At 43.8% G+C, this 240,703-nt stretch overlaps 2 protein-coding genes and 4 long non-coding RNA genes across 12 annotated transcripts; 2 read left to right on the top strand and 4 right to left on the bottom strand.

Moving 5' to 3' along the window:
* Nucleotides 1-30,817: 30,817 nt before the first annotated feature.
* On the top strand, nt 30,818-50,788 carry LOC106729358. The gene is made up of 4 exons (XR_001365760.2): nt 30,818-31,043; nt 44,550-44,670; nt 48,672-48,815; nt 50,576-50,788. It is a non-coding gene; the product is annotated as an uncharacterized LOC106729358 (long non-coding RNA).
* LOC116660601 lies at nt 40,369-48,622 on the bottom strand. Its single transcript, XR_004316177.1, has 2 exons — nt 47,316-48,622; nt 40,369-44,838 (listed from the first exon to the last, which is right to left on the bottom strand). It is a non-coding gene; the product is annotated as an uncharacterized LOC116660601 (long non-coding RNA).
* An 18,428-nt stretch (nt 50,789-69,216) lies between the features above and the next one.
* MALT1 (MALT1 paracaspase) lies at nt 69,217-118,757 on the bottom strand. The gene is given in 17 exon segments (XM_032470442.1): nt 69,217-73,268; nt 74,338-74,463; nt 75,606-75,763; nt 77,419-77,568; nt 81,260-81,387; nt 81,716-81,790; nt 82,556-82,733; nt 89,137-89,340; nt 94,126-94,158; nt 95,990-96,002; nt 96,004-96,017; nt 99,498-99,594; nt 100,021-100,199; nt 101,666-101,828; nt 105,635-105,756; nt 110,881-111,047; nt 118,305-118,757. Coding segments are annotated over 17 exon segments (2,685 nt in total). The 5' UTR covers nt 118,742-118,757; the 3' UTR covers nt 69,217-72,827.
* ALPK2 (alpha kinase 2) lies at nt 118,593-240,482 on the top strand. 6 transcript variants are annotated; one of them, XM_032470434.1, is made up of 14 exons: nt 118,593-118,703; nt 159,386-159,513; nt 162,527-162,644; nt 183,225-184,959; nt 186,080-186,145; nt 211,276-214,636; nt 217,528-217,675; nt 220,356-220,483; nt 220,564-220,599; nt 221,842-222,116; nt 223,547-223,635; nt 227,403-227,620; nt 232,522-232,570; nt 239,732-239,945. In XM_032470434.1, exons 2-14 carry the CDS (start codon nt 159,405-159,407, stop codon nt 239,943-239,945), a joined length of 6,546 nt encoding a protein of 2,181 aa, XP_032326325.1. In that variant the 5' UTR covers nt 118,593-118,703; nt 159,386-159,404. The 6 variants fall into 6 exon arrangements, with proteins under 6 accessions (XP_032326325.1, XP_032326324.1, XP_032326327.1 ...); XM_032470433.1 differs by lacking the exon at nt 118,593-118,703 and adding an exon at nt 147,676-148,393; XM_032470435.1 differs by lacking the exon at nt 118,593-118,703 and adding an exon at nt 151,518-151,834.
* Nucleotides 156,154-159,843, bottom strand: LOC116660602. Its single transcript, XR_004316178.1, has 3 exons — nt 159,610-159,843; nt 158,675-158,904; nt 156,154-156,847 (listed from the first exon to the last, which is right to left on the bottom strand). It is a non-coding gene; the product is annotated as an uncharacterized LOC116660602 (long non-coding RNA).
* On the bottom strand, nt 173,267-187,552 carry LOC116660600. 2 transcript variants are annotated; one of them, XR_004316176.1, is made up of 6 exons: nt 187,357-187,552; nt 183,203-183,340; nt 181,028-181,135; nt 179,481-179,589; nt 175,887-175,957; nt 173,267-174,960 (listed from the first exon to the last, which is right to left on the bottom strand). It is a non-coding gene; the product is annotated as an uncharacterized LOC116660600 (long non-coding RNA). The 2 variants fall into 2 exon arrangements; XR_004316175.1 differs by having other exon boundaries at nt 173,267-175,957.
* Nucleotides 240,483-240,703: the final 221 nt, after the last annotated feature.

Below are 240,703 nucleotides of genomic sequence, written 5' to 3'. Positions count from 1 at the left end.
GAGTTTCATATGTTAAATTTGTTGGCTTATTTTTAAAGGAATTATTGCACTATTTGACACTAGCATTATAATTTAAAGATCTGTAGCCGAGTAGCCAGCAAAGAAGGGGGGAGAAAAATCCATCTTTTCATTTTTAACAAAACATTGATAGAATCAGAATTTTTTTTTCCCAAAAACATACCCTTGAAAGAAATTACAACCAGATTTAAATTATTATTAACCTGCCAGAAACTGACTGAGGGGAGGTCTAGGAGAGGATTCCCCTGATCCTTTGTTAATGATCTCATAAACAGGTTTTCCGTAGTGAAGCCGCCTCCCCTTTCCTGAACTCCTTTTGGAAATGCCTGCAAGCGCCTTCGCTCAGTGACCTGAAGGGGCTGGGGGCTGGGTTCTGTTAAAAGATAAACTGAGAGACACATTAACATTTTTAAGAGTTGATTTGAGCAGAAGTCTGTTCCAATAGGGCAGTGCCAAACTGGAAGTGGCAGGAGGCTCTACCTAGGGGAGCCGGAGAAGGTGAGGTCACAAAGCAAGGAAATCATTCGACGGGCTACAGCTTAAAGCCTACTTGGCTATTTGCGACTGGTCATCCTTATCGGGTTTTGATTTTATAACCTTGAAGTATTTTGGGGCTTAGATTTTGGCTTCTTTACCAAGCTACCAGGGCATTAGAGCCACCTCAGTCTACTGGACTCTTCTCATTTAATTAATTTAACGGTTCAAAGTTGAGCATTATTTAAAAGGCCTCTAGATGTCCGAATGACCTTCTAATTCCTGGCCCCTGGATCTGTTCACTAATCTTTATCTCCTATTGTCTCTTGAGGCTTAAATGCTGGAAAGCTGGCCTTGCCCAGGGAAAAAGAAGGACGGGGACCGAAGAAAGGGTGGATGTATGGACTCTAGAGAATCATAGAAGAGCCAGAAGTATGGGGTTCAGGATACCAGCAAAGAGTCATCTTCAGGACCCGTGGGCCAAAGATGACGCCTGCTGAGGACTTTGTAAGATTTCCTAACTCTTTGTAGCTTTTACATCATGTCTGAGCTTCTTTGAAAGGAACTGTTGTTTGAGCTTGTTTCCTACTAAGTCCAAGAGGAGAGGAAGAGAAAGAGAAAGGTATCTGAGAAAAGGAAAGGCAATTGGCTTAATCCTTTAAGGAGGAGAAGGTAACACATAGGAAATGGGGACTGACTGCCACCCGAGAAGGGCCCTCATCGGTCCCCTGCAGCTCAGAGGCTACCTGGGCACTGTGTATCTGAATCTCCATCTTTGCATCCGCCCTCAACACCCCCGCCACCTGCACCAGCGAGCACAATGCCCTCTACATCCCATGGGTGAAAACAGCGCGTTATTTGTGAACTAAGGAATCGATGATAAACCCACAGGTACCTAAAGGTAAGCATGTCCCAAACTACACATAAGACCTTTTGCCACTGTAATGGATCCTGCAGGGCTTCGTCTAGGACCATCTTTGGGATATACACCTGTACCCCCTAACTGCCGAGACTACTGGGGGCTTACCTCTCACAACTGAGGCCCTCCTGGCAAACTGCCTTAGCTACCATCTTGGGCTGCCTCCTGAGAACTGTCTCACCCAAGTTTACACACCTCCTCTGGGAGCAGCCAAAGTCTGGCTCAAACAAAGATACAAAGGCTTGCCTTAATTTGGGCCAATTCTAAAGGGCCATCCCAGCCCCAGAGTGCCTGTAAGTTAGCTTAGGCCTCATGCTCCATAGCCCTGTAGGTCGGTTCCTTCTGCCAAATCCTGCCCTCCTCACTCCCTCACAAGTGGATCTCCAGAGATTATCTAGAGCCTTTTTCTAAGAAACTCAGACCCAGACACCCAGCAAACCAGATCCATTTCCCCATCGATTCCACCATCTCTTGGCCCTTACTTCCTCTCATCTGTTTCATCACCATGTGCTGAGGGTTCTAGCTCCCACGTATCTGCTGATTCCAATTCCTTCTCTCTATATCCACTACCTGGACTCAACCTCCCCGCCCATCACCTCAACTTGGAACTGGTCCCTAGCTGATCCTCAGGCCTCCACCTGGCCAACTTCCAATACATTCTCCACTCTGAAAACTCTAGGAACGTTTCTAAAGACGCCACCTTGTCACCCCTCTACTCAAACCTTTCCATATCTCTGTTGTCCTTAGGAGGATCCAGACTCAGTGACTGAGACGGCTCTCCACGATTCAGCTCCTTTGCCTGTCCACATCCCTTGCCTCTCCTTCCTCACATTCTAAGATCCAATATTGTCGAAAAATTTATTTAACACCAAAAGACCCACAGCCACACATCACTGGGGAAACCTTGGTTATTTCTGGAAAGGTAGAAAAGACAAATATAAACAAACAAATGGTAGAATATGAAAATAATCAGAAAATGGGACTGCGAAACAAAATACATTCGTCGGCAAACACTTGGAAGATGCTTAAAAAATATTGCTGTAGATTTGAACAAATACATGTTAGAATAAATTACACACTGTGGAAAGACCATTTTACTATTGAAAGAGTACAGCTATCTCTAACATGCCCCTGCTTATGGTGTGCGTACAATCCTGTTCCAATTATGACATATCTGTAAAACTCTAAATAAAAAGTTTAGCAGAGAAGGTATATTCCCAATAATAAATGATTTCTTTAATCAAAACAACATATGATTTTTTAAAAACTGTAGCAGTAATAACTAAAGAAGCAGCCACTATCCAGGAATTTTTAATTCTGCAATTAAATGACAAAAATTCCAACACACAAAATTCATCACTGAATCATTCGCAGATAAGCTACTGCAGCCAAGAAACTGAAGCCGAAAGTTCAGAGATCACTGCAGGATCTCATCAATGAGGTTAATTTTATTGTTAAGTGGGGTGGGGTGTAAGGACTTCGCAACAGTTCTGGCAAGAGGGACTCAGTACTGCACTTTGAAAGATGAGGTGTGACTACTGTGCACCACACTGTGGTTTGCTGGATATGTTAGGGAAGAGAACTTAAAGAAAAGTTACTCATTGTCCTCTTAAAAAGAGTAGTTTCAGATCTGCTGACTTTTTCTTTGGTCAATGCTCTCTATAACATGCTATCTGGCAGATAGTTCGTTAGAACAAAAAGTGTTTAATCTGTTCCTTTAAAGATAATATTTTAACCATGAAAAAGTGATTGCCTTTAGAAAGAAACTCAGGCTATGGAGAGAGCATTTTCGAAAATGATGTTTGGCAATCACTTGTGATTTGGTGCTAAAAATTATATATGAATATTACCTTTGACAACTATCAGATATGTGCACTTAAAATATCATAAAGCGAACTTTCTAAACTGTTAAAAAACAAAAAACTCCCAGATGAAGAGCTTAGGTATACATTGTAACTGACTGTACTTCAATTTAAAAAAAAGAGAGAGAGAAAAAGAAGAAAAAAGTTTAGGTGTGTTTGGACCTATTTGTTTAAAATATTAAAATGCAAATACAACGTCTTCCAATTTACGTTGCAGGAACAACTGACTGACATTGGAATATAGCGACTTATCACCCAAGCTTTGACTAAGCCTTTTGCATAGATGCTAGGTGGGATTTAAGAAGTGAGCATTATCATTAAGTATCTGATGAAAATGATCCAATTATTCCAATTTTACAGAATTTTGTGCAGCATCTTTTCCCACTATGACTGCATTTAAATCAACCAACATAGAAATAAACTAAATTTAGAAGATCTTCAGATCACTTTATCACAATTTGTGTTATACAAAGATTTCCAAAAAAGAAGCATGTTCAATATTAAAAATGTTAATGAGAGCAAAATACTTTATACTGCTAATAAAATTAAATTTTAATGACATTGTTTAGTCTGCCATACTTTCAACCTCCTTTGACTTCTGTTTTTGTTATAATTTTTAATATACATGACATATCAGGAGAGCACTCTCTGCATTTAATTTATAAGTGAATAAATAGGTGTGTTTCATCAAGAGTAAAAGCCACTGAATTTGAAAACCTTCCTTGAGTGGACAAGCTCAGCTTCTGCTGGACAGAGTGAAAACCTGTATTCCTTAATTTCAGTGCACTGACAGTCCAGATTGGGGGAAATAAATAATTATCGCCAGATAAATCATCAGCTTCACACCCTTCTTAAGTTTCCACCTCAGCCCCTCACCAAACAGAAAAGGAGTCAACTGAATCACTTCCAGAGAGTTCCTGGATCCACCCCCACCGCCTTTCTATCAGTACCTCTTGTCTGACCTTTCTCTCATCTTGTCCATCCCAGTCCATCTCCCATAGTGTTAAATCAACTCAATGGTGGTACATGGAAAACTCAGAGCATCAACCACAACCAGTTTGGCGACCTTGGCACTAGGCACTGCGCACCACGCACACCTCTCAGCAGCTCTGCAAAAAGAGCATTAACTAAGCCCCTCCAGATGCTGCCCATCTTTCTAGATCCTTCTAACTAGTCCACCCAACTCTTACCCTTGAAGCACAAATTAAGCCAAAAGGAATAAAGACCCTTTCTCTTGGGGTATAAAATAGAGCCTTTCTGGCTGCCTCCCCTAATAAAACTAGCGTCTGAAAGGTTTTCCCTCCTTTGGGAACTCTGTTTGGAACTCCTCCTACCAGCCTCTTCCTGAAATTCCTTCTTTCCCTTAACTTCTGTGGCGACTTTTCCCTTTCTATAAAGACCATTCCTTCTCAGCCTTTCTTCTCAGCTGACTTTTCTGCATTCCTCTGCTAAATACCCACGGCCTCAAGGTTTTATCATTGACCCTCTTCTTTTCTAGCTCTGCGTTTCTTGGGGAAACACGTTCGCTCCCAGGGCTTCAAGTATCTCTTTATTCTGGATTCCCAAAATCTGTGTTTCTTGCCCTAGTATCTCCTCTAACTCCAGGACACAGTAAATTGCCAAATGAATCAGAGAAATGCCTGACAATCACGTCTGACTCCAGAGGTCCAACTCCTCATCCATCCTTGACTGCAGGCTTGTCACTCAACGGCCCCACACTCCTCGCTCCACCCCTCTGTCACATTGTACTCCTCCGTCCACATCCTAGAGGAGAGAGAGCTGCTCCTTCTTTCTGCAGCCTGCTCAGGGTGCCTGCCCTCTGTTCCCACCTGTGTGGACGCCCTGGTTTAAGCAGTTCTCTCTCACCTGGTCTCTTACAGAGACCTCTTCATTTATCACTAACCTCTCTTCAACCAATTTCTTCCCACCTGACAGCCCTTAGCAATCAGTTCATCCTATTAAATGTATGTACACCATGTTAGTCATCCAAAGCTGACTCCCCCAGCATGGGGTCATCACAACCTGCTGACGAGACCAAGCTGAGTTTAAGCCTCACTATAGGAAGTAAAGAGAACACCACCTTGAACAATGCCTGGTGTTTCAGTGTCTCAGAGGGAGAGAGAGAAGGTCAAGAAGGTCAGAACTGATTGAGAATTGGGAAGCCAGGAGGGGCAGGGGCAGGGGAAAAAAAAAAAAAAACAAAGAATTTATGGAGAATTGGGAGCTTGGTTTAAGGTGGGTCTATCAATGAGAGAACTTAGCTAGAAGGTATAAGTCCAGGATTGGTCAAAACAGCAGGGTGACGACTTAGGTGAGGGACTGAAAGAATCCTAGAGCACCACTTATTGTGTCCTTTCCATCGAGAGTTGATGGGTCTTTGGAGAAGTTCCTCTAAGAAACAACCAAACCATTATCTTGGGCAGGAGAATTATGGAAGAATAAATAAATCCTAATTACAACAAGGAATAGCAAAGTCGTGCAAATACAGGCACTAAGGCAGAGTGTAGGTTCTCAATGTCCAGGCAGGGGTGGGGAGGAGCCAGTTTTGGTCCTTGCTGATTTTGCCCCTTCTAGGCCTCCCTAAATTGACTCCAACCTCATTGCCTATCTTGTCCATCCTGAGATTGTGCCGGGTGATGGGAGAGGAGAGAAAATGTGCAGAAGTATCCTAAAATCTTCTCTGGAACCTACTAAATACTAAAGCACTGGGGTAAATAAGGACAATCTCAGTACAAAAGGTCTGATCCTTCTATCCTTAGCAAATCCAAAGAATCTTGCGACAAAAGAGGGGGAATGTCTTGCCATCTGTAAAATCAAGACCATCGCAGGACCCCTGCACGACCAGGTGAATAGATCTGAGGGACACGCAGGGTGGTGGATCTGGGAAAAGAATTGTGTTTCAATTTTCCTTCTCTTAACCTATTTATTTTGTGTTAAAATACTCATATTGTTTCTGCTAGGAAGCTTGTCACAAAGGAAACAACTTTCCTTTTTTATCGCTATCCTAGCTAAGACGTGAATAAGCGCTTTGAATTAAATAGCAAAAGCCCATGAACAAATACAAAGCAAAGCCCCGGAAGGTTTCCCTTCGCCTTAGAGCTCTGGCTCTTAAGGCAGCACTTGGAAAACCATTCTTTGTTATCCTGGGCACTTTCTGATAATGGATGCTACACGTCCTGAAGTGCACCTGCAAGTGTAGAAATAACAGGGGTACTCACACTCATATCAAACTATTCTGCCTACAGGATGGGATTTAAAGCAGCCCTTCCAGCTGACAGACTCACCTGCCTTTAGAGACCCCTGAAGTGCTCTCTCTAGTAGCATAAGGTTCCAAAGGAGCTCTCCCAGCCCCTTGGTGTGGAGCCTTAAGGCTGAATTCCATCCTCGTACTATCCTCAAAAATTCCCCCCACTGCCCTGCTTCCTTCCCATTCTTTGTCCTTTTCTACTTTAATAATAAGCATACTGTAGAATTAGCATATGAGGCTAGTGGCTAACAGAGCCATGGACTGACCCAGAGTTAGTTCATTTCAGTCATTAAGAGCCCAATTCGTGACCCTGGAGTTGGACCTCAGCCTCTCCGCAGTGCTGTTCCTGCTTTCCTGGGTACCTTTCCACAGATATTTACCAGCCTGGCTCCCTCCCTCACTTCATTCATGTCTCTGCTCTGTTGTCACCTTGTCAGAGGGAGCGTCCCTGACCAACTAACTAAAACTGCCCCTCCCATCTCTAGGTAGCCCTTTCCTCTGCTTTATTTGTCCCACGGCACTACCTGGCATTATATTTAAGGTTGCCAGATAAAATACATGCCATCTTTGGAACCTACTTACACTGAAAAATTATTCATGTTCATCTGAAATTCAGGTTTAACTGGGCATCTTGTATTTTTATTTGCTAAATCTGGAACCCATAATTAATATTGCATCTTTCATTCCTTCCCCCTCCCACATGAACGCAAATTCCATGAAGCAAAGACGTGGGCTGTTGGATTCACTGCTCTAAATCCCCAGCATCTCGTGTTCTGGAGTCCTGTCAGGCTGGGCACACAGTAGGTGCTCACAAGGGTTCAGGAATAAAAGAAGAAAACACACACAGCAGTACAGCACCAACTGAGGACTCAGCGCTAACAGGGCAATGTGTGCCGCATTCCAATCTGGCTTCCACTGTCTCCTTGGAAAATTTTCAATTGTAACGGGGATTCCAAAGATGAAAACGTTTGCATTCTGGTCCAGATACTGGATTAAGACCACCAGTACATACCAAACTGCCAAACCTCAGTCAAAGGACAGCTTACAAATCCTACTGATACGAATCAGAATTGAGCCATAAATTTGGCAGTAAAAACAAAACCCTTATTCTTTTTTTAAACAACCCCTATCCATTTTTTGTCTTGCCAAGTATTCCCTAACTACAATCACCGGATTTCCTTCCCCAACTGCATTCACCACACTCTTACTCTTCCATGGCACTCTTGTTCCCATAAGCTACAAAACAAAACTACAGCCATCAGATATTGTCCTCGACAGCTCGTCTTTAAAATACTTGGACGTGTCGAGGGTAATAGTTTGGGCAGCTTCATTGGATGTTCTGACAACTGAGTATTGTTAGTTTTGACTCGGTTACTTAGAGAAGACTTTGTAATTCTCTCCCAATCTCTCATGTGTATTTACTCAGCTAAGTAACTCTTGTGACCCATGGCATTCCTCTTAGGGGTCTTTTCCAGCGGCAGGAAGCCAGAAAGGCGGGTGAAGCTCAGAAAACACACCTTTTCCATCCAGCAACAAAAAATAACTTTCTTGCCATGTTTGAACTTTAAAGACTTTTCACCCAGAAGGAAGCCAACTTTTCTTTTTCTTCTGCCTGTCCCACATCCCACCCACCTGGAAAGAAAAACAAAAAACAAAAAACTGGAAAACACCTACCTTTGTACAAGTAAGTTGCCATGTGTGAGTTTTTTTTCCTTGCTAGTTCCTTCAAGCTTTGCTGTGCCTTTGCCCTAGCGCGTAATTGTGAACAATGTATATCTTGAAGAAAACAACTAAATACCAACAATACAGTGGAGGGATCCAGGAAGAAAGTGAGGTTAACTGGGACAGATTGCTGCTGAAAACCTGCCCAGAAAATTTCAAACATCTAAGAAACAACCCCATAAAAAAAAGTCAAAACAGGTGGAAGACCTAGATGGCCAGGCAGCTTGGAGCTGAGGTTTATAGAAAAAGAGACCGTGCACTGGGCTGTTTTGCATTGGGTCTCTTGTAAATCTGCTATGTTCTGTCCAATGCAACATTATTTCTAAAGTTCATAAAATGTTCTCCTGCCTTCATGGGCAAGCAGTATTCCCAATAGAGCCTTTTTTTTTTTTTGGAGGGAGGAGGTAATTAGATTTACTTCTTTTTTTAATGGAGGTACGGGGGAATTAACCCAGGACCTTGCACTCTACCACTAAGCTATACCCTCCCCGCCCCAAACAGAACCTTTATGCTCTCAATAACTGTATCAGAATACAGTGATGATTTTTGCGTGCTTTGAGTGCACAGGACTTTGACCCTCTGCCCTCAATGACCCCAGTCTGCTATAGTTCTTCTGGTTCTTGCATATGTTTCACCTGGTACTTCTTCGACTTTCCCTGAGCTGCCAGGAGTTGCTTCTGCAACTTCCAGCAGCCCCCTTCCTAATCAACTATTGAAAGCAAGTTTGTTAGAATCATGGCTAAGACAAGAGGAGGAGCTCCAAGTTCCTGCAGTTTCCATCTTCTGGCAGCGGGTCAGCTCCCTCTCCTCCCCTCACATTCCTCAGGTAGGGTTTTCAGAAAGCTGGCTTTGCAGGACCCTGGCTTCCTGGTGGGGAGCTGTAGTAGCAAAGATAATACCCAACACTTACGGAGAACTTATTTTCTGCCAGGTAGCATTCTGTACACACTATCTCATTTAACCCACATTCTCACGCACACCCGTGAGTCGAGCCCTGGGATTATCTCATTTTACAAATGAGGCTAGGTAACTTCCCCCCAAAAAGCACGCAGCCTTTAACGATGGAGTCAGCACTCACTCCCAGGCAGTCTGGCGCCATGCTCTACTGAGCACTACTCCGTACTCCAAGGGGAGTCCAAGCTTGAAAGCACCGAGTCATTTTCTCAAGCTTGTGGACCCCTGTCTCCTAAACACCCACAGTGCTCAGGATAAAATTCAACTCCCTTATGTGGTTTACACAGCCATCCAAAATCCAATCCTTGCTTACCTCTCCTGCCTCTTCTCAGGCCCAAATCCCCGGGCAAGGTAAACGTCCATAGTTACTCAGGGTCACATTGTGGGAAGGTCTTTTTTGCCCTGAGGGTCTTTGCACTGGATCACTGAGGTTCTCCACCGCGGGCTGGCTAACTCTTAACTCATCATTCACATCATAGCTCAGTGCCCACTTCCTCTGGGGAGCCTCGGAGAGCCCGTCACTGACACTGGCCCTCTCGCTAAGCGCTCCAGTAACACCCTGTATTTCCAATGGCTGCATTTTTCCCACAGCACTGGGGTTGCTTGTTTGTCTCTATTCCTCAAGGACTGGAGGCTCCAAGGGGACAGGACCCCATGCCTGGTTCACCATTATGTCCCCAAGGAGTAGCAAAGTGCCTGCACAAGGCAAGAATCCCAATAATCAAAGGTAATTATTTATTCATTCACTCATTCGACACATTTATTGAATGTCTACTCTCCACCATACACTGTGCACTATGGTACTCAAGTTTTTCTCATTCAATCCTTCTTCAAGGATGACTTCATAACAATTTACGGAACAATCCAGTTTATAGATTAGGAAAATAAGATGCAGGTTGTTTAAAAAAAAAAAAAGAAAAAAATTGCCTAAGGTCCCAGTAGATACCAGGATGGAGGAATGAATAGGGCCTGGTGCGGGTGGGAGGTAACTAGACTAGAATACCCCTGAAAGAACTCGAAAATAGGGTTAAAAGTCCTCCTTTGAGGTGAACTATTTTTTTAAAAAATCTAACATGAAAGGCCTGGGATAGGCAAAGTCTTAAGAGACAAAGTCGGCCAAGGGCAGACTAGACGTTAACCTAGTTGAATGTATTAGCATATCTAAAGAAAGAATGTGTCAATCACAGGAGGGGGTTGGTTAGTTTAGAACCTGGGGGGAATAAACTCAAGTCACAATCCTGCTTCGACAGCGCCCGACCCAGAACCTTCCCCGGCGGGAGGTGCCACCTCTCCTGGCAGGTGGAACCCAGCGCGGAGAGGATGCACCAGGCGACTGAATCACCCGCTTACCTCCCCCGCTCTGGTTCCCGCCCAGCCCGCACTCCGCCTGCAATTCCGCTTCCGCCTGCAGGGAGAGGCTAATAATAGCTCCCACGTGTGGGTCTGCAGCCTGTGCTAGGCGCCTTGCAACACTCCTTGTTGCATCTTGGCCTTACACAGCTCATCTTCCAGCTGGAACCCAACCTAGAGGGCTTGCCCGAGGTCAAACTGCAGGCAATCGAAAAAGAAAAGAGCTGGGATTTGGACCCAGGCTCGCCCAGCTCTGGGGTGCAAGATCACCTCGCCTCTCCTTGGCTGGTGGTACCGCCCACACGGGCATGCCCGGACCAGGGAGAGCTCTCTTTCTCTTTGTAGAACATAACTGAGTTGGCATTCTGGCCTACGTCCTTGCCTGGTGCGGGACTGATTCCGTGTGTGTGTGTGTGTGTGTGTCTTTCCTCAGAATCGAATCCATCGCAATTTGTTGAAGTGGAGCCTTCTACACTTTTTCGCAGCCCGCCTCCTTCGCCCTGGCTCCTCCCTGACCTTCGAACAGCCCAGGAACACACAAACGCACCCATCCGTCTGCCCCTTACCTGCCTCCTACCCTCCTGCAATCTACTCCTTCAAAACAACCACCATCATTTATGAGCACCTGGAATTCTGCTAGGGACTGAAGGTAAAAGAAATAAATGGGTGCTTTCCTCAAACCAGTGAAAAAAACAAGCCTTTTAACATCTCAACTGCTAGATTTTTGCGAATGAAAGGGGCAATCAATTAGCAATTATGGCAGGACAATAGCAATAACTAAGCACTACCCGGCCAAGGGGCGGTATATTCATCTCACAGGCACTCGGGAGACGCTCCTAGACCCTTGGCTCAGCCATTCTGTAGCTGCGAGACCTTGGAAAAGTCACTTAACCATCCTAAAACTCAGTTTCAAAATCTGCATAAAAGAGCCCCTACCCGGTTCGGGCGCAGAGAAGGTTTAGCAAAAACGGCAAACCCCTTTAGCCTATGAGTGGACAGGCACAGTGCGTGACTTTAGGCGTTTCCCCCTCGATCTATACAGACAGGACTGCGGGGATAAGAGAGCAGTACAGTGAGGAAAAATACGTGCGGAAACCTTGTGACCTGTATCGTTCATCCCCTTCTCTCTGCTCTCACTCTCCTCTCCCGGGCTCTGCAAACACGCGCCAATGCCTCATTAAAGACCGAAAGCCGTCCCATTAGGTCCAAATGCATGGAAACATATTCATGATTATTCAAATGATCCCCTCATAATATAATCAGTGCCGCCATCATAAATATTCATTTCGCTGTGCTAATCACTATGTAATCTCACAAGAGGGTGTGCCTCAGTAATCCTCTCCCTTTTGCCCTCTTCTCCCTCCTCCTTTTGTCTGATACTCTTTTCTCCACGCCTAAAGCCTCCTAAGGTCTTCCTAGGTCTTCACTCTCTCATTCCAGGTAAAGGTATTTCCAGCTCTGATCTAAAACTATCTTTATTTACCTCTATCTGAAAATTATTCTACTGGAAGGTTGTCCTTTTTCTGTACAGTATTTCTGACCAAGTCCCAGTAGCTCTAGATTCTTAGGCATACTTCCTTGATAAGCCCAGCAAAGGATAAGAGCCGCTCCCCGTCATGGTATAAATGCGCATCCTGGGCAGAGCAGTGTGCTGGAGCTGGAGGACCACCCAGGAGAGTAACACCTTTCAGTCTGGTGCAGGATTAAGACCAAGGAAACAACGCTCTGTAACAACAGAGGGGAAGGAAATAAGCACAAAAGAAATACAAGGCAACATCTAGCACCCCCGTGGGAGCAGCTGGGGGGTGGCCGGTGCCAGGGGGAGCCTGGGGATGAGAGAGGGCAACTCGGGGCTGAGTGCGGCATTCAGAGTCTCCATTCCAGCTATGTTCCTGGACAATTACACTCCTGAACTTTTATCCTTATCACGGTTATCTGTCTCTCCTAACATGACCATCTGTTATTGATTGCAGCAGGCAGAGTTAGAAATCAGCATGAATTTAAGCAAGGTGGAACATGAGGAAGATCCCTGTAAGACTGAGAATTCAGTGGATGTCAGTCCTTTAAGTCAAGTGCCCAAGGAGCTTGTCTCCAGTCACTAGGACTTGGCACAGTGGGAGGGAAGAGCCTTAATTCACGCAAAGAAAGGCAAATGGTAAAGTCCGTAGGGAGCAGAACACGGGGTGGGTCCCATCACAATCCGTTTAGGGTAGTATCCAGAATGGGGCCCGGATAGTCTATTTGTGCATTTGATGGTAGGGAAATGTCTAAGCTATGTCTATCCTTTGATGAAGAAAGACACAAGAGAAGAGGACTGTTTTTTATCGGTAAGGACTTCGGAAATGCTAGAATGGAAATAGAAATAATTAAAGGGGAAAAAACAGATAATAGCAGGTAACACAATTTCTAGGCCCAGAGGTTGTAAAACATGTGGGTATTCTATATCGTTTGCTACTCTGTAAGTCATAGGGAGATCACACTGTCTGTCGTCTTTAGTTTTATATGAGAGCCATTTTACATTTCAGGCTTTTTAGGGGTATAAGGAACACCCACTGTTGCTTACAACTTGAATAAGAAACATTCTTCTTTTCAAATGAGAAGCAAATTGCTCCTAAGTACCAAAAATGCATAGGATCAAAATGCATTGAAAATCGTTTCCAAAGCAATACTTTTCAGTAATTTTATTTGTCTTCTTAAAGACATGAAAATAAGATAGCTTGTCAAAGAAAGCCTTGTTTCTCGAAAGGCGAACACAGAGAGCACTGCCACCACAGAAAAGGGATGCAGGGTGACAAAAACCATTATCAATTTTTCATGGTTGATTTGTTAGTAGTTTCAAGGAGATAAATAATATTACTTTCCAATCCAAAGAGGTCTCACACCTGAGATTTGCAACATTATTTCTAAAATCAACATAGTTTCCTCTTCCTAGGATTTGTGGCAAAAACCGGGGAGTCCCTGGTTTGATTTAATGAGATTTACACAAAGGGACTTGTCAGTAACCACAGAAACAGGGCAGGGTTTTCCTAATGATTGTGCTTGAATTGTGTTCCAGTCTGAAAAGAGCCTTTTTAATTATAGGGTTTTGGGGGTGGGGTGAGCAGGGTTGGGAGAATGGGAGTGGGGGATTGGATGTAGTTTTTCATGGTGGCAGACTGAAAAGTCTTTTATCTGTTTAAAAGGATAGCAGGTGGGCTCCACTAACAAGTATTAACCCCAGGACTTGGCTTAACCCTGGAGAAAATGTTTTCCATTTTCAACCCTACGTGTTTGCTGCCTCTAGACTTCTCTAAGCTATTTATTTTTTTATTGAAGTATAGTTGATTTACAATATTGTGTTAGTTTCAGGTGTACAGCAAAGTGATTTGGTTATACATGTATATAATATATTCTTTTTTGATTCTTTGCCATTATTACAAGATATTGACTATAGTTTTTACAAGATATTGACCGTAGTTTTTACAAGACATTGAATATAGTTTCCTGCGCTATACAGTAGGTCCTTATTGTCTGTGTGTTTTATATATGGTAATATGTGCCTGTTAATCCCATACTCCTAATTTATCCATCCCCACCTCTTCACTTTAAATTGCAAGCTCTTGAAATAGAGCTTAGCAGGCCTTTGGAAGTGGCAGAAAAGTTCAGACAAGGACAATTTATCAGGTTTGAGATACTTCTGCACAACAGAGTTCTGTGGGCGGTCAGGCTCAAAATCACCAGGTCCCTGGCAAGGTGACCTGAGGGGCTCTGAAGCTTAGGACTGGGCCTCCTGGTTTAATAGATGGGAGCGGGATTTTTGACAATGTTAGGTCATTCCAGCCCATCTGCATTTCTCTAGTTCAGTTTCTCTTCTGAAGCCCAAATTCATTCTAGCAAGTGGAACTCACCCAGGCAAGAAGCAAACTGGCTTTCACCCTCAAACCTGTCCACCTTGTGACTGGAAGATCACAGCTGCCACTGCAGATACGGGATCACCATTAAGGGGAGAAGCCTTAGATTTGCTGTCTCTGTCCCTTTTCATCAGAAAAGGAAAAGCTTTCCCAGAAACCTCCCAGCAGATTTCTCCTTACCTGGCACTGTCCTGAACAGTGTTAATGTGGCTAGCCATGCCGGCAAGAGAGCAGGGAAAGTGCTGAATTCGCTGACTACTCTGTCAACCTCTCTCTCCCCATCATTTGGTTCATTAGCAAAGAAGGCGGGGTGGATACTGAGAGGTACGTTAGTTAAGGGTGTGTGTCACACCTATTATTGGCCACACTGCCTGGTGTTAGATGATGCTAGTATTATCAGGTATACACCCATTTCCCTGATTCTGGCATTAGTTGGTTCCTCTGAACTTCCACCTTAGCTGGGCAGTAAAAAGACACCCCAAACCATATGTGATTCCAAAAGTGCGTGGCTGAAGACCTTACACGGCTGTTCCACCCAGTGTGTCCTTGGGTGGATCCTAGTAGTGTCATGAGTCATATAGCTGAATATGGAATGAACGGACTCATGGAATTGAATCAGTCAAGAAATTCAGTAATATCACAGGAGAGAGATGCTTCAAATGTCTTCTATTTTGAGCAGACATTTAGGAATTACATTGACAACCAGATCTAAATATGCATTCTCTGTGTATGCAAATAATCTATCTGAAAACTCCAAAGGTACCACTCAGTATGTGCATCACCTGGTCCTAACTGATGTGCCAGGAGGCACAGGGGGCAGGGGACTGTGGGGAGACTTTACGGAGGTTTCTGTGGGAAAGAATGAGCAAGGCAGGGTCAGCAGGTTTAGGATTGGCTAGTTTGAATAATGTCAGCAGGTTCGAGGGCAAAGGAAGTTTCCTTGGCCATCTGGTAGCTTCCCTAGGGTGGTTAGGGCAGATAGCTAGTGAGCCAGAGCATGAGAGCCCAGTGAAGGAGGTAGTTGGGGTCGGGGCTCTGGAATGATTAGTTTGCATTTGAAAAGTATGCTCACAGGTGTGTTCCTTAAGCTCTAGAAATAGAAAGGACAGTCCTACAGGATCAGCGAAGCCCCACATATCAAAGCACCAGAAATACAGAAAATACAGCACAGGGAACGATATTCAGTATCTTGTAGGAACCCATGATGAAAAAGAATATGAAAAGGAATATATGTATGTTTATGTATGACCGAAACATTATGCTGTACACCAGAAATTGACACAACATTCTAAACTGACTGTACTTCAATTAAAAAATAATAATAATAAATAAATAATAAATTTTCAAAAAAGAAAAACACTGTTTCTGGAGCACTCTTCTAGTTATTAAATGGGGTGCCACTTGGTTAACAAGTCATTAAATAAAGCCAATTAGATCTTCAAGAGAAGAAAAAGAAATACAGAAAATATAGGGGAGGGTATAGCTCAAGTTGGTAAAGCGCGTGCTAATGCACGAGGTCCTGGGTTCAATCCCCAGGACCTCCTCCAAAGAGAAATAAACAAACAAACCTAATTACCTCCCCCTCATAAAAACAGCAAACAAGCAAAAAGAAATACAGAAAACACATCAGGTTTTAGAAGTTGAGATATTTCATTCAAGAGTTTCGGCTTGTGACTTCTCTGTATGAAAAGTAGAACGATCTTGCAAAGCAGGGCCCGTGTCTGGGCGTGGCCAGAACCGGCAACTGCTTGTTATAACCTATAATGAAAAGGAATATGAAAAAGAATGTACATATATATGTATAACTGAATCACTGTGCTGTGCACCAGGAACAACTAACACAGCATTGTTAAAGAAAAGCCCTTTGCCTTAGGGCTTTAGTGCCCTGCTGTTGGTCTCCATACACACCGTGTCCTCCATTTCTTTTGTTATGGAAACATCTTTGTCCTGGCCAAAGCTGTTACCCCATGAATGGTTCAAATTGAATTTGAGTGCCCACTGGGTATCATGCTAGGTGCTTGAAATAGATACAATTTAGTTATTATGATAAAAATATACGTAACATAAAATTAACATGTTTTAAGTGTACAATACAGTGGCATTAAGTACCTTCACAATGTTGTGCAACCTTCGCCAATATGCATTTCCAAAACTTTTTCATCAACCCGAACAAAAATTCTATACCCATTATATCCTAAACCCCCATCCCTGTTCCCTCCCCAGCCCCTGGTAACCTCTAGTCTACTTTCTGTCTCTATGAACTCGCCGAGGTACCTTATATAAATGGAATCATACAATGCTTGTCCTTTCGTGTCTGGCTTATCTCACCTAGCATAATGTTTCTAGGTCTCTCCATGTTGTAGCAGGGATCAGAATGTCATTCCTTTAAAAGGCTGAGTGATATTCCAAAGTAGGTATATACTACGTTTTGTTTATCCATTCATTTGTTGATAGACATTTGTGTTGTTTCTACCTTTTGGTGGTTGTGAATGATGCTGCTGTCAGTGTGGGTATATGATATCAGACTGAGTTCCTGATTTCAATTATGTTGGGTATACACCCAGCAGTGGAATTGCTGGGTCATATGGTACTTTTCTGTTTAACTCTTGTCACTCTGTTTCTCACAGTTTTCTTTTTATATTCCCACCAGCACTGAACAAGGATTCCCTTTCTCCACATCCTCATAAACACTTGTTATTTTCTGTCTTTTTTTTGTTTGTTTTTACAATAGTTACCATAATGGAGGGGAGGGTATAGCTCAAGTGGTAAAGTGCAAGCTTAGCATGCATGAGGCCCTGGGTCCAATCCCCAGTAACTCCTCTAAAATTAAATAAATAAATAAACCTAATTACCACCTCCTGAAAAAAAACCCAAAATAGTTACCCTAATGGGTGTGAAGGGGTATCTCACTGTGGTTTTGATTTGTATATCCCTAATGTAGAAATGATACATTACTCCTTAAAATAAATTCTATGAGATGCTATTCCCATTTTACAGATAAAGAAGTACAGATTTACAGGGGTCACACTGCCCTTAAGTGAGGGTGCCTGATTTAATTCAGGTTGTGTTGGTCTAATTCCAACTCTACTATGCTGAGTCCTATGTGCTTTGGAAAGTAATAGGTGCTTTGAATTTCAATAAACACAAACTAATTTAAGTTTTGAATCTAGCAATATGACCAGGGTTCAGAAAAGTAATGCCTTAATTCAATCTATTAGAATATTTCATAACCCAAAGCAGATTCACCGTGTCATTCTTACTTCTGCTAAATACGAAGCACTTGAGCCAAAGGCTGTGCTTATTTTGAGAGTGAATAAGTCTAGGAAAATTTACTGCCAATTTTGTTTTTAATGAAAGGAAATGGAATATTGGAATGCCCCAGAAGCCTTTCATAAGACAAAGGATTTTGAAACATTGGTGTTTCCTCCGTATTATTGGGTACACAGATAATAGCCTCATAATTGGATCCTGTGGAAGTTTTTGACAAGTGAAGACATTTCCTCGGGGTAAACACAACAGGCCTTTTTCCTAGACAGAAAAATAGTCTCCATTCAAGAAGAAAATCTCTTCTGTGGAAGCCTAAACTTCTACCTCACTAATGGTAAGCAAATTATTATAAAAATAAAATGGGCAGATATTACAGAAGGGTCCAACTCTCCTTCCCACCACCCTAATCCCACTCCCCAGAGATAACCACCATTTCTTGGGTCCCCTTTTATATAGTTTCTATGCAAATCAGGTGCATGCATATGAGTACGTACACACACACACACACACACACACTTGTGGAACCATATTACACACAGTGCTCTACAATTTGCTTTTCTATTTTAACTCTGTTAGTGACATCTTTCTGCGTTTTTCTATCCAGACAGTGGAGGATGCATAGCATGAATAGAACATGGTTTATTTAGCCATCCCCATGTTTACAGAATTCTAAGTTACTTTTAGCCTTTTCCATTACAAACAATATATATTCTTTTTTTAATTACATTTTGTATTGAGTTATAGTCATTTTACAATGCTGTGTCAATTTCCAGTACAGTACATATTCTTAAAGGGACCACTAGCACCTGGGGGAACCCCAAAGTAAGACACCTCCCTCTATGGCACCCAAATAAATATAATCCTAAGTAACCTGAATGCTTGCCGTGCAAAGACAGCTCAAAACTAGCTTCCCCTTCCATCCCATCCTACACAGAAATTCTGGAGTTGCCAATTTTTGAGGATCTGGTGAAAGTCTGCATAGTGGGAGGATGGGAGGTGGAGGGAGAGGGAGGAGGTGAAGATGATATCCAGGTTTTAGACTTGCAAGTTAGAAGGAGAGCAGTGCCATCCACTGAGCTGGGGGATGCTGAAGGGCTCCGTCTAGGGTAAAAATCATGAGTGTGCTATAGTCCTGGCAGTGCCTAACGCTAGGTCCCTCTTCCATCACAAATGTTTACTGCTTGGTTAAGCTACAGCCAGGATGGGCTACGTAATTTTTAGGGCCCAGAGCAAGATGAAAATGAGGGACCCTTGTTTAAAAATGGTTAAGAATTTCAAGATGGCGACTGCAGAGCATTCAACCAAGCATGGGACCCTTCTGGGTGTTGAGACCCTGTGCAATGAACTGCACAGGTCACACACCTGTGGAACCAGCCCCGGCTTGACTCTGGGAAGATAACAAGGAAGAAGATAAAGTCTGATTCTCATAAAGCTCATAAGCTCTGGGGGTCAGAGAGATGTAAAGTGGTTATAAAAATTATCCTTATCTTTAAGAGATACGTGCTCAAATATTTGTAGATGAAATGATATGATATCTGGGCTTTGCTTTAAAATAATCTTGAGGGAAGGGGGAAGTTGGTGGAGGGTATATTTAAAACACAGTTGCTCTGAGTTAATAATTGTTGAAGCCGATGAGACCACATGGGGTTCAACATATTATTCTTTATAGCTTGGTATATGTTTGATATTTTCTATAATTAAAGAAAATTCTTAAGAAAAAACAAGTAGTAACAATACCATATGAAAAATGCTGTTATAGAAGCTGGCATTTGGAGGTGATTTACGTAAATACCATATCTTGTTCAGCCTTGTTCAAGATTAAAAGTATTTTTGGAATTTATATATTCCAATTTGGAATTTGTGTATTTATATATACAGTCTCAAAAAAGAGCAGAATGATTTTTTTCCCTCATGTTTTATTGGGATATAATTAACATGTACTATGATTTGATACACATATATTTTGCAAAGTGATTACCACGAAAGGTTAGTTAACACCTCCATCACCTCACAGCTTGCTGCAATGGTGGTGAGAACATTTAAGATTTGCTCTCTGAGCAACTTTCAAGTATACAACACAGTACTGTTAACTTTAGTCATCATGCTGTGCATTAGGTCCTCCAAACTTACCATCTAATCATTGCAAGTTTGTACCCTTTGACTGACATCTCCCCATCTACTGCCCTCATACCATCCCCTCATAACCACCAGTCTACTCTGTTTCTATGGCTTCAGCTTTTTAGTTTCCACGGTAAGTCAGACACAAGATGACTTTTTTTTTAGTTTTTTTTTTTTTGGAGGGGGAGGTAATTTGGTTTATTTAATATATATATATATATTTTTTTACCCAGGGGGAGGTAATTATGTTTATTTAGTTAGTTCATTTTTTGATGGAGGTGCTGGGAATTGAACCCAGGACCTCATGCATGCTAATCATGAACTCTACCACTGAGCTATACCCTGCCCCCCAGGATTAACTTTTTTGGTGGGGGAGGAGGTAGTTAGGTTTATTTATTTATTTATGTTTAGAAGGGGTACTGGGGATTGAACCTAGGACCTCATGCATGCTAAGCATGCACTTTAGTACTTGCACTATATCCTCCTCCTTCAGGATGAATTTTTAAGAGACATTTTATTTCAGTTATCAATTGCTGTGAAACAATAACAAAACTAAGTGGCTTAGTTTTTTACGTCATCTGATTCTGAGGATTGACCGGGCAGTTCTGCTGGTTTCGCCTGGCTCCCTCCCATGGCTGTTGGATCAGCAGGGGCTGGGCGGTCCGAGATGGCCCCTGGACTGACCCAGCTGGAATGGCTGGGGGGGTGGGGGTGGCGGGCAGGGCCCCTCTCTCCAGGTGGTCTTCCAGCTCAGGCTTCTTCGCAGCAGGTTGGGCTCAGGGTTCTAAGAGAGCAAGAGCCGGAGCTGCCAGGCTCAGAAGTCACACAGCATCACTTCCAGTGCATTCCAGTGGCTAAAGCCAGTTACAAGGCTCCAACTCTTGATAGGGTGGCCCACAGAGGTCCTTAGCTCCACGTATTTAGTCTCCATGTTTGGGTAATGACGTCGACATTCTACGACACTAGATGCCTGCCTGGGCCTAAAACTGCTGAGGGGTCTCGCATACTGCACACCTGATCAGTGAAGCTCTGGGGAAGTCACTGTGGCTCAGATGAAGCTGTCCTGACATCACTGACCTGCCATTCCAGAAACACTTGTGATGGATACACGGTAGCCAATCTTCAAAATGTCATGTTTGACTTTTTTCTCAATGACAGTTGCTATAGACTAGATGTTTGTGTCCCTCTCAAATTCATATGTTGAAGCCTAACTCCCAATATGATGGTATCTGGAGGTGATGCCTTTGGGAGGTGATTAGGTCATGAGAGTAGAACCATCATGAATGGGATTAGTGCCCTTAGAAGAAGAGACTTAAGAAAGATGATAACTCTGCCAGGTGAGGACACAGCGAGAAGGCAGCTGTCTGCAAGCCAGGCAGAGGGCTCTTCCCAGGAACCTGCTGGCACCTTGATCTTGGGCTTCTAGCCTCTGGAACCATGAGAAGTATTCGTTGGTTGTTTAAGTCTCCTGGTCTATGGCATTTGTTACAGCAGCCTGGGCTGACTAAGGCAACGATCATTTTAAAAGACTTCGAAGAGCACATCTATTGTTTCTATTTAGACTCTTGGATAAAAGATGGTTTACCGTGGTTAGCGTGGCTGGAGTGTGGGGTCTCGCTGAGGATCAGGGGGCTGGGGAATGAGCCTGGGGAAGATTGTAATGCCTCACTTTGTTGCACATTCTCACCCCTTCCCCATGTGGTTCTAGTGGGGATTGCTTATCAAGGTACCCTGAATGCCTGGCCGACCAGGATCTGTTCACTAAGCCAAGAAATACAGTAGGAGATACTTTGATGGGCGTGGTTTCATATTAAAAAAACTGATATTAATACCTCGCTTAAGAGTCCACATGCTCTGAGGTGAGCTGAAACAGAAAAACTTGTGCATGTAACTATGAGAAGAGTATTATGGCACATAAAAAAAGAAGTTTTGGAAGGCATTGATTCAGGTCTGCAGGAAGCCATATCAATCAATTCCTCCCTGAATCAAGTCAGGGCACTGGTGTTTGAAAATTTGTGCCTGTAGGATTTTAATTTATGGAGGTGACTGTATGATGACAGGGAGAGGCTAATGCCATGGAAAGAAGATTTTTATTACTGACATTTCCCAAGAGAAGAGGGCATGCCACACAGGGCCACAGGGGAAGCACCAGATTTTGGTCAGATGGAAGAAAGGGGAAGCTGAGGCCAGTGCCATTGATTGTGTTCTTAGTGGAAAAGACACAGCAGGGCAGAGTAAACAACTTAGGGATGGCTAGTCTGAATAATTCCAGCGGGCTTTGGCTATAGGAGAGGCTTTTAGTTGCTTGGTACCTGGCCCTGGGATGATTTAAGGTAGAGGAAATATTGACTTGGGGTGTCAGAGTTAGATAAAGAGGTCACTGGGGCTATCGACTTGAGATTGTTTGGTTTGCACATGAAAGGTGCTCTTTGGGGTAAGTCATTATTATCTTCAGGACTTTGCTTGTGCTGGGGAGGGCGGTCTCTCCCTGAATCTGTAAGGCCCCCCACAAGATGTCAAAACATCATAAGATACAGAAAATGAAAACATGATTAATACAGTCAGAGCGAGAACAAATGGAGCTTCCATCACCAGGAATAGGGCTTTGTCATCAAGTAGCACAGATTAGGGGTTGCTCTGTCTGGGGCAGCAATTTCTAAGCTTTCTTCTAATCGGAAGACGACATCGGATGACTTCAAAGGAGCAGGTGCTGGCATCAGGCCTGAGTTTAGTTATGCTTGTAGCCATGTGACTTGGAGAATTTTTAAATACTGTCTCCAAAGCTCAGTTTCTTCTCGTGCAAAATGGGTACAATAATATCTACACAGAACTGTAGTGGGAGTTAAGCGAGATCACACGTGTGAAGTCTTGGCTCCGTATCTGGTCGGTAAGTGGTCAATGTTCCTTAGTCGTGTTGAAAGGGAAACTGAGGCATATTAAAATTTTGAAGAGTTTATTTGAGCAAAAATCTGTTTGAATGGGGCAGCACAAAACTGGAAGTGGCTGGGAGAACCCCACCGACAGGAGCTCGGGGAAACTTTATAGAGAAAAGGTGGAAACCAAGCAAGGAAATGATTGACTGGCTGCAGCTTGAAGCCAAGTTGGTTGCTTGTAATGGGTAGTCCTTCGGTTCTAGTTTTGTAAACTTGAGGCACTTCCAGGCTTAGGTGCTGGTTTGCTTACCCAGGCTGCTATGGCACTGGACACCTTGGTCTAATGGGCTCCCTGTTTAATTAATTTAACAGCTGTTATTACTGATATTATTATGAACAACAGTTTCTTTACACTGATCTAGAAGTTCATCAAAAACAGGTAGTTTATTAATTCAGTACCTACTCTGTGGTAGCCACTGCTTTAGGCTCTGGAAACATCTAAGTGACCAAGCACGTCTGGAGTTCTCATTCCAGTCGGGGATACAGGCTGTAAACATGTGGACGAGTAAAGTGCAAGCAGGATACAGCTGACTGTCATGGGAAAAGCTCTGATTTTCTCCTTGTGTGATGGGAAGTGTGCTGAGGGCTTTCCATGCATTATCCTGTTTAATCCTCAGGACAACCGTATGAAGTGTTATTATATCCCCATTTTACAGATGAGGAAACACGCAAAGAAATTCTGCTAGTAAAGGCAGAAACAAGACTCTAACATGGCTATGTTGTGCTGTCTGCTGGGGTTTTTTTTGCTGTCATTTTTTTCATGTCTTAAAATTTTTTTATTATTTATTTTTCTGGGGAGGAGGAGGTAATTTGGTTATGTATTTATTTAACTTTTTTTTTTTTTAAATATGGAGGTACTGGGAATTGAACCCAGGACCTCATGCATGCTAAGCATGCACTCTACCACTGAGCTATCCCCTCCCTGCTGCTGTCCTTTTTAAATATAGCCTCCAGCTGACAGGAGTAAAATCATATAAATCAAGGAATCTTTAAAACGCAGCTTTTTGTAGTAATTTAGCACGCTCACGTTCTTAAACAAAGAACATTCCTGAAAGTACACTTTATCTAAATTAAGCCTATTCCTGGGAAAACTACTTAATCAGCTTCTGAGTCCCTGAAGTGGGAAGCTCTGAGTCAGCCTACGCTAATGTCTGGTTTAATCAGAGGTCTGTTTAGTTTATATTTGTCCTGCACTGAGGTGTTTTGGCAGAGGACTTGAGAAATCTCATACCTCACCGCTTGGTAACTTCTAAACTAGGAGCTGGAAAATATAAAGAAGGATGATTAACCGTTGAGAGTTTAGAAGGATACATCCAGAGACTTCCATAATGCCATAAATGTACATGCTCCACTCCAGCAAAACATTTCCCCATAAAATGTAATTACACGTTGGATGGTGTGCCATTTAGCAACATGGCGGACAAAGCCATGTCACGTGTACTTAGACCCTCTACTGAAGTTTACTCTATAGCTTAGCCCAAGTTATTCCCCGTCCTTTTTCTTTTTCCACTAAGAATCACTACTTTCTGAAACATCCCCAATTTCTCTTCACTCCCAGGATAAGCACTTGGCTTTTTTTTCCCCCAAGACTATGAGTGTTTAATCTCTTTACACGAGTGATGGCACGTCTAATTACAAGTGGGGACTACCAAGACTGACAGAGACGTAGATGCTGGGAGGCTCCTTTACCAGCCATGACACGCACACACCCACCCTCCGTGAGCAAGGTTCAAATTTGTGGCTCAGCAAAGTTAGGAAGAACTACATGACATTTACATTTGAGCCACCACTTAACAGTTGAAATTATGAATGCCACAGTGCCAAGAATATAGTACATTACTTATTTTTGACTGTATAAGAAATGACTCCAAAACATAGTAGCTTAAAACAAAACCAAAGTCATTTAGTGTCTCTCTTGGCCTCTGTGGGTTAGGAATTTAGAATTTCCGCACAGCGGGGATAACTGCGCCCTGTTCCACAGCGTCTGGGCCTCAGCCGGAAGACTTGAAAGTCTGTGGGCCGAAATCATCTTTTGGCTTGTTTACTCCTGTGTCTACGAGTTCACGCCCATGCTGCTGGCTGCTGGCTGGGGGCTAAGGGATGTTGGTCAGAACATCCACATGTGCTGTCTCCAGGTAGCCTGGGCTTCCTCAAAAGATGGTGATTGGGTTCTACGGGGGAAGCATTTTGAGAGAGAGAGCCAAGTGGATGCTGTAACTTTCTACTACCTAGGCTCAGAAGCCACAGGGCATTGCTTTGCCATGCTCCACCGATCGGGTGGCTATCACCCAGATACAAGGGGTTTGAGAACCTGTTTCCCCTCGGTGGAAGGAGTGTCCATCCTATTGCATAAAGAGCATGTGACACGGGATAAACGTGTAGGTGTGGCTATCTTTAGGAAATACCATCTGCCACAGAAGGAACTCCACAAATGCTTACAGACTCAATCTGTGAATGCTAAACACCTGCTCTCCCAGAAGTTACAATCCAGCTGATAAGTGGCATCCAGGGGTAGTCCAGATAGATCATGGGACTTTTTTTTGGACACATAACAAGCGTTTGTATCTCTTGGAGCCCCATGTGCACACACAGGTGAGATGTGTCCTCTGCTAACTCTGCCTGCTTGGCTCGTCCCCTGATGGCCCTTCAGTCTGCATTTGGAGAAGTGCTGTGTTTGGGCCAAGTAGACTTACTGTCAAGCTGCAGCTCACTAATGATTGATTGATTGATTCCTCACTAGTTGTGTGATCTTGGACAAGTTAGCTAATCGCTCCAAACTCGTGTTTGCTCATAAAATGGGGGGATTGACCCAGTCAAGAAAAATTACCCAAAAACTTTGATATAAGGTAAAAGGATGACTTCCTGTCCTTTCAAAATCAGGTGGGAGTCCAAGTAGGACCTTGTCAGCCTCCCGGAAGAAGAATTCATTTTGCTGAACAATCCCCCAATGTCTGCCCCTGTGTCTGTGTTCCCAGGGCAAGCCACAGTCGCCCCAGGCCTCCCTGGGAGACCACCAAGACTCGCAGGTAAAAGAGGAGATCTGAAGAGCAGTGTGCTGTCTGATGCTGGAAGGAGGCGCGAGTGGTGGACAGAGTGAGCCTGGGCCTGCCAGTGTACACCAAGGAAAGATCATGTGAGGACGCAGAGAGAAGGCAACTGTCTGCTAGCCAGGAAAAGAGCCCTCGCCAATAACTGAGCTGGCTGAATCCCTGACATTGGACTTCTAATCCAAGAAATGTGAGAAAATAAATTTTTGCTATTTAAAAAAAAAAATTCATATGGGAGCATTGACTAGCCCAAGGCCCACCCAAAGTTTGTTTAAACCCCTAAGAGATATACTTCTGTTTCTGCTTCTATTTACTCATGACTAAGGCCCAGATTCCCTGAATATATATGTTACCTCGCAGATTTCCAGGACTAGTGAAGATAACGCCAAAGGTTATAGTTTTACTGCCTTATAAGACATTAATCAGTTTTGTCTGTAACTCAGGAAACTTATTTTAGGACACCTTTCCCGTCTGATTACCTAGACCTCTGTGCATTGAATTCTCTTTTGAAATCAGCTCTCTCATCCGCCTGGCACCCTCATTAGTTACATACATAACTGACATGTGTTCAGTCTATATTTGTCCGGGCGTCAGGTTTTTAACTTTTTGAAAATGATTCCTTTAGAGCCCAAAGTTCTCTTCATCATGAAGAAAAGTAGTAATTTGTGTCATAGCCATTCACTGGAGAAAGAGAGCTGAAGATGTTCAAGGAGACTTCCTAGAAAATGCTTTTTATAGAAAGACTTTCAGGAAAGGTCTTGACAGAGGTGGATAGTTACAGAACAGGCGGGGGAGGGCCTCTGTGCAGAAGAAGGACCAAGTAAGTGGAGAGGTCAACTGAACAAACCCGAAAGCCACGGTCTGGAGAGGGTCATAAATAACATTTTGAAGCTAGCCACATGAAAGGCTATTGATAACCTCAGTACTTCACCGTTGTAAATTATGAAGATGGCAACCAGCAGTTGTGATGCACTTAAATTGTATTCCTTTCTGTTTTGCACTTTTGTTGTTTTGCTTTTTCATCATGGAGGAATTAGAAATAGATTGCTTTAGTTTACAGTGAAGTCTTGCTCTGTCTGCTCGAGCCTGCCTGGGTGGCCTTTCACAAGGTTAGTTTAGAAAGGAAATGAGCTAGTGCTCTTGGCCATAAAGTTTTAATTTTTTTCCCCTGGGCTCTGCAGAGCAATCCCGTAAAGAAAGCCTGTGTCAATGGCAGGGGGCTTGGATTACCAGCTCGACTTGTCACATACATAAAAAAGAAGTCATTTTCTGGCTTTGAAATTTCTTTCAAACTCAGGAATTTTTTATTCTGTAAAGAACAATTAAGTACAACACTTGGAACCAATCAAGCCAACCCACTGCAGAAAGCCACGGAAAAAGGAATCTATTTAGAAATAAAGTCTTTGATTTCCCCTCCCCTTTTCCCTCCTTATTTGTCTGCTGGAATCTCTACTCTCAGATACTGCTTTTTTCTTTCTTCCAACTGTAGTAAGCTATACATAATATAAAATTTCCTATTTTGACCATTTGGAAACACACAGCTCAGTAGCGGTAAGTACATTCACATTGTGTAACCATCACCACCCTCTTTCTCTCTGCAGAGCTCTTTTCATCTTGCCAAACTGAAACTCTGTACCCATTAAATTACAACTCCCCATTCCCCTCCCACTCCCAGCACCTGGCAACCATCATTCTACTTTCTATCTCTATGAATCTGACTACTTTAGGTACTTCATGTAAGTGGAATCGTACAATCTTTGTCCTTTGGTGACAGGCTGATTTCACCTGGTATAATGTCCTCAAGGTTCCTCCACGTTGTGGCATGTGTCAGAATTTCCTTCCCTTTTAAGGCTGTTCCATTGTATGCATATACCACATTGTGTTTATCCATTCATCCACCCATGGATGCTTGAGTTGCATCCAGCTTTTTAGCTATTGTGAATACTGCTGCTGTGAGTATGGGTGTACAGATATTGGCACACAGCTTTTTAAATGACCAGTTTAAAAAAAAAAAAGATAGGCATCCAGGAGGCTGAAACAGGTTCAATACCCGCTCAGTCTCACAGGGACTTACGTGAAAACTTTTTTGTCTGGTCCGAATGCTAATCAGACTTCTGCTTGGTTTCACGAAGAGCGAAGTCATAAGCTGTGATACCATCTGAATGTAGCATTTCTGTTTACCCCAGATCAAATATTCATGGGGGTCAATTACTGGGTGTTTGGGGGGCAGCTATTGCTGTCCACTTAGCATATTTCCCAACTTCCCACACGCTTGTCGAGTATCAGACTGACTGGGCTGTGGCTGGCCACAGGAGGTGGGCAGGTGATAAAGGCAAACCAATCAGGTTCCTTTTCCTGGGGATTTGAATCATCTGCCAACAAGATCTCCAATAGAAGCTCCTTCTGAGCCTCTGCCACTGTGCTTCCCAGATCTGCCCTGGTTCCTGCTTTCATTTCTGTGAGCTGCCCAGGATCATTCAAGTAACCTCCTCCGTTTTGCCTTATAAGTTCATGAGTCAATTTCTATTGCTTTCTATCAAAAAACCTCCACTGATACACTGTTCAAAGACTGATGCTTGAATTTCTTCCAGAAATACAGCAATACCATAGAACTCATTTGACAGGAAAATGACCTCTTTTATTATGGTCCATTTCTCTCAGCAGGTCCTGAGAGCTATTTTTAAAACATGTCGTAATGGAAAGAAAATCTTTTTCCCTCTGTATCTTCAGGTCTCTGTTTTTGTGTTTATTTCTGACTCTGTCTGTGTTTGTCTGTCTGTCTGTCTCTCTCAGAGGAGGACGAGAAAGGAGGAGTAAAGAAGGAAGCAGAAGACGTGACTCCTATGGAGCAGAAACTTCAATTGTATAAAAATGTGGAAACTTCCAGAACCATGTCTGGGTTTGGCTCCTAGGAACGCCCGCCTTTGTAGGAGAAGAGTGTGTTTCTAATGCAGTGCTTGATTTGCTGTCTTCAGCTTCTGGCAAAGTAAAGATTCACTTGGGTTGGAAAGTTATTCCCTTCAGAGTGAGAATGATTATGTCTGCATTTTCAGTTATTTGCTTTTGTGTTTTCTTAAATGAGAGAGTTCCTCCAGAGTCAGAAATTCTCCAAGTGCTCGAAAGACTTCTCATCTCAGCTGCAGCTCTGTCTGTGAGCTCTTTCTTCTGAAGAATGGCTCTAGGATGCTCTTCTACAAAACATTTTAAAATGTGGTCTTGGTCTCTTTTTTTTCCTGAACCACATCAAAGAGCGCATATTGTTTCCTCTCTGAGAACAGAACTCTTTAATGACAAGAAAGAACAAGAAATGAAGCGGCCAGCCATCCCTATTAGAAGAGGTACCAGTTACCCTTACTGTGAAAAACGATCCCATTTCTAGTCACGTTTTGAAATGTAAGGTGCTTCTGCTCTTAAGGAGCTGAGGCAGGCTGGGGAGAAAGAAATTTTAACCAATAATAAACATAATCCATGCTGTACACCAGAAATTGTAAACTGACTACGCTTTGATAAATATATATATATATTTAAGTGGATAGACACTGAAACAAAACTAAAGAAAACAAACCACAAAGGCATTTCTTAGAATGTGAGCCAGGTACTTAATTGGTGTAACTTTTCCAAAGAATTCCAGAAGTAATTCTTAGCTTCTTGAGTTGATGAATCAAAAGTTGTAAATAGGAAATTATCTCTGGAAGCTTACTGCACACTATTTTGTTGAATGAATGAATGAATGAATGAATGAATAAATAAATAAATAAATAAATAAATAAATACATAGTTTCGAGGGAAAAAAGTAACCATAATCCAAAGTGATGAAGGCTCCAGTAGAGATATGCACTGAGTATTCTGTTTTCTTAAATATTTGCAATTCCCTGCACCTTATGAAGATGTGTAAGTAGGGAAATTCATGGGTAGGGAATTTCAAGTGTACTGACATCATGTGTTTTCCTACCTGAGACAGGTACAACGGGGTTTGGTAAGTATGGAAAGGGACATATAGACAAGGAGCAGGGGTGTTACCTCTGCCCCAGAGTATCTTCCCAATTCATCCATTAGACCATCAATGCTGACAGGATCTCTGTGCTTATAAATATGAATTAGATTAAGTTTATCAGGACTCCAGTGCAATTTCTTCTTCTCGCCTTTTTTCTGGTAATTCTAAATTCAGGCGCTTACTCTGTGGTGCATTCTTAACAATTCATTTCAGTTTAGCTAATAAAGTGTCTCTTTATTCGAGGCACTGTGCTGGGTGGGCACTGGGAACTGAAACTGAGCAAGACATTGTCTTGTAGCAGGAGAGACGGGCAATTAACCAGAATTCAACGTGCAGAATATGACGCTCTAAGTGTTCACTCTGCCCATGTCCTCCTTCTGAGCAAACAGCCAGTTTTTAATGCAGAGGTCATCCAAGGTACCAGCAAACACGTCTGATGTCCTGAGGAGGGAGTGATTAATTTAGAGCAGAGAGAGTTTGGGGTAGAGGTTAGTGTGGGATCAACCAAGGTGATATTTGAATTTGGACTGAGGAGTGTGCAATTTCATAAAGACATACTACAAAGAATGAAAAATATTTGTAAGAATTTGGAGGTATGTGTGCACATGGAGAACTGGAGTCATGAAAAACGACTATTGAATATTATCTAAGGGTTGCGGGGAGCAGAGAGTTGGAGATAAGGAAAGCTGGACAAGTAGGGGTCAGAATGTGAAATGAATTTGGACTTACCCCCTATTGCAATGAGGATCATCAATGCTTTGTAGGCATGGGACAACCTGAGAGATAAAGTCCTCGTTCAGTCTGGGTGGTGGGCGGTGGGCGGCGGATACCCAAATCCGCGCATGCTCAAGTTCTGTAGTTGGCCTCCCCATATCCGCGGCTTGCTATTCGCGGTTCCAATCTGCAGATTCAACCAGCCGCGGATCGGTTACTTACCGTCCCAGGTTGGTTGAATCTGTTGATGCCGATCCCAAGACTGTATGCTTTTGAAAGAAAAGTCCAGTCTCAATAACAAGGAAGGAATGTAGTTTGTAGCTATGAGGTACGAGGAGGCAAGGTTAAAGGCTGGACGACCAGTTGAGCTATTGCAATAGTTTTGAGGTCCTGACTCGGAGGTTCAGAAGTGGGACGCGATCAAGAGAATCAACTAGACGTGGCAGAACTGTGCGCGGTGATCAGTGTTCACTTCTCGAGTGTGGAGCTGTGATGACCACAGAGACGACCGAGCTGGAGAGCACTGGAGAAGGAGTAAGCTTGAGGGGGAAGGGCATTCTTCTGGTTTCGAGTCTGAAATGTTTGTGAAACCCCTAGAAGGCGAGGGTAGTCAGAAGTGGCATCGGTAGGTACGGAGCAGCGGGGAAGACCCCTTCTTTCTGAGGTGCTGCTCATTCTCACCTTGCACCTCCTCTGAACAGAGTTGCTTCTCTGCTCTGTCTGCTGACAGTAGGTTTCAAAAATAAAACAATAAATTTGAGAGGAAATGCTGACTTGATGGATGCAGGAAACTAGGAAGGAAACCGTGGAAAACAGACAAAAGCCGTAGACAGCCAAGCAGCGTGACTAGGTTTAGTAACTTATTGAACCAATTTTGGGCTGATGACCTTTGAGGTCTGGCTGCATTTCATTCTAGCTGATGACGCTGACTCTCAGGAGACGTTCAGGTTATGACTGGCATGCTCTGTTTAAGAAAACTGGGGCAGCAGGTGTCATATGTTGGAGAACTTTTTCGTTCAAAACAGCTATGTTCAAGGTTTGGCATTTAAAGGAATGGAGCAAAAAGTTTTTTTCTTAGGCTAATTATTGTGGTAAACAACCTAAAATTTACCATTTTTACCATTTTAAGTGTATATAGTTCATTGGCATTGTTACGGAAACGCCAGGCCAGCCAAGAAACAAGCACCACTCAGAGGGTTGGAGTACTCAGGTGTATTACGCCGGTGGTCTCAGAGGGGCTTCTGCTCCGAAGCTAAGAGCACCTCCAAGACGTGCGCATGAGGTTTTATAGGGTAAAGTACAAGCTAGGGGTATTCGGCCAATAGGCGTGGAACAGCTTTAGCAGCATCATTATCACAAAAGTGGAGGCAGGGAGGCAGCAAACCAACATTCCAAAGCCAGATATGTATCTTTGAAAACCCAGCTGGCTAGCAAAAAAACATGAACAGCAAACCAATACTAATTAACTTAGATTTACAAGTTAGTCCAGCAGAACTCAGATCAGTATTCCGATACTTAGATTTGTGAGTTATCTTGTTAGCCCAGCCCAGCCTCTCCTTCACATTCCTAGACTTGTGAGTTATCTTGTTAGATCAGCCCGGCTTTTCCTTCACCTGCATTAAGTACATTCACAGTGTTGAATAACCATCACCACTATTTCCAGAACTTTTTCATCATCCCAATCCAAAGCTTTGTACCTATTAAACAATAACTTTCCATTTCCTCTCTCCCTGTCCCTGTTTCCAGTTTCTGTCTCTTCAATTCTACTACTCTAGATAGCTCGTATAAATGGAATCATACAATATTGGTCTTTTGGGGACTGGCTTATTCACTTAGCATAATGTCTTCAGGCTTCATCCATGTTGTAGAATGTGTCAGAATTTCCTACATGAATAATAATTCTCTCTCTATCATAGGATATAAAATGTGTATAATAATTCTATATAAATATAGGTATCATTCATCCATTGATGGATGCCTGGGTTCCTTCCACCTTTTGACTGTGGTGAATAATGATGCTATGAACATGGGTGTGCAAATACCTCTTTTGAGTCTCTGCTTTCAGTTCTTTTGGATATATAACCAGAAGTGGGGTTGCTGGATTTTTAATTCTGTTTTTAATTTTCTGTGGAATTGTCATACTGTCTAAAATAAATCTTTTAATCTTCTTCTTTACTGAATTGCTCCCTGTCCTTTAAGGTCCTCATAGAGTTCTATCTATTCCAGGAGGTCTTCAGTGGTCTCCACTCTTTCTACTTGTTTTTTTGTGGGTTTTTTTGGTGGGGGGGGCGGTAATTAGATTTATTTATTTATTTACTTTGCTGGAGGTCCTGGGGATGGAACCCAGGACCTCCTGCATGCTAAGCACTCTCTACCACTGAGCTGTGCCCTGCCGCCCGCCACTCTTTATACTTGTATTCTTTGTGCACACAATTTGGCATCTGACTGAATACTCCCCTGTGGTATCTGATCTTGCTCCCCAGTGGGTTAGTTGTAGATCCCAGTTTAGCCCCCAGTTTACAATCAGGTCAAGTTCAGGAGTGTCCTCCTTCCCCACTGTGTGTAGTGCAGAGACAAGGATATGGCAGATACTCAGGAAAAAACACCGATTGAGTCTCTGAAGTACCTCTAGAAGGAAGCCTTATGTCTTCATCTCTCGTATTTTAGGGGCTTGGCTGAACAGCCAAGTTATTTTGCAAGAGAACCCAAGACAAGCTCCTGCACAAAGTGGGAGGTGGAAATGGCAGGGGCTGGGACAAAAGGATTGGGGTGGGGTTGACACTGGCATTGAGCAGTAAATGACACAAAACTGAATTTTAATCTTGGCCTTATTGCCTGCTCATGTGGCTTTGCAGCCTTGCACGAGTGATTAACTTCTCTGAGTCTTAGTTGTCCATCAGCAAAATGAGGCTGCCGCGATACCACTTTACAAGCGCTCTGTCTCTGTCTCTCTCTCCCTCTCTTGGCAGTGTTGGTGTTTTACAAAAATGTCGGTATTGTTTTGATTCAGGGATGATGATGCCAAAAGGTGCGGAGATGACTGCCATTGAGGAGAGAGTTTGTTACTCAGATTGCCTTGAAACAGGAGGCACATGACTCCTTGCAGGGCCACAGGGGAAGCGCCAGGGTTGGGCAGGAAGCAGAAAGGGTGAGGGGGGAGCGTGGATGAGAGCCTATGCTGTGGCTTTCCCGGGAAGGGATGGTGGCTGCAGGGTAGGCAGGGCAGACAGGTTTAGGACTAGCTAGTCTGGACAATTTCCATGGGCTCCGTAACCTACCCTAGGGGCTGTCTCTAGTCATTTGGTACCTGGCCTAGGAATGATTAGGGCAGAGAAATATTGCCTCCTGTGTGTGAGAGCCACTTGGGGGAGGTGCTTTGATATAGGCTTTGGGTTGGTTAGTTTGCATATGAAGGGAGCCCTCCCGGGTGGGTAGTTTGCAGTCTCTAAGAAGTGGCTGCCCTGGGAGGGGCGGTCTCTCCCCAGCCCGCTAGCCTCAGGTGCTAGAGCATGAAGAATACAGAAGATTAGAAAATACAGTGTAATGCAGTAGGTGTGTGAGGAATGCAGACTGGCTGTCAAATATAGAGCTCACGATTCCCATGCTCCCGGGGCTCTCGGCCCACACCTGCCCCGATGCTAAGGAACCACTTAATCTACCGGCTGGAGAATAATAGTCATTAGGAAAATAACCTTTCTTTCCCCAAGTTCCCCAAGGATTCTGACTTTGCTGGGTCCTGTCTTTTCTGAGCTCCCTTTACACAGAAAGGTTTTTAAAGTCCTGAAGATAAATTTCCCTGAGAGGTTAAGAAAATGACCTCGATGGGGAGAAAGTGAAACCCTGGCTTCAAGGCAGGATGGCTCCCTTCCAAAGAGGAAAAGAGAAAATTGACAAGAATACTCAAAAACATCATCCTATTTTCAAATGAGGGTTACAGCTCAGCTGTAAGACTTCACTGAAGTCTAATCTTGAAAAAAGACTTTGAAATAATAAACCTCGCTCCAAATTAGGAACGCCTGCAAATGTAGTAATTTCTACCTAAGAGGCTTTGTGTCCAAACATGTCATTTGAGAGCCCGGCAGACAAAGGAGAACGGCCTGGAAACAAGGCCACCATTCAGGCCGGCAGCCCCCGGGCATTGGATTCCCTCCCTGGGCTCCAAAGCATTTTCCAGCACATCAGGCACCAGCTTCAAACCTGGTGGGAAGCAAATCTAAGTGTCTCTTTTAGTAAAAAACAAAGAGAATGCTGTATTTCACAAAAGAAAGGAATCCTACCACTCTTAGATTGGCAGACCTGGAGCCCTAACTGACAGTAGGCTTGAATTTTATACTGAATTTTAAAGCCACCTTTGGGCTGGCAAAGCTTGCTCAAGGGGCAATGCCCCAGATCCTCTGCTGAGCACCTTCAACTGCCTAGAAGAAAATATCGATTCATATTTATCTTTGTGTTCCTGAGGATATGTAAATGAAGGAATGATCCTCTAACCAGAAGGCAGCTTTGTGGGACTGACCTAAAGAATAATAGATTAGAAAAGCTTAGGTGACTCAAATTCACCAGTTCATTCTTTCACTCACTCATGCATTCAGCTAAAAGATAAAGACCGATTGCTACCCTGTGCCAGGCACCTGAGACATAATTAGCCTCGTGGTTAATAGTGAAGGAATAGTTAACAGGAAGGGAAATAGTGGCATCTTTAGGGGGTGGAGAGTGGCAACTCTCATACCTGTAGGTGGAGGAGGAGAAAAAAGACTTTCAGGAGCTGCAGAAGAGAGGAGAAGGGAAGGATGGGACCATGGGCACAGGGCAAAGAACACAGCAATGGGTAACAGGGTATCAGATCAGGGAGCGAGACATCTCTGGTCACAGAAAGAAAACAAAAGAAAAGACTAAGAAACTGAATTTTGAAAAGTGAGTGGAAACATTTAGCTGTCAAGCAAGGACCCCGATCCAGCCCAGGTCTAAACTCTAGGGGGTGAGGTTGGGGAGGAGAAATGGGCGTCTTTTAAGGGTGAGAGACCACGAGCCATCTTGGTCCCAATTTAGGAGAGCAAAGTCTCTGAGTGTGACTGATGAGCTTGTTGGTTACCTAAGCCCTGGCTTGCTAGATGTGATCAGCTGTGGGCGTTGGGGACATCCCGCTCCCTCTGCCATGTATGCGAGGTGCCCAGATTGGGGTTGTGGCTCTTAGTAAGGTCGACATAGTTGTCAGCAGGTGGGGAGGCCAGGTCAGCATTTGTCATGCTTAGGATGGGGGACAGAAACTGTACGGGTGGCGATCCCACTACCTCCAACAGTCCTTGGTCGTGGGTATATTCTGAGCCCCTTGTGGTAGGAGAAATCCCCTAAGATTTCCTGTCCTAGTCCCAGGGTCTGGGACTATGATGCAATACCATGCCCTAACTGTGTTACATTACATGGCAAAAGGGATTTTGCAGGTGTCATTAAGGTGACTAGCCAGTGACTTAGAGTTAACAAGGAGTCATTTGAGTGAGGCTAGTTGAATCACATGAGCACATTAAAATCAGAGTTTTATCTGGCTGAGAGCAAGAGGGGGAATCAGAGAGACTGAAAACGTAAGAAGGACTTGATGCACCTTTGCTAGCTTGAAGATAAAGGGTGTCACGTGCAAGGACAAAAGAGCAGCCTCTGGGAGCAAACAGTGACGCCTAGGTGACAGCCCCCAAGGAAACAGGCACTTTAGTCTTACAGCTGCAAGAAGCTGAATTTTGCCAACAACCTGAATGAACTTGGAAGTGACTTCTTCCCCAGAGCCCAGCCCAGCTGACACCTTGTGTTCAGCCTTGCGATACCCAGAGCAGAGAACCCCACTGAGCCTAACCTGTAGACATGTGAGTTAACAGATAGATGCTGTTCTTAGTGGCTAAGTGTGTGGCATTTGTTCTGCAGCAATGGAAACTGCTACAACCTTGTGAGTGTCAGACATTGGGCTGGATGGCATAGAGACATAGTTGCCCCCTTCGGAATCACCTTGTGGGGACAACAAATGCAGGCTGGTGCAGAGAAATACAGGATTCAGGAGGGGCATGGAAAATTGTGGAAAAATCACTGCTGAGATGCTCTGAGAAGAGAGGGGGCTGTGGTAATGAGGCCCGGGGTCAGGGATGAGGTGGGTGGCTCCAATTCTAATATAAACCCCAACATTTAGGTGGTCCTGGAACCCCAAAGATGCTCTGTGGCGGGATGGGTATGCATATGGGGGCAATTTCCCCCTCTCTTTTTACCATCAAAATCAGTGGGAAAAGAATCAAGAAGTGAGGATTAAGGAAAGGATATAGGGGAAAATGCTGCCTGTTGCTAAGAATTAATGAGCTGTCCCCTATGGTGTTTATCACAGATACTATTAATAGACTGTCTCTGTTTTGCTGTAAAAGACTCTGCTACTGCCCAATTATCCAAAATTCTGTTTCTTTTCAACAGTGCCTTATAAAGAGGCAGCACGTTCAAATAAAAGGAATGTTCAGGAACCCAGGGGAGATTAAGCTGTCAGCCAGCTGAGGCAGGCCCTCTCTTGGGAACAGATTAATCCCTTCTCTTTTTTTAATCTCTGCAGACTCTTCCCCAGGGCCCCACTGGAGGAGGATGCCAGTGGGGAAAATGTACCTCTTGCAGACTCTTCCCTTCTCTGAAGGGTGAGAGGTGGTGGGTGGGAAGGGTTGGTTGAGCAGTGGCAGATGGAGGGGAGGCAGGGAGGCAGGGAAGCAGTGCTTATTAATGTCTGGCAGAGAGGTCCGCAGAATAACACTCTTCAAGGGGGTCATTTGCATCCTGCCAATTAGCATCTCCAAAGACCCTGATAAATGAATAGAAGAACATTCATTGGCTTTGCCATGCAGTGTTGCCATATTAAGAGTTTGCTTTGCCGTGACTCTCTGTCTCCTTCAGATTCATTGGATGTTTGTCCTCTTCCTTCCCAACCTGAAAGGTAGAGCGTTGGAGACTCAGACCATGAAGAAGTAATCCAGTGACAGAAAATATTTACAACTGCACACATCCACTTCTTAGCTTTCACTTACTGCAGTATCTATCTTGATTATTGCCCCAGGCTGAATGTTTGTGCCCCCCTTCCCCCGCCCTCCAATTCATATGTTGCAATCCTAACACTCAAGGTGATGGTATGAGGAGGTGGGACTTTGGGGTGTGATTAGATCATGAGGGTGGAGCCCTCACAAGTGGGATTGGTGCCCTTCTAGAGGAAGTAGCTACCTTGTCCCATCTGTCATGTGAGGACACAGTGAAAAGATGACTGTCTCTGCGGAAGCGGGCCCTCACTAGACACTGAGTCTCCCGGGGCCTTGATCCTGGACTTCCTGGCCTCAGAACTGTGAGGCGTTTATAAGCCACTCGGTCTGTGTGTTTCGCTATAGCAGGCTGGAAACTTTAAGACAAGTATCATGGAACCTACCCTGGGGCTTGGACACAGGTGAGAAATTGAGGATGGACCTGGTGCTGATTCAGTCCTTGGGGTATGATTATCTCCTTGAAAGTGCCCTTGCCTTCCCTTGAAGGTATCCTGTGGGTTCTTTTGTGCAGGGTGTGTGCTCACCTTGCTGCAACGCCTCACTCATTTGTTGCCTGCAGGGAAGTGTCCACATTGTGGACTTGTTCCTGGCTGCCTGTCTGATTTCATATTTGGAATTCTTTCCTCCGTTCTGATCGCTGCAGCCACTCAGGGCTGTTTTCTGCTTCCCAGATGCTCCCTGTGCTCTCTCTTCCCCTTTGTTACAGCATTCTCTCCATCTCGAAGCTTCTGGACGCTGCCTCCTCTCTCTTCTAGGCAAACTCCTTATTCTTCAAGTCTCAGTGCAAACTCTACTTCTAGTATGTGTTCCATGATACTCCCCAGCACACAGGAGCTGGTTTCCCCCTTGATTGGCAAGTTGTATTGTAATTGTTTGCTTGAAAGGCTCTCCTCTGGACTCGACTGCTTGAGGCAGAGATTCTGTTTTGTTTTGCTTGTTTTCATATTCATATTTTTCACATTCTTAGACTTCCGTAATAAATATTTGCTGACTGAATGACTCCAGAGAGTGTGGACTGTTGTGCAAGTGACGCTTGTAAAGTGCCCTGCAGAACAGGGAGCTCATCCACCAGAGTGTTCGTTAAATGCTGGGCTTCTTGTGGAAAAGGAGTGATCATACTGAGAAAAATGCAGAACCCTTTAGAGTGAAACCATCTGAAGCATTAACATTCCTGGGGGGAAGGTTCATTTATGGTGGAAGTGAAACAATTAGACTTTAGCGAGGACTTGTGAGACATTTAGCTTTGGAGAATTTGAGGTTGATGATCCATTAGGGAAGAAAAAAATTAGGTGTTTCCTGTTGGCGCTGGTCCTCATCTGCAGTCATATTGATTTCAAATGCTGTCTGCGTTTGGCAGGGCAAGCAGTCTTCCACCCGGTAACTCGTTGCCCAGCATCTGCACATGAGCCACCATGTGCCCAGGCACGTTAGGTCTGTTTGCTTACTAAATCGCGGTTCCTGCGCTCGTCAGTGGCGAGCAGATAAATAATGTGATCGAGTGTCATGTTTTAACCTAACAGTGGAAAGAATAAGAGATTTGGAGTCAGGAGACTCCCAAAGTCCCAGCCTTGATTCTGTCACTCTCTGCTACTGTGATTTTTAAGCTTTAGCTCCTAAATGATATAATCCTCAAAATGGGGTATAACAGTGACAGCAGTAATGGCCCCACAGGGCTATAGTGACTATCAAATGAGATGCTTTAGATGTTGCTAAAAGACCCCCCCCCCTTTTTTTTTAACCCCCTTCACGGAGCCACTGGGCAGTGAACCCAGGACCTTGTGTACACCAAGCATGCACTCTACCACTGAGCCATACCCCACCACTCCCAAAGATCATTTTTTAAATTTTTTTAATTTATTTTTAACATTTTTTTATTAATAGTCATTTTACAATGTTGTGTCAAATTCCAGTGTAGAGCACAATTTTTCAGTTATACATGAACATACATATATTCATTGTCACATTTTTTTTTCGCTGTGAGCTACCACAAGATCTTGTATATATTTCCCTGTGTTATACAGTATAATCTTGTTTATCTATTCTACATTTTAAAATCCCAGTCTGTCCCTTCCTACCTCCCGCCCCCTTGGCAACCACAAGTTTGTATTCTATGTCTATGAGTCTGTTTCTGTTTTGTATTTATGTTTTTGTTTTTTTGTTTTTTTTAGATTCCACATATGAGCTATCTCATATGGTATTTTTCTTTCTCTTTCTGGCTTACTTCACTTGGAATGACATTCTCCAGGAACATCCATGTTGCTGCAAATGGCGTTATGTTGTTGGTTTTTGTGGCTGAATAGTATTCCATTGTATAAATATACCACATCTTCTTTATCCAATTATCTGTTGTTGGACATTTAGGCTGTTTCCATGTCTTGGCTATTGTAAATAGTGCTGCTATGAACATTGGGGTGCAGGTGTCATTTTGAAGTAGGGTTCCTTCTGGATATATGCCCAGGAGTGGGATTCCTGTGTCCTATGGTAAGTCTATTCCTAGTCTTTTGAGGAATCTCCATACTGTTTTCCACAGTGGCTTTCCTTGCTTCCCTCTCCCACTCTTAATGATTTAGATGTCTTCTTTTACAATTTTGTGTTTATTCTATTTGTAATTCATGGTAGTTAATCACCTTTCCAGTTATGAGTTTCTCATTTTTGTAGCATCCTGCTTCTTTTCTATTCAGAGTAGACGAGATCATTCTTTTTTAAATGACAAAATTATGACTTTCATACAACCATGAAATAGATAAGAGTCAAAGTTTTTTTTTTTAACTCATTGGTTAACGTACAAACCAGTAAGATATTCAAATTGGCTCAAATGAGAATTTCACTTAACAGAGATTTTTATTCTCCTCGTTTGTATTTGCATTAACAGGAATCTGTGTGTTCTTATGGACAGAAAAAAAACTGTGTTGTCAGTTTCCTGCAACCTAACTTCTATCCCTACAGAGTTGTTAAATTGCTTAGTTGATCAAAAACAATCCAAGGTGTGCACTCAGTGGAGTCAGAGAATTCCTGGAAGGTCTGCTAGAAACCCCCAGCACTCTACTACCAGGACACCAGGATTCTTTTGTGCGCATTTCTGAGCCTGACGATTTTTCCTGATACCCCATAACTGGGTATTCCTGCCCGCGGATAATCCTGCCTTGCCCTCTCTTTCTCCTTGACAAGCACATCACACCTGATCTCACCCGTCCCATCCCACCCTCTTCTCCACTGGACACAATCCTTAGAGAAAAGGATCACTAGCCTTAGAGGAAAAGCTGTCCCTTCTCCTCCAAGGCCACTCTCCTTTAAGTAACTTCCCTTTCTTGTTTTTTTTTCAGTGGTGTCCCCTCTCCTCCATGGTTCCTGCTCTGTGGCTTTGAAACATCTTTAAATCCTTCTTAACTTAAAAACAAACACAAAACAAAAATATGAAATTGCTCTCATCTGTTTGTGCAGTTATGCTGTGTAACAACAACAACAAAAACCTTGACATTTTGATGGCTTACAGCCAAGATCAACAAACTTTTTCCTTAAAGGGCCAGGTAGTAAATATTTTAAGCTTCGTGGACCACAAAGGGTTTCTGTTCCTATTTATTTTGTTTTTCTTGACAACTCCTAAATAATGTAAAAGCCATTCTTAGCTTATGGACAGTAGAGAAAGAGACCGCAGACCAGTCAGGTTTAGAGAAATAAGTGTTTCTTTTTCACTCATGTCTCTGAGGCGGAATATTATATCTGTCCCTCCCCACACTGATGTTGGGTGTGGCCACGTGCTTGTTTGGCCGATGGGATGTTAGCAAATGTGGCCTGACATTTGGGTACCTGCTGGTCCAAGAAAGATGAAAGACATATGGAGCAGACCGGGACCCAGATCTCAGCTTGGAACCATGCCAGCCAGGAGCAGCTTAGATTAGCCAGACCTCAGCCAGCCTGTGATGGGCAGGGTGGATGACTGACTGCTTAAGTGTGAACTGCCTAAGTAGGGGAATTCAGTAATTGCAGTTGCTTCTGTTTTGCTGATGAAAGTCTTAGACTAGTGTTCCTGGAAGTGTGATCAGGGACAACCTGCCATGTGTGATCAGTCACCTGGGGTACCTGTAAGTATCAGTTTCCTGGGGCCTCATCTTGGAGGGACTAATTTGGAGTATCTGGGGGGAAGACTTAATACTGTGCATTATTACTGCACTCCTTGGGGAGTTTGAGAACGGCTGTCTCAGACTTCCTGAGTTCTTTGGTTCAGATTGATAATAGTGACTTTTATCGGGTACCTACCATCTGCTACATACTTTGCTTATATGCATGATCTTAGTTTTAAGTCTTGCAACAACAACTCTTAAGAGGTAGGTACGACTATCCCCATTGTACAGTTGGGGAAACTGAGGCTCCGAGCGCTTAAAGAACCTGGGATCTCATGTCTATCAAGGAGCAGGGTCGGACTTAACCTGTGATTCTTCTACTGTGCCTGCTGCCCGCTGGCATGACTTAATTTGGTTTAAAGCTTTAGTCTTACTTGACGTATATAATTATGCAAATCAACCTGTGCAGTCAGTCCGTCTAGCCAAAAAAGTGTGGTGAAGCAGAAGAGAATAGGGCCCTGGGAAGGGAAGGAACACTGCGCAGCAATGCCTGTGGGCTGTTTGTGGAGCGAAGTGGCGGGGCTGGGGCTATGCTGTCCGGGTTCATAGGTGGTTTCTGGCTCCTGGGGACCTAGAGAACCGAGGTCCTGAGGGGAGAAGTTCCGCAAGGATAGCAGGCCCAGCACCGAGGGACTGAGTGGTCCCTGCCAGAGATGTCTCACAGCGGAGCCAGACCTTTGAAGAGAGCAAACATCACACAGGGGCCCGACATTCCCTTGGAATTGCCTGGGGAGGGTGTTTAGAGTGCAGTTTTTCAGGCTGCCCTCCCCCGACTCCCCAAGCCCCAGATTCTGACTTAATCGTTCTGAGTCACACTCAGGGATCCTCTTGTTAGCAAGCTTTCCCAGCCTGATGTTGGTGTTTTTAAATTACATTTTGAAAAACACTGAACTACAGAAATGATTCACCAATGGTAGATTTTTCTCTTTGAAAAAAAATGACCTAAGGAATATGTCTAGCGTAAGTAAATTCTAAAATGCAGACAAATCAAAGGAAAAAAATCACTTGAAATCCTACCAGTCAGGAATATTACTTTCAACATTTTGATGTATATTCTCCCATATTTTCCCTGTGTGTGTGTGTGCGCATCATGTGTGTGTAGATGGGGATGTACACTATATGTTACTCTGTAGCTTGCTTTTTGCATTTAACGATATATTTTAACATACCCTGATGTCAATAAATATAAATGCAGGTCATATGTGCGGCAGATTTTCAGGTACCAGTCGAGACGGTTGGTTTGAGGGGTGGTCTGGGACCTTTCGCCTCCCCTTCAGCCCTCACTATCTGTCAAACAGTACCCTTGGGTGGGGCCAGAGCTTGGGGTTCATCTCTGTACCCCAGTGCCCTGCATTCAGCTGTGCTTTACAGAGTTCTGAGTGGGTTGGGTGGTAGGGAACTCTTGGTTGGTTCTGGGCAAGGAGCATCCTTTTCCAGCATTTTGGGCAAATTTGGGGCTTCCAGAAGCAATCCAGGGTATTTTCAGCCTTGGATGCTAATCCTGAGAGTTTTCTGGCTTTGAAGCCACTGTCAGTCCGCAAGGCTGGTGGCTTTGGATGAAATGAATGTCTGTCCCTAGCCGCAACCCCCATCTCCCACCCATGGAAGCCCTTGGGGACAGGGTTCAAGACTGACTCAAGGACTGAAACCGTAAGCCAAGCGAAACGGTTGCTTAAGCAGCTGCCTTTGAGCTGCAGAGAAGGCCTTCCCCAGGCTCTCCAGTCCCTGTGCAGGCCCCTCCACCCAGGGCCCCTGCAACAATACAAAGTTCAAATCTATGGCTACATAGAAGCATTTGGGAACAATCAGGGGCCCCTGACCCCTGACATGTGACCTCAGGGCCACCCTCCCTGCCTCAGAGACTGGGCTTGAGTCCTTGGAAACAAAGAAAAAAAATGTGTTGTAGAGGCCCATTTTTGAGAAGAAATGAACTTAAAATACAATCGCTAGTAAACTTAAAAAAAAAAATTGGGATAATTGGCTTCAGTCGGTGAGATAAACAAACACCACAGCAAATCTTTACCCTCCTGTTCAGGGGTGTCACGGGGGCCCGCATTTATATTTTCCCTGTGCTTTTATGACCTGGGGCCTGGCTTCTCTCTGCCTCTGGAGTGGGGCCCAGTGCAAAGCAGGGCTAATCACAGAGCAGTTTCGGAAATGAGGGTCTAGAATGGAATTTCCTCCGCACGTCCTCCCGTCTGCGGCCTCTCCACTGCCTTCCCCCTCTGGAGGGCTCTGGGCCCCGCTCTGGGCAGAGCTGGAGAACAAAGGGACTGTTTCTGAGTTTTCCCAGGAGCCCAGCAAGCCTCGCGTGGTACGGAAATTCAATGAAAGCAACTCTTGTGTTCCCTTCCCAGTGGTGGGGCTGTCAGAAGAAAATAAATCAAGTACTGCACATTTGTGGGGCTTACTCTGTGTAAATCTCTGTGGGGGGAATACAAAAATGTATCTTGCAGCTAGGAGCCTTGCCCTCAAAGAGCTTACTGTTTGGTGGGAATACCTAATCAGCGCAAGGGAAAAGTCAGCTCACAATTCAGGACAGCCATCCGAGCGATTGTATGACACATGAACGTTACAGGCCTTAAGAGTTCAGGAGATGTGAAATATCTGTGGAGCATCTCCTCTGTAGACAAGATGGGGGTCACAAAGGCCGTCTGGTGGTAACTTGTCTCAAAAGACGGTTCCCATTCATTCTTTCCTTCCTTCTGTGCACAGGCCATTCTCTTGGAGAGGCCGAGTCTATTTCTTCACCTCCTTGAGTCTGGGCTGGTCTGTCACTGCTTTGACAAGTTGAATATGGTGGAAGTTATGTTGTACCAGTGAGTCCCGGGCCTGGCCTTTAAGAAGACTGGTAGTTTCTGCTGCTTCTCCCTTAGAACCCAGCAGGCATGCTGTGAGGAGGTCCAAGAAGCCACGTGGAAAGTCCAAATGGAAGACAATTCAGGATCTAGGACCCTCGTTCCAGCTGCGTTTCTGCCAATGGCACCAACCTGCCAGGTAAGTGAGTGCGCCATCTTGGAAACAGACAGCCCCGTTCATTCACCTCAGCCGACACTACCTGGGGCAGGTACGTGCCCTTGTGCCGGGCCCCACCCAGGTGCAACACGGTGAGCAAATCAATGACAGTTGTTGCCTTCGTGCATCTGTTCTGTCCTCACAACAGTCCTAGAAAGCAGATATTACTAGTTTTATCCCCCTTTGTTGATGAGGGGCAGAGATTAAAGAGGTGGAGCAGATGATCCAAGATCACACACCTAGTAAGGAAGAGAGGTCACGAGACTACAGGACGTGCCCTGGGGTTGGTGCACATACCAGTTTGGCAGGAGTCAGGGATATTAATCAGGGAGCTCTGTGATATAAAACAGGGAGATGGATATATTGGGATTGAATTAAGGAGGGACCCACATGCCAAGATAAAAAGTTAGCACTTCATTTACTAATGACTATTAAAAAGTGGTCACTAAAGGCTTTTGAGTAGAAGTGATGGAATAAAAAAAACTTAAGTTAGTGGTTGACATTGGTTAGTTTGAAGGAACAGAGGCTGTGAGCAGATGGTCCAGCAGAGGGCTAGAGTTGTTCAGGAGGCAAGTGATGGGGATGCTGCCTGGGGGGCCAGAACTGGGGATGGAATGACCCGGGCCAAGACTTGGAAAAAAAAAAAACAATGTTAAGATCTACGGACTGACCAATGGTTCCAAAAATTTGAATCTGAGTGTCCCAAAGGAGAATCTGTTCAGGTGATGCCACTAAGGGAACTGGTAATGCAGGAAGGACAAGTAGAAGTTATGCACTCAAAAAGTTGCTTGTAGGGGGAAGGGTGTAGTTCAAGTGGTAGAGCACATGCTTAGCATGCATGAAGTCCTGGGTTCAATCCCCAGTACCTCCATTAAAAATAAATAAACCTAATTACCTCCCCTTGCAAAAAACAAAAAACCCCCACAATAATAAGTAAATTAAAATAAGTAAAAAAATGTTTTAAAAAGTTGCTAGTAGAACTAGAACAGATTTGAGGAAGATGAATTAGGTTTTCGATATGCTGAAACTGAAAAGCTGGCAAAGAATGAAGATGTGGAAATCGTGGCCCCTGCCCTTAAACAGTTTATAATCTCGAGTCTCCTCTTTCTCACATATATACACACAATCCCACAAGCAGATGTAATACACACTCATACACCGGATGGCAAGTAAAAGTGGTGCATAATAAATAACAATAAAAAGAGTGAACTGCCAGAACGCCAGGGACCGAAAATAGATGCTCCGAGTGACCTGGAAGGGAGTGATCAGTGGCCCTGCAGCATCCAGTGGTTTACAGTAGAATCAGAGGCAGGATCTTGTAAGATGTGCTGAAAACCAATGTCCCAGGGTGTGGAGGGACCGTGGGAAAGAAAGGTGATCAGATTATCATAGTCAGTGCATGTTCTTTGAAAATGTGATTTTTTTTTCTTTTGCTTTTTTTTTGGGGGGGGTAGGTAATTAGATTTATTTATTTCTACAGAAGGTACTGGGAATTGAACCCAGGACCTGATGCATGCTAAGCATGTGCTCTGCCACTTGAGCTATACCCTCTCCACTGAAAACATGATTTTTAATGACCACAGAGTATGCTAGCTCGTGAATAACCACCATTTATTCAACTATCCCTATAATTTGTATACATTTATGAGGTTGATGATTTTGGCTCTTACAAGCAACACTAAAAGGAAAGTCTCTGTAAATAAATTTTTGCATGCATCTGATCATTCTTTGAAGACGGATTCCTGGAAAGGCAGTAGTGAGCTGAAGGGCGGTCATTTAAAAACACCCTTGACACTCACTGCCAAACGGCCTGCTCGAGATGTCGACAGCTCACATTTTGTCCAGCCGTGTATCAGAAGCCTGTGCCGCCATTCAGGTGACAAAGGAGTGAAAAGAAGGCATGAAGCTGTATTGTCTGCATGATATTTTTGTAAACGAAATATGTGAAAATAGATGAAAAGAGAACCCAGAATGTTAACAGTGCTTAACTCTGGGTGATGTGGGTTTACAGGTGACCTAATTTTCTTCTTTATCCCTTTCTATAGTTTATAAGTTTTCTAAATAGTATATGCATTACTTTAAAAACATTTTTTTAAGCAGAAAAAGGAATATGACAGGAAGAACACTGTTGTCCCGGGTCCCCTGATGGCAGTGTTGGCTGGGACAAGCCATGCAGCCGGGCTGGGCGTCTGCGGCCTCATGGCTGACCCAATTGCTGGTGGTTCTCAGCTCCGGGAGGCATTAACGTCACTGGAGCCCTTGAAAAATTCCTTCCCCCGAGTCCCACCCCAGGCTCCCCCTGAATTGGTGGGGTGAGGTGGGGCGGGGCGGGGCCCGGGCCTGGGTATTTCACAGAAGTGACTGAGGCCCCCTCATGAGCAGTTTTGGGGCGAGCACCCCGGACGCCAAGGCCCCGGGGAAGGCCTCTCAGGCCATGGCGGCCCTTCCTCCCAGCAGAGCTGCAGTCCGCCCCTGGAGCCGGCGGAGAACGAACGGGGCGGGGCCCTGAGGGAGGCGCTTTCTCTGTGTGTTTGCAGCATCTCAGCCGCAGGTGGAAGGTGATCGGATTCCTAGCCACCGACGCTTACAGACAATGAGTCAGAACAAAACAAAACCGCGTCTCTCACCGGGGCAGGCAGTTCCTCCTTCATTCCGAGTTCTGATCCAAGAGATCAGAACGGGAAGGCCCGGCAGCCTTCGGCCCTCTCCTCCCGGGCTAGGGAGGCGGGCCGGCGGCCGCCCTTTGGGGGGCTGCGGCGGAGGAGAGGGCGGCGGCGGCGGCGCAGGAGGGGCCGTGTGTGGCCGCCTGCGTCCTCCGGGCCAATGGGGAGCGGCCACCTCACGCTGGCCCGGCGCCCGGCCTGGCCGCGGCCCGGCGAGGAGGGCAGCGCAGCCCTCTGCTCCGCTCCTCCGGCTGCTTCTGCGGGGAAGGGGGCTGGGCGGGCTGCCGGTTCCCTCAGCAACGGGGCCTGGCCCGGCGCCTTTGTGAGGAGGCCCCAGCGGGAAAAGCGGCGGGGAAGGAAGGGAGGAGCCGCCTTTCCAGGGCCTTCCCTCCTCGGGGGTGGTGGGAGCCGGAGACACCCAGGGGCCCTCGGCTGCGGAAGGCGGGGGAGTCTTTAGGGTCCTCGGACCCGCGAGGGGGCCTGTGGGCAGAACAGAGTCACTGCTCACGTGCTGAAAAAGAAGGTGCAGCCACACTGGGCAGCGGGCAGGGCGAGGAGGTGTCAGAAGGGGCTCCAGGGAGGGCGACCCTTCCCCTTGATGGGGAGGAGGCCATTCCCTGACGGCCCTGCTTGGCGGCTGGTCGTGGCCTTCGGCCTGGAGAACGCACGCTTGGCATTTTCTGACCAGCCTGTCCACATGACCAAGTATGCTTCTCAGCATTTCTTTTTTCAGAGCCCCTTAATAGCTTTCCCCTCTCAAGCCTCCTCTGCCTCAGGGATCCGCGATGTACCCCCGTCCCTCCTCTAACCGCTTTGTGCCGTGGTCCTCGCCCCCTCCCTGGGCCTCGTCCATTACTCCTACTTCAAGGCTGTCTCTCTGTGTTTGTCTTTTATTTCCTTCACTTGCACACATACGTAACCACACACACAGACCCTTTGCAAAAACAAAGGCCACCCTCCCCTCCGCTTTCTGGTCTCAGTTTTCTGTCTGGATGTTAACAGTTCTGACGGCCTTGAAGGTGGATCGATAGACCCATCCAGGCCTGAAGACATTAGCAAACTTTGTGAACCAGCTATGCCATATGCTTTAGAAAGGGTCTGTCACTAGGCATTTTCAGATGTCTTCAGTCCTTCAAGATGTGAGCTTCCAGATGGAGAAACATAGCCACTGTAAAAGTGACTGCTCTTCCTGACCACCCCCGAGGAGTAAGATGCTAGTGTATTTTGCAAATGCGATTTAAGTCCCTTAGAAATAAAAGAAATGTCTTCTGGAGGCATACCTTGCTGTGTTTGGTCATTCCCACAATGCCGTTTCTGTAGGGGCTGTTGTTTCAACCTGGAAGATGTCGTGATATTAAGTGTCACGTCGAGGAGACTCAGTCACCCGTTCTTGAGATGCCTTTTTAATGCTGACACGTCACTGGCACAGAGGAACAGTACCCAGGGTGCAGTAGCACAGAGCAGGTAAACCCGCATCTAATCCTCCTGAGACCTACCCCCCAAATAAAAAGACCCCGGTTCATTTCTCACAGGGAGGAATGGGACCCCTAGACCAGTATCTTTTTGGGAACTGCCAGCACAGCTGTCCCCAGATGGTTCAGTAGCTCACGAAGCACTTAACTTCCTTTGGCTTCACTTCTAGCTTCTGCAGACAGGGTTGCTGTGAGGATTAAGGTGATTCGTGTGTGTTGAGCATGTAGCACGGTGCCCGGTGCACAGGGAGCAATAGTAATACTGTCTTTGACCTTCCCAGCCTTGGGAACGTGCCTCTGTTAGCTCCACGGCTCACTATAAGCTGGCGCACAAGGAGTAGGAACCTGGGTTCACAGCCACAGAGATGGCAGCTCAGGCAGGTTCGGTCCCATGCCCAGGGTCACCCAGCCAGTGAGACGAGATGAGACGAGACAGGGCATCTAGATTTGGCACTCAAAGCACTCAGCAACACACAAGCTCTCTCGGGAGCATCCTGACCGGTGTTATAAATGGGTTGCCTAGCCTGGGTCCCTGGAGGCTTGTTCTGTGGAGACAAGTCCATTATGTCAGTGCATTTGAAACCTGCTGGAGGCCGCCCTTCAGTGCCCGGCTTTTAATGCCTATTAGGCAGGTGGAGAAGAAGATCATCGAACAGGGGTGTTTCTGCAGCTCCTGTAGGGCTCGCAGTCCTGACTGTACGGCCCAGGTTCTCTGGCAAGGCTGCAGTTTGAAGGCCTTGGAGGAGAACTACTTTAAACAAAGACGGAGGAGATGGGTGTTCCCCTGCTGGTGTGACTTTAGGGGAGAAAGAAAGTTCCCTAATGGCAGACCCTCGATCCAGAGGGTCTGATATGAAATGTGTCTCAGGAGCCACCATTGAAGAATTATTCCTCTGAGGTCCTTACTCTATCTAGAGTCCTTTTTTCCAAGGAATATGCTGACAAAGAAGGAAGCCACCAGAATGATGGGGCCATGTTCCTGCCAAGCAATAAAGCATCGCCTATCGAAGCCGGGGAGGCCTGGGGGGCGGCGGGGAGTGAGTGGGGTAACAGGAGAGAGGCCTGGTGGAACCTCAGTGTTCTTGCCGTGCCATCTTCGGGAATATCTTTGATTTGCTGTTGGTTTCATGATCGCGCTGGGTTTTCTTGCTCCTCTTGGCTCTTTTTTGACCAAGAATGGTAAAGAGGGATGCTGGGGAAGGAGCGGGTGAGTGGATGGTGGAGGAGTTGGCTGCTGGCTGAGTGGAGGTGGGTGGAGGGAAGTTGTCTCTCACCCCAGCATCTGTGTGTGCAACATGCCACTAGCCGCACACACACCAGCACCCCCAACTCCTAGCCTCCCGCACCCCTGCAGCATTTTTAGAGAATAACAGTGCCACCTGGTGGCCATTTACATGCAATGCTCCTCTAAACCTTAACAAGAGTAACATAAGTTGTGTTATTCTGTACTTAACGTCGGTTTCCCACAGTCGAAAGTTCCCCCTTGTCCCTCCTGTCCTTTTCTCAGAAAATGAGCCAAGCTATAAATGGACTTCTGAGACGTGCTTTGCAGCATTCCCGGTGGTCTGGGTCAGAGAGACGATATTGAGAGAACAGCTCCTAAACAGAACTCCATGTCCCTTAGTGTCTTAATGCCCTGGCCTTGTGCTTATTTGGGAAAGAAGCTTGGGGAGCAGAGACGGGTGAAGAAAAGATGATTTCAGGAACTGATTCCAGCCACTGTCTGACACTCTGTATTTTTCTATCTGTCAGTTACCAGAAGAGCAGAGAACCCTGTATTATCAACAGCATCAATTTCTGCTTCTGTGACCCACACTTGTTCTCTCCGGTAATGGCTCATCTCACTTTGCTATAATTAAAAGAAATGCCATCCACTTGCCTCCCCGAGTTCCCACCCTGTGTCGGGCACTGTGCACGGGAGCTGGTGACGTCAGGGTGGATGCAGACAGAGGCGTGGGGCTTTGTTTTCCTCCCAGGGACTCAGACCAGGTCATAGGTGACCTTCGTCTCCCTAAATCACTGAGATGGTGGATACAGGGAGCTTAACTCGCTGCTTGGTACCCCCTAAGTGTCCTGTAACAGCGGCTCTGAACGTGCGTGCCTTATACGTATGGGACTGCATGTGTGTGTAGAGCTAACAGCTGTTCCTGAAGAGCAACATGAATTTTTAAGTGCTTTGGGATTTTGTAAGGGCTCATTACAAGGCATCAGGGTTTCCCGCTGTAAGGTTTTTTATTTATATGGGGGTTCAGAGGGTTCTTTCCACATGCTAACTCGTGACTCTTTGCAAAATCCCCTGGAAGTGACTGGCCAGAAAAGGGAACAGGGCAAACCTTAATCTGAGTAATATGGCAATAGAGTCAGGACAGGGAAGAAGCAGTTTTTCAACCTCCACCCCGGCCCTCCCTGGTCTGGAGTAGTGAAAGTCCCCTGCAGACAACCTGCTTTTGCACTGCAAGTTCTAGGTAAGGGAGACTCCTTATTTGCCTCAAGGTGGGGCAGGAATGAAGCTCTGAAACCTAATTCTGGACGAGCCCGTGAGCAAGAGAACAGGGAGGAGAGTGGAGGGCTCACGTTGTCCCTTTTCCTCCTCCCCCAACATGAGCATCAGTGAGAATGAGTGTCGAGAGAGCCGGGGTGGGGGCGCCGCAGATAGGCGTGCTGGAAGGGGCATCAGATGGGCTCGCAGGAGGCTTTGGGGGAGACACCGTTTTCTCGCCTTTTCCAGCTTCTCTTGGCCGCCTGTGTTCCTTGGCTTGTCTGCCCTTCCTCCATCTTCAAAGAGCATCCTTCCAGTCTCTGCTTCCGTCTTCACGTGGCCTTTGCCCTTCATCCCTAGTTCTCCCTCCATTCCTGTTAAAGATCCTTGCGATGACGTTGGCCCACCCAGGTAATGCAGGATAATCTCTCCGTCTCGAGATTGTTAGTCACACATGCATGGTCCCTTCTGCCACGTGAGGTGGCACTCCCAGGTTCTGGGGATTAGGATGGGGACACCTTTGGGGGCCATTATTCTGCCTCCCACACTGGGAAATCAGGGTGGAGAGACTGAATGTTGAAGAGGAGCTTCTGCGATATGCAGATCTTTCCACAACGTCAGTTTCTCGAAACCCAGGGACTGTGGGTTCTTTCACCCACGAGTTGCCATTGGAGTTCCGAACTGTGCGGCGGGAGCTGTGTTCATTCCCCACCTTGGGGGTGGGGGAGGTCATGCCTGGGGCTCTCCTGAGCTGGAGGTGGCGAGGCCCTAGAGCTGTACACATATCTTCCTCCAGAAAGCAGAGAAAGCCCTTCAAAGTCCAGCCATCAATGAGCCAGGCCCCACCGGTTGATAGGGAGATGCCGTTGGTCACAGCAGGCATGGAGCATGGAAAATAGATTTTATGACCAAAGCGCATTGAGTTCTTTTTACTGCCTCTGGTGAGACTGTTTCTGGCTTTGTGTTGGTGAGAGGAGTCCTGATGGGGACCATGTATTGAATGTCAGTGTTTCCTCCTGCTTTGCACGGGAACAGGTTCGAGGTAGGAACTGTCAGTGGAGAAAGCTGGTTCAGAATGCCTTCAAGTTTATGAAATCCTCCAATTAGCATCATTCAAAAGGTGCAGCCTCACCTCCCCCAGAGAGTAAGACAGTGAGGTGGCAGCCATGTGTCCCAGATCCTCCACTGGTGGGCACAAACCTACTGTCCTGTTGTCAGATCCTGCACCAGTGTGAGCCCACAGCCCTGAGCACAGCGGGCTTCCTGCTGCCCTCCTCTCCAGTATTGTGGCTTTGGAGCCCCCAGTGGAAGCCTCTCCATGAACCGTGGTCCCTTGGGTCATACTGAGGTTACAGTATCACTCCCCTGAGCCCTGCTGGCCAACCCCCCCTGCCACGATTTCCTGCTGCCCTTTCCCTTCGAAGGGGTTAGCTCCATCTCCAAGGTTTTGGAAAGCCCCAAGTTTAGGACAAGCATCCTTTCCCTATTCAAATCTCTTAAGTTTCACAGAGCTCTTTCCATCCTTTGATTATATCAGGGAGAAAAATCTTAATGAGGGGTGTACCGGATAGGAATTTGTTTGGCTGCAAAACATGGAAGACTTGGAGGGGAGGGTATAGCTCAAGTGGCAGAGCACATACTTAGCATATGCAAGTCCTGGGTTCAATCCCCAGTACCTCCTCTAAAAATTAAATAGGTAAACCTAATTACTGGCCCCCTGCCAAAAAACCCAAAACCAAAACCAAACCAAAACAAAAAAACCCCAACAAAATGGAAGACTTGACTATTGCTGGATAAGATAATCAGGGTAGGGTTTTTCAACCTCAGCATCATTGACATTGGGGGCCAGATAATTCCTTGTGTGTGTAGGAGGCTTTGTGGCATCCTCAGCTTCTAACCTCTAGATTAGCGATTCTCAGTGTGCAGGGGGCTAGTTTTGCCCCCAGAGGACTAGGGCAGTGTCTGGAGGTGTGTTTGATTGTCACATCTGTGGGGGTAGTGGAGGGTGGGCTGAGGTGAGGGGATGCGGCTGAATATACTACAACTCACAGCTCCTCCAAACAAAGAATTATCTAGCCCCAAATTTCAATAGTACCAAGATTGAGAAACCCTGGTTTAAAGAAGTAGAAATGGACATGTAAGTTGGTCCAAAAGGACCGGAGGAGAAAATCCCCGAAGAACTCCTCCCACCATAGAAGTCATACCCTAGTCTCTCCGCAAAGTCTCCTTCTCAGATCCTTCCTCCCGCTGATAAAGCTTGGCAGTTACTGGGATGAAACCCCCCGTGGAGGTGCTTCCTGGGAAGAGATTTGGGGGGGGGGCTGGTGCAGGAGGGAAGGCACTCACTTCATTTTAAGGATGGCTGAGGAAAACCGGGAGAGAGTTAACAGACGCATGCATGCACTAACTGGGAAGAGGGCCTGCCAAAATGCTGAAGGCCACCGAGCGCAGCTGCATTTGACAGCATGAGCGCTGATGATACTGATGCTGAAAAACAGAACGAGACAAATGTTGAAAGGACCAGATGCAGACACGGCCCATCGGAGACAGCAGGCAGGGCTTTTATTGTTTTGGGCTTTTTCTTTTTTTGTACTAAGTATGGGTTGAAACACTTATATCTCAGAGTACATTCAAGTATCACCTCCTTGCACCTGAAAATAAAGCAGGCCTTGATTACGAAAAATAATGAACAGATAACAAAGGGCAAATGGGAAGAGTGTTCACACATGCCTTGGCTACAAATCAATCGACCCCTGGGCACCAGAGCCTGCAGTTTTTGCTCTGTAGTGTAGCTGCGTGATGAGAAATAAACAGACATGGGTTGTCACCAATTGGAGTAGCTGTTGGGTCCCTCCCCACAGCCCCTCCCTGGTAACAATGACTCGCATGCAGGATGAGGGGGAAGGTCAGATATGGAGCCAAAGAAAAGAGAGGTTAATTAAAATCACTGTATGCTCAGCTGCCTGGTGCTTTGAATGTTGTTTTCAAACCTTTTTTTCCCTACCTACCACTAGTTTTAAATGTCAGGCGCCAAAATGCATTTAAAGAAAAACAAAACACCAAGTACAGGCAAATAGAAAATCATCCCGTATTTCTTGTTCTGCTTTTTCTTTCTGTCCTTTCAGATCAAGGGATGACACCATGTCCTGGTCCGGTGCGCTCAGGTTCAAGCCCCTTAAAGAGCTGGGCAGCAAAGCCCCGTGTGCGGGGGAAGAAGGGCTGGGCTGGGGACGGTTCCCCACAGGCAGCACATCCCAACACATGTCGGACTGTTAAAACGTTCTGGGGTTTCTCAGGTCCTTTGGCGACCTTTTCTTTTTTTCTTTCCTTTTTCCACTAAGAAGGGATGTGGTGGACAGAGGTAGCATGGTGGGTAAGCCTGTGTGTGAGTGGCCCTGTTAAAGTTTTTATGTGAAGACGTACCAATCCAAATGGACAGATTTAGGGCAGTCCTTGCTGATCAGGACTGCTGACTCTGACGCTGTTCAGAGATGGGGGAGCTCACCCTTTCTCCTGCTTCTGGGCTCCCTGGGGCCGGGAACTCCCGCAGGCTCCCTGGTCACTGCACCCCAGCACCAGCACAGGGTCGGCATGGTCATTAGGCCGTGTCCCCGGAGCTCGTCTTCAGGGTCCAAATCTAGGCGTCACCATTTTCTTCCTCTCTGACCCTGAGCAGGTCAGTCAGCCCTGGGAGCTTTGGTTTCCTCATCTGTGAAATGGGCACAACCACAGCACCTCCACTGCAATAGCCTGACTGAGAAAAGTAGTTGTCACAGCGCCAGATGGACAGTTGGAGCTGTCTATATAGCAGCTGCTACTGTCATTAGGGGTTCAAGTTCTGTCTTGCTGCACTTTGTAGCTCATTCAGGGCCAAATATCTGAAGGCATTTTAGTGCTTACAATGCTTTGGGTCCCCATTACTCATCCCTTCCCATTTACATTCCATTTACAGACTTCAGATTATTTGCAAAGTGATATTTGAGACGATGTTGAATAACCTTTGGTCCCGTTTCTGAATGTGGGCAGGGATCTCTCTAGGGTGCCCACCACCACCTCCAGGTGGGCTGCACGTTCTGTCTGGCCGAGGTCTGGGGAAGGCGTAGGGGCCGATGTCACGGGGTTGTACGGGATACCCCCACCCAGCCCTTCGGGGCAGAGGTGGCCGGAAAGTGTGTTAGTGCACAGGAGCCTGAGAAAGCGCTCATGGCCACCTTGGATCCCTCCTGTGTGTTTCTCAGCGGCATCATTCTCCAGATCCCTGCGTTTTCTTTGAGGGTCCCTGTGTCTGTGCCTCCGGTTCTGTAGCTGAAAAACCACAATAAAAATCTAGAGGTGGAACAACGTGCGTGCACTTAGCAGTACCGAGCTACACACTTAAAATGGTTAAGATGGTACATTTTTTGTTAGGTATCGTGACCACAGTTACAAATAATAATTAAAAACAAATACAATTGTTTAAAAAAAAAAAAAGAACAAACTAGAGTGGGAGCGATCTAAGGGCCTTCTTTTACGATTTGACACCTGATTCTGAGAGGGTCAAGTGCAGGGTCCCGGCTTCTGGGGAGCCGTCGGCAATCCTGTCCACTTTCTCTTGCTGTGCGTGCAGGTTTCAGAGGTCAGCTGAGGCTGTAAATCCTTTGGCTCCTGTGCCCTGATCCATCCCCAGCTGGGTGTGTGTGTGTGTGTGTGTGTGTGTGTGTGTTTTAACTGAAGTATAGTTGATTTACAATGTTGTGTTAGTTTTTGGTGTATAGCAAAGTGATTCAGTTAAATATATATTCTTTTTCACATTCCTTTCATTATAGGTTATTATAAGATACCGAATATAGTTCCCTGTGCTATACAGTGGGACCTTGTTTATCATATTTTATATATAGTAGTTTGTATCTGCTAATCCCAAATTCCTGAGGTATATAAGCTTTTGCACAGCAAAGGAACCTACAAACTGGGAGAAAATATTTGCAAGCGATGCAACCAACGGGGGCTTCATTTCCAACATATACAAACAGCTCATACAGCTCCATAATCAAAACCCCCAAACAACCCAATCGAAAAATGGGCAGAAGACCTAAGCAGACATTTCTCCGAAGAATACATACGGGGGGGGGGGGGGCCTTGTTGGCTGTTCCTCAAAGCTGGAGCCTCCCTGAGAGCAGGTCCAGTTCCAGGAGCCTGGCCCAGGAGGGGTATTTCTCTGGGCCTCTGGGCTCTGGGGTCATAGGGGGAGAGGTCAGGAGAGGAGGAGACAATGGCCACTTGCAAGCGCTCGTTGGTGGCTCTCCTGGGCCTGGCTGCCAACCACCACTGCTGGGGCAGCCTGTCCCCAGGCTCCCAGCCTCCCCTGTACCCTGGGCCAGAGCAGGAGGCCTGGGGCCTGTGGAAGCTCCGGGGCTCAAAAAACCACCCAGATCAGGGACAAGGCCAAACTCGTGCCTGTGCTGCCCTCTGCTGGGCATCCCAGCTTATGGCTGGCCAGGACTCAAGAAGAAAACTCAGGCCCAGCAGGTCCGAGCTGAGCCATGCATCCAGGTGGGCCCCCCTGCTTGGGGCCTGGAGTTTCTCACAGGGGTCCTGGTGGGGGCTCTGTGAGAGTGCAGCTGGCATCATCCCCAGCAAGTCATCTCCAGGTGACCAGGACAGGGCTCTCTCCCCTGGGGACCAGATGAGCCCAGCTGTCCCCCCTCAGCGGGCTGTGGCTCTGAGCCTCCCCGGGGGGCGGGCCTCACCCTGCTTCTCCTCCAGGCTGCACCCTGTCATCCATCAGATTGTCTTTCCGTCCTGGCCACATGCCCCCATTTCCTTTTCAAAGCAGAATTCTGGGTGCACGGCCTGGTCTCAGTGGCCCCTCATTGCAAGAGTCTCTGAAAAGGCCATTCCTGCCGACCCTGCAGCTAGACCGAATTTCTAAAACATTAATGTGCTGTTAATACACAACAGTGTCCTACGGTACAGCGCAGGGACCTAAGTTCAGTGCCCTGTAATACCTCTAATGAAAAAAGGATATGAAAACAGATATACACATACATATACAACAGAATCACTAGGCTGCACACCAGAACCTAGCACAACATTGTAAATGGACTCTATGCTTCGATGAAATAAATGTGATGCCATCACACCCCTGTCTGACCTCTTTCAAAGTCTGCCGGTTGCCGAGAGGGTGATCGCAAACCAGCATGAGCTATGAAGCCCATCACGTTCTGCTTCCTGCCTTCCTTTCTGTGTTGATGCCAGCAGCACCTCCCCTTGTGTCTGGCATCTTCTTGGCAAACAAGAGGCAGCAGAGTCTCGGCCGCCAGACAGCCTGGACTCGGAGACCAGCTGTACGATTTGCTAGCTGACCTTGGGCAAGTTACCTCTCTGCCTCAATTTCCTCATCTATAAAATGGGGATGATAATCGTAATAGTTCGCTTCACAGGGTGGTTAATGTAAATGATATAATCCACCTGAAGCACTTAGAACAGTATCTGGCACACAGTAGGCAGCTTACAAAGTGTTGGTTGTTATTATTCATTGAAAATGTTGGCAAAGTCATCCCTTTGACTCCAACTTCTGCTGTCAATCTGATGGCCTGAATATTCATCTGGGCAGCTTTTCCAGCGACCTTCGATCAGTTCCTTGACTCCCTAACCCCAGTGACCTTCACTTCCAGCTTATCTAAGTCACCCACACTCATGACCACCCTTGGATGTGTCGGCAGCCGGAACTATCCAGAATTGCCTCAGAACTTCTCAGCTTTATCGTTCCACCTTCTGACAGCATCCAGTCATCCTTCCAGGTCCCTCTCTGAGCTCTGCTCTTATATCTGCTTATTTCCAGGTTGTCCAGTCCTTTGGTCTCTCTTTTTCACTCAGCCCATCAGATCTTTCTAGCTTTTTAGCATTTCTCTACTGAGTTGATACATTATGGATCATTTGAACTCATCAAGGTCTTGCACTCTCTTGCACACTCACTGTTTATTCACTCAGTTCACAGCCACGTTCTACGTGCCACGTACTGTGTCATGCACTGAGGACATAGGGTTCTTGTCCTCAAAGCTTAGGGTCTAGAGGAAAGCGACAAAAAGGACATTAATAACTCTACACTTCCAGACTGAAAAAAGTGCTAGGACGTAATCAAGGGGGTGGTAGGATGGAGAATGAAGAAGAGGACCTGTTCAGAGGGCGTCTTCAGGGACAACAACAGAGAAGTGTTCGTTGAATTCGACCGAATCACGGCTACTGGTAACTTTGACAAGGATGGTTTCAGGACGAAAGTGTTGGGACTTAAACACTTTAAGAGCAACTGAAAGTGAAGATGTAGAGACGGTTCACACAGGCTACTCTTTTGGTAATTTAGAGAGGGGAAACAGAGAAAAATCAGCGCTACCACAGCAGGCAGGATTGGCACCTCCTTCACAAATTATTAAGACTTTCAGGACGGTGACAGCAGAACATTAAACCAAGTACTGGTCTGTGCAACGAGATGCCACATGCCTAGGAAGCTGGCTCCGACGGTGGGTTTGTATGCCAGTGAGAATAAATGGTTAAAAAAAGAGAGACTGATAATGTGGGAAAGAGGGAGGTAACCAAAAAAATGAAATTTGGGGAAGACAAAAAGGAGACAGGACCCGGAGTATACGTGGCAGGATTAGACTGGAGGAAAGTAAAATGTGGGTGTCGACGCGGGGGGCTAGCGATATGGCTGCGCTGGTCTCCATCTTCTCTGTGACCCTGAGGCAAGGCTCCCTGTCAGGAGTGAGGGGCTGTGAGGACGAAGGATGAGGGGTTTGACAAGAAAGAAAATGTGCGTGGAAGATGGCTGGGGTTGGGGTTTTGCCAATTAAAAGACAACAGAGGGAGAGTGGCTCTAGGGAGTTGCTGGTGTTTGTAAGAGTGATAAGAAGACGAACCAAAGAATCCAGGTTGGGCAAGAAAATAAGTTTATCAAGAGGGATGGTGTAGCTCAGTGGCAGAGCTCATGCTTAGCATGCACGAGGTCCTGGGTTCAATCCCCAGTACCTCCATTAAAAATAAATTAATAAATAAACCTAATTACCTCCCCCCCCCCAATTTTTTAAAAAAAGTTAATCAAGAGAGGCTGTGAAGGAAGTTAGGTTAGCGGTCTTGACTGGGTTGAAGAGACACTGGAGGAAGTGAGCTGATAGCGGTTTGTGATCAGATGGGGGAAGGTTTAAATTCACTTCGCTGGTGACAAGGTTCAGCGGAGCTCCAGGGAGCTGTGTGGTTGGGTTACGAGGAACAGTCTCTGTTGACGAGGAGGTCAGGGAAATAAGGGGGAAGACGTCACCCCAGAGCTGAATTTACCCAGGAGGGATGAGCCGGCAGAGGGTGGAGCCTGAGGCTTCTGAGCAAGTGCTGAAGACTTCACTCTGATTTTCACGACGAGGGGGAAAGAATGCACTGTTTAAAAATTTTTCTTACAAACATACTTCTGTCTTAAAATTTGAGATTCCCTTGGTTCTCCCATTTCGTTTAGGGTATCAGAGCTCTGGGACCGGAGGGGGCACACTTCTGTCTTTGAGCCAGGAGGGGGCGCAAGAGACCGAAACAGAAGTGTCGAATGTAAGGGCCCGCTTCCGGAAAACGAAGAGGTGATGGAGCTCAGGACCCACTCTGCTCCTTCTCCCATCTGTGTCCTTCCTAAGGCAGGTTGGGGCTGGAGTCCGCTTGAGGGTTGGTTCACCTGTGAGCTGCCTGTATTACTGGGCAGAAACTGAGGTCTTGGCAGAGCCATGCTCCCTTGGAAGGTTCCAGGCGAGACTCCTTCCTTGCCTCTTCAGCTTGTGGTGGCCGGGGTTCTTCACCCTTGCCTTGTGGCTGCGTCAGTGCCGTCCCTGCCTCCATCTTCACGTGACTTCTCTGTGCCCATGCCTTCTCTTCTGTCTCTTAGAAGGACAGAGCTTGTCGCTGGATTTAGGGACCACTCGAATCCAGGGTGATCTCTTGCATCCAGATCCTTAATTACATCTGCTAAGATCCTTTTTCCAAATAAGGTCACAGTCTCAGGTTCTGGGAGGTTCGGAGGTAAAGATAAATTCTTGGGGGGTGGGGCACCACTCAACCCACTACACTTCTCTTTTCTCTCCAGTTTAATAACTCCGTGGGTGGCCCACATTTTATTTTGGTGAAACTGTTAGTAACAGTTACTGAGTTTTTACTGTATGTCTGCCCACGCTATGGTCTTTACTGGGTTACAGGTACCGCTGTGGCAGATGGTACTGTTTGCATGTGGGAAAACTGAGGCTTAAGAGGTGGGGAGCTGCAGAGCTGAGCGTGGGACCCAGGGAGGCTGCCCTCTGCACCCCATGCTGCCTCTTCTCGGTGGGATCACATTTCTACCAGGACACTTCCTGCAGTAAGAACTTAGTTGGAAAAAGAATTTGAGTGGCCAAGGAAATGTGACGTCTTGTACTACAGCATAGAGAGAAGCGAGACCGATTCCCAGCCTAAACACTATAACCCCGGAGCACCAAGGGTCACCGGCAAGAGTTCAGAGAGCGAAGCAGCTTGCGAAACATGGGAACCGGAGCATATTTATCCTCCTGGAGAGCCCGACTCCCTGCTCTGAGGTCCCTGGAGTCCTGATCTCAAGTTGGAGGTGATGCTTCAGGGGAGAAAGCGGCCAAGCTGACCCGCGGCTGCCAGCGGAGCACACCTGCGGGCCTCGGGTGGCGCGCAGGTGTACCGGGCGGGCCGTGGGCGGCTCAGGTTCGGAACAAGTACCTCGGGCGGAAGCTGTCGGTGTCGGGCTTCAAGGAGGCGCCTTTCTAGTTCTTCCACAGCGGGCGGCGTCTGCACTGTGCGCTCCGGGGCCCCGTGCTTAGGGAGCTGGCTGAGCTCAGGCTGTTGGAGCCCCAGGGGTCCAACTCCAGCTCCGGGCTGGTCACCCACAATGGCAAGGAGCGGCCCCAGGGGCCCCTGGGTGCAGATGCTGAAGATGCGGAGGACTCGCCGGGGTGTCGGCAAAGGACCCGTCGGGGTGGCGTTAGAGTCCGATGGTGCCTGTGTCTCAAGCGTAGGGTTTCTCTGAAGTCCTCCCTTTGGGGGCTGTGCAACCAGTTCCTAAAGGGGACTTTGGGACCCAGTCCTCCCACTTAAGTGCCCTGAGCATCTGAGGATGGGCTCAAAGCTTCTGCAGACTTATATCCTTTGGACCAGGTGTGAAACCTGGGGAGTAGGTACCACAATGGTCCTCTTTCCCCTCCCAGCCCTGCTGTCCCCACTCCCTCGATTGCATTTTGGGGGCTAGGCCCAGGGAGCTTCGGCTCCAGGCTGGCTGGTGACCCCAGGCCTAAGGCATCTGGTCTGAGAGCTCCCATGCAGTGCGGCCTCACCCTAACAGTGTCCCTTTAAAGAGGCATTTTGGAAGCCAGCTGCCTTAGTGGCCCAGCTGGAAACAGACATCCCTTCCCTCATCTCTCGCCATCAGGAGGCTGGCCATGCAGCTCAGATGAGCAGGACCCTGGGAATAGTCTGCCTTACCTTCCTCCCTGAATTATTTGGTGACATTCTTTTCAGTCTATGGACAAAATCAGTGCTATTGAACAACTGTTATAGTTTTTGCAGCCCCCAGCCCTCTCTGTTGGCCGGCTCCAGCTTGGGCCCCTGTCACTCATGTTGGTCACATCTACCAACAAGGGTCAGGGCATGAAAATGAGGGAAGAATTAGCCCAGAGAATCACACTATGACAAGACACATCTTGGGTCAGAGCTGAGATGTGTGAAGTCAGAGCGTGTGGTGAGAATGGCTCCCAGACCAGCGAGGCAAGTCTTTAAGCCGACCAGACGCTTCTACTGCTAGAGAAACTCCTCTGTCAGAAAGGGGCTTTGGCAGCAGACACGGGTGCTCCTGGGACAGAGGGGCTTTTGGCTTGAAGCATCCGGGCTCATTGTCAAGGCTGGTCAATGAGAGGGATGTTTGGGTCATCTTAGCCTGGCATCCTTAACCGCTGGATTTAGTGGTGTGCCTCCCCTGGTTCCCATCATGCCTGCAAAAACGCTTGACTGGGCTTTGGCCTTCTACACAGCTGTGCTTCCGGGGAGGATATGTACGAGCATGCTGACCCCGTGTGTCACCCACCTGGCCTTCCCCAACACGCACACTTTGCCTTGCTGGTGGGAATGCCACCTCATGCCTTGAAACCGTGTACTTCTCAGAACCGCAAAGAGGTCAGGTTACCCCAAAGTGTAAAATCAGGTTTTAAGAAACTTAGTACCTGGTTAGCAATAACTGATTCCAATAGGAACGTGTCAGATGGTGTCTTGCCTTGTTAATAACACCTTAACGGAGCTGGTTTCGGGGCCACGTTTTGTGCTGTTTGCCGAAACTGCTGGTCGGTACCTGCTCAGGTGACCTTTATTTGTCATCAGCAGCTCAAACTGGCTGAACTCATCCCCTTAACGGGACAGCTAGAAGCCCTCTCAGCTCAGGGGGACTTTTTTCTTCCCCTTCCTTCTCAGCTCTGTTGTCGGCCCCAGGCCGCCTAGCTTGTGCGGAATGGCTGTGAGTGTGTGAGGGGAGGATCCCCCAGCAATGGTGGGGTCTTGAGGGAGGAGACTGGGTCCACTGATTTGGCTGAGAAATCTTTTTTTCCTTTTTTTTAATTTTAATTTTTATTTATTAAAAATGTTTTTGCAGTTTATTTTGTTATTAATTGTTTTGGGGAGGTAATTAGGTTTATTTGCTTATTTATTTATTTTTAGTGGAGGTACTGGGGATTGAATCCACAGCCTTGTGTGTGCTAAACATGTGCTCTACCACTGAGCTATAGATCCTCCCCTTTCTTTTTTTTATTGTAGTAAAATACACATATTTACCATCTTAATTATTTTTAAGTGTACAGTTCAGTGGTGCTAAATACATTCACATTTTGTGCAGCCATCACCTCCAGCCATCTCGATAACCTTTCCTGAAGCTGAAACTCTGTACCTATTAAGCAATTACTCCCCTTTCTCCCCTCCCTCCAGGCCCTGGCCCTCACCATTACACGTTTGGTCTTCATGATTTCAATTACTCACATAAGTGGAATCATGCAGTATTTGTTTTTTTGTGACTGGCTTATTTCACTTAGCATAATGTCCTCAAGGTTCATCCATGCTATACCGTATTGCAGAATTTCCTTCCCTTTTAAGGCTGAAAAATACTCTGTTGTGTGTGTGCACCACAGTTTGCTTATCCATCGATGGACACTTGGGTTCTTTCCACCTTTTAGATATTGTGAATAGTATTGCAATGAACATGGTTGTACAGATTCTCTTAAAGACCCTGCTTTTGATTCTTTTCGGTATATGCCACTACACCCAAATCTGGGTCTTATGGGAATTCTATTTTTAATATTTTGAGGAACCACCATACTGTTTTCCACAGTGTCAGCTGAGAAACTTTTTATGCAAACTAGAGCTTACTTGGAAAGGCAGTATGTAAAACAGATAAAAGCAGAACTGCTCTAGATGAAACAGAGCTGAGAAGCCCCAGTCCTACTCTTCTAGAGAGAAGCTACTCTCAGCAGTTTGGAAGGCGTTAGACTCAGGTGTAAAGTCAACTGTTAGGCTGGGAAATTGGGAAGGGAGACAAAGCCACTTACCCACGCCTCAGGACAGAGGACCCCAAAGTCAGAGTAATGTCAGAACCCATGTATGGCAGCAAGGGAGACAGATGTACATAGATGTATTTTATAAAAATGATCAGTCTTTGGGGGAAGACACTAAATCTTCATGATACAAAAATGACCATTCTACACAAGACTGAATGTGGTAAAACTAAAGCTAATGAAAATACTTTAAAAAATATTTTTTAACACCTTTCCCTCTCAGAACTCTGTTGAGGGGGAAGGGTATATAGCTCAAGAGATTGATCATATGCTTAGCAGGTACAAGGTCCTGGGTTCAATCCCCAGTACCTCCTCTAAAAAGAAATAAACCTAATTATCTCCCCTCCACCAAAACAAAGAAACAAACAAATAAGAACATTAAAAAAAAACTGTTGAACATAATATAGCAACATTACCAAATTTAGGTCAACTCCTTTGGAAAGTTTTGGAATATGACGTGTGACTTTCACACTGGGAGATGGTCAGTTACTTTCTCCTTTAAGAATATTGTTCCAAAGGGGGAGGCTATAGCTTAGTGCTAGAGTGCACGCTTAGCATGCACAAGGTCTAGGGTTCAGTCTCCAGGACCTCTGTTAAAGAAAAATAAATAAATAAAAGTAAATAAACCTAATTACCTCTCCTCTCAAAAAAATTTTTAAAACGCAAATACATCCCATTAAAAAAAGAATAATGTTTCACTATTAAAAATGTTTTTCATATCCTTAGAAGAATGAAATATGTATATTAAAAATATTTTTCATCTCCTTAGAAGAACGAAATACTAAGCCACACTGTTAACACAATTATCGTCAAAAATCACCGTTGGCTCTTTCTATGACGTGTTGGAAAAATGCTAAGATCAAGTTATCAGATTCAAAATGCCACTCTTTCCATTTTCAAAGTAGGTTTTTTTTAATTAAAAATTTTTTTTGTGCAATTTACTTTTATTTATTTATTTTTGGAGGAGGTAATTAAGTTTATTTATTTATTTTTGGAGGAGGTACTGGGGATTGAACCCAGGACCTCATGCATGTTGAGTGTGCCCTCTACTACTGAGCTCTTCCTTCCCCTCTTAGGATGGTTTCTTATAAACTTCACTCAAAGATTTTTATCTTTTAGCCACGATATTTAGTACTCCATCAAATATGAGCATTTGATGTCCGCCCAGTTTTACACTGATTTAGCATTTATTATTCAACAATGGTTATGAATCTCTTCATTACTGGTTAATAAGCAGCAGCATTGTGGGAAGGTAATGGGCTCTGTTCTGGGTTTGAGTCATCCTGCCCCTGCGCTTGCCAGTTGGGATCTCCCAGTGAATTAGGAGATCTTGGGTCACCCTAACAATTCCTTTCTTCATCTTAAATTTCCAAGCTGTTGTGAGTTAAATGAGACCCTGTGCTGCGTACCAGCATCTGAAAGCAGCATGTCCCACCCTAAAGGCTGATTTGCTTTCCTTCTTTTGCATAAACATTTACACCTTAAAAGCTCCCATGTCATCATTCAATAATATTGGTCAACCTCTTATTCTGCTGAAATAGTAGATGCAAACTGCCTATTTAAAAGTCAGTTTTGGGATGAAATTGTGAATAGGAAGGGAACTAGTTTGCCCAGAAAGATGTGCATTTTGAAACTGAGGGTAATTATTAGTTAGATCTATTACACTTGTAACCTGCCTTCAGTAATCAAGATTGCTTTAGTTCTTGCCACGGAAACTTGCATGTCCTTCAAACAGCACGTGGCCTAAACAGTAAGATGTTTGCCCGAGGTGTTTCCGAGGAACATGGGGTCAGCTGAGTCTATTTGGAGCTGTGCTGGTTGAGACTGGTTGGGACCCCCCCGACCCTCCAGCTGCTCTGAATGTGGAGAGGCCTGCAGCCTGGTTATGCCCGCGCAGAAGGATTCCCTCACCTTTTCCTTGTTTCCCGTCACCGTCACTGCTCCCCTCACGTTCCCCGTGCCCCGGACCGCCCTGCTCTGAAACCATCAATAGCCCTCGCCTCCGGGAAGAGGCCCCGAAGCTGTTCTGTGGTCTCCCCACTGGGCTGTCCCTCGGAGAGCCCCTCTCTTTGCTGCTAAGTCTCGGGGTCTGGCGCTTTGGGCATGAGCGGAGCAGGGACGAGGGACAGACTCTCTGTGACACTGAGTTTCACCTTCCGGACAGGCTTTGCTTTTTCACCTCGGAAACAAGCCTCTCTCTAGCTGTCCTGTGGCTCGAACATCACTCTGAAGCCCTCTCTTCTCCCGTCTACACCACCCAGTCCTGGGGGCAGAGCTCCGCTACTGGGAGTTGATGGCAAACTGGAGGCTGTAGGGAGGCAGGGCCGGGGGGGAGGGCTGGGAAAAGTGGGTGGTTGTGGGGGTTGACAGGCTTCCCCTCAGGCTTCTACCTCTGGAGCCTCAGAATGCGAGGCAGGAGGGTCTGTGCAGATGTCAGCAGCTGAGGTCAAAGGACAAGGAAAGGTTCTTCCTAGAGCCTCAGGGGGAGCGCAGGGGCGCCCTGGTTCCACACTTCTGCCTCTAGAGCTAGGAGCGTGCTCTCAAGTCACCCAGCTTGTGATAATTTTCTGAAGTTCTAGGAAAAAGCCCTAATTTCTAATAGTGTGTAGAAGGAATTACCAGAAAAAAACTTTCCCCCTATTTCTGTCTACCACACTTCTGGCCTCTAAAACTAAGAATGTGCTCTCAAGTCACCCAGCTCATGATCATTTGTTCCTGAAGTCCTAGGGAAAAGCCCTAATTTCTAATGCTGTGTAAAGGGAATTACCAGGAAAAACAAAAACTTCTATTTCTGTCTCTTCCAAAGCAGCTCGGGACTCACGGGTGGCCTGGGGAAGAGGGGGAGATGGTGGTCAGGTTGTAATGAGGACAGCAAACAGGAAAAGAAGCAGGTGTTTTCATTTAAGCAGGAGCATAATCTTCAAAGTGGGGCTTGGAGGAGGAGTTGTCTGAGTTCCTTACTAGATTGGAGCCTTATCTCTGCAAAGGTGTGAGGGGCGGACAAGGGCACCCAGCCCTCAGATGCTGGGACAGACATGCTGACAGTCAGGCACTAGCGGGGCTCGTGACCCCGACATCACTTCTCCTGACTTCGGGGCTGTGTTAGAACAAGTTAAGGGAAACCGTGAGGACGGGAGCTGTTTTCCCTGCTTCCCACCTGGGGCCTGGCCAGCCACGGGTGACTCAGACACCAGCTTGCGGGGGAGCAGAACTAAGGGCCTGCGTGCTCCCCCAAAGGACTGTCCCAGTTACCGGTCAGGGGTTGCGTAGTGAGAGGGAACACTTCCCCGCTCGCCCTCCCACACCCTACACGTGGTCGGGGAGATGGATCAGTGCCAGAGGGAGAAAAGTTAAAGGGACTGGCTTTACTCACATGTACAAGTAGTTAGAAGTGTGAATCCACAAACCACCTTAAATACAAATACCAGCTCAGCATATTTTTTGCCTTCCTAGCTCAAATCACTGCATTCTTTGTTTTCATAATCCTTTCTCCCAATAATTTCCACTTTCCAGAAGCTTCTGAATCCTCCATTTTCTTTCCATCTACAAGGGGAAAGCTGACTTTGATAGCTCCAGCAGAAGAGGTGCCTGGATTTCTAATCTGCACCGTGGCCCTCCTCTGATTCCCTTCCTCTTTAAAGTACAGGTATTTAAACTTCACCCTTTGATTGCACGTAGTAACTTTACAACTGTGCCCTGACGAACCGGACACTCCACCTTCAGTGCCTAGTGCCCTGTCTTCCAGATAATTGTGCTGATGTCTTCTGGGGGCTGTGTGTTTGGAACCTAATTTGTTCATGGTTAATGTAAGAGGCGTTTCTACTGAAAAGAGAACAGGGGGTTTCCTTTTTTTGGCGGGTGGGGGGGAGGTAATTAGGTTTATTTTTAATGGCGGTACGGAGGATTGAACCTAGGACCTTGTGCACTCTACCACTGAACTAGACCTGCCCCCCTGCCAGGTGGTTTCCATTTAGGTCTAAAGACTGAGACCAACACAGCACATCATTAGCAGTGAAGAGTTAGTTTAGTAGAAAGTGCATATTAACTAAAGCACAGGACCCTCTGGCAGTTTATCAGGTACAAGTTCCAGTATCTCGACAGAATAAGACAATCAGATTCTGAAGGGACAGACCCTGCCTCTGCTGGCAAAGGGAGACACATGGGGCCAAGAACAGACTGGTTGGACGTTCACTCATTTGACCGATTCTTTGAGCACCTACTATGTGCGCTGCACCATGTTGAATAAGACCAACCCTGTCCCTCTGATGAATCTCACTGTCCCAGGAAACTTGCTTCTGCTGAATGAAGCTGTCTTCCAATCTAATCTGGTAACTGTCCACCTAGAACCAGTCTCTCAAGCCAGTTAAGACTGGTTAGGGCCACTGACCCTCCAAGTTGGCATGTGCAAATGTCCACTTGGTGACCTTTTGACATCAGAGGGCCAAAAGCTGGCCTCTGATCATGCACCCCGAAGAAGCCTGTAGCTTAGGTGCACTTGCACAGAATGGTGACCTCACCTTTTTCTTATCTCCAGTCACCTTTCCCTACGCTCCCCACACCTCAGCTTCATCTCATAAACACCCCAGGCCCCTCGCCTACGAGGAGGCGAGCTTGAGATTTGTTCTATCTCCTTGCTGGGCTGCCTCTGGAATAAAGCCTTTCTCTGCTGCAGGCCTTGGTGTCTCAGCGTTGACTTGCTGCACTTTGGGCAAATGAACCTTGTTGGGTAATAGTTTCTTGCAATATAAGCTAATTCATCCAAAGTATTTTTGAATATATATGATTAGTTTTAAAAATTGCACATGTTCACTTCAAGCCATGATGGAATGATAAGGACTAGATTTACTGTCCTACCTTAAAAACCAGAATACCAGACAAAACGCATGGAACACTAGTCTTTAAGATATTGGACAAGGAGCACGGGACAGTGATCCCTGAGGGAAGGGAAGCAAATGGGATAAGCACTTAGCTGCTGGTTCGGGCCACAGCAGGGGGAGGTTCTGGAATCCTGAATGTCATCTTGACAGCTGTACTGTGGTTACGGAGGAGAACATTCTTGTTTTTTAGGCAATATACACTTGAGTATTTAGGGGCGAAAGGGTAAATTTCGAATAGCTCAGGAAAAAAGTCATGTGTATGTAGGTATACATACAAAAATACATTTATGAGACAAAATAATAAAACAGGGAAAAATGTTTCTAGGGAGCCAGTATTCCTTAACGACTTACTTTCCTGAGGCTGTGTCTCTGTTTATTTACCTGTTCACCTCTGGATCAGCAACACTTTAATGTTTTATATCCAAATGATTCCATACATTAGGCTTTGATTTTTTTCTTTTATTAGAAATCATGTAACTTATAATTGCTACTTTACAATTTTTGAAGTTACTTTCCTGACAAGGCCCCTTCCCTAGATGAAGTATTAGCTTTGGATTTAGTGAGATCTTACCATCCTAGTCTCTCCCTCGCATTGTCACTGGTAGCACAGGTCACCTTTCCTAAATTCCACTGATGTATAAGAAATCCTATGCTAGTATTTATTACAAAGCGACTGGTGTGAGAGTTCAAGTAAAACAAAAGCATGGCTGATAGAAAGGACAAAAACTGCACCATTCTTTGTTATTTTTTAAAATGTTTTAAAATGATAAATACAATGTGCTTAGTTTAAAAAAAAAGTTCAAATATACAGAAGAATATAAAGCCCTTTTCCCCTCCGTAACTTCTGGCCCCATTCTCTACAGCCACACAGTTGAATATGGAAGCTGCCAGCTATACATAGTTATTTAAATTAAAACAAAGTTAAAAAATCAGTTCCTCACACTAGCTGTATTGCAGTTGCTCAATTACCTCGTGGGACCGGAAGTGATCGTATGGGAGAGCGAAGATACAGAACACTTCCATCATCACAAGGTCCACTGGACAGTTCATTGGTTACTAATCCACGGTAACCAGTTAAGCACTAGCGTATAAAAGCCTCGTTGTTAGGAGCTTTTATGTATCACGGACACCACGATTTTCAAATATTTTCTCCCATTCTGTGGGTTGCCTTTTCACTTTCTTGTGTCCTTTAAAGCACAGAAGTTCGTTTTAAGTTCAATTTATTTCTTCCCTTGTTGCTTCTACTTTTGGTGGTATATCTAAGAAGCTCTTTGGCCCAAAGATTTACCTCTGTGTTTTCCTGTAAGAGTTTTAGCTCCTGTATTTAAGTGTATGGTTTATAAGGGGTCCCTAGCATATGGCTACCCAGTCATCCTAGGACCATTTGTTGAAGACTGCTTTCTCATTGAATGGTACTGGCACCCTTACCAAACACAATTGATAACATGGGCTTATTTCTGCCTCTGTTGTATTTTCTATTCCATGTACATGTCCATATGCCAGTACCACACTGCTCTGATTATTGTAGCTTTGGGGTAAGTTCTGAAATTGGTTAAGTGTGAATCTTCCCACTTTCTCTTTCAAGACTGTTTTGGATATTGTGGGTTCCTTGCATTTCTGATATGAATTTATCATCTTATCAGTTTCTGCAAAAAAAGCTGGCTGGGATTTTGATGGGAATTGCACTGAATCTGTAGACCAATTTGGGGAGCATTGTCATCTAAATGACGTTGTCTTCCAATCCATGAATAAAGATGCCTTTCCATTTATTGACATCTTCTTTAATTTCAACATTTTATAGTTTTAGTTTCTTCATTTAATGCTATTATGAACAGAATTTTAAAATCTCACTTTTAGAATGTTCATTGTTAGTACAGAAATAAAACTGATTTTTGCATGTTGATCGTGTATCCTGCAACCCACAATCTGTTGAACTCATTAGTTTTAAGATGAATTCCTTACAACTTTCTATATAACAAGACTATGTCGTCTGTGAATACATAGTTTTAGTTCTTTTCCAGTATGGCTGCCTCTTTTTCTTGCCTAATTGCCTGGGCTGGCATGTGAATGAGTGTCTTACGTCTTGTTTCTGATCTAAGGGGGAAAAAGCATTCAGTATTCAGACTGTTGCCATTAAGTATGATAGGTGTGCTGGTTTTTTTTTTTTTTTTTTTTTTGTAGATGCCTTTTATCATCTTGACAAAGTTCTGTTTTATTCCTAGTTTGAGTATTTTTATCATGAAAGGGTGCTGAATTTTATCAAATGCTTTTTTCTGCATCTATTAAGATGTGGTAATTGTGTCCTTTACGAACATCTCATCATTCACGATTCTGTATTTGTGAATTTGGTAATTTACTTACTTAAAATTTACTTGTAACCCCCAAATCAATACTTGTAGCACTTTTATGACCATTCATGGATATGTGCAGATGTTAAAATTTTGAGTTCCCTGACGCGTGTGTTCTCAGCTGAGGCCAAACAAGGTAATGCTTCGCCTTCTTGTTTCGGCTCTCCTGCAGACTAGAGGAGGGTGGACCAGGCCGGGGGAAAGGCAATGTGGTACAGGAAGCCCTGGCTCTGGGACTAGCTGGATGGGTCTGAATCTCATCTCTGGCCTGTTAGCTGGGTGACCTCTGCCAAGTTGCTTAATATGTCCAAACCTCATTTTGTCTTTTGTAAAATAAAGAAAACGGAATCTACTAGGAAAAACTGTCTTTAGGATTTAAGATTTAACCTATTTGAGATACATGTATGTGCAAAACACACACTTCCCCTAGGAGCAATGGCTCTGTGTTCACGGTGACATCAGAGAATGTAACTATTGTGAATAAGGCAGTTACTTTACATTTTATATTGATTTGGGGATGTTAAAGCAACCTTATGTCCCTGGGATGAGCCTCGCTCCATCATGGTGCATGCCCCTTTGCATATGCAGCTAGATTTAGTTTGCTAGTATTCTGTCAATAATGTTTGTGTCTATATTCATAAGGCACTGCTGTGTAGTTCTGTCTTTGGTTTCTTCTCAGGGTAATACTGGCCTCACACGATGAGCTGAAGTGTTCTCTTCTATTTTTGGGAAAAGTCTGCAAAGGATTAGTACTACTTTTTGAGTATCTGGTAGAGTAGAGCAGTGAAGATGGATTTTTCTTTGTGGGATGTTTCAAAGCTACTAATTTAAACTTTATTGCCAGCTGCTTTTTAGGCTTGCTTTTAGGTAAGAACCAAAGGTGATTATCTCCTAAGGCCAATAAAATTCAATGAGAAAATACATGTTATCAAGGAAGGCATGTCCGACGTTTGTGCAATTCACGCAGGCAGCTACCGAGGTTACCCAGAGGCACAACTATCCTGCTGTCTAGCTTTAACACAAATACTTTGTCACTTCTCATGTGCTTTCATGACCTCATGATCAAGAAATTTCCGCCTGTTTCTACGTAAGATTTATAGACAAACCCCTTAGCTGGCATTTGCAGCAAAGTCCTACGATCACAGACTAATGTTTGTACACTTTTAGATTATATACAGACATGCATATTTACATATCCGTCTTTAAATCTATCTACAAAAATACTTGTCTCAGAACCTGCCAGGAAGGGAGTGTGTAGTGGAAAACACTGGACGTCTCAGTTCTGGTGCCAGCTCTAACTTTAACAAGATACCTCGATCTGCTTCCCCCACTGATAAAATTCAGCTAAGTCTGAAGATCACCAAGGTTCTTCTTCTGGTTCTAAAAATACAGTGACTTATTCTAAAGTAACGCCATTCCACTGTTCTTACTTCAGAGTGGTCATAATGAAAACATCTGTTACACACACAAACACATACATACCCGTGCTCCATACTTACAGAACAAATCAGCCAATTCACAAAATCTTAAAAGAGGAAAGAGAAGTCTGTAGTTAAACAGTTCAACATCTCAGGTCCTGAGTTTGCCATGAAACAGCCATTACAAATTTTCTCTCTACATATACTTGGCTTTTTCACAATACCTCACTTTATGTTAAGTACTGTTGGGTGAGACATTTAAGTATGATAACTTTAAAAAATAAAGAGGTCACTTTTCGGAAATTCTGAGCCCATCGGAGAAATTGAATGGCATCTCATCAGTCGTCTCGACCGGCACGTTGCTCCGGCCCAGCTGGCAGGGATGATGGTGGGCATGATGGCTTGAAATGAACGTGTCTGCAGTCCGGCTGCAGGGACAGCCATCTGACGGCAGGACATTACTTGAATTACTAAGACGTGAATGGTAAACACCACAGAATGAGTCTTGAGATGAATGATAATGCCCAGCTCCCGCTGAGGTGGACGTGGAGCTCTGGAAGGGGCCGTTGCACATAATACAAGTTTGGAAGCAGGCCTTCCTTCCTAAGCCTCGGTGGATGTCGAGTTTAGCAATGAGAGGTTTCCCAGCATTCACTTCCTGCTTTTCCTCTATGGTGTCTTCCAGTCCTGAGTACTGGTACGATAAACACACTGTGAAGACTAGATGTTCCTGGGAAGGAAAAGAAAATAAGGTTTCTCATTTTTACCAGCTGTGAAACTATATCTAAAGATGTCATTCACACACGCACAGACAAAGCCGAACAACAAAAAGCCCACTCACTCCCCTTTCCCAGGTTCCAAACCCTCAAGGCACCCCCTACACCTACACTAAGAAAGGCCAGCTGTAATGATCTTCTTTCTCCCTTGTTCAGTATTTTGAGTTAGTAGAATTCTAGCCTTTGCTATTCAGAGTTGCCAAAATCACAACAACCTGGCGTTGTATTTCTGATGAAAAGTGAAAAGGTGTTTTCCAAGTAGTGGGGCTTGGGAAACTGCCTTCCCCTATTACTGGGGATGGGGATGATCTTTTAATGAAATAATAATCAGCTTTACATCTAGGTTAAAAGTTTAGCTGTTTTAAAAATATTACAAAATAATAATCCACAGTCATAGGCAGAGAAGTAGAAATGAATCACCTGATGGACTGAATTTCAAAGGTGTAAGGAGTGTAATCAGACTGGCTGTAAACTGGTGACAGCAGGTTTGACTGCTGTCCTCCTGTGGTTGTCGGCAGTGCCCACTTCACTCCCCAAGTTTTGGCCAATGCAGTCTATGGTCATGTGGCTATAAATAAATTAAAAACTCAAGTCCGGCAAGAATGTGCTTTAATTAGAAAGCTCAACCCTACAGACCGTGTACCATGTAGTTTCTGATTTGTAAGGTTAACAAGAAATGAAAAAAGATATAAAAAAAAAATCCAGTTCTATTTTGTAGAAAGTCACCGAACTAGGAAATGATTATTTGAAAACACTAAGATATTTTAGACTATGTGCTATGCCTCTTATTTAACAACGTGGAGCGCAGTCACATGCATTCTCACATACAAGTCCTCAGGTCACTATCAGGGACAGAATCCAATATGCAAAAGGCCACTCAGACTCACTGTTAATCAGTTCTCTGCTTCAATTTACACTCAGTGAGTGAGGCAGTACATCTATGGGCAAGGTTCACAGGCAAAAATGCATTTTCACTTTTCACAAAGTTTTCGCTTAGTAGTTATAAACAGGAAAAGTAATAACCTTTAATTTTTGCAGTGAGCTGAGTCTAGTATAGAGGCAGTGCTTGGGAAGATCCTTTGAGACTAAATAGCTGCCAGTTTCTTCAGGCGTCCCTTTATTTGCATCTTTTGGGTCAACGTCTAGGTCCTGTGAAAACAGGTAAATGGTATTAATGAAATCAACGAAGTCACAGTATTATGCATGACATAAAACATCTTAGCTGCTCTCTCAAGAACCGTGGTCTGAGTAGGTAATCCTTTATCCAGGGCTAAAGGTACAATGAAAGCCACACTCCAGATTAGTAACAGGAATTTTAAGTTCCTCACCAATACACCTAAAAAGTGACACCTGAAAGGACAGTTACTTTCAAGCTACTCCTAGAAGCACTTCTAAGCCTCCTCAAATTTCCTTTTTAGTTTGGAGCCCCATTAGTGTCTGACTCCTGGATTCTCTCCCTCCTTATTCATCACTCTGGGGAAGCACAAGGGGGATTTACGTCAGTTTGTGTGTTTAAGAAGAATAAGAATAAATGGACACGCCAAAGGCAGTCCTTTCTTCTTCCTTCTTTTACAGCTGACCGCTGCCCAGAGCAGCAGATCTGCCCTGCAGCTCTGGAGAGAGGAAGCCTGCAGGCTCTGCTGCCCAGAGCCCGGAGACCCATCCTGGCCCAGCGCTGCTGGGACCGGTGGGCAGACCTGTCTAATTCTGGGGGTCAGTGCAGGCCGTTCTCTCTCACACTGAGCAGTGTCCTCTGTGAAGCCTTTATCAGAAGCAAAGGTGATGTTGTGGACTTGTTTTATTCCGTGCTTACTTCTCAACTTCAACAACTATGTAGGAAAGAGGGACGCTGTTTAGTGGCCAACATGAAGAACAGAACTAGACCTCTATTCTTCCAATATCCGGCGACAGCTTGACAGATAGGACTTGCACTGTTGTGGTGTCTTTTTGGAAACAATAGTTTTTAAAGGGAAATTATTCTGGACATACAGCACATTTTATTTCTTCCTATTTGATATTCTATTTAGGGTAAGGGAAATTAAAGCCCTCCTTCCTGGATGAACTTTAGACAGTCCTAAATTTGACATCTTTAAGGTATTTTGGCAATTAGCTTTTAAATATTTGACCATTTTTACTAAAATACAAATATTTTCATATATGTAATACATGTATTTCCTTTTTGTTATCAACATTTTAGTTTTCAAAAATTTAGTCTCTAGTAAGGATATATCACTATATTTTATTAAAAAAATTTTTTTCCCGTTATATTTTAAATAAAAGGAGAGACTTACAAGTGGAAAATCAGTGACATAGGCATCGCACACTAATATATCAGGCGGCTTGTGGAGAATACTTGTGTAGATTATCATGACGTTGGAAAACTCAGCTGCAAATCCTAACTGAATCTGCACCCCACATTGAAATTTAAGACACATACTTTCTGGAAGTTCTGAAAAAGAACCGTAAGAAAAAGTTATAAATGTTTAAAGAATGCTTGTTACGTTTTCTCATAAGCAGCAAACATTTACAGGGCAAAATACAGTGAGAGCTACTTCTTTTGCTTAAAAATCTTCTATAACTAACATTGTTTGAAGGCACACACACACACACACTCGGTTAAAAAAAAAAAAAAAGGAGGAAAAAAGCCCAATATTCTGCTGGCTAAGCAAATAGAAATCTTTTATTTTCTATTTTCTTACAGTTCCTGTCCCTTTGCATACATAATTTTTATAGTGGTCATCAAAAATATACATATAATTGTAGATATATTTTGTAGGTATATTTTCACTTCATGAAAATAATTTTTTAATAAAGCATAATGTCACTGAACACTTTAACAATTCTGAATATCTGTGTTTTTTTTTCTATCATAGTATTTCTGATATAAATTTAATGCTTTAGGATTGTTGGATACAGCTATTTGGTTTCTCACCTATGTGATAGCTTCTTGTTTTTACAGAATATAAATAGTTTCACATATTTCCAAAACAAGGTTAATAAAATGCATATCTGATGGGATTAGAAAGGAAATACACCACCATAGTTTCAGTTTTCCTTTCTCTGATTACTACTCGTTTGCCATTTGCTATATTTGTTTCTTAATTATTAATATATTCTCACTGTATTGTTGAATTTGCATCCTTTTATTAGAGGGGGTTTAATGTTTTTGTTTTACCATTCTGCACGAGTTCTTTATTATAAATTATTATCTACATATCACTTTGGTACAAATACTTTGACCTTTTCAATTTATAAAAGGTTTTGTTTACTGTTGATCTTTACTACTGTAGTTTTGTTACTATTGTTATTTAGAGGTTTTTTTAAAGAAAAAAATCAATTTCAATTATCCAATTATCTGGAACGCTGAGATAATTATGGCATTTTACATTTTAATGTGCTTCAATGTTAATTTACTAAAACTGTATCTTAGGGAACAGACTTATGAAAAGAAAGATTACACAGGAGTTCAATCAATACAATTAATTTTTAATTATCCACTTAATGTATCCACAGCATAGGGATTTGGGAATTACAGAGAATTCAAAAACCATTATTTCAGCCAATAATTTAAACTTTTTACTAAATTATATCGAATGACCAAAGGTAATTATGTTGCAGATGATTTCTGCATCACTTTCTCTTGTTCACCAACCCACGGGTTCATGTGTCCAGGAGAGAGAATGCTCAGTGATGCTCAGTAATAACTACAAGCATCCAGTCTTTGCCGACCACCATGTTTGTGTCTTTCCATGTGATCTCATTCACTATCAACAACCCTAACAAGAAAGTAATATTTCTTGTCCCCATTTACAGATAACATGTTTATCAAGTCATAGAGACAGGCTCAGAACCTGGGCCTGTCTGATTTTTGAAACAGCACACTTCAACAGCTCACAGTGTATATTGGGACTGTATATTGGACAAATTGAAAATTATTTTAAAAACAAAAAAATTGAAATATTTTGATTTTACCAAATGTGAAAATAATGGGTTAAATATTTTCATCACAAAATTAGGTGGAAAGCTGTATATTCAGAAGAAAAAACACTTCATGATTTAAGATAAACATTACACAAAGAGTTAAACAAACAGACTTTACTGTACCATGTGCCTTGGCCCACTGGAGATTGCGCACCAGAGATTCTGCAGAATGTGCTGCTCCCTGTATTGGGTCAGTAAGTGCTCTCTTTTCAGATAAACTACTTCGAATCTCTAGAGCCTGTTTGCCTTTGGTAAGGTGACACTTACCCATATCTAAAAGATAAGAAGTAAATATTATTTTTAAGACCACATCCTTTCACTTAGGCCAAGGACTCTCCTACAAATGGGGCATAGTCTCACTTACTCACTCAAGAGATACTCACCAAGCACCTACTATGTGCCAGGCATGGTTGAAAGTGTGAGGGATACGGCAGTGAGCAAACAGATTAAAACCATTGGACCAGCTCACTTCTAAAAGACCCCTTCCTGGCTTTTATCTTCTATAATGCTATTAATGAATCTCTACTATTCTAAGCATTGACAATCACAAAAAGCTGAAGGGATATTTCTTCACTGAAAGGGCAGCCATGATAACTTTGTCTAGTCTGTTGAGAAACACATTCTGTTTATAAACAAATGACTATGTGGCTATGAGAGAGGTAAGGTATCACGCTGTCTTTACTCAAATTTCCTTATTTTTAAAACAGGAAATAATGTGTTAAAACTACCAATATGGGTGGAGCACTTCTGCTGCCTTCCCCTGACCCAAAGTAACCAAATACTGTGCATATTCCCTTGATTTTTAAGTTTTTACTAATGTGTAGCTGTCAATAAATAGCACGTGCCAACATTTTAGGTTTAGACATAAAAATGTTACACATATACTTCCGTAATATCATTCAACATGGTTTAGAGACTTACGAATATTGACAAATCCCAATTTAAATTTATAAAACCACATCATATAATTCTACATGAATAAGTTACAATAAATTAATCCTATTTCTGAATATATTAAATCACACTGTTAATAAAGTAATATCTAGTCTTGGGAAAGTACTTACTGGGAAAAAAAGACAAAACTCTAAGACTTTATCCCTCTTATTCAGAAAAAGATTCCAAATGTGTTTGTCTTTCATGATAAGGTCAGAGAACGCTAGAGAGATGGAGAGAGAAAGAGAAAGATAATGGGAGGGAGGAATCTATCTTTAACAATCAAGAATTAACTCTAAGTTACATCAGCATATTGGCGGTTAAGGAGGGAGGCTAAGGGTTGTGAGCATATGTGAAAGTTATACTGTTATAGGAGAGAAGATACAGAAATCAGCTTCTAAAAAAGATGAAAAAGGAAAAATGAGCCAAGTAAAAACTTAAATGGTTAAAATAGGTACAAAAAGCCCATGATAAATGTAGTTGAATTAAATTTTCTAGTTGAAATACAAAGATAGTCAGACTGGATTTAAAAAATCTATTTATTCTAAATGTGAAAGCATCAGCATTCCTTTTAAAACCAGAAGTGAGGCAAGAGTGTCTACCACCACTACTTTTATTCAATAATGTCTCAGAGGTCGCAGCTAGTACAAGGACATACCAGAATTCCACTAAATCAGTAAGAAAAGCAAAAACACTACAATAGAAAAATGGACAAAAGACATGAGCAGATTTTCACATAAGAGGATATACATATTGCCATTAAAAACATTGAGATGCTCAGTACCACTAACAATCAGGAATACCCAAACCAATACCACAGTGAGATACTACTTCACATCATCTGATTGGCAAAAATGAAAAAGCCTGACATACGAAGTGATGGAGAAAGTGCAGATTCACACTGGCTCTTGTATATTATGGGGAAGTGGGGTTAAGTGTAGGTTGGTGCAACTATTTTGCAAAACAGTTTGGCATTCTCTCTGAATACTGACAAATCCTATGACCCAGTAATTCCAAATTCTAGATTTATACCCCAAAGAAACTCTTGCATACACACTCCAGGAAACATATTAAGAGAATTTTACAACAGCCATGTGCATGACGGCAACAACCCAGATGTAATTCAAATGTCCATCAACAGGAGAGCAGCTGCAAAAATTGTAGTATATTTGCACAGTAGAATAGTATACAGCAGATAAAATGAACTACAGTCATGTAACAATATGGATTAATCTTAGCAATAGAACATTAACTGAAAAAAATTAAAGTCCCAAAAGACTACACAGAGCATAATCTTTTGATAAAGTTAAAAACAAAGTTAAAATATACATACTTTTGTGGATATATATAAATTCAATAAAACTATGTAAGAAACAAATCAAAGCTTTAGAATGATGCTTATCATGTAAGGGGGCAAGGAAAGAGATAGAAGGAACATATAACTGGATGTAGTTTATCATCTAGGTCTGAGATTCATGTTGAACATCCAATTAACAATAAAAACTGTCAGAAGTATGTTCCAGGGTAATTATCATTAAAAATAATTATATCTCTATAAACATTTTTTTTCTAGCAGGAATTTTATAGAGCAAGATGGTTTTCAGGTACCTTAAATGTCACCCTGCCAGAACTAGTTAGGAAAGGAAAGAATTTATTTTGAAATTTCAATCACCTTAACAATAAAACTCTCTGGAGTAGTAACAAACAAAAAAAATCAAAATCTGGAGTCACAGATTGATAGTTATGGCTTACAACAGCAACCAGTTTATTTCATATTTTGTTTCACTTGCACACAATTGAAGCTGGAAAGGTGGCTTTTCTCCCTCAACTGTCTGGCCTATGATCTTTGAATATTTTAATTTTTTCCAAATACTTTAAAGTTATCCAGAAGATCCAAAGTTCAAATATATAATAGAGCATAAATAAAAATATAATCCAGAAGTTCAAATAGAAACAGCACATACTGGGATGCCATTCACTGCTGTAACTACAGAATTTAGTGTATGGCTGAACTGGTGCTTTTTTATTAAGTTTTAATACCATTAATGCATCTTGAAGTCTAAAATTAGAATACAACATTTGAGTCTCTGAAGTACCTTCACAGATCTCACTTTGAAAATAAATGATATACACCAAAGGCTTTAATTTTTTTTTTTAAAGCACCAGAACCTTCAAATGAGAGCTTAAATAGAAGCTCACACAATATGTAAAACAGATAAAAGCAGAACTTCTTTGGCTGAAGGAGGGCCAAAGCCCTGTTTGTCTACATTAAAAGGGAAAGTGGTTAAGTCGAATGACCCAGCTAAGGGATCTACACTGAAAAAGACATGAAAATAAACGAATGTGACTAGTACAGGTAGTGAAACACTCAAATACTGTATATTCAAACTGCCATCTTTGGAACATCCATGAAACTCCCGTTTTTCTAGTGAGCCAGTTTGCAAGTCTGATATGACTTATAAAACAGCCATTTCAAAAAACACCTGTCAATCTACTGATGTAACGTGCCTATTCCGGCCCTGGCAGGAGCAGAGCACTATGCTAGGCAGGTGGGGAAGGAATGCAAGGAAATGGAAGATGTGGTGTTAGACGTCTGGGATCATGTCCTTAAAGCAGAATTTTAAAACTAAGTACATCAAGAGAAAAAAAAGAACCCAGCTTTTTCCCACAGGGCCTCAGAATTTCTGTAAAGTTTCATCTTTCTGATCCTGAAAGAGGATGCTCATTGGACAATTTTTTTTTTTAATCAGTAGACTGGGCAGCATCAGGCACTAGGCGTGAGCTCTGAGGTCAAGGTCAAGAGCTCCGAGGATTACACTTCATTTATTTCACAACTGTGTCTGGGATCAGCCTTGTAGTTCAGGTAATGCTACATAGATGGCAGGTAGCTGAGCCCATAGGAAAGAAGGAATTAAACAGGGGTGTTGCTGGACATTTTATATATATTTCCAAACCTGCACAGTAATAGTAGGAATAAAATAATTACCCAACAGAGAACCCTGAGGGGCTTTCTCTTTAGTTTTTATTTTACCTTCTGCAACTTCATCCAGTAACACAGTAATTTTCTTCTCTTCTAATAATCTATCTTTCAAAAATTTCATGAAGATTCCATTTGCCAATCCAGAATGCTGTATTTCAAAAGCTTCTGCTCCTTGACACCTGAAAAGAAAGAAATTTTTAAAAAAGCGAGCACCTGCCACACACGAGGCTTCCACAAATACCGGTGAGCCTCACATGCGCTCTGGCTTCTCAGTGACACCCTAATTACACAGCTAATCTTTAAGCGAGAACTAAATGCTCTCGTGCTTATTAAAAAGAAGAGGCCAAGATATGAAGTGCCAAAGTCAATTACTTAACATTTTTTATCAAGAGTATCAAGGAGGCAAATTTATGCTTCGGTGTCTATGGATATTTCTAGGCTCCTACAATCAAAATGAAGTCATCAAAGAAGGCAGGAGTCTTCCACATAAACATGAAATTTTCTTACGTGGCGTATCCAAACACAATATTGGCAGTGACTTTCAGTGCATCCAAGATTGGAATGGTATCATCGTAGTCATTTCTATTAAGAAGGCAGGAGGAGAGAAGGACAGATATAAATAAGTTAAAACAGTGTTCTTAAAAAAAGAACAACCCCCCCCAAACCCCAGCATTCTTAAAAGAGAATAAATAATAATAGAATAGCATCACATATTTATTATATTACACATAATTTAAAATTATAGACTCAAAACTCCTTTATCTAGTCAGCTACATGTTTACCAGAAATAATCCGGGGCTCCTACACTGCTGAGACAGCAGAGAATCGCACCTTTTCTCTTGTTAGCTTTAAGGCTGGAGTTACATTTGAACTCGGGCACTAGACTTGGACTGGTGAATTCTGAGCAGGCAAAAAATTACATCTGAGTAGAATTATCATTGATTCTATTCCTTACTAACACAATGGCAGACAAATGGGATCCAAATCTTCAAACCTCTGGTTCAGCTCAACTTTCTACGTCTGCAAGACCAGGACTAACTAGAGGCCCCAACTCTAACTCCTGGAGGGATGGCTGCGGTGATTACTGCAGACGTCTGAAGGCATTCTGAAGAGCTGTGTCTTTTCTAGTCTGAGTAACTACCCATGCCCTTTGTTTTAGAGCAGATAGGAAAAAGCTAAAATAAACACAGAAAATATTTTTCCTCTGGTTTTCTTAATTAGTTTCAGTTTATAATCTGAAATTCACAAAGTAAGTGGTTCCCAGCACTCACAGGTTTGCCTTAAATAGCAACCATAGCAAGTTAAATCTAACTCCCACCAGCTCCATTTAAAGACAGGACAGTGTACCTTTTCCTGCACATATCCAACAGGAACACATTGAGGCCAGTTTCTTTTTCTTGCATCAATTTCAGTATATTCTGTACACACAGGCAGTTTTCAGACCTGTATGGATTTGGAGCATCAACAGGGACCATAAAGCTGTTCCCAAAGTTTTCATAACCATGTCCGGCGTAATATAATAGTCCTGAAAAGCAAAAAAAGAGAGATGGCATTCTGAAATGCTGCACTCTTAAAAAATGACTTATTTTCTTGAAGTTAATGCAAGCTTCCTTAAGAGAATGCAACTATAAACAAACTCAATGTTAACTGAATTTGCATTAAATTATTTGGGCAATAGTCTTCATTTAAGGATCAAAGTTTAAACCATCAAGATGCTATCCTGAAGTATATTTTAATTCATAAAAATAACATATCTGTAGCCAATGGTATAACATGGAATGCAGTTTTATCGCATGATGTTTAAAAACAAAAAAGGCTAAGGACTTCTTTGGACACATTTGTCTGCTCTGCTCTATGCTCTGAATTAATCATCTAAAATTTGGGTTAGTTTTAGTGTTCAATAGATGAGTCATTAATTCTTTACTGAGAAATGGTACTATAAAAACTGCACCAAACAACTCTGTTTAGAACTAAACTCTGTTTAGAACTAAACTCTGTTTAGTTGTTTAGGAAAAAAAATCAGTGTGCGCTTAAAAAAATATTTGACAGGAATACTTGTGAAGACACATTCTCCTAAGCATGTAATCTCTAGAGCCCCTTCATTTGCTCTCCCAATATCCTGGATGGTGTTCTAAAGTAAACATACAAAGGCATTTCCATAGGGAACAAAAAAAGCTAATTCTCTGTGGTTGCAGCTCCATCCCAGAGCAAGAAATGTGGCTTCAAACAGTAAAGAGAACTTGCTTCCTTTGGTCCCAGAGGGCAGGATTAGGTCGACTACTTTCATTGAACTATTATTTAAATGAGAAGAATGGTTCTTTCATGTGTAACATTTTAGGTTAAAATAAAAAAAAGACAAGATAGACACACCCATTTACTCAGTGTGGGTTTATTCTACCTCAGATGTGCCCTGAATATTACCATGTAGGCGGTGAGGAAAGTGAAAAAGAAGTGGAGACAGTTCCTGGCCCTGAGGATCTTGCAGCTCATTCATACAGTATTTATCTGTCTGCAAGGACATGTGTATTTATTGGGACAAATCATATGCCTATAAGGACAATTTGTATCCAGAACATATAAGGAACTCTTCAATTCAGCAGTAAAAGACAACCCACTTTAAAAATGGGAAAAATGTGAATGAACATTTTTCCAAAGAGAATATAAGCACATGAAAAGCTGCCTGACATCGTTAACCACTAGGGAAATGCAGAACAAAACAATGAGATGACACTTCGCGCTTACTAGGATGGCTATAATCGAAAAGGCAATAATAACAAGTGTTGACAAGGATGTAGAGAAACTGGAAACCTCATTTATTTCTGGCAGGAATATATAATAGTACCGGCATTTGGGAGTTAGGCAGTTCCTCAAAAAGTGAAATTCAGAACTATTTGACCCAGCAATTCCACTCCAAGGTATATATCCAGGAGAACTGAAAACATGTGTCCACACAACAATGTGTACACGAATTTTCACAGCAGCATCATGCATAATACCCAAAAAGCGGAAAACACCTAAGCGTCCATCTGCTGGTAAGTGGATAAACAAAATGGGCTCCATCCACACAACGGAAGGTTATCCAGCCATAAAAATAGAGCTATAACATAGATGAACCTTGAACACACTGTGCCGAGTGAAGGAAGCCAGGCACCAAAGGACGCATATGGAGTGATTCCATTTATATGAAATGTCCTCAGGAGGCGAATCCAAAGAGACAGAAAGGTTTGCAGCACCAGGAGTCTGGGGTAAGGAGGACTGGGAAGTGACTGCTAAGGGATGTGGGGTTTCTTTTTGGGGTGATGAAAATGTTCTGGAATCAGGTGACTGTGCAACTCTGAACGTACTAAAAACCACTGAATTGTATACTTGAAAAGAGTAAAATTTTGAATACTCTGTCAAGTATTCAAAAATCTGACTCTGTTTCCTTTGGTCTCTCTGCTGCTTCTAGAACAAGATAGGCTTATTTTTCACCTTCCTGCTCAAGTCACTCTCCTTTCCATCTCCCCAAATTCTAACCAAGGCCCAGAACCCTCAGCAGGTTACCCCCTGGTCTCCAGCTTTCTAACACACCTCAGCCTCCCCGTGCTGGGAAACACTGCAGCAGCGCTCCTGACACTTAAAACCACGTATTGGCGTATTTTATGGACGTTTTACGGTTCTACGTAGATGTGGTTTCTCAGATAAAGAATAATCATAATAAAGACATTAACTTTTTACATGGCATTTTCATGGCTTTCAAAGCATCTTCATATACATAATCTGATTTTAATCCGTATAATCTTGAAATGACCTATTTTATAGATGAGAATTAAATTTAAAAGGAATTTGCTTAAAATCATATAGCTGATAGGTATTTGGATTCCATATATAGTGTCCCGCCCCCACCCCTAGTACATTAGGGACTTACAATTTTGAGAGCATAGATCATGTTCTTTATTTTCTGTATCTCCCTCAACGCCTAGCATACTCCTAATCTGGGCTATGGATATAACAGGAACTCAGTAAATACTTATGTGCATCAAACTAACAACGCAAACTGGTCAGGACAGAGGTAGATTTGGGGACTTTCTATAAAGAATCTGACTTTCAGTAGAAATGGTACTATTCCTACAGCTGATGTTACTAAGAGACAGCCAAGCAGAAAGCGTGGGTATTGCTCCCGCTGTATCATTTAATGCATCTGGTTCAAGTTACGACTTGACTTGGGAGAAGAAACTGCAAGGGAAGGTTTGGCCTCCACCATCCAGGAAAAGTTAAGTGTGGTCCAATACTTAAACGTTGTATGCTCGGCTCTGCAATCACTGAAATTAGGGTACTTACCAAAAAAACCTTTTCTCCACCCCAGAATGATTCATGAAAAGTATAACAAGCATTTTTATCAAAGCTTACATATAAATTACACTACAGGAGATTAAGCATTTTTATGTAAAATAACTAGACCAAATCACTGAATCTTTAAAATTCCATCTCTAGTACTGCTTGTTCGTTTAATTAACTTACTCCCATGACTCAAGGATAGAAGGACAAAACAGGTATCTTCTAAAATGTCAAAAAATTCAATGTGGTTAGAAATATGATCCTATAAATTACATCTTTGGGGAATTTTATTTCTTGGGAATATGATTTCCAAGAATATAGCTTGTCACAGATATTAATTGTCTACACAGAAAAGAACTGTTTAAATGGAAGACTTTCCCTCTTGAGTTAAACTGCAGTGCACCCAGCACAGCGCTCTGATTAAAATATCCATCACCACCACCGACCTGCATAGCACTTAGGCTGTGCCAGGTACTGCTCGAAGGAAGCGCTTTACTTATTTTGTGTAATCCTCACAACACATCCCGTAAGGAGGCAGGTGGTATCATCATCCCCTCACAGATGTAGAAACAGATGCTGAGAGGTTTAACAGCTCACCCACTTTCAGACGACTAATAAGTGATAGAACCGAAGTCAGATGCCGGCCAGATTAACTACTGCCCTATGTTACATCGTCTCTTTATCGTCTATCGCTGGCTTTCTAGTTAACTTTACTCTCAAAATATAACATGTCAGTGTACTGGGTTTTCATTATTTCACTACACTATCACTTTATAAACCCCTTCTTTTTCTCCAAATGAAATCTTATGCTGAACCTTAATACGTAATAATGGATGAAAGCTGGGTTTCTCTACTGAGGCCTGAAATGGAATGCGTTATCCAAATCCCCCTTCTAACGATGAAGGAAAACCTGAATTCAGGACGTTACAACCAAAAGCTACAATTTTTTGAGCACTCTTAGCGTGCCAGGCACAGGGGTAATTGTTTTATCTTACTTGTTCTCTAACAACCTCATTAAGTCTGTCCATTTTATAAATCCTCTGTGGCTTAGAGAAGTGAAGTAACTTGGTCACAGGCACACAGCTGGTCAGCAGAAAAGCCTGGACGGTGAGCCCGGGGCTGGTTACTCTCAGGTCCCTTGTTCAACCACTGAGTTACTCTGAAGTGAATGGCTCCTCTAGAGTGAATAAGGCTCCTGGCATATTCTGACCGGGCTCCTTTAATCTTCTCTATAAAAGCACAGCTCAGCTTCAGCAAGTGATGAATGCAGGAAGCCGTTAAGTGGGGTGGGTATCAGGCCAGTTACTCGCTACCCTAGTATCTACACAAGATAACTGGAAATCTTTATCCTTATTTATCTTCAAGGACATGTAGTATATAAGTCAGTTACTTCTGTTCTTAGATTGTGTTTTTAATGTTTATGCATGTCTAAAAATGAGTTACGTATTTTCTGTTCTGTTAAATTTTATTTCTTTTACAAACCCCTGGGCAATATAAAACAAGAGGGCATAAACTTGAGTGCCGATTTCCACATCACCGCTGTTCATGCTGAAATTCCTAGGACTCTGCTTCTGCCTCCCCGCACCCCCAAAGTGTCCTACTCCCCTGGGGCTGTCAGCTGGACTGGAAGGGCACAGTCCAGGGAAATGCCTACGCCCTCAGGCCTCTACCACACTTACATTGAATGTAGATGTGTCTGATGTTTGGGATAGTCACAATACTTCAAAATATAATGCAGCCACCCTGTTAAGACATGAATCAGTAGGATTTAAACATCTTTCTAGCTTTCTTAAGCTGCCACTTTGCTTTAATATGCCTCTTTATTCCATATTCCAAGTTGATGTCAAGGCAAAGCTTCAGCATAAGCTGAACTCTTCTTGCCAAAACCTAATTATTTCTGGTTCTCAACTTTGCAGGGGCAATTACAAGTTTTGATTTAAAAAGCCAAACAAAAGACATAAAGCCAAAGTGACAAAAACATCAGTAAGAAATGAGAATAAATAATCAAGTAAATAATTCTTCATATAATTCCCTGACTCTTAAAAATACTTCACCAATCCCCAAACCTAAGTTGGTTAATATTTTCCCTTTCACCTCTTTACTTTCGGTGAAGTTTTAGAAGGCTTTTCCTGTTTAAGCTGTCTGTGCACTTTTTAAACTGAAGTATGGTCAGTTTATAATGTTGTGTCAATTTCTGATGTACAGCATAACCTTTCTGTCATATACGTACATATATTCATTTCACATTCTTTTTCATTATAGGTTACTGCAAGATATTGAATATAGTTCCTTGTGCTATAGAGTAGAAACTTGTTTACAGCCATGCACTTAAACTGAGAAATTACATAATATAATGAACCAACCATCTTAGTGTAGACTAAAGATATAATCAACTCCAAAAGGGCACATTTGTATTATATTTTCTATCATATTTTCATAAGAAAAATTAATGGATTCACCCAGTCAATCACTTTATATACTCATAAATAAGATTATATTATTAAAATGTCAGCATAATAGTTGAAATCCCAAATCTGAGGTATTTACTTTGATTCATTTGTGTATACTTAAGAAATTCATTTAAGACTTAAGATTTTAACTTTCCCCATCCCATATGTAGTAATGTGTTAAATCCTGAAAAAAAAAAATCAGTTTTTCTTCTGTAAAAATTCTACTTTGAGACCCTCCAGCAATTCTACCCAGCTTACCTCATTGCATCAATCTAATTATAAATAAAAAGGCTAAATTTAGAAAATTGAGTAAAATAATCGGAAAGATATAGAAGCCAAATTGATGCTTTTTGTTTATTGGTGCATCCTAACAACAGGCCTGGAAATGTCACTTTCCTGGCAGTCGGGTGTTATTGCACAACGGTGAACACAACTCTGAAAAACACGGCTCAGACGAGCTCGGCAGCTGGCCACCCCATGCTTGTCGCTGTGCCCAGTAAAAGAAAGAAATTACCAAAGAAATGACTTACTGCTGACAGTGTGTTCTCTCTTCACAGAATCTTTAGCCTGTCAGTGTTCTTAATATATTTAAATGAAAGAATGAGAAGAACCATTAAAAATTGACAGTTAGGGGGTCCACCTTTAACTGTTTCTGGATAGAACTTCAGTTTCTGATCATTTTCATATACCTCCTTCACCAACATTTCCTTGTTAAATTCTAGTCCCCACAAAAAGGCCAGAAATACTGTGCAACAGTTAGAAGAAGGAAGGAAACAAACATGTGGAATGCATATTCGGTGACAAACCTTTTATACTCCAAACACATACACTATAATGTTTTACACACATGAACATACAATTTGCTATCTGGTCACTGAACTTGACTAGAGCTCTTGTAGTCAGTAAAAAAACCAATCACATAAGATAGGTAAGAATTCTAATAAGAACAGCATTGTTTTTGACAAAACAGACATGAAAATGAAGACATCAAGTGAGTTAGTCATGGAACGAAGATCAAATCTATCTTTTATAACAAGAATAAAGCTCTTCAGTTCAGTGACGTGTTTACCATACCTTTCTCCGATTTTTAACTCTTAACCTAATTTGCATAATGAAAAGAACAATGGGTAATTATAAAACCAAAGATTATAAATATCTTACCATATACTCCTTTGTCTAAAAGTAGTAAAAATTCATCCACAGCGTTACGCATCTCATATTCAGTAAGATCCAACAGGGAAACAACTTTGAAATCGAGCTGTCTTAACAAGTTGGTCAGTTCATACACATCTACCAAAGGAGCTTTAAGCTTGGGGTGCTCCCAGTAATTCATGTTTCCTATCAAAAGAGCAACCTTGTCCTTTGCTGTTAAAAAAAAAAAAAGGTGGGGGGTAGAATTTAAAGGATATAAAAATTAAAATCTATGGAAATGGCATTATTATAGTAAAGTATGCTCTACAAATAAGATTTCATTATTATTTAATTTCATTTTAGAGCTGTTACTTCACGCAGGGGACCAACACTCTACTGAGGAATACAGAGGCTGATGAATCAGACAACTGAAATTAAACTTGATTGATGCTTTTGAGAACCAGGCAAAATATATTAGCTGTATATAAAACATAATGGTAACTAATAGTAAAGTAATACGTCTACTGAATTACAACAGAGGGAAAGAATATAACATTCAACTAGACTTTTAGTGCAAATTTAAACAAGGAATGTTTAGAATTGGGTTCCCATCAAATTAGATTCAGTTTTGCTGGCAATGGAAGAGGCTAGAAACAAAAGAAATACCAAAAAGAGGGACAGGAAGAACTCCCATCAGAGCAGCTAAGGGGAAATACCAAAGAGGAAAGAGAAGCTGGAGTTTAACAAATACTGTATTTTTATATTTTCAGTTGACGTAATGTCTCCTCTTAGCTTCTTAAAAAAAAAAACTCCTCTTTGAATGAGATGCGGCTATCTTGGGCTTCTCATATGAATTACCTTTCTGACCCTAGTGAAATGAGGCTTTGCTCAAAGGCGTGGTCTCATACAAAGAGTTCTTCTGTTTGTAAGGGACAAAAAGATCCACACTTACGCCTTTAAAAGTACAAGCTCGCTTAACAGGGTACACACTTGTCCAAAAGAGTTGCGGGAGGCTGAACATTGCTTAGGGCTTAAGAAGTCTTCTGAATTGTACCTTTACTAGTTGGGGGTGGGGTTAGGCTGAAGACTTGAGGCCCCGCCAGGACAATGGGAACCTGTTATGGAGTATTTCTCAAGGGCTGGCAGTGGGGTGTGTGCAGCACACGCTCTGGTCTAAATCCGTGATGGAGACACCAGGCAGGGAGCAGCGGAGAAGTTGTAACAGGAGCACAGGGTAGTCCCAGCCGGCTGGCTGAACAGCCAGCTCCTGACACTGGCCAGGACCGGGTGACCAACCTCTGTCACAAAGTGCTAAGTAGCTTATTTATAAATTAATATGAACACTACTCTTATGCAGTTGAAACAGACACAAATAATCACATTGCTGACTCAATGTCCACCATATATAATTTCAGATGTTCAAAATCATTAAGATGATTAAACTTCACCAAAAATCTCTTTGGAATGTTTTCTCTTTCCACAAGAACACTTAAGCCTAGGGTTAAAAAAAAGGTCTGGAGAAAAACTTGCACTATTTTGAAGAATGTGACTCTCAAAGTGGCAGAAAACCCCACCTTCTGAAGAGTCTAAATACTTTGCTGTCATAAGATCTTTACTCTATATTTACACTTTCAGAGATTTCTTACACATTGCTTACTCTATAGGTGTACACATTTTTGAAAAAAATGAAATGATAGCTAAGCCTCATTTCGAATTCAATTTGTAAGTCATTTCAAGTCCTGTACAGATAACTGCTTCTTTTATCCCAAAGAAAAGGCCAATTATCAAGACTATTTAATAAATAAGTAAATAAAGACACAAAACTTCTATTAAACTGCCTTTAGCTATAAAACTCAGTTTAAAAAAAGCTAAGAATATTCAGGATGGATTTCAACAGGAGGTAGTGTAAGACTTATCACTTTAATTGTTTTTTTAAGTTTCTTAAATAAACTCGAAATGTACTCTTACATCAATTAACCTACCATATAGCAAGATATTAGCTGGCTAGTCCCAAGGAAAAAATTTCAGTGCATTGTTTTGTGAGCCCATCAACCTCATTAGGGTTCAGAGCCAATTTCAGTACAGTGATGGACTCACTTCAATCTACTCCTAAGTGAGAGGAAGCAGAGAATGTGTCACTGCTGGTTCATATCATTACAGCCTGAATCATGGGGTTCCCAATGTGATTCAGGTAGTAAAGTGTCTGTAAATCACAGTGGGGTTTTTGGTGGCATTTATCATAATTTAATTATAATATATATCCTAAACTAAGTTTTACTGACAGAAAACAAGTATCAGGTATGTTATAGAAAAAAAAAATCACTGCGGTCTTTGGGGGGGAAAAAAGCAGTTGTCAAACTAAGCATCCATCACAGGCTGTTTCTACTATGATCAATTTTTTTATTCACTGGTTTTGTTCTCTGCTTGGAAAGAACACTTGGTATAATTTATAGAAGGCAAGAATTCAATAATTTGAGAACTACATGGTTTAAGATGTATGCATCAATAATTGACCATAACTCTTTAAAAACTTTTCCCCAACGATATATATATATTTTTAATGGAGGTACTGGGGACTGAACCCTGGACCTCCTGCATGCTAAGCATGTGTTCTACCACTGAGCTATTTTCCTGTCCACCCCCAAGATAACTTTTAATAGCTAGTTCCTAAAATGTCTTGGGGCATTTTCTAGAGTTTAACTTACCTGCCCACTCCTGAATGACAGGTGAACCGGAGTGTATTTAGAATAGAGAAGCAGACTGCAGTGGTGGAAATAAGAGATGACAAACTCTTATTCCAGGAATTAGTTGTATAGAAGGGGAAGGAAAAATCAGACTTCAGACACAGGACAGAGAAAGAAACAGTAAAATTTGAAGTTGAGGAGGTAAGAGTGAGGAATCAAAGAAAACTTCAAACTAGCAACCATATAGGTGACATGATTTTCAAGTGATAAAGTACATGGAAGAAAGTTTCTGTAGAAAAACATTTACTGTAAGGGCCACCCACAATTTCTTGAACACAAGCCATTTATTAGAAAAAGGAAACACAGACACCAGTTGGTTAAGCAATTGAATAAAACCACTTCAGAAAGATCTATGTTAACTACATGATCCTAGATATCTTCCAAAGCTAATGACATGTATTCTTTAAAATAATATGTATTAAGTGCTACAAACTGTTAAAAAATAAAAAAACCTTTGGCCATCCATCAAAAATTGAGTATTAACATCAAATCTGACTGGTTGAATATACAGTCCTTGTTAGTCTCCTGTATCAAGTCTTTTAATTTCTATGCCCTACAAGATAAAGTCCCAAGTTCCTTAGTCTGGCAAACAAAGCCATTCACACTCTAGTCCGTGCCTCCCTTTCCAGCTGTGGTAAAAGACGGCCCCGAGGAACCATGGTATCCTTGTCCCCACACAGTGTGGTCACCCTCACCCTGGCCCTGGCCCCGAATCTGGGCTGCCCTGGGATTCTTTGAACATAATGCAGTGTGACACTCTGCCACTTCTGGGTCTAAACGTTAAGAAGTGCTGAGAGCTGCTGGTTTGAGGATTCAGCCAATGTGAATTCACATTGTGAATTCAGTAAATGTGAAGAAATTTAGCTACCTGGCGACACCATGTGGGGAAGGAGGGGCGAGGGAGGAGGTGAAGCAAACCGAGATTATTACAGGACAGGAAAACACGGGTGCACATGCTCTTTTAAAGAGCAGCCACTAATTGGCCAAGATTGACAGCTATCACTCAAAAGCTACTACTTCAAAAGAATCTAGAAATCTAAATTTTTACATGCTATCTGATCAGTGGCAACTGATTCTAACTGTTAAAAAGCATTGTATAGGCTACCCTCTTCCCCCCTAATAAGTGCCCTTTTCTCCATGGCCTGCAGCAATCTCACACATGCCACCCTCAGTGGTACTGGACTCCACCTCTGTGCTGAGGACACTCAGAACAGTTTCTCGGAGGATCCTGGCCCCTCCGTAGAGTTCCAGACCCACATGCACAGGTGCCTGCTGTTTATCTTGGCCAAGATGTGACACAAATACCTCAAACTGGCTAGGTTCCCAAATGGGATTCATCTGTCCTTTGAATCCTGCTTTTGATTCTCTGACTCAGTGAGCTGAATGACCACCTACCTCGTGGACCCAGCAAGAATCTGGGTAGGGTGGTGAGTCCTCCGTATTTTTTGTATCCCCCCGTGGCGAAGTGACGAAACAGCTTACCGATTCTATCACCTCAAGGTCGTCTGAATTTGGTCTCTGTCTTCTCCATTGTCTTAGTACTACCCTACTTTAGATACTCACCATTTCTTGCCTAGGCTACTGCAACAGCCTCTTAATATTTCTCCTAGCCTAACCATCATCTGCCTCCAGTTTCTTCTACACAGATACAAGACTGCCCGTCGGAGAGACAGATCTCACTCCTCCACCAAAGTTTCCTTCCAGTGGCTTGTGTGAGAAATGGGTTCAAGTCCTGGCCCTATCCTACTTCTCGAGCCTCCTTTCCTTCACGCCTGCGAGCATCACGTGTTACCTGCTGCTCCCCCAATACAGCAACTCCTGTCTCCTTCCTCCACCACGCTCTACTCAGGAGTTCACGCCTCCCTCCGTTTGGGAGGCCCTTCTCCTATTCATCCTTTGACGTGGGGGGCTGCTGCTGCAGCCTCTCGGTTGCCTTCCCAATCCCTCACCCCACCAGAGACAGTAATGGTCACTTCTTCGTGACCTACACAGGTTCCTTCTTGTTTGCACGCTTACTTGTTTGTATGTTGCTGAAACAGAGAAATCACTGCATAGAAGCTGCTCTGGTCCCAGAAACTGAATCCATAACTTTTTAAAGCCTCCTATTCTATAATTTCTTTTACAAATGTCCAAAATAAAACACTTGGTCTCAGTGTTATTCAAATATTTATAAAAGTGGTCAATTTTAAAAGTCTTAAATGCCTTTAGGATCCCCATTAAAAAGTTACAAACTACGATTACATTTTGAGTAAAAGCATTTTAAAGCTCTGCTCACCCAAAGGTTGGTCAGCTGCTTGCTCTTCATTATCTATAAAGAAGATAAAAATGCAAATAAAGATAAGAAACTGTTATTCATGATACAAACATCTTTGGGTTTAGAGAGATACGGAAATGAACAGTAACGTCGATGAGCACTGGAAGCCAGAGTGTGGTTTCTAACAGCTAATTTACAGTTTTAAGGTTTTCAGGTTCTTGATAAAAATATACCCTGGATGGATGGAGCCAGAATCAGGGCAGAGGAACATCTCTGATCATCAATTACCACAGCTGGGGGTGATACTATTTAATCTGAAAACAGTTGGTGGTGGCGATAGGAGCAGCAGTTAACATGTACTGCATGCTGGCCTGGGACTGTTCTAGGTGCTGTATGTGTAACTGATTTAAATAAACCTCACTTAACTCTATGATGTATGTACTATTATTTACCTCCATTATACAGATAAGAAATCTGAGGGAGAGAGACACAAATCTCATTCCGTGGCTCACATCTTGAGAGACTCTTGCGATTGGAGGCTATCCTCACATCTCTGCCATCTGCTCTGCCTAAAACGAGATACCCTCCACTCCCAAGAACCTCACAGGAAGAAATACAGGAAAAGATGGAGTTCAGTCACTTGGGTGTCTATTACTAACAGGTAATTTTGTTTGCTTTTTAAATTGTATATCTGCTACTAGAGTCTACTGAAAGCTTATTAAGTAAATTTTCTGGTTTTTCTAATTCTTGAGAGGGGAGGATATAATGATAGGGGGCCAAGAAAATTTTAGAAGCTTAGTGGTGGTGGTTTGCAAAATTTTCCTGAAATAACTTTTTATAATGTTCATTGAAGGGCATGAAATAGACAAATTTAGGAAAAGGGGATTCTAACCAGATCAAGAGAAGCAAGCAGCTACCTTAGGGCAGTTCTCCAATAATACCTAGTTCTGGCTGTTTGCAGCAAGTCTCACTGAGGCTTCCCCGAGCTCAAGGTGGGCACAGCAGGAACAAGGCACTGTAACAGGGGCCTTCTGGTTTGTCTAATTTGCTTATATGTAATCAGCCCACCCCAATTACTGCTCATATTAATAAGAGGTGTTTATTAATGAAATATGGCCACAAAACTATGTAAACAAGTTATGGTGCTAAAACAATGAAAAATAGCGTGTTGAGAAATACGAGAGATCTCTACAAACATCTTACTCCACTCCTGCAACGCTTTATTTTCAGATATCCTCACAGGTTCCATCGCTGCCTCTCAGAACTGCCCACAACTCATACTGGCGTCCTCTGTCTCTACAGAGTCCTCACTATTACTATGACTATGTTCATCTCAGTTAAGGCTTTCTTTTAGCTAAACTTGTTCAGAAATCTGGTCTGATTACAATTGGCCAAACAATGATAAATACTCCTGCCAACTGTCAGTCTCTTAACAGTCAAGGACCAACTACTTATCTGTAGGCATCAACTATCCCCACTAACAATACTTTCACTTCAGATACAGAAGACACCCACCCAACTAGTTCATATATGTTCAGTGACAGAGCCGCTTTGAACAAGGACCCAGGGGTCTGGCGAGTGCCGAAACGTTACCCCTGTCGCTCTTTCAAAGGCCGCTTCTTATCTTTCAACTTAAGGATCAAGCACTTTCCCACTTCACTGCCTTTTAACAATAGTCATACATGGTAAGTACACAGATATTTTATGTTGCCTCAGTATATTTATTTTTCTGCCCTTATAGTCTTACAGTCTAGAATATTTTCAATGTTTCCACTTGCATGGAATTGTACTTCATGCAAAAACTCATTTCAATCCTAAATCATGATATTTCAATAAAGGAAAAAAAAGTTACTAGTACTACTATAGCAAAAGAATATCTACTCACCAGGATGCCCAAGAATTAGTTAATTCATCTAAAATAAAAGAAGAAAATACAAGAAATAATCTTTAAATAGATTAAATAATCTAACAACTTAGCACAAATAGTAAGACTGAACAAAGAAGTTGCTTTTGTGCTATTAAATTGTGTTATAATGTTTTATCAGGTTAGAACTTTTTAAATGTCTTAAATGAAAAGTCATGCAAATTCTAAACAGGAGAGAATACTGTTGTGGATATCAGTCAGGACTCCTAAGCCATTATTACTTTCATTAAATGACAAAAAGCTAAATAGACTCATTCTTAATTTGATCAAATTAGATATTCTGGCAAACTATGGGACAAAAACAATCAAGAGAGGTTTGTCTATGGCCTCAACTATAAACTTCTTGAAACTAATTAAAAACCTCAAATGATATTTTTTCAATAAACTTTTCATTTTAGAACAGTTTGATTTCCAGAACTAACACAATGATAGTGCAGGCAGTTCCCACATACACCCAGGCCTAGTTTCCCTATTTTTAATATCTGATGTTAATAAGGTGTATTTGTTACAGTTAATGAGCCATTAATTTTTTTTGTCCCAAGACCCCATTCAGGACATTATATTACATTTACTGTGTCTGCTTGGGTTCCTCTTTGCTGTGACAGTTTCTCAGACTTCCCTTGTTTTTGATAACCTTGACAGTTTTGAGGATTATCTCAAACTGAGGTATTTGGTAGAATGTCTCTAAATCGGGATATGTCTGATGTTTCTCTCTTGGTGAGACTGGTGTGATGTTTTTGGAGGGATAGTGGCTTCAGAATGGTTAACCTCAACCCCCTGGGTAAAGGAGAGAGAAAATCACCTAAGCAAATACCTATGACATTATAGCCATCTATTTTCCTTTACAAATTTTATGAAGATAAAAATTAGCATTAACAATAAATTACAAATTTTATACTATTCATAAAATGTTACACAGTAACTTCTATGTGACATAAAACCAACTACAGAGAGGTACCAGCTGGAGTTACGGGCTAGGAACGATTTCTCCTCCTCCTGTGTTCTCATTCCCAGGGACTTAGGTCAGCCCCTGTTCTTCCATCCCATAATCAGTGGGGTGGCTTCATGCACTTGTAATATGTTTAGATTCTTTCGTCATATTCTGCGCTCCATCCTGGGATCCCCCTTCCTCTGACCTCCTAAACGATTTAAAACTTGTAGACATGTGTTCACCATTACAGCTGTCAAACAGAATAGTTTCACTGCCCTAAAAAAATTCCCTGAGCTCCACCTATTCGACCCCTACCCCCGTCCTGATCAAATATCTTTAACAAAACACATAAAGTGAAATCGATAACAATATGTTCTACGGGTAAAAAAAAAAACATGATGTAGGACACTGTTGATGATCTGTGCCAATCCACCAAATATAAAATGTCTCAACTTTGTATATTTTTTGAAAAAGAAGAGTTGGATCTGATTTTTCCATCTGAAATTTTTTCAGTAGTTTCATAGTTGGGTTTTCATCTTTAAGTGTTCTGAACAGATTTAAATTATTATTTCACAGTGTGTATGCCACTGAAAAGTTATAGGGAGAAGCTGGCAGGTGAAGCAGCAGCAAGGTGATTAAGTTACATGCACCACCCAGACAAACAGCAATGCTAGTTTGTTTATTCTCAGAGGTCTCCAGTGTTAAGAAGTCTTAAAAATCATGCAATTAGGTGAAAAAGGAGTAAGAGAAGGAAGAGGAGTTTGATTAGGATCTCTTTACACAGATTCCCTCAGACCATAGACCACGGGATTCTAACTCCCTTATGCTAGAGAATTCCTGTCCGCAACTATGATTGGGATGGAAACACAATTATAGTATTTCCAAGTGGCACCACAGCAACCTGAAGGACAGGAAAACCAGGAAACTAAGATTTAATGTTATTTTCTTACTTTGCCCAAGTTGAGCTGAAGGGTTTATAATAAAGAGGCAGAAATTGAAAAAATACTTTGCTACTCACAAACCTAATTTTATAGAACAATGTGACATCACTAGAGAAAGGTAATTTAAATTCTGAAATTTACTACGTACAAGGCTTTGGTTAATTAAAACAAATTAGAAGTTTATGTTAAATTATGTTAATATATAAAGAGAACTGAAAATTATTTTATGGTAAAGGTGACATGGTAAACTAATCTACAGCCTTGTAGCTTAAAAAAACGGATCTTAAAAACTTTATATTAAAACAGGATATTTAATATTTGATAAAAACGTGTATTAAAGAATAAATCTCCTGTCCTGAATCTTTTATAGAAATTACATTTGTACTTAAAAGGCACTTTATCATGGCTATAGATAAAAATAATCTAAACAACTATCCTTGACAGTTTATCCATGTATCTTTTATAAATTTTATGAAGATAAAAATTAAGATTAAGAATTAATTGCAACTGTTTACTAGTCATAAGATGTTATACAGGAACTTTATATGCAATAGAAAATCCACTGAAAATTAACATCAGTTTAATAACGTCTGTGGCAATTTATAAATCCTCAGAGACTAAGATACAATATCCTTCTATCAAATTTTTTTCTTATAGCTAGTATTTTTTCCATCACTGCACTCAGTGGACCAGAGCCCTTCACCAATCCCAAGAGTGGGAATCAGCATGCAAGATATTTGGTTTCAAACCAAATGGTTACGCTACCTTCAGTGCACTCCACTGCCTCATTTGTTCTTCCTTGTTCCAGAGAAAACAAACATGAATATATTGTAATTCATGATCTTAGGAAGGGCAGCCGTCAAGCAAACAGAGATAAATAGCATAGAAATATGTTGGCAAACCAACATACGCATCAATATCTCCTACTATTAACAACGTAACTATAAATGCACTAAGTTTACATAGAACAAACTCCCAAATCATGCACTTCATAATGGGGATTGTTCATTAATAATTCTTTTCTTTATATGTCTGTGATATTTGGTTTTTTTTTTTAACGTTTTATTAAAAATCGTTTTCCACTAAATCAAGGGTTTTTTTTTTTTTTAGCTAAAGCTTTAAGGAATACATCTTTGCCATTAAATGTTTAATGAAAACTATAAAACTAAAAAAAACAAAAAACAAAAAAAACCTGAAAAGATCTATGGAGTGTGTATCTACTTTTACTTTAACCTGAGCACCCAACCCCTACACCTCGTGGCCTTTCTCTCGCCTCCTGAAACAGCCTGCACTCTATGTGGTATGTATCTTTCTAAACAAATCTACCTTTACTCAAAAAAAAGAAAAAAAAAAAAAGATCTAAATCAAACAGCATTTTTTCTGGTTCTTTCTGCTCTTTGTATGTGAATCTAATTTATGAATTGAGTATGCATTCTTTCAAATTTCTTATTTAACAGAATAACTCCTGACGTTCACCACCATTAAACAGAATGGGTAAATGGTAGAATTTCCATTGCTCAAACACTTCACATATAAAAATACAGCTTACTTATTATACTGCACTCCATTTGTCAGAACACTGAGTGACACTGCTTACCTATGATGATTTCTACCTTCTTGCTGTCTTGACTGTCTCGATCATTATACACACGACACCAGTAGGTTCCTTGATGCTCCAAATCCACATAAGGCACCTGCATTGATATCAGAACGTGCACACATTTCCTCCTCAATTTTAATGTGCCTTGGAGAAAGTTATTTATTTATTTTAAAAAACCCTTACAAAACCTAACATTTCAGACATTCTTACATTATTTCCATTCATTAGATCAAATATTAACAAGCAAATGATACAATGACTCTAACAGTGGTGAGTTTGATGCAATACTATTTGATAGTTTTTATGTAAGGACTTAGATATGGGCTGGTGTTGTGTTCCAGCACTTTGTATGTATGAGCATCAATTAATATTAAATAGTAAAGAACTTGGAAAAAAATACTGAAAATACTAAAACAGCCCCCAAAATAATGAATTTTAATATTCACTTTAATTTTCAACTGTACTATTTATTTTTCATTAACCCCCTCCCCCAAATTCCCCCACAAAACCAACTTCCTACCATGTATAGCTTTTTTGTCTCGTGTGTTAGTGGTGATTCATTTTTGAACCACTGGTAGTGAGGAATGGGGCTTCCGACAGCAACACACTGTAAGATCAATGTGCTGCCAGGCGTCAGCTTTTGGGACCTCGGCTCAACACAGATTTGCAACTTGGATTCAGAGATGACATCCAAACTTCCTTAAATTAAAAGAAAAATATCATTGAACATAAATAGGTTTAAAATTTTAAAAAGTCCTTTTTAATTAAAAAAAAGTTTAAGTTCACCTTTCATTTTTTAAATCATCTTTAACAGTGTCTCCCAAACAATATTTCATAAAACCATAGCACTTCTAGAACTATTACGAGATGTTCTGTGGATAAGAAGATGCTATGGCCAAATAAGTTTAGTACATTCTGGGTTAAACGTTTAACAGATTTTTTTAATTGCAGGACTTCTCAAAGCTTTAAAATATCAGCACACATCAAGTATTTAAGAGGGGAATATAGTTCAAGTGGTTTCTAAATGTGTTTGGCCACAGAGTCTTCTCAGTGGGAGCAGATGACGTACTAACATCTTGAGTGATGCTCATGATCAAAACAGAAGCTCTACGTTCTGCTGTTTGAAGTTGCTTTCTTAAAATGAGTTTTGTTATTAGCACTGAATAAATATGGATGGGTTACCACTAGCGTCTCTTCCCAAGGCAGAGATCAGACAGCATTATTTATGGAGTGTTAATCTGCTACTCTTTAAGGTCCTTGAGGACAGAGGGCTTGTCAATGTGATGCAATAACAGTGAATGAAGCTCAGTGTCCAGCACATTGCAGGTGATCAATAATACTTGTTGAATGAAAAAAATTCCATTTATAAACATATTAAAGTTCATTACATGCACAGAAATAGTCTAGAGAAATATAAATCACTCTCTTACTTAATCATGACTATTTCCAGAGACTTTATTCAAGTGTAGGAAAAGCTAATTTGAGAGAAAAATGGAAGACAGATTGGACAGACAGATTGGCAACCAAGTCTATTTCCCTCACCTTCTTTTGTCTGGCAAAAATGACAAGTATGGTTGCTGACTGTGTGTGAGAATAAATACAATAATAGCTGATGGCTACTCTTTAGAGTACAGCGGGTGTTTCTTCATCAGTACTAGCTATTGGACTAAAAAGATGGATGGCAAAGGGTAGAAAAGTAGTTGAGTGGAATGCTTCATTGCAGTGAATGACATACTTATATGCCCTTTCATGCCAACATCAACTCTATAGATTGTTTTTATTCCATGACACAATTTTTTAGCAGTAATACAGTAGTTTGGGAAATTGAGCAAGACTGCATTAGATATCTTTTCTCCTCCAAAACCAGAGACCACAACATTCAAATTCATGAATGGTGGCAAGTCTGAAGAGGTCAGCAGCAGGGCCAGGCTGAGAAGGGATATGTCATCCTAAGACACCTGCATAGCAGTCTGTCTGTCTGTCTATCCAGCCAGTCATCCAGAAAAAGAATCAAAGCACAACAGGATAAAAATCTTAATGCCTGGTGACATTATACTGGTTGAAGTACATATATGAGTACTATTTTTGGTACTCTGAAATTATTTAAAAGTAAACATTTAAAATAGAATAAGGCAATTCCCATCCCAACATTCAACGTAATTTACCACTTCGGAAGCTTTCTGTTACTTCTGTGACATCGCACACATCCAGCTGAGACCACTGGCTAAATTCAAAGGTGAAATTATTATTAACTCGACAGACATAAAAGCCTGCATCTTTCACATGCACTGTGTTAAAAATAAGTTCGGAGGCATTTCCATTTGGAATCTGTGAAAGAGTAAGAGGATAAAAGTGAATGTCTCATCAAAACACACCTTACTAAAATCTCCTGTGCAAAATGTATGATTTCTTTGGAGCTTGGAAAAGTGTATCTTCTTCCTCAAGTTCTAAAATATTTGTTACTTAAAAAACAGTAATATTTTGAGTAACTTAGGACTGAAGTCTAGAAATCCAGTCTTTTTAAAAATCTGTTAACCAGAGAACAAGGTTCTCTCCCGTAACTTCTAAAAACTCACTAACAGAAAAGTTTCTATTTTGTCATTTAAAACTGTTTGATCATTAGTATTTAAAGACTCTAAAACTGCAACATTTAGAAGCTAAGCAGCTGTACAACAGGACCAACACCATGATGGAGTGGACATCACAGTGAGTGAATTAGGCTTGGCTGTTAATTTCAGTTCCAACCAAATTAGCTGTTGAGTACACGAGCAAGTTATTCTACCTCAAGACTCCATTTTCTCATCTGCAAAATTCCATAACAGGATAGATCCCTTGGCCAATATACTTCTTTCAAGGTCTGGGCGGAGAAGGGCCATGGGAAGCGTATCAGTGATGGGAAAGAAGGACCATGCAAGCGATTCCCAAGTTTCTCCTCCTGAGCTTTGCTCACCACATCGAGGTTTCTTTCACTTTGGCTGCTCGCATCCATTTATCAGCACCAGCCAACTCGGGCATACTTCCAAAGGGCTTAGTCAAGTGCCTCGTGATATTACATTAGCTCCCTTGCAAAGTACTTTAACGAGATCTCCTTCTCCAAACCCCAACTGAATTCCACTCTATCCTCTCTCAGAACCTGCACCAGAGCAAGAGCATTTTGCTGAATTATCTGACAGCTGGGATGGCAGGCTGCCCTTGGCCCTGCCTGACCATCCTCCTGCGCTGACCTACCAAGTTCATTTTCCTACTAGGCTATTAATGCGTACATTCTCTCCTCAACCTCCTGCAACCCTGCTTCTCTCAGCCACTGACTACAGACAGAAACTCTCTTTTCCAGCCACCAAATCACAAACCTCTCTGTGCCTATTCATAAGTGCTCTCTTCTCTCCTGTTAAAATGGAAAATGTCTTCCTAACAAAGGCTACCTAGGCTTGGAATCTGTGAGGAATCCTAGCCACTCAGAAGCCTGAGTTGCTATGAAGATTAGTTCAAGCTGAAGGCGTTTGGGATTTAACAGATGCAGAAAGAAGCTCTCTCAGAGCTTCCCTTATCTGACCAAAAAGCAGAAACTTCTAGGAGATGAGGCTGCCATAAATTCCTGCTCCAGGGTGGCTTTTACTCCCAGGAAGGAGACCAAGAGTAAATCCATCATAAATCCCCTCTCCAGGGGAGTTTTTACAGCCATGAAGAAGATAGAAATACCACTTACACCTGCATGAATAAATATTATCATAGACTTTATCTCCTATTTATTCTCCTAGAACCCTAATATATTTCCTAAAGAAACCTATTTGTTCTTCCCACAGAGGCCTTTATTTTCCCTTTTCCTCTAACTTTAACCACTCATGGAGCTACTTTTTTTTGTAATTTCCCATATGAAGAAACTTTCTCTTGTTAACCTGGTTTGTCAGTTAATTTACAGGCCCCCAGGGACTAAACATGAGAGGTTGGAGGAAAAGCTTTTCCTCTCCAACAATCCAATCCTCTGTGACCTCGCTCCTGCAATTTTTCTCTCTGTTTTAGCATCTATTTCTCACTTTTACTGTCTCACTCTTAAAAATATACTCTAGTACCTTGTATCTTAAACAAAAAAAGTCCCAAATATACCTTCATTGACCCCTGCACTTCTCAGCAGCACTGAAAATGCTGACCACCCCTTTCTTTTTGAAATGCTTCCCCAGGGGCTTCCTACCACCCTCTTCTGGTTTTCCTTTTATCTCTCTTGTCAAGTCTTCTTAGTCTCTCTACTGGTTCCTCCATTTACACAAACTTTCAATACTGTCTCCTGAGATATCCAAGCTAACTAGCTAGATTCATTTAGATAGCTAGTAGGCATTTCAAACATAACATGTCTAAAACCAAACTCCTGATTTTTCACCCTGAATCTCTTCCTCTCCCAGTCTTCAACACCTCAGTATATAAAATGACCCCAAATGCTCAAGTAAAAAATCTAGGGGTCACCCTTGAGCTCTCTTCCTTTTCCCTCATGCTCCACATCTAACTGCCAAGTTGGATGAACTGTCTCTAAAATAAACTGACTTAGGCATTTTGATCCACCTCCACCACCATGTCCTAGGTCCATGTAACCACTATGTCTGGTCTGGCGTAGGCATTAGATAACTGGTCTTCCTGCTTTGCTCTCTGCCTCCCCTCAAGCAGCAAGGTGGTGTTACATAAATCCTCTCATGTTACTTCTCCTGCCTAAGACCTGTAGTGGCTTCTCACTTTCTATCACCCTGTTTATTTTCTTCATAGCTGCTCTTAACTCAGAATTATCTCATTTGCTCACTGTCTCTCCCCAGTGGAGGTGGCAGGGCCCCTGGGTGTCAGTGCTTCCTTATTGTGGCCTGGCACAAAACATGTGGCCAAGAAGCAGTCATTAAATGACTATCTCCTGAACCAGACCTATGAATGTAAGAGTGGTTTGACAAAACTCAACTTGTAAGAGCTTTAAAATCCATTACAACTCTTTGAATCTCTGACGTACTCCCCAACCCCTACCTTCCTACCCTTCTCAAACAGGACATGGTATACTTAATGCTGGTAGGTTTTGTCCATTATTTCTCCCTCAAAAGGTGTTTTGTTAAAATGAAAGCAACTTTGCAATTGAGAAAATATGGTAAAATTCACTTTAGTTGCCATCTCTCGAAAGCCGAGGCACACAAGACATCCTATTAACTTCTCACAACCGCTGGTGATAGGAATTCGAGATGCTACGGACCGTCAGGGATCAGCCTGTGCCGCATCACCGCCCACTTGCAGCCCCATTACTACACTTCGCAGCTGCCCTGCCTCACCTGTGTGTGTGCGACGGAAACTAGAAATTGGACAAATCCACACGTTTCTTCTAAGGCACAGGGTAATCCCATCAAAGGAAAGAGCATCATCTCAGAACAGCTTTTCAACTTAGTTTCAGACTTGCAAATAGAGTCTTACTCGAGTTTGGAAGAAAGTTTAGTTATTTGACTAACAAGTTGAAAAGAATGATCGAATTTCAAGGTAGGATCCAAGTGGGATGGGAGGAGAGAGATGCCTGCCAAAGTGGGGCACGATGTGGGCCAGACCACGGAGAACTCCCCAGCGGCAGAGTGGCTCAGAGAACATTTACGAAAAGAGAATTCAACATGCAGCTTTAAATTCTTTGTTGGGTGGTGCCGGGATGCAATCGTTCCACAAAAGGAATAAACGTCCCTCTCTACCGACCTGAATGTGACTTCAGAATCTACTACAAAAGCTTAAATCTTTTGATATAACTGTTATGTGGTATGTTTACTACATAATAATACTAAATAATACTGCATTAGCGTTCCATGTTGCTTTGAAAATCCTTCAGTTGAAGATTTTGGTTGGAATACAATCTGTTGTAAAGAATTCTGCACAGAAATGCTACAATGTACTGGCGATGCTTCATGCTCATTAACACTGTTGCTCCAAGTACTCCCGATTTTCCACAATTTTCAGAATAGAGAACTGATTTTATTACTGCTTACCAAAATAATGATTATTGAATACTTCAGTAGTAACACAGATCCTTTAACAAGATTTCTGAAAACACACTGAAGACAATAATGCCATTTAATTTTCTATCTTTCTCTCTTCTCATGACAGAGGAATTAAAAGACAATAAAAAAATTTACCTCTTTATTCATTTTGAACCATTGATACTGTACAAAAGGATGTCCAGTTGCCCGGCAACACAATTTCACGAACTGTCCAGCCAAGACTGCCTTGGATTCTGGGTTTACAGTGATCTTTATTCCTTCAAAAAAAAAAAAAAAAAGTTACATAAAGGCACTAGAAGAGGGGTTTTCCTTCTTTATGTTTCTGAAATCAAAAAAAAAGAAATATTTTGGAAATAACCGGCATATTCATCCTTGTTATAAACCACCCATTCACATCTCCTTCGCCATCAGGTTATGGGGGCATGAGTTCCAGGCTCTGTAAAACCAGGAGGAAAGAAACTCACCTGCAGAAGACTTTGATCTACTGTACTTCTCCACGATTAGGGGAGAAAATTGTTTGCTATATTTATTCAGTTCTGAGAAGTATTTTTTCCACATTCTACCACCTCTGAAATCAGGAGGCACGTTATAACAGATGTGTGCAAGCAGCAGTCATAACATTTTCCCAGTGTCAGTGCTGGGAATTCTTGCTCATAAACATTTATATGGTCAGCCCTTCAACTGAGTTAGGTGCAATGTTAAAAAGACAAGTTTGAGTTTAAATGCCACTGAAAATGTCTTCAAAAGACATCTGAATTTCAATCCTATGATTTGGCATTAAAATAAAACTATTTTGTAAGCAGAGAGGCACAGAAACAGAAGCCCACGATATAAATCTGATACGTGTGGTGCAAACATTTCTCATCTGAGAAATGATTACCAGCCTCAAAACTTGGAAAACTTTTGCTAAATACCCTGGAGTCAACAACAGAATATCCACCTCTCCCTCCCACCTCTCTCTGAACCACTTCCTCTGGGGAAGTCGGTCCTCATGCAGAGAGGCCCAAGTGGTAAGGGAAGAAACTCGGGCCTCCTGCCAAAAGCCACGTGTGTGAACCATCTGAGAAGAGGATTATCTGACCCTAGTCAAACCTTCAGGTGGCTGCAGCCCCAGCCCATAGCCTGTCACATCCTGGGAGACCCTGAGCCAAAACCACCCAGCTCCGCCATTCCTGGATTCCCATCCTCAGAAACCATGGGATGATAAGTGGATGCTGTTGTTTAAGTTTTTGGTCTTGGGATAATTTGTTATGCAGCAACTGATAACTGACACAGAAGGAACCAAAGCTAGCAAATTTTACATTTGCCAAGGTTATAATACAAAAACCTGGGTTAGCTGGCTTTTAGGAAGCAAGGAGAAAAGATCATTAAAACTTATAAAACTTAATTTCTGGCACCTATTGTTCCCCCCTGTCATCTATTCTGAACATGATCTCATAGTATTTTTTTCCTCTATAACCCACCAGTCCAAAGAAACAAAATATGATTACCACTGAAGAGGAGATGGTCTAAATAATAGCTATCTTAGTACATGAAAAATACTGAACTTCCTAGGGAGAAAAATAGTATATAAAATACGCCAGAAAGATGCCAAATAAAACCAAAATCCAAAATGAGTAAATATTTATTGCACACCTATTACGTTTGAGGGTCTGGAGAAACCCTAGAAAACCTTGAGTAAATACAGGAGAGCCTGTATCAAAAGAGAATTTAAAACTCTTGCCAAGGAAGAGCTTTCATATTCATTCATCTTTCATGTGGATGCCAAGTTAGCACAGGATGGATGAAGGAACAGTTTTTCTGAATTCTGTAATTCATGTTGGTAGGAAAGTACATGTTGAAATCAGACAATGGGATGAGCTCTCTTAAGCCAGGAAAGTTACAACACTGTATTTTAATGCTTCCATATACCATTCAGCTGCCAGGAGAGACTTACATCACAACTTTAAGATACAAATTCCGATTTTCAAAGTTTAGGTGTGATAAGAGAGAAAAAACTGCAACAACAACAACAGAAAGGAATAAGCACAAATCTGGAAAATACAGGAGTCGTGGCTAAATTGGCTTTAAGATGTGGCTGTCTTAAAGCCATCTCAAAATTAGTGTCCCAAATCCCTCCTGACACAAAAAGAACAAAAGGCTTAAAAGGTTTTTTTTTTAACCCCAGTGATTTTTTTTCTTCCACCTTTACTGTGGTATAATTGACAAATAAAAACTGTATATGTTTAGGGTGTACATGATGATGTAATACACGTATATGTTATGAAATGGTTACCGTGATCAAGTTAATTAACACGCCCGTCAGCTCACATGGGCATCATTTCCCAGCGATTCTTCACGCTAGTCCCATCTTCTGCCACAGCGAGCCCCTTCTGAAGGCAGTGTGTGAGGCAGAGTGCAATGTCTTGTATCATTGCTTGAAAATTTACTGTGGCAAATATTCTCCACTATTACACAGAGACCAGAGACGAGAATGAAGGAAATTAAAAGGCTTTCTTCCCAGAGTGTCTTATACAGAAATGAATGAATTTAGTGGAAAGGGCCCCTATGACCAGGATGTTCTAAAAGCTGCCTCCATGGGAGATAAGAATAAGTGGCTTTTAACAGACATTCAAACTCACAGCCCATACACCTGTCCTGTACCAACAACTGTAGTCTAAGTCTTCAAGAAGCAAGCAAAGACAAGTCTTTATTACTTATTGCTTCAAAGACAGAAAATTGAAAGGCAAAATGTGATTTGGAAACCGCCCTGGGTGAGTAGTAAAGAAAGAAGTCACGATACCTCCCGTGTCTTAACCACACACGTTTCCTTCCTCCCACGTAGCGTGTGTGAAGGGGAACCATGGTCACCTTTAACCACCTTCGTGCAGCGCCCACTAGTCAGAAGGGGCTGAACAAAGTAAGGAAAGAAGAGGGCATGGAGCTATGGAGGGTGAACCAAGGCTCACAAGTGCAAGTGCTGTTTTAAAGGGTGAATGCACAGCTTCCTGGCAAACAAGCCTATTTTCAGATAACATCTGCAGAGAAGTCAGAGGTTACTCGGTTTCCTGTAAGCCAGAGAGAACCCAACTAGGTACGATGGAACGTGAGGATTGTGCTTTCAACACATACCTGTGTAGATCAACAGACTCAAGAGACTAAACAATAAAACTAGAAGTCCGGCTGGAATTACTAAACAGATACATCAGGGTGATTCCTGACCTGACAAAAGGCTTCATCATAGGTTCCCTTTAAGTTATTTTCTCTTACAAGGTACTTAATATAGTGTAATTCACAAACAGCTTTTCCAGGAACAGATCTATCAGATACATTACAGAGCACCTATTTTCAGAGGCCATGAACCAAAAATTTTTTTCCATCAGCTTCCATCTAAAACCGTACCTCAATGTTATTTTGAACATTTCTAAGCTTTTACTGAAAAGCACTCCATAATGTCCTAGAATAAATACCATTCCTCTTCCTCTAACAATTTCCTCCCATTACACAAAAGATGTCAGGTCCATGTCTGTCCCCCTTACAGGTCAGTTTACACTTGCTTCTACTGTGGCTACACCTAGTCTCCGACATCACATCCTCATCCTTCTGTGTTGCCAACTCCCTTCAACACCCTGGCACGGAAACCCATCGTTCCAGACCTCGCTACCACTTCCTTTCTCTCTACTTCTTCCTGAATCTCATTCCCATCTATATTATCTTTGCCTCTTTTCACTTTTTAATATCTGCTTTCAGGAATTTCTGTTGTTCATGAAACAAGAAGCGTCATAAGATGTGGTATTTGAGTACTTTTTAATTTGGCAAGAAGAGAAAAGAATTGAAATCTGTGGGTCAAAGAAGCAATTAAAGTAATAATCTACAACTTCCCAAACAACCCAGAAATTTCCAAGCACTATGGAAATGACATTGAGTTCAGGTCAGGGTCAGTAGATTCTAGTTCTAATCCAAACTTTGTCAATAACCCACTGTGATTCTGGCCAAATGATAACTTCTGGAAATTTCCTTTTCTACATAAATGTGTGCTCATATTTAAAATTTAAATGTTGGTGATAGTACTGTCCCAGGCCTTCAGAGAACTGTGAGGATACAATGTGAAGTAAAGGTATCTTGGAAACTAAACAATAATATTCAACCATCTTTGCTCATCTTAGAGACAACAGAAGTAATAAAAAAATAAAACTGCTATCAGAAATATAACAATGAGCATGTTACAAGGAATTAAGAAAAATGAATTGGTATGAAAAGGGGGTGAGGAAAAAATGGAAAAAGATGCCAGGGAAGAGAAATCTCATGACTCTACCAGTGCATCAGAAATGTACCTGCAGCAAAGCTCTTTTTATACAAGAATGAAATAAAATGCCAGCATCATAAAACTGGAGCAGGAGAGAACCCTGGGATCCATCTAATGAAAACCATGTGTAACCTGGTAATTCTCTCTAAACATCCCCCACTGTCTAGCCTCTGCTCAGCCAGTTCCAGGTCAGAGCGTGACTTCCTTGGCAACCATTTCATGATGGGCATGACTCCAGCTGATAGAGCCTGATGTCTGTACTCAAAATGGTTTCACTTAAAACAAACAAAAACAACTCAGACTGCACATCTGAGATTGGATTTGCAAGGTTACAGATCAGGTAATTGACAGAACACCACCATACCACGTGTCCCTAATTCCCCAACCCCCCTGAGGAAGCAGGTTTGCAGTGCTGCTGCAGGTGACTTGGCTGACATGGTCCCTCCTGCCTGACACCACTGCAGCTGACCAATCCACCCAGAGCTGTGAAAAGGAGGGACTGTTTCCTTTTCCTCACATCTGACCTTGGAAGTGAGCGACCTCACTCAATATTGGTTATTCAGGGGAAAAACAAACAAACATATGGTTGAGTTACTCAACATTCCAAAAGGATCATGTTGGAAAGAAATTTAAACAAACATTTGTCATACTTTATCTCATTCATATACATACATGTAAATAAAAATGTGTATGTTTACTTTTTTGGCTGTACTATTTCAACATAAGTTATAGAAACCTTACCCCTCAACACTTTCACATGTGTCTCCTTGGAATAAAGACATTCTTCTACAGAACTACAGCTCCATCACATGATAATTCCCTGGTATCTAATATGCAGGTTATATTCAAGTTGTTCCAATTGTCCCCAAAATGCCTTTGACAGATGTTTTTTTGAAACACAGGCCAATCTACATTCATGCATTGTGTTTGTTTTTTATGTGTTCTTTCGTCTCAACCTGGAGGGAAAAATGAGGCTCTATATATTTATGTGTTCCAAAAATACTCGACACAATTCATGGGGTCAAATGAGATACAGTCCTCTCAGTGTGTTTCCATGAACTCCTGGAGAGCCTGCTCTGGGGAAGGAAGAACCCACCTGGGGGGCTGAGAAGCTGCAGAACCTCAGTGCGCTCCATGGCCTGCAGGAAGTCGCTCAGCTCCACGACCGTACAGCCCTTCTCCCCCAGCAGCTTCAGTAAACAGAGGCTTGGGCTTCCTTCAGGCTCCAAGACCTTAAGAGAGCACTGCTCCAAGTCTAGAGAACTGAAAAGAACAAATGGTATTCAAGTCAACAGACTGGCTTCAATATGATCTGCCTGCTATACGTTTGGTGCCATCACAGGTGATGTAGAGAATAAACAGCAAGATGTTTACCTTTAATTGGGAATAGGAAAATCAGACACATTTCTCTACTCTTTCTTGTACTTATATAAAGTATAAGATAACCCAAAAGAGAATAGGTCTTTGAGACGTATTGGAAAATTAAAAAACTAACATAAAAAACTGTATATTTTGTACATCTTCGTGTGTAATCATATAAAAAAAAGGAAGATACAGAAGAGTGTACATTCTGTATGATACTACTTTTATTAACAGAAACATGTTTGCCCTAGAGAGGGAACCAGGGGAGCAGAGCTCACGGCTGGACAGTTCACTTTTCTATGTACAGATCTTCCTCCACTTACAATGGGGTCACTTCCCAATAAACCTATTGTTAAGATGAAAACATTGTAAATTGAAAATGCATTTAATACACCTAAACTACGAATACCATAGCTGAGCCTTAAACATGCTCAGAACACTTACATTAGCCTACTGTCGGGCAAAACCATCTAACACAAAGCCTATTTTATAATTAAGAGTTAAAACTTATGTAAGCTACTGGATATTGTACTGAAGGTGACCAGAAGTTGCAGCTCAGCCTCATAATTGGATCGGATCCCATTCTGCCAGCCCCGAAAAGAGTAAAATTTCAAATCTAAGCACACTCTCTAGTGAATGTGTATTGCTTTTGCAACATTGGAAAGTTGGAAAATAGTAACTCGAACCATCCTAAGTCTGGGACCATCTATAAACTTTTTTGTCCCGTCAAGTTTTTTTTTTTTTTTTACCATGTGTTATTTTTTTCAACAATTTTTTAAAAAGACAATCAGTGTTATTGACATTTTAAGTACTTCTAAGTGCCTAGAAATACCCTCACATAGAGCTTAAGTATAGTCTATGGACCAAAACCGTCCAGTCACCTGATTTTGTAAGTGGTTTCATTGGAGCAACGCTCATCCATTGATACAATGACAAATGTGCATGGCTGTTTTCCTGTTCTGACAGCAGAGGTGAGTAGGTAGACAAAGCTGAAAATATTAACTGTTTGGCCTTTTACAGAAAAAGTGTTCTGACCCCTGCCACATGCTGTCTCACTGTCTTTTTGTTAAAACTATTCCTTTTTTAGCATCACTATTTAACAAAGGCAAACATCTCCTTTTCAATGTCATTGTTTTCAGAAATGGTATACGAGGTTAGAAAGACAGGTTAAGATCAGACTGTAGACGGCCATAAATAATGAGACAATCATTTCATAGGAAGGGGAAGTACAATATGAAACATTCAAGAGAAAAAAAATTAAATCAAAACAACAAAACCCAAAAGCCTTCCCAAAGAGACATCATTAGCAACAAAAGCCAAACAAAGCCTTTAGACAATCTCTATGATTTCTGCCAGAATTTGTACCTCATATACTTTTGCAGATACCTCTCTCCCTGTCCTGCCAATTTGAATTATGATCCAATATAAACCCTACCTCCTCCGTAAGGTCCTCCCACACCACACGACTCCACCAAACACGCTTTAGACAGTCTCCTAATGGTGCTCATCTTATATAGCAGAAGTTGGCAAATTTTTCCTGTAAAGTGCCAGAGAGTAAATATTTTTACGCTTTATATGGGCCACAAAGTCTCTGTTGCATATTCTTTTTTGTTTTGTTTTACAATTTTTTAAATACAAAAAAATTCTAGTTCATGAGCTGTATAAAAACAGGCAGGAGCCTGAATGTGGCCCACAGGCTGTTTGCAGACCTCTGTTTTGTTTTATTTGACACAATTTTGCCTTAAATCACATGAACTTTTCTTTCATAAGCATTTTCTTTATCCAAGTAGATAACAGTACTCCTTGCAAACAAAAACCCTATCATATTTTAAATCCCTCAATACCTAACATTTTGTCTTACCCATATTAATTATTCATAACTGAATGACTGTTGAGTGAATTTCAATCATAACTGAAACGCCTGGAACCCTGGACGGAAGGGGTCAAAAATGAAGGAATCAGTATCCGACACAATATAAGGATTACCAATTACTCAAATAGTCAGAATATGAAATTTATGAAAACAAGGATGCTGTATGCTAAATGTTCTTTTTTATGATTTAAAAATTATCAGAAATTAAGAAGCCATCTTGTCAAATGCAACCAAATGATGCTTTGTAAATAATCTTTATATTGATATAGAGAAAATCAAAAACAATTTTACTTTTTCCCCTCAAAAGAGGAAAGATCAAACTGAAGTAGACAGTGACCTCTCTTCTAGCACAAAGAGGCACAGGAGAAAAACAAGGTGCTTTATCTCCTTTCCTTTTACTGATTTATCTCCTTTCCTTTTACTGATTTTCCACATGGGTACCGGCTTTCAGCTAAGATGATGTTTATACATATTCAACTTTTTTCTTTCCTTTTTTTAGTTACATTCCTGTAAGACTGTGCTTTGAAGTGGTTTCTACCAGCCCCAATTTGGAATCTCTGATTTAATTTAAAAGACTGCTTTATTACTCAAATAGACTTTGCTTTAAAAAGAATCTCTATCTCTGCTTTTAAAAATATATAAACAGGGGGAAAGGGTATTATAGCTCAGTGGTAGAGTGCATACCTGGTATGCACAAGGTCCTGAGTTCAACTCTCAGTACCTCTGTTTAAAAGAAAATAAATGAACGTAAAATTACCCCCCCATTTAAAAAAAAAGGAAAAAATTAAAAATAAAAATAAAAAATATATAAACAAATAGAACATATCTTTCAGGGTACAAACCACGGCAAGGCTTTTAGATTCTTTTGCTTCCCTTCTTGGTACATTTACACTTTGGCATCCTTATTCATTAGTTTAACAACCACTTATTAATCACCTAAAATAGGCCATTTTTTCTAGGTACTGAGGATATAGCAGCAAGCAAAACAAAACCCTCCATCCCCCAGATTCTTCTAGAGGAGAGGGACAGATATGCCTACACACACAGAGATGTCTCTGTGTATCCATCCATCCAATGGTCGTTAAGTGCTTTGTAGAAAAACAAACCAAAGCAGAGGGATAGGAAATGCTGGAGCAGACACAGGGTAATTTTAAATAGTGTATCAGAGAAGACCTCACCGAGAAGATGACTTTTATGCAAACACTTGAAAAGGTAAAGGAGCCAATCCTGTGGTTCATCTGTGGAGACCATCTCAGGCTGAGTAAACAGTAAGTCCAAAGACCCTACTGTCTTCAAGGAAGGGCAAGAAAGCAAGTGTGACTAGGGTAGAGAGAGGGAGGGAGATAATAAAAGGTTCTCAGGTCCAAGGGCTAACTGGTAGCTAAATGGTGTTTTCACTCAGATGGAAATGCAATGGGAGAGTTTTGAGCAGAGGGAAAATGAAAGCTGATTTAATGTTTTTAAAGAACTACTCTTAGGGTTATATTGAGAACAGACTGCGGTGGGAAGCAAAGCAGGAAGAGGAGAAGCTGGGTGGCCACTGGAACAATGCAGGAGAGAGAGAAATAGTGGTTCAGGCCAGTGTGGCTGCAGTGGACATGGATTCTAGTACATACTAAAGGCAGGGCAGACAGGATTTGCTGATACAAGGGACGTGGTGTGTAAAAGTAGTCAGGAATGACTGACTTTTTTGGCCTGAGCAACTGCAGGGATGTAGCTGCCCTTTACTGAGATGCAGAAGACGCAAGAGAAAAAGGTTTGTGGGAGAAGACGTGTTAAGTCTTGTATGTGTTGCATTTAAGATGTCTATCAGTCATTCAACCAGCGTTGGCAAACAGGCATCTACATATCTACACATCCAGGAGCTCAGCAAAGATAGGGGCTAAAGATTTGAACTGAGAGTAATAAACCTAAATATATGTAAAGCTACCAGACTTTATGATAGCACCAAGGCCAGGGATTAGGTGAAGAAGTGTAGATAAACAGATACAAAGCCTGAGCCCTAAGGCATTCCAAAATTCAAAGACTGGGGATAAGAGACAGGAAGAAACCTTCCTATCAGTAAATGGCTTGTGGGCAGGATTCTGCAGCCTTCCACACAGCAAGTATGCAGTGACTGTTTTCCCTGGTCCATGTTTCACAGCCCCATTTCTAAGCTTCCTCATTCATGGGATTTGTGCACCATTAGAGCCTCTTGAAAGCTCTGCCATCATTGGGGCTCCAATGTTCCATGCCACCGCAGAATTCACGTAGCTTGGGCAAGACACTCAGAACCCACACCTATCCACATCAACAGCAAAGGGTGTTCAATAGTAGGTCAGTCTGGGATGGAATTAGGGCTGAGTTTGTATTTCGGGCACTCCTGTACGTACATGGTTTTGGGAAACTAAACTATATGCAAGGATTTATTCTGAACTATCAATAACCATCTGAGAACATTTACAATTATTCCTCATCCCTGATGGGCAGTTCAGAAGGAACTCCTGTGGCTTATTCATTAAATTCTCAGCTAGTTTGAGGAAAAGTTGTATAGAGTCAGATAAAAAGTGAAAGTAAACAGAACAGGCAATCTTTTGAGATTTTAGGGCTGCGAATCCAGTGACTAGGAGGGGTTCACCCTCCTGGGAACTGTTAACCCATCTGGATGATAATCCCTAGGTTTGACACTAGAGAAAAATACCTTTAGGACCTTTCATAGACACTATTCTTTCATCAATATGAAATCACTTTAAAATAGCTTTCTCTTTTGCCTTAAATAGACAAAGCATCACCAGCTTACCTTGCCCCCTCAGTTGTCACTCTCCAGCCTCCAAGTTCCTAGAGCTGACCTTTTATGAAGTGAGTTTAATTCTTCTGATCTCAATAGATATATGAGCTGAATGTTCTCCAATTTTTCAACTTTCAGGGTTGCCCCCACTTTCCCCACCACCACAAGTCTCCTGAGAAGCTAACCTTCACCATCTTGCAAGACTGGCCAGACTCTACCTGTCTCTAGTGGACTGCCCAGCCTGAAATCCCCAGATTCCACAACTGCACGCCCTTTGTTGCTTGTCATCTTTTGCTAGGCAACCGCCCTTCTCTCTCTACTCCCTTCATCAGACAAGAGGCCTCAAACTTCTCCATTAGTTCCTCAAACAAAGCTAGTACCATTCTGTTGCATTTCATAAAACTTAACTGAAGGCTCAGGGAGGGAAACTGAGCACCTGATGCCAGGTATTGGCTTCTTTTAGATTCCATCAGCCATGCCTCTTCGGTAGCACGGTCTGACTCTTCTCTTTCCTTTTTGGCCAAATACGAGTCTTCACCACCAGGCCCTCTTCAGGAAAGGCCAGAGCCCTCCCTAACCAGAATGCTGGTTAATTTCACAAATTAACCAATCGCAGATCTGGTGATCTCACCTCCAAAGAAGACAACTTTTTACACTATTGTTAAGTCTAGAAATTCAGAAGTTTATGGACCTATAATAATTGTATTTTGGATTTTCTTTGCACAGCCAAAAGCACAATGTGTTTTGCCTAGAATAACAGCAACAAAAATGTATGTCATCTATCTGCTCAACTTTGCAAATTTCTCACTTCTTGATTCCATCCTCATATCATTACTCCCCTGAACAGCCCAATACTCTCATATCATCATTATTCTACTCTGGTTTAGCCCCAAACTCTTTGAAACTCAAGGCCGTTGTGAGGGTTAAAGTAGATAATACATGTAAACACTTAGCACATTGTCTGGTATATATACCAAGTTTAATAAATGATGAAAACCCATTGTTATTATTATTCACACCCAACATAGCATTTAACATGTTATTTGTGAATGTCTCAGAACAATGGTCCATTGCTGCATAAACCCTTATGAATAGGAGCTAAATATCTGACATCCTTTTAGCTTCTGAAACTTTCAGAAAATGACACTCAAAAAATGTAATTTTGAACGAATGGTTCCCCTTTCAAAAGTATAAGGTGCCTAAGATACGTTCTATGCATAACACACATCGGCTCTTAATAATGGTTCCTGTTCCCAAGGAGTTTATAAAGACATGTACAAATAATTATAGCACAAGACAAAGTTTATAGTCATATAAGTTAAAAAAACTGCTGAGTTAAAAGGCAGACCAAAATCACAACAATGACCTAGAGCAGTGGTTCTAAGTGTGATATGGGAAGCCCGAGGGCAGTTCTTGAGATCCCCAAGGTCAAAATGATTTTTCATAATAACACTAAGATGTTATTTATCTTTTTCATTCATTCTCTCAGGAATATTCGTTGGAGCATCCAGTGTTACCTGACCTGTGATACAGAGCAAAAGATTGAATGGAGAAGCACATAAAAAATACCAGTTCTGTGATTAAGCCAAGCCATTAAAGAGATTTTCAAAATGCAAAACAATGCCACTTTTCTAACTAAATATTTTGTTCTGGAAAAGTGCTTTTCCCACAAGAACATGTAATTTCTATTAACAGGTAATGAATCATTCTTTTTAAATACTAAAAAAATCTTAATTTCTAATATAAATATCAGTATATATTGCTTGTCTGTTACACATAGGGCCCACATTAAAAACTCTTTAGGGTCCTCAATAATTCTTAAGGATGTAAAGGAGTCTTCAGACCAAAAGTTCAAGAACTGCTCGTGCAGCTGTTCGAAGCCTGGTAATAGGAAAATAGTTTTACTTATGGTTTAATGTTCATGGTGAAGTCAAGAAGAAAACTTGGCAAGTCTGTTTGATGGAGGAAGACGGTGAGTTTAGTTTCAGTCTTTCCCACCATCCTTCTCTCTCCACATCTACGTTAACACCTTCATGAATTCCTGTACCTCAATCCCTTCACCCTCGTAATCTACCTGCACGTCCCCTTCCTAACCTTCCTTAGGTCTTCCAGGTCTGTGTATTTCAAGTGCTTTGGAATTACTGCCCTATCACAATGGTCTCTCTCCAGATAGCTTTCCTTGTATTTCCCTTGGTCAAGCTCGATTTCTCTCTTTCAGCTCAAGGGGAGGAGGGGAGGATAGGGTGTGAACGCCCAGAGTCCAACCTCGAATTTCTGCAATCCCAGGGCTTTCCTGGGTTCAGGCTCTACGTCTAGAAGGTTACTGAAGTTCTCCCACGTCTGCCTCCGGCTCCTTCTACACCAGCGGCCCCGGCACTGTTTCATGTGGCCCCGACGCTCTTCAGCCCCACCCACCGCCCGGTCCATCCTCCCGCCGGGTGCCCACCTCAGTCTCGCCGCGCGCCCCCGAGCCCGAGTCCGCCCCCACGTGACCCCGCCCCGGGCCCCGGTGCCGCACCTGAGCCGGAGACGCTCCCGACTCCCCGCCACCTCAGCCAGCCTCCTCCAGCCCCGGCCCTCGGGCGCTCGGTCCAGGCTCTCGCTCAGCCTCCGCAGCAGCGGCTCCGGAAGGCGGTTGAGGGTCGTGCCGGCCGCTGCGGGGAGCGGCGGCCCCGAGGGCGTGGCCGCCGGCAGCTGCGAGGCCAAGGGCGGCGGGGCCTGCAGCAGCTCTCCACAGAGCAGCGTGTCCCGCGCCGGCGACCCCGCGACGGCCGCTGCTCCCGCCGGCCGCATCGCGCACCTTCCGCTCACCTCCTCGCTCGCCGCGGCGCCGCGGCGGCAGGGGCGGAAGGACGAATCGGGCGGCGCTGCACCGCACTCGGAGGAGGAAGCTCCGCTCCCAGCCCGGCCGAGACAGGTTTTCCCGGGGAGGGGAGCCGGGCCGGGCAGCCGCATTAGCCGCGCCGGGGGGCGGGGCCTCGGGCGGGGGCGGGGCCGCCCACTGCGCGCGTGCGCGCCTCCCCCGCCCTCCCCGCCGTCTGAGGGCTCGCGGAGGCGCGCGCTTCAAACCCGGGGAGGTGGAGTCCTGGCTGAGCAGGAAGGGTAGGGTGATTGCAGTTCGAGGAGGAAGCGGTGGAGGAACTACGCCCTGGCGGTCCCACTACGGCGAGGAAGCCTGCAGCGTCGGGGCTTCCCAAGCCTGTGGGAGGAGGCTTGCCTCACGCCGGAGAGGGGAGCATACGGCTTTCCATCGCCCGCCCGGCCGCGGCTCCAGAGGCGCGCTCGCTCAGCTGACTCAGTGACTTGCGTGTGCGGGGCGACGCCACCAGCGCTCGCGTGGGGCAACCGCGGCGGAGGCCTCCTCGTTTTAGGGTTAGATGTGTATGGCATTGCTAACGGGAGTGGTGCTAGAGACCCAGATTCTTAATGGAGATTGCCTGAAGTGCGTGCCTAGACTTTTTCTTTTTTTTTTTTTTGAATTGGGCTGTGGTGAATTTAAACCTAATCAGACCTTGGAAATGATTGTTTTTAGCAGGAATCGCCTGGTTTCTTCCGAGTCTCAGTACCACTCACAATGTTCATGTATCAAAGCAGGCAGCTTTATAGAGGATACCTTTTCTGGAAAGGTCCAGAATAGATGACATAGTAAATGAAGGTGGCCCCTGAACTCGCTCTCCCACTCTTAGCAATATTCAAGGCCATTGTCCCATTGAAAACCAGAGGGTAGTTTGGGACAAAAGCAAGCCAATAACTTATGAAATGTGACCGGCCAGGTAGCCCCCAGACACAAGGCTTCCTGGCCCAATTTCTGGTGACATTAACTTTTTCATCACATAAGGCAGGAAGATTTTCTGTAGCAATAATTTGGACACCCAAATTCTCACTACCTGTTGGTAAGGTGGTTGCTCCCTGCAGTCTCCACCACATTCTAGCATAAGTGATCACTGTCCAGTGATTTTTTTAAAATCCAGTTAAGTTGAGAGTTTGGAATGCAGTATAATGGCGAAATGCACGACCTTTGGATCCAGGAAGCTCTGCTGGATTCTAGATTCATGACTTTGAATAAATTATGTAATTCTCTGCCTCATCTGTTAAAGTAGGACTGAAAATACAGTATATATAGAATTAAAGGGGTCGATGTATTTAAATCACTTAACTCTGCTTGGCACGTAGTAGATAATAAATGCTAGCTATTATCCTTCCAAATGCCAACACTTGTTTCTCACTCGGTTTGACTTGGTAAACCTGTCCCAATCACTTCTAGTGCCTTCTGGTTTCACCCTCAATCTGGCAACAAATATTATTCTATTACCTGTAGGTACCAATTATGGAAATCAAGTCTTCTAGTCTTTATTGGTCTTGTCCTTTTAGTCTGGTCTTCTAGTCTTTTAAAGTTGAGATTCAACAGACTTTTTTCGAAGTGTACTATGTGCAAGTTTTTGCTTGCACATAGAATGTGCACCTGCTCATTCATTACCCTGGGAGTATCCTTGCCAATATGTTCAGATGCTTCTTTATCCAATGCAGCTCAGCTGGGTGCTGATAGTGTCATTTCTTCCCCATCGCCTCCCCTGCTTCTCCTCTCTGCCCCAAGCCAAGTTCCTCCCTTCATTCCACTCTGGTTGGGGTCCTCTTCTCCACCTAGCACTCTTATAACCTATGCAGTCACCCCACCCATCACCCTCCAACCTCTACCTTGGACTGACACTACATTTTATGACTGGACTTTTTCTCCTTTCCATCATATGTTCACATTTTTATTATGTAATTTCACTCCTGTAGTACTATTATGCAGCATGATGGTACGGCAGAAAGGATGTGATCTTTAGAGTTAGCCCTGAATTTGAATCTTGCTGCAGCCACTCATTAATAGTGTGACTTTAGGCAAGTTACCTCATCTCCTAGCTTCAATTTCCACATCTGTAAAGAGCAGAAGATAGTAGTACCTACTCAAATCATTGTTATGGGAATTAAATGAGAGATAATATATATACATATATCAAGTGTCTGGAAGAAGTAGATGCTGTGTTTTTTAGTATTCTCAAAACTGCCATGTTAATTTTGGAAACAACATAATAAACAGTAATTCAGCTGTCTTTTCTGTATCATCCATTACATTTATATAAAGATAGGAGAAAAACAGAGTGGAGATCTGGCTTTTAAATGCCCCTCGAAAGTTTATGCAAGTCTATAGATAACATACGTGGGATTTCTTCTCATTCGTTGAAAGTGACAGAGCTTTGTGAATCCAGACAGTTTGCAGGAAGCTTGTGGTTTCATTCTGTAGAAATCCATTGATGTCATATTCAAAACACAAATCTGGAAACTGACTCATAGATTTTTTTTTCCTTTACACACTTTGACTATTGATGGTACTCTTAACTAAAAATGCCAGAACAATGTATTATTTCATCTGTGAGTGGGTCTTCAGAGGCCCCATGCAGGAGAAAACCTGGAGGTGCTAGCATCTGGATACAATAGAGGAAAAGAAAACAGGAGGCTTGTGACTTAAATGGCATTCCTTGTCTCCACCTTATTCCATGCCCAGCACCTTTTGTGATCTCTGACTCAGCCTCAGTTTGTTAAAATGCCTCATCTGTTAAAATGGGACTAGAAATATAGTATATATACAATGGGAGGGGTTGATGTATATACATCACTTAACTCTGCTTGGCACATGGTAGATAATAAATGCTAGTGGTTATCTTTACAAATGCTTGCTTGCATTTAAGGGCACTCAGTCCACTCTCTGACACAAGGCTCTCCTCATCCCTTGCAGGCCCCCCTTGCTGCCATCTCCCAAAGCATTAGGGGGATTTTCCCATTTCAGTGTCAACTTTAGAATACTGGCTAAGCACTGCACTAGCATCCCACCCTTCCTTCATGATGAATCATCCATGGCAGAGACTACATTTACTTACCTACATTCATTCATTCACGGATACTTATTGGATGCCTATCTTGTGCCAGGCTCTGTGCCAAATACTGTTAATGGATCGTTTTCATTTTGTTTTTATTAAGTCTTTATTTTTTTACAGCAGTTTTAGGTTCACAGCCAAATTGAGGGGAAGGTACACAGATTTCTCATGTACCCTCTGCCCTCACATGCACAGTGTCCCCCATTATCAGCATCCCCCACCAGAGTGGTACATTGGTTACAACTGATGAACTTGTATTGACACCAAGAATCACTTAAGTCCACAGTTTACATTAGGGTTCACTCCTGGTGTTGTACCAGGAGTTGGGGGCGAAGGTGGTAGGGAGGGATAAACTGGGAGTTTGGGATTGGCTGATACAAAGTCCTATGTACAGAATAGATAAACAACAGGATCCTACTGTATAGCACAGGGAACTATATTCAATGGCTTATAGTAACCTGTAATGGAAAAGAATAGGTATATGTACGTGTAACTAAATCACTGTGCTGTACACCAGAAACTAATACAACATTGTAAATCAAAAAAATTAAAAAATAGACAAATGTATAATGATATGTGCCCACCATTATGGTATCATACGTATTGTGGGACACAACGTGGCGGCTGGTCAGTGATACGGTGATGCGTGGATTGATAAAAGAATCTACCAGAGATAAACTATGGAATAGAAGGGAGTTTATTAGGGTGTGCTGTCGTAGACAACAGCAGCCACACAGACGGGAGGTGCCTTGTGAGCACCCTGTGTTGGGGTGTTTTATAAGGTCGGATCACAACCTGATCGGCTTGTGCACAAGGCTCTGATTGGTTGTAGGTGAGGTAAGAAGTTTAGGGTCCGTGAAGGGCAATGGGGTTTATGACTCTGATAAGGTGGGCTGAAACAGGCCAGCCTGAGCTATTGTGAGATTAGGCATTACTTAGGGCTATTAGTTTGTTAGAGGAAACACGCCTAGTAAAGAATGTACTTTATCTGTTGAGGAATCACAGGCAGGCATCTGAGAAGTGGGGTCATTGGACTTTGAAGGATGTCATTTGGCCCAACAGTACAGCCTATTTTCACTGCCCTAAAAATCCTCTCTGCTCTGCCTTTTCATCTCTTCTCCCTCCAACCCTTTGAAATCACTGGTCTTTTTCACTGTCTCCATAGTTTTGCCTTTTCTAGAATGTTACATAGTTGAAATCATATGGCCTTTTCAGATTGGTTTTGTCGACTGAAATAAATGCGCAGCCTAAAAGTTGAGAGTTATGTTTTATTTGGCGGGAGGACTCCAGCCGGGATGATAGCCTCTCAGGTCGCTCTGAGGAACTGCTCCGAAGAGGTAGGGGAGGAGCTAGGATATATAGGAGCTTTACAACAAAGACCAGGTAGTTGGAGCAATAAAAGATTACTTGTTATCTAAAGAAACCAGGTATCTCAAGTTAAAGAATTTAGTGCTTTTCTATGTGTGGGAGGAAGCAAACATTTGGGCTCATTGAATTCATTCCTTTGACAAGCATCATGCTATCTAGGGCCAGTATCTTGTCCTTTATTATTCTGAGTCCCCTCAGAGGGCACCATTGTGAGTGGCTGCAGAGGCTGGGCTGCAGGCTTGTCTTCACTGGGGGGTGGCAGCAGCCGCTGATGACTTGATGGCTTCAGTATTCTTTGTTTACTGATACGGTTTGCAGTATTTTTCGTTCACAGATTCTTTCAGTTAATAATATGTGTGTAAGTTTCCTCCATGTCTTTTCATAGCTTGACAGCTCATTTCTTTTTAGCACTAAACAATATTCTGTTGTCTGGATGTACCACAGTTTCTCCATTCACTTACTTCAGGACATCTTGGTTGCTTCTAAGTTTTGGCAATTGTGAATAAAGCGGTTATAAACATCTGTGTGTAGGTTTTGTATGGATATAAGTTTTTAACTCCTTTGGATAAATACCTGGAAGCATGGTTGCTGAATCAAATGGGAAGAGTATGTTTAGTTTTGTGAGAAATCTCCAAACTGTTTCGCAAAATGGCTGGACCCTTCTGCATTCCCACCAGCAGTGAATGAGAGCGTTCCTGTTGCCCCACACCCTTGCATGAGTTTGGTGGTGTTGGTGTTTCAGATTTTGGATAGGATAGTTTTTTTTTTTTTTAAAGAAAGTTAAAATCATAACTCTCAACAAATGTACACATGTCAAAGATTTTATTTAACACATTAGTGAATGAGGGAACTAGAAAGGTGTTACAACCACTTCAAAAGAGAATCCAAAGGTGAGATGAATATGTAAGCCCAGCAGGGTGTTGAAATGAATTAGCTCAATAGATGCAAAATGGCTTCTTCCACAGCAGAGGAGAGAAATCCACTGACCCTCCGCCTGACAGAATTTATCTAGTAATCAAGAGCTATTTGCATCACTATCAGTTTTCTACAACTTCTATCTCTCAGAGTTGCAGAAATACCCTAGTCAAAGACAAAGAAAGGCATAGATAACCTAGACAGATAAGCGAATTGGGACACCCTTCCATTTGGGTCTTTGTTAATTCTTTCTTACGGTGCTTAGAGTACAAGGTTGACTACATCCATCTCTGGCAAGGAAAGGGAGCGATGAGTTACTCTGTCGGCAGCAAAAAGAAAGGAGAAAGTACGTGGAGCAGCAGGAGAAAAAATAATCCTCGTATACAAGGGAATTCCCACGAGGCTGTCAGCAGCTGGCTGTCAGTGGCTAGCTTGGCATTGCTTGGTGAGATGGAAGACATTCACGTGTGTAACACTCCCGTAGATAACACCATCTTCTCTTTATTCCAGAAAACATATCTGAGGAATAATACTAGGTACCATGATAGACATAGCATTATGATAGGAAAAGTCTTGAGTCAGATCTAATTTATTATCTACAAGGCAAATCATTCAGAGACTCTGATACTTAAGTGATCAGTACTAACAAATCACTGGGACACATTTCAGCTGAAGGTCAGGAACTACAACTGATATGATAATTCTCATGATCATGAGAAACTTTGGGATTTTCAAAAGGGTTCTAAGTACATTAAGTACATTAATATACCCAATGGTCTTTTTTTTTTTTGGTGATATTTCCCATTAAACAAGGTGTTTTTTTTCTTTTTTTAAAATTGAAGTATAGTTGATTTACAATGTTGTGTTCACCCAGTAGTCTTTTGACTTTGTGACAGTAGGAACCGCACTGGGCTATAATGCAATTTATGAAGAAATTCATCCAGTAATATTTACCAACAACCTTAGGATGTAAGGATGTATAATCTTAGGATGTAAGAGGGCTCTTGATCAAATCAGTGTTCCTCATCTTTGGCTGCATGTAAGAATCACATGAGGGGATCACAGTTCCTCAAAAAGTTAAACATAGAATTATCACATGATCCAGCAATTCCACTTGTGGTATATACCCCAAAAGAATTGAAAGCAGCAACTCAGACAGATCCTTGTATACCAATACTTGTAGCAGCATTATTCACAGTAACCAAAAGGTGGAAACAACCCAAATGTCCATTAACAGGTGAATGGATAAACAACACGTGCAATGTCTATACAACAGAATATTACACAGTCTTAAAAAGGAAGGACATTCTGACACACGCTAAAATGTGGATAAACCTAGAAAGCGTTATGCTGAATGAAATAAATCAGTCACAAAAGGACAAATACAGTATGATTCCACTTATATAAGGTGCCTAGAATAGGCAAATTCATAGAAACAAAGTAGAATAGAGGTTAGCAGGAGCTGGGTGTGGGGTAGGGGGAAATAGGGAGTCATTGTTCAGTGGATACAAAGTTTCTGTTAAGGGTGATGAAAAGCTTCTGGAAATGGATAGTGGTGATGGTTGCCCAACACTGTGAATGTACTTAATGCCACTGAATTATATACTTAAAAATGGTTAAAATGGTAAATTTTATGTTATATATGGTTTACCACGTACATAGAAAGGAACTTTAAATCCCAACAAACCTTAAAAACGTACTGATACCTGGCTCACAATCCCCAGTGACTCTGATTTTAATTGATCTGGGGTGTTTTAAGTTTAAAAACTACGATTTTAAAAAAACAAAACTAAAGTCCCTCAAGTGATTCTAGTGATTCTAGGCTTCCAAAAGGATGCTGAATCTCCAGGACAATGGTGGTCAGCCTTGACTGTACATTAGAATCGTTTGGGGAGTTTTAAAATGGGCTGATATCTCGGTCTCACACCCAAGATTCTGACTTAATTGGTTTGGGGATGCTGCCTGGTCACTGAGATTGTTCTCTTAATCTCTCCTCTGATTCTGATGTAACCAAATGAGAACCATTGCCCTAGGGAGAGCCCAGCGTCTCTGCCTCTCACTCCATCTTTGGAAAACAAGCACTTCTGCACCTGTCAATGACAAAATCAGAAGCATAGTGGGAAAAGAACCTCTTCTTCACCTTTTTTTTTTTTTTTAAACGGAGGACCTGGGCATGGAACCTAGGACCTCATGCATGCTAAGTAGGTGCCTTACCACTGAGCTATATACCCTTCCCTGGAAAGGAACTTATGATGAGAGTCAGAAGGTCAACTTCTGTAAGGTCACTTGATTCTTTCTCTTTCCCTTCAGAGTCAGAATGTTAAAAGTGAGAGAAACAAAGAAGACCAGTAGAGGGCCCAGGAGAAAGGGGTGAAGATCTATTAGACTTACTCTTAAGGGAGAAAGGCTTTGTGTTCTTCTAGGCTTCCAACTCCTACGAGCTTCTAACATGGGCACTGCTCCCCGCCCTATCCCTAGTCTCCATTTGGACTCCTCTTCCTTCCCAAGCGAGGCTCAGAGCTGACCTGTCCAGCCAGGATTCCAGAGTGCCAGGGCTGTTAAGAGTATTCCGATCAAGGGACCATAGTGCTGGTGCATGAAAAATTAGCCTGTTTACCTTTAAAGGATCATCGAAATAGTGGACATAAACCGTCCCCTGATCCTGACTTACCTCCAGCCAATATTTTGGCACTTTTTATCTTCCTTGGTATTTGTATGCCTGTTCTTCTGTATAAATGCTCGCTCTGCCTGCTTATTAGGCCCCCTTGCATCCTGCTATCTTTTTTGCGATCGCTCTACTCCAGCCCCATGTCCTTGGAACCAAGGCCAACTAGACCAGGGTGGGGTGGATGTTTAGACACACAGCTGAAAGTCAATGTGGGATGAGGGTGGCCCCTGGAAGACAGGAGGTATGGAGAGAGCAGATGAGGCCAGCTCTGTGCTAAGCCTTGAGGAAAAGGAGTGGTTCCTCATTAGTCTCTGCCATTCCATCAAGGTAGAGTCCCACCATGGGGACTTTGGCCGATGACTTACCTAGTTATAAAGAGAGTATATTATGTGCAATGTCCCCTGCATAACATGCTCTTCTTCCATATATATGTCCTTTGGGAACCAAGCAGACATCAGCAAGGGGACTTGGGATTCTGGATCCCGGCTATCCCTTCAGACACAAAAGGGCCACAAAATATAAAACAGAGCCCATATTCTCTAGGACCCTATTATCTAGTTGAGGAGATAAATTAGTGACAAAGCAGGGTTTTGGACCTCAGGATTTCTATATTGGTGTAGGCAGTTCAGTCCAGAGACTTTTATCAGAAGGTCAAGAGATGGGCCAGGAACAAAGAGAAATACACTTCTAGGGTTATGAATGGTAAACTCATAGAGTGGAAGGAATCTAACCAATGAGGACATGATTATTTCCTGGGAATATTGGTATAATTTATATATTTTTTAAAAATGTGACAACTATGACCATTCCCAGTTGAATGACATTAGCCTCTGCAGCAAGCACACTCAGGTCAAAAGGTGATTAAATATGGGAGTACTGGCTCTTCTTCAGGCCTCCAAGGGTGACCTGCTCTGTTTCCTGGGGTCACTGACAGAGGGACCTGGGTAGACTCTGCACATTGTGTGTGCAGACAAGAGTTGATTCAGAACTCCTGACTGCTCGGGCTGTCCAGAGTCTGGGAACTCCTTGGCATGGTACCCTGAAAACACATTTGGTGGGTCGGTCTGGGGGTATGGACTAGATGCTTTGTAAGTCCCTTTCACTCCTGAGGTTCTGAGTGGAAGAGCGTACAGAGGGAGGAGGGCACGTGATCAGAGACTAGCCATGGATGATGCTCACAGCTGCTCTGGGAGGTGGACTCTACTTCGAGTTATGCAAGTAAATTTATATGTTTAATTAACATATAAATCTGATTTATCTGTGTGGGGCAGAGGGGCAATATTTAAAAGACTGAAGGTTCAAACTGTAACATATTAGTTATATGCTAAAATTAAATGTTGAGAATGAGCAGAGCTACTTCAGGAGAATGGACACCGTATTAAATTCAAATGCAAGTAATATTTATTTGTTGAGGGAAAGAGGCAAAGAAGGTACATGTTTAGTTGATTAACAGTTTAAATCACAGAGGGGCGGGTATTGTTCAGTGGTAGAGTGTGTGCGCAGCATAGATAAGGTCCTGGGTTCAATCCCCAGTACCTCCATCAGAATGGAGGTATAAATAAATCTAATCCCCCCCAAAAAAAACCAAGTAAAAAACTCCAACTTAAATCATACTTAAGACCCTTAAGCATTAGTTATGTGCTAATCCTTATATGCTAATTATGAATTTGTTCTGTAAAGCAATGTCAATGAAAATTTTTCTTTGAAACATTTTTTATAGGAGGCTAGTTGAAATTATGGGTAAAAGGGCATTTACTTAAATTCTTCTACAATTTAAGCTTTTCACTGAGTGACTAATGAATTTCACTGTACAGGTTTTGCTGTACATAGATCAGAGCCCTGAAGCTCTTAGAAATTTTTATGGTATCTTAATAAAGATAATCAATAACCATTTCATGATGAGAACAGCTTAAACAAGTACGTATGTGGCTACCTGTTTAACACTATGTTCATGGAAGGTCACCAGTAAAGAGCACCTTAGCCCTGTGGCCCAGAGAGGTTTTGTCTCCTCTTAAGGCTCTACTGGAGTCGTTCTCAACGTGCGGGCCCTGGACTAACAGCATCAGCTTTTTAGAAATGCAAATTCTCAGGCCTCACGCCAAACCTGCTGAAAGAAACTCTGGGCGTGAGCCCAAAGTATGTGGCTGAACAAGCCCTCCAGGTGTTTGGGATCCACACTAATGTTTGAGAACCCCTCCCCCACACTTTAGCTTGAAAATATCTTGGGGCAATAACTTCTCTTAGATCATTCTCTGCTACGCAGAGAATCACTTCCTGTTTTATGTTTAAATTTATCTCCCTAAAGCATTGAAGGGCGTGGCACACAATCTTCACAAGCGCAGAGACACCTCTTTTACATTCCTTCACGGGTCACAGCGCCCGGAGCGGGGCTCAGCAGAAGGGGGAGATGAAGGCGGCGTGGGCGGTGCGCAGGGAGTCGGGGCGCAAGGGCTGACCTTCGCCTCTCCCCATTTCCGTTATTTGATAATTGGATAATCCGAGACCTGCTCCGGGGAGGAGCGCAGCACAGTCTCGTTTGGGGTTTGGGTTTTTAAGACAAATAATACTGGGTCGAGGGAGTACTGAGTTGGGGCAAAACTGTCGAGCTATGTGGTAGAGACATGGGCATCTCGGATGCTGGCCAACATTGTTCCAAAAATTGTCTGAATAAAGCAACATAGACCAGAGGAGGGTCCAGCCTTCTGGGAGCTGAGCACTGACAAGCTAAAAAAGGCTGCAGATGACTGACTATGATTCAGGGCGGGGTTCTGCGGCTCCCCACACACTCCTGCCAACCCAGTGTTAGGTGTATGGTCCATTAACTCTAGTCTAGGGATTCAGGATGCCAAGGGAGCCATGTAGGTGGCCTGACTGTGTTTCTGAGGTCTTCGCAATGCTCTTTGGAAGGACTGTGAGTGGATGAGTACTGTTCTGTCTACAGTGGCACTCTCTTCTCAGCAACTCCACTTTACAACGTGTGATGCAATGAGAGCCCTCAGTTTCTTAACAGCCTGCTTCCTCAACTGGTGATTGGCTGGAGGAGGGTATGGTCCCCAAGCTTGGCCAGTCCTGGGGATTTCTGATCTTCAGCTTGATGAAAAGGGTCTCAGGCTATCTCAGGTGGTAAACCTGTGAGGTATAAGTCTGAGCTGTCCGGTGGCCATGTCCCCACCGGCTGTGTGGAAAAATCCAGTCCTCAGAGGGAGAAAATGACTAGAACACTGAGAGGAGCAGAAGTGAGAGATGGAGAGAGGGTTTGTGGTGTTCATCCCTGCTTGTGGTCATCCCCAAGGCCCAGCTCACATCCAGCTTTCCTGCAGAGTACTTGCCTGAGAGAACAAATTCCCCTTTTGGCTGTAGGGGAGGGAAAGAAAAAAAAAACAAACACCTTTTCCTCTACCCTCTTATCTTCAGTATTTGGGGCCTGCGAATTACACTGGGAAACGACAGATTAGCAGGAGAAAAGGTTTATTTCATATGCACAGGGGAACCAGCAAAGGAAGTAGCTGGGTCCTTGAAATGGTTAAAGGATTATATATCCAATTCAGTAGAAGAAAGGGAGAGGGGAGAAAAGGTTTCTTATGGGAAGAACAGATAGAATTCTTTAGGAAAGTCACATGGGTTTTTGGAGAACAGATGGGAGATGAGAAAGTTTGTGATAACTGTCAATGCAGGTGTGAGTGGTCTTTCTATCTTCTTCAGGGTCATAACCTTGGAGAAGGGACTGAATAAGTTTTATTTGCATTCTTCCTTCTGGGAGTGGATCTATCCTGAAGAAGAATTTATGGCAGCCTTATTTCCCGGATGTTATTGCTTTTTAGTCAGATAAAGGAAGCTACCAGAAGGCTTTTTTTTTTTTTTTTTTTTTGCATCTGTTGCATCTCAGAAATTTTCAGCTTAAAATAATCATCATACCAAACAGTTCGGTATATTTTTGGGTGGCATATTCTGATCCCCTTCATTGCCTAAGCCAATTTGTACTCTGTAGATACTGTGTCTAACTTTACAGCATCTTTCTATAGATGCTTTAACTAGCAAGATGCCTGGTAGGTTTAAAAATAATCATAATTGTTTTGTTTTCTAAGTGGATAAACAGTCATTCATACTAATCATTTTAGACTTCATTTCTTTAGAGTAGTGTTAGTTTTACAACAAAATCGAGAGGAAGATACATGGATTTTCCATATACCCCTTGCACCCACATGTATATAGCCTTCCCTGTTATCAACATCACTTACCAGAATGATACATTTTTTTTTACAACTGATGAACCTATATTGTTACATCATAATCGCCCAAAGTCCATAGTTTACCTTAAAATTCACTGTTGGTGTTATACATTCATGCTACAGATTTAGACAAATGTATAATGACATACATATGTAGTATTTTCACTGCCTTAAAAATCTTCTGTGCTTCACCTGTTTATCCCCTCCACCCTTATCTCTGGCAACTATTGATAATTTCACTGTGTTCATAGTTCAGCCTTTTCCAGAATGTCATACAGTTGGAATCATACAGCCTTTTCAGACTAGTTTCTTTCACTTAGTAATATGCATTTAAGGTTCCTCCATGTCTTTTCTTGGCTTGATAGCTCGTTTCTTTTTAGTGCTATATAATATTCTTTTGGTCTGGATGTACCAGTTTATTCAACTGTTCACCTACTGATGGACATCTGGGTTGCTTCCAAGTTTTGGCAATTATGAATAGTGCTGCTATAATTTATACTGTGCTGTATGTCATTTATATCTTGATAAAACTGGAAGAAAAAATGGTAAATTTTGTGTTATGTGTATTTTACCAAATTAAAAAAGGACATTTTTTTTAAAAGTTTTCTTTTCTTATGAAAGAATATGTCATAATAGAGGCACCTCCGGTCACCAGTGAGACAAATGATGATGATGTGATTAAGGCTGTAAGTCATTTTGGTTCTCTGAGACCTAAGTTTTACAGAGGAGACAATGTACTCTGTCACCCAAAACAATGCAAAATATTTTGGGAAACAAACTATATAGCCTGCATCTCCGGAAATCCCCTCCCAAGTGGCTAACCACAAAGGGAGGAAACATAAGAAGGTGAAACCAAAAGTTTACAGTCAAAACTCAGAGTCCATGTTATTTCATTCTGTACTAGATCAATGCAGTGCAAATGTGCACTCAGGAATTACACGAGTGCTGCTTTTAAGCTTTCTCTGCCTTGGTCTTTCTTTACTCCATAATTTAGGGATAATCTTGTTCCCAAATGTCTTTTGAAGCAAATGAGACTAAGGTATTTGATTAAACAGAAGCTCTTTTTTTTGGACGTGGGGGTGGGGGAGTTAATTAGGTTTGTTTATTTACTTATTTATTTAAATGGAGTTATTGGGAATTGAATCGAGGACCTTGAGCATGCTAAGCACACACTCTACCACTGCACTATACCCCCCCAGGTAATGTCCTTTGAAGAGGTCTGAAAACAGCTAGGGATGAAACTGCATTGCTGTTGATAAAACTGTTAAAAATGACTGCTGAGCTAGAGAGTACCAGGCTGCCGTTGCTTCTATGCAAAAAATAAAATAAAATAAAAAAAAATATATATGTATATAGAGATGGATGGATAGATAGATGTTTCGGTGGACACCCTTAGTGGAACCTGTCATAAAATGTAGAAGCATCTAAATGCAAGAACAGCCAATCTATAGAGTGAACAGTAACATGGCTTCCAAGGGAAAAAAAGTATAATTGATTAATATTGTGGAAATAAATGGATGTGAATTATTTATAATGATAAAATTCTTTGGCAAAATTCTACACAAGCAAATTTTTCTAACCACATAGTCATTATAAGATTCAAAAGTGTGCAAATGTTTAGGTGTTAGGTCAATGACAGTAAAGGAAGGGTAGAAATAAAGGGAACTGCTTCTCAAGGGAGGAAGGTAATGGCCCTTCCAAGTCGTTGCTGTATATCATAAAGACGTGTGAACTCTGAAATCTACAAGTTCGTGGATATCAATGAGCTTGGGAAAATGCCAGGTTAAAGAAGGTAAGTATAACAGGATGGTAAAATGAAATTTTCAGCTGAGGCCCTCTCTAAAGAGGTATGAGAATGAAGGATTTATAAAGCAGATGGCATAATTAAAAAAATAACCACTACACACCTTAATAGAGTGGCCAAAATCTGGAACACCGACAACACCAACTGTTGGCCAGGTTGTGGGACAACAAAAACTCTCATTCATTGCCAGTGGGCATGCAAAAGGATACAGACACTTTGGGAAACAGTTTGGCAGCTTCTTACAAAACTAAACATATCGTAAGATCCAGCAATCTCACTCCTTGGTATTTACACAAAGGAGTTGAAAACTTATGTCCAAACAAAAACCTGTGCATGGATATTTATAGCAGCATTGTTCATAATTGCCAAAACTTGGAGGCTACCCAGATGTCCATCAGTAGGTGAATAGTTAAATAAACTGGTACAACCAGATAATAGAATATTATTTAGCACTAAAAAGAAATGAACTATCAAGCCATGACAAGACACGGAGGAACCTTAAACGCATATTTCTAAGTGAAACAAACTAGTCTGAAAAGGCTGTATGATTCCAACTATATGACATTCTGGAAAAGGCTAAACTATGAACACAGTGGTTATTATTAGTGGTTGGCAGAGATAAGGGTGGAGGGGATAAATAGGTGAAGCACAGAAGATTTTTAAGGCAGTGAAAATACTATGTGTTATAAATAAAATGGTAGGAACAGGAAACGTAATATTTTGCCAAAAACCCTGATTTAAGATCAGGTAAGATTTCCTATGATTTTAAAATTAATATTATTTAATGCAAAATTTGGGGCATAAAAGTCTTCAAGGCTACCTGACCAGCAGGTAATACATGGTAAAAGTTCAGAAACTGTCCCCTGACCTTTGCAGAGCTCCTTAGGGCAAACACCATTTCCCCTGTCACCTTTACATTTGTTGGAGGACAGGCTCATGTGCTATCTTGTTACATAAGAGAGCAGCATAATGACACTGTCAAACGAGCAAGTGTCACACGAGGTGGCTGGTGATAATTCTTGTCTTAGATTTTTGGCTCTCTGCGTATCTGTCACGAGGAATATCATGTTCAGGAGGATTTACTCACTGAGTATCTGCTTCTTGGGCTTATGGGAATTGAAATCCAAAGTAATCATTCAAAGCCATAGGTTTACCAAATAGGTTCTATGCTTTTTGATGTCACTGAAGAACGAAGGTCAACTAAAAGGCATCCGAATTGGAAATGGGGAAGTAAAATTATCTCTGTTTGCAAATGATGTGATCTTATATATGGAAAACACTAAAGACTCCAAAAACCACTGTTAGAACTAATAAATGAATTCAATAAAGTTGCAGGATACAAACTCAACATACAAAGATCAGTTGAGTTTCTGTCTACCAAACAACAAACTATCTGAAAAGGAAATTAAGAAACAACCCCATTTATAATAGCATCAAAGAGAATCAAATACTTAAGAATAAACTTAACCAAGGGAGTGAAAGATTTATACCATGAAAACTATAAAACATTGATGAAAGAAATTAAAGCAGACACAAGTAAATGGAAAAACATCTATGTTCATGGATTAGAAGAATTAGTATTGTTGAGATGTCCATACTTACCCGAAGCAACTGACAATTTCAAAGCAATCTCTATAAAAATCCTAGAGACTTTTTTTTTTACAGAAAGAGAAAAAATAATCTTAAAATTCATATGGAACCACAGAAGATGTGGAAAGGCCAAAGTGATCTTGAGAAAGAAGAACAAAGCTGGAGGCATTACACTTCCTGATTTCAAACTATTTTATAAAGCAATAGTAATCAAAACAGTATCGTACTGGCGTAAAAACAGACACAGAGACCAATGGAACATAATAGAGAGCCCAGAAATAAAGTCATGTACAAAGCATCAACTAACTTTTTACCAGTACGCACCAAGATGACACAATGAAGAAAGGATAGTCTCTTCAATAAATAGTATTGGGAAACTGTATATCCACATGCAAACATTGGACACATCTTTCACTATATACAAGAAGTAACTCGAAATGGATGAAACATTTGAATGTAACATCTGAAACCATAAAACTCCAAGAGGAAAACGGGAAAAGCTTCTTGACATTGATCTTGGCAGTGATTTCTTGGCTACCACACTGAAAGCACAGGCAACAAAAGCAAAAATACACAAGTGAGACTATGTCAAATGAAAAAGCTTATGCACAGCGAAGGAAAGAGTCAGCAGAGTGAAAAGGCAACCTGCAGAATGGGAGAACATATGTGCAAACTATATGCAAATTATACCTCAGTAAACCTGGAAAAATTATAAAGTACAAGTTTTTAAAAAATTTAAAGGATAGGTGAGGGATCCATTAACTGTTTTATTATACATTTTAAAAAGCTTTACTGGAGTATAATTTACATAAAACAAAATTTTCCCATTGTTCGTGTATGATTCAACAATTCAAAAATATATTTATAGTTGTGCAACCATTACCACAATCCAGTTTTAGAGCATTTCATCATCCCCAAAAGTTCCCTCATGACTATTTGCAGCTAATCCTCCCTCCCACCCACAGCCCCAGGGAGCCACTGATGTCTTTTCTGTCTCTATAAATTTGCTTTTCTGTGGACATTTCATATAAATGGCAGAATTCAATATGTCGTCTTTTGCATCTAGCTTCTTTTACTTAGCAGAATGTTTTTGAGTTTCTTCTAAGTTATAGCATGTATCTGTTGTCCTTTCTTTTTTATTGTTGAATAGTACTCGATTGTATGGATGCACGTGCCATCATTTGTTTTATCCATTCACTGGTTGACGGCCACTTGAATTGTTTCCAGTTTTTGGCATACAGTCTTTTGTTTAGACGTGTGTTTTCATTTCTTAGAGGTAGATTTATAGGAGTGGAATTACTGAGTCATATGGTAAGGCTATGTTTAATGTTTTAAGAAATTGCCAAACTGTTTTCCAAAGTGGCTGTGCCATTTTACATTCCCACCAGCAATGTATGAGGGTTCTAGTTTCTTCACATCCTCGTGGACATTTGGTATTGTCTGTCTTTTTTATTATAGCTGTGACTGGGTGTGTAATGGTATCTCACTGTAGTTTTAATTTGTATTTCCTTAATAATTGATGTTGTTAAGCATCCTTTCAAGACATTTCAAGAATGTCTCTATCTAAGAGGCAATAAATGATTTCCAAGTAATAGGAAAAAAAAAGAATATCTTTATCTATCTATCTATCTATTGAGAATATATATATATAATGATTTGCAAGTATTTTCTCCCTGTTTGTGGTGTATAATGATGTTTTTCGAAGCAAAACAGTTTTGGTTTTGCTTTTTTTTTTTTACTAAAGTATAGTTGATTTATAATGTTCTGTTAGTTTCTGGTATACAGCATAGTGATTCATGTATATATATATATTCCTTTTAATATTCTTTTTCATTATAGGTTATTATAAGATATTAAATATAGTTCCCTGTGCTATACAGTAGGACCTTGTTGTTTTTTAATTTTGGATATAATAGTTTGTATCTGCTAATCACAAACTCTTAATTTATCCCTCCCCCCCGTTCCCCTTTGGTAACCATGAGTTTGTTTTCTATGTCTGTGAATCTCTGTTCTGTAAATAAATTCATTTGTATCATTTTTTAAGATTCCACATATAAGTAATATCATATGATATTTGTCTTTCTCTGTCTGACTTACTTCACTTAGTATGATAATCTCTAGGTCCATCCATGTTGCTGCAAATGGCATTATTTCATTCTTTTTTTATGACTAAGTAGTATTCCATTGTGTGTGTGTGTGTGTGTGTGTGTGTGTGTGTGTACCACAACTTCTTTACCCAGCCATCTGTTGATGGACATTTAGGTTGCTTCCATGTCTTTGTTATTGTAAATAGTGCTGCTATGGACATTGGAATGCGTGTATCTTTTTGAATTAGAGTTTCCTCCAGACATATGCCCAGGAGTAAGATTGCTAGATCATATGGTATCTCTATTTTAGTTTTTTAAGGAATCTCCATACTGTTTTCCATCGTAGCAGCACCAAATTACATTCCCACCAGCAGTGTAGGAGGGTTGCCTTTTCTCTACGCTCTCTCCAGCATTTATCGTTTGTGGACTTTTTAATGATGGCCATTCTGACTGGTGTGAGGTGATATCTCATTGTAGTTTTGATTTGCATTTCTCTGATGATTAGCATATTGAGCAACTTTTCCTGTGTCTATTGGCCATCTGTGTATCTTCTTGGAGAAATGTCTGTTTAGGTATTCTGCCCATGTTTTGTTGTTTGGTATTTTGGTTATTGAGTTGTATGAGCTGTTTGTACCTTCTGTAAGTTAAGACCTTGTCAGTCGCATCCCAGTCTGTAGGTTGTCTTTTCATTTTATTTATGGTTTCCTTTGCTGGCAAAAGCTTATAAATTTGATTAGATCCCATTGGTTTGTTTTTGCTTTTATTTCTATTGCCTTGGGAGACTGACCTAAGAAAACATTGGTACCATTTATGTCAGAGAATGTTTTACCTATGCTCTCTTCCAGGAGTTTTATGATGTCATGTCTTATATGTAAGTCTTTAAGCCATTTTAAGTTTATTTTTGTGTATGGTGTGAGGATGTGTTCTAACTTCATTGATTTACATGTGGCTGTTCAGCTTTCCCAACACTGCTTGCTGAAGAGACTGTCTTTTCTCCATTGTATATTCTTGCTTCTTTTGTTGGAGATTAATTGACCTTAAATGTGTGGGTTTATTTCTAGTGTCTCTATTCTGTTCCATTAATCCATGTGTCTGTTTTTGTGCCAATACCATGCTGTTTTAATTACTGTAGCTTTGTGATATTGTTTGAAGTCTGGGAGGGTTATCCCTCTAATTGAAGCAAAAGAGTTTTTAATTTTGATAAAACTCAGTTTCCTAGTTTTTATTTTTATGGATCATGATTTTGATGTCATATATAAAAATCCTCTGCATAACCCAAATCACAATTTTCTTCTATGTTTACCTCTAGAAGTTTATCATTGTAGCACTTACATTTAGGTCTGTGATCCATTTTGAATTAATTTTTATGTATGGTATGAGGTAAGTTTCAAAGTTAGGGGGTTTTTTTGCATATAGATATCCAGTTGTCTCAGCACCATTTATCGAAAAGACAATCCTTTCTTTTGTTGAATTACCTTGGTACCTTTGTCAAAATCAATTGAAATAAGTGTGAAGGCTTATTTCTGGATTCTCAATTCTGAAACATCTATATAGACTGTCCATCTGTATAATAGTGTACCAGTATTGCACTGTCTTGATTACCATGGCTTTTTAAATATGTTTTAAAATCAGGTAGTATAAATCCTCTAACTTTATTGTCCTTTTTCAAAAATTTTCTAGCTATTCTAATTCCATTGCATTTCCATACAAATTTTAGGATTAGCTTATCAGTTTCTACAAGAACACTGCTGGGATTTTGGTAGGGATTATATTGAATATATAGATCAATTTGGGGACCATTGCAATCTTGGTAATACTGAGTCTTCCAATCCATAAATGTAGAATGTCTATTTATTTCATCTTTATTTTCTCTTTTCAATGTTATGTAATTTTCAGTATACCTGTCTTTTAAATTTATGTCTAAGTATTTGATTCTTATTGGTACTATTGTGAAAGGAATTGCTTTCTTAATTTCATTTTTAAATTGTTAGTATATAGATATACAATTGATTATTCAATATTGATTCATATCTTGTGACTTTGTTAAACCTTGCTTTTTAGTTGTAGTGGTTTTTCAGTTGAATCCTTGGGATTTACTACATACAGAATCTTGTCATCTGTGACTGAAAACGGTTCTACTTTTACCTTTCCAATGTGGACGCTTTAATGTTTTTTCTTTATTGCCCTGACTAGAACTGCCTGTATGCTGTTGACTAGATTAGCAAGAGTCACATCCTTGCTTTTTCCTGATATTAGGGGGATAATAATTCAGTCTTTCACCATTAAGTGGAATATTCTCATTGTGGGTTTTGGTTGTTTGTTTTTTAGATACTCTTTGCCAGGTTGAGGAAATTACCTTCCAGTCATAGTTTGTGAGAGTTTTTATCATGCATGGGTGTTGTATTTTATCAAATGCTTCTATTGTGATGATTATGTGGTTTTGTCTTTTATTCTGTTAACAGTGTATTACACTGATTGGCTTTCAGATGTTAAACCATCCTAACATTGCCTGTATAAATCCCAGTTGGTCATGGAGTATAGTCCTTTTCATATGTTGCTCATTTCAGTTTGGTAATAGTTTGTTAAGGATTTTTACATTTATGTTTTTGAAATATATTGGTCTTTGGTTTTATTTCTTGCAATGTCTTCATTGGCCTTTGGTATCAGGGTAATAATGGGAACACTCAGAGAGTTTCTTTTTGATGGCTTTTTTCCTATGTAAGAGTACACTGTCCTGTTTCTTTGACGTCTCTCTTTCTTTCTGTCTCTCTCTGTCTGTTTTTTTTTCTAAAAACTTGAAATTTTAGATAATACATTGCAGTAACTCTGAGTTCCAACCATCACTCCTCGCCCCCAAGGTTGTTGTTGCTATTTGGTTTATTTTTTAGTTTAGTAACTTGCCTGAGATTAAACCTATGAAATCTGCCTCCTCCAAAGTATGTGGACACAGATATTTCTGCTCAATTTTCTTAAAAACATTTTTAAACTTTGTTTCCTAGGAGTCACTCCTGTGTCTGCATGGCCTCATGGGTGGCTAATGATTGGACAGAAGTTATGCTCAAATACCTTGAGCCAGTAAAACTTCCATCCTCTGCCAGTGTGTTGGTGTGTGGGTAGGGGAATGCACTCAAGTTTCAGACATTTTTGAGTATGCCCTAATATTTACTTTTTGCTGGACCCTTTCACATCTCCTCTGTGCATGCTGGGAATGTGTGGATGGATAGCTGGGTCTCCCTGGTCTCCACTGCACATAAAATCCACCTCAGCCAGATAGATGCTTGCCTCAACCACAATGCCATCCTCAGGCTGGTAGAGCTATTGGCCTTCGCCACTCATCTGCTGCAAGAATTACTTCCATTGATAACACTGCTGGGCACAGGTGTTGTCCATTGCTCCAAATCCAGTGAGCCCCCTTTAACTGCGGCAGTAAAAATGTCAGTGCTCACAGCCTGCCCTGGCAGAACTCCTGTGACATTGGAGCTGGGCTGGGGATGGGAGCAGCTCCAGGCAAGATGTCATAGAGATTCACTGATAGTACCCAAAGTTGAGATATTTCTCAACCATAAATGGATCCCATATTACTGCATGCTTTTGGTTGATTTCCAGAGCACTAAAATGGCTGTCTACAGTTGTCTATATTTATAGTTGCTTTTGGGGAAGAAGATTTTCTAACCTCCTCATTTTGTCCCAGCTGAAAGTTCTAATTCCCATTTCCTTCTATTCTTTTTTTTTTTTTTTTACTGAGTAATAGTTATTTTACAATGTTGTGTCAAGTTCTAGTATAGAGCACAATTTTTCAGTCATACATGAACATGTATATATTCATTGTCACATTTTTTTTCATTATGAGCTACCACAAGATCTTGTATATTTTTCCCTGTGCTATACAGTATAATCTTGTTTATCTATTCTGCATTTTAAAATCCTAGTCTGTCCCTTCCCACGCCCCACCCCCTTGGCAACCACAAGTTTGTAGTCTATGTCTATGAGTCTGTTTCTGTTATTTATTTATTTATTTATTTATTTATTTATTTATTTATTTATTTATTTATTTATTTATTATTTTTAGATTCCTCATATAAGCGATCTCATATGGTATTTTTCTTTCTCTTTCTGGCTTACTTCACTTAGAATGACATTCTCCAGGAACATCCATGTTGCTGCAAATGGCATTATGTTGTTGGTTTTTGTGGCTGAATAGTATTCCGTTGTATAAATATACCACATCTTCTTTATTCAGTCATCTGTTGATGGACATGTAGGCTGCTTCCATGTCTTGGCTATTGTAAATAGTGCTGCTATAAACATTGGGGTGCAGGTGTCATTTTGAAGTAGGGTTCCTTCTGGATATATGCCCAGGAGTGGGATTCCTGGGTCCTATAGTAAGTCTATTCCTAGTCTTTTGAGGAATCTCCATACTGTTTTCCATAGTGGCTTTCCTTGCTTCCCTCTCCCACTCTTAATGATTTAGATGTCTTCTTTTACAATTTTGTGTTTATTCTTTTTGTAATTCATGGCAGTTATCTCTTTTCCAGTTATGAGTTTTTCATTTTTGTAGCATCCTGCTTCTTTTCTATTTAGAGTAGACCTGTCAATATTTCTTTTAGCATAGGTTTAGTGTTGCTAAACTCTTTTAGTTTTTGCTTGTCTGTGAAGTTCTTTATCTCTCCTTCTATTCTAAAGGATAGCCTTTCTAGATAAGAGTATCCTAGGCTGCATCTTTTTTTCATTCAGGATTTTGAATATATCTTGCCACTCCTTTCTGGACTGTAGTGTCTGTATAGAGACACAAACCTTATGGGGGTTCCCTTGTAACTCACTCTTTGTTTTTCTCTTGCTGCCTTTAGGATCATTTCTTTATCCTTGACTCTGGCCATCTTGATGATGATTATGTCTTGGTGTGGGTCTGTTTGGGTTCTTCCTGTTTGAGACCCTCTGAGCCTCCTGTACTTGGATATCTGATTCCTTTAAGTTTGGGAAGTTTTCAGTCATGATTTCTTCAAATACCTTTTCAATCCCCTTTTTTTCTTTCTTCCCCTTCTGGAACCCCTGTTATGCGTAGATTGGCAAGCTTTATATTATTTCATAGGTCCCTTATATTGTTTTCATTGTTTTTTATTTGTTTATCTTGTAGCTGTTCTGATTGGGTGCTTTCTGTTGTCCTGTCTTCTAGGTCACTTATTTGTTCCTCTGCATTATCTAGCCTGCTCTGTACAGCCTTTAGGTCAGCTCTCATCTCAGCAAATGAGTTTACTAATTCTACTTGGTTCTTCTTTATAGCTTCTATTTCAGTTTTGACATATTTTATATCTCTAAACACTATTTCTTTTAGTTCCTTCAGTACTTTGATCACTCCTTTTTTGAAATCTTGATCTAGTAGGCCATCAATGTCTATTTCCTTGATCGTGCTTTCAGGGGATTTCTCTTGATCTTTTAATTGGGAGTGGTTCCTATGCTTCTTCATCTTGCTCATTTCTCTCTGGCACTGTGGCTTAAGGAGCATCAGTTATCTAGTTCTGCTGGAGATGGTGTGCTCTTAATGATTTTATCGAGAGGTCTTTGTGTCTTCGCCCTGTTTCACGACCTCAGCTTGCTGTTTCCAGAGGCCCTCTGTTGGCGCCCTTGTCTGTGCTGCTCCCGGTGGCTGTCCGCTAGCAGATAGCACCCACTCCTAACACTGGGTCAGGAGCTGAGCTCTTACCCGGTGGGCAGGTGGGTCACTCCCCCTCCCAATGCCGCAGTCAGATGCTGCGCTCGGGCGAGGCAGGTGGGCGGATCGCGCCCCCCTCCCAGCACCGAGGTCAGGTGCTGCATTCTGCCAGGAAGGGGGGGTGGCCGCCCGCCCTCTCATGGCACCGGTCGCTCCCCTGCTCTGTGCAGCTGCCGGCTCTGCCTTGGGTCAAAGCTCCGAAGGCGGGCTCGGGGAAGACTGCGGAACGGCCCCGCCCCTGCTGCGTGCCAAATCTCAGCTCCTTGTTTGTCTTGGTGGCGGAAGTTCTCTGAGGTGCCAGGGCAGAAAGATCCTATTTGCCTCGGGCTGTAAACAAGTCTCAGTACTGCCTAGGAGGTTGCGGAGCCCACGGGTGTGGATTCAGGGCTCGGCCCGCCCCCGCCTGGGCGCTGCGCACAGGAGGAGATGGCGGCTGTGGCTGCGCCCTGCCTCTCTTCTTGCAAGAAGTGCCAGTAATGGCGGCGCAGGTCTGAGGAGACAAAGGTTATGGCGCCCCTCCCCACAGGGCACACCAGCCGTGTTGCTTCACTTTTTTCACAATTTATGGGGGACTGAGGTCATTCTGCTCCGTATCCCCTCTCAGCCACGGTGCGCAGCCCCCTGCAGTCCCCTGGGGCTGTCTCAGTGCAGCCGCCCCCGTCCTCCGCCCGGCCTGGGCGGCCTGTCCCGGCCCCAGCTGCCAGCTCGCATCTCGGGCTGGGTGTTGTGGGGACCCTTTGTGCCCGTTTAACTCAGTTCTGTCGGTCAAGGGGTGGTCGGGGCAGATATGAGCCTCGGAGGCTCCCCTTCCGTCCCGCTGGCCTCTCCGTTGGAGAGGGGAGACCCAGCGAACGAGTGCCAGTCCTCCTTTGCTGCTCCCTCCCTGCGGGATCGGTCCCGCACTGTTTTGCTTCTTCTTCTTTCTTTTTTCCTTTTCTCCTACCAGATTTTTGGTGTCTTTGTCTTTCAAAGAGGGCGATGTTCTGTCAGAGTTCGGCAGGTGCTCTGGTTGGCTGAGTAGGTCCGTAGATGTGAGTTTTGATGTATTTGTGGGAGAGGGTGAGCTACGAGTGTCCTTCTACTCCGCCATCTTGCTTCTCTCTCCTTCTATTCTTAATAGGGGCAAAAGTCTAGAGCCTTCAGCCAAAACCCTAACCATTATACCTGTATCACTCTCTAAGGTGCAAAGGGTGGAAGCCCTAAAGCAGCAAGGAAATTGAAAATCCTAAATGTCCAGGTTAAAGAACAAGACACAAGTTGATCCAGTACATTAGCACAGACCAAGTAACATGAAAAAGAGGAAGAAAGCCTTGATTTGAACTCAGCTTTACTCTCTCCTCTGCCTTGGAGCAGTATGGTACAGTGGATAAGTACATGGAGTGAATGGGGCTTTATAAGCGAAGGAAGAAACCCCAAGAAAAAGATAATTAAAAAAAATTGTTAAAAAAACCATAAAGTTTCCATGTTAATGGCTTTTAAATGTGCATCTTAGTAGTGTTAAGTATATTCACAATGTTGTGAAATAGATCTCCAGAACTTTTTCATCTTGCAAAACTGAAACTCTGCACCCATTAAAAAAAAAACTCTCTTTTCCTCTTCCCTGCATGGTTTTTATTAAAAATTCAAAACTTCTATATATCAAAACCTTACAAACTTATAACTTCTATATATCAAAACTACAAAGATAGAAGAAGATAGAGCCTATAGGCAGAAATTATATATGAAGTGCATTTATATGTGCAAAAGGAAAATACTCAAAATACCAAAGTTGACCCCCCCAAATTGAAAAGACAATTCATAAAAGAAAAAGGTCCAAAGAACTTATAAAAACACTATTTAACCTCATTAGCAATCAAAGAAATTTTGCTTCTAAGAGTGGCAAAAACATTTTCAGTGATAGTGTTCAGTGCCAAGAGTTATCTCTCAGTAAGATGGGTGGGCTTTTGTCTGCTGGTGAAAACATAGTGCAGTATGACTGGTAAGAGTTTTGTTTGGCAATATATTTCAAAACCTTAAAGTACTTGTAACTTTTGACCTCCCAATGCCACTTTTAATATCCTGTCCTTAGATAAGAGTGATATGCCCAAAGATTTATTTACAAGAATGTGTATCACATCATTATTTATAAAAGCAAAAATATATAAGCAATATTAATATCTACCAGTAGAACACTGCCTACATAAAGTATAACACATTCATTTGATAGAATAGTATATAGGTTTTCCTGAAGAATTCTTAATGAGAGGTTCATGTTAAGTGGGGGAAAAAAAAAAAAAAGAAAAAGAAAATTATATGTATAAGCATGCACAAAGGGAAAATAAAAAGAGTAGGAGGAAATATACCAAAATGGTGGTTATCTTGGGCGGGGTGGGAGATTTGAAATTTTCAAAACCAAAATATTAAAAATTTTTAGTACTGGGTATATGATTTTCAGTAATGAGTATATATTGCTCTTATAATCCAAAGAAAAGCCTTAAAAGGAAACTTTTATAAAATATATACTATACATAACATACACAAATATTTCTTTAAAATTTAAATTTCCATACACTGTTTAAGTAATTCATTTGACTTAGTATTCGTGAAATTGGGCCTAGGACTCAATATACAAATTTGTGAAAATTGGAATTTTTCTCCTGTTCTCAGAGTTGTAACACTTTTGTGTGTGTATGTGTGTGTGTGTTTGTGTGTGTGTGTGGCTATTTTAAAAATAAAACTGAAGCATGGGAATAAACTCTGCCAAAATTTTATCATGGAAGTTGGGATTTTTTTTTTCAGGTACTTAGACCTTCATATGCAGTTAAATTGAATTTTAACCTGGTTTTGATACTTGTGGTTTTAGGTAGCTGAAATTGGGTACTTTAGAAACATGACGGATTAAACACCTCTGTAAGGTGTCCTGGGAACACAACTGCTGTTTGTGATTTTGATACTTCAAGGAAAAATGAATTGCAAATTCCAAGCAACATTCAGATGTTTGGAAAAGTTCCTCTCGGATATAGGAATTCTGAAAAAAATTTCATTAAAATTTTTTTTGCAAATATTTTTTAACTTCATATTCTCAGAAGGAATTTTGTAGAACTCTGTTCCCTGTGATGAAAAACACTGAGAGAACAGAGTTTTATTTACATTACTAATTCTTTCAACACTGTTCTTTAGGGAAGAGTACCAGTTGAGTTGACCTACCTGAGTGACTAGCAGCCGTTTAAAATATAGAGGGCTGAATGAAGGTTGTAGAGGCCTGATTCAGATCACGTCCACTGAGCAGGGAACTGCATATAGTGCAAAAACTCTGAGAATCCCTGGACCCTGCATAGGGGTTCTCCGTGGTGGGGGGTGGGGGCTTTCCCCAAATGTTGACTGCTCCCATGCAGCCGGACTGACTTGCTCAGTTCCAACTTGGCCCCAGGACCTTGGCAGAAAACCTGATCTTCCCTGACATGTGGTTGGTACCAAGCCTCAGCCAAGAATGTGCTCTGCTGGGAAAGGCATTCATCACTTGTACTGTTCAACACTAAATTCGAAGACCTTCTGTGCCAGGAGGAAGAAGATGAGAGATAAACCCCTCATATGTGCCAATCTAAGCCCAAGTTATGAGAGTGAAGAGCAGCTTAAGAACTGAATGAATTTGCTTGAAACAGTCAGATGAGTTGAAAATTGACAAGATCCCAGTCCCCAACAAGGCTACAGTGGCCGGTGAATTGCAGGGCACCCATTCATTCAAGATGCCAAGGAAAATAACGAAGCCCCAGAGGCCTTTCAGAGAAGCAATTAAATGGCATCTGATGCAAAAATACATTTCCAGCCCTGCTCCTTAGGTGAGAAATCGCTCATGTGAAGGGTTTTTCCCCCCTTCTCCTATAGCTTCAGAAAGAGAGATTACTTACACATATTTTGTATATTCCATACTGCTTTACTTGGAATGATGCCAAACATTTTATTTTTCATCACAAATACATATTTTTTGATGTTATTAGAGGGCCACAAATATATGCCCTCCTTTTTTTCTTCAACCTCCCCCCCTTTTTCTGTCTCCTTCTATCCCTTCCTTTGAATAATCGTAGAAAATTCAAAACAGTGACCTGACCTGAGTTTACTCCCTAGGTCTCTGTTTCTGATTTTCTTCCATTCCTGCTCCCCCATATGTAAGAATTACAACAGAAATTCTATGCCTGCAGGCTAATGGGATGACCGATAAATACGGGCAAATTGGTTATGTAAATACATATATATTTAAATCCTCTGCTTCTTTGTTTTACTAGGAGATGAATGACAGGAGTTTAGGGAGTCTGTCTTTCAAGTTGTTTGTGAAGAACAAAAATAAGTTTCATAAGAAATGTCAACGTTTCCATTTAAGCACTTCCAGGCAACTCTTTCAAGAGCACATCATATTTATCTACTGTGTTTAGAGACTGGTTCCCTTTTGGCTTTATCCTATCTTATTGTGTATAATTTTATATATATATATTATATATATATATATAATATATATATATAATAATTGGAGGTACTAGAGATTGAACCCAGGACCTCGTGCCTGCTAAGCATGAACTCTACCACTAAGCTGAACCCTCCCCTCTTGTTTAGTTTTTATCAGCACAGCTTCTTTCTCTCTTCAGTCTCACCTCACAGTTATCTATCTCCTCTTATCCACCTTCCTCTGTGAAGAGAATCTGGCTTTTGATAAAATCAACTGATATCCACAATCACAAAGATTTGCTAATTTCTGCAGCCCATTGCAGTTCGTAGAGACCGGTTCCCAAAGAGAATGTCATTATTTTAGAGTCTCTCAGCTTTCTTTCTTTTTTTTTTTTAAATTGAGTTATAGTCATTTTACAATGTTGTGTCAAACTCCAGTGTAGAGCACAATTTTTCAGTTATACATGAACATACATATATTCATTGTCACATTTTTTTTCGCTGTGAGCTACCATAATAGAGTCTCTCAGCTTTCAATAGCTTTTCTTCTCAAATGAAGATAAAACTGAAAAAAACAGAACATATCAACCATATACTTCTTGATATTTCTTAATTTTAGGTGATTTTTCATCTTATGAAAAATTTCATTCCCTCAAGGTATAGTGATGCCTGCACGGTGTCACATAAACACAGTTTGCTTTTGAGGATTATCATGCCCAGCACAGGGTGAATATTTACAGCTAGTGTCCCTTTCAAAGTCACCCATTCGAAGCTGGTAGCTAATTTTAGCCTTGAGTCTCCTAAGAGGTTTCTTTCGAAGCTGTCAGTTTACAGGTATGGGACATTAAAATACTTTTGCAAAGAGAGGCAAAGTGGTTATAGAGGCATACTTCTGGATTTTCTATGTTCTTTCTTGGATTTGGACAAAATCCAATTTAAAAAAAAATGCCCACGTTACAAAGTGTGCTTTGCCAACATGAATGATTCTTGACAATCTGAAAAAACAGAGTTCATGGTATGTATTTTTTCTGCGGATTTTTAATGGTCTTCCCCTATTTTCTTTTTACTACCGCAGTCAAAATACAAAGAGAGAAAATTGTGTGTGTGTGTGTGAGAGAAAGAGAGAGAGAGAAAGGTGGGGTGACGAGGAGGGGAGGGCACCCCTGGGGGAAGAGGGTGGATCCTGCCTTGCTGTGGCTTCTGCTTTTCTCAGAGAACTTCAGAGAACGACGACTATAATATACCAGCTCTAAATGAACAACATATGACTCTTATTTTTGCCTCCCATCCCCTCCCCCCTCCAACGGGTTTCCTATGTGTATTTCAAGTGTCTGATAGACCCTTGCTAGGAGAACTGCCTTAATCACTTTAACAAGCAGTGAGATTTTGCTTTTCTAAGAGGCGAGCACCTGAACCTGAGGTCCTGCATGGGCTCTGCCAAATGCTGCTGTCTCCGAGCCATCGTGACAGCTCGTCTGGGTTTCATCAGCTCCCTGGGGCTGCATTTCACCAGGCCCCTTTGCCAAGGCCTCCCCGGCAGCGTCAACAAGTGTTGTACCTCCTGCAGAAACAGCCCTCAAGTTTCATCACGGTGATGCTAAAAAATATTCTCCAGCTTCAGCAATGACCTAGTTCATTCAAGGGCAGGGGAAAAAAAAATGCCCGTCTTCCAGAACTTCCCCAGGCACGGAATTTTCCCTCTTAGGAAGATAGGAACTTTGCTGGAAACAGACCCAGCTGTGCTTTGAAAAACTTTGGAAAAGACCCTGAACCCTGTAACTCCTCTGAATCCCCAGTTCCGGGACCAGGGACGCCCCACCAATGCCTCACACACTGCCTGGGGAGCCCACAGCCGAGCCAGCCCTCCTATCACGTTCCTTGGACAAAAAGTATTGAAAAGTAAGTATCGAGACTTTGGTTTTTACATATGGAATGGCTGTGCTTTAAAGATGTAGTGGTTTACATTTTCTGCAATAGGGAACAAAGCAGATTGTTTCCTTGTGAACTAGAAGAAAGAAGAAACAAGTTGGGTCTCTAGAGTGCATTTGTGTAGAAAGGGTTTTAAAGTGTCCAAATTCTCCTTTTTTAATTTAGGTCCATTCTGAGCCCTTTAGAGAAACTATTATTGTTGGTTTTTTTTTTTAATGTCAGTTTGTTTATTTTGGCTTGACAATAATTTTAAAAGAGTCCCTCAAATCATGGCTATCTCAATAATTAGGAAAAAACTAAACATACAGGATGACTCAGAGTGGATTTCTGAGGGCTTTGCAAAGTAAAGTCACAAGAAAACCTAAGGTAACGACCCAGGTAACTCAGGCCCAGGTGCTTTTGCTTGAAATATTTGAGTATTTTAGTCAAAAGTTATTCCTTTTACTTGGATTATCTGGATGATCGAAAATCTCCACTTTCCGAGCGGACACAGAAGGATCTTGTCTGACAACAGGAATGAAAGTTGCTAAAAAGCTATCTGGCATTTCAAGATGGCTGATGCATTCACTGAGTCGTTAAAAGGGATTTTCTTTCCTTTTTTAAAACTGTGGTCAGAACACTTAACCTGAGCTCTACTGTGTTAATACATTTTTAAGCGTACAGTACAGTATTGCTAACTATAGGTATGACATTGTACTTGAGTAGTTAGATTTTAAAAAAAAATTTAAGGCAAAAAGTCAACCCCCAAGAGATTGATCAAATAGCACCACCCTCACGTTACATTTTGATGGACGCATCCAGACTTTGAAACCACTGATTAAGGGTGTCAGTTACAGACATCTGGCAATCATTTAAAAATAGATGAAAGCAAGAGGAGCATTTAGAGCTGCTTCTCTCTGATTATTTCCCTTCCACAATCGTTCCTTAAGTAAAGGTAGCCTTCATTTTTGAAGATGAGTTAACTGTGAATGGTAAGAGATGTTTTATAGCAGCATGCCAACTAAGAGTAAATCGAACGAGCTTCTGTGCTGTGAGGCTTCTGAACTGAAACCCACGATGTTGTGAGCTACCGTCTGAATGGACAAATTGACAGATCTTGTATTCAAAGGCATTGATGGTCAAGAAGCATGATCAGTTCTTGTAAATCCTGATGTAAAACAAACCAAATGTATTTTACCTCCCAAACTGCATCGTCCCTTGAAGTTTTTGCAAAACGTTCAATCACAGTTTGGGGAAGATTTTTAGGTAGGGTAGAATTCCTGTTTTCGTCACCTGCAAAGACATCCCCCTGCCCAGTTTAATTCATTTTTAATCACCCCCTGCACACTTACGTGTCGACATCAGTCTCTGCAAGGAGGATGCAGTCAGGTGTCCTAATCCGGGCAGAGGTGGCGGGAGCAGGGTGGAGCCCAGGAGTAAGGACCAGGCTCTGGAGGCAGATTTGGACCCAGGTCCTGACTCTAGCACAGTTTCCAGCCTGTCTGAACTCCAGTGTCCTCACCTGCAAAATGAAGATCAGAACATCCACTTTGACAGGATTGATGGGGGAATTAGATGAGTAAACATACCTAAAAGTATCAGTCACATCGTAGTTTCTCTACAAAAGCCAGTTCCTCCTCTTGGTTAATTAAAAAGCTTCTCTCTCGCTCTCTCTCTTTTGTTTTCCTCTAAAATTTCAGATGCTTTCATAACAAACTACTAAAGTAAAGGGGAGGGTAATAGCCCAATGGTAGAAAGCGTGCTTTGCATGCACAAGGTCCTAGGTTCTATCCCCAGTACCCCCATTAAAAAAAGAGAAAGTAATACAGACTACACATTTTTGACACAGTGCAATGATTAAACAAAAATAACAGAAAATCAGATATTTTGAAGCAAATTCTATGTTTGAAAATGTTTGAGAGCCAAAGAAAAAAGATTATTATATTTTAGAATGCATCTGCAGTAAATAAGAAAAACTGTTTTTGCCTGAAGATGGCTGATGGTGAATTTATTATCTAAAAAGCAAAGTAAAGATCTATCAACATCATCTAAGGATGCTTTTTAGTACATATCAGTACCATATTTAAATAGTTTTTGTGAATCTATAGGAATGGAAGGTAAAGGTTAATCTATGCATACAAGATGATATCTGTGATTGTTATGAAAATTTAGGCACAGACTCCTCTTTCCTTAAAGACTATAGTTGAGTCTTGCATTAATTCCCTTTGTGCTTAGACAACAGGCATTGTAAGTTGAGGGGGCTGGGAGTGGGGGCGAGAATGCTCAAAAATGAGCTCGCCATAGGGGTGGCTGAGCAGAGATGATAGCTGGGTGGGTTATTTTAGGAGCCACGGCTGGAATTTCAAAGTCATTGATGAAGGTTCATAACAAACAGGGTACTCGCCTGTTTTGAGGTGAGGATGCCACAGGCACAGAGGGATAGGGCGGACAAGATTCACAAGCAGGGCTCATGGGAGAGCTCCAAAGACCTGTATCAACATCTTTATTATTGCCCCTAACGTCTTTATTGAGATACCCTACAACTTCTGTCCAGGGACCTCAGAGTATCTGGATAAAGTCTCTGAGTTACTGACAGGTTTGCAAGGAGCCTTGTTATTCTGGGCTTAATTCTGCCAAAAAGGACATCTGGAAATTCAGAAATGTAAAGAAACTTGGGAGAAAGTGATCATGTCATCTTAGAGTTGGCAAAAATGAAAGAACAAACGCCAACGCTACATGAGAGAAAATATGTAAAAAGGTTTGGAGCCCTCACTGAGGTTTCTGCCAATGCGCACCCACCTGGCACACCCTCCTGTCCACAAGGAGACTCTGGACATCAGGTCAAAGAGATGGACACAGGTTGAAGAGATGTCAGTTAGTTCACTTCTGAATACATAGCACCAACCCCTCCCAGGGCCATCTCCTCCATGGCGGCTCCCAGCACACTTGGGGCTCCCCAGCTCACCTTGATCTTCACTTGGTCTTCAGTCTTGCTCTTAGAAAGCCAAGCTTATTCGCTCTTCAGTAGTTTAAGACCTTCCCCTAGTCCAGTGGTTCTCAGACTTCAAAGTGCAACAGAACCTAGAGAGCTTATTAAAACACAGGTTCCTGGGTCCCACCCTCAGAGTTTCTGATTCTGAAGGTCCCAAGAATTTGCATTTCTGACAAGTTCCCAGGTGATGCTGATGGTGTGGTCCAGGGACCAGCACGCTGAGAACCAATGCTTTAGCCATTTCTTTAGCCTGTAATTTCCGAAGAAAACCTATTTGCACTTGTTCCTTTCAAAACAAAACTTGCCTACATCTCAAGAGATGCAGAAGGCCCAGCCACAATATGCAACGGCTGTGGAGAACACAAATGATAAAGCCGTCAAGAGTCTTAGCCTGCAGTGGAGTCTGCTTGGGATACTGAGTGTGGGGAGGACATACTGAGGTGAGTGGTCCGTTATTTGGGAGGGGGCTGCCTTTCTAGCTGAGGCTATCAGGGGAGGCTTTAAGGACAAGTTAGCACTGGAACTGGGGTTTGAAACTGGTGGGATTTGAACATAGAGAGATGGAAGGTGGTCTTTCCCTGTAAAGGAAACAGCAACAAAAACAAAACATGGAAGGCAGAAAGAGACAGGATGACAATGGAAATCAGACATTCGTTTGGCTAGGTTAGGTTTGCTACAGTTGTCTCCAGAACTTTCTCGGAGAAGCATTCTTTGATTAAGCCATCTAATCTTCAAGCCTTTACTTCTGTCTGTAACTTGTTGAAGGCACGTCCGACATAGAGATGCGGAACGGAGGACTAATGGGAGGAAGTTCAGACACCATGGAGGGGAAGGTATGCTTCCTAGAAGTAACAATCAAAAATCAATTCAAAGTAGCTTAAACAATAGCGGAGACTTCTTGCTTCCGCAACTAAAAAAGTGCGTCCCAAAGTTTGATCAGGACCCCAACTCTGGTCTCTGCATTTCTGGAGACCCTGCTTCTTTTGTGTGCTTTGGTTTCAACTTCACGCAGGCTTTCTCAGTCTCAAATGGTATCAGCCTCTCCCAGGGTCCGCGCTTTCTTTTTCCAGGTTAGAGGACTGGGTGAAAGAATTAAGCTTTGCACTGATTGGATCACCACTGAACTACTTTCTGCAGAAAGCCATGTGCTGATTGGCTTAGACCTTGGTGAATGAACCAATCACCGAACAAGAATACTTGATCAGTTTAGACCAATCAGAGCCTACAGAGCAGGAAGGGCGCGGTCCAGCCCTCCCATCACCAGATTTGAGTGATAGCAGAGGCATGGGATGGAGTTAAGAAGATAAGCGAAATGGCCACTTTGGAAGGTTTTGGATATTTTGGAGAAAGACATGATATATCTCTTCCCTCAGTCATAAGTTGAGCAATGGACAGTATTCATACTCAGGTATTTAGGATGCGCTTGCTTTAAACTTCAGTCCAGACAAGTTAAAATATTCTCCCACAGAATAGTCCTGCCTTTGAATGGAATGAACCATGGGGTATGTTGCTTCTTAACTCTAAGGCACGCCTTATTTAAAAAAAAAATAGATAAAGAAATAGATTTTAAAAAGTTTTTCAGAAAACAAAGCAAGTGGAGGCAAAAATTAAGTTTTCTCCTAAGACTCTCTGACTGACTGGGTTGAAGGATGTTGGTAGGAGGTGGATGAGGTGAGAACAACATGCCACAGCGCCATGTGCCCCGTCCCCACACGGCTGGCTTTCTTTGAGAGGTTCACTGAGAGGTGGTTGGTTTGTAATAAATCCAGGCTCAGTTCATTACACCAGGGGCAGTGTTATTCTCGCCTATTACAGGGCAGAGAGTGGGACAGAAGAGAAACTAATATTTCCCGGGTCCTCCCCTACCCTGGCGGATGCCTGAAGTTCCACAGGGTGTCACCTCTGGGTCAATTAAAAGTAAACAGTCTCCAAAGAGAGATAACTCTGAGTTGCTCTGGGGTTTCTGTTGCAGGGAAGGTGAGCCTGAGGACACAGCAGGGAGCCTGAGAGGATGTGGAGGATGAACCAGAGAGAGGGTTTCTTCACCATGTGTGTTCTTGGTGATGACCTTGATGATAATATACCTAGACTGGCCACAACAGTCAGTTCACCCATTCAACTTCAAACCAAAGTGATTTTAACCAATTAATGCACCGAGGTTGGTCTCATCACAACATTGTCATGCTCTATGTGTTTACAGCATCATAATCTTCCCTCTCTTCCCTGTCTTGACTGTGAGGGAGGAGGACAAGGAGAAGAAAGGCAGAGGAGTGTATCCATTCACCATAATAAGTTGAAAATCAGAATCAAGAAACCTGGTAGGCAACATATATAAATTTTAAATATCTAAAAGGCTATGCAGAGATAATCAGTGTTCTCAAATAACATCCCCTCCAGATTACCAGTGTTTTGGGTATTTCTAGAATTATTGTGTATGTAAATAAGCATACTACAATACATAATCTTTCTTTTTTGTTTATGTAACTGATAGCATACTCTACACTGTCTTCTATACTTAATATTATTCAACAGTCTATCTTAGATTATTCTATATCAGTGCATATAGAACTGCCTTATTCTTTTATAACATTCATTGCTGTTAAAAATTAAAAATTCCATTGTGTAGATATACTGTAACCATGTACTATTAATAGACATTTAGGTTGCTTTCAATCTTTTGCTCTCACAAGCAACGTTGCAATGAATACTAGGTGCTTTTTCGTTTGTTTCCTTCTTCTATGTTAAAAATTAAGTGTATCGAGGCATATTTTGCATATTGTATAATGGTCAATGATGTTTTTAGTTGAATTTATCAAGTTGCACAACCATTGCCATAGATCAGTTTTAAAACATTTTTCTCCTCTGCCAAAGATCCCTCATGTACATTTATCGTGTTCTCCCCACTGCCTGCAACTCAGCAACCACAAACTAACTTTTGGTCTCTATAGCTTCCTTTGGGCATTTTATATAAATAGAATCATACATGGTCTCTTGTTTATGATCCATAGTATTCTATCATATGACTATACCTCATTTTGTCTATATTCACTAGTTGTATGTTTAGGTTGTTTCCAATGGACACTTAGGTTATTTCCAATTTTTGATTATTATGAGTAATCCTGCTAAGAATATGTGCAAGTCTTTGTGTGGACATATGTTTTCGTTTCTCTTAAGCAGATACCTAGGAATGGAATTTCTGGGTCTTTAGGTAAATTTATGTTTAACTTTTTAAGAAACTGCCAAGCTGTTTCCAAAGCATCTGTACCATTTCACATTCCCATCAGCCACGTTTGAGGGTTGTTTTTTTCCATATCCTCGCCCACATTTGACTCTCTGTTTTATAATAGCCATCCTAGTGGGTGTGAAATGCTATCTCATTGTGGTTTTAATTTGCATTTCCCTAATGACTAGTGATGCTGAGCATCTTTTCATGGGCTTTTTTTTTTTTTTTTTTGCCTCAATTTCTCACATACAACCCTAAAATCATCCCCAAGAAAGAGCACAACCCTTAAGCTCCAAAAAATCTGGACTCAAATCCCACCCCTGCCACTTGCAGGCAGTGAGGAATTAGGTTTGTTACACCAACTCTTTAAAGTCACCTTAAGCTTCCAAGTCATTATCTTCCAAGTGGTAGTTTGACTGTGAGGATTACATAAGATGATGTTTTTGAAGTGCCCAGCCTGGGGACTGACACGTAGCAGGCACCCCAAACATGTTCATTGTTTCTCCCTGCTCTCCCACCCCAATTTCCAGAACCTATCTTGGAGAAAGGAGCTTTTCCCTAACATGGGACTGGGTATTAAGTGACAGTGTGTGTGGCACCCAAATCTGGAGTGACTGATGGCAAATTCAGGAACCCAACTGCCATTGGATCAGGCTGGGTAATCAGGACTAATTCCTCCTGTCCCCGGTGAGAAGGCACTGACAGCTGGCTTCCCTGCCAGCTCCAGGGAGCGCCAGTTACCCGTTATCTGTCTGTGGGCTCAGAGCTCTTCCCTGACCCCTTCAGCTGACAGCAGCTTTCCTGCCGACAGCAGCCATGCCACCGGCTTATCTGTGTGGCGCAGATTAGCCAAAGTCAAACTTGGCATCAGTCGAGGGCTTTAAATCTTCAAAGAATTCTGCCCATTACCTCTTACTTATTCTCCACTAATTTGAGAGGAAGGTATTTTTGTAATTTTGCTGATGTTAAACCAAAAGCTCTCGATAGCGGCTCACACTTGTAGAGTGCTTGCTATGCTATTCCGGAGAGCTTTGTCTGTACTTAGTTTTCCTAGCAACCAAATGAAGTACATATGGCTCTTCTCCCTGTTTTACAGATAAAAAAATACTGAGGCAGAGAGAAGTTAAGCTAGAACTTGGCAGAGCTGAGATTCTGAACGCAGGAATCCAGGTCTTTCATCACTGCATCCTTCTCCTAGTCTGTTAAGGGTCCTGCCAATCTTGGAGTATCTATCAAAATGCAATATGTAAATATTCTTATCCAACAATTCCATTTTTTGGTATTCAGCCTAGAGAACCACTTACGTGCCCAAGGAAGAATGTACTAGTATGTTTTTTGAGGAACATTTGTAAGTCTGAAAAATTCCAGCCATGCAATTCATCATCAATACAGGAATAGCCAGATTAAACACGGTATTGCCATTTTATGGGATCCTGATATCATCAAGCATTAAAAAAAAATGATATGGCCCATTATGGGTTGGATTGACATAGTAAGACTGCCAAAACTTGATAAGTAAGGAAAGCCAACTGCATGGCAAGTATGTACAATTTCGTGACTTACATACAACAAAATTATATATATCTATTTAGATGACTATATGCATAAAATGCCAGGAAGGATAGCAAACCCTTCCTCTTGGGAAAGTACTGAGATGGAGGGATAGTGTGTGTGGGAGACTTCATCTTTCTGTATATTTTAAAGAATACCAATGTATGCATTTGAGACTCTGTATGATTAAAGGTAAACAAAATTTTTAAAAAGAAAGCAACTTGGTCTGGACCACACAGCTAAAAAAGAAAACAGAAACGAAAACATACAAAACTTGTGTTCATTCCAGTTGACAGGTCGTTGCTCCAAAGTTGTCCATGAACCCCACTGTGGCCCCTCTGCTAATTTCAGTAATTCACTGGTTATCCATCTCTAGCAGAGAGTGATAAATCTGTCTTCAAGGGTTCTCACCTTCGGAGAAGCGATGAAACATGAACCACAGCCTGACTTAACTGTCCTTTCCCTTATAGTCAGTGCCCTGTGGCTGGGATATGTGATGACTGAACAGACTGCATGAGTCAAATAGTGTGTTTGTCAGTGTTGTAACCTGTGGGACTTTGCTGTCAGGGAGCTGTCACCTGGGGAGGAGTCAGAGATGGCACATAAGTTCTTGATATCACTCCCAACTCTTGACAGCTTGATTTGTCCCTTCTTCCTTCTCCATCCACAGCAGTGGCCCCTGGGAACAGGAATGGGAGGAGTCATGTCTTGTAAAATACAGGGAGAAATTTTTAGACATTAATTGGTGTATCACTTAAAAAAAAATCATTGTGGTAACCCACAGCAGAAAAGGAAATTGATGACACAAACAAAGTCTTTCCTTAAAGTCTACCGATTACCATCTTGAAAACCAATTTTGTCACAGATCTTTGTGAGGCCATTTACATAACATTATTCTCATTCTTAGAACATTATCATTCTCTCCCTTTACTGATGAGGAAACAGGCTCAATGCCTCAACCAGGTAAATGGCAGGACGTAGATTTGTCCCTGGCAGGTAACAAGTCCTGGATTTAGTCTTCAGTCAGGGTTGCCTTCTGGTGAGGAGAGTTTTCCAGCCATGAGATCCTCTCCCTTGCCCTCTTGTACCTCCCACCTCCTCACTGCCTTATTCTGGGTATGTCTCCTAGGAATGTGGACAGCTAAGGTAGTACCCCTCTGCACCAACAGGTGCTCCTAAGAAGGGTTGCAGATGGACCATAAAAAGGACTAAAGTACACATGTTACTATATGGATGAACCTTGCAAAATTATCTAAGTGAAAGAAGCCAGTCCCAAAGGACCACAGATCATTTGACTGTATTTATAAGAAATGTCCAGAATAGGCAAATCCATAGAGACAGAAAGTAGATTAGTGGTTGACAAGGGTTATGCGTGTGTGTGTGTGTGTGTGTGTGCGCGTGTGTTGGGGGCTGGGGGATGGGAAGATGAGGAGGTAAAAGATAAGGGGTGTGGGATTCTTGGTGGGTAATGAAAATGTTCTAAAATTCATTGTAGTAATGGCTGCCTAACTCGGAGTATGTTGAAAGCCATCAAGTGATAGACCTTAAATAGATGAATTGTGTGCTCTGTGAGTTAGATCTCATTAAAGCTGTTGAATCAGAAGTGCATCCCTGGTGGTGAATGAGTCAGCTGAGCTAGTGTTTCCAACTTGAAGCTATACTTGAGAAAAAATTAGTGCTAACATTTATTGAACACTTAACTTGTGTTCTGAGGATTGTACTAAGTGGTTTACAGGCAATAACTCATTTAATCTGTGTACACAACCATTATGCCTCCATTTTACAGATAAGGAAACAGGCACAGAGAGGTTGTGACCTACTTGTTGAGCTAGTGAGGGTTAGAGCCAGAATTTGAACGCAGAGTACCTGGCTCTAGAGCTGTCAGCCACTGATACTATGTTGCCTCTCAAAAGTGACAAAGGGAAAGGTTAGGATGAGAACTTCTGACTCCCAGTCCACTGCTTTTCGTGGATGACTCTAGCTACATGCCACGTCCAAATCAATATAATAATTGGAGATACAAAATATGTTAAGTTGCACAGTCCTCATCTTTGGGAAATTTACCACACCAGAAATAAATACACAAAATATATTTCCGTGGAGGATGATTCTAAATGGAAGAATTTAGATCTCTCTCTAAATTTCTACTGCTTGGACAGAGTGAAATGTTATTTCCAAGCTTGGAGCTTCTCCAGGGAGAGGTTTGGCAGCATGGTGCTGGTGCTTGTATGCCATGGACAGAGTGGAGAGGGTCCTCTGGGCTCAGACAGACCTGTGGTCTTAGGGCTGCCACAAGGTGTGCGTGGAGAGGCTCTGGGGCTGCCTTGCACACTAAAGGTGTCAGCCTGTGCGGTGACAGTGGGGACCCCAGGGCAGTGACCGCTGGAGCTGTGTGATCTTGAACGTGGCTGGACCTCTCTGAGTCTCAGCTGCCTTGTCTGTAAGATGTAGATGGTCTTAAACTGACGTTTTCGGTCATTTAAGGAGATGAAGTGAAATAACATACCTGGTGACTCACCAAGTGTTCGTGCCTACTTGTACGCATGAATATGTGCTTGCTCAAAGATGCCAGCTCACTCACTGCCCTCCCGGGGCACCTGCCTGGTGCTCGGAAGGAGTGTCATTTTCCAGTTTCACCTGGAGAAATACCTCCCACCTGGTGATTCCTTTGTGTTTAATTAACTCCTTTTTGGGGAGGCACATGTGCACATGCTTTTTGAGTCCAATCGGAAAAGACTGAAGAGAGAAGAAAGAGAAAGGAGGTGGCACTCGCATCCTGCAGTTTTCCCTTTCAGCCTGGGCTCTGGCTGCCCTGCCGTCCACTAGGACTAGTGGTTCAAACTGGGGCTGCCCTCCCTTGGGGCCCTGGCATCATCTGCAGAGTTTAGATTAACACCCCTTGAGGGAGGGGGGCTATTGACATCTAGTGAGTCGAAGCCAGGGGTGCTGATAAACACCCTTCAACGCCCAGGACAGCACTCCCCCCCACCCCCACCCCCGCCAACACAACAGACTTTCCTGCCCGAACGTCATCCGCGGCCAGAGGACTTCCAACCCGCCCGCCAGCCCGAGTGCCCACACCCAGCCTTCTGCAGGCCTGGGGAGCAGCACCAGCTCCTTCTCTCCCTAAGGGCCACTCATGGGGTGGTGGGGTTTCTCGAATTCCTCAGAGAAGTCCCAGGAGCAAATGGTGATGTCAGGGATTTTTATTTTTCAGGTTCCTGTGGCATGAAAGGATGACAGACTCAGGAGGGCCCCGGGGGCGCACACTTTGCTTTTTATCTACGCTGCTTTCCCAGAAAGTTCCCGAGAAGTCAGATGCCGTGCTTCGCTGCATGATATCGGGTAACCATCACTAGCTCATCCCTCTCTGAAATTCCCCTGCAGACCAGGTGTTTTGGCTCACAAAGGCATTGTTAAAACATCATCTGGGAAAATTACCTGGGAAGTTAGTTCTGAGTAACGGACTGAGCAACAAAATCCTCTATGACTTTATTCCCGGAAGAGTCTTTGAGTAACTTTCTGGACACGTTTTTTAGTGATCCTCTTCACTCCACGTTGTGATTCTTGGTTAGGAAACTCCAACACTGGTTCTTTTCCCAGATAATTCACTTTTAGTTTCCTGTGGCGCATGGGAATGGCGCAAATAACTTCACTTCAGGCCGTTTGCTGAACTCCTCTTCATCCCTGTGGACTGCCATCTCCAGCCTGGCTCAGTTCGCCTCCCCACGGCTTCCCTTCCTCAGCTATGCTAGTCAGCAGTGAAACGGTTAAAACCAAGACAAACATGTCCAGTGGAGGGAAAGCAGGAGTCTGGAATTTCCCCTGGCTGGAGAATAAGTTAACCCAGAGCTCATCCAGAGCTGGTACCCAGTGTGACAAAAAAGATTTATTATTAAAAGGAAATAGAAGCAAAGGAATTGGGTAGGGAAATGGTATCTTGTACCTTGTGGGTTATTTCTTTTCTTTCTTGAATTATGCCTATCCTTGGAAACAGGGAGGCACTGGTGGTCTTTCCTGAGGGCAGACAGAAAACTCCTTCCTCCCAGGTCCCTTTTTCTAAGTCTAGAGAGGAGAAGAGTCAGCATCTGAAACGGCTGCATTTCCTCAGCAGGAGTCGCAGTAAAATCTCGGCTTCGGTCTGGATGCTGGTCAGGTAGGACTGTGCACCCAGTCTCTCCAAGCCCAGAGCAGAGCACCCCCTCTTTCTCAGTGTTTGTCCAGAGCTCTCTAGATAGAGGGACAGGCTCAAGTCTACTCCTGAGACTTCCCAGAGTAGCCCCATGTCTCCCTAGGAGGCCCCAATGTAAACGTGGGCACGGGTCCCCACACACATTAGCCAGATACTTGTGAAACGTTCTGGAGGTGGCTGTCAACGTGCGACCTGCAGGTAGGCTTGAAAAACAAGGCTGGGATTTTCAGGTCAGGTTTCCAGCAAGTAGAGGGAGAAAAGAGAGCCACCCACAAGGTGCAAGATACCACTTCCCTGTGCAAGCCTCGTTTGGGGCTGATTATTCAGCTCTATACCGCACTAAGGGAAAAAACCAGTCAGCCATTAAGAAACCAGCGGATTCAATCAGCCCTGATCAGTCTGAAATGAAGAAATTGGAGCCCGAGATCAGAATGAGTTCCCCAGGCTCAGCCCATGCGCACTTGCTGTGATCGCTTCAATGAAAATCAAGAACACACCAAAAAGGAGCAGTTAAATGCTTCCTGAGAGGGAATCTGATAAAATTGACCGAAAGGGGAACACGAGTCTGCTAAGAACAGACAAATGAAATGTGATCAGCAGCTTCCTTGGTTTTTCAGGGAAGCTCATTTTTGGTGGTTTAGTCATTTGTCTAAAAGAGACTCAGCCAAGCGGCTGCCGCCAGAGATGGGTCCCTGCACGCAGGTCTGTCTGCTTCTGGCGCCAGGGACTGACCCCGCGGGTGCCTACCTGGAGGAGGAAAGAGGTAGCCCAGCTGGGAGACCCAAAATTAGACGAGACATAGGGAGGAAGGGAGAGGGGCTCTAAGCATCCTCGGGTCCTGTCTGTGGTACAGGTCTCACTGACTTTTTCTTGTTACCTCCCCGACTTTTTTTTTTTTAGCTTTCCTCCTTCTAACCAGCCTTAGAAGAACCTGGAATTTTTCCTCTGAGTGTCTCTGGGGTTGCTCAACAAAAACCTTACGATAAGACAGAAACATAAGAATGTTCCTGAGATGGATTCAGGATTATGTATTGCTTCCAAATACTGGATTTTCCTCCTGTATAGATGGCAAATTTTGATAAATTGTCAATGACATGGAAGCCAGGGAGAAAGCTCACTGGCACACACTGAAAACTGCCCTGCCTTGTCTGTCCCTAGGGGAAAAAGTCCCAAGGAGCCAGTGGAATTCCTGGGGGTTTTACCAGATTAGCCCATTGACATTACATCCGGTTAACCATCAATCACCAGGGTAGGGTGAACCCCTTCTGAGGGAGAAAGCGAAGGTCAGTTTCTGTGATGACATCAGTCACATGTGCACAGTACCAGCCTGGGAAAGCTCCATTCTAGACTCTTTGATCCTCAGGAAGATGATGGCTTTTAGCTCATCTATTTCATTCCTCCCTCTTTTGTATCATAACATACACTCAACTCTGAGCACCGTTAAAGTGTAATTCTCAAAAACGTGAAGTGACTCCCATGCAAATATGAAAATGAACATTTCAAAGATTGTATTCAATTCTTTGAGTAAAGAGAGAGCCAGAAAGTATTAAGACATGGTCAAAGAACATTTGAGGAACTGGGTATTTATAGGCAACTGAATAAAAGAATGTTAGGATAATATTGCTGAGTTAGGTAGAACATTGGTTAATGTCCTCTAGGGCAATAAACTATAATTTATGGCGTTACCTTGTCTGCTAGACAGAGATGATTTGTATCTCTAGTGAATAAAAATCTCCAAGTTTACATGTAACTTCACTAAGTCTGGGAATTTTAATCAGTAGTGATCACTGATGAAACAAAGTCCATTCCCTTAGAAAACTCTTAGGTGGACCTTTGCCCCCATGTGACACTGGAAGAAGACACCATCCACATTTTTGCCCTATTTATAACTTCCAGATTATTTTTCTTAACAGCTTCTTGAGATGAGGAACAGCATTTTTCATTTTGTGTGCCCCCACCACCACATCACAGCAGCATCTTAGGCACATAATAGGCTTGTTGAGTGATGCATTTTTATCAATGAGAGTAAGTTTTTTCAGTTCTCCAGCTGACATATCCATGATGTTTATCCCTATTGTTTATCACCCATTCCTATTCATAGCTTTATGGTTTTCTTTTCTAAAAGTACTTCACGTAACACAAACATTCGTATTTATTTGTCATCAGGTCAGCCCGAGCCAGAGGTAACTTGGTATAAGAATGGTCAAACCATAGATGAGTGTGGCATTGCTTCCAGTCATGAATTCTCCAAGAATCAATACACTCATGTATTACATCTCTCTCGGTAAGTGGATGTGCCTCTGTGGACTGTTTCCTGAGACCCCTATGTTCTGTCCTGTGCTGGTTCCCATGAGGTCAGGCCACAAGACTGGCTCACGTTTGCTTTTGGAGTCTTAACATTAGGTGCTGTTGGCAGTCGTCAGCCCGGGCATCCAGCAGTGACTCTGCTGAGCTCTGCCTGGTAACTTACCAGACTCCTCATTTGCTGCCATGGATGGAATTACAACTCTATCTAGAATTTTACTCAAGGTGGCCCAGCCACTCTCATTCATTAAGTGAGCTTTTTATTTAATCACGTTCTCTCTGGCAAGTTAAGAAGGATGATAGGATTTCACCATCTGTCGGGTTCCCACATTCCTTGTGTAGGAACGGAGGCCAGAAGTGATTGACCCTGATCCACAGCAAACGTGATGGAGTTAATGCCGGAAACCATACCTTCTGGCTTTATTTGAGGAAGCGGACGGTCCAGGACAACGCTTTCTCATTCTTTTCCGTTCCCCCAAGAACTGTGTGTTTGTATGGAATCAGGATGCTTCGTACGTGAAGTAGAGGAAATGAGAACTACTGTGGTTGAAGCGGGGTGGTGGGGTGGCGAGTCTGTGCTCTTGGTCCCCAACGCTGCTGAATTGGTCTGCATGTCCCTTACAGTGGCTCTGAGGAGACTGGAGTCTGCAGAGCATGATGTGAAAATGACTGGTGGGCATGGGTGCCTGTCGATAGCCTTGGATCCGAGAATAAATAAAGTTAAGATTTCTATTTGAATTTTAGCTCTGCCATTTTCTGACTCTGTGACCTTGGCTGGTTATTTTACCTCTCCAAACTCGATTTCTTCGTCTGTAAAAGGGAGGCTGAGTGAATTAAATGATTTAATGCTTGTAGAAGGCTTGTTACATATAGTAGTTGCTCAATAAAAGCTTTCGTATCTCCTCCTCTGTGCTTTTGTTTCAATGTAAGGCCAGAGGTCATGGTACCATGATGAAATGCTTAACCCAACTGGCTTACAGCGAGTCTAACCTGATATTCAAGACATCTGTTTATTCATTCATTGGTTAATTTTTAAATGATACTTATCAAGCAGCTACTATATGGAAGGCATGTTGCTTAATGCCAGGGGCAGAGTGAACAACACAAACATTGTCTACACCCTCATAAAACCTCAAGTCCAACAAGGAAGATAGGTGGTGAAGAAATCACTCCATTCCTCCCCTCACACTCCAGTATACTGGGAGGCAACCCAACTGCCATGGCTGCCTCTCAGCCAAGGGTTGGACTTCCTGCCTCTTCAATCTAGTTTTGCTCAGGCCTGCCCCACTCTCCTCTTTACCCCATTCAGCTTCGAAACTACCTGGACGGCTCACAGGCAATGCCCATGGATCTGTCCAGCCTCAAACATTCTCATCTCCTTTGCATAGGCCTGCCTTTGGGTGCTTATTTACTGCTCAGGATTGATGACTGTTCAGTAGACTATGGGCCTCCTAGAGGCAGGAACCCTCTCTGTTTCACACTAATCCATGTATCTACTTATGTATGTGTGTGTGTGTGTGTGTGTGTGTGTGTATGTATGTATGTATGTATCTGTCTTTCTATACCATATGTATATTTCTTGTTGTGGTTCTTAGTTTGCTCAGATCAGCATTGGTAAACTTTTTCTATAAAGGGCCAGATAGTAAATGTTTTAGGCTTTAAAGTCCTCGGTCACAACTACTCAACTCTGCCATCATAGTGCAAAAGCACCTATAGACCCTGTCCCCCTCCAAAAAAGGATAGTTGTGCCCCAATAAAACAAACTTTATTTATAGAAACAGTTGGGGGCCAGATATGGCCTGTGGACTGTAGTTTGCCAACCCCTGGTCTAGATGGTAAGATCCTTGAGGATCTACACACTCTATTTCTTTGTATGTTTTCCACTCTTACCTTTGTCCCTCTAAGCACTCCATACATATTTCTGTTTAAAATTTTTTATTGAAGTATAGTTGATTTACAATGTTGTGATAGTTTGAGGTGTACAGCATAGTGATTCAGTTGTACATATACGTAGATATATGAATTCTTTTTCACTACAGGTTATTAAAAGATATTGAATATAGTTCCCTGTGCTATACAGTAGGACTTTGTTGTTTATCTGTTTTATGTATAGTAGTTTGTATCTGTTAATCCCAAACTCCTAATTTATTCCCTTCCCCTTTCCCCTTTGGTAACCATGTTTGCTTTCTATGTCTGTGAGTATGTTTCTGTTTTGTAAATAAGTTTACTTGTATCATTTTTTTAGATTCCACATATAAATAATATCATATGATAATTGTCTTTTTCTGACATACTTCAAGGAGTATGATAATCTCTAGTTCCACCCATGTTGCTGCAAATGGTATTATTTTATTCTTCTTTTCATAACTGAGTAATATTCCATTGTATACATACACCACATCTTTTTTGTCCAGTCATCTATCAGTGGACACTTAGGTTGCTTCGTGTCTTGGCTATTGTAAATAGTGCTGCAGTAAACACTGGGGTGCACGTATCTTTTCAAATTAGAGTTGTCTCTGGATATATACCCAGGAGTGGGATTGGTGGATCCTCTGGTAACTCTTTTGTTAGTTTTAAAGGAATCTCCTTACTGTTTTCCATAGTGGCTGCACCACATTACATTCCCACCAACAGTCAATATACATATTTCTTGATTGATGAATTTGGGTCTCACACTAAGTTAAAATATTATACTCACTTTTAAGCCAGAAGAGAAGCTTAATGTGTATTCTTTTACTTTTGGAATACCATTTAAGAATTGAATTTGCTAGTGTTACTTGTTGTGTATACAGGGCCAGGAATATAGGCAACACTGACATTTGTAGGGAGTTAAGGGAAGGCCATGATGAAGCCCCAGGGGCAGGCGGGCAGGTTAGAACAGGCGAGGCACAACACAGGGAACAGAAATTTAGGAAGGGACCTGTGAAAGGAGCAGAGGGTCCTCCTTCTCTGCTCTGAAGTCCAGCTGGGCAGTGGTTTACCGTAAAAATGAAAGATTTAATGTGACAGAATGCACTCTTTCCAAGTTCCTGGCCTGTCATTTTGAAAAGTAGCCCACCTACTGGGAAAAGCATTCAGTCCTAACTCAAGGAGTAGTGGTAGGGCAATATAATAGTAGACGTGGCTGCGTTCTTCCCTGCTACATCGGGTATTAATAGTCCTTAAAAGTTCTGACTTTCTACACTGGTGGTTCTGAGCTGCCGCGGCCCATTAGCATTACCTGCGGAGCTTTTAGAACCCATTCACACTTGTCCTTCCGCTGTGACAAATTCAGTCTGAAGCCCAGGTGATTCCCACGTGTTGTCCAAGATGAAAGATGCTTTATGTTCTAGATCATTCATCTGCAAAGTAGTTTGACTTCTGCCTGTATATTAAGTGCTAGTTAGGAACGTGAATGGTATTTTGTGCAAATGTCTTTCTAAGATTAAATGTTAGATTAAACTAAACAATATTTAGTTGTTAGCTAAATATCAGTCTTGAATTTTCTGGCCATCATCAATGCACCAAAAACCACCCAATTAGCTCATAGTTCCCCAAAGGAAATTATTTTACTTTACCTGCCTGAATTGAGTCTTTCAGCCATTAAATCTGAGTTCTTAGATATTTGAAAGCTCCTGTTTCTGTGTTTCCCAAGGGTTTTCCCTGGCTCAGGAAATCTGATCTGCAATTGTGCCTTGAGGCCAAGAGCCCTGCCGCCATGTTTATCGACCTCCTGATCCTCCCTCTTTCCTCCACCTGGGAGCCCCTCTTCCCCCATCCTTCCTGCCTTCTCCTCCTCATACCACTCTCATCTTGTGAAACTCTGCCTTTTGGGCAGACGAGGCTGCTTGGAGAGATTGATGGGTGCTCTTGTGACCTTTACCTTACCACAGGTCAGGCGTGCTTGGCAGACAGAAGACACGGGGAAAGCCAAGAACGCACTCTGACGGAGGGAGACAGCAGTAATAACAGTCTGGTTTGCACTGTAGCGTGAGAACAATTTTTTTTTTCCCCCAAAAGACGTAGGGGTTAGGGGGTGGGGAATGCAAATCGATGTTTTCTACCTCATAGTGAAAACAAGTTTCCAGGATGTGTATACAAACAGGGACCTGTGGTCTCTTTTGAACAGAATTTAAAGACAGGCAGCAAAGTAACAGATAAAAATCTGTCCGGAAACCCACCCCTAGAGAGAGACACTCCTCTCCACAGCAAGGAGGCCTCTTTTGAAGGTCACAGTCATGTCCAGTGGTACTGAGAGTGAGCCCCAGATTACAAGTGAGGCAGGAGTGGGGGGAGGGTGGACAGGGCAGGAGCACCTGGGTGAGAGGGAGGGGAAGCCGCCCCGCCTGCTCTCTGGTCTGCTCACCCAGGTGTGGGCTGGGCTGGAAGCCGACCCTGCAGAGGGCCTGATGGGGACCATGGCCAGGGAGCTCCACAGTCACTACAAGCCACGTGTGTACAAGTTGAGGAGGGCTCCCCAAATTCCTGTTCACCTGGCACCTCAGAATATGACCTTCTTTGGAAATAGTGTCTTTTCAGGTGTAATTATTTAAGATGAGATCAAACTAGACTAACAGGGGCCCTGAGTGGTGTCCTGATACATAGAGAAAACACAGACGCAGACACCACTCCCCCCACATTCTCTGGGTCAAAGCAAGTCCCAGGGCCAGACCAGATTCAAGAGGCAGGAAGACAGATGCCACCTCTTGAAGAGTGGACTAGGAATGTCACTCTGCAACAGGGTGGATGTAACTGGATGAGAGGAGTTAGTGGCTACGTTCTGTAGTCCACTGCCCCCTTCAGCATTTCAAATAAGCGTTGCTTCTTGTTAGCTGTGTGGCCTTGAGCAAGGCAATTGACTTCACTGAGCTTCAGTTTCTTTATACAAATGTTGGGGATGATGTGGTGAGATGATTCACACAAAATGAGCAGCAAAGTGTGCAGGGAAGTGCCCAGATATTACCAGTCCCTGAAAGCATTGTGTTCCCAGAATTACTCTGAATGAATTACTCCATCCTAGCTTATAATACCAGGGGTATTTAGAGCCCGGGAAATTTTATATGAAGGATTTTGAAAAGTGTTAGTGGAGAATTTTCAAAGACAAGAAGGAAATGGATATTTAACAGGAGAGCTATACTCAGACACAGCGTTGAAGCCATTTTTGTCATATTTGCTTATACTCAAAACCCGATTTGAGAAAGAGACTCACAGACACAGAAAACAAATTTATGGTTACCAAGGGGCGGTGGGGGAAGAGGGGAGGGAAGAACAAATTGGGAGTTTGGAATTGACTGACACAAACTACCATGTACAGGATAGATAGACCACAGGGTCCTCCTGTATAGCACAAGGAATTACATTCAATGGCTTCTAGTAACCTGTAATGAAAAAGAATATGTGTATGTAGATGTACAACTGAATCACTGTGCCGTACACCAGAAACAAATACAACATTGTAAATGAAGTATACTTCAACTTTAAAAAATGGGGAGAAAAAGAAACCTTGTTTGCATGGTTTGTAGAAGGTGGGATCTGTGACTTTAGCAAAGTCTCACACTTCTCAATTATTCCTCCCATCTAGATGGACAGACAGACCCCAGGAGCCGTGAGACACTGTTATATTCCCGAAGCCACTCTGCTTTGTAGTGGGCAGGGTGTTGTTCATAAGTGCTTGTTGTCTGAGCCAAAGACTTTGGTCCCTGGAGGGACCCTCAGCCTTTGTCCATACCCAGGGGAATCCAAATTCTTTCCCAAATATCTAAAGAAAACATGAGTTCTTGGTCATGAATGAGGCTGGGCAAATGAGTATAAGTGAATCACTTAAAAATATATATACCTCAAGGCACACATCCTGCTAAAGGTGGAAGTGTCACCACCAACTTCACTTACGAAGGACAAGAGATTATAACCACCATTGAAAGCAAGGATTTGAAGCCAGGTTGTCTGGATTTAAATCCCAGATCTACCTCGTACAAGCTGTATCGTCTTGGGCAAGTTACTTAACCTCTCTGGGCCTTAGTTTCCTCATCTGCAAAATGAGGATAAAGACAGTACCTGCTTTATAGGGTTGATGGAGGGACTAAATCAACAAGTGCAAAGAATTTAGAAGACTCTATAAATAACAGTCACTTCGTGCAGTTTGCACATGTTCCCTGTGCTGAACTATAATTTTGAAACTGATTAAAAAGAGGACAGTTTAGAGGTAAGAATGGTAGCTTCGTTTGGCAGCATTTTTCTTCTCTGCTATTTCCTTCTTGGAGGATAAAATATAATTAACGTGTTTAATCAAGGAATCATGGGGTAGAAATAAAGATGACTGAGTCTTGTCTTGGCTGAGAGAGAAAAGTCACTTCATCCAAGGGTGGAAAGCATTTTGTGAGCTTCACGTTCCCATGAGCTTAAGTAGGTGTCACAAGTCTTCAGGATGACTGGTAGACCTTCCCGGCACCAGACAGGCCTCTGCGTTCCCAGCATGGAGCTGGGCGGGCCCCTGCGGCATTATTCTTGAATGAATTCAGCAGGTGCGCATCGCGGCCATTCCTTAGACCACACCTGGAACATTTCTTGAATGAGTCCCAAGGGTCTGATGAGAGACACCCATTTGGTCCCTGGGGTGATGCCCTGTGCACGCCAATAATTTTCTGTCCGTCGTCACTTTCCAGTTTTGACTTTGGTAGGTGAGTGTCTCAGTGGAGTGAGTGGTGACGGGCGGGGCATGGGATGCTCAGCTTTTCCTGTGGGCTCACTCATCCTTTCCTGGGAGTCGGACTTGGGCTGTTGTGCCCACCACAGTGCTGAGTCTCAGCGCAAATCCATGCTAGTCTGGGGGCAGGTGACAGGTCAGTCCTAGAGCCCTGCCCCCCACCCCAGTGGTGGGACAGCCAGAGAAAGGTGCACTGGCCACTGGAAATTGGACAGGTGCTGAATGTCCCTGGAAAGGCCATTCTTACAGTGGACCAGTGACAGGGAAGTTCTTGGGCCACCTGGGGTTCAGTCTTACTTTGTCATCACAGAATCACAGAAATGGGCTGATGCTTCTGAGGATTGAAAAATGGTGACTCTGGCTGATGCAGAAATCCCAGCCTCCGCGCAAGTGATCACCTGACTGACTCCCTCATTAGAGGCAAACATCATAGAGAAGTCACTTGACAAAGGCGGGCGCCTAGTTAGGGAGCTGGAACTGAATCAGGCCTTGTGAGGCCTGTGAGGGGTTTTCCTCCAGCCCCGAGGGGAGGTGCTGGGGGGACAGGACTGAGAACAAGGTTCGGTTGGGAACGTGTGTCTGTCCTAACAAGCCCTGTTTTCCCCCAACCGAAGGCCTCCAGTGAAATTTACCTCCACCTTTGCCCCATCAGGCCTGGAAACCTCCCTGCCCACCTCCCTCTACCCCTACTCTGTCTGAGAGTCAGAGAGCTGGAAGCCACTCCAAGACCATGTCACTGAAAATGGATTTTGGACTAGGGGCGGCCCCCGCGGCCCCGGGGAGCTTGTCAGAGTGTGGGAATCCCGGCCCCAACCCTGGCTTGGCAATCAGATTCTGCATTTTAACGCGATCTCTGTGATCCGTGTGCACGTTAACGCAGGAGGAGCCCTGCTCTAAGAATTATCCTGCTCTGGGCTCTGTGTTACCCCTGGCGAACTCTTGAAAAATACGGATGCTCAGGTCCCCCTCCCAAGAAATGCTGATTTAATTGGTCCAGTGCCGTTGATCTAATCCAATTCCTTTACTTAAGAGATCACCCAAGACCCAGAATGATCATGGGACCCATCCAAGTGTCTAACAGCCGGTTAGGCGCAAAGCTAGGATCACCCAAGATCGTACCCCCAGGGCCCCCGGGTCCCCTTATGTCACTCACCGCAGCTCCTTTTGCTGGGGCCATCCTCCAAAACCAAGTCACGAACATGCATGCTGTAGTATAACTCAAAGAGGTGAGCGTGAGGGCTTCCTTGAAAAATCAGGATTCACGGAGGGCCTCCTCTATGCCAGGGACTGTTCAAGACCCTGTTGTTTGTTTTGGGTTGTTTTTTCATTTTCCAAAAGGACTAGTTTTATTTAAACAGAGTCATAATCGCTTCAGTGGCAGGAGGAGTAAGAGAGGTTCCTTTTTCAGTCCAAGGGCCTCCATAATGCTGGTCTGTTGTTACCAGACACACTGGCAAGTAGCATCCTTTGGTAAGTTCACGGCAGTGGTTAGTCTCTCCCTGCTAGAGTTAACAAGGTTTAGCTTCAATCTCTGCTTTTCTAAGAATCTTGAATTTAGGATTTCCAACTGTAACTACTCCAACTTCTATTTCTGAAGGTTTGAAATCAACTGATAGCGCAGTAGAGAGGCATGTAATCGCAGTTTCCACTGTCTGTTCAAATGTCCCATCAAATTGCTTCTTCGTGTTTTTTTTTCCTAGGAAGCCAGTTGACTCTGTTTAACTCCTGCTGCAGTGGCTTTAAACCCAAAGTAGCAGCAGCCCAGTCAAGTCCTCGATCTTGTGGACGAGGGGTGAGAGGAGGAGTCACACGTTAGACCCACAAACCAGTACAGTGTCTGGTGACAAAGAGGGGAAGGAGGGCAGGGCTCTCTGATGCGGTGCTGGGAGCAGGGGTGAGATGGGAAGGAGTGGGAGAGGGACGGGATTGGCACCTAGGGAAGAGCTTTCTCATCAGACGGAGTAGCCAGGGCAGAAGGGAGCCCTGAGGTGGGAGCATGCGAGGACCCTGGGGCTGGAGAGGGTCGAGGGAGGGCACTGTCGTGGAAGATGAATCCCACAGACAAGGCTGTTGGGTCTTGGAGGCCACAAGCCATGAGTCCTTTGGATCCTACTTTGAAGGAGATGCAGACATGCAGGAGGGTTTCTAAACAGAGCGATGATTTTTTTCTGGCGTGGTTTTAAAAGGATGCTGCTGGCTGTTGGGTTGTGAATGTTATGTCTGTAGAGGAGACAGGGCACAGTGGAGGAGACCCACAGGCAGCAACTCGGTAATTCAGACAAGAGATGAAGGGTCCCAGTCCGCGGTTCTTCTGGAAGGTGGCAGGAAGCCGTCAGGTTCTGGATCCATCTGACAGTCCTGGGTATATTGCTCTTGGACTGGATGCTGGAGGGGCATGGAGGATGGACTCCAAGGTGTGTGGCCTGAGCGGTTGGTAGAATGGATTTGCAGTTTGTTTTGAGACGAGAAGCAGGTTTGGATGGGAAAATCAAGGTTTTTTGGAGCATGCTGGGTGTTTAAATAAATGAGCAGTATTAGTCCTTCAGGATTCTAAGCTAACTTGTTTCTATGAAAGAGCTCAGGGTCCCCTAAGCCAGCATCCAGCAGTGCCTTGTTCTCCGTCTGCTCTCAAGATGCCATGTCTTTCATACATGGATTTACAGTTTAATCTACATCACAATGTCCCTTGAGGTTTCTGGAGTCATTCTGGGACACTTGGTGGCCTCTTGGGTGGGGCAGGTAAGATTACTTCCAGCCACCCTTGAGTTTTCCTTTGATAAGCCAGGGGGTCAGGCGTCTGTAAACTAAGCCTGTTGGCAGTAAGGCAGTAAGGCCATGGGATGTTTTCCTTTCTGAAATCAATTTGCTCATTTCTTGTGCAGAGAATGTCTGGTTGGTCTGCATTCGGTCCCAGAGGCTCAAAATGCTGTCAAAAGCAGCACTTTTCTGCCAAACAAGAGCCAGGAAATCACTCCGGGTACGTGCCCAGGTGCCCAGGCCGAGAGCCCTCCTCCGCCATCCACTCGATACAGGAGCTGATGCTCTTTTATCTCAGCACTTTCTGAGCGCTGACTTCCCATTACAATCACCTGGGAGCCTTAAAAAACACCAGTGGCGAAGCCCTTTGCCCTGAGACGCGGTTTAACTGTTCTGTTTGGTTTTGGTTTTGGTTTTGATGGGGCCCTGGTACTGATAGTTTCCCCCTCTTTTAAAGAGACTTTATTTTTTAGAGCAGTGTTAAGTTCACAGCGAAATGGAGCAGAAAGCAGTTTCTATATATAACCGCCTCCTGGCCCTAACACAGACGCTCCCACTACCTACATACCCCGCCAGAAATGGTTGGGACATTTGTTACAACCAATGAGCCTCCACTGACATGTCATTACCCCTCGAAGTCCATGGTTTACATCAGGGCTCACTCTCAGCGTTGTATGTCCTGTGGGTTTGGAAAAACATATAATGAGATCTATCCATCAATACGGTATTATACCGAATTGTTTCACTGCCCTAAAAATCTTCTGGCACTGATTTACCACAGCACGGATGGACCTAGAGATTGTCATACTAAGTGAAGTAAGTCAGAGACAAATACCATATGTCACTTGTATGTAGAACCTTAAAAAAATGACATAAATGAACTTATTTACAAAACAGAAACAGATTCACAGACATAGAAAACAAACTTATGGTTACTGGACGGGGGGAAATGTCGGGCAGGAGGAGTAAATTAGGAGTTTGGGATTTGTAGATACTAACTCCTATACATAAAATAGATCAACAGCAAGGTCCTGCTTACAGCATAGGGAACTATACACAATACCTTGTAATAACCTATAATGATAAAGAACATGAAAAAGAATATGTATAACTGAATCACAATGCTGTACACCAGAGACAAACACAACATTGTAAATCAACTGTACTTTAATAAAAAATAAATCTTCTGGCAATGTGATATTTTTAAAAAGTACTCCAAGCGATTCTACAGTCCAGCTGAGGCTGAGAACTCTGAGTGCTCAGTGTGTGTCAGGTGCTGCTTTAAGCACTTGATGGAATTGACTCCAGAGTCCTCCTGTCACGCTCTGGTGTAGGTACAGGTGTTGTCCTGAGCCATTCACTGGCCTGTCCGATATCACACAGTGGATGGACGGGCAGTGGGTGAACCCAGGCAGGCTCGCCGCCAAGTCTGTCCCTTGACCACTGCATGCTGTGCTGACTTTGTAATCTGCCTCTCTGATCTGCTCAGAAGTGGAAAAGGATTGAAGAAGAAAAGTCAGATTTCCCGGGCAGTTCACCCCCATGCCGTGCTCCTGAGCAGAAGTCTGTGCTCATTTCCTTGCTGTCCCTTACATACAACCTGCTCATTCCAGCTCTGAGACATCTGCCCGGAATGCCCTCCCCTGCTCCCTATCCAGCCAAAGTAATCCTTCCCTCTAGTCTCCGGTTCCGTGCTCCTGGCTCCGTTCCCTGAAGATCCAGGCCACCTTGACCTCTCCTCTCCTATCTCCATCCACCAGACGTGCTCACTGCCTCAAGGGTGCCTTTTGGAATACGATGACAGTAGAGTTTGAAGATTGCACACCGCTCCCTATTTAATCCCTGAAAGTCTTATCTCTTGGTCGCTCCCGCAGGGAAGGAAATAAATCTTATACCGTCAATTTTTGGGGTCTCCCTTTTCAAGTCCCATGCAGTGTGCAGGCATGTATACTTGTAGGTCCAACAGGACGTGTGGGAGAATGGGGTGCTTCTACTTAACCAGAGGCCTCAGGAGAGCGGGAACCCTGCGTCTCACCCTAGTGCTCTGTGCAGATGTGGTGAGGAGCTTCCAGAATGATTTCTGCTCCTCCCTCAATGACTGCTCTGATCTGCTTCCATGAATTGGAGCCTGAGGTCCAAACTCTTCAGTCCGGGATGGAAAATCTTTCTCGATCTGGGCCCTGCCTGCCTCCTGGTGGGTGACTATTCCTCGCCCCCACCCCGTGGCCTGGGTCAGCCTCACTTTCTGCCTGTGGTTTGATGAAATAGTAATCGCATCCCTCCCCACTCTCTCAAGCGTCCTGTTTCAACAGTGAGTCGTGCTGTTGCCTCACCTCTCAGCCCACCACTCCCCCAGGTTCCAAAGAAACCTGGTTTACTGTTTTCTGTGAGGGCCTGAGCTTTCCTGCCTCCTCTACCCACCGGCTTTTCCTTCTGTGGGAGTGTCCAGCCCCTTCCCCAACCTCAGGCATGTACCGTCTTTCCTGCCTAAATCCTACCATGTATTTCCCAGGCCTGCTTCAGGTTTTAAGTTCCCAGGAAACCTGCCCTCATTATCTTGCACCCCTCACCCCGCCTGCCCCTCAATCTGTATAATTGGTTGGACTTTTAATGGCGCTTAGCCTGTCCTGTCCTGCATTGGAGCTGCTTGTATGGACACCTCGTTTCCCTCACTGGATGGGGAGCTCCCGAGGGAGGGACTGGGAATTTAACATCTTTATCTTCTACACAGCAGCTCACACACTGCCGTACGTTTATCATTTTTTTTAAGCTGTCTAACTTAAGACAGTCGTACCTTATTTGGACTTCAGTTCCAATGTCTGTGAAATAAACCATCTCTGTACCAGTCAGGGTCTAACTGGGAAGACAGAAACCATTTACAAGCTTTCAGTGCAGGGTTGCACAGGTGACTGAGCCAAATGGGGGACACTGAGGTCACCCAGAGATTAGCATCCGCAGGAAGCCACCATCTCCCATGCTGCAGAGACCAAGGCAGGGAGCAGGACCACTAGTCCCGGGTAGATCTGACCTGTGGGACCTGGAGCCACAGGGGAGGTGGAGGCTGCTGGAAATGCCACCTGAGGCTGGCTTCTTCTGTCTTCCCAGCCCTTGTTTGGTCAAATGCAGCAGGAAGCCGGTGGTCCTGGGAGTCAGGGAGACTCAGCCTCCAGCGGCCAGCCCTGGGATAGAGGGCAGACCAGGGGGAGGGGGCAGAGTAAGGGAGGGCAGTCGGGCCCCCCGAGCAGCACAGCCCGAAGGCCCCTTTCAGCTTTCCAGACGTGTGGTTCAATGTCTCTGTTGGATAAATAACTGAATGAACTGGTACATGTAAGGAATCTCTTCTTCAGTTTTGAAATGTGTCTAGCTGCTTGTGGAAAATATCAAGAAAGTCTGTACTTCTCTAGTATTAGAATTCTTCCATCTCTAAAACAAACATAGCTTTGGGGCATGAGAAAGCCCCAGCCTTATGCCTTTGGTTATTCTGAATAATTCAATGAACAAAATTGACAGCAGCAGCAGCTAGGCAAGTCATAAAATACAGACACTTAGTGTCAGGACATAGTATGACCTTCACCTGGTGCTAGGACTGCGGAAGGGACAGGCATGTCATCACGCAAGTATTTACTGAACGGAGTCTCTCCCCCCATCTGCTGCACGGGCAGGCGAGGCTCAGGGAGGGAGAGGGAGACACTGCAGTGTGTTTCCAGGTCTTGTTCTCTTCTCACGAACGTGGAATACATATTAGAGAAATGTTGGGAATCCAGAGAGGATTCCAGATCTTACCTGTAGCCAATAATTTCAGCTTCTTCTCCTTTAAAAGTATATCCGTTTTGATAGGTCTATTGCACTGGTGGCTAAGGAAAAAAAATGATTCCATGTCTTCTTTTTGTACTTGTTACATTCTGTTCCCCAACCCTTTATCCTCATATTCTTATTTTATAGGGTTACTAGTCCCGTGGATACTTGCCCTGTGCTCTTAATTCTCATTCATATTTATAACACTTGTCCCCAAGGCACAAAACCATCCTAAATTGGTGGGATCCCGAGGACCTTCTAGAATCAACACCACTCTCTGCCCCCACTCCCCTGGCCCCTCAACATTGATGGAAACCAGCCTCCTCCTTCCTAAAGTGAAATCACATAGACTCATGCATTGAGCATCAGATCAGCATCTTTAGCGGGTGGAACCCAGGCATACGTCTTCTTTCTCTTTGTGTATCAGGAAATTGAGGCCCTAAGAGACTGAGTCATCTGCCTAAGAGACCATATAAATGACTGTACTGAGCAAAACAGTCAGCCTTCCATGCTCCTGCCCCTCTTCCAGAGTCCAGCAGCACTTCTTTGCCAGGTGTTGTGCTGTGAGAGGATGCTGAGAGTGTTTTAAAGCTTCCCTAGATGAAGAGCTTTAATCAGCAGTTCTCAAAGTTGGTCATCCATGGACCCTCGGGGGCCCCTAAAACTCTTTCAGAGGGTCTGCAAGGTCAAAACTATTATCACAAAGATGCTGAAACATTATTTGCCTCTTCAGTGTCTTGACATGTGCACTGATGGTAAAAACCAATGGGTGGGAAAACTGAGGATGGTCTTAGTGTGAATCAAGACAAGTGGTCCCAAACTCTGCTAGTTGTCATAGAATTCTTCACTGCCATACAGTCACAATTAAAAACTAACCAAAACCCCACAATCTTACTGCATAATGTCTTTGATGCATCAGTAAAAATTGTTAATTTTAGTAAGTCCTGATGACTCAGAACTTTTACTACCCTCTGTAATAAAGTGGGAAATGTGCCTAGCGCACCTCAGGTGGATTTCCTTGAGATGATGGGTCATCTTGAGGAAAAGCACCTGTCTGACTGCTGAAGCTGCAAGCTGAGCTAGTCACGTTCTTTCATGGAGTACAGTCTTTATTTGAAAGAACAATGGGCAAATGACGGGTATTTGGCAAATATTTTCCAATATAAATGAACAAATTTCCAAATATAAATGAACAAATTTTCCTGCCACTTCAAGGAAAAGTAAAAGTATCTGTTGCCAGTGATAAAAATCCAAGCTTTTTCAAAAGGTACAAACTTCCATTTATAAAACAAATAAGTCCTGGATGTGCAATGTACAGCATGGTAACTATAGTTAACAATACTGTGTTTTTTGTTTGTAAGTTACTGAGAGAGTAGATCTTAAACGTTTTCATCACAAGGGGAAAAAAACTGAATTATGTATGGTGATGGATGTTAACTAGACTTATTGTGGTGATCACTTTGCAACATACACAAATACCGAATTATTACTTTATATATCTGAGACTAATATAATTTTATATGTCAATTATACCAGTAAAGAAAAAAATCCAAGCTTTATTGCAGTCCCTTCTCTGAACTAGGGACTTCCAGTTTCTTCAAATGTTCTTCCTGCCTCTTTCTCTCCTCTCCTTCTAGGACTCTCACTGTGCAAATGTAGTAAGCTTGGTGGTGTCCCATGGGACTCTATTCACTTTTACTCATTCTTTTGTCTTTCTGTTCCTAAGACTGGATATTCTCAGTCTCAACTGACCATCTTCTGGTTCACTGGTTCTTTCCTCTATCTGCTCCCATCTGTTGTTGAGCCCCTCTAGTGAGTTTTTCACTTCAGTTATTGTACTTTTCAACTTCAGAATTTTTATTTGGTTCTAGTTTATAGTTTCTATGCCTTTATTGAGAACTTGTTCTCTTACTTTCCTTTAGTTCTTTAAATGATCTTAAAATAGCTAATTTAAAGTCTTCATCTAGCAAGTGTAGGGACAGTTTCTATTGACTGCTTTTTTTCCCCCTGTACGTGGGCCACCTTTTATTCTTTCTTTGTATGTCTCATAGTTTTGGTTTCTTTGTGTGTGAAAATGGAACATTTTAAACACTATAATGTGGCAACTATGGAAACCAGATTCTCCCCCATGCCCTGGGGTTGTTGTTGCTTGCTTGTTTAGTGACTTTTCTGAACTTATTCTTTAAAATCTGTATTCTTGTTGTTTGTGGCCACTGAAGTCTCTGCTCAGTTACCTTGGTTGGTAACTAATGATCATACAGAGATTTCCTTAGATGCCGATACCTAATAAGTCTCCCATTTTCTTTGATGGGCTCTGTGCACATATGGGGGGATGGGGTGCCTTCAGCACTCAGCAGACAGTTGGCAAATCTGCTTTAGCCTTCACTTCCTGCTGGTGCAGAGTTTTAATTAAGTTCAGTTAGAGGTGAGAACTTAGTGTCTTCTCAGGTCTTTCCTGAGCACGTGGACTGCCCTGGACACACTCTCAGTCTTACACACGAGCATGGCTTCCTAGATCCCCAGAAATAGGTTGCAACTTTTCGGTGCCTTCTGTGGACATGTCATTCCTCAGCTTTCCCTTTTAATATTTTTGGCTAGCCTATTGTTTGCTTCAGTTGTTTGCTGCTGCCTCTGACTATTGCCTCTGAATTTTTTTATTTTATGAATGCTGTCAGGGAAAACATTGTTCACATTGGGTGAGTTCTGAATCAGGTCACCTAAAGGCAGTCTTGTGAGTAGGGTCCTTCCAGGAAACCACTGGACAGGTCAGATAATGATGGTTCCTTGGGAATGGGGCTTTGAAGTTGCTCCAACCCTATTCTGCCCTCTCCAGTGGCTGCCAGGCTACTGATTTTCACTATGACTGTGGGCTCTTGGTTCACAAGATGACCGTGGAGTTGGGGTGGGGAGAGGACTAGGGCAAATTAAAATCCAAAAAAACCCCTCGCTCTTCTTATTGAGATTCAGCCGTTTTTCTTGAATAAATGCTACCTAGATTGCCTTTGACTAATTTTCGAGTTCTGAAAAAGTTGATTCAGACCAGTTTTGCCAGTGTTCTTGTTGCGTTTGTAAAGACAACTTCCAGAGGTCCTTATTTTTCCATTTTTGCTGATTCCCTCCATCTTCTACTTCTACCATGAATTTAGCACAGAATTGACTTACATTGTCATGATAAATTAATATTTACATTATTTCCTTAATTCAAAATTTAGAGAACTTGTATCCTCCATTATAAGCTTGATAGTTTCCCAATACTTCAAAATTGTTTTGATAAGATCAGTAGTAATATTAATGAATGTCATTTTTTAAAAATATTGTATATTGAACCATATTGATATTTGGAAGATCTCATGAAAGAAGTTTTTCCAAATGCCCAATACATGATGTTACAAAACCATACATGGGCAAAAGATACAAGTAAAATGCAACATTGACCAATGGATTTTATGGAACAAGTATGAAAACTTCATTGATATGGTTTCAGATTCCACATTGAAGCTAATCTCTGAGTAGTATCAAAGAGATCACATGTGATCATATAAAAAGACCTTTAAAATACTCCTTCCTTTCCCAACTACATACCTGTGTGAGGCCATATTTTCTCCACATACTTCAACCCAAGCAATATATTACATCACATTGTATACAGAAGCAGATACAAAAATCCAGCTGTCTTCCATTAAGCCACAAGCTGTATGAAAAAGAAAAAGTAAAGTAATCCCACTCTTCCAATTTTACTTTGTTCTGGAAAAATATAGGTATTTTTCATAAAAATATTTTATTTATGCCAGTATGTAATGAGTTAAATTTTATTTTTGGAGGAATAAATGAATGTTTTATATTTTTCTCAGCTTTAATTTAAATATGATAAACACTCATGTATATAACCCCCATAAACAAAAGTTCTTTGAGTCCTCAGTTATTTTTGAGGCTTTAAAGGGGTCCTGCCCCCAAAGTGTTTGTGAACCTCTTTTAGACCAATCCAGGGTGTTCAAGCACAGAAGAAGCCCATGTACTTAGTGTCATAACATCCCTTTTTCTCTGATACAGAAATGATTAACTTAGAAGGAGCCTAGGGTATTCAGGCAAGATTTTCACAGTAAAGTGGAGGAATGCTGATGCTCCTTCAGCCTAAAGGAGAGGTGTGCAAGGAGAGAATGCAATTAGTTGTTCAGGGAATTTCTGCTGGGATGGTTTTGCATTCCTGTCAAATCACTGTGGGGCACTCAGGTCAATCTGCCAGCATCTTGCAAAGATTCTACACCCCAAACTTATATTCATATCATTTCCGTGGTTCCCAAGAAAGTCCCTTTTTGAACTTCCTTTGCCCTTCTGGACTGCATTATACAACTTGGCAGAGAACTGACATACAAGATTGAGAAATTTATAATATCTCCCCCTGGAGATTTTTAGTCCTTTTAGGGCTGGACATGGTGCCTCCCCCATCTCCTTGAGTCACCATCAGCTCTTCCCATCGTATTAGTACAACTCTTGTCAGTTGACCCATCAGGATGAAAACTTAGGACAGAAATGCTTTATTTGCCAATATGATCTCTTCCTACACCCTGTCACTTCCGTTCTCAAAAGTTTACTTCCTAACAGGGTACCCCGAGCCAGACAGCAGTCAGAGGCTCTGGTTTCCTATCCTAGCTCCACCACTTGTTGACCTCGTCAGTTTGGGGAAAGGACTCGTTTGAGCCCCAGTTTTGCACACAGGGAGCAGCTGGCATGCTGTTTAATAGAGGAGGTGTTCAACAAAGGCTGAGTTCCTTGCTCGATTTTCTCCACCTCCTTGTGAGGACGCTTAGAGATAATTATCTGCGACCTGCCAACCGCAAACCATAAATCTCTCAAAGGCATTCATTAGCCAATGAGAAGTTAATTATACTTAATCCAGCTCCCTTTCCTCCCTAGTGTCCTCGGGAGGACTTGTAAATCTTATATCAGCTAAAACACATGTTCCCCCAAATCCCATATTACTAAACACATTCCCCTATCTGCTAATTTAGTCATTCAGAAGTTAAATATACTTAGTCCATTATTTACTCCATAGTTTTCTAAAATTTGTTTTGTTTTCCCTCCTCAGTTCTTGAGAATCCTCTCTGTTCCCTCCTTTGTCTCTTTATTACCTCGTCCTTTGTGCCTCTTGGGTTTGTTTTCTTCTCTTCCTTTCTCTTCTTGCACACAAGTCATAGTGACTTCAGGGTAGCTGGTTTGTCCAGCAGAGGGACCATAACCTGGATAATTCAGAAAATCAGAGTTACGTGGGATTTTTCAGTAGCCCATGGTGCTGTTTTATGCCCCTTGTAAGCTGTTAACTGAGGCCAAATCTCCAAGATCTAATCAGAAAGAGACATGAAGGGAGTGACATGAGCAATGAGAAACTCAAGCAAAGGTCACTTCCTCTCCACACCTCCCTCAGCTTTAACTAAAGAGACCTAAGCTAATTCATGACGATGAGGGTGAGGATGTCTCTAAGGGAGGGCCAAGGACGATTTGTAGCAGACTGTGTTTGGGAACTTTAAAAGCAAATTCTTAGGCCCTCTAACCACAGATTCTGATTCGAGAATTTTGAATGGAGTTTCCTGATGATTCTTCTCCATAATTCTTGGGAAACAGAGGCAACCTGGTCTTAGCACTGCTTCATTTTTTTTAATTGAGTTGTATTTGACATACTACATTGTGTAAGTTGAAGGTGTACAGTATATTGATTTGACACATGTATATTACAGTAAGACTGTCCTATCAGCATTAGCTAATACCTTGATCACATCACGTAATTATAATTTTAGCACTTCCACATCCTTATAGAGAACAAGTGGCATAAAGTTTCTGCTTTGCAAAGCCCCTTCACATTGATTTTGTCATTTGAACCTTGTGAAACAGACAGGAGCAGGTACTGTTTCCCCCAGAAAGTTGCCCTAAATGTTAGTCTCCCTGTGCTGTTGGCCAAGGCAAATCCACATATCAGCTGTGGGTCTGGCTTGGCCAGCCTCCACCACCCCTACCAATTACCAACAAAACAAGGTATTAATGAAATTGGAATTAGTCTATGATTTCTGAAAATGAGGTCTATATGAGCGGGCACCCAACGATTGAGGGCTTATGAGCACATGATGAGCTCAGCAAGCAAAGAGGTCCATGCGGAAAGGAAGAGAGAGGATCAGGAAGACTGTGTCCCGTTGCTGTGAGCATCTAATGCTGACCCTCCTGGGTTAGATATTTGTGTACCTTTTACACACATCAGTCAGTAAAGATCTGAGCATCATCTTTAAGTCTGAGTTAGACCCTCAGCTCCTGCCTTCTGTGAGATCCTTTTTTTTTCCTTGATGGAGGTACTGGGGATTGAACCCAGGACCTTGTGCATGCTAAGCATGAGTGCTACCACTGAGCTATTACCCTTCCCTGCAACTGCTGCCTTCTGAAAATGGTTGACTTCTGAGCTGAATGATACACAGAGTGAGATCAGCAGTGCTACATCCACAGTGGGGTCAAATGAGATAAGTAAGAGTGCAAATCATGAAGCAAGGATAACAAGATTTTATTGGGACTGCAGACCCTGGAGTAGGGTCCAAGTGGGAAAGGTCAGCAAAGCAGGTCAGGCTCCAGGCGCTGTGTGGCTCCAGTCAATAAAGAGAGGGGCGGCAGAGCACTGTCTCTCCTGGAGCAGGGAGAGCAGGCTTGGCGTGATCCAGGATTCAGTTTCTTCCCTGCTGGGCCAAAGCCGAACACCTGGCTTGGTCTTGGTTAGGCTGGCATGTGGGTGTGGGCTTCCAGCCAGAGGGATTCAAGGCTGTGGTTTAAACTTTATAGTCATGTTAAATTACAGAGGAAACTGCACCGTTCTTCATACACATAATCCTGGTATGGTATCTTTACAGCCTCCTGGCAGGAACCATGCCTTCTTAGCATGGTCTAAAAAATGTCAGTCATTGATCATGCTTTTCCTCTATAGGACTTGGAATACTTCAGTTATTTGTGTACAATGCCTCACTCCAGAAAATAATGCTTTTTCAAATTCCCATAACATAAAAAGTGACTTAAAATAAAAGGAGAGAAGAAGAAGCTAGAATATAAAACGTTTTCCCATTCATCTAAGTAACTCTCAGCATTTTCAGTTTGGGGTAAGATTGTGGAAAGTCTGAAGGGAGAATGCTGAGCATCCTGGCCAGTTGCCTCTGACCACAAACCCCTTCCCAGGGAGATCATAGGTTTCCCTGAGCACAGTAAAAGCATAGACATTTTCTGTATGTGTCACGATGTAAGAAAACACAGGCATGCCCATCCAAATGCGGCAAACTTACCTGTGTCTGCTCTTCATCCTAGCTGTACCCAGAATGACGCTGCTGTTTATCAAATATCTGCTAAAAACTGTTTTGGGATGATCTGCTGTTCTGCTTCCATTGAAGTTGAGTGCTCGTCGGAGAATCTGCAACTCCCTCCTAACCCGAAAGGTGAAGGAGACACAGGTTGGACACATGAAACAGAGACATATGAGCAGGAGAGCACAAATCAAACTGATGAGAAAGAGCATCCTTATAAGGAAGAAGAAAGTATTGCCTCGGGCACTCCCATGCCCGCTGACTCCCCCTCCTCCTCGTTCAATGGTTTGTGCTCATTGCAGTCATTGGCCAATGATGACATTGGTGCATCCAGTTCTGAAAATCCCTTGGATGTTAAAGACGTGAGGCAAACTGAAGAGGCTTGTGATCCAAATAAAACAGAGGAAACTGCAGATGGGTGGCTTTTTCCTAAGTCAAGTCATATTCCCGATAAACAAGCTGTGTTTTGCCACAGGACAGTGCATTCCAAAGTATCAAGGTTAATGGATGGTGCCTTAGACAATGATGGCCCTAAGGATGAAGCCTTAAACTCTAGTCACCAAAATCCCAAAACCCAGAAGTACATCAGCTTCAGCGTCCCACTGACGGAGGCCACGCCCTCCACTTCCCCAGGTGACAGGGCCACCATCCGCAAGCCAGTCAGCCCACCGGTTTCCAGCACCGACTCTGACAGTGATTATGAACTTTGCCCAGAGATAACCCTAACCTACACCGAGGCATTTTCAGATGATGACCTGGAGTATCTGGAATGTTCCGATGTTATGACAGATTACTCTAATGCCGTTTGGCAAAGGAACCTACAGGGGACTGGGCATGTTTTTTTATTAGAAAGCGATGACGAAGATGTGGAATTCAGTGAGCGTGGCCTGGGTGGGTGTGAGCATCTCCTCAGTGAAATGGGTTGTGGGCCTCGGGTGTCGGGTAACACCCGGCCTATGGATGCCACTGCTGGCCTCTGCGGTTATCACTCACCACCCCAAGAAGTGGGGGTGAGGAGCAGCCGAGCCTGCACACACAGTGCCTCACCCCTGCAAACAGGGATGACTCTGACTCTGGGACCTCACCAGGATGGAGTGGCGACGGTGACCGACCAGGGCAGATATAAACCTCCCTCTGCTCCGGAGGCTGCTGAAAATGGTTATCCAGGAATTCAGGGAGAATCCAGAGACAGCTGCCACGCAGGAGAGGAATTCGCCGGTGACAATCTGCTAAACGTGGACAAAGCAGTGACAGGGAGAGAGAGGAAGCGCTCATCGGGTGAGTTAGGAAAATCAGGGATGAACCAGTGTTTGGAGACCGTGGCCGAGAGAAGAGCAGAGGGGAAAGACTTACTGAGCAGGAGGGGCTCAGAGAAACCTGCCAGGGTGAGGCGACCAGGGATCAAGGGGAAACCCAGGAAGCTGAGCCCCAGCCTGGGAGAGAGTTCAACAGAAGCCCCTCCTCATTGCCTCTATCCCAAAGGACTTGTTAAGCACACACTAACCCCGAGTGATAAAAGAGAGAGCTCCTGTGCCAGAGCAGAGGGTGCTGCCTTGAATCCCCAGATCCATGCAGAAGGATGTGTTCTTCCAACCCAAGCAGAGCAAGAAGCAAAACCCCTGCAGACTCCACCAGGCTCACTCTCCAAACGAGGGAAGCTGGACTTCCAGGCAGAAGGGGTGTGGGTTAAAAATGTGTTTGAAACAAGCCAGGTTCCAGACTGCAGTGATCATCCTCAGGTAAGGCTTCTCTTTTTAAAAATTACAAGCTAAAGTGTGTGTGTGTGTGTGTGTGTGTGTGTGTGTGTGTGTATTTCCCTTTACTTCACACTCACAATTGCTGTACCACAATGTACATCAAAATAATTCTCCCAAAACCATCAGGGTACTTGTGAATGACAGGGGCTGCTGCTGGGAAGGAAATCTGGATTTGAAAAAAGACCCAGATAAACCCTAAGCCATCCTAATTATAGCAAAAGACAGATAGAAGTAAGAGGCACTAATGGGATACTGGACAGCTGGAAAAAGAAATCCGATATTTTGTCTACTGCATGTGTTTTACCAGGCAATGTCACTATTCAGAAAGTTTTTCAAGCAAATGTTTTGGGTGTAGCCTTTAAAAAAAATCAAAACATGCTTTTTAGTAATTTGGGGGGCACTTTGAAAACTGATAAATGCTGTCTTTAATCGGAATTGATAGTACAAATGGAAGATCTCAGTGTCTACAAGATTTGCAGAATTCACTTAATGATGCTAAGCAAAATAGACGAAGTAGATTTTGCTGTGCTCAAAAATCACAGTAGATTGTTGAATGAATTTCTGTTTTATTTTCTTTTTCTTAGACGACAAAGTATAAAAAAACACTGCAGGAAGTAAAACAAAAACTTTTACTCTATTTCTGATTTGGGGATATATTTGAAAGAGATGGAATTAAATTAGTGGGACTAATTAATATATAAAAGACATTACGCTCGGTATATGAATTTATTGTATCTTTAATTTTAAAGGGTTCCAAATGGGCTTAGAGCTGATGCTGTACTGTGGCCAAGATTTGACTTTTATAATGCCTAAGGACAGTTATTTATCAAGTATTTTTACTATGCCTCTGTTCTCCCTTGTTTTTGTAGAAGACTAGATATACTCCAAAGAAAGTAAAATATTCCCCAGTGCATTCAAAGGTACTGAACTCCCTCTGTGAAAAAGTGAAAACTTAATACATTGCTTTCTAAAGATCCAGTCATAAAACAGCCAATCTAAAAAGCTCCAGATCTGAGGTAGCTTTTTCCTGACCAAACTGGAAAAATTCCACTGGCCAAATTAGCCACATCAAGGCCACGTTTCTACTTTACTTTTTACGCAGGAGAGCCAGCTTCGTCCTATTTGGTTGCTTCACACACCAGTGAGTGACCACAGATTCACGCCCAGGGTAAGTTTATGGAGGTGGTTTGGCCAAATAGTAGTAGACAATTAAGTTACAGTGTTAAATTTTCCATGTCAGTAAACATAGCATTTCTTTTTCTACTCATAAAATGTTCTCCCTGGCTTAGCCAAGTGCCTTTTTACAGTTGTTTATCCATGTTGAGCATTTCATGGGGCAAATTACTTTAATTATTAAAGGTTGTGGGTTAGGTGGGGAGTGGGGTGCAAAGTGGCCTAAAAAAAGTTAGTGGAGGGGAGGGGGCTATTGACAATGTTAGTTTCAGACCCACCACTGTGGGAGGCAATTTCTAGCTCCCTCAACTGCCCAAAACTGAGAGGTGCTAAAGGAAGGAGCCCCCTTTGTCATCCTCAGCTGCACCTTAAACTGAAGTCTGAGATGAAGGGCCCTGGGGCCCAACAAGCTCACTTGTTTCCCGGCAATGCAGCGAAGTAAAACGGGCCACCTCTGGGACCAAGCTTGTCTGTCTTGCACCCACTCTTTCTCTATCAAAGTCCTTAAGGGACCTCCTGCTTACACACTCACACCTTCATGAGTGCACACCCACCTCGCCAGCTGTCAGCTCAAGGCTCGATCTGTGTTTAGACAGAGGCAGTTATCTCAGGACCATGAACGTGACTTTTTAAAAAGCTCGCATTCTGCAGATAGAGTGGGGACCATTTCTCACTTTGCTATTCTCAGTAGCAGAACTGACCTCTCACTCAAGGGACATCAGTAGAAGCTGTATATTCAAGAACAGTTCTGTGCAGCCCGCAGATGGAAATAGGATCTCTGTATCTGTGGCATTTATTGACCCTTGACTAAAGCAGGAACATTTTGCCACAGGGTTAGTGGCATAGTGTGTGCACATTCTTAAACCCATGCAAAAAGTTACTCTCTAATGTAGGTGCCTGTGTTTCTTACACACGTACACAACATAGCCAAATTTACAGCAGATGGGTAAATATCATTGCAAATGTGACTCAAAAGCATTAGGGGGTCATTGGAACCATATCAAATTTTTAATAAAACTGCTGAAAAAAAAAACCAAGATTGGTGAATCTTTCCATAATGAAGTCAAAGTCAAAAGACATTTAAAATATTTATTCTCAGACATCTGAGGCTTGGGAACTTAAAATTGGAAATGGTTAAAAAAATCCTTGGTTGGGGGTTAATATTGATAAATTTGCCCACTCTTGCCTCTTGCCTGATTCACTTACCTTTAAGGTGACCAGCAGGAGAAGCAGTGACCAGCATCTTATCTTTTACTGTTTGATCTTCATCTGTGTATTGCTTTTAGCTTTCTGAGAAAAGCTCCATTACCTCTAACCCTGCGTTGTAAGAACAAGGCTAACATGTAGCCTGAACTATCTCCAGGAGTCCTTGCTTCCTGTCTTCCTTTCCCAGTTCTCTAAGGCCATCTTGTTCTGCTTTGTCTTGAAATAGTGCTTACCCAGGCTAGGATTGGAAAGCCCCCAATTTCTCTACATTTATGGAGGATTCCCAAATTAATCCCAGGTTGGGAGTGGAAAACAGAGAGGGTACCCCAGGCTAACTTGAATCATCTTCAAGGGTCACATCGCCAATCCTTCTCCTTGGTTCTCATCTCGCTTTCTTGATCCAACTCAGAGGTGAAGCCTGCCAGTCTGCCCATCTTAAGTTTCCCTGAAGCCACGCTGGCGTAAGATCATCCTCACTCTTAAATCAGAAGTTCTGTGTCTGTCCCTCTGCACAGCTGCCCCGCTTCGCCCCAGAGAGATTTGCGTTTCTCTTTGGGATCCTGAGCTCTCAAGTGTACAGTGTGGAAATATATTCTTAGATTCTGATAGTTAAGAATCGTCCTGACTGCGAATCAGCACTAGGCAGAGAAGGTGAGCTCCATGGTGACAGGGGGTTTGGTTACTGTGTTTTATTCACTGATATGTCCCAAGTCCTTGGAAGAGCACTGGCCACATAAGAGGCACTCAGTAATTGAACGAGTAAGTAGCCACTCGGCACTGAATTCCAAGTATAGGCAGGTATGAGTCTAGTAGTCACTGGTCTCAACTGCTTTATGGCCTCATTGTCATAAGTCCTTTCCTTGGTCTCCTTCATACCAACTTTCCACTAGGAAATTGCCCCCCATTGCTCTTCTGGCCCTGGGAATGGATTGGTTTGTGCTGAGCCATCCACACCTTGCACTTGGCTTCCCTTGTGAATGCTGGTGATTCACATACAACCTTGACCTTATCAGCGCCTTATCAGCTCTCATAAATTGCTAACTATATCCAGAAACATCTAACCACTTCCCCCCTAACATTCAGGACCTGTTTTCTTATTGCTTCTGTCTACCCCTGGGAGGCAAAGCAGACATACTCATGGATTTCCGTATCTGGAAAATGAAGCATTTTCTCAGACAGGGTGTGTTTCTCCCATCCTCTTCTCTGGAATGCCTTCACTTGGCTTGTTGCTACTCAGCTCACCTGAGCCTTTAAGGCCAAAGTGCAGGGTCCTTCAAATTGTACTCCCCCTGAAGTGCTTTCCTCATCCCTAACCATGATTTCTCCTTCTGGAGAAACAGCATTTGTGTCTGCATTCTTTGTATAACATGGTGGGCTCTGGACCGGAGTTTGGTTCCTGCCCTATTGCTTTCTGAGGCTGCGCCCTGGGAAAAACTACTTACGTTCTCCCAGCCCCAGTTTCCTCTTCTACAACAGAAATAATAATAATAACCACCACCACCACCTCACAGAGTGTTGTGTGGATTAAAGTCTTCCATGTAAAGAGCTCAGCACAGTACCTGTTATGCAGTTAACATTTAATAAGTATTATCATTTTTTGGTTTATTATTTACCTTCTTAATACATATGTCTCTTCTCATATTAAAGACTGGCTACAAGAGGTTTTAGACTATTTTTAATTGAAAATGTTGATGAGATAATTGTACATGTGCATATAGTTGTAAGAAATAAGACAGAGAGATCATTGTACACTTTGCCTAGTTTCCCCCAATGCTCACGTTTGGCAAAACTATAGTATAATCTTCACAACCAAGACATTGACATTGATACATGTACTGATCTTATGCAGATTCTCCCAATTTCACTTGTACTTGTATGTGTGTGTGTATATTAAGAAATGTGTCGCCTGTGTAGGCTTGTGTGATAAATGTGGTAGGAAACTTTATGTCAATCTAAGTTCAGCCTAGTAGCTAGGCAGGCGGTGTCATAACACGGTCTATGGCAGCTTGAAATGCGTATGGCCACCCAGTGACAGGCAGGGCACATTGTAGGTCTCCAGTAAATTTCTTTTAAAGCATAGGCAAATGCAAGCAGAAAATCTAAACTTTCTTGCAATATAGTTTTTGTGTATGGGACATAACCTGAGATTTGAATTTATTTGCATAATAAAATGCTAACACTGACGCAGGAAGGTGGATAAGCCAGCTCTCTGCCAATGATGGGAAGGACAGAAATTTATAATCACTCATCTCTCAGCACGTGTAGGTCGCACCTCTTGTCAGCACCATTCCATGGCTGACCCAGGGAGTAACACAAACATTTGTTTTGTTTTTAATCACAAAGCCCACTGAGCTGCTTCTGCCAAAAGCCATTACCATCCTGGACCTGCAAGACCATTGACTGCTCGGGCTCAGGGCAGTCATTGTGCTCAGTCGGTGTTGAAAAATCAGTGGAAGTTCATCAGTACCTCCAGCCTTGCTCCTCGCAGTGTGGTCTGCAGACCAGCTTGTCAAAATGCAGAAGCTCAAGCCCCGCCCCAGTCTTGCTGAATCAGAATCTGCAATTTTAACCCAATTCCTCGGAGATAGGTATGCACACTGACGTTCCCAAAGTCCTGGTCTGCAAGAGGAGCTCTTTCCCAGTTAGAAATACCCTAGGGCAGTCATCTCAATCTAGCTACACCTGGGATCCCCTGGGACCTTAAACCATTCTGATGCCTGAGTATCCCCCTTCTCCACATTCTGATGTAACTTGGTTTGCCGTGTGGCTTGGGCATTGAGGGTTTTAAAAGCTCCCAGATCTGCAGTACCTCCAAGGTTGAGAATCTTAGCTTTGCTTTAGAACCATCCCTGGTATTTTCTAAATATACAGGTGACTAACCCCCCTCCCTTTTCTGAGGTCCACATTTTGGTGGGTCTAAGGCTTCTGGGGAGTGGAATGCAGATGTTGACCTGCGGACTCCAGGTCCCAGCCTGGCAGAGCAGGGTTGCACAGAGCTAAAGCTTGTACCCCTCATGGAATTCTGGAGTACCCTCGCCCCTGATTTCCTGCAATCTTAGCTGAGGAAAAAAGTGCCAGATGATTCAAAACTACTTTTTAAATAGAGGCCACACGTAAGTTGTTTCTGCTTTGGAGCAGTGTCTGTACTACCTCACTTTCTGCAAAATCACACGCTTAAAAATGTCACATCTGCTGGGGAAAATAGTATTCCCCACAGGTTACTTCATAAACAAGCCATTTAAAAACTGGACAAAAGCAGAAAATGTACCAGGAAGCTCCTCGGGCCATGCAGGGAGGTGGCTCAGGTGTGCCCGTGGCCGCCGTGGCAGAGATGAAACACAAGATCACTGACTGGGGCTGCTGGCAGCCCTTCTGCTAGAGCAGCTGGAGGGGCTTGACATGAAGACTGACCTGCATCTCTGTGGGGCTGTGTGTGAAGCTGGGCCTGGGAGGCGCATCCTGCCTTCAGACAGATACCCTTGCCTGGGGTGCGCCTCTTAGGAGGGAGGAATGCGGCGTTTTAAATTTTATCAAAGTAAAACCAGAGAGGGTCCCTGCTGCCCAGGCAAAAGCTGAGTTAAGTGCTATTCCCTTTCCTGCTCGAGATGCTATGAATCAGCCAGCTATTCAGGGCCCCTTCGCCTCGGAAAAGTCTCCCGTGAACCAACACAGCATCTACGTTATCCTGACGTCACCCCTGTTGACTGATCTAATGGGGCTACCTCATAGCACAGACTCCCCTCCCCCAGGAGGCAGGAAGACCCCCCAACTTCTGCTCAGGTGTTTTGGGTCCTCAGGGCACCTCATCAGAGTGAGGGCCCGGATTCCTTACACTGGAGTCACCTGCTAAGATGTGTGTGTAAAAATACAGATCTCTTACACACTACTACATATAAAATAAACAACAAGGACTTACTGAATAGCACAGGGAACTATATTCAGTTTCTTGTAATAACATATAATGGAAAGGCATCGGAAAAAAAATAGATGTATATGTATAACTGAATTACTGTGCTGTACACCTGAAACTAACGTCGACTTCAATAAGAAACAAAATTTTAAAAGATAAAAATACAGATCTCTGACCCGTAAAAGTCTTTTACCCCAGACTTGTATCTGCACCTTCAATGAGCTCTCTCGGTGATTCTCATGAGCAGTAGAATTTAAGTCAGGTCTTAATTAGACCAAGACCTAGAGTGAATGCAACTGGAGGTGTTCCTGTAAAGAGCCACAGGATTTTGGGAACAATAGGAAGTTGAGAGCTTGTCAAGTGTTACCCTTTCACCCTAAGAGGAAGAAAACCTTGTGATTTCTATTTTTCTCTGCTTTCTAGTTGGCTTGCTCTAAATGCAGCTTGTACTTCACCTGTCCGACCACTGAAATAAATACAGATCCTGATTTATTGTAACTAATCCAAAACAGGTGCGCCATCTACAGCTGAGTTTTATTTTCAGGAGTAATTCGGTGACAAGAATTTGGGTGTCAGCAGTAGAGGCTGGTGAGGGTCCTTTGCCTGCGAGGGTCAGTTTTAGTCCCTGCAGCAAATCTCTCATCACTGCTGTGGGTAGGAGCTGAGTGCCAGAGACGTGCCTTACTGGTCTTTTTTTTCACTGTGACTGAAAATGGACTTGCTTCGCTGAAATGGGATGGAAAAAATATTGCGCTAACCAACCTTATAGCAATACAAATGATAAAGCTGTGGTAGTCAAAACAGTATGGTGACAGCCCCAGATAGATAAATAGATAAACCAGACCGAGTAGAGAGTACAGAATCAGACCCAGGAGTATATTAGAATTTGATTTATGATAGAAATAGCCTGTCAAATTTCAGGGAAGAAACAAAATCTTCAATGTGGACACATTTCCCCATCCATATAGGGGACAAAAAATAAGACCAGTATCTTACAGTGGACCTCAAACTCCAGCTGGATCTCTAAGTGTAATATAAAAAACCCAAATTATAAACTACTGGAAAAAATATTGGAAACTATGACCTTGAAAGACTCAAGATCTTCTTGGGATGCAAAGCAACAACAACAAAAATCTTAAGAGTTTTGATTACATCCAATCAAATTTTTATGTCGCAAAAAATACCATGAATAAAATTAAATGAAATTGACATGCTGGGAAAATATGTAGAACATATGTAATAGACAAAGGTTAATTTCTAAAGCATATGAAGAACAAACAGATAAGAAAACTACCCTTAACAGCTGAATGAAAAAGGTAAAGGTAAATAATTATGAAGTTCATAGAAGAGGGATATAAATGGTTACTAAACCTATGAGAAGATGTAAAACCTTATAATTAGGAAAAATATAAATTTAAAAAATATAACATTTTCACTAAGAAAGAAGGCCAAGATCAAGGGGTCAGCAGAGCTGGTTTTTCCTCGGGTGTCTCTCCTTGAATTTTGGTGGCCACCTTGTCACTGGGCATTTGTGTGGCCATCTCTCTGTAGGTGCATGTGTCTGAGGTCTTTGTCCTAATCTCCTCTTATAATGACACCAGTCATGCTTGATTCAGGGCCTCCCTAATGACCTTATTTTACCTTGTTCACCTCTTAAAAGTCCCTGTCTCCAAATACAGTCACGCTGTGGGGTACTGGGCTTAGGGATGGGGGTGGGGGGCATCATTCAGCCCTTAACAAATAGTTTATAAATCTCTCACTGACCATCTTTGGGGCATAGGTCACTGAGAATTGGGATCTGGAAAGTCAGCATTTAACTACCTCAAAACTCAGGATGGGGAAATCTCACAATTCTGGAAAAGCCAACATGCCCCCATTTCTTCTCCCTATGGAATGAGGGTGTCAGGATGCTGGCTGAGGGGCCACCGCAGCAGATCGCCCAGGTCCAGAGAGTGCTGGGCAGAAAAATGGCCCCCAAAGATTAAGCCCATGCCCTAGTCCCCAGTACCTGTGACTATGTTACCTGACATGGCAAAAGGGACTTCGAAGGTGTAACTTAAAGGTTTTGAGATAGGAAACTACGCTGGATTTGCCAGGGGTCTAAATGTAATCGTAAAGGTTGTTCTAAGTGAAAGAGGGAGGAAGGAGAGTCAGAGGGAGATTGGAAGATGCTGTGCTGCTGGCTTTGAAGATGGAGGAAGGGGCCATGAGTGGAGGAATGCTGACAGCCTCTGGAAGCTGGAAAAGGCAAGGGGTTTCTCCTCTGGAGCTTCCAGAAGGAATGCAGCCCTGCTGATACCTTGATTTGAGTCCAGTGAGATCTACGATGGACTTCTGGCTTCCAGAACTGTCAGATAATAAATTTGTATCATTTTCAGTGACTATGTTTGCAGTTAATTCATTAGAGCAGCCACAAGAAACTAATAGAGACAGAAAGGATAATTTTAAAACAAATTTAAAGCAAGTCAGGATAGCCTTCTTCAGGCTTTTACTTTAGACACCAGAGAAGGAGCCCATTCGTGACACAGACTTTGTAAATTCCAGTTGTCATTGGCTTAGGAAATCTGACATGGAAGAGAAAACAAGAAAAGTGGCAATTCTGCCTAGAATGGGGCCAGCTTTATCTAAAGTAAGGATATTTTGAAGCTCAGGAAGCCTCCAAGAGAAAGGGCAGAGTCATGACTCCACAGCTACTCCTCTCTAGAGCCCTGGGTCCCTTTCAGGACTCTGCCTGGAATGTCTCCATGTCTACACTGGTGTCCTGAGGCACTGCTGGCCTGAGAATGCCTGTGAAATGGCTGGACTACAGGAGGAAGCGTTCTGGGAAGGTCATGCCCAGCTCTAGCCTTCTGACCTCAGGGCAGTCAAAGGGGCTGGGACAGTGCAGAGGAGGCTGGGGCCCACGGAGAAGCCTCCAGTGCAGGGTTTCTCAAACTCCATGCTGCTGACATTCGGGCTGGATGATTCTTTGTTACGGGCAGCCGTCTTGTGTGTTGTACGGTGTTCAGCAGCATCTCTGGCCAGTAGCCACCTCTCCCCCTCATCCCTACCCCAGTTGGCACCAAGAATGTAACCAGACATTGGCAAATGTCCCCTGGGGTGGGGGTTGCAGCAAAAATCATCCCGTGTTGATTACCTCTGGCTAAATTCTGTACCCTCACTAGTGACAGCTGGGGAAAAAGTTATTTCATCTAAACCAGCACTGTCCAATGGAAATTTCATGTGCAAGCCACATATGGAACTTTGTGTAAGTATGTTCATAAGCTGTGCCACCATGGCCACTATTTAATTCCAGAGTATTTCCATCACCCCCCAAAGATGACTGTTAATCATATACATCAACAGCCGCTCCCTATTCTCTCTGCACTCTCCCTTGGCAAACCCTAATTTCTGTCTCTGTAGATTTGCCTGTTCTGGACATTTCATATACAGGCATATCTCGTTTTATTACTTTTCACTTTATTGTGCTTTGCAGCTACTGCTTTTTTTTTTTTTTTTGCTGATTGAAGGTTTGTGGCAACCCCACGTTGAGCAAGTCTATTAGCACAATTTTTCCAACAGCATTTGCTCACTTCGTGTCTCTGTATCACATATTAGTAATTCTTGCCATATTTCAAACTTTTTCATTATTTTTATATATGTTATGGTGATCTATGATACGGACCTTTCTTGTTACTACTACAACTCACTGATGACTCAGATGATGGTTAGCATTTTTTAGCATTACATTATTTTTTTAACAGAGATACATGCATTTTTAGATGTAATGTTATTGCACACTTAATAGACTACAGTATAATGTAAACATAGCTTTTATGTACACCAAGAAGCCAAAAAATCCGTGTCACTCACTTTATTGTTATTTTTGCTTTATTGCGGTGGTCTGGAACCAAACCTGTGACATCTCTGAAGTCTGCGTGTAATTGGAGTCATATAATTTATGGGGTTTTTGTCTGCCTTTTTACTTAGCATAATATTCTCAAGAGTCATCCATGTACAAGCATCTGTCAATACTTCATTCCTTTTCAAGGCTGAAGGATATTACATTGTATGGATATACCACACTTATTTTTGTCCATTTGTCAGTTAATAGGCATTTTGGCTGTGTCCACTTTGTAGCTATTTTGGATAATGCCACTATGAACATTTATGTACAAGTTTTTGTGGGGACATATGTTTTCAGTTCTCCTGGGTAAACACCTCGGAGTGGAATTGCCCAGTGACTCTATGTCTAACCTTGAGGAAGCCGCCATGCTGTTTTTCAAAGCAGCTGCATCACTTTACATTCCCGCCAGCAGTGTATGAGGGCAAGCCAGGTATATAATTTTAATATTTTTTGGAAGCCACATTTTTTTAAGTGGCAATTTATTTTTATTTATTTTATTTAATTTGGGGGTGGTGGTGGTGGTGGTAATTCAGCTTATTTATTTATTTATTTTTTAATGGCAGTCCTGGGGATTGAACCCAGGACCTCGTGCATGCTAAGCACACACTCTACCACTGAGCTAGACCCTCCCGCTTTGAAAGCCACATTTTTTTTTAAAGTTCAAAAGTTCAGATGAAATAAACCTTAATATTGTATTTTATTACCTCAATTTAACCAAATATTATTTCAACATGCAATCTATATAAGCTACTGATGAGATATTATACTTCTTTTTTTGCTATTGAGTCTTCAAAATCTGGTTTGTAATTTTACACTTAGAGCATTATCTCAATTTGGACACTAACTAGTCATTGAAAATACTTGGTCTGTGTTGAGATTTCATGAAATTAGCAGTTGAAAGAGTAGATTCACATACTCAAATTGTTCTGAACCTACTTAAATTTTTTCCTAACTGAATCACTCGTGTCATGTAAAAATTTTACATGTAAATTAATTAAAATTAAACAAAAATGTAAATTCAGTTCCTTAGTTGCACCACACACATTTCAAGCACTCACTAGCCATATATGGCTAAAGCTTTCTGGATTGGGCAGCCCAGCTCTAAGTTATTTCTTGTTGTGATGGTGATTTTTAAAAAGCATACTGCTCCAGGCCTCAAGCTTGGTTTTGTTTTCTCTTCTACAGCTGATCCAGTGACAGGCTATGATTTTCTCTCCCTTTTTAAAAAAATAGACTTTCTCTTTTAGAGCAGCTTTACATTCACAGCAAAACTGGGCAGAAGGTACAGAGATTTTCCATTTACCGCCCCCCTACCCCTCTCCAACTATTAACATTCTCCACCAGAGTGATACATTTGTTAAAATCAGTGAACCAACACTGAACATCATTAATACCCAAAGTCCATGATTCACATTACGGCTCACTCTTGGTGTACATTCAGTGGGTTGGTTTTTTTTTAAACTTTATTTATTTATTTTACAATACCATATTTTTAAAATTGCAGTTATAACTGATGTACAGTGTTACATGATATAGGTATAGAATACAGTGATTCACAGTTTTCAAAGGTTACACTCCACTTATAGTTATTATAAAATATTGGCCCTGTTCCCCATGTTGCACAGTACCTCCTTGTATCTTCTTTTATATCTGATCGTTTGTACCTCTTAATCCACCACCTCCATCTTGCCCCTCCCCTTCCCTCTCCCCACTGCTAATCACTAGTTCCTTCTCTACATCTGTGAGTCCATTTCTTTTCTGTTGTAGTAACTAGTTTGTAGTATTTTTTTAGATTCCTCATGTGATACAGGATTTGTCTTTCTCTGTCTGACTTATTTCACTTAGCATTACGTAATGTACAACGACACGTACTCACCATCGCAGTACGTAATGCTATTTGAAAGGAAAGGGCTGCTTCCTGTATGTTACGCGCTCCTAGCTGAGGTCTACCGGTTTGGAACACGTGGCAAGCAGCAGCAGCTGTCCCCCTGCGAGCCCCTCCAGCCTCCCACCCGCACCCTGTGCAGACCTTATTTCTCATGACAAGCTCTAACGGAGGCAGCCCCCCCCCCCCACTGCCAGGGCCTCCGTGTCCCAGTTGGCATCCTGGCAGCCCTGCGGCTTGTTGGGCTGGCTCCACAGTGTCTCTTGTATCATTTTAAAAAACAACATGCCACCCTGCCCCCAATCCATCTATCGGGTTGCTGTCAAGCTACAGGACAAAAGAGGACACATTCCGGCCACACTGGAGGTCACAGGTTCTTGGGCTGGGGAAATCCAATGTGGAATAGAAAGCTGGGGAGTGGGAGGGGAGTGGCTTTTCCCTTAGAAGTGTTTTTGTCCTGAGTTTTTATCGTGAGACATCTAAGGGGTTCCTGTCTGAAGATGGAGAAACAGCATCGCTGTCTCCCCAGAGGCAGGGAGTCTACCTCCCAGTCCTCCTGCATGTCACCTATCGAGCTGGTCTGTCTGACAGCAGCTTCTCTGGCCACAGGTCTGGGGAGGGCCCTGGGATCCTGCATATCTAACAAACCCCGAGGGATTTCCAGCGACCACAGTAACTGCAGGCTTTTCCCAGGGGAGCGCTCAATGTGCCTTCCACCATTCCCATCCACGGCCCTCCTCCACACTCCGCCAGCCCACAGCCTGAAATAGCCGACGTTTATTGAGTGAAAGTATGTGCCCCAGGCTGTGCTAAGGCTTCAGTGCTTTGCTCATTTAATTATCTCAACAATCCAAGGAGATAAATCCCGCTGGTGTCTGGGCTCTGGGTCAGAATGAGGTGCAGCCTGGCTTTGAACAGAGCCTGCCTGACTCCAGCCCCTTGGCCCTAATAACGACATTACACGGCTTCCTATTTCCATTTTAGGTCTGAGTTCCTTAACTCCCTTTAGAACTAAAATAAGCTCTGATAACGGTGGTTGCCTCTGGGGACGGGGGATCGAGTGTCTGGGTGGCAATGGTAGGAGGGACACTTTTTTGTTGCTCTAGACCCTTTCACTATACACCTTGTGAATTTGGTACCATGCATGTGTTAACTATTCAAATAAATTAATGAATAGTTAAAAAAAAAGTTTAAAAGCCCATGGTTTTCCTAGTTAGAACCATATACCAGTAGCTGGGCCAGTATCAGACCAGTTCTTAAGGCAATGAGATGTTTTCCTCCGAATTGGGCATTTGGCATCATGGCTGAGACAGTGAGGGTTCTTTAGAATCTGGCCATATCTTTCCCATCCTCCAGTAATGTTCAGAACAAGGCTGGCTTCCACTCCCTTCAGTTGATAACTCACAGAACACGTACCACCTGGCTGGTGAGGGCTTTTCCAGAGCTGGTAGACTCTATAGGAAGAATTCAGCAAGTAGATAATATTGGTAAAAATGGTGCTTTTCTAAGTAAAAAATATGTAAGGATTCCTTCCCTTCAGACAACTTGGCGTGGGTCTGAATCACACAGTGCTTATCTCTTTGCTTTTGTGACATCACCCGTTAACGGAGAGGAGAAAAGAAATGATGTTAACCAGACACGGGTTGGACTCAGCTGGCGTGGGTACCACATGTGATGCAAACCTCAGTGCTAGCCCGCTAACCTAAGCTGGCTGCCCTGCTCCTGAAAATGTGAATTTTAACATATACTTTTAAGAAATTCAGGTTAATTACTTTTGAATCCACAGAGTAAATCTAATTGCTAAAAAGAGGCTCTGACCTAACCAGTTTTGGCTGAATGGATAAACTTTCCAGGGTAATTACCCATAATTGGAGTGCTGATAGCAGGGCGCTGATTTGGCTCAGTGGGACATATTAGGGGAAGGAAAGGTCCATTTGGGCTGGAACCTGGTATATCAGATGAGAATGTTAGGAAGGTTGGTGTTGGAGCCTGTGGGGGCGCTTATCCTTGGCCTAAGGAGTGGGAAGAAACCCAGCTAAGTGAGCTAAGTGCTGGGCAAACAACAGAATGTTCCAGCTGTGCTCAGAGTATCTTTGGACCCCTCCACCTGCCCCGTCCCCATCCCCAAAGTGCCACACAAGTCTAAAATGTGCTTGCTTCACACGTATATACAACAGCCACATGGTCCTCACCCTGTCCCTCCATCTCTCTTCCTGTCACTAACAGAACGGATAGAGGTGTGTGTGCACAACAAAACCCAGGGTCCTCACAAAAGAGGGCTGCTGGAATAAAGCCCAGCTAGACCCTTGAGTGGAAGGAAGCTAACTCTACCATTTGAGCTGCACATTTGCAGGCTGCAGAAATCAAGGTGTAAGCAAGGCTGATTCCTCCTGGAGGCTCTCTGTGAGGGAGAAGCCATTCCATGCCTCTCTTCTGGCTTTCAGTGGATGCTGGCCACTCTTGTAGCTGCATCCCTCCAGTCTCTGCCTACATGGTCACATGGTGTTTTCCCAGTGTCTCTGTGTCCAAATTTCCCTCTTATAAAGACACCAGTCATTGGGTTAGGGCCCATTTTAACACAGTGTGATTTCATTTTACCTGCAAAGACTTTGTTTTCAAATAAGGTCACACACATAGGTAGCCAGGGGTTAGGACTTGAATATATCTTTCTGGGGGACACAATTTCACCCACAACCCACTCCATCCTTCAGCTTCCATTGTTGCCCAGGCTTCATCATTTTATCTGGACCATTGTAATAGGTCTCTTTCTAGACTCCTTGGGCCAGTGTCTTTCTCTTCTAAGACAGTCACCACATGTTACTACAACAATCTGTTGAAACCTAATCTGGTAATATTCTCTTGTTTAAACAATGACAACATCACTGTCCTGGCTCCTGTCAAACTTGGATGGACCCCCCTGCTGTAGGAGTAAATCTGTGCCATATGCAGGGGTCTCTAGAACCAGGCTGTGGCTCTTTCCAGTGTCTCCCTGCTCTCACTCTTCACTTTCTGTATATCTCACATCCTAGTCATTTCCAGATAGCTGGGTGCCTGTCTGCCCCAGTGCCTTTGTACCTGCCATTTTCTCCACCTTCTCTCCTTGTAGAACATCTGCTGACCTCCTTAACCTTGTCTACATCCTTACACAGAATGCAAGTTCTAGGAGGACAGAATCTTAGGCTGGTGATGTTCTTTCCCAGGCAGCTAGGATGAGACCTGGCACACAGAGAGATTTCAATGACTATATTTGAATAACGGAATGAAAGAATGAATAAATGTAAATAAATGCATTGGCAGCAGATTCTGGATATTTCCCTGCTACACTTACCCCTTCCCCTTTCCCTGATGGAAAATTAATTTCTCCCATATTTTATTCCTAATCTCTCTTCTAGCATTTACTGTATATGTTAGCTGTTTGCCCAACTGGGCTGTTAGTCTCTGAGCTGTGTGGAGACAGACACCGGGTCTAATTCATCTGTGGATGCCCAGAAAAAACAGTGACTGTCAATATTATTCATTGAACTGAATTAAATCTAGTTAGGCAAGACAGAAACATGAAAAATCATATTCCCCCACCCCCTCCAATTTACTGTCTCCACTGTATTTGCAGAGCTGAGGGTGGGGGCGGGGCAGGAGGTAAAATTGCAAATTCTGTAAGTTTCCCTTTCTGCTGATGCTTGAAAAATTATCTTTCTGAGTCAGCACAGGTATTTTGATACTGCCTTGAGATTTTGGGCAATTTTTTTTTAAGTGATGGTTTAAAAACAAGTGCTTTCACATTTACCATCAAACTGATGACATTGGGTAGGAAAATAACCATCATGAAAACCGTTTACCCCTTCATCTTTTAAATTTCTGATTCAGGGTCTAAATCGGACAACAAACATAGAGGACTCCCTGGTCACTGCCTCTCTATCACAGAGGAGAGAGCACGCAGCTCGGGCACGGGCAGGTCCCGCCAAGAACATTCTGATGCGGATTATGGGGTCTGGAGGCTGGACTCTAGGACGCCAGCCTTCGGGAGAGTGAAATGGTGGGTAATCATCAGTCAAGTCCGTTTCACCTGCCTTCACTAATCAAGGTCGATCTAATTGTTGCCACAAAAGACTTGCACGTCCTCGCCTGCAGCCTGGTTACGCCTGCGCAGAACGATTCCCTCACCTTTTTCTCGTTTCCCATCACCGTCACCACTCCCCCCACGCTCCCCGTGCCCCGGACCGCCCTGCTCTGAAACGATAAATAGCCCTCGCCTCCGGGAAGAGGCTCTGAAGCTTGTTCTGTGGTCTCCCCGCTGGGCTGTCCCTCGGAGAGCCCCTCTCTTTGCTGCTAAGTCTCGGGGTCGGGCGCTTTGGGCACGAGCGGAGCAGGGACGAGGGACAGACTCTCTGTGACACTGAGTTTCACCTTCCGGACGGGCTTTGCTTGCACCTCGGAAGCAAGCCTCTCCCTAGCTGTTCTGTGGCTCGAACTTCACCCTGAAGCTCTCTCTTCTACTGTCCACACCACCCAGTCCAGGGGCAGAGCTCCGCTACTGGGAGTCGTTGGCAAACTGGAGGCTGTCGGGGGGCAGGGCTGGGAAAAGTGGGTGGTTGTGGGGGGTTGACAGGCTTCCCCTCAGGCTTCTACCTCTGGAGCCTCAGAATGCGAGGCAGGAGGGTCTGTGCAGATGTCAGCAGCTGAGGTCAAAGGACAAGGAAAGTTTCTTCCTAGAGCCTCAGGGGGAGCGCAGGGGCGCCCTGGTTCCACACTTCTGCCTCTAGAGCTAGGAACGTGCTCTCAAGTCACCCAACTTGTGATAATTTTCTGAAGTTCTAGGAAAAAGCCCTAATTTCTAATAGTGTGTAGAAGGAATTACCAGAAAAAAACTTTCCCCCTATTTCTGTCTACCACACTTCTGGCCTCTAAAACTAAGAATGTGCTCTCAAGTCACCCAGCTCATGATCATTTGTTCCTGAAGTCCTAGGGAAAAGCCCTAATTTCTAATGCTGTGTAAAGGGAATTACCAGGAAAAACAAAAACTTCTATTTCTGTCTCTTCCAAAGCAGCTCGGGACTCACGGGTGGCCTGGGGAAGAGGGGGAGATGGTGGTCAGGTTGTAATGAGGACAGCAAACAGGAAAAGAAGCAGGTGTTTTCATTTAAGCAGGAGCATAATCTTCAAAGTGGGGCTTGGAGGAGGAGTTGTCTGAGTTCCTTACTAGATTGGAGCCTTATCTCTGCAAAGGTGTGAGGGGCGGACAAGGGCACCCAGCCCTCAGATGCTGGGACAGACATGCTGACAGTCAGGCACTAGCGGGGCTCGTGACCCCGACATCACTTCTCCTGACTTCGGGGCTGTGTTAGAACAAGTTAAGGGAAACCGTGAGGACGGGAGCTGTTTTCCCTGCTTCCCACCTGGGGCCTGGCCAGCCACGGGTGACTCAGACACCGGCTTGCGGGGGAGCAGAACTAAGGGCCTGCGTGCTCCCCCAAAGGACTGTCCCAGTTACTGGTCAGGGGTTGCGTAGTGAGAGGGAACGCTTCCCCACTCACCCTCCCACACCCTACACGTGGTCGGGGAGATGGATCAGTGCCAGAGGGAGAAAAGTAAAGGGACTGGCTTTCCTCACACGTACAAGTAGTTAGAAGTGTGAATCCACAAGCCGCCTTAAGTACAAATACCAGCTCAGTACTTCTTGCCTTCTTAGCTCAAATCACTGCATTGAATTCCAGACACTTCCTTTTCATAAGTCTTTCCCCCAACAACCTTAGCTTTGCAAAAGCTTCTCTGTGAACCATCCATTTTCTTTCCATCTTCAAGGGAAAGTTGATTTTTGGCTCCAACAGAAAAGGTGCCTGAATTTCTAATCTTGCCCCTCCCACCTCCCCTGCCTTTGATTCCCTTCCTCTTGAAAGTACGGCTGTTTAAACTTTTCAGTTGCAAGTAGTAACTTTACAACTGCCTCCTGATGAACTGGACACCCCCACCTTCGATACCTAGTGCCCTCTGTCTTCTAGATAGCTGCTGATGTCTTCTGGGGGATATATATTTGGAACCTCATTTGCTCATGGTTAAAACAAGAGGTGCTTCTTTCTATTCAAAACAGATGGTTTCCATTTAAATCTAAAGATTGAGGCCAGCACAGCACATCACTATTAGCGGTGAAGAGTCAGTTTAGTAGAATTTCCCATTAGCCAAAACGCAGGACCCGCGGGGAATTTATCAGGTAGAAGATCTAGTACCTCGACAGAGTGAGAGCCAGGTTCTGAAGGGACAGACCCTTCCTGCCTCTATCAGCAAAGGGACGAGGATCCAAGAACAGACTGGTTGGATGTTTTACTCATTTGACCTCTTCTGAGTGCCCACTGTGTGCCTTGTACCCTGCTGAATAAGACAATCCCCTCCCTCGTGAATCCTACTGTCTCATGAAAGGAAACATCCTCCTGCTAAGCAAAGCTGTCTGAGGAACTGTACTGTCTTGGGAGATAATTCCTGTTTAACCAGAAGCCAACCCTGAGGACATAAAGCTGTCCTGCTACTGACTTGAAGAAACATAGCACGTCAGGGACTTTCAAGCCCCAAGCCTGCATTTTCTCCTCCTTTTTTGTAATGACCACCTGAGACAGGCAACCTTACCTATATTTATGTTCAGATTTTCCAGGTGCCAAATACTGTCACCCTGTATGCTTTGAAGCCTCGCTGAATAGGCAGGTAGTAGTGTAGTAACCATGACAAGTATTTCCTGTTTCTAAAGTTCGCAAGAACTTGCTCTGTCCCACGTATCGTCAGTGAAGTAGGGTAGTCGCTACTACCTTGGTTTTGATTTTGCTCACAAATTCTAGAAACTGTAAAAAGATTGATTTGAAAACACTCTCCTAGAACCTGACTAAGGTTTAATCTGCCCCCCACCTCCGCCCTTGTTATCCAGTCGGAAATCTGCCGAGAAGCTTCCGTCTGTGGGAGGAAAAGAGTACCACGCCCCTCACCCCGCAGCTCAGGACCCACAGCTGGGATTCATCCCGTGGCCTCGGGGACCTTGAGGAGAGAAATCAAAGGGCTCAGGAGGGTCTGGAAGCCCTGGAAATTACATGCAAAATTGGCGGAGGTGGGGAACAAGACTTTCCGGGTAGAAGCCATAACTTTCCTCAACCCCAAAAAGGATGAGCAAAACTTTGAGGCTGACAGCTACTGTTCCTCCCTTGTGTGGCCGTGATGGTTTTCATTGGTGTGGGCTGTGAGCTTCCAGAACTCGGGGCACATATGCTGACACAGGGCAGCACAGCCTACAGAAAAGATGGGGCACTGACCACATAGAGGAGCTAGGACAGGAGCTGGGAATCAGAGCACGAGACCCACGGTGACCCGTTCTCCAGCCCACTCTTCCCTGGTCCTCTCTGGGCCCCCACTGGCTCATCCTGAGTCAGTCTACCTCTGTGTCCTTTCCCCTAACAAGTCTCATAGTTCAAAGAGGCAGATCTTAGAAGCCTTAGGAGTCAAAGGAAAACCCAGTTCCAAATGAAAGGTGAGGTTTAAGCCCTACTTCAATGTTTGTGGTGTTTCCACAGCAGCAGGTCCCAGAACACTGACGCTAACAAGGCTGGGGGTGGGGGTGGGAGGGAAATCCTCTCCAACCCTCTCACTTTACTGTGGTAGAAACAGCCTCAGATCTGACTCTTCTAGAGCCGTTTCCCAGGTCGCAGCAGATCCAGGACCAACACCTGGGTCTCAGTCCGTCCCTCTGCTCTTCCCCGTCACCTCCTCTTCCAAGCGCCAGTCTGTTCAGGACGCAGCAAAAAACCTGAAGGGTATTCAGAAATGCTTGGCGGCATTCAAGAAAAATCCCTGATCTCCCCAATTCCACTTTTCTGATGTTTTGCATGTATGGAAATCAAAGCTCCCTCTCCTCTCCCAGCAAACTCACTCTCGGATGCAGGGAAACAAAGCTACACGCAGGAAAGGAAGACCGCTTCCTTTCCGGGCCATCATACTTGGGAGTTTGCCACGAAATGGTCTTCTCAGGTGTTAGAATAGCTGGTATTTCTCCCTAACATTACACAACCCAAAGTCCCAAAGGCATACACTTCAATGCCATTTTGCAAACATTAACTGTATTAATGCATGTAAAGCACTTAGAGCAGCAGCCTGCCGGGGGTTAAGGGCTACACAGGGCTTAGTGATTATCCGTAGCAGTGCTGGTACTTACCTCACCTGAGACACACACACACACACAAGCTCCTGGCTTGTGCTCCAGGACTCTGGCTCGTGCTATGCTACCAGGCGAAGATTGCACTGAATGCAGAGAGAGCCCCTTAGCCCTAGGAAAGGGCATTCGTCATGGAAACCCAATCTTCTCCCAAGAAATCAAATTTGGTTTTTACAAACCCCATGACTTTCCCATGAAATCAGGACAGTATTGTAATGCCAGCTGGCTGAAGATTGTCTCCCAGGAGGGCCTGGAATGAGGAAGGGACTGGTCACATGACAGAGGTGTTCCGGACTGGGGATTTTAGATAAGTGTCCTCTTTATTCTGTGTTCTTTGGACATTCAGAGCCTTAAGTGAAGCTCCTTTCTGGGCATCCCAGCAACTCCTAAAAATAAACTCAAGTTCTTGAAATATTCCAGTTTGCCTTTAAGCTTTCTTTGGCTGGAGACCGGGCTATTTTCAGTTTTGCCACCCCAGGTGGTATGGATTTGATCTATCTAGTGACAAATGACCAAATGACTCTGTGCCCCAGAGTGAGGGCTCAGCAGATATTTAGGAAAGGTTAGCCATGGGTGAGGCTGCAGCCAGCCCAGGACGGTCGGCGTCCCGTTTAGAGATTCCTGGAACCACAGGGGGAAACTGATGAGGTGCAGACAACCGTTGAAGGACATGGTACTATCTGAACCTAATCCAGATAAGGGAGAAAGAATATTCAAAGAACACTGAAAAAAGGAACAGGAGTTAAAGCTGTCCCATGAGAGGACAGGGCGGGCACGTGGCAGTAACGCCCGGCTGAACTCTGCTGGCCCTTGGGTGGTCGAATGTGGCCTCCTCTTCGATCCATCTTCTCACATTTCCCCATCCTCCCAACCCCCGTCTACTTCAAGTTCACCTTGCCCTAGGCCCTATTGATCCCTTGGCATTTTGACCAGCTCCTGAGCACCCTGTCCGGGAGCCACACACCGTGCCCTTTGTGACACTGTCCTTCAAGCTAATCCCTGCCTGAAGCTGCCCGGTGCCTCCCAAAGGGCTCCAGGCAAACCACCCATGCCTGTTCTTCACCCCCAGCCATATTCTCTCCTGTTGTCTCCATTAGGAAAGCTTTTAGCTGCCGTTAACAGAACAACCAAGCACTATCAGCCTCAAACATAAGGACCTCTGTTATTCACGTCCCAAGAAGTCTGGGGTAGGAGGTCTCAGTGTTGTTCGATGGCTTGAGGATGCTTGCCAGCTCCCACGTCTGTCCTTTCTGCTCCACCAGCCGTAGTGTGTTGGCTTCTCATTCTCAGGCTGGTTGCCTCATGCCTGGAAGGTGATGGTTGCAGGCATCACATCTTCACAGGAAGAAGGAAGTGGGTAGGCAAGGCACCCACCACGTCTGTACTTTGTAAAGAAAGCAGAGCTTCCCCGGAAGTTCCGTAGTGAAATTCCCCTTACATCTTATTAGCCAGAAACAGACCCCTTGGCCCCTTCTGTGCAGGAGGCTGGGAGGGAATGCGGTTTTTACGCCTCTTTAGTTGGAGGTGGCAAAGGAGAAGGGGGTTTGAGGATGACATTGAGTTAGTCAACCAGCAGCTCTACCACGTCTGCCTTCATCAGTAGGGAAAGTTCCTGAGACTGCACTGAAGTGTCCAAGAATTATCTAAAGAATTGATACGAATAGCCTCTGGGTTTTGCACTGCAGGGGTCTCATCCATTGAGTGGAGGAGGAGGACTTGGTGTTGACCTCCCTTCCACTCCTGGAGCAGCCCTGTTTGTTCGATTCCATCCACTTGGCTGTTAGCACAGTGTGTCAAGAACTGCTGTTTCTTTTCCACGTACATCTTGTCTCTTCTGCTGGATTATAAGCTACCTGAGAAGAGGGATCTTCTCTCATACCACTTTCTATTGTTAGATACTCAGACTGGTGTCATGCACTTGGTGGCATCCGGGACACTCCCACTAATGATTTGGATTACCCTGAGGATCGTAGGGTGGGTGAAGAGGCCACGCACCTTCCATGGATCCATGGAAGACACACTTAAGAGGCAGAATTTGTGGAAAAGCCAACAAATAGAAACAATGTTGTAGAATCAGGGGTGTGTTGGATAGGGATGGGGTTTGGAGACCACTATGTAAGCAGACTGTAAATTTTCAAGCCTAATGCTGCTTTCGAAAACAGGCTTGCAAGTGTTACCAAGTCTGGTCCACCCTCCCCCTTGTTGGATTCATTCATATGTTGTTTATTCACTCAGCGCTATTACTTGAGTCCCTACTATATGCTAAGCTTCTGAAAATTCAAAGAATAACACAGCCCTGCCCTTAGAGCTTGGGAGGAAGCTGATAAATGGTCATGTTAAGGAGTAAGGGCCATTTAGTCTTATCCCCAAAGTGGCTTGGGAGCTCAGAAGTTCTGGGTTTAAAGTAGGGGGCATTCCCAGCCCTTGGGTGGGGTTCAGCTTTAACTTTTATTAGAAAACCTGAATTAAAGGGCTTTAAAGTCAGACAGACTTAGCTTTAAGCCCTGGTTCTGCCATTGACTGTGGGACCCTGGGGAGATTCTAGCCTGGGGCACGAGGGATCCCACACTGCCAGTTCTCGGTTTACTGCCTCTCAGTTCCAATGCGCCTTCAGAGCATGCTTAGTGATCACAAAATTTCAGTCACCACTTTTCCCTTAAAGCAAGTGCGATGTGAAGGCTTCTCAGTGTTGGGGGGTGCAGGAGCGAAGAGGACTCCTGTCACTTCCAGTGCTGGTTGAGGGGACATGGGGGTGTGGTCCTCCTGTGGCCTTGCAGCCTTGGCCTAGTGACCGCCTAGTAGAGTGACCTCTACTCAGACCACAGCTCCGCGCAGCCAGCCCGCTCTGAAGGCCTCCTGCCTGCGCCCACATCCAACCCCTCCACACGCCTCCGTGTGGCCCGTGGGTTTCTGTCTGGTTGGACCCAGGCTACTGACCTCATCAGTAAAGCGGCGATGATGGTATCAGGAGTCCAGATCTTTACCAATTAAACGAGAAAGTGACATAAAGCCCTAAGTGAATGGCTCTGCTCATCACAGTTGCCCCGTCTTCCTTAGCCACTGCTTTCTTTTCATAGAGAACAAGGGCAACGAATGTCAAGCGAGGGCATTTGACAGGATAGCGTTGACATGCGTGTAGTTAGCCTTAGAGGAGGAGACAGAGGGTCAGAGAGGCCCAAGAGTTTACTCGGGGTCATGCATGCAATCTGGGACTGAACTAAGCCAGGTGGCCGGTCTGAGTCCATACAGCACACTGAGTTTCTTGCTAGAGCCCTCAAGGCCCCTCCTCACCTGGATGAGAACAACTTTCCTGCGTAACAAAACCACCTGGGTCTCACCACTCACTCCACGATGAGAAGAGCTCACAGCAGGAGAATCGCTGGCTGGAGTGCTTTCACAATGACTGCAGAGATCGCCCCCTAAAGACAGGTCTGACTCACTTGAAAGGTGTGAGCCTGTGGTTTCCCTTTGAGTTTGGCCTCCGAGGAGCCTGCCCTTGGAACCCGTGCCATGAGCTTCAAGTATGTCCTGGATGGTTACAGGCTCCACTCTGAAGATCCCATTGCTTAAGTCTCGTTTTATGGAATTTTACATCAGCAGTGGACCAGCTTGTATGGCTTGTTGCTTGAACCTAAATTCCGAAAGGCCAGCAGTCTGTCACCGTCCCTGGTGCCTCCGCAGTCCTTAGAACAGAGCACGGTCTCTAGAACTTGCTCAGTAAATACTTGACAAGTGGATGAATTTCACATGGTCAAGGCTTCTCCATATTTACATGTGGGGCTTCACTAGGCTATTTAAAGTGGGATTTTACTTCAGAAGCAAGAGAGGGGAGGAGTTGCGTATATATATGACTGTCTTGTAAATCAAGGCATGATACCATGGCTGTATCTTCTAATGACCAAACCACCAGTAATAATCAAAGCTTATTTGTCTTGTCTCATCCTCTCCAAGTGTTAGTCTTTTAGCTAACAGCCTCTGATACGCTAGTAAGGGATGGGTAACATCCCAGTAACTAACAGTGACTTTAACTAAGGCCCTTGGGAAAAACTGCAGTGCCTGGCAGAGAATTCTACACATAGCAGCTACCCCATAAATGTCTGTTGGCACCGATTGATGTTGTGATGGCAAGATCTTAAAATAAAGGGCTGACATAGGTAGTGGAAATTCAGGCAGGGGAGGAAGGCTCAGGAGAGGGTCGTGGTGGTTTTGATCTGACAATCTCCCCGCACACCTCAAATCATGACCAGGAAACTACCCACACTTTCTAGGCTCAATAGTTCAGCACGTTTGTGCTATGTAGCTCATTATACAAAATCTGAACCGAGCTAGCAAATGAACATTCTCTACATGTGATGGATATTTGGGTATAGAGGTGAAACCAGGGACACACTAAACACCTGGACACTTTAAAAACCTTATTTCTCAAATCTTTGTTTTCCCTTTTAATATGGTGGGGTAAAAGAGTCCTTTTTGGAAACACTGAGATGTGAACATGGCTCTTAAGATCGAGTTGTCCCAAAGGCCAGGAGCAGATGAAGACCCAAACCCTTTCAAACTTAGAGGTTTGATGGGTGAAGCCGGGTAGATATGACTCGTTTCCTGGTTCTTTGAGCATGTGCTAGGCTAGTGCTAACCACTCTAACGGGCCTTGAGGACAGCACAGAACGGGAGTTCCCTGCAGGTGGCATCTGCCTGTATCGTGTCCATCACCTGGGCTGCTCCCTAGCACACTGGAGGGTATTCAGCCAATATTTGACTTGAAGTACGGTCCCAGCACTCATGGAGTGCATAGCACAGGATATTATACTAAACTTCTTGTTCAGTTAGCACTCATGCCAATAAAATCTGAGTTAAATGAACACCCGGGGAGATTTAAGGAGAAAATGGGAGGTGAATCACTGGCAGCAAGCAGCTTTGAGGCACAACGCAGAGAGGTGTGGTTGCACAGCTGTCCTGTGTGCTGCTGGCGGTGTGTAAGGAGCTGACCGATCTCACACAGGATTGATGGGAGTAAGCGTTAGGGCTCTGGGGCTGCACTGGGCCCAGGAACCTTCCGGCTCCACGTCGTGCCCTCGGGGAGAGAGACTGTCCTTCCCTCTTCAGACCCAGTCATCGATTCCCACTCATTTGAATGGGCTGCTTCAAGGCAGGAGTCCTGGGGGGCAAAGGTGGACTTGCTTGCCAAAAACTGGCAGCAGTTCTTTTCTCCTTGGCTGGGCATAATCTTGGTATTTTTGAAATAATTGAGCTAACAGTTTTAAGACGCAAGAATTTAATCAAGGAGTTCGCTTCCTTGAACGATATCCAACACCACAAAACAGTGAGATAGCACCATGATGGGCTCAGTCCTCACAGTGTGAGACTTATTCCTCCTTCCCTCACTTTGTCTCTCTCCCTGTCTCTTTCTCTCTTCCCCAAACCTTGAACCATCCTGAACCCTCGACTTCTTGTGGGCGTGGTTTGCCTGCCACAGGGCATCTGGGGGGAGGCGGTCCAAGATTTTCACCTTCCTGGGCAGAAGTGATTGGCAGCGTTGACGGCCAGTCATAACCCTGTTACTTCGAGGCACACTCAAAGGTCCTGCCTCTCTGTTCTTCAGTGACATAATGAACCAGCAAGCTGGCCTCCTTGGGGGACAAAGACTGGGCTACTTTACAAGCACTGTGTATTTCATTTGTTTATGATCATGTGAGGTTTCCTTCTGGAAAGATTCACACAAGTTCTTGCGACTTTGATCAAAAAAGTTAACAAGCAATTTATTTCCATCTTTTTTCCTGAGAGAAAAATCATTAAATAGTCAGGATGCTTTTTGCTTATAATGGGGAATTTGATCAAGGATCCCCCTGGAACATACAGTTACTTAAATTTGCATTTATTTAGGCAGTCTCTTAATAGCTAGAGGATTTGGGGATTAATGGTTAGATTTTGATCATTCCTGCTACACTTGTTGTTTGATATTAATAGTCATCAAGGATTAACACCCTTGGGATTGCAGTTACGCCCTATTGTGGGCTCTCCCAGGAACAATTCTATTAATATGACTCTTCGTCTTCTAGGTGCGAGGTCAGGAAATGGTCAGGGAGCAAGTCTTCCTCAGCCGGATGCCAGCTTTCTCAGAGTCTGCACTTACTGGGACCACAACAGACTCCTCCTGCATCTTAGGAATCAATAAGGAAAACACATCACTGGCCCAATGCCTGGCGGTAGAAAGAGTTGCCCAAGGCCCACAGCACAGAGAAAGTCAACATAGAGAAGACAAGACACCTAGACGTTCCTGGGGAGACCGAGGACGTGATCTGAGCATCCCAGAAGCCAGGACCGAAAACACGCCCCTCTGTGCGCTGTCAAAGCACCTCCCCCCAGAGAACAGGGCTGACCCCGGGGAGCCCCAGGCTTTCTCAGTTGCCACCCCTGAGCTCGCACATACCGTCCCTACGCTGGAAACTGTGTCTGATGGGCCAAGGGACAGAGCAACAACGTGTGTGCTAGAGCGTCTTGAAGCAGGTGACCATGAAACATGTGATACCTTGGGTTCTCCTGTTGGAGCCCCAGTTGGTAAATATTTGCCTCAAGAAATTTGCTCCATGGACTTAGAGCTGGCAGGTCAAAGCCAAGGATCTGATTTATGTTCTCCTGACGACAAGACACTGGATGTTCTTTTTCAAACACGAGGTTCTGAGCCGCCGCTGTCCACATGTGAAGGCAGCGATGACAGACACTCGGCCCCATCCCCTCTTTTTATCAGTACTTTCACCTGGGACATTTCACAAAAAGCCAGTAAACGTGCCACCGGGGAAAATCTAGTCAAGGGGGAGAATTCCACCTCCACATTGACCTCCACAGTAGGGGCTGGCCAGGGGAGGCTGAGCCCCAGGAACTCAGAGGGGCTTGAGGAAAGCCAGACTCGATCTTCTGAGAATGACTCTCATGTATGGTTTAAAGAAGGCAGTGACGAGAGCTCCAGTACCAGTGCCCCAGACACCGCAGACGCACCTGCCAGTCATAACTCAATAGCGAAGCTTCCGCAGGAGAAGCCAACAACACTAACTGCTAATCTTGACCATTTGGAGGTGACCAGGGAGAGAGGGGACACCTCAGCTGTTCCCACTGCCACTAGAGTCCACTGCACCAAACACATCCCTGTTTCAATTGCCGGGAACAGCCATGCAGATGGCTCTGAGGAGAGTTCACCTTGGGCACCGGTTGAAAGTATTTCCCAGCTTCCCTCCAGTGTACAATTGGGTCATGTTTTAAACAGTTCCACACTCGAATCGTCAAAAGAGCTGCCTTGTGTGGCTCCCAGTGGGCCAGGGGTCCGTGTCCACGTCCCTCAGCTCCCAGAGGGAGAGAGTTTCTGTAGTTCCCTGCTGCAGGTGGATAACCAGTCTGGAAGGAGGAGCCAGACCTTGGACAGAGCAGACCCTAGGAGTCTTGGGGAGAATTTACAAGAAAAAGGAAGTGAAACAACACAGAGGCTCCAGCAGGAGAGCCAGCCCCACCAGGGTTCTGCTAAAGATAGTTTCCAAGAAAGCTTGCCCGTGACATCTGTGCAAGGGGAAATAAACCTGGTCCCCTTGCACCACTCATCAGACAATTTCAGGGAGGAAAGAGGGCAGAGCTTGGGTTTGGAGACCAGTGTGTCTGTGGTGGCTGAATCCACCGTGAAAGATGACAGCCTAGCTCTGAGCAGTGTTCCACCTCTCTCTGATAGCCTTCTGGAGGCATCTGAAAAGAGTGTCCCAGGATACTGGGAAGCAGGTAAAAAGCTGAAGATTATAACTCTGGAGGCATCGATTTCAGAGACGTGGCCACCAAGACAACTGACAGATGCTAAGTGCAAGGAATCGGAAGGTGGTCTCATGATTTCTGACGGGGCCTGGGCTGTATCTGACGTTGTGAAGGCAGATGCTGCTGTGCCGAAACTGGATTCCTCTGAAACAGCATCGGCCTGCAGTCCCCGGGCTGAGTCTGTCCCGGCCCTTGCTAATAACAGAGGAATCCATGAAAGCAGAGACCGAACAAGCAGTGCATGGTGGAGTAGTCTGTCTTCCCAGTATCTGAGCCAACCCAGACTTCTGGAGTCGTCTGTGGATCCGGTAGATGAAAAGGAATTATGTGTCACAGACTTGTTCTCAGGGACTTCTAAAACTGGAAGGAAGGAAAGTGTTAATATGAGTCAAAACCAACACAAGATGGATGGCCCTGCCTTCCTTAAACAGTCCCTGACCTGCCCTAAAATCTTAGAGTCATCTGTAGATCCCGTCAATGAAACAGGGATGATGGAGTGGACGAGGGCAGAAACACCAGGGCCTTCCAAATCCACACTGAGGGTCATGAGAGTGGAGAGTCAACTGAATGATGGAAACTTGGGCCAGAGGGTGGAAGTCCAACCTGCCACCTTGCAAGTTCCGTGCCCCCAGCAAGGTGGGGAAACCATTCCAAGTGAAAACAGCGTCAACCAAAGCCCAGAGGACTGTGGAAGAGGGGAGGCAGACCAAAGTCGACATGACAAAGCACGGGTGGGCATGCAGTCTGCCATCTTGCAAGTCCCGGGTCCTGGCAAAGGTCGGGAAACAATTCCAAGTGGATGCGGCAGGAGCCAAAAACAAGTCAGTGAGGAGCACTTAGGGGAGGCTGAACAAAATGCAAACAACAAAGCAGAGTTCCTTTCCCCCACATTACCTCTTTCTGGCCATCTTGCAGTAATGACTCCCGCATCCGTTGGAGTTGCTACTCACAGCTCCACAGGTCAAAGTCATGACACCCCTGAGAATGATGTAGTGGAGCCCAGAAACCATCAACACACATTTTCTGGCTCGAAGGAAAGGGGAGCTATTGAGACTGAGCGTGGGAAATATTTGCCCCCCGTTGGCGGTCTTCCTCAGGGATCTTTTACTCCATCCCCTGAAGGAAGCATCACAGACTCTTCCAGAAGCCACAAAACTGAGAGACAAAAAGTAGAGGCGCCCCCAGCTGGGGAAACCAAGCCCACAAGCACACCTGGCTCCCCGGCAGTGATGTTGGCGTTCACTTCTGGAGAATGTGTATCAGAGAAGGTTCCTGAGATGCTGCAGGACCCCAGTCAACAGGGCTCCACCCTGGGCCGCGGGAAGAAGTCGAGGGAGGAGACTGGCCACAGGGCGTCCCAGACTGGCAGCTTCCCCAGGGCAACCCCAGCAGTGACCAGGTCAGAGGAGGCGGAGAAGAAGTGGGAAACCCCAGGAAGTGGACATCTGGCTGAGGGAGTGAGGAAGAAAATTCTCTCCAGGGTTGCCGCCCTGAGGCTGAGGTTGGAAGAGAAGGAAAACATCAGAAAGAACTCTGTCCTTAAAGGGAGTCCTAAACCTGAGACATCAGTATCTCACACCAGTGAGCAAAAGGACCCCCAAAGGCCACCTTGCAAAAGTGAAGGAAGAGGTGAGGCCCTGTTGCTTTCTATCATTGTTGATGTTTGGGTTTATTGACCTGACGTCCAGTTCCTGTGTCCTCCGAGTCCTTTGCAATGAAGGTGAATGTCCACTGTGGGCGTCAATGCTGTGACCGTGATGACACAGCCAGGCATGTGGGCCCGTGGATCTCAAACTTGAGCAGCCTCAGGACCACCCGGGGGACTTGTTAAAACACTGGTTGCTGGGCCCCACCCCAGAGTTTCTGATGCAGGAGAAAGTACATTTCTAACAAGTTCCCAGGTGATCTGCTAGGAGGACCACTGATCCAGGCTGCTTGTGGTCTGGTCTCACTGAGGGGGCACGATGACGATGCCTTTCTGTTTAGTTATCCTTCAAAAAATATTTTACAAAAGAAACAAGCATTAATCAGTGTAGCTAATTAGTATAACAGCTACTTAACACATGCTAAGCAGGACTTATGGAAAGTTAGGTACAACTTGGGAGTCTCCTCTTAATCCTTTTTTCATTAAACATGGCTTGATTGAGTATTGGGGCTTCTTCCAAAGTTGAGTATAAAATCTCTTTCCAACTCACCCTCCTCTCTATTTGAGTCCAATAGTCCCCCGAGCTCTCTGCTCTGGGTTTCAGAGCCCCGGTTAACCGCAGTCACTTCTGCTTTGCCTGGGGAGTCGCATCAACTCCAAACTCCATCCCATAACCCGGATTTTAGCCTCTTATTTCCAAGCTCTTTCCCTCCCCACAAAATCTGGTAGCATCCAGAAAGGACCGCAGTGAAGTCACACACGTGCCTGTGCTGGGGCCGAGCGCTGCACCCTCCCTGACCTGGGGGGAGAATTTCTCCTCCTACCTGGGTCCTCAGACTTGGAGACCCAGGCTCCTTATCCCCCATCAGCAGGAAATCAGCCCCAGTCCCGGCGGCAGGGAGGATGAAACACAAACCTGCCTTCTGCAGAGGTTGGAGGTCTTCCCTCCGGGTTTCTAATATGTTTTAAAACGCTTAGAGAATGAAGCAGTGTTTTAAAAGATCTCTAAAGTGGGTTCGGCCCAGAGGGAAACAGTCTATCTGGGATTCTTGTCTGTTACGATGGGATAAAGACCATGCGGGTGACCACGTGCTGTCGGAGGGTTTGGTCTCCAGAGATGCTCGGCCCCTCCAGACAGTGGGGGGCTGCAGCCACAGAAGCACAGCCTTCAGGAGCGGAGGTGGGGTGGGCAGGGGTGATGGTCTGGCACCAGAAACCTGATGGGCAGGAATTAGTGTATGTGTTTGGGGTCGGGGGTGGGGAGTGCAGTGTTAGGGGGTGACTTGGATGATTCAGAGAGAAATACAACAAGTCAAGGGAGGAACCTTTGTTTTTTGGATCTGATATTCAATGCTTAGTACAACCAAAGCTTTACATCCACCAGAGGACGTCTTTCCCCTTGGCCAGAAAGTACACAGAAGAGAAACCTAGCTTCACTCCCGCCTCATTTCCCTCTTTCACCTGCGTTTCTCCCTCCATCCCACACTAACAAGGGGCCTTCCAAAAGCCCCGAGGCCCCTTGTCTGAGCCAGCTTACCATCTCTCCAAGAGCCTCATTTAGTTCTGCCTATTTTATGCTGTTCCCTAAATCTTCCCTCGCTGCCCCCCCCCCCCGCCCTGATTTTCTGTCTTCAGAACTTACAATGGGTTGTGGATGGGGCTGGTAGCCTTAGGGACATTAGGTACCTGCAAATTACCCATGAAGGGCCCTCAAAGAAATGTGTCCCAGGTGGGAAGGTGGGCTTGGTCAAGACTGTAGGCTGGAACCCCAAGCACGTAGCCGAGCAGGGAAAAGTGACATTGATGGCAAAACCCATAAGTGCTTGGTGTACTTTGATTTCTCCCGTAATATTGTTAGGACCCTCGGCTACGCTGTAGTTGTATTTATTACCCAAGTGGCCCGTTACTATTTCCTGGGAAGAAAACAAGCTTTTAAATATGCATTCTCTTACCTAAGTGTGTGCTGTCGCTGTGAAGATTTCAGTAGTGGAATTTGAGACAACAAAGCTTCGGTATTGATGACTTTCAGCTTGGCTGTGGATTATGTAGCGTCTTGTTACCAAAGCTGTGTGACTATGGAACTTGGTCTGGAACAGACCCAGGCCACGTTTCCAGTAACCTCATCGCTTGAATTATTCTGCCCACTTGGCCGGGTCAGCCATCCTCCTCTAGTCTATGCTGCCACCCAGTGGCTTCCCTGGGTAATTATTTGTCTGGTATGCCAAGCTGTCATCCTTGATTTTTAAAAAGCGATATTCAAAGAGCTCAGCCTGGCCCCTGGGAATTGTTCCTTTATTGCTCCTATTCCATTCAAGCAGACAGTTCTTACTTGCTAATGAAACTGTCAGGCCTCACTGAGATCCATTAGGATATCTCCAGCAAAGACAGGTGTGATGGGGGGAAAGATGGATGAATATTCTTCAAAGTAACTTTCTGTTGAGTTGCCATTTACACTTAGGGCTTAACCACGCTATTTGGCTAGTCCAGATTTCATTCCACTCCCTAATACCCAACACTGATTTATTTTTTTTTTTTGACCTGGGTCAAAAGCATCTTTTTTGTCCCAGGTCCTGCAGACTAGGTAACTACATCCCCGTCCCTCCCATAAAAGTCAAGTTGTTTTGCTTTGTGCATTACAGACCTCAAAGAATTTAATAAAAAGTGGGGGTTTTCTATTAGAACTTGTTCACTTTCTAACTGAGCAAATGACATCTCCCCTCAGACTCAACTTCCTCATCCATAAATGGAGGGTAGGATCACCCCTGTCTCTTAGGATTGCTGTGAGAATTCAGTGTGATAAAATGAGTCTTTTGCCCACTGTAAAGCTCTTTGCAACCATGACAAGAACACTGACCTACGCATTTCTCGATTCCAGCTCCAGTATTACTGAGAAAGATCCAAGCCGAGATGTTCCCTGACCACTCTGGAAATGTAAAATTAAGCTGCCAATTTGCAGAGATTCATGAAGATTCTACTATCTGGTGGACAAAAGATTCAAAGTCGATAGCCCAAGTACAGAGAAGGTGCGCTCTCCGCCCCGGTTACTTGTCACAGGGTTTCAACCTGGTTGTTCCTTATTTCATAACATAGTTCTAAAAGAAAATTAAATTATATAGGAAGTAAAAGGAAAATCGAAGCAGAAACTGCACACCCAAAGTATCCAAGAGTAAGAAATGGAAGGACAGATGTCTGGACAGGGAAGACAGCGGAGGGTTTTTGCCCTGCCTCTGCCACCAAGTTTGGTGGCCTTAGGAAGTCATGAACCTTTCATTACATTTAAAATCGGGGGAACCTATCCAATCTCATGTCAGGTTCTATGGTCCCAAGATTAAAGAGCCCTGCTCTGGATGCCTGTGAATTTTGCTGAATTTTCTGTTTCATAAATTCTCATTAACTTGATAAAAACACAAAGTTGAGAAGGTAAATCAAAGCGAAAGAACAATCCGTGAGGTTACAGACGAGTAGCATCCATCCGGGGTGGCAAGCCGCCGTCTCTTAAGATGGGCAAACCACTGGCTGGCAGTAGGAAGGACCTCTCCACCCAGACCGGAGGGTGCTCCCTGGGGCTGGTGGACAATGGGATCTTTGGAGAAGTCCCCAGATTAGATGCTCTTTCCCTCCAGCCAATGATCTCGGCGGCGTTAACTCTGATCACGCTTGTGGCACTAACTTCTGCTCTTGTCTCTCCAGCTAAGCTCCTCTCCGGTTCAGCCCTTTCTTCATTTGGCTGTTCCTTCCCCTAAAAGCAAAAAGATGCGTCCCTTGCAGGGTCACAGGATGTGAAACTGAGCTTTTTCTTTGATTCAAAAAGGTGCGAGATCACTTCTTTTCACTTCCCACAGTTTACATTGGTATTTTCTGTTTGTCCATCTCCTCCCAGACTGGAAGACCCTCAAAGGCAGAAACTGCCTCTTTTCCATCACCAAATCCCCTAGTACTGGGCATGCACCAGCTGCCCCACAGCGATGGCTCGTGACCGCTCCCCAGACTAGTCCCTTGTGTCAGGCTTCACGTGCCTGGGGGCAGTTCCTCCTCACCACACGTCTAGGAGGCAACATAGCTGTTTCCTCCTGCCCAGACAAGGAAACTGAGGGTGAGAGAGCAGGGAACGTGCCCGAGCTCAGCTCAGGATCTGAATCCAGGTCTTTCTGACTCCTTAGCAATCCCTCCTGGAAGGCCGTGGGTGGAGTTAATAGGCCAAGACAGAAAAAAGGCCTCCAAGGTTGTGTGCCAAGCATCAGGGTTTCTGGGCTGGAGGGAACTTGTCTTGGGACAATTCTAGGTCAGCTGCCAGCCTTTCTGGCTAATCTCAACTGCCCCTTTCAGGGACAGAATTACTGTGTTGACCAGCAGGCACTAGGAAAGGACATTACATCAGCCCCTCTTGTGACCCACTCCGTATTTGACAGCCCATCCAGGAAATCATCCCCTTATAACTGGGCTAGTACACGTCCACTTTCAACCATACACTCAGGATATGCTCAGAGGCCCTGTCAACAGAGAAAGTATTGTGATTTAGTGAGTTTTGTTTTAAGCCACTGGTACATTCCAGAAGAGGCATGTGTAAGTTAGAGACTGGAAGTCTATTGAAAAGCCAACCAGTAATGAACACTTCTGTTGAATATGCAATGAGATGAACATGCCACATGGATTTTTTTGGTTGAATTGAGGAATGAACCAAACCTGAAACATACGCTGAGCACACACAACCTTGGAGAACATTTAACAACTCATTACTTAGAGCAAAACTAGAATGATATTTGAGTATTGGCTGTAAAGTAAATCTTCTGTTTGAGAATTTGGAGTAAAGATTGTGGCTTTAACTCTTAATTCCAATTATCTCAGATGTGAGGGCAGGAGGCACGAATCACTTGGGGAGGCAGCTTAACGGGGTCAGGATGAGGGTTCCAGAGTCAGGTGATCTTGGTCTAAGACCTGAGTCTCCCCTAATCAGCTGTGTCCCCTTAGGCCATTTGCTTAATCTCGCAAGGTCTGTTTCCTCTTCTGTGAACTGGGAATGGTAATAGTGCTTCTCATTAGAATGCTCCGAGAATAACATGGGAGAGAACTTTTAAGTGATTAACACGATGCCTGCCACATACCAAGTGCTCAATACATACACACATCAGTTTTCATCATCTTCATTATTGTCATCACCACCGCCAATTGTTCTACTTTATAGCACAGTGCTTGGAACTTAATGTTGGGTGGGCAGATGGATGGATGGATGGTTGGTAACTGCTAGGGCAACATGCTGTTGGAAAGAGCTGTCAGCTGTGAGCCCTTGTATACAGCCAGGACCCCCTTTCTCTTGTCTCTTACTGTGTCTGTATTTAGATTTGGGTTTGGAATTCTCTGGTTTCCTTCAAGCACAGAACACCTGGCTTGGTAACATAATTGAGGTGAATTCTGAGCAGAAATGTTAACGATGGCCCCCAGAATTCACACTTCCAGTTCTTTGCTCTACAAATGGCAGTCAAACCTCCCAAATGGTCCGTGGATCAGTACTGTATATTGGAGACAGGATGTTAAGCCAAACCTGTGCTGATCCACCCCCTGCAGATAAGTTACTGGAACAGCTGATTCGCAGCCGTGTCCTCTAGCCCACCCACGGGCCGACATCACCAGGGTGGGAAGTGTTAGTTTCTAAGAAAAATGGCAACTTCGGAATGATGATGCCCATGCTCATGTCCCCCACTGCAGCGCGGGAGACAACTCCGCTGTGTCCTTGGCCATCCTTCAAGCGGGTCAGAAGGACCAGGGCCTCTATTATTGCTGCATTAAGAACAGTTACGGGAAAGTGACTGCTGAATTTAACCTCACCGCGGAAGGTAAAGCAGTGATAGCCCCCAGCCCCGGCCGGTCAGAACGTTCGCTTGTACTGAAGGCCTTCTCTTCTTTCATCTTCTAGTTCTCCAACAACTTTCAAGTCACTCGGATATTGAAGGTATGCTAACCTGAGCTGCATGTCAGCGGAAACGGGTGCTTCTTAAAGCTTGAAAGAGCTTCTGGAGACAATGGGGGTGGAAGCTATGTTCCCAGTGATGCTTCCAGCCGAGTTGGAGAGATCTCAGGAATCACTGGGAAATGAAGGACAACTCATGAGCTACTTCAACCTGAGTGCAAGGCCTATTAAGTGCATTAGTGTTCACACATTCAGAAGTGAATTACTATGAAAGAGATCAGACTATAACAGTGCATTTGTTGGGACCATGCAGAGGGGGAGGTTGGGGTTAGGCTGAATGCAAGTCTGATGCTTAATGGAAAAACCCTGTCTGCTTGGGTTCTTCAGCCTCTGGTTCTCACACAGTGTGCTTTGTGTCTTCAAGATACTTTTCAGCTGGACTAGCTGAGCAGATTCCTAAAGAGTCAGGTGTCCAGGAGAATAAGTCCATTCATTTATATCTTGAATGAGAGCTGGATTTCTGTGCTTTCCATTGGCACTTGTGCTCTCCTGGTGTAGCAACAATCTAACAGCTGCTCTAGAACGGTCAGCTGCCCCGTCCGTGCTTGTCATGTGTTTCCTCTTAGGGAAACTTACCCGTCCCCACACACGTGCCCACCTCCACCCAGTGGTCTGCCGGCAAATTTTTAACAACCTGCCTGGAGGGTGGGGAGGCCCCGATTTGTACAGTTTTCCAATTTCTGTCGTGCAAATACTCACACCATGGCCAATTTTAAACTACCTGTGCTGATTTTTAAGGCAAACAAGCCAGAAATCGTTGGTTGTCTGTACTCTTACTTTGAAGACGCAGTAACATCCAGTAATGAAAGTTGAGGAGCTGGGATCTTGACTTAAAGTGATCTAGCAAATACTGTGGTATTTATCCAAACCAACAAACTTAGAAACTCCTTGCAAACCATTCAAATGCTACATGCCTGTCTTGAATGTGTCGTGTACTGTGAAGTAATCTTAAACCCTTCCCCATTTCCCTGTTCCCTCTAAAGTCTAAATTTGCAAAAGAATGTCCTTCCTTAAGTCAGAAAAAAGGACCTTCAGAAGTCTGTCCCATCTTAGCACTGATCGGGCTTCACATCCCGGATACTTGCTATAACCTCGTTAATTTCAGTGTGCTTCCCCCCCTAGATTCTATAAATCAACCTTGTCATTGTCCATATGTGTGAATGTTTGTTAGCCAAGGAGTGGGGTTGGGGGATGTTCTGTCCAACTAAAGTTGTGGTGTTTTAGGCTATGAAGAGATTGAATTCAGCCAGCTCATCTTCAGAGAAGACTTCCTCAATGACAGCTACTTTGGGGGTCGCCTGCATGGTCAGATCGCCACAGAGGAGCTGCACTTTGGAGAAGGGGTCCACCGAAAAGCCTTCCGCAGCAAAGTGATGCAGGGCCTCATGCCGGTCTTCCAGCCCGGCCACGCCTGTGTGCTCAAGGTGCACAATGCTGTCGCCTACGGGACCAGAAACAACGATGAGCTCATCCAGAGGAACTACAAGCTCGCCGCCCAGGTGGGTCCACCTGCCCTAAAGGTGTTGCCTGGGGTGTGAGATGGACCCATGAAAACCTGACTCAGAACTGGGAGTGTCTCCAAGAGGGTGTTTTTCTTCCTTTCGGGTGTGTTGTGAGAGAGCCTAGTTAAGGCTGAGTGCTGGAAATCTCATCTCCCTTCTGAGTGGTTTATTGGCCTCATGCCTGCCAGTTGGGCTTGGCCTTTGTTTGGAATCCTACCTAGGCTGGGGTCACTTCTGTTCCTAGGGTGCCTTAGCAGATCCCCAGGGGTCTGAATCTACTTTGACACAGGATGAAATTAGAGTGGGGTTGCTAAGCTGCACTGGATGCCAGGGTTCCCAACAATCCCCAAGGACAGCTAAAATCAGAAGTCGCTCCTGGAATTTGGTTTATTTAGGGAAGAGCAAGGAGTGGAGGTACACTCAAAAGACTCAGCATTTGTCCTGTTTCCTGCCTCTGAATTAGGTTCAATGTCCGCCCATAAGCTATGAGGGAAGTCCCCAGCTAAGTTCCCTCTTTTCTGTGTTACTGAACCTGAGTTACCCTTGTGGCAAGAAGGATGGGGAGGGGCGCATGAGCTTCTCCTGTTGCCTCCCTGTCCCCCTGGTCCGTGAATTTCACTCTCGATGCCAGTGCTGGCCAAGCTTTCAGGAGGGCTGGCCGTGCTCTTTGACAAGCTGGGTATCATGAAATGAGCAGGCTAGACTGAGAGGGGGCTGTGGGGGGCTCTCAGGCACTACCTAGCCATGCTTATCTCAGAGGTGGCAGTGTCCTACGGGACTCAGTGCTCATGAAGACAGCCCCTCTTCCCCGAGCATAGGATTTTTGCAAGTTGCACACTGCTTTCTCTTTCAAATCCATTCCTCTTTTTTTTCCTTCACTGAGTGTTTCTTCCATCTCAAATACCACCTGGCCCAGTTGTGGAAAAGTCCCCCATCATCCAGACTCCCACTGGGAAAGGCCCTACAGAGTGGAAAGCAGAATCCAGTTTGCTTTCCCTAAGCCGGCGGTCTTGGCGAGGTGTTCACTACTTACAACTCAAGTTTTACACCTTTGAGAAGAGCTTCAGATGGGAGAGCTCACGGGGAAGCCCAGCAGCCCCCACACTTTATCTGACATCCTGCCCAGGAGACAGTCCTCTTAGCTCAGGGGTGAGCTTCAGCCATGGGGGTTCTAGAAATTTTATAATTCAGGGAAACTTGGCCCCAGAGACCACTGGGCCTTTGGATGGTTTCTTCAGGTCGCAGAGCCCCTCTGTGAGTGGCTAGCACTAGGTTACATTCACTGTTGCTTCCGTGCCCCCTAACCAAGAGATGGGTTTGGGAATCCATTGGCTCGACCTATATTGGGCGATCTGATAAGTTTTGCAGGGCAGCGCTCTTTGAATCTCCTCTAATCTCTGGCCTTTCCGTGTGTTTGGGTGGTGCAGGAATGCTATGTGCAGAACACCGCCAGACACTATGCTGAGATCTATGCTGCTGAAGCACGGCCTCTGGAGGGCTTTGGAGAAGTGCCAGAGTAAGTGCAGTGCCCTCTTGTGTGCCCACCTCTGACTTGATGGGGACTTGGGGGCCCTGGGGGGGTGAGAGGGACCAGTAGGACACAACCTTTCAACTGGTCTGTCTGTAAGCTCCAGGAGAGCACACATGGCTATTCCATTCTTTACTGAGTCACCAGAGGCTTACAGAAAAATACTTGATAAATATTCTTTAAATGTATGTGTGTATGGGTGGATTAGTTCAAAATCTATATACCATGTTAAACAGAAAAGGATGTATCTACTCTTATGGATGTTACATTGTCTAAATTATATACAAATATAAGCAAACAGGAGAATATCACAAAGCGATCAGTCCTATGATGACAATAAATATGGTGCTGCCTCAGGGAAGAGTGAACAGGGGGTGATCAGGAATACAGGAACCTTGTACCCGCTTCCTAGAACCCTATGGAGGTAAACTACACTGATCACTTTTACCCACTCATTGACTCTGTTGGCCCAAGCAAACTTGGGGATGTCTGGAGCTCATGTTTGCTGATCTGTTTATCTAGTTGATCATAAGTGGGGAGAGCAACGACTGCACCAGGGCATGGAGGAAATTTCAGGCAGAGCAGACACTTATCAGTAGAAACTGGGAAAGAGAAGAAATTCTTTGTCTTCACTGCCTGTTAACTCGCAAAATGGGAAGAACATCCCCCCCCCCCGAGGTATTGTGTTGGGCAGACCACATGTAAAGTCTGGTGCCTGCTGCTTAACATGTTTAGTACACAAACATTTCTCAGCAGCTTTGAGAAAAGCAACTATCATGCAAAAAAAAAAAAAAAAAAAAAAACCACAACCAAAAAAACCCCACTTCCAACTACTTTTCTGTAAAATACACTGAGGCTGCCATTTGGACTGAGCTGTCATGAGCTTCCCCCCGCGACCCCCCTGCTCACGTGCTTCCCCAGCCCCCCTTCCCGGCCTCTGTCCTCTTTAGTTCCTGGTGGAGGGGGAAGAGTAGGGTCAACCTGGGCATCAGTCTGCTGGGCGTGGAACCACAGCGCCTCAGGCAGGCACACCCAGGCTTTGTGTGCGGTTGACTCGTGCACAACGTGGGGGCCTTTCTGAGGAAAAGCACACAGAATTATGAAGGATGTGTCCAGGGACGTGGAAAGGGTCTGTGCAGGTGAGGGACACAGGAGCTTCATCAATGTCCCGGCAAATCTGCCACCGCCCTGGAGGTAGACAAGGACGTCCTGATATCCAGACACCGTCCCCTTCCTTCCCGTGGGAGAACTTGTGACTCACGAATGAGAGGAGGAGACAGAGGGGTGAGGATCGTCCAAAGGGCACCTGTGCCAGATTTCCATGTTCCTTGAACCAAAGTCAGGACTCTGCACTGGAAACAGTTCTGAAAGGCCTGTACACTTGAAACCACGTTAGAAAAGACGAAAGGAAGCTGGGTTTTAGAACAGCGGGTGTGAACGTGTCTGTAGGGGTGGGGACAATTGAGATCCTCTGTCAGCCTCTAGATGCTGGGATGCAGGGAGGCCCAGCGGGGACCACGGGCCACAGAGATGTGAAAGGAGGGAGGCGGAACAATGGAGTGGGTGTCAGCGTTTTCCCCCAGAAGGAAGAGGCCAGTGAAGGGAAAGGGCTCCCCGCGGATCCCTGCACATCCAGAGGGTGGGCTGTGGTCTGTGCACCCACCCCATCTTCATTTCCAGACCATGAAGTAAGCCCCAAAGTTTCCTTTCATGGAGAATGTGGGGTCTGGAAGAGACGACGCTTCACGCTCTTGCAGCTTCTGGCTTTGAATTCGTGACTGTCAATGGCGTTAGCGTTGTATGTGTGAAGGACATACATAGTTAACGTGAATAATGGCCCACCCTTGTTTCTGCTGTTTGAGGGCTCCGGAATGAATGAGAACCCAGGTGAACTGAACTCTTTGGCTCTGCTGCAGGGTCAGTGGCCAGCTGTCCTCAGGGCATCCTCAGGAGGCAACCTTGACAATGACAAAGCATGTCAGCGGGAGGCTGGGCGACCCTGGCTGATCTCTGGGGGTCCTGGGCAGGGCCCACCACCCCAAATGAGCCCGTCAGCTATCTGGCTGATGTTTGAGATTTCTTTAAAACAAGACACAAACTTCCATCCTAAAAGTAGAAAGCAGACTTAAAAAGACTCCCAGCATGATTTGCGGTCAGAGATGTGGGTGTTGGAAGACATCGAGTGGTCTAGCCTACTAGGACATTATTCTGGTCCAGGTTTCTACTCCTGAGAGGTTATCCTTCTGCATCTGAAATGGGATGGAGGAGGGAGTTGTGCCGTTCACACTTTTTTCACGGAAGTGAATGGTAGAGAAGGGTAAACATGCATCCTTCACCGGCTCTGGGGGCTTAGTCCAAAGTAACCTGCCTGCAGAGTTGCTTCTTTAAAAATACATTTTTTATCTTAAAAATTCACTTGAATTTTGCATTCTTCTCTCCCTGCGTGCACTGGGGAAACATTTTTATATTACAGTCTTTGACTCAAGGTGACCTGCGTGCGTAGCCTCTGGCAGAACTCCCAGGAGAAGGCAGGACGTGGGTGGAGAAGCTGCATGTTCTCAGATGCTCGGGGAGAACCGCCCAGCTCGGTGGCTCTGCCCGGTGTGTGAGCGCAGACCCGCCCGGGGGCCCCCAGCTCTAGCCCCTCTTCCACAGAAGGAGACGAGCCTTAAGTCTCGACCCACTGGGAGAGGGGACCTACCAACCCAAGTCCCCCGGGAGAGAGACGTGCTGGTAGCACCTTTGATAGTATTATTGAAGGGAGGCTGAGGCCACTGGCCCTCCTGCCCTCATGCCTTCCTAAGCTTGGATTTAGTCGAGTTTCACAGGCTTGTTCTACACGTTTACTTTGAGATCCTGCCTCAAAATCTGTGCCGCTCTGAGGCCTTCTCACTGCAGGGCTCTCTGCGACATCTTACTAGGAACTGCCACCAGCCACTCCTCCCTACCAGTGACCACTGGATGCAGGTGACCACCACACCATCACCTTTTTTGCCTTAGACCCTTCCAGAAGCCTACTTTTTGATCCTTTTAAATATATTGCCAGTGCTCAGGGGCCTGCACTAGGGACTCATACCCATTAGTTTATCCATCTGACAAACATTTCGTATTAAAAGTATGTCTTAAATGAACAAACATCAAAAATTAGCATCTCACCTTTCCTCAGGCCTGCCATCATTGTTTCTACTTTAAGCCCTTGAAGGTGATCAGAATTTAACTAGGTGACCTCCTCTTGAGCTGTTTATAAGCTTGTAAGAGCAGATCCCCTGTCTCCTCTCCCCTGCTTTATTTCATACAGCACAGAGCACGATACGTTTCCTTGTCTCTTTCACTTAAATGTAAGACCCCTGAGAGCAGATCTCCTTTGTTCTCTGGAACAGTGTCTAGAAGAGCTTCTGACACGTGGAAGCCACTGAATGAATATTTGGCTGAGTGGAAGGATGGATGGATGGAAGAGTGGATGGATAGATGGATTGTGGTCACCTGACCAGTTGGTCATTGAGATATAACTATAATGAAGACATTCATTTCTACATGAGCAAGTAAATTCCAGCTCAAGGAGGAGTTTCTGACCAAACCTAGGAACAAATAAACACATCCTTTCATCCACTGAGTAATCACTGGGGAGGATTTTTAGTCTAAGTCTAATGGAACCCAGGGATTTATTCTGCTATTCTGGGTGAAGATGGACTGTCCCCAAAGCCTTTATCTCCATCTGAGACCACGATGCGTGTCCATGTTCTCTTCCTTTCCAGGATCATTCCCATTTTTCTTATCCATCGACCTAAGAACAATATCCCATACGCAACAGTGGAGGAAGAGCTGATTGGAGAGTTTGTGAAGTATTCCATCAGGGATGGGAAGGAAATAAACTTCTTGAGAAGGGAATCAGAGGCTGGTCAGAAATGCTGCACCTTCCAGCACTGGGTCTACCAGAAAACAAGCGGGTGTCTCCTGGTCACAGACATGCAGGGTGAGGAGAGCAGCTTGCCTTGGGCTCCAGGGATGCTCTGCGCCTGGGATGTTTGTGGGGATGGGGAGGGGAGGGGAGATGGGAGGGAGAGGTCTGCTGGGCTGTATACACCTTCACCAGCAGAAAGTGTTACTGACATCTCGGAAACAAGGCGTGACAAGGGAGCCCAGAGTGACCAACTGCTAGAGTGACAGTACATTTCAATAACAGCAGGTGATCAAAAACTGGCTTTTTATATCCATTTCAGGTACAAATTCAGAAGTCTGTATGAAAACTCAGATGTACCAAAAGAGAAATTAAGAATTCATTCTTAGGTGGAAGGGTCTTTCAGTCACTCTACATTCCAAGCTCTCCGGGTGAATTTACAGCATGTTTTCAATTTATCGACACATTGTGGAGGAGTACATTTGTATGAAGTGGGGATGTCATAATTGGGTTTCCCACAGAGACAGCCCTGAGACAAGCTGCAGCCTGGGGCTTCCCCATGATCACCCTCCAGCTCATTAATTTCCTGGGAGGACTCACAGAACTCCAAAAAAGCCATTATGTTCATGGTTATGGTTTGCTACAGTGAAAGGATATAGACTCAAATCAGCAAAGGGAGGAGGCACATGGGGAGGGGACCAGGTGGGGACGTCCAGCTGTCCTCTCCTGCTGGAGCCATGGGGACAGTGCTTCCCCGCTCACCAATGTGGGGCCATATGCATGTGGGACTGCCAACCACAGAGCTCACCCCAGCCTTGGTGTTCAGCAACTTTACTAGGGACCCATCACGTAGGCATGACTGATTCCCTGTGGGATTGACTTCAGTGTCTAGCCTCTTTGGAGGTCAGGCTGACATCCCATGGCCCAGGCATCAGGTAGACAAGCGCACTTTTCTCAGAGCTTAACAGTTACCCCCAAAAGTTGGGCAAAAGCAATCCTCTGTTTAGGCAAAGTTAATCTTCATTGCATGTGAATATTCAAGTGCAAATATTTGGGAAGGGATCCCAGGAAATGCTGGTAGGAGAGTGAGGAAGTGTGACAGGGAAGGGAAAGTAAGTCGATAGGGTACCATTATAATATACCCAGCTACCACTGTGTATTTCTGGAGCTCACTGCCTGCTGGGGAAACTCTGGGAGGCTGGGCAGAACACACGTCTCAGAATTATGCCACAGAGTGAAGGAGCAAGTGTGTTTACACACCAGCTCCCTTTAGTTTCCAGCAGAGGCTGCTCCTGACGGGGGTGTCAGCTCCCCTGCCCTTTGCACCTGCGCGCGGGCAAGCCATGCTGAGCAAAGCAGGCTCCTGTGATCAGAGAAAGTTCTCAGGCAGAGATGCAGTTGTTGGCAGCTGGAGGTAAAGCATCTGCCACTGAGGTTTTCCTATTCCTTCTCAAATAATAATGCTGTTAAGAAAAGCCTGAACTATAATTGTGAACCTGCCGGTGTCAGACATTGTCACGTACAAGGACCCCAAGCTCTATCTATAGCATGGTGGTGAGGAGCCAGACTGCCTGTGGGTTCTCTTCCCTGCACCTCTGCTTCCTAGCTGTTAGCCTCAGGCAAATCACTGACCTCTGTGGGCCTCAGTACTTCCCACGGGGGTTGCTGTCAGGATTAAATGAGATAGTCAAACATTTAGTGCAGCATTGACGTAAGTGTTCCCTATCTTTAAAACTTTTCATTTTGAAATAACCGTAAACACAAGAAGTTGCAAAAATGGACAGAGGTTCCATTTACCCTTCACCCAGCTTCACCTAACGATAACCTCTTACCTCCTCACAGCACGTTATCAAAACCAGGAGGGTCACCCCGGCAGAATTGAATGAACGAGACCCTACCTGGATTTCACGTTTTTGTGTGCACTCATTTCTTCCTATTTCTGTGTAATCTTCATAATAACCCTGCAAAATAGATGTTTTGATCCCCATTTTACAGATGAGAAAACAGAGGCTTGGAGACAATGATAAAATAGTCTCCTGTCACTCGGCCAATAAGAAGAGGCCTCCAAGACTCCAGCACACTATTTCTGACTCTGAACCCCAAGGTCTTCCTGCTAAACCTCAAACTTACACGCATCTCTAGATGTCAAAGGCTCCTGGGAGGAGCTCCTTTAAGGTCAGCTGGGAAGTGCAATGTTACAGTCCTGCACCTGGGACTGGGCTGGAGGAAGCTTTATCCACTCACTTTCTGAAGAGGCTTTGCTAACACACACACATAAATATGGTCTTAACAGACAGCTCTCTATTCTAATTGGACTGTCTCTACAACTGTTGAGGTTTTCCCATTCTCCTTCGGAGTTAATTTTGCATTAGATGTAGTTCTCCTGCTGAAAAGCAACACCCTGGGGCTTCATGCAAAGCTAGCATTGCTCCCAGGCACTAGTGAACAGCGGTAGAGGAACGTTCTATCTCCCCGTAAGTGACTTGCGGGGTTTCAGATGTTGGCAACGTGTTTCATGATGGCGTTTATTCTCTGCTGTGCCTGGGGAAAATCTTCTGATAGCATCACTGTAGCACAAGACAACGCAGCCACTCTCTAAACAATCCCCACGGTTTATAATTTTACTGAGGCCCTGGAAGTAGGATTTTCAAATCCCAGACAAACCCCAAGCTCAACCATCCCTGTCTCAGACTCTTAAGTTCTTCTCTCCCTGGTTGCCTTCGTTTGTTGATGGGACCGTGGCGAGTCCTAAGACAAAAGCCTAAGTCCTAGGTTTGTGGGGTGAAAGCTGGGCCTGTGATCTGGCCCTGAGGTCTGCACACTGGTGAGACCACCAAGGTTCCTAAGAAGCAGCCCCGCAAATTACCCAAAAACTCGAATTCCAGAGAACAAACTTGTTGCCTTCTTCTGGCCTTCCATCAGAAACAACCTGTAGACTGCTACCCCCAACCCAGTTTAATAGCTGCACGCTATGCTTTAAATGATTATCCTCTAGAGACCCTTAATAACCTCAGTTGAATTGCTGGCAAATTATTAAGCTGAGAGAGAAAATCATATTCTACTTTTCCACACATCGGTGACAACTGGTCATTGTGAGACTCGAGGAAAAAAACTCTCAAGCTCAAGGACATTTTGCCAAATGACTTCTTATAATTGGACTTCCGTGCAGCTTAGAGCTGTAACTTTTAAATACAACTTTCCATGAAACAGTATGTCCAAAGAGGACTTTTGCAATTTGGGTTTTTTTTTGTTTTCGTGAAAGCAGTTCCTACCATAAAAACTACATGAAGTATTTCCACGTACATTCTAGTTGTTAGCAGCTTTGAAAGAATGAGATGAAGTGGTTGCCAGCTGTGAAAGGGGCTTTTAAAATGCTTGCTGGCTCACCCAGAGGGCCGTGTGGAGTGTGGCTCACAGGTGCCTGGCAGAGAAGCGGGCTCCCTCTTCTGTCCGATGAGCCAGCCTCCACAGCAGCACGGCCTGTGTTTTTGCCACATTCTGGGTGGACGTGGCTGAATCAGAGCGTTAACCCTTTGGCTTTTCTGAGCCTCAAAGAACAAGGCTCAGGGGTGGAGACCCATGGGACTAGGTTGCCATCAGACCTGACCCATAGAGTTGGCATTTGCCAGGAATGCCGGTTCCTTTGTCCCCAGCCCATACTGGCTTCTGGGCTGCGGGTCCCTCAGCGAGCAGGTCACTTGCTGGCCATGGGGATACAGTGACCATGGCCTGGCCTGGGTGGTGCAAGAGAAGAGGAGGGAAGACCTAGGTGGCCCAGCACCGTGGACCCTGTGCCCTTGTGAAAGGCCTGTCACTCAACTGCGTGGGTGAGATTAGGCGGAGGGCCACGGGGTTGGCGCCAGTGGCTCCAGCCAGCACCCCGGAGAGGCAGGAAGAGAATGGGTCTGGCAAGGAGACTCTGGAAAGGCCAGAGGCCATCCACCCCTGGGGCATCAGAGGATTGCCTTCCAGACCCAGGTGAGAGCAGGTAGACTCTACCGCAGGTGGTGGTGGCGGCAGTCTTGCCCCTCCCCTTCTTGCAAGACTATAGTGCTTTCCATTTTCTTTGAATCCCTGGTTCCCCAGCCACTCTCCCAAGAGCTCCTGCAGGGAGGGCAGAAGCAAAAAGACACCCCCTGCCCCGCCGTGCGCTTGGGATCCTACCAGGGACGCCTGTGCTCTTTAACTGAACCTGGCTGGGAGGCTCAGGCAGCTGTTTTGTAGATGCCGCTCCCCACCCCCGTCCCACCCAACCCTTCCCAACTTCCAGTGGTTTAATGAAGAAGGGTTCAGGGTAAATATCAAAGGATTAGACCGTGGGAGACACAAATCAGCACCTCCAGGCCAACGTTAAAGTCTGCGTATGACTCAGGAGTGTTTCCCTGGGTCTAAAGCCAACCCAGAAAATCTTCAATTCTGAATCAGAAAGCTCTGTCTAAGGAAATGGGAAACCCTGTGTCTGGAGTCTGCTCTTGAACTAAACACGTGCCATCCTGAACTCTCTCGCTGTTGAGCTTGGCCATCCCAGCCCACACCCACTCCACCTTCTGTTGTGCAGGGGTTTTGACTTCCAGTGAAGAACAGGGAACAGACCTAAGCCCCAACCAGGGCATCACTGGGGAGAGAGCTCATGGGACAAGTGACAGGCCTCTGAGTCATTCATGGAGAACAGGCCTCCTGCCTCCACCAGCAGGGGTGGGCCAGGCAGGCAAAGGACATCCCTTCCCTTCCCAGAGGGCCCCCCAAGTTCCCTGAAGAGCTGGGTCAGAGCCGTGCCTTCCCCATCATAGTCCCATAAAGCTGGATGCACGTCTGGAAGCCTGTCAGTGTCTGCTGATGGGAACAAGGAGGGAAGCGGGTGCTCACGCAGGAAGGGAGGTTGTGCTGGGGCTGTCACTCTCTCCCGTGAACAGATGGCCTGCCCTTTTTGAGGAGCCCAGTGTAACACAGATCCCGTCTTTGCTCTCTTCTTATAGGTGTAGGAATGAAGTTAACTGACGTTGGCATAGCAACACTGGCTAAAGGGTGAGTAGAATAAAAGAGTGTATCATTCAACTCTGGGTTTCCAAACACCTCCCGGGCAGATGCTGTCAAGCTGGTGCTGGCAGAGGAGACCTCTTGTCCTAACTGTGGATGACAGATGTTCTTGGGAGGAATTCAGTTCACGTCTCTCTTACCTAAAATATTTATGGACTTTGTTCTCCCTGGTGAAACACGTTTGTTTCCTAACTTTGAAACAAGTCAGAACTATGTAAACACATTTCAAGATTAATTACTAACAGGAGTGCCATGGTGGGGGAAATGCCAGCCTAAAGATCCTATTTTTCTGCATTTAATATCTTCACTACTAGAAGCATCTTTAAAATATACTTGCAACTGAGGGCAGTGAATTCAGTCTGCACACTTTGATGTATTTTCCCCGTACTTTTCAACAAAAAGTACTTTGGGCAGCTCCAAAACTTCCATGGTGATGATTACAGGAGCAAATAGCTACCGGAGAGCTGTGATTTAGTGATATTTTTGGGTGCTGTCAATGGTTTTGTTTTCCTAATTTAGCATAGGGTGTTGCTTTGCTCACTGTGGGGTGTGCCTAGGGGGCACTAAGATAACATTGTACAGGGGAATCTCGGTAACAACCTGTCCCTTCCGGCTGCTCTGCTTGACCACCAGTGAGGAGAAAGCAGGCTGTTTGTGATTCTTGGTGAAAATAAAGTTCTGGTTGGAGCTACCATGCCTTCGCCCCCTTCTCCTGTTCCCATGTGCAGGGACCATTTGTAAGGAAGAAGAGATGAGGGGGCAAGTGACTTTTAGAAGGAATGGCTTGTGTTTTGAAATGTAGATTTGAGTATGGAGGTTTCTCAAAGAACTAAAAATAGAACCACCATATGACCCAGCAATTCCACTCCTGAGTATATATCTGGAAAAAAATGGGAATTCAAAGAGATACCTGCACCCTAGTGTTCACAGCAGTATTATTTACAATTGCCAAGATATGGAAAGCAACCTAAGTGTCCAATGGATGAATGGACAAAGGTGTGTGTGTGTGTGTATACACACACAACACAATAGAATACTACTTAGCCATAAAAGAATGAAATTTTGCCATTTGCAGCAACAGGGATGGACTTGGAGGGCATTATGCTAAGTGAAGTAAATCAGACAAAGACAAACATTGTATGATACAGATTATGTGAAATCTGAAAAATACAACACACTAGTGAATATAACAAAGAAGCAGGCTCATAGATATAGAGAAAAAACCAGCGGGGAAGGGGGAGGGCGACGAAGAGGCACAAACCCATAGGTATGGAATGAGCTACAATAGGGATGTATGGCACAACACAAGGAATCTAGCCAGTGTGGTAACTGCACATAGAGTATCACCTTTAAAACCTGTGAATCACTACACTATTCACCTGTAACTTATTGTACATCAACTATATGTCAATTAAAAAAGAAGTAGGTTTTATTACTGTCCAGGTTTGAAAGCAACAGATCAGGAGACAACTGTGCTAAGGGGACAGCTGTCACTCAGTTCTCAAGAGGAGGGGGCAGGCTAGGCCCTGGGGGGCTCCATGGGGGAAGCACCAGGGTCAGTCAGGAGGCAGAAGGAGAGAGGAGAAAACACAGACAAGAGGTTTTTTCATGGATTTCAAGGGAAGGAATGGGTGGGGCAGGGGGGTAAACAGGCTTGGAATTGACTAACTTGAACTATCCCAGCAGGTTCTCGGGTGTAAGGGCCATCTGGAGTCATCTGGCACCTGCCCTGGGGTGACTAGGGAGGTGGGTGGTGGCCCAGAGTGCGAGACCCCAGTAGAGGAGGCAGTGGGCACGGGCTGTGGATTGGTTGGTTGCCCTAGGAGAGGCACTCGAGAAGGCCAACCACTGTTTCTCTTAACTTTCATGTTAATCAGTCTGATTCGTGAAGTTCTCACCAACTACACAAATGCTTCTAATTCGGTTTCAGAAGTAAGATGCGGTTTGAATATTCCTCTTCTCAAAATCTGCTCAGGATAGCACAGCTTTTTGTCGGAACTGTCTCTGTACTCCATCCCCGCTGCTGAGCTGAGCCCTAAATGTTGAATGGGTCACGGCATTAGGACCTGGCCTTGGGCTAGTGAAGAGAACAGGTCAGGAGAGGAGAACAGGGGTTTCAGAGGCTTGGGTTCAGATCCTGGTCCTGCCGCTTGCTTCTGATTCTCCTGGTAGTAGCCTTGCTTCTTGTCATAGGAATGTGTCTGGCCCACATGATGGGAAGGCGATGGTACATCTTGGTTTGCCCAGGACAGCACCATTTCATGCCTGCCATCCCAGCATCCTGCCTAGCTAGTCATTTGTCCTGGAAAAGTTTCCCCATTTCAAAAATAAATTAGGCAGTGCCTCTCTTTGCAAAGGGATTTTCCTAGACCCCAGAATTGCCCAAGTTAAAGCTTTCCTTTACAGGCTCCTTATTCCTTGCAGGACACTGCAGATTTGGGCATCATCCAGACCTGGTCTGAATGCTGGGTTCTTATCTTACCAGCTCTGAGGACATGAGACTTAGTTCTCGAAGCCCCTGATCTACAGTACGAGGACGGGGGGTTGTCTTGAGGATTCTCCTGGTTTGTCTACCTCCAGTCCCTGAAGCTCAGTCTGTGCTTAAGAAATCTTGGTTTCCTTTGCCCCTGTTGCCTCAACCCGACAGCAGAGTAGGCAAATTCCATACCATTATTTGAAACCACTTTCTACCAAAACAAAGCAGAAACCTGCCCAAGAAGTTTCAAACACTAAGATGAGCTAAAGAGTGTGATTATTGAAGACATGTTTTAAAAGCATCCTAACAGCTTCCAGGAAACCTAGACTATATTTTTTTTCCTCCTAATTTAAAAAGAAATCCAATCCCTTTGGTTTTGTTCTCAGCTTTAATGTGACTTATCTGGCCTGGGACAGCTGCCCAGCACCCATTAGAGCTGATAGCTGGAGCCCACAGCAAAATGTTGTCTGTAAAGGGTTGCTAACTGCCTCCCCTCCCGAGGATTGGTCAGGGAGGAGCAGGGAGGAGAGAAGGGAATTCCGAAGCATCTGAGAGCTATTACGGATACTGGATCATCTTGTCCATTTTTAAAACTTTTACTTAAACTTCTTAAGCCACAATTTCTTTCTCTAAAGAAATGTTTCTTAGCACAGTTTGAAAAGCTGAAAGAGGAAACTTTCCTGAACGGACAAGGGGGAACTTGGAGGCCCCTAGGACGTGTGTCCATCCGACATTACTTCCCAGTGGAGGAGGAGGTTCAGGGAAAGGAGGCAGCCTGCTCACAGGCTGCATGGAGTAAGGCGCCCTGAGGAACAGGGGGCAAAGTTCTCCATCGACAGCCAAAGCTGCAGAATGGAGCCCAGTCAATGGGAGAGACTTGGAAAGGGTTCAGACTGCAAAGGCAGCTTGCAGACAGGCAAAGAAGTCCAGTGGGAAGCCATCGTGAGCAGGGGAAGGAAAGGCTGTGGAGCTTGGCACATGCAAGAGGGCTTTCCGAGAGCAGGAGAGGAGCTTGGTGGCTAAGCACTGATCGGGCGCACTCTTGATTCTCAGCAAGCGCCCTGCATGGGCTTCATTCATCCACACTGGAAAGGGAGAGTCGCTTGCTCTCCAGTGGCCTGCAGAACGGGTGCTCCTGTCCCAGGAAGCAGGGCTCTGTGTGGGCAGCGTTACACGTGTTCTTTTAACGGCACTAGAAAGAACGCCAGGTGTAGGGGGAGAAACAGGAGGCAAATCTGACTTTAATAATTATCAAGAATGACAACAATGCAGTTAAAACAGAAAGAAAAAAAATCTCCCAAATTTAAGGTCCACTCTTTCTTGGCCAGCAGTGGTCAGGACCTTTTGCAGGAAGAGGAGGCGTTGGGTCATTTAAAGAAAATACTCCCTTATCTCAACCTCAACCATATGTTTGGCTGCAGACACCCCAGTAAATGGCTTGTTCTCTTGTTTAGTGAAGTTAGAAGGTATGATACTATTTTAAGGGTAAATCATTTCTGATCTTAGAAAATAGGGGACTGTCACGACTTACTCATTTTAATGCAACTTTACCTAGGAGTATGATCTTAAAATTTAAGGTAAACAAACCAAAATCAGTCTAAGCCAACACCTGGGTGGGGAGCAGAGCTGCACATGTCACAGCGGGTCCGGCAAACACACCCCTGTCCCCAGCCAGCAGTTGAGTTTCTGGGGAGATGACGAGACTGCAGTTTAGCCACCAGAGGGCGCCAGAGCCACCACTCTCGTCCACTCTACTCTCCGAAAAAGCCCATTTTGTGTTGGTGGATTGAAGAAAAACCAAAGTACTCTGAGCAGTAAGCATTGGACCTAAATAGGACAGATAGGAATAGCCACAGAGGTCCCCCCTCCCTGTGGCCGCCAGCCTTGCAGCTCTACCTTTGGAAGAAAAAAGGACGGGGGTGTAGGGTGCATGGCATGTGTCAGGCACCCCTGACCTGGAACCCAAATTCAGGAGACCCCGGACAGAATCACAAACGGCTTATTCCCCACTAAGAGGGGCAGATGTGAGGGGATAAGAGCCCATATCAATGCAGGCTTGGGGAAGGACAACTGCCTTAAGAAAGTAGTCCTGTGAGCCATGAGACAAGGAACATGAACACAGATGCCCATGTGCAGTCAGCTGAGTTCCAGAAGAAGGCCCCCCACCCTGCCAAGGGCAGCTCACTGGGGAGGCCTGTGTGCTGGGGGCAGAGGAGCGACAGCCGCCTGGGGGCTTAACCCAGTCACAACTCCGAGACGCCACCGCACCTGGAGAGGAGGGACTGAAGCACATGTGGGATCGAATCAAGAAACGCACCCATAGGCTTGTGTGTGCACGTTAGCGTGTACAGGGTGTGTGGTGACTCCAGGCAGACTATTCAACGCAATGCATGAATCTGCCAGGAGGGGAGGAAGCAAGGGGATTTGGCACAGAACTTCCTGACACCCTAAGTGCTTTGTGCATCAGGCCCGTGTCGCTTAGACCCCACCCCAGACTTCCTGAATCCAAACCAGCACTTTAACAAGGCCCCTGGGTCATCTGTGTGCACCACTCCCAACCAAGGTCAGGATTGGGCTTTCCATCATATCCGACAATCGCTGGTCCAGATGACCTCGCATCCCACCAGGGAGAGCTTAGGCACGAAGGAAACGCAGGCAGACAGGCAATTTCAGCTGTTTTCGTGGTCTCCTACGGGAGAGGATAGAGATGTAAAGATGACATGGTTGGCAGTGGAATTTTTTTTCCCACCCTGCTAGATTCAACATCTGTCTTAGGCTGACTTTTTCTTCAGTGAGGGATCTTGGTTTTTAAAACGGAGTCATTCTTCACAAGACTGTGGACTGTGGGCTCCCGGGTGGAGGGGTGGGGCAGGCTGGATTCGTAACAAATGTGTCAGGATGGAGCTGCTCCCTGAGGCTTTGGCTTTAGAGATGAAAGTAACCTTTCATGCCCTTAACAGCTTAAAACCCAGCTTGCATTTCCTAGGGGCAAGTCCACAAATCTCAACTCATTCATTTCAAGTTGTTGACCTTTATGATTTCTGCCAGCAAAAGGAGGTGGCAAATTTCTTGAATCATATTAGCTACAGATTCAGTGTGATACCAGTATTACAGACTTTGGGTTTTTTTTTTTTTTTTTTTTTTTTTTTGCCAGTTGGATGTTTGGCCCTCCTAAACACAGAACTCGCTCACGCCCAGCAGGACTGGCTTCCTAGATGGACAGCCTGTGCAGCCGAACAAGGACCCACACTCAGATGGGCCCTGGGCTTCGTTTACTGCGTGTTCTGCTAAAAGTCTTAATTATCACCCACGGAACCCAGGTTTTTGATTTGGCACAGGGTCCTGCAAATTATATCGATGGTCTCGTGTGCCATGCACACCCCTGCCTCTCCTCTGTGCCTGGCTAATCCCATACCCTTCAGTCTCAGCTTCAACATCTGGTCCACAGGAAGCCCCATCAGCTGCACCACGCCGGGCCGACGTGAATTGAATGTCATCCACTGTGTGTCATGCACTGATCTAGGTTGTTTCTGTGGATTTTCTCATTTCATCATCTGTTTTTTTTTTTTTTTTGAGTTATAGTCAGTTTACAATGTTGTGTCAATTTCCAGCGTGGAGCACAATTTTTCAGTTACACATGAACATACATACATTCATTGTCACATTCTTTTTTGCTGTGAGCTACCACAAGATTGTGTATAAATTTCCCTGTGCTATGCAGTATAATCTTGTTTATCTATTCTACATATGTCTGTCAGTATCTACAAATTTCGAACTCCCAGTCTGTCCCTTCCTACCCCCCTGCCCCTTGGCAACCACAAGTTTGTATTCTATGTCTGTCTCATTTCATCATCTTGACAATGCCTTCCACCAGCTCTCTTGTTGGATCTTGAGGGGATTTGGGGTCCTGGGGACTTGTCCATTCAAGGAGGACAGTAACCTACCATGATTGAGATGTGAAAACACAGTCATTTACAATTTTAATATGAAATGTCCCAACCAAAAGGAACAGCCCCTGAGGCCACTCCTGGGCAGGTCAGCATGGTTCCTTCTGGAGCCTGCCAGAGACAGAGGCCAGATGCTTCTCCTCGGGGGAGAGAAGGTGCAGTGGCACAGGAGAGAGCCCTCCGGTAGGAGGAAGTCGGGGGCAGGTTGCTAGTCTTGTCTCTCACACCCACTTGCCTTATTGTCCTAGGCTGGCCCGTGACCTCTCAGCCTAAATTCCTTTAGTAAGTGGAAGGGTCTAAACTTGATCACTTTTTCCAGCCCCAAAGTTCTAAACTTCTTTATTCAGAACCTTTGGGTAGGGATGCAGTGGCTTTCAGATCACCAAGAGATCTCATTTTATCACGAAGGTCCAGCACTAGACACTAACTAAGAGGGGGAAAAAAAAGCTATAAAATGCTGATATAGCAGAACCGCCAGCACCTAGAACCCCGGTCTGACCTTAGTCTCTCATCTTTGCTGCGCACACTGGCTGGACTTTGCCGTTCCTTAATTGCACAGGTTTTGTCTTTTCTATCCATAGTCTTGTCAACCATTTGGCGACCCTTGCCTGAAGCAGGAATAAATATATTTTCCATGTGCTGTTAGTTTCCCCTTTGATTTGTTTCTTTTAACATTGGTGAAGAGTCCTGTTTTTAAAGATTGTTTCCCTCCACCCAAACTCACAGGTACAGAGGATTTAAAGGCAACTGTTCCATGACCTTCATTGATCAGTTTAAAGCACTACACCAGTGTAACAAGTATTGTAAAATGCTGGGGCTGAAGTCGCTTCAAAACAACCAGAAACAAAAGAAGCCGAGCATCGGGAAGAGCAAAATTCAGCCCAGCTCCACAACCGTGAAGAAGACGGCACCCGGGACCCCAGCCGACAAGAAAACCTAACGACTCCTATTAACTAACAGTCAGCGGCTGGCGGCATGTGGTCTTGTGGGTAGAAATCTGGGAACACCCCAGAGGGAACACAGCCTGCAGAGCGACCCAGAGCTGCCTCCCAGCTGCCTCCCAAGCTGCCACCTGCTGGCTTCCCGGAGATGATTTTAGAGCAGGATTTGCAACCCGACCCACGGAGAGACTGAATCAATTGTCCATCTCAAGGATGTCTTTGTACCGTTAGCATTTGTACCGACCTCAGATTAGGTGTCTGTATTTGCACATGGCTGTCTTGTCAAGGACCGCGGGCTAAGCAGGGTCTGTCCACAGCCCACGTCCTCCCCACCCCCATTCCTGACCTCGGGATTTCTAGGCACATCCGGCTGCTCTACCAACAGAAGGGGTGAATTCCTTTCCTGGGTCAGGCGCGCTCGAGTGGATTATGCTGTTGTGGCTGGAGGGGGCTCCCAAAACGTCAGGCAGTTTCCCATCACTCTTCACACATCCCACTGTAACGTTCTGTTTAATTAAATTCATGTTTAGACAGAAGCTGTAAGATGCACATACTAGTGCAGACATTTGGATTTTGCCGTATTTCACATTCCCCCAGGAGGGATAATAGTTCCTGATACATTTACCAGAGCACAAAATAGTTGCTTCTGTGTTTTCCGCCCATTCTTACAGCACAGCTTGGGTTTGGTCCACTTCTCTTTCTAAATCCGAGCTCCCTAAACCCAGGGCTGCCCCCTCGAGGGATCGCTCTGGAAGGT

This window comes from Camelus ferus, chromosome 30 (assembly GCF_009834535.1).
Source record: "Camelus ferus isolate YT-003-E chromosome 30, BCGSAC_Cfer_1.0, whole genome shotgun sequence".
Taxonomy (NCBI): Eukaryota; Metazoa; Chordata; class Mammalia; order Artiodactyla; family Camelidae; genus Camelus; species Camelus ferus.
Note: the sequence above shows the minus strand (reverse complement) of the source record. Positions and strands in the feature narration are given on the sequence as shown.

Coding starts and splice junctions, on each gene's coding strand:
- ALPK2 (XM_032470431.1), top strand. CDS start 158,712: ATGAATATGTGCTTGCTCAAAGATGCCAGCTCACTCACTGCCCTCCCG. Junction 159,514..162,526: donor GCTTCGCTGCATGATATCGG/GTAACCATCACT, acceptor ATTTGTCATCAG/GTCAGCCCGAGCCAGAGGTA. Junction 227,621..232,521: donor CCTGGTCACAGACATGCAGG/GTGAGGAGAGCA, acceptor CTCTTCTTATAG/GTGTAGGAATGAAGTTAACT.